Source organism: Lynx canadensis, chromosome D3 (assembly GCF_007474595.2).
Source record: "Lynx canadensis isolate LIC74 chromosome D3, mLynCan4.pri.v2, whole genome shotgun sequence".
Classification (NCBI taxonomy): domain Eukaryota; kingdom Metazoa; phylum Chordata; class Mammalia; order Carnivora; family Felidae; genus Lynx; species Lynx canadensis.
In genome coordinates this window covers 65,349,248-65,609,473 of record NC_044314.2, presented here as the reverse complement: position 1 = coordinate 65,609,473, position 260,226 = coordinate 65,349,248, and the positions used below count along the sequence as shown (strand labels likewise).

The 260,226-nt window shown below is 46.5% G+C and overlaps 9 protein-coding genes, 1 long non-coding RNA gene and 1 pseudogene across 21 annotated transcripts in view; 7 read left to right on the top strand and 4 right to left on the bottom strand.

The window, feature by feature from the left end:
- The first annotated feature begins 439 nt into the window (after nucleotides 1-439).
- LOC115528591 lies at nucleotides 440-1,861 on the top strand (annotated as a pseudogene).
- A 10,037-nt stretch (nucleotides 1,862-11,898) lies between these two features.
- Nucleotides 11,899-13,203, top strand: GSC2 (goosecoid homeobox 2). Its single transcript, XM_030335822.1, has 3 exons — nucleotides 11,899-12,154; nucleotides 12,257-12,510; nucleotides 13,078-13,203. Exons 1-3 carry the CDS (start codon nucleotides 11,899-11,901, stop codon nucleotides 13,180-13,182), a joined length of 615 nt encoding a protein of 204 aa, XP_030191682.1. The 3' UTR covers nucleotides 13,183-13,203.
- A 4,087-nt stretch (nucleotides 13,204-17,290) lies between these two features.
- On the top strand, nucleotides 17,291-26,875 carry ESS2 (ess-2 splicing factor homolog). The gene is made up of 10 exons (XM_030336773.2): nucleotides 17,291-17,454; nucleotides 18,231-18,399; nucleotides 18,487-18,588; nucleotides 20,734-20,903; nucleotides 21,282-21,399; nucleotides 21,702-21,835; nucleotides 22,553-22,655; nucleotides 23,616-23,725; nucleotides 25,704-25,819; nucleotides 26,325-26,875. Exons 1-10 carry the CDS (start codon nucleotides 17,323-17,325, stop codon nucleotides 26,602-26,604), a joined length of 1,434 nt encoding a protein of 477 aa, XP_030192633.1. The 5' UTR covers nucleotides 17,291-17,322; the 3' UTR covers nucleotides 26,605-26,875.
- A 1,804-nt stretch (nucleotides 26,876-28,679) lies between these two features.
- Nucleotides 28,680-29,892, bottom strand: TSSK2 (testis specific serine kinase 2). Its single transcript, XM_030336765.1, has one exon. The coding sequence runs from the start codon at nucleotides 29,839-29,841 to the stop codon at nucleotides 28,753-28,755; it is 1,089 nt and encodes a 362-aa protein (XP_030192625.1). The 5' UTR covers nucleotides 29,842-29,892; the 3' UTR covers nucleotides 28,680-28,752.
- A 4,659-nt stretch (nucleotides 29,893-34,551) lies between these two features.
- On the bottom strand, nucleotides 34,552-35,661 carry TSSK1B (testis specific serine kinase 1B). Its single transcript, XM_030292263.1, has one exon. The coding sequence runs from the start codon at nucleotides 35,659-35,661 to the stop codon at nucleotides 34,552-34,554; it is 1,110 nt and encodes a 369-aa protein (XP_030148123.1).
- A 2,479-nt stretch (nucleotides 35,662-38,140) lies between these two features.
- DGCR2 (DiGeorge syndrome critical region gene 2) lies at nucleotides 38,141-145,367 on the top strand. 7 transcript variants are annotated; one of them, XM_030292504.1, is made up of 11 exons: nucleotides 38,141-38,479; nucleotides 74,211-74,333; nucleotides 101,972-102,097; nucleotides 104,561-104,771; nucleotides 106,709-106,785; nucleotides 114,862-115,038; nucleotides 133,619-133,822; nucleotides 138,990-139,085; nucleotides 139,487-139,639; nucleotides 140,597-140,833; nucleotides 142,398-145,367. In XM_030292504.1, exons 1-11 carry the CDS (start codon nucleotides 38,401-38,403, stop codon nucleotides 142,652-142,654), a joined length of 1,740 nt encoding a protein of 579 aa, XP_030148364.1. In that variant the 5' UTR covers nucleotides 38,141-38,400; the 3' UTR covers nucleotides 142,655-145,367. The 7 variants fall into 7 exon arrangements, with proteins under 7 accessions (XP_030148364.1, XP_030148363.1, XP_030148367.1 ...); XM_030292503.1 differs by having other exon boundaries at nucleotides 104,552-104,771; XM_030292507.1 differs by lacking the exon at nucleotides 74,211-74,333 and having other exon boundaries at nucleotides 104,552-104,771.
- An 82-nt stretch (nucleotides 145,368-145,449) lies between these two features.
- On the top strand, nucleotides 145,450-150,050 carry LOC115498821 (carbonic anhydrase 15-like). 6 transcript variants are annotated; one of them, XM_030292513.1, is made up of 8 exons: nucleotides 145,450-146,783; nucleotides 147,001-147,036; nucleotides 147,697-147,867; nucleotides 148,391-148,551; nucleotides 148,634-148,726; nucleotides 149,103-149,169; nucleotides 149,278-149,444; nucleotides 149,543-150,050. In XM_030292513.1, exons 1-8 carry the CDS (start codon nucleotides 146,717-146,719, stop codon nucleotides 149,753-149,755), a joined length of 975 nt encoding a protein of 324 aa, XP_030148373.1. In that variant the 5' UTR covers nucleotides 145,450-146,716; the 3' UTR covers nucleotides 149,756-150,050. The 6 variants fall into 6 exon arrangements, with proteins under 6 accessions (XP_030148373.1, XP_030148370.1, XP_032451335.1 ...); XM_030292510.1 differs by having other exon boundaries at nucleotides 149,278-150,050; XM_032595444.1 differs by having other exon boundaries at nucleotides 145,450-147,157.
- Nucleotides 150,051-151,086: 1,036 nt separating this feature from the next.
- Nucleotides 151,087-151,797, bottom strand: LOC118517892 (protein FAM246B-like). The gene has a single exon (XM_036064315.1). It carries the CDS (start codon nucleotides 151,795-151,797, stop codon nucleotides 151,087-151,089), a length of 711 nt encoding a protein of 236 aa, XP_035920208.1.
- A 12,062-nt stretch (nucleotides 151,798-163,859) lies between these two features.
- On the top strand, nucleotides 163,860-187,950 carry LOC115498689. Its single transcript, XR_004344313.1, has 5 exons — nucleotides 163,860-163,960; nucleotides 165,282-165,449; nucleotides 170,613-170,662; nucleotides 185,801-185,956; nucleotides 187,528-187,950. It is a non-coding gene; the product is annotated as an uncharacterized LOC115498689 (long non-coding RNA).
- Nucleotides 187,951-217,300: 29,350 nt separating this feature from the next.
- On the top strand, nucleotides 217,301-233,726 carry ZNF74 (zinc finger protein 74). The gene is made up of 5 exons (XM_030336940.1): nucleotides 217,301-217,686; nucleotides 218,078-218,163; nucleotides 229,331-229,457; nucleotides 229,923-230,018; nucleotides 230,747-233,726. The coding sequence occupies exons 1-5, from the start codon at nucleotides 217,653-217,655 to the stop codon at nucleotides 232,402-232,404; spliced, it is 2,001 nt and encodes a 666-aa protein (XP_030192800.1). The 5' UTR covers nucleotides 217,301-217,652; the 3' UTR covers nucleotides 232,405-233,726.
- Nucleotides 233,727-256,113: 22,387 nt separating this feature from the next.
- Nucleotides 256,114-260,226, bottom strand: part of SCARF2 (scavenger receptor class F member 2) — an 11,763-nt gene continuing 7,650 nt past the window's right edge. Inside the window, exons 9-11 of the mRNA XM_032595429.1 lie at nucleotides 259,979-260,109; nucleotides 258,625-258,777; nucleotides 256,114-257,807 (exon numbers count right to left, since the gene is read on the bottom strand). Coding sequence (XP_032451320.1) covers nucleotides 256,906-257,807; nucleotides 258,625-258,777; nucleotides 259,979-260,109 — 1,186 coding nt within the window. The 3' untranslated portion in view covers nucleotides 256,114-256,905. The remainder of the gene's footprint in view (nucleotides 257,808-258,624; nucleotides 258,778-259,978; nucleotides 260,110-260,226) is intronic.

Genomic DNA, 260,226 nt, shown 5'->3' with positions numbered 1-260,226 from the left:
CCTTGTGGGCCTCTGTGCTGACAGCTCAGAGCCTGGAGCCCGCTTCGGATTCTGTGTCTCCCTCTCTCTCTGCCCCTCTCCCACTCATGCTCTGTCTGCCTCAGAAGTAAGTAAATAAACATTAACAAAATTTTTTTTTAATAAATTCACCAGAACCCCAGGTCCGTGTGCATTCCCTCTCTCTCTGTGACCTTGCTGTGTGGCCCCAGGTGTGCTGTGTAAGTTCCAGGTCCTGTAAGCAATACATTTTTATTTTTCCAAAGTTTCCTGATGTTTATTGCTGAAAAGCATCTTACAATCATAAGAACCATAAAGGCTGGTCCATCCACAACACGGTTATTGATAGGCTAAGACTGGCACAAAACAACACAACAAGATGGATGACTGTTAAAAATATTACACTGAACTCACAATAAGCAGCCTGAGGTGATCTCTGAAAATGGTCCGCTATTCACTTGACCCAGAAAACTACAAAATCATGCAAATCAAGATGTTCAAATCTTCATGTTCTCTTTAAGACCATAGGGGCGCCTGGGTGGCTCAGTCGGTTAAGCGTCCGACTTTGGCTCAGGTCATGATCTCATCTCACATTTCATGGGTTCGAGACCCACATCGGACTCTGCTCTGAAAGCTCAGAGCCTGCAGCCTGCTTCAGATTCTGCGGTCCATCGCTCTCTGCCCCTCCCCCACTCATGCTCTGTCTCTCTCTCTCTCTCAGAAATAAATGAACATTAAAAAAAAAAATTAAGGGGCGCCTGGGTGGCGCAGTCGGTTAAGCGTCCGACTTCAGCCAGGTCACGATCTCGCGGTCCGTGAGTTCGAGCCCCGCGTCGGGCTCTGGGCTGATGGCTCAGAGCCTGGAGCCTGTTTCCGATTCTGTGTCTCCCTCTCTCTCTGCCCCTCCCCCGTTCATGCTCTGTCTCTCTCTGTCCCAAAAATAAATAAACGTTGAAAAAAAAATTAAAAAAAAAAAATTAAGAACGCACATGAAGGGCACCTGGCTGGCTCAGTCGGTGAAGTATGCAATTCTTTTTTTTTTTTTTTAGAAAAAAAAATTTTAAGTTATTCATTTGAGAGAGAGAGAGCGAGCACGGGTGCACATACACACGAGCAGGGGAGAGGCAGAGAGAGGGAGAGAGAGAATCCCATGCAGGGCAGAACCTAGCGCGGGTCTCAATCTCACACACTGTGAGATCATGACCTGAACCAAAATGAAGAGTTGGGTGCTTAACTGACTGAGCCACCCAGGTGCCCCTGCAACTCTTGATCTCAGGGCTGTAGGTTTAAGTCCCAGGTTGTATGTAGAGATTAGTTAAAAATAAAATCTTTAAAAAAAGAAAGAAAGAAAGAACACACGCGAAACTGCCCAGGCCATCAAGGGTATGCACACCTGAAAAGCCACCAAGTATCTGAAGACTGTCACTTTATAGAAGCAATGTGTGCCATTCTGTTACTACAATGGTGGAGTTGGTAGGTATGCCCAGGCCAAAGAGTGGGGCTGGACACAGAACCAGAGGCTCAAACAGAGCGCTCAATTTTTACTACACATGCTTAAAAATACTAAGAGTAATGCTGAACTTAAGGGTTTGGATGTAGATTCTCTGGTCATTGAGCAGCACATTCAGGTGAACAAAACTCCAAGATGCAGTGCAGAACTTACAGAGGTCATGTTTGGACTGACCCGTATATGAGCTCTTCCTGCCACACTGAGCCGATCTTTATTGAAAAGGAGCAGATTGTTCCTAAACCAGAAGAGGAGGTTGCATGGAAGAAAAAGATATCCCAGAAAAAACTGAAGAAACAAAACTTGTGGCCCGGGAGTAAATTCTGGATAAAATAAATGCAAATAAAAGTTTAAAAATATGTACTATACTAACCAAATGGCCCCTTATACAAGAATAGATCGTACTGTAGGAGTCCATTTCAATGAGCTTTCAGAGGAGGCAAAATTAATCTATGTTGAAAAACAGAGCAGTGGTTTCCTCTTGAGGGTGGGGAGGGGATGGTGACTATCTGAGAAGGAGCATAAAGCAAGTTTTTGGAGTTTTGGAAATATTCTATCTCTTGGTAGGGGTTTGCATAGTGCAGGGGTATACATTTGTCAAAACTCACAAAGTGGTACATTCAAGATCTGTATAATTCTCTATATATAAATGTTACCTTAAGTTTGCAATCAAATGTTGATTGCAAAATGTTGATCTAGTTAATGATATGCATGTTGAAGATTTTAGGTATGAAGTGTATTGATGTCTGTAACTTACTTTGGAATGCGTAAAACATCAGGTGGAGTAACCGATGCATGCATACATAGGTGACAAAGCAAAAACTTAATCCAAGGGGTGCCTGGGTGGCTCAGTTGGTTAAGCGTCTGACTTTAGCTCAGGTCATGACCTCACACTCCGTGAGTTCGAGCCCCACGTCGGGCTCTGTGCTGACAGCTCAGAGCCTGGAGCCCGCCTCACATTCTGTGTGTCTCCCCCTCTCTCTGCCCCTCCTCTGCTCATGCTCAGTCTCTCTCTGTCTCAAAAACAAATAAATAAAACATTAAAAAAATTAAAAAAAAAAAACCTTAATCCAAGAATCTAGGTAGTGAGGATATGGAGGTTCCCTGTACAAACCTTTCAAATTTTCTGGATGTTTGAAATTTTTCATAATGAAATATTGGGAAAAATAATATAAGTAAACTCAACAAAAACAAAATAACCCAATTTAAAAAATGAGCCAAGAACTTGAATAGATATTTCTTCCAAGGAGACATACAACCGGCCAAGAAGCACATGAAAAGACACTCATCGTTAATCATTAGGGAAATGCAATTCAGAACCACAAGATACCACTTTATATCCATTACAGTGACTATAAATTTTAAAACTGGAAAATGACAAATGTTGGCAAACATGCGGATAGATTGAAACCCGTGCGCTTTGCTAGTGGCAATGTAAGACAGCGCTGCTACCATGAAAAGACAATTTGGTGGTTTCTCAAACAGCTAAACCGAGAATTACCGTGATTCAGCAATTCCACTTCTAGGTACGTATCCCAGAGAACTGAAGACGGGGACTCAAGCAGATACTTGTACACCCACATTCACAGCAGCATTATTCACAATAGTCAGAAGGTGGAAGCAACCCAAATATCCACCTACAGATTTTAAAATGTGGCATATGCATTCAGTGGAACTCAGCCATAACCCTTAGTTGTCAGGCCCTGGGAGTAGGAGGAAATGTGGAGTTATTGTTTAATGAGTATAGGGCTTCTGTTTGGGATGATGGAAAGTGCCAGAAGTGAGAGTGACTATAGTTACACAACATTGTGAATATACTTAATGCCACAGAACTGTGCACTTAAAAATCATTACAGGGGCTCCTGGGTGGCTCAGTCAGTTAAGCAGCCGACTTCGGCTCAGGTCATGATCTCGCGGTCCGTGAGTTCAAGCCCCACGTCAGGCTCTGTGCTGACAGCTCAGAGCCTGGAGCCTGTTTCAGATTCTGTGTCTCCCTCTCTCTGACCCTCCCCTGTTCATGCTCTGTCTCTCCCTGTCTCAAAAATAAATAAAACATTAAAAAATTAAAAAAAATCATTTCAATGGTAAGCTCTAGGCTGTGTACATTTTACCACATTAGAAAAAATAATAATAATAGAAGAGCATGGGGCGCCTGGGTGGCTCAGTTGGTTGATCGGCAGACTCTTGATTTTGGCTCAGGTCATGATCTCAGGGTTGTGGGATCATGCTTAACATTCTCTATCTCTCTCCCTCTGCCCTTCCCCTGCTTGGTCTCTCTCTCCTCCCTTCAAATAAATAAATATATAAATACATACATACAAACATACATAAATAATAGAAGAGCAAAAGGCTGAGATCACTGGACCCAGGGAATGTCACAATCCTTTGCCCAATTTCCAGCCAGTTCTCAGGCTCAGACCTCATCTACTGAAGTCTCCTTCACATGGGTAAGGATCCAGAAACACCATGAAAAGTGTATCTATAGGAGTGATGTCTTAATCCTTCTGTGAAAGGATCTGGGTCCATTTACTCAGGTGGTTGCATACTGGAGAAAGGGAAAACCTAGATCATTAAAAGTTTTTTTAAATGTTTATTTATTTTTAGGAGGGGAGGAGGGTCAGAGAGAGAATTCCAAGCAGGCTCCATGCTGTCAGCACAGAGCCCAATGTAGGGCTCAATCCCATGACTCTGAGATCATGACCTGAGTCAAAATCAGGAGATGGACACTCAACTGATTGAGCCACTCAGGCACCTTGGAAAACCCAGATCATTTTACAGCAGGCTCCACATTAATACTGGTACCAGGGACCCAAGATACCATCATGGCCCCCCTGCTAGAATCGGGTGGAGGATAAGGTAACAAATGGAGAACTGGTTACTTTTCCAGGTTTTTTTTTTAAGTTTATTTACTGAACTCTCAAGATCCTGAGAACAAGAGTCACATGTCTTCTGACTGAGCCAACCAGGTGCCCCATCCAGTTTTTGAATATATATTTGCAATACACATATTTCACACTTGGCAGAACTTCCACAGTGGTTCTGATCTTTAGATTCAGATCTCTGTTGTAAGTGAAAGCTCCTGAACTACCTCCCCACAAAAATTAAAGAACCTAATGCTGCATCTTAAGAACAGCAGAGGTTAATGTCATGGCTAAAGACCTAAAGGATGCAGGGTGCTGATGTCTAGTAAAACCCGATTTAATTCGTTAGTCTGACCCTTGCAAAAACTGGATGGATCATATAGCACTCCTTCATGATAAAACACTCAAAAACAACTTGCAATAAAAGTGAACTTGCTCAGGGTGCCTAGGTGGTTCCGTTAGTTAAGCGTCCGACTTGAAGTCGGTGACTCAGGTCACGATCCCATGGTTTGTGAGTTCAAGCCCCACACTGGGCTCTCTGCTGTCAGCACAGACCCTGCTTTAGATCCTCTGTCTCCCTCTCTCTCTCTCTGCCCATCCCCTGTTCATTATCTCTCTCTCTCTCTCTCCCCCTCTCTCTCCCTCTTTCTCAAATAAGTAACTAAATTTAAAAAATGAATTTTCTCAATCTGATAAGGAGTGTCTGAAAAATCCACAACTAGCATACTTAATGATGGAGACAGAATCCTTTCTCTCTAAGATTAAGGGCAACATGAGAATGCCCAAGTTCACCACTTCTGTCCGACATTGTATTGGAAGTTGTAGTCAGAGCCATTAGGCAAGAAAATGAAGTACAATACATGAATATTGTATAAGAAGAAGTAAAAATGCTGTTCACAAATGACATGATCTTGTAGATAGAAAATCCAAAAGAATCCCCCAAAAACTATTCGAATTAATAAATGAGTCCAGTGGGTTGCAAGATACAAGATCAACGTACAAAAATCAATTGTGTTTTTATACACTTGCAGTGCACAATGGGAAAATAGAATTAAGACAACTATTCCATTTACAATAACGTCAAAAAGAATAAAATACTTAGGAATATTAGCGAAGAAGTGAAAACGAGATACTCTAAATATTATAAAGCAGTACTGAAATAATTTAAAGATCTAAATAAATCAAAACATCCCATGTTCACGGATCGGAAGGATTAATGTTGGTAAGTTGGCGACACTCCGCAAATTGGTCTAGGCTCAGTTGGTTGAGCCACCTACTTCGGCTCAGGTCATGCTCTCATGGCTCGTGAGTTCAAGCCCCACATTGGGCTCTGTGCTGACAGCTCGGAGCCTGGAGCCTGCTTCGGATTCTGTGTCTCCCCCTCTCTCTGCCCCTCCCCCATTTGCGCTCTGTCTCTCTGTCTTTCAAAAATAAATAAATATTAAAAAATTCTACCTGGTCCGTTTGCAGAAACTCATAGAGGTGGCTCTAAAAATCACACTGAAATTCATGGGAACCAGAATAACTAAAACAACACTGAAAAATAACAAAGTTAGAGAGCTCAACTTCCTGATCTCAAAATTGACTGTAAAGCTACAGTTATCAAGACAGTATGGTTTTGCCATAAGGATAGACATATAGATCAGTGGAGCAGAATTCAGAATCCAGGAATAAATCCTCACACTTATGGTCAATTAAATTTCAACCAGGGGGCAAAAACAATGCAATGGGCAAAAGAATAATCTTTTCAACAAATGATGCTGAGACAACTAGGTATCTACATGCAAAAGGATGAAGTTGACCTTTACCTCACATCATATATAAAAATTCACTCAAGGGGTGCCTACCTGGCTCGGTCAGTAGAGCATGTGACTCTTAATCTAGGGGTCATGAGTTCAAGCTCCATGTTGGGAGTAGAGATTACTTAAAAAATAAAATCATAAAAAAATTCACTCAACATCAATTAGTGTAAGAACTAAAACTGTAAAATGTATACTTTATAAAACCGCAAACCGTTGGGGTAAATCTTCATGCTCTAGGATTTGGAAATGATTTCTGAAAATGTTTATTTATTTTTTTGAGAAAGATAGAGCGCATGTGCATGCATGTAAGGGAGGAGCAAGAGAGAGAGGGAGAGAATCCCAAGCCTGACTTGATCCCACAAACCATAAGATCATGACCTGAGCCGAAATCAAGAGTTGGGCACTTAACCGGCTGAGCCACCTAGGCGCCCCAAGCCAATGGTTTCTTAGGTACAACACCAAAGCATTAAAAACAAACAAACAAACAAACAAACAAACAAACCAAAAAAAAAGCAGAGGAAAAAAATGTATTTATTCAAATTTCCAAATGTTATACTTCAAAGGACACCGTCAAGAAAGTGGAAAACTACCATAGAATGGGAGAAGATTTTGCAAATTTTATATCTGATAAGGACTTGTATCTTGAATATACAAAGAGCTCTTACAACCCAATGATGAAAAGATAAACCAAGTCTCTAGGACTCCAGTGGTCCTATGCTAGATGTTCCATGCTAGAACATTCCCTCAAAGTAAAGGACAAATTGTGCCCTGTACCTCCTATCACTAAGAAAGTACACACTGCAGGTTTCTTTGGGTTTGGGAGGCCTGACGTTCTGTACTTGGGAATACTGCCATGAGCGGTTTGTTGGCTCCACGCATGCCAGCTTTGCGCAGAGCGCAGAGCGGAAAGAGGTCTGCAGCAGGTCCAGGCTTTGGCACAAGCAGCTCTGTGCCTGGCCCAGGGGTCTGGCAGAGCCCATGGCGAATGCTATGGCAGAGAAAGTTTTCAAGTGGGGCCTCCGGCAGGTTCCAGTGAGAGAGCTTCGGTGCCAACTCTTAGGGTTCTCGAGTGAGACCATGCCACACGCCATTCACAAAACAGTTCCTGGAATGTTACTGGGCCCCAACAGGAAATGAGCATCTGACCTTGGGCTATTAAGTAACCACATGGTCAGGTGGCTCATCAGAGCTGAATGCTGTCAGAGGCACCAAGACTTTAAGGTACAATGGAGGTGCATTGCTAGGATCAGCTCTGAGCACATCTAGACACAGGTAAGCTGCACAAGCAAGTGACTGCCACCCCCTTGTGGCCCTGAATGACAGCAGTGAGGGGAAAGCCCTCCAAAGGGTAGAGCTTCTCCAGGGCACTGTATCATCCACGTAGTAAGGAGGGGAAAGTGTCTAGGAAAAGAAGATATGGAGCCCTGTTTGCCACAGTAAACAGTTGAGCTAGTAGCTTTGGGGGGGGGCGGACAGAGCAAGAAGAGAAGTTTAGAGACAAGGAAGTCTGGAGAAGAGCCACCTAGAGAACTAGTGTGACACGTGGCAGTTCTTCAATTGGTGGACCCAGGGGTCCAGGTGGGACACCCTGCTCCCTGGTACTCCCAGCGACCCCACTGGGAAATTTGTGTCCTCATCCTAGAAACTTTAGGTTAGGTTCTGGGTCTCTGAAGGGGGTAATCTCACCAGGAACACAGTATGAGTGGCACAAAACATACACTATGACAGCTACCAGGCCACTCTGGGCTCTTCATACCACCAAGCAAAAAGGCCCCCATGCTGGCAGGGGTACTGGATCCAGATCCTAGGAACAGGGATGTTTGATCTTCCCATCCACTGGATGTCCCCCTCCCCAGCTGTCACCGAATGGCCCATTACAGCCAGCACAACCTGAGGAGGGCATGGTACCCAGGGGCTCACGCCCCCAGGGATGAGCATCTGGGTCATCAGGTGAGGCACCCAGACCTTCAGAAGTGCTAAGTGCTCCTGGGAGAGGGGGAGCTAGAGAAGGTGGTGGGGGGGAGGGGCGGGAAACACATGGCACCTGGTTACAGGCTCAGGACTAACTCAAGCAGCAGGGACCACAGCCCATCCAATAGCTTTCCTTTCCTATATATGTACAGAAATTGTGCCCAACCAGAACCCTGGGGATCTAAATGCAATGAACTTAATGTGGGGCTGAGTGTGGCAGGGCTGGGGTAAGTGTTCCCAGTGTGAGCTGGTCACTTGCAGGTGACCCTTTCTCTGGAGCATTGGCCAGACGGGAGCCACCTTAGTGAGAGAGACTGTGCACCCTGACCTCACTGAAGGTGGTCTCAGACCCCACCGGGCTGCGATGGAACCAGGATCCCCCTCAGCATTTCACCCTCCCCTCCGCCTCCCTCAGGTGCTAGACAGAAAACTCCCCCCCCCGGTTCTTCTTCCCCACCGAAACCACTGACCTGTTCCCCAGACCTGTGGCCATTTTCAGTGTTATATAAATGGACTCGCCCAGTATGGAGCCTACTGAGACCCACTTCTCCCACTCAGCACAATCTTCTGACATGGCCCTGCACTGTTGCGTGTGTCACTCACTGCCACCCTGGGCCCCTCCCTGGTGTGGTGGACCGTGGCGTATTCATCCACTCACCAGCTGACGGGCATCTGAGTTGTTTCCAGGCTTTGGCAATGAGGAACAGAACTCCTCTAAACATTCACAGGACATCTTCTCAGCTGGACCATCTAACCCATAGGGGAGCTGTCCTACTTCCTGTGCTACTACAGGTGGCAATGTTGCTAGGTTTCTTGCCACTCCACACCAAGGTCTCCTTTCTTCCATCTTCCAGTACGATTTTTCTCACCTCCAAGACCCCACTGTCAGTCCCAGCAGGTCCTTCCTGCTCCCACCCGCTGTCCAGTCCCAAGGCCAATGCCATGTGACTTAGGGTTTGTATCGGCAGCATCCTATTCTGGTACCGAACCCATCTGGTCATCCAGAGCTACGCAACAGGCCACCTCAAACTCGGTGCTATGAACACATAACCCATCTCCTCTATCGTTAGCTTGGTTTGGACTCTCTTACGGCTACAGTGGATGGTAGCTGGGACGGGAGCCACCCCTAATGCTTCCTTGCTCACTCACGATGCTCCGTGCTAGCCATTGGCTGGCCCTTCAGCTGCAGCTCCTGGCCGGAATACCTCCGCATGTGCCTCTTCCTGGGGCTGCTGGTGGCTCCTCGCAGCACAGTGGCTGGCTTGAAGAGCAAGCATCCCAAGATGAGGGAGAGAGAGGAGCGGTATCACCTAGCTGTCCAATCTGGCCTCAGCAATCAGTGTCACTTCTGCGACCTTCTGCGCTCTGGAGGTTAGAAGCGAGTCATTAGGCCAGCCCATGTTCAAGGGGAAGGGAATTGGATTTCAGTTCTTGAAGGGAGAAGGGCCAAGGAATTCCTGGATATGTTTGGAAGGCACCAAGGGGTGGTGGGCCCCTTTACCACGGTGGACTGGTGAAGAGATGGTGCATTTACCCAGGTGGATAGGTGGGTAGGTGACACATTTATCAAGGTGAGGAAATACCAGGACATAGAACAGGTTCTTGGAAGATACTAGCCTGGAGCAGAGGGAGAGGTCAGGCCAGAGGTATCAACTTGGGAGTCATTGTCACAGAGGTGGTGTCTGAAGCTTCAAGGCTGCAGGAGGTGACCACCCAGGGTGGGAATGAGGAGGGATGGAGAAACTGCCAGGGGTGGGAGGAGGAGGGCCCAACTTCCTGATCACTGACTCTGTTGCCCCCATCCTGGCAGAACTCCAGGGAGCTTGATGGGTAGTCAATCCCCGTGTGCCTCCCCATGTGTCTCTCTGAACTAATGGTGATCATGCGGTTCTATGAGGAAGGTTCTGTGCTGGGAGAGGTTTCCCCCAGCACCCATGGGAAGAGATGGGAGGTATAGGGCTGTGGCAGCCCTATTGTAACCATGAGGCAGGCTGAGAGTGGCAGAGCCACTCACAAAGGTGATGGTTCCTTCACTGAGCATGTAGATTAACAAGTCCTGAGGTGCCTGCGTGACTCAATGTGTTAAGCATCAGACTTTGGCTCAGGTCACGATCTTGCGGTTCGTGGGTTCGAGCCCCACATGGGGTTTTGTGCTCACAGTGCAGAGCCTGCTTGGATTCTCTCCTCTCTCTCTGCCCCTCCCCGACTCATGCTTTCTCTCTCTCTCGAAATAAACTGGGCAATAAAGAGTCCTTTTTTTAGGACTCGTGTCAGGAGTTGAGTCAGCAGGTTCTGCCACCTGACGTCCAAAGTCTTTTCACTGATACCAGCTTGGAGTCAGCAAAGGAGTCTGAACAAGGATGTGTGAAGTGGGAGGAGAGGCTGGGAATGTGAGTGCATTGCCCTGCAATGGCACCCACCATTCATGGAACCCCCACATGCCCAACCAAGTTCTAATGTTTCACACATAGTGATTGGTTGAGTCCTAAGAGCACCTCCTGAGTTAGATTGCTATTATGATGCCAGTTTATAGATTGGGAAACCAAAGCACAGGGGGGTGAAGGACACTACGGAAGGTCCCACGGCCAGAAAGTGACAGCTGGGATATAAACCAGGCGGTCTGTTGCTCTGTCCTGTGAGCACTAACCTTTTTCAGAGGTCCAGAGAAGAGCGTCTTTCGCTGAAGTGCCTGGCTGGCTGTTCAGTGCTACTTACTTGAAATGAACAGTCTTCACTGAATTTCACAAAGTACAAGTCATCAGCAACGTTGGGCAGCGTGACCTGGGATCAGGGGAGGAGAGTGTGGACAGTCGGACTGGCCTGAAGAGCAAGGAGGTGGACAGCCCATGCAAGCCATGCAAGCTTGAGAAGCATGGCTATGAAGAGGGTGGGGCAGGGGTGTTTAATGTTTTTCTCGAGGGGATTCCAGGACATATAAGAAGCCGAAGGAGAGGTCGCTCCAGACCACTGGAGTGGGCCCTTGGATGGTGTCTGGAAGGCTCCCCTGACTCAGTGGAGAAGGTAGAGAATTGGGGGCACGGGCAGTGGGGTTTCATGTTCAGTGATGAGCAGAGGTGGCTTCCTGCTCCACCCCCATTTCCTCCAGGAGGTTGAGACCCAGCTCTGAAATGAGTGGAAGCCACTGAAATGAGTTGGCGGCCAAAGAGCAGTGGGATCGTGGGGTTGCCAATAGAGTTGGGTCCCATTGAGGGTTGGAGCCTAACAGTCTTGGAGCCAAGAGATTGGCAGTTTTGGTGGGTTTCTCCAGACTTGCTCATACACCTCTGTAGGGCCCCAAGCGGATTAGGTGCTAGCCCTGGTTTCGGTGGCTACAGGAGGAAGTACCCAAGTGTTGGGCCAAGAGGCGCCAGGGCAAACGGGGGCGGGGGCCTTCAAGGTCGGGGCGTCCTCAGGCCGCTGCTCCCAAAGCGGGACGAGGACCGCCAGGATCCGCGGGCCGGGGGATGCGGCCCTCCGCGCCTTCCCCGTGGAGCCTCCGTGCCCGCGAGTCCTGCCAGCCTTTCGGGGCCAGGAAGACCGACGCGGGGCTGAGGGCTTCCTGGTAGCCCCCTCCCCGCGGCCCGGCTAGCCCCCGCGCTGATGCGGGTAAGGATTTCCTGCCGCCGCAGACGAGGATTAGCGCGCCCCGGCCGGCGCGGCGGGATTAGTCCGCGTGGACTCCGCGCTCGGCCCGGGGATTACAGCGCGCTCCCCCCCGACGTATATATTCCTGCGGCGGTGGCCGTGGGGCCAGGCCAGCATGGCTGCGGCGGGGGGCGCGGTGAGCCGCAGGGGCCCCGGGCGGCCCTGCCCCTTCTCCATCGAGCACATCCTTTCCAACCTGCCCGAGCGGAGCCCCCCGGCACGGGCCGCCCGCACCCCGCAGCCCGCCGGCCACCAGAGCCCCGCGGAATCCGGAGAGCCCGGGGCGCCCGAGGCCGCGCCCTGCGCCTGCTGCTGCTGCTGCGGACCCCGCGCCGCGCCCCGCGGGCCCCCGGAGCCGGCCTCCGGGCTGGGTGAGTGGGAGCAGGGCGCGGGCGCGGGGGTCCTCCGGGCGCGGGGCGGTCTGGGCGGAGCTCGGCCCCCGCTCCGCGCCTCACCGCGCCTTCACCCCGCAGGCGCGCGGCTGCCGTGGCCGCTGAGGCTGGGCCCCGCGGCGCCCTTGCCCTTGGCTGCGCCCACGGGAGGCCCGGGGGCGCTGCCCGGCACGGGCGGTCCCGGCCCGCAGCGGCGCACGCGGCGCCACCGCACCATTTTCAGCGAGGAGCAGCTGCAGGCGCTGGAGGCGCTCTTCATGCAGAATCAGTACCCCGACGTGGGCACGCGCGAGCGCCTGGCCGGCCGCATCCGCCTGCGCGAGGAACGCGTGGAGGTGGGTGCCCGCCCGCCAGACGGCGAGAGGGTCCGAGCGGGCTGGCTTCCTTCCTCCTTCTTTTGAAAAGATGGCCCTGGCGCGAAGGCGGGAGGAGCGGGAGGCCCGGGAACCGCAGTGGGCCGCAGGGCCGGTTCCGGGGCGAGGGCGGGCGGGGCAGGCTAGTGTCGGAAAGTGTCACTAGAACTGGAGGGGAGTTAAGGCTAGTTTTCTTTAACTTTGGCTTAAACTTTTTAATTCTCCCTGATAAATGAGACGCGCGTTCACGTGCACGAATTTGGGAAGCTCGGAAAGAGCACCAAGCTGCAGAATGGGCGTCCGGAGCACCTTGGAGGGGAGGGGGGAAGGCACGCCGAGAGAGGGCTGGTCCGGGTGGGAAAGTGGTCCTCGTCCCGCAGCCCGAGCCGCAGCGGTTAAGAGACGGTGGGTGCCGCTGCCCCCGTGCCGGCTCTCCAGCCCTCTCCTGCCCGTATCCCTGTCGGGAAGCTGCCTGCCTGGTCCACTTATGAGGGTCCGGAGGGACGCGGGTCCCAGGGCTGGATCTGAGCGGTCCCTCCTGCTCATCAGGTCTGGTTCAAGAACCGCCGGGCCAAGTGGCGGCATCAGAAGCGCGCGTCAGCGACCTCGAGGCTCCTCCCCGGAACCAAGAAGCCCGCAAAGGAGAGCTGCTGATGGCTCTGGGAGCTACTCCCGGGCTTGGCCGGGTCCTTTGGGGCCGGCTCAGGGAGGGGACAGATCGACCCGAAATGGTGCTGACAGAGGACACCTCTTCCCGCCTGCAGGCTTCCTGCATCCTGCAGCTAGTGCTCAAGGCAGGAGCTTCTCTGCCAGACAGCAGAGAAGCTCCCGTGCCCACCTCCTGTGTCACCTGCCCCAGGAAAGGAGGGAACGCTGAGCATCTCCAGGTGCTCTCCTTTCCAGCGACTAGGGTCGGGGAGATTCCCCGGGAGCTGCAGCGGGGTGGGGGTGGGGGGTTGTTGGTTGCTGGGAGCAGGGCACAGAGCAGATAAGCTTCCTCAACTCCCCACCAACTCCAGGACAGGAACCATCCCCTTGTCAGGAGGGCCCAGAATCCTCCTCTCCCTCCTGGGGTATGCTGATTTCCCACCTCTTCTCAGCATGGACATAGGTCTCTTGACATGGCCAAGGGGGTGAAGGGGGTGTTCTGTGCATTCTGGGGTTGTCAGCTCGCATGGCCTGCACTGGGCCTTCCTGTCCAGAGCTATAGGATAAGGACATTGGATGAGGTCATCTCCAGAAGCCCCCTACCCTGCCCCTTAATTCTGTGAGCCTTGCCTGGATACTAGGAAATAAACAAGCAACTACAAACGGCACAAAAGCAGTCCAAAGTTCGAAGTCCACCATGACTTCCCTCCCACATCCAGGGGGTGGGGGCCAGCTGGTCTTGGGGAGCACAGCCCAGTGAGTCCTCAGTTTCTGTACTCCCCAGCACAGCAGACTACCCCACAGATCATGGCCTAGCACCCTGGGGGTCTGCACTGGCCTTTAGGTACTGAACGGGTAGAGATCCTTGGCCTCCTCCTTCTGGGGGATTTACACGCTATGTGTCTGCCATCCTGTTGGGGCAAGAGGAGGTTTGACTGGGGAGGATGCACCACACCCCCTGCCACTGCCTTGGAAAATCTGTTTTCCTCTCCAACATCCCAGCCCTAGGGTGAAGGACAGTGTGGAAATGAGGCGTTCACTCTCCCCAGTAGGCCTGTACGGTGGGTTCAAGGCACCTAACACCATCATCTGGCTTGGGGACCATGTTCTGCCTCCTCACAGGTCCTGGAAGAAATTGGGGGATGGGGTATCTGAAAGGAGACACAGTCCATTCATTAAAGGTGCAGAAGCTGAGCAGGCATGACGTCCCCAGCCAGTGCTGCTCTAACACTGCCGGATGCCTCCAGGACAGCAGCACTCACCTCCACCTCTCAGGATGCACACTTCTGGCTGTCACAAAGCTCTTTTCCCCCGAACCCCAGCCTTATCCTTGGATACTGCCCAGCCCTCCTGCAGAGCTTCCCTGCAGTTTGGAACACCCTCATCTCTGGGACCCCAGCCCCCCATTGGCTCTTTGTCATTGTAGAGGGCAGCCATGATCAGAGCTCCATTTCAAGGGGCCAGTGGCTATACTGTCCTTCTGATTTCTCTCCTTTCTCTCTAGCTGCTCCTTGGCAGGTTCACCCCTACAAGCTGCCTGTTAACATAGGTGTCCTGCAGGCTGGACCCAGGCATGGCCCTCTCTTCTCCATTCTCTCCTTGCTTTATCACTGCCTCTTTTAGACTCCAATTCCCTTCTGTCTTCCACATTTACATCTCCGCCCAGGCCTCTTCCCTTAACTAGATACTTCTGTCCATCTATCCCCTTGACCTCTCCATGTGGAAGCCCACTGTGCCTCAAAATCACCTTGTCCATGGCAAATTCTTCCCCTGTGCAAACCAGGTGCATGAACCAGAGGACTCGCAATTACCCACACCCCTCTTCTCCCTCACCCACCATCCCAGGCCAGCAGCAAATCCATTTTTCTTCCAAAAACAATCCCAGAAGCTATTTTTTCCCCAGCTTCAACAGTACCAACCTGATGAAAGTGCTGTCATCCCTTACCATGACCATTGTAGGTGCCTCCAGTCTTGTCCACCTGCAGCCACTCTGTTTCCTCTGTAATTCATTCTCCATAAAAGCCAGGGTGCAAGTTTGAACCTGCCTCTCTCCCCTGCCTACAGCACTCCAAGGGCTTTCCGTTGTTCTTAAAGATAAAACTCACTGTGACCCATGAAGCCCCATGCAGCCGGCCCCTGCCCATCTGGCATCATTTCATACCTCACTGCTCCTTGCAGTCTGTGTGTATCAAAAGCTCTCTTTTGCTGCAAGACCTTTGCACCCGCTTTTCCCCTCTTCCTGGTCAGTGTCTGTTCATCTTTTGGATCTGCAACCATTTCTGGCCCTGGGGAGACTTCCCCTCACTGCCCCCTAGGTAAGATTCCCCAACAACAAACTTTCTTTCTTTCTTTTTTTTTTTAACACCTGTCTGCTGCAGTGTTTTAAAGATTTTTAAGTTTATTTATTTTGAGAAAGAGAGAGATTGAGGAAGGGGCAGAGAGAGGGAGAGAGAGAATCCCAAGCAGACTCTGTGCTGTCAGCGCAGAGCCCGACCTGGGGCTAGAACTCACAAACTATGAGATACTGACCTGAGCCAAGATCAAGAGCCAGACACTAAACCAACTGAGCCATCCGGTCCACACACTCCCGCCCTGCCCCGTTGCAATTTTATGCTTGTTTGTGGGATGATGCGACTAGTGTCTGTCTTCCCCATTTGACTGTCAGTTCCACAGGGCAGGAATCATCACCATGGGGTTTCCCAGTGGGTGAAGGAATGGCTGCCTATTATACTAAATCATTCCGGGGAAGAACTTACTTGTTTGATATAGTTCACAACCTCTTTTGGAGAAGAAATGATCATTTTTGAAAAAAGCAGGCAATTTTCTGGTCCATTTCAATGAAAGTTAGTCCTCTTCTGGGAAGCCCACTCGTGTTCAGGAACTGAATTTTTTTTTAAATATTTATTTATTTATTTTAAACTTAAAAAAAATTTTTTTAACGTTTCTTTATTTTTGAGACAGAGAGAGACAGAGCATGAATGGGGGAGGGTCAGAGAGAGAGGGAGACACAGAATCTGAAACAGGCTCCAGGCTCTGAGTTGTCAGGACAGAGCCCGACGAGGGGCTCGAACTCACGGACTGCGAGATCATGACCTGAGCCAAAGTCGGACACCCAACCGACTGAGCCACCCAGGCGCCCCAGATGTTTATTTATTTTTAAGAGAGAGAGAGAGAGAGATCACAAGCGGGGGAGGTGCAGAGAGAGAGGGTGGGTACAGAGGATCGGAAGCAGGCTCCTGCTGACAGGAGAGAGCCTGATGCAGGGCTCAAACTCACTAACCCTAAGATCATGACCTGATCTGAAGTTGGACGCTTAACGGACTGAGCCACCCAGGCGCCCCAGGAACCGAATAATTCAAAAAAAAAGTTTTTTTTAATGTTTATTTATTTTTCAGGGAGACAGAGACAGACTGTGAGTGGGGGAGGGACACAGACAGAGGGAGACACAATCTATAGCAGGCTCCAGGCTCTGAGCTGTCAGCACAGAGCCCGATGTGGAGCTCGAACTCACAAACTGTGAGATCATGACCTGAGTCGAAGTCAGACGCTTAACCAACTGAGCCACCCAGGCGCCCCAGAACCGAATAATTTTTAACCAGACATTTCTTTATTGGACCATCGCATTTTTCTTTTCTTCTTTTCTTTTCTTTTTTTCTTTTTCTTTTTTTGTTTTTTTTTCTTAGATAACTATCAAGAAGAAATTGTCTTAGTGGTCTTTTCTGGTATAAAGTTTGAATAAAAACTTTGAAACGAGTATATAGCCAAAATGTGTTTTTGTTAATGATATAGAAGCATACCCAATGATTATTTTCGAGAAACCGGAATTTCAAGGCCTTTCAATTTAGCAGTGCTGGAATTTTTCAGGATCAGAGTGGGTGACACGCCCCTTAGCCTCCCACACCATAGCGCCCTCTGGTGCCCATAGTCCAGATTCGGAGGACCACAGCGGGGAGGGGCAAAGACTACAACTCCCATAAGGCCCAGGGATTATAATGGCGTCACCACGGAGCGCGGGCTGGTCTTCAAAATGCGCAGCTCTTCCATTGGTGGGTTGTTGCAAACGCCTGCGCAGCTGGCGCAGTTCCGCCCCCGCCGTCTCCGGACCCTGTTACGTACCTGTGCCGCCCGAGCGGCCCTGGGATAGCGATGGAGACGCCCGGCGCATCAACCCGGGCCCTGCTGCTCCCTGCCGCGTCCGGGCCCCGGAGGAAGCGCGCGGCAGGGGAGTCGCTTGCGACGAGCAAGCAACGGGTCCTGGACGAAGAAGAGTACATCGAGGTAAGACCTCGATGAAGACGCTAGCGAATTCTAGGTCCCTTCCCCGCCTCGCGCTCTTCTCGGGCCCCTCCTCTCGGGTCGTGGCAGTCTCGTCCCCTCGGGGAGGTGGAGCAACTTGAGTCCGTGCTTTTGGGGTGTGGGCAGTTGGAGAGCCAAATAAGAACAGTGCAGAGTGAGGTGTCTTGATGGGGGAGGCACTAGTAGTGTTGTTAGAGGAGAGTGGGGGCGGTTTATTAAAGTAGGAATGTGGAAGGATGGTAGCAAAGAGGACTTTCTAACAGAGCTGTTTGTTTTTGGGAAGCCTCTGGGACAGACAGGCAAGTGGCATTAGTGGACAGCTATGTGCACAGACGTGCAGCCAGGAGCAAGGTCTGGCTGGAGGTACAGATTTGGGAATCTCAACCAGTGCTGCTGGTGGGGGTGACAGGCTGAAGTCATCCAGGTAAAGGGTTCAGATTGGAAATAGGAGATTACAGGTGGAATGAGGTGGCAACACCCACCTTGGTCCAGCTAGTGTGGAGGTGGAGCCAGTAAAGGAGAATGAGAGTGACCAGTGAGGGGAGAGAGAAGGGTTTCATAGAAATCAGGTGAACGTTTAGTAATGTTAGGTGTTGCATTAGATCGTAAGGGATGCTCATCGTCATTGGAAAGTGCAGGTAACCTCAGAAGATCATTGGGTTGGACAGAGGTTGGGGGCATCAGCAAGGACCTTAGCATGTACATTGGTAGACGGAGAGGCAGGTGTGAACTATGACTTTTATTCTGACTTCTGACAGGGCCTCCAGACAGTCATCCAGAGGGACTTCTTTCCTGATGTAGAAAAGCTGCAGGCCCAGAAAGAGTACCTGGAGGCTGAGGAGAATGGAGACCTGGAGCGGATGCGTCAGATTGCCATCAAGTTTGGTTCTGCCCTGGGCAAGATGTCCCGAGAGCCCCCACCGCCCTGTAAGAGCAACAGTGGGTGGCTGAGAGGGGAACTCCTCCTGAGCCGATGCCTTGGACTGGCTCTAATCCCTACCCCCTTCCTTCTAGATGTGACTCCAGCCACATTTGAAACCCCTGATGTGCACACAGGCACCGGAATGGTGGGCAACAAGCCCCGGGGCCGGGGCCGAGGCCTGGAAGATGGCGATGGTGAGTGAGCGGTTGGGTTTGTCTAGAGTCTTATCCTATGTGGCCCTGAGGGGCTGGTTCAGAGGCAGATCACATCTTGTCCCTGAGGGCTCTGTTTGCTTACATGGCAACCCATGGTGCCAAAGAGCACTGGTCTAGGAGACAGAAGATCTGGGTCCAGCTCCCAAACACAGGGCAGTTCTCTGAGCCTCTGGTCCTCCTCTGTGGAATGGAAATCTTGCCACCTCTCTCACCAGCCTGCTCACTGTGTGCCAGCCCAGTGGGCTTCATGGGCCTTGGAGGGCCCCTTTTCTGCTGTCTCCTTACAGTGCCTCAGGGCCTCTGCACTTGTGTCTTCAGAGTTAGTCTCTTCCCCTGGATAGCTGCACATCTCACACCTTCTCTCCCCTCAGGTCTCTGCTCAGATGTTACCCGTTCAGGGAAACCTTTCCTGACCACTGTCCCCCCGCCACAACGTGAAGTTACATCACCTTTCATGCATGCTGCCTTCCTGCTTGGCTTTGTTTTCTCACTGCAGGACATGGCACCTAAAAAGGCATTTCTCTACGTATTGCTTCTTCTCTCCACAAGAGCTTCTTTGTCTCACCTCTGTGTGTATACTTTGCATCCAGAACAGTACACGGTGTGTTGTGGGAATAGAACAAATGAAAGAGTTGTCTTCCTCAGTGCATGTATTGGGGATCGTGACATGTTCCAACTTTATGAGGGATTTTTTTCTAGGAAAGAGCATTTTGAGTCCTGTTGGACATGACTATACTACGTGCTACAGGACTTTCTCATGATCAGTTGATTATTTTGTTCTTAGTAGAACATCAGTGCTCAGACAGATAAGATGCTGTTCTCTACCAGGTTCTAGTGTGCAGTGCGTTGTGTGTCTACACGGACAAAATATTTTCTGCTTCAAAGTCCAGCTCTTTGTGGGGCCCTGGGTGGCTCAGTCAGTTATGTATCCAACTTGGGCTCAGGTCATGATCTCTCAGTTTGTGAGTTCAAGCCCCACATCGGGCTCTGTGCTGACAGTTTGGAGCCTGGAACCTGCTTCGGATTCTGTGTCTCCCTCTCTCTCTGCCCCTCCCCTGCTCGTGTTCTGTCTTTCTCTCTCTCAAAAAAATAAATAAAATGTTAAAAAAAAATTTTTTTTAAGTCTACTTCTTTGTGCCCTTACCATGGTTTGTCATGTTGTGTCCTTGGAGTTTGATTCTCTACTGCAACGTGGCAGATGCATCACAGGCAATTTGCAGATTCCTTTTCTTTAAATACGCGTTGTCAGTATATCTAAGAATCATTTCGGTGACCTAAGTGGTAGGTACCATCATCATTCACATTCACAGGTGAGGAGGCCGAGACTCAGGAAAGGAGGTCTCGGGGCTTGTTGGTGGTGGAATGGGGTTTGAGTTCTCTTTCTGCCTCTGGGTCTTGAGCTTTTAGCCACTGTACTTTGTTCAGTCTAGGAGTCTGTGTGTGGTCAGGACTCAGCAGAATGGGAGACAAAGCTCTCCACCTAATGGGCCTGCTGAAGTGTGTACCACTGTGCGCAGTGCGATGGGACCTCAGTAGGGGTGCTCCTTTCTACAGCGGTGGGAGGGGCGGCTGGAGTCGCGGCCCAGTGCCTGTGAGGCCCCATCTAGAGTACTGGATCATACGGGGTCCCTGCCATCAAAGCCTGCTAGCAGGTTAGGGGGCTTAGGTGACAAACCATCCACCTGTAGCACAGATACCAGGAAGGGAGGAGCAGACAGGGTAAGAAAACCCAGGGATGGAGGGAGAGCTTGGGGCTCTGAAGGTGGATCCTACAGGATCAGCACAATTTTGGCAAGGCAGGACCTGACTGTGATCACCTGCCTTTTCTGTAGCCCCTGGATGTCACTCTTCTGGTCTGAGTCAGACATAACATTTCACCTGGCATCCAGCAGTTGAGGAGAGCCCCTGAGTGCTCCCTGGGCAGTTGGCAGGGGGAGAGGGGGGTTGATTCTGCCCCTAGGAGGGGAATTGTCTGATGGTGTGGGCTCTCATCAACAGACCCGCAACCAGGGTGAGGGTTCCATCTCTGCTTATGAGGTAGCCTGGTTCCTGAGATCTTGTGACTGCAAAGCAGTGTTGATGCTGTTTGTGATTCTGTGTCATCCCACCTATGCTCCTGAGCAGGAGAGGCTGGAGAGGAGGAGGAGAAGGAGCCCCTGCCCAGCCTGGATGTCTTCCTGAGCCGGTATACAAGTGAGGACAATGCCTCCTTCCAGGAGATCATGGAGGTGGCCAAGGAGAAGAGCCGGGCACGCCACACATGGCTCTACCAAGCCGAGGAGGAGTTTGAGAAGGTGTCTTTGTTTTTTTTTGTTTTTTTTTTGTTTTTGTTTTTAATTTTTTTTTTCCCAACGTTTATTTATTTTTGGGACAGAGAGAGACAGAGCATGAACGGGGGAGGGGCAGAGAGAGAGGGAGACACAGAATCGGAAACAGGCTCCAGGCTCTGAGCCATCAGCCCAGAGCCTGACGCGGGGCTCAAACTCACGGACCGCGAGATCGTGACCTGGCTGGGGTCGGACGCTTAACCGACTGCGTCACCCAGGCGCCCCTGAGAAGGTGTCTTTGGGTACAGGGGCACAGGCATCCTCTGTCAGGATGGAGGGAGTCCTGGGGCCAGGGGCACAGTGCCTGGGCACCTCTCTGACTCTCACTTTTCCCCTGTGATGCAGAGGCAGAAAGATAATCTTGCACTTCCGTCGGCAGAGCACCAAGCCATCGAGAGCAGCCAGGCCGGTGTGGAGACCTGGAAGTACAAGGCCAAAAACTCCCTGATGTACTACCCAGAGGGTGAGCAGGCAGGGCTGGCAGGTGGCATGGCGTGGGACAGTGTGTTTGGATCTGGCCTTAGGGTGTGTGTGTGGGTCTTTGCTCCCTAGCATACTGGGCCTCGGAGGTGCCCTGGTCTGTCTCGGGGCAGAGGAGCCTGTGTGTTGTCAGTGAGAGAGTGAGGCCGTCCCCTGCTTTACTAGGCCCCGTGCTTCTGTTCACTGGGGAATGACTTAGTCTCTACCTCAAGCCTTGAGTGCAGGGCAGTAATGGGGACTCCCCACCCCCTCTGACACCGCTGCCATCTTGTCTCCACCTTCCAGGTGTCCCTGATGAAGAACAGCTGTTTAAGAAGCCAAGGCAGGTGGTGCATAAGAATACTCGCTTCCTCAGGGACCCCTTCAGCCAGGCCCTGAGCAGGTCCCAGCTGCAGCAGGCCGCCGCCCTCAATGCCCAGGTGAGTGGCAGGGGCTGGATGTGGGCACAACCTCTCTGATCTTGGCTGCCTTCATTAAATTAGTACCGTTCTTGGGTTTGGCAGAGACTAGCAGCGTGGGAGTATTTGGAGCTCCTGTGCGGCAGGGTCCTGAGCCTTTTCTCGACTGTATGGGCTTCTACTGGGGCCAGAGATGTTTGGTGGGTCAGTTCTGCCCCTTGTCCCTGGAGGACAAGGACATGAGAGAAGAGACGCTGCTGGGAGCCAGTCCAGTCTGGCCAGACCCACACCTCTGTACCAGGCAGGGCAGGGGTAGGTGGGGTGCGCAGGCTGGGGCGCAGTGAGGCTTGGTGGGGCAGACAACAGGGGTTTCTGGGCCTGGGTGTCATGGTGCAGTGGTGACTCCAGGAGAGGGAGAGGCAGGAAGTGAGGAGACTGTTTTGTAAGTTTCTATAGGTACCTGTGGGAAAGAGGTCAGAGCACATGTGTGCCAGTGGTCAGTGTAGTTTCCTGGGAGGGCCTAAGTCGGTAGTCCCCGAAAGCAGCTTTTGTGGAGTCTGGCCTGAGGCCAGAAGGAGGGGAAGCTTCTCCTCTGATACCTGCTCTGACAGGTCCTCAAAATCTTTGCAGGGGCCAGGGTCCTTCTCTCTCCAGCTGTTCCTGTGCATTTGCCCTTCAGCTAGCTGGCGGGAGCAGGCTTGACTCCCCCTTAACACTGGTCTGTCTTGTTTGTTCCAGCACAAACAGGGCAAGGTGGGCCCTGATGGCAAAGAACTGATCCCCCAGGATTCCCCCCGAGTGGGCGGATTTGGATTTGTTGCAACCCCCTCTCCTGCCCCTGGTGAGTAGTGGACCCTCTGTCAAGCTGGCCCCCTGATAGGACTGCCTGTGGGGAGGTGGGCTGCTCAGTTGGCTCTTGGCACCCTTGACATTTCCCCATGTCTGCCCTGTGCCTCATATGACTCAGAGACCCAGTGTCCCACCTGTGCGATGACAGGGCTGAATGGGGCTATGGGTGAGCTGGATTCTTAGGGAGACCTGATTTGAGATGTGTGAGTCCCAGCCCATTCAGCCTGGCAGTCTTCGTGACTTGCCCTGAGCTTAGCAGGACAGACTGGTTTTGCTGGGGACCAGGGGTGTCGGGGCTCTACTGGACAGACTGGCTGCGGCAAGCATGCTTAAGGGCACGGGGAGGCTGGGCAGGGGGAGGCTAAGTGTAGGGGCATAGGGAAGAAGCTCTGGGCTCCAGCCCTGCGTGACCTCACACAGGAGATTTATGAGACTTGGGGACAATCTCATGGTGCAGGTGGTGTCCTCCTGCTCTCCCAAGCATCGTCCTCTGTATTTTGGGCTGCTGGTTGCTGTGACATAGGCCAGGGTATATGGAGGCACTACAGGTTTGTGCAGGGTCCTGGGAGGTTTGGGTGCTCTGAAAGCCCCCAAGTGTCTCCCCACCTTGGGGTGGCATGCCATAGCAACTTCTAGGCGGCTTCCCTGGCCATGTGCTAGGATGGCTGACCCAGCCTGGCTTCTCTGGGGAGCCCCCTTCCCAGGCTAAGCTCCACAGCTGTAGGGGCCTGGGCTTGCCTTGGGCTCAAAGTAGCCTTGGCATTGTCATCTCAGAGGGCAGAGGTACCAGGTCCCAGAGTCCCAGGGAAGGATAGTGGGCCAACTGCCAACCTTGGTGTATGTTAGCTGGGATGCTCATGGTGGGAGCTGGCTGTTGTAGGAGAGAGGGCCTGGCAGGACCCCCACCCAGATCCCCTGGCCTGAGGTAACTGTGGGCTCTCTCCATCCACAGGTGTGAACGAGTCACCGCTGATGACCTGGGGGGAGGTTGAAAACACTCCCTTGAGAGTGGAAGGATCTGAGACCCCCTATGTGGACAGGACACCAGGGCCAGCCTTCAAGGTGGGTCATGGTGAGGGGAGCTCAGGTGCGACCCTGAGAGGGCATGTGGTCCTCTGAGAACTTGTAGCTCAACACACAGAGGATGAGCTAGCTCCCACTGGTCAGACTAGAGCCTACTGAAGGGCCAAGCCATGCTCCAGGCTGCATACCTGCACAGGTACTGCACTTCAGAATAGGACCAGAGCACTAAGGACAGGTGTGGTTGGACGGAGGGATTCGGGTGTGAGGTCAGGGCACCAAAGCCATGGCCCTTTGAGTCTGCAGGCCTGTGGACCGGGGAGGGCCCCAGAACCCCAGTGTTCTGTGGGATGTGGTTTGTGTCTTCAGGGGGTTGCGTGTTTACAGAGAGAGGACTCTGGTTACAGGACAGCATGAATCAGGAGGCACTTGTTATTTAGAAGTTGTCAGAGTGGGGGAGTTACGAGGCCTGGAGCAGGTAGGGAAGGGAAGCTAAGTGCCAGATGGTTTGTATAGATGGGATGGCCTAGGATGGTGTGGGGCCCCAGAGAGGCTTTGGGAGGGCAGCGTGCTCTGGTCTGCACAGTTTGTTGGGGAACCCGAGTGACATAGTTTAGAATGTGAAGGAAGAGAAGTCGCTGGAAGCTGGGAGCATGCTGTCCCGTTCTTGGGGTGCTGGGCCAACACTCCCAACGTGGAGTGCTAGGAGATCACAGGAGGTGGAGGTCAGTGATGTTGCAGAGGGCAAAGGGTGTGGGGTTACATCACGTGCCTTGAAACCCCAAAGAGTCAGACACAGAATTTGGGATTAATGTAGGTCTGTTGCATGGGGAGCTGGGTCACACATGGTCTTGAACTGGCCCCTCTAAACACTTGCAGTGGTCAGTTTGAAGTGCAACAGAAAAAGAGGTCTCAGTCACTATAGCAGCAGAAATTTAGAACGACTAGCAATAGTTAAGCTCTTGTAAAGAAACCACAGGCGAGTGCTGCAGACTTCCGTAAGGAAAACTGCCGGAGCGTGCGGGCCCTACCGGGAGGCCTCCCTAGCATAGCTCCGCTCATTCTCCCCTTGAGAAGCAACGCATGTCTAGACAGAACGTGCGCAGAGGATTTTGGCCCCTTGGTTCTTAAACTTGCCTGGCACACAAGGATAACCAAGGAAAACCGAAGAGAGGAATGATAGGGAGGAGCGTGTGCCGGCAGGTGTTAAGGCATGCCACAGGTATAGGTGTGTCAGAAGTCTGCCCCTGGTCCTAGAGCCTATGGGGCAGTAGGGAAGAGATTCTGAACAAACCTTCGTCCAAATGAGAATTCAGGGTACACGAGAGACAACAGCTCAAATTGTGCTGAGTAGTAGAGTATGTGGAAATGAAGTTCTTGATACATAAGATGGAACGAGTTCCTGGAAGCAGAAATATTAAGTGTATAAGTCAATGTAAGACACTTAGAAGAAAATAATAGTATTTAATCTGATTTTAAGGTAGGAAGGGTTAGATCTTAAGGGAAGTGAGGTTTAGTTTATACTGTACGAAGCGATAAACTTAAATACAGCAAAAAAAAAAAAAAAACACGTAAGAGAAACTGAAAGCAAATAACTGAGAGGGAATTTTTATGGCATAGCTTAACGTAACTGATGTGGGTAAAACACTAAATAATGAACAAGCACTTTAATAGAAAAAAAGAGGCCAAGGATGCGTCTCGGGAAGTTCTGCAAAGAAATACAGAAGGTCAATAGATGTTAAACAGAAAGCTGTTTACTCTGGTAGTCACAGAGAAGCCGATTCAAAAAGACCCCTTTCTTTCCTAAAAGACTGTCAGAGGTTCATAAGTTGGCAGTGCTGGCTTTTAGGGGTCCGTGAGGACAGGCAGGTGGGCAGTTCAGGCAAGCTTTTTGGGGGGCTTTTAGGAAGGTGGCAGTGGGTTGTGAGGATCATGGGGGCCACGAAAAGAGGCAGGTGCCCCACCAGCAAGGGACTGCCTGACTCGGTGGCAGGCTACCCACAGACTTGCTGTCATGTAGATCTTGGAGCCGGGCCGCAGGGAACGGCTGGGGCTGAAGATGGCCAACGAGGCTGCAGCCAAGAACCGGGCCAAGAAGCAGGAAGCCTTGAGGAGAGTGACGGAGAACCTGGCCAGGTGAGGCGTGGCTGACCTGTGTGGGTGGGGGTCTCTCCCTGCTCCCACATGGCCCCACCCCCTGCATATGGATGCGCAGTGTGCAGGGCAGGCCCAGGCGTTCTGTAATGGGTCCTATAGCAGCTCCTCTGGTCCAGGGCATGGCCTGTTTGAACCAGGATGCAGGGCCCCTCTCCATCTTTTCCTTCTTCAGCCTCCTTGGCACAACCCTTAGAGACACCTTTGGGCCCCTTGTCCCGCTATGAGCTCCTGTCAGCGCTTTGGAAACAGGTGTATCATTCTCCTTGGAGAGAGTTGAGGTCCATCCCAGCCCCACAGCCAAGGGCAGCACTACCACTGAACCTTAAGTTTGACTACACTGCTGTGTGCCAGGCCACCTGGTATCCTCAGCCTGTAATGACCATGCATCTCCCATGTATCTTCCTGTGGGGCCATGGGAGGCCCTGCTGCGGTGGTGCCCACGTGAGCCTAATGGTGCCTCATTCACCCACTTCTTCCATCCCAGCCTCACCCCCAAAGGCCTGAGCCCAGCCATGTCTCCAGCCCTGCAGCGCCTCGTGAGCAGGACGGCCAGCAAGTACACAGACCGGGCCCTGCGGGCCAGCTACACCCCATCTCCAGCACGCTCAACCCACCTCAAGACCCCAGCTGGTGGGCCCCAGACCCCCACGAGCACGCCGGCTCCTGGCTCTACAGCACGCACCCCCCTCAACCAAGATCCAGCCTCCATCACGGACAATCTGCTACAACTCCCTGCCCGGCGCAAAGCCTCAGACTTCTTCTAGGGCCAGGCCCGGGTCGGGCCTGTGGAAGCTTTGTGGAGCCTGCAGGGCAGCTGCCCACTCAGCAGAGGACTCCGGCCTTCTGGGGACCCAGGCCCGGGCCAGAAATGGTGACTGTCCCAGGAGCCACAGAAGAGATGCCGTGCCTCAGCCAGACTGGTACAAAACTTGGTCCTCACAGCCCTTGGGGTGCATCCCACGGTCTTGTTCGTACTCTTTTCTATCAACCGCCTGTCTGTTTTTATTTAGCTGTCATTAAAGAGCACCTAGCACCATCTGGCAGGCTTTTGTGTCCGGCCTGCTCTGCACGGCCCTTAGGCGGCCCTCGTGCCTACAGCACGGTCTCAGGACTGCAGGCCTTCCTGGAAGGAAGCTTCTGGGTGAGGTGACCCTTGGAAGACCAGAGTGTCTGGCCTTTCTTGCCACTACCTACATTTCTTTCTGTGGCACCCCCGAGGCTTGGAACCTGCCCTCTGGGCTGAGCTCACAACACATTGGGCCCTGCCCCCCAAGTTCTTTCCCTCTGAGGGAAGTAGGGAATCCTTGAAAGTTTCCATGCCCCTCATGTTCTGCTGGGGCTCTGGGTCCAGGTCTCCAGCCTCCCCAGCCAGGCCCAGCCCTTGTGGTTTGCTGGTGACAGGGCTGCACAGGTCCTACGTGTCAGACGGCCCCTCACGTGAGGCACCTTCCCAGTGGCCTCAGCGTCACCTCCAAGTACCTGGTCTCCAGCTCAGATGGGGCAGGGCTGTCTCTGTCTTCCTGCCCTTCCGTCTCCCAGTGCTCTAGGCGCTGCCTTCCATACACTGCTGAGTCACTAGCAGGAGCCGTGGGTAACAGTAACCTGGGTCACTGTGTCAGAAGCAGTGGGGCCGGGTCCCATGCAGACCCCATAGCACCATGCGCACTACAGGCCACATTTGCCCATGACCCAGAGGGCTTTGGTGCCCAGGCCTCCTAGGGCTGCTTCACAGGGAGAGGGGGGACCCAAGCTGGCTCCCAGATGGGTCTCTTCGGGCCTCAGGTAGGGTCAGGTTGTGCCCTTCTAGGGGTTTGCACTGCCCAAGAAAGACAGCCTGGAATCTACTCAGACCACAGTCTTTCTCTTCTTGAGTGTGCCCAGCCCTGCACTGGCCGTTGTCTTGGGTTGTCCCGCATGGGTCCTGGCCGCCTCCATGAGTGCCATGTTCCCTGAAGGCTGGCGTGGGCTTGTTGCTTGCCTGGGCACCCACTAGCCTGTGCTCCTCAATTCCTGTCAGCTCCCAGGGGGCTGAATCCCAGCCAAGCCCTGCAACTCACCAGGGGGGTGGGACTGAACTCAGCAGGTGGATCCAGGACTGCCGGGGGGGGGGGTCAGAAAAGTGTGGCCTTTGGTGCTTTTCCCCCACAGGGAAGGGTGGGCATGGGACAGAAAAGCATACAGGCAGAAGTCTGAGTGGGATGTGAGTGAGATACAGAGGGAGATGCTGTCCAGGCAAGGCCACCTAAGGCCAAGCGCTGGCCCCCTTGAGCACTGGCTGGTGTGTGGGGTGGACGGGATGGGGTGGAGAGGGTGTGGGTGAGAGGTCTGGGCTGGGGCTATTCCAGCAGATGAAAGGGCACTCGAAGGGCTGAGGTCACTGGTCTCAATCACAGCCATGGAGGGAGCAGAGTACATGGAGAAAGGGGCTGTCTGAAGGAGCAGGATGGGGTCAGGGTCAGGTGGACCGTGCTGTGCCTGAGCAGGAGAGACACGAGCAGCTGGCCAGCCTGGGAGGTGCTGGGCCCTGGGGCAGGTCAGAGGGAGACAGTGAGGACCTGGGAGTGGATTGCAGCTGAGGTCTTCTTGCCCACAGGGCCTCGCTGTAAGTCTGCCTGTGCACCCCTGTGCTGGAGACACCCACGCCACAGGGAGGGTGGTTGCCTGAGTCCTAGAGAAAAAGACTCCTCAGGGGCCACTCTTGATGCATGTATACACTTTGTGGTTTATTTGGTGGTCAGTAATTAATGTTTTTGCTACTAAGTGGAAGAAAGCTAGTAGAACATAATCAAAATAGTGGTTTAATTGACAGATTTTATTTGTTCCTTGCACCTGTGCCTTCTTCAGCTCCTACCTGCCTATTTAGTTTATGTGGGTGCACACCATGCACCACGCCCCCCGGGCCCTTAGCACCGCTAGGTGCTCGCTTTCCCCACCTCGGCTCCGGTGACGTGATGATCTTTTGCCTTGGAGGTCTCAGCCAGCCTGTCCTCCACCCTGTCCTCATTCTCAGGCACCACCAGCAGCCGGTGCTGGGTTTTGGCCCCCAGCTTGTGGTCAGGCAGGTGTTCGGGCTGGTGCTCGGGGCGAGAGGCTGGCCGGGTGTCCAGTTTGCACTGGGTCCGGTACTTGCCCTCACCCTCCCTCTTGAAAGAGGCAGAAGACATGGCTTTGGGCTTGGGGGGCTGCAGCCATGAGTGGCTGAGAATCTCGTCAATGTGCAGTCGCCGGTTGACGTCCGGCTGCAGGATTCTGTAGATGAGGTCCTTGCACTCACCCGTCAGGTTCTTGGAGCGGGGGAAGTCCACACGGTGCTCCTTCTGGATGCGCAGCATCTTCTTGATGTCAGAGTCATTGTAGGGCATGGAGCCACAGACCATGATGTAGAGGATCACGCCCAGGCTCCAGATGTCATACACCTTGGGCTGGTAGGGGATGCCCTGCAGCACCTCAGGCGCTGCATAAGCCGTCGACCCACAGAAGGTCTTGCTGAGGATGATGCGGCCACTGCCGTCCCGCGGGCAGCGCTTGGAGAAGCCAAAGTCAGAGAGCTTGATGTTGAAGTCCTTGTCGAGGAGGAGGTTCTCGCACTTGAGATCTCTGTGGACAACGTCCAGATCGTGGCAGTACTTGACAGCCGAGGAGAGCTGGCGGAACATCTTACGAGCCACGTCCTCGTGCAGCGCTCCCCGACACTTGATGAACTCAAGGAGGTCGCCCTGGACCCCGAGCTCCATGACGATGTAGATGCGGCCATCAGAGGTCTCAAAGATTTCGTACGTCTTGATGATGGAGCGGTGGTTGACGGTTGCCAGGATGTCCATCTCCCGAGGAAGGAATCTCTCCACAAAGTCGGTGGGTGTCTTCTTGCGGTCGATGATCTTGACCGCCACGTTGAACTTGAGGCGCTCAGAGTAGGCAGATTTGACTTTTGCATATGAGCCCTTACCAAGATTGATGCCCACGATGTAACCTTTCTTCCTTAGGACCGCGGCATCGTCCATGGTGCCAGGTGTGGCTGGCGCCGCTGCGCTCTACATCCCCTCCCCACGTGGGCCAGCGGGCATTGTCCTCATTTACACTGTGAGGAGCTGTCTGGCTGGGCTGAGCCTGGACTTGGAGGGGTGTAACGCTCAGCATTGTCTCTGCGTGACTTCAGCATGTGAAGTCATAAAGCCAGGCTGCCGTGAGTGGGGACTGAGTTGGGTGAAAACGGGGCCCCTGGAACCCTGGAAGCCAGGCTGGCCCAGCAGGAAGGAAGTCAGTACCCAGGACTGCGGTAACCCTCCCTGCTCCTCCTCTTCGCTGTGGCTTCCTTGTCATGAGTCAGGCCCAAGGGAGGGCTGCCCAGGCCAAGCCAGAGTGCCAACCCCATGCCCATTTCCTTCTCCTGGCTGTGGGGACCGACACTGCATTGGTCCATGTCTCACTAGGGCTGATCTCCTGCAGCTTTTTGGGGGTATGAAAAACCCTTCTCTAGGGCTGGTATCCTTGGAATCGGTGGCACCTGGGAGGGATGGCCCTGGTCTGGCCAGGCTGGCTGCTGTTCCTAGCCTTATGAATGAGAGCAGCTCCTGTTTTGGGTAGAAGGCTGGGGAGAAGAGTGCTATTGTGGCGGGCAGGGCCTGTGTGGGCAGGAAGGCAGGCAGAGCTCTGGGCCCCAGACTGACAAATGCATGTTCCGAGGGCTGGGGCGCACATGGAGGATGGGCTGGGCCTTGGTCAGGTAGAGGAGGTGATGAGGCATCCAGGCAGGGAAGAGCCTGGGAGAGGTGAGGGCTTGTTCTGAGAATGGCTGAGTCCCACAGTCTGGAGTGCGGTGGAGGAGAAGGGAAGTGGCCGCTTTGCCCTGAGTGGTGGGCAGTCATTGCAGGGCCTGGGGCTGGAAGAGCCATGACCCAAGTCACATTTCAAGATGGTCCTTGGCAGAGTGCATAGAGAACGGGCTTCAGGGTAAGTGGAAGCCAGTGCCTTTGACCAGACAAGAGGAGGATGGACCAGGGTGGCCCTGTGGGGACTGGGTGCCAGAGAGAGACAAAGAGTCTGGTGCACTGGTCAGTGCATGGGCAGGGCCTTGGGTGGAGCTTTGCTGCTGGGGGTCCTGATAAGAGTAGGCACCTGGATGAGGAGGGGATCCTGAATTTGTGAGGAGTGGGCATGATGTGGGCTGGTGCAACCCTGATGTAGCACCGTTTGCATCTCTAGAGCTGTTTTTTGCACCTGAGAGCAACATGAAAACCCTTTTGTTTTTGCTTTGGGAACTGGGGCATCCTATGTGTGTCTCCTTGGGTAGTTTGGAAGCCCTGCTGCTTATCTGTTCTCCATCACAGGCATCCCGTGCCCACACATAGCTCGCTGCCAGGGTGGGTGTGCCACGTGCTCATGTTCAGGGGGGTGGGAGAGGAGGCCTGCCTCTATGTGGGTGGTTGGAGGGGAGGTGATGAAGGAGCCAGTGTGCAGCTGATCTACAGGGCCCTGCCAAGTTGATGAGGGGTAGGACGTGCCAGGCAGATGTGCCACCTTGGCCGGAGCACAGCCGTGTGGACATACCTGGGGCACGTGGGGAGCTCCCTGCATCTGGAGGTTCGTGTGGAAGATCTCAGGGGCAGGGTAGCCAGAGTCCAGATGCCAGCTAGGAGTGACTGCCTTCCAGCTGCCACGGCTTCCCTGAGGCCTGCTCCCAGCTCTTGGGAGCTCCTGTTACAGTAGCTTTAGCTTGATGCCTGCTTCCTCCTGGGACGTCTTTGGTCACTCCTTTGCGTCCCAGAAGGGGTTGGCTGTGAGGATTTGCAGGCCAGGACCCAGGAGCGCGACAGTCTCCCCTGCCTTTCTCCTGCACTCCCAAATGTGCTATCTGGGGGTACCCCCTGCATGTCTGCCTTTTTGGCTGACTCTACCAACCCACCCACTTTTCCTTGTTTTGTGGATCCTGCTCCCTCACACTCTGCCCTTGCCTGGGACAGTGTGACCTCTGCGGTTCTTGGGGACGTGGTGGAGGAGGCACAAGCTGAGCTGCCGTGACGGCGAGCAGATGGCATCACCCAGCACATGCACATGGAGGCAGGCATGGGAAGGGAATGGGAAGTGCTAGATCGGACCTGGGGCCTCCAGGGGTACTCCCAGCCTGCAGCCCTGCGCACGTGAGACCTGCAGACTCTGGGTAGGCCACTTCCCTCTGAGTTTCAGTTTCCTCTGTTTCTCCACTCACCCCATTGGCACTTGAGGGTTGGTTCCGGATGCTGGAGTTCGCTGATGAAGCAGGCCCATGCTTTCCTGAAGTCCAGAGGACAGGGAGCTTCAGTGTCACATGAACAGCGCGAGTGCCTGGTGGTGGCTGTGCCATGACATGGGAACATGGGGCTGTGAGGAAGAAACTGGGGCTGGATTTGGGGAGGCTGGGAGGGCTGAGGTCTGAGGAGCTGGTCACATGGAGGAGGACAAGGACCTGCTAGAGGATGTGATAGTTTGAAGGGACACAGGGTGGTGGGGGTGTGCAGAGGCAGGAGGGAGCGCTGCAGACCATGGAGGCCATGGTGAAGGTCTTGATCGTAAAGCCTTGGGGAGGGTCACTGATGGGGTCTGAGCCAGGGCTGACCCCAGTGAGTTGAGCGGCTCACAGGTGTGGCCCCCTGGGAAGGGGTGGGCTTCAGTCACCTGGGCTGCCACTCTGTGCTGTGTGATTTCAGGTAGTTGCCCACCTTCTCTGAGCTGTCTCCCCACCTGTAAAGCATACAGTAGATGCTCCTTCCTGGGGCCCCTCCTGCCCAGGTTTGCCTTGTGGCTGGGCTGTAGTCAGTTGCTCCCAGGCCCTCTTGCTGCATATCGTCCACTGCCTCCATGTGGCCACAGATGACCAAGCAGAGGAGGTCCATGAGCCACTCCTCAGGATGTCCCCACTCCAGCCAGCCCCATGTGCTCTGGAATTTTATTCCACCACCAGATGAGCCATATGACTCTGGGTTCCTAGAGCCTCTGGGGAAAATTGGGTGGTTCCTCTGGTATTACCCAGGGCCTGTTCTGTGCCTGTACCTTGGCACTCACAGGCCTGCCCCAGAAGAGTTTATAGTGGAGCTGCCAAGTCCAGAAAGCTTTGTGGAGGCCACAGCCCCTCGGCTGATCCTGGAGACATGGGCAAAGTCTGCAGGGATGCATCCACAAGCATGATGATGGCATGTGTGTGTTGGGGGTGTGAGTATGGGGGGTGGGGGTGCTGGGAGGCCAAGAGGAGCCAGACCTGGGATGCCAAGGCCAAGCACTGAGATCCTTCCTGAGGGCAGTGGGATCCAGACTGTGTGCAGGAGGCGGCTGTAGCCACTGGAGAAGTGACAGGGCAGGTAGAGGTAGCTGAGCTGTGTGTTCCCATACACAGGAGCATGGAGATAGGAAGACAGAATGTGTGAAGGTGGCTGGGGGGTGGGGGGGCCAAGAGGAGAGATGGAGCGGATGTGGGGAGGGGTACAGAGAGAGCAGGGCCAGGGCACTCAACAGGACCTCACTTCTCCCGGGGCTTGGGGTTAGGGTCTTTCCAGGACAATGACATGGGCAGGGGAGGGGTAAGTCTGAAGGCTCTTGTCCTCTTGATGTGTCAAACCTGCAGATCCACATGAGGTTGTCCAGAGTGAGTGCGGAACAGGCAGGGAAAGGGGCTGCCGTGGCTGAAGTGAGAAGAGCCTGAGAATGACATGGGTGGGCCTCACAGGACAGAGTAGCCAGTGGTGCTAAACGCTGGCCTCCTCTCTCTACGGGACACCTATGGCCATAGGGGACAGGACTGCATTGTGAGCACACTTGTCCTCTCTCCTCACCAATGTCTGCTTCTCCACTCTGGCATGGATCATCAACCCTGGGGGCAGGCTGGGGACTAGAAGGGAAAGAGAGGTAGTCAAGGCCATACAGTGACTGTGGGACAGGCAGGCTGGGTGGCACTGGGCCATCCAGTGCCCCACCCCCCACCACTTCCTCTGGGCAGGGAGAATGACCAGGGGCAGATGACTCAGGGCAGGTCCAGAACTGGGTGCTGGTTGGCCATGGCTAGTAGAGCAGAAGAAACGAGTTGCCTAGCAGGGTGGGGAGCTCAAGAGGGGTTGAGAGGCTGGTTCACCTGCTCCCTGCAGGGCACTTCCCCACCGGCAGCCTTGAGGAGGCAGTGGCACTGGGGTGCTGAGGGCCCGGACCCTCAGCCCCAACTGCAGACGGAGCCCTCTGCCTCCCACTCCTCTGCTGCAGGCAGCCACCTTGCCCTTTGCTATCCTGTCCTCTCTGTGCCCCCTCCCCTTCCTCAGCACCGTGCTCATGGCCTCCCTCTTGAAGTAGCATCTTCCTAGCTCAGCTCTTTGCTCTGGTCCAGAGCCTGAGGTCACAGTTGGGGTTGGGCACACTGGGATTTATTTTCCCAAACTGGAGGTGAAGTGCAGTGTGATCTGAGAGTGGGGAGCTGGCGGGGGTGGGGTGGGGGGAGTGCAGGATCCTTTCCCTGGATGACTGCAGTCAGCTGGGGCAAAGACGTCCACTTTGGAGTCTGCACTAATATTTATTGCTTTTTTAGCCATGTGGGTTACCAAGTTCAAAGGAAAGGAGAAGGAACTGATGAAAATAGTGGCTCATCCAGGACAGTTTTCCTTCTTTGGCTTGTCCCTTGGCTTCTTTGGAGCTCAGGCTCAAAGCCATGAGCTCTGCATCATTCCCTGCCAGTCCCCTGGGCCGAGAGAGGCTCGCTAGGTGTGTGTCTCTGGAGGCCGTGAGGGAACCCCCTCCTCTGTTTCCCTGCTTTGCAGCTCGCCATTAAGGCCCGTGGGATCTGACTGCCTTGACACCCGCATTTGCATCGTCTCATCAGGTTTTGACTCGGACTGTATCTCAGGCCGTGTCTCGGACCGTGCTTCCTCCTGGAGCTCCAGCTTGGTGGCTGGGGTATCAGGAGTATCAGGGGTCCACGAGGGCTCAGCACCCCGGGAGCTCTCCCCCTCCTCGTTGATGACTCCAGAGGACAGGCCCTGTGCCTTGGGCTGCACCCAGCAGTGGCTGAGGATCTCCTCGATGTGCAGCCGCCGGTTGATGTCTGGCTGTAGCAGGTGGTAGATGAGGTCTTTGCACTCGCCCGTCAGGTTCTTGGAGCGGGGGAAGTTGATGCGGTGCTCCTTCTGGATGCGCAGCATCTTCTTGATGTTGGAGTCATCGTAGGGCATGGAGCCACAGACCATGATGTAGAGGATCACACCCAGACTCCAGATGTCACACACCTTGGGCTGGTAGGGGATGCCCTGCAGCACCTCGGGTGCTGCATAAGCTGCTGACCCGCAGAAAGTCTTGCTTAGCATCAGTCGGCCACTGTCATCCCTCGGGCAGCGCTTGGAGAAGCCAAAGTCAGAGAGCTTGATGTTGAAGTCCTTGTCGAGGAGGATGTTCTCACACTTGAGATCTCGGTGGACAATGTCCAAGTCATGGCAGTACTTGATGGCTGAGGAGAGCTGGTGGAACTTCTTGCGAGCATCATCCTCGTGCAGGGCTCCCCGGGTTCTGATGAACCCGAGGAGGTCGCCCTGGACCCCGAGCTCCATGATGATGTAGATGCGGCCATCAGAGGTCTCAAAGATCTCGTAGGTCCTGATAATGGAGCGGTGGTTTAGCGTGGCCTGAATCTCAATTTCCCGGGGAAGGAATTTCTCCAAGAAGTCCGTGGGGACTTTCTTGCGGTCGATGATCTTGACCGCCACGTTGAACTTCAGGCGCTCAGAGTAAGCAGACTTGACTTTTGCGTATGAGCCCTCTCCCAAATTTATCCCCAGGATGTAGCCTCGTCGCTTGAGGATGGCAGCGTCATCCATGGTGCCGGGAGCGCCCAGTGCCTCTGAGGCTGCCCTCTACATCCCTGCGGGACATGGGCCAGTGGCGTCCTTATTTACACTGTGGACAGAGAGTCCTCTGGGCTGGCTGGGCCTGCTGTTCCTGCCTCCTAGAGGCCAAGACTCTGGGGTGGAATGTTGAGCATCGTCTCCCAGGTGACTTCAGTGGGTGAAGTCATAAAGGAGGAGTGCTCTGGGGGAATGAGGCTCTGGCCTGAGCCACTTGGACTTGGAACCCTGGAAGACCAGCCAGTGGGCTGAAACAGACCAATGGCCAGTGAAGAGTGGCCTTGCACTTGGCTGGGACCCGAGATACAAGATGGCTGTGGGGAACACATCAGTGTGCTGGTGCTTCCAAATCAGGAGCCAGACCTGCTTGTGGGGCTGATTATTGCCACATGAGGCATCCCAGGGAATCCAGGGCAAATGGTCCTATTAGTCTGCGTCCCAGAAGGAAAACTAAAGACATACTCAAGGGCAGTTTGAAGAGTTTATACATTCATCTTTCTTACAAAGGTGGGAACTGAGTGTAGGGTAACCCAAGGGTAGTAACAGACCCCTGGAAGGGAAGGTGGGTCACTGGAACCTGGGAAGAGTGTAGAGGACCACCGTGAGAGAGGCAGTGACCTCAGGTGGAAGCTGCAGTAACCCCACAGGGAGGGAGCTAGGGAAAAATATCCCTGATCTCTTTTCCCTCCCTTCAGCTCTGGAGGTCCTTGGTGGTGTCTACACAGGAAATCTGCAGGCCATGTATCTGGGCCAAGGGTAGAGGTGGATCAGGATGGGCAAAAACTCCTGTGCAGTGACTGCAATTTCAGAGGCCAGGGTTTTGCCTTCTCCCTGCATAAGTTCCCTGTCCTACTCTCTTCATCTGAACCTTTGCTGGCCTGCTTCTCCAACAGTGGCTCTGCAGGGGAACAACTGGCTGGGATATCTGCTCTTAGCTGTGAGTTGCCTCTCTGGGGTCTGCCTAGCTTGTAACCCTGGCTGGGCTCCCATGGCACATTAAAAGCTATGCCTGAATCCCTCTGAGTGCAGCAGCTGCTTCTGGGAATGGTCCATGAGGACAATGCAAGCAGCCAGGGCAGTGTTGGACAGGGACCACTGCTTCTGCCAGCATGGGGGCCCCTCTGCTGTGACAGGCTCTTTGTCTAGCACCTGCTACAGGCTATAGCCCAAGAGAGCAGGAGCAGGCAGGTCTGGCCTAGCTTTGGGTTTAACCTTGGCCATATCCACTCAGAGGGAGTGGGTACCTCTCTCACTGAGTGACTCTGAGTGTCATAGGCTGGAATCCTGGGACATTCAGGAGGATCATGCCTTGAAAGAGCTTGAGAGGACTGCTCCTGGGGAGTAAGTTGGTGGGGCTGGAGGTGGGCCAGGCTAAAATGGGTCCCCCTTTTTTCTGCTCCCATCTTCACCCTCTTCCCCAGCCCTGACACCCTGTGCCAGGCCTTGTGTGCATGGCTGGTGGTCCTTCCATTGGACAGCCTGCTCCTCTCCTACTGAGGACACTCCCATTTGCTGTGCCCTCTTCCACAGTCACTCTGTTCCCTGACAGGTGTGAGGTCAACACTGGAATCGTCTCCTGAGCCTTTCCTCTATGCAGACGTGGCCTGCTGTGGCAGCAGCTGTGCTCAGCATTCCTTCCCCCTCCTCCCACATTGTGTAGGCAGAGTTCTTCCTCCAGAGGCCAGCTTTGCTCCACAGTCTAAGATCTGGGCTTCCTTGTCAGCGCTCCTTGTAGAACACTCCTTTAGGCTATTTCTTCATCTGAAACATTTTCAGTAGTGTGTGCTGGTTCCTTACAGGGTGGCTCCTCCATTCCCCCATCTCCCTACTTCCTCAAAGCATGTCCGGGTTCCTCCAGTTTTCCTTATCCCTTTTTCGCAGCGGTTCTTTTTAAAGACCACTGTAGGGAGCACTCTTGGGCTGCTGACAGGACCTGGGCCTGCAGGTATGCAAGGTGTGAAGACCCCTTCTTCACCCGGGACCACTTTGGCTCCTTGTCGCTCCCCTCTTCCTTCACGCTCAGCCCTCCAGGGCCACTCCCTGCCCCTCCGCGCCCCACCTCATCAGCCCCACTGCACCCCGACCCTCTCTGTGTCCGTCAGCTTGGCCCCGTTACCCCTCCCCCACGCCCTTGCCCAGCGCGTCCAGAGCTCGTAACCTGGCCCTTGGCGGGCCCTACCACCCAGGCTCCACCCCCGAGCCCCACCTCTCTGCATAACCAATGGTACACTTCACTCCTTATAGTCCCGCCCACCCGTCGAGCCCGCCTCTCGGTTCCCGCCCCCACCACCTTCCCAGCCTTAGGCCTCGCCCCTTTCGGGTACAACCGCCCAGGCTCCGCCCCCTACACTGCCAAGGGTCCGCACGCATTGGGAGCGTGCAGGCCCCGCCCCCTGCCTCGGCACTCATTGGCGGGAGCCGGCGTCGCGGGCGGGGGGCGGCGCGGAGCTGAGCAGGACGGCCGCCATCTTGCGCGGAGCCGGAGTCGGAACCCGAGACTGAGGCCGAGAGTGCGCGCCAGCCCGCGGCCCAGTGTAGCCGTGGCTTAGCCGGAGCCTTCTCCCGCTGCCTTTCCGCGCCCGGCCCCTAACCCTCAGCCCGGCCCGGTTCCCTAACCCTCAGCCCGGCTCGGTCCCCTGACCCTCAGCCCGGCCCGGTCCGGCCTCCCCGCGGGGTCACGCGGCCGCCCCGGGGACGATGAACGGAGGATAAATGGTGCCCAAGGCAGACAGCGGTGCCTTCTTGCTGCTCTTCCTGCTCGTGCTCACCGTCACCGAGCCGCTGCGGCCAGGTGCGCGGCGCGGTGGGCGCGGCGCGGTGGGGGCGATGTGTGGGGGCGGGGCAGGGCAGGGCAGGGCGGGCGGTGTGCGGGGCCGGGGTCTCCCGGGATCTCCCTCCACCGGGCGGGGCCCCGGTAGGGCGCCTCTGAGGCCTGCCCGCGGGCCGCCGTGCCCCCCGCCCGGGACCGTGCCGAGAGTTTTACCTGGGCTCCGAGCGCTTCTCACATCATGGAACTTTGTTCTCGAGGGGATGTTACCTTTGGATCCGTGTCCGTGGAGCGCTGCGTGCTTTGAGATTGACCGAAGCGAGAGTGGTGTGCGGGGCCCGACCTAACTTCTGGGGCCTGGGAGTTCTCTGGCGGAGGAACTGCGCCCCTGGGGCGCGCCCTTCTTGCCCAGCGGCTGGGGTCAGGCTGGAGTGCTGGGGTCGAGAGAGCAGCTCGTGGAGACACATGGTTTTTCTTTCCCATGTTATTCCTCAGCAGTGCTTTTGTGCCAGCGCCTCGGCCCTGGAAACTCCTTGGCTGGAGAGCGGTAGCCGTGTCGCTTATTGTCACTCAGTGAGGTGTTGTAGCTGAGAACTCAGCTGAGAGATCGATCCGAGGAGGTACTAGGAGTCCGCCAAGCGTCGCACTCAGAAAGCAAGCTAGCTTCCTGGGGCAGAGACTCGTGCCGCGCGCGGCTGGGTCTCCGCCGTCGGAGCTTGGACATTGCCAGGCACTTAGGAGTGTACCTTGTATGTGATGATTAAATGCTTTTGGAACTCCCTTTGGAGCTTGTGTTTTTATAAGTAAGCTTGTGGTGGGGAATCAGAATCATGGCAGCCAGAAGGTCCAGGATAATTTTTATCTCTGTTTCTTGTGTACCCCCTCCTCCGTTGAATGCAACAAAAAAATCAAATCCCCAATTGCAGGGCAGATTTATTCATCAAGTACAGGAGGCTTGGTGCTGGGGGCCCACAGAGTGCTTTTAGTGGTCTTCTTTTAAAATCAGCAAGGAAAAAAAACCCTGACCGTTTAGGTCAAAGAAAATGTTATGCACATTCAAATTTATTTAGCTTTATACTATTGCAGTTGAAAAGTATGATTCTTAGTAATCTTTTATGGCGGAAGGAGCCCATGAAGGCCAAAGTGTCCAGGGCTATTGTTTGTGAGCTCTGTCAGGTCTCTGTAAAAACAGGCTGGGGAGCACAGTGGAGTGCCACCCTCCTTAATGCCTCAGCCAAGGCGCTCATACCAGACATGACACACCTCTCTGCCTTTGTCATCCTAAATAGACTGCTGTCTCCTCCCCAGTGTTTACTTGGTGGCCAAGGCCCTGGGCCCCTGCTCAACCTGGAGTCTTTCCAGTGATGCTTCTCTGGGCTCCCTGAGTAGAGCTGGTTGCTCGCTGCTTCTGATGGTTCCCTCAGCAGCAGGGTGACTGGTGGGATGGCCTCAGTAGGAATGGTAGCCAGAAAAAGGGCTAGTTGTGGAGAGAGTACTGAATGGGCCTTTGAGGTCCAGAACCAAAGCATTTGTGGCTCCTTGTGATTAAGTTCTTTAGAAAACATGTTTATATCTGTAGAGAAGTGAGACATTCTCTTTTGGCTCTTGGGTCCTAGTTCTGCTTATCAGGTCACTGGACTCGGGCGAAGCCACACATCATGCCTGTCTTCCTTGGGGTGCCTCTGGTTCCAGGTCCAGCACCACCTCTCTGGATGATAGAGGTGACCAACGTCCCCAACTCCCTTTCCTTTGCTGTCTGTCTGGGTATCCTGCCAACTGGCCAGCAACAATTCAGAAAGTGTAAATTCTGTCTGCCTACCACTAGGGATGCTCAAATGAATTGAGTAAATCCTTTTCTCTAGGAGTGCCCCTTAGGTACGGAAGCAGAAACTAGGTATAAATCAGGCTTGAGTGTGGGGGCTAAGAAGCAGGCAGTCCAGGTGGCCAGTCTTTTGTACCTTTGAAGCAGGGGAGGGCTTTATAGGAGACTTCACACTTAGGTCTGAGCTGGGGTAAGGAGGTGGCTCTGGTTGAAGGGGCAGATTATCCCATTGTATTCATGACTTTCCAGATTAGAATTTTGCAGTGGTTCCTAATGGTGTTTTGAGTTGCCTTGCAAACCCTGGGGGGTTTGCTGGTTTCCTGATTTTGGCTGGTTGGCTAGGGCCAGTCACACTCTGGGTTAGAGGTTCTCTTTTGCGGGGTTGTGTGTGCTCTGTGTCCTTGCAGGCAGGGTGCTGCTGGCTGATGCTTGTGAAGGAGGGCTTCCCTGGTCTTCACCTGCATTCTTTCTGTTGGAGTCCCAGCTTAGACCCGTACTTGAGTGTGAGGAGGGCATCAGGCAGAACCTACTTTCCAGGGGAGGGAGTCCTTGAGGACTGAGGCCAAGCCACTTTTGGTTCTTCGCTGGTGCAGGCCAGAGTGTGAAGGCTTTCACAGAGTGGCGGCAACAAGAGAGCTCTGAATTTGACCTTTTGGCAAAGTTTTTGTTTTTGTTTTTTAAATACGTATTTGATCTTGGTTGATTGAAGATGTGTTACATGCCAGGTGCTGTTTTAATGTGTACTAAAATGTGCATTGATTACCTCTCAGGTGATCCCTGTGAGGTAGATGACTGTTATTAGCCCCATTTTATAGATGGGGAAATAAACAGAGAGCTCATGAAAGTAAGTGGCTGAGATGAGATTTCAGTCCTAGATGTCTGGCCCATCATGTGCCCTTGGCTGAGGCTCTGTCTACTCCGGCTGTGTTTGTCCTGCCCCGGCCTTAACCCCAGTTGTGGAACTCCAGGCCACATCTCTTCCCTTGATAGACCAAGTGGTTCTCCAGGTGAGCACAGACCCTTTTCCATCTGAATACTCTGATGTGAGGTATAGAACCAGTTCTCTCCCCAAATCCCCTTTGTGGTTAGCCATAATGACCAACGGTGGTGTCTGTTATATCCGCTGGGGCTGTGGTGAGAAGGGTAGGTTAGAGATCTCTTCTGAGGAACGACAAGCATGGAGGGGCTTTTGGGGGACCAGTGGCCATGGTGTCATCTCATTGACCTTTTCTCCATCTGTGCAGAGGATGCAGCAGCAATTGCTGATTCTAAAACTTTTTCTCCGTTGACGAAAGAAAATCATGCCATGGTTTTAGCTACAGCTTTGTCCAGGGTGACCCCACCATACATGGCTGAGAAAACATTTGCCTTCCCCATGTGAGCTGTGTCTCAGCTGAGCTCCCCAGCCCTGTAAAAACCTTGTGTTCAGTGAGGCTGCCTGATGAGGGAGCAAGACTGGAAGCTGTCTTCCTTGTACTGTTGGAAAAGCTGGCTGGAGAGGCAAATGACTTGCATAAGGTCGCACAGCTGGTGAGCAGCATAGCTAGGATTCAAACCTGGGTGAATTCACTCCAAGTTCAGGGTTCTTTCCCTTTTATCATTAGGAACCCAGAGGGGCCTGCTGTCTGTGCTGAATTGATAAATCTTCAGTGAACTAACCTAGTGCCCACAGCACCTTTCCTCTGGAGCAGCACATGGGTTAGTGAAGGGGAAGAGTGTGGATATTTTGCAAGCAGATGTGGCTGAAACTCATAGAAATAGCTGGGAAGTTGAACCTGCACCTGGGCTTGCCAGGCGCTTTCTGAGTGAGCTCTTTCCTTCACAGCCCACCACCTTGTAACACTGTAGAACTTGCTTCATTGGCTGGTTGTGCTTTCAGCTTAAGAATTTCATTCTTTTTGGGGCGCCTGGGTGGCGCAGTCGGTTAAGCGTCCGACTTCAGCCAGGTCACGATCTCGCGGTCCGGGAGTTCGAGCCCCGTGTCGGGCTCTGGGCTGATGGCTCAGAGCCTGGAGCCTGTTTCCGATTCTGTGTCTCCCTCTCTCTCTGCCCCTCCCCCGTTCATGCTCTGTCTCTCTCTGTCCCAAAAATAAATTAAAAAAAAAAAAAACATTGAAAAAAAATTAAAAAAAAAAAGAATTTCATTCTTTTTATTTATTTTTTTTTAATTTTTTTTTTTTTTGGGACAGAGAGAGACAGAGCATGAACGGGGGAGGGGCAGAGAGAGAGGGAGACACAGAATCGGAAACAGGCTCCAGGCTCTGAGCCATCAGCCCAGAGCCCGACACGGGGCTCGAACTCCCGGACCGCGAGATCGTGACCTGGCTGAAGTCGGACGCTTAACCGACTGCGCCACCCAGGCGCCCCAAGGAAATAATTTCAAACTTACAGAAAAGTTGCAAGAATAAAATTCATGCCAAGAATACCTGCGTACTCTCTACCCAGGCTTACCTATTGTCAGCATTTTACCTTACTTGCCTTCTTCTTCGTGTGTGCATGTGCGTATGTACGTATGCACACACATAATTTATTTTCTGAATCATTTGAAAGTAAGTGGCCCTTTCTCCCTGAACACTTTGGCCACTGCAGAGAGCAGGAGGAGACTCCTGGTACTTGATGTCCCTCGGGAGACGAACGGTGATGCCTCCCCACAGCCCTGTAACAAGCCCTCACCACAGCCTGCTGTGTCTGGGCACTGTCGCCAGCTACCACCTGCTGTGTGCTGGGCACCGTCACCACGGGAAAGTATTGAGGGCACAGGAAGCACTGTGGTTAAAGCTCCGGTTGGCCCAGGTGGCAGCGAATCAGGGTTATTATTTCAGTTGGTGCTTCTGGTCTTAGGAATGAAGAATGTGCTGCTGTTGCACACTTCGCCAGATGGGTCTGCACCTACTTGCTGCTGTTACGCTGTACCTTTCCTGTTCCTCTGACCCAGATTGCTCTTGCCTGCAGCCTTCCCTAGTCCTGCTTCTCAGGCTAGCTCACTTGCACTTTCTTCACCCCTTTGCTCCCCTAGGCAGTTTGGCAGCACTAAGGCTTGTGCTTCTTTAGTTAGCCATCATGGCAGGTGATCTAGTTAGCCCTCCTTGCACAGGTGATCTCTTACCTCCCTTTGGTACTTGGTGCAGGGAAACATTGGTTCTTAAGTGGAATGTATCAGTGACAACATTTAGGACCTAGTAGGTAGCAAGGGACTGATTAAGTGTCTTTGGTACACTGCCAGATTGTTCCCTCATCACATGTGCTTTTTGTATTTGGGGTGCTGAGATGTTGGTGAGTGGCCCTTTCCTCTTCCAGTCTGCAGAGTGGGTCAATAATCCCGAGAGCCCAATTTTGAGCCAACACTTTGCCAGCGTGATGGATGGATTCAAAGTATGGCTATTTTGTTTTTGGTGTGATTTGCCAGTTGACTTGGGGTGTTTAGTGAAATCACATCTTGTCCTGCTGCTCCAAGCCGGGCTGTGTGTTCCATCATGTGGGACATGTTTCCTCAACAGGGTAAGTCCAGGGGAGGGTGAATGGCCTGTGCAGTGAGCTGTGGACACAGTGTCCTGCGGCTTCTGGGCATCGACCTGGGAGGGAGGAAGCCCAGGTCTGGTGTTGCTTCACACAAGCTGTTTGTAGAGTCCAGTGTAGTGGGTTAAGAGTGTGAACCCTAGATTGCATGGCTGGGAGTCAGGACCCACTCTGCTGCCCACTCTGTGACTGTGCTGAGCCTCATTTTCCTTATCTGTAATGCAGACAAAATAGAACATAGCTGAGAGATGCTATGAGAATTAAAATCAATGGGTATACAGTTCTAACACATCCTGACAAAAAGGCCGTTCATGTTAGCTCCGGATGGACTTTAGAGAGTGTAGGGACCCCCTGAAAGTCTGGGTGCATGGGTGTGTGTGCATAAGGGCATGTTTCTTAGGAGAGAGCCCCCACCTGGGAGGCAGCAGAGTGAAGTGGCTTTGAGCACTGTCTGACACACAGTGAGCGCTAAATGAGTCTAGCCATTCTCATGGTCTGAGAGGGGGTGTGTGTGGCTTCCTAGAGCTCCCAAAACAGCCACAGTGCTTTGGACAGGGCTAGGATTGTTCATACTGACACGTTTTACTCTTTGTCACGTTCATGTTGTGTCCCCTGGGCTTAGTTTGGCACAGAGTGGGCACTCAGAAATCAGTTATTGAACAAATGCACAAATGGCTATTTATATTTTGACATAAAGAGCAACAGCTCCCTTAGCCAGCGGGCCTCGCAGCTGCCCCTGGTGGGGGTGGTGAGGATAAGGGCCTTGTGGCCGCCTGCAAGAACGCCTTTGGAGGACCAGTGTGTTTGGGGTGGGGGAAACTGTAGGCCAGCTGGCCTGGGCCCCCACTGCGGAGAGCTTCTCCTTCCTGCAGGGGTGAGCTGGGCTGTGAGGTGAGAGCAGGTGAAGACTTCTCACAAATGTGGATCCTTTTTGAAATTTACCAGCCACCCAGCCTAGGGTTGTTGGTGGGGGGAGGGGGGAGGTTGGTCAGGAAGCCTTTGGGGTGGGTGGGCTGGGCTTCCTCTCAAATGGACTTGCTTGGCACCGAGGCTTGAGAACCGGACTTATCCCTGCATGAGGACATGGCTTGCCCTTCCCTGGGCCATTGCACAGTACAGGCCTGGCTTCAGAGCTGGTAGGTGCAAGAACTGCCACGCTTGCCCTTCTCTGCCTGGTGTGGCCTTTCTTCAGCCAGCGTGGACTGGTTATTGTCCTCAATTCCAGATCCTGGCAGCCAGCCATTAGTTTGATCAACTTGTCATCTGTCTGCCCTCAGCTGTTGACAGGTCCATGTTGGATAGGGCTGAGAGCGGAGCCCCAGTGGGTATGCTGGATGGAGAAAGCCTCCAGGTGTCCACCCTATTCTTCCCTGTCTTAGAAGCCTTATTCCCGAGGGGACCTTCCATAGGAATTTATGGCTGTGGAGAGGATTGCTTGGGGCTCCCTGGGGCACTGGACAAGGAGCAGAGGCCACTGCAGAGGGTGTCCCAGAAGGTCAGCTGGGAGATGGGAGGTTCCAGGACCCCCAGTACTTAGATCGAAATCAGGTGTCCTGATGCGGACGCCTTTTGAATGCTGCTAGTTGCTTCCTAGGGTCTCTGGGTTGGTTAATTTATCCCTGGCTCTGTGGTCTTATAAGGCAGAGCAAGAGAACTGGAAGTACCTGAAAGGGATGAGGTTTGTTTAGGGCCAAAGCAGGGCCTGTGCTGCAAACCTCAGTGGTTTGTTGGCCACTCCTTCAGATTCTCTCTCCACACCATCAGTGAGGGTGGGATGCACACATGCAGACTGACCAAGTGAGCCACAGTGAAAGCCCAGGACAGTTTGGAAAAATGTTGATTTTTTAAAAAAATATTTACAAAAATTTCATACATGGAATATTTTACATAAATGGAATTATGCTTTTTATGTAAACTTACTGAGTTTTTCAGTGGACAAGTGTTCTGGAGATCTTTGTACACATAGTTGTACATCATTTTTTTTAGATGGACTTTGTGAGAACTTTTTCAGTCTTTTTTTTTTTTTTAAGTTTACTCATTTATTTTGAGAGAGTGTATGCACATGAGTGAGTAGGGGAGGGGAAGAGAGAGAGGGAGAGAGAGAATCCCAGGCAGGCACCTTGCTGACAGTGCAGAGCCTGATGCAGGTTCATAGTCACAAACCCTGAGATCATGACCTGAGCTTAAATCAGGTTTTGGACACTTAACAAACTGAGCCCGCTCAGGTGCCCCTCCTCAATTTTATTTTGTTTTGCCTGTGGAGTCTGGTCCTGGGAGAGTCCTCTTGCCTAAACTTTTCATCAACCAGAAGTTCAGTGAGATTTACAGTTAAAGATGGCATGGCCAAGAGGCTGAGGGGACCTAACTCTTAAAGTACACAGGCAATACTTCCAACTGGCTGTTCCCAGACTCTCATGTATTTGTCTCAGTCTAAAACTATATCTGCAGCAGCTCCAGGTTGGGATCCTGGTTTTCACATGTATTTATGCTATAACTCAAATTTGTGTGCTTATTTATCTAAGTGGTATAATTTCACCAAGGATAATTTAGAGTTAGAATGGCCTAAATGGGGAACATTGATACGAACAAAATTATTCAGTTGAGAGGTGCCTTAAGGGTGAAAATGAAACCAAATCTCAAAGATCCAATGGTCAGCATTTTTTTTTATTGGTATGAGGAAGCTTAATCCCAAAAAGAATTAAGATTTCAAAATATCTTCCTTCAGAGGGAGGCAGAGAGATACTTCTTTTTTTTTTTAATTTTTTTTTTTAACGTTTATTTATTTTTGAGACAGAGAGAGACCGAGCATGAACGGGGGAGGGTCAGAGAGAGGGAGACACAAAATCCGAAGCAGGCTCCAGGCTCTGAGCTGTCAGCACAGAGCCCAACACGGGGCTCGAACTCACGGACCGCGAGATCATGACCTGAGCTGAAGTCGGCCGCTTAACCGACTGAGCCATCCAGGCTCCCCGATACTTCTTTTTTTTAAAAAAAAACTTTCTACTTTGGGGATGTTCATACCTACGGAAAAGTTGCAAGAGTAGTACTATGAACTCCACCTTTATATAGTTCACCTAGATTCACCAGTTGTTAACATTTGACTCACCACACATTTGTGGGCATACATGTGTGCATACTTGAAACTAAGTTGGAGGCATCACGACCCTTCATTACTAAATCCCTCAATTTATATTTCCTAAGAACAAAGCCATTCTCTTATAAGCAGAGTATAGTTACCAAATCTAGGAAGTTTGACATCGATGTAGTACTGTTAGCCATGTCCCCGTTTTGCCGGTTGTCTGATTACAACATATTTTTCCAAGTCAGGATCCAACCTGGTATCATGTATTGCATTTAATTTTGATGTGTGTTTAATCTTTTAAAATCTGGAAAAGCTTCCTGTCCTTGTCTTTTGTATTATGGACTTATGAAAGAGTACAAGGAGCTCTTTTATTTTTTTAAAAAAATTTAATGTTTATTTTGGGGGGGGGGAGTGGCAGAGAGAGAGGGAGACCGAATCAGAGGCAGGCTCCCTATTCTGAGGTGTCAGCACAGACCCTGACGAGGGGCTCGAACTCACAAACCGTGAGTTCATGACCTGAGCCAAAGTCAGACGGTTAACTGACTGAGCCACCCAGGCACCCCTACAGGCACTCTTTTATAGAATATTCCTCATTTTGGGTTTATCAGATTATTTCCTTGTGATCAGATTCAGTTGATGCATACTGGCAGGTGTGATCCCCCAAATCATTGAGTCCTTCTCATTGCATGCATCTGGAAACACAGCCCATTGGTTTGTCTCAGGAGTGGTGATATTACTCTTGGTCATGTGGTAGGGTGGCATTGGCTGCATTTCTCTGGGGAAATGTGGCTTTCCCCCTTTGTGATGGGCAAGTAGAGATATAGTCTTGCCCATTGTTTTTCAGCATCTATTAATGATTCTGGCCTGAACCAGTTGCCACTGTGATGATTGCTAAATGGTGATTTGTTCCTACTTTTTCTTTTAGTAGTAGTCTACTATCAAAGAGAATTGTCTTCCTTTTCATTTTTTACTGTCTGTATGGATTCATGGATTCTTCTTTCTGTTCAGTGTGTTACATGGTCTGTTAGCATGATTCATATTTAAAATTTTAATGTTTATTTATTTTTAAGAGAGAAGAGTGTGAACAGGGGAGGGGCAGAGAGAGAGAGAGAGAGAGAGAGAGAGAGAGAGAGAGAGAGAGAAAATCAGAAGCAGGCTCCAGGCTCTGAGCTGTCAGCACAGAGCTCAACGCAGGGCTTGAACTCATAAACCACGAGATCATGGCCTGAGCCAAAGTTGGATGCCTAACTAACTGAGCTACCCAGGTGCCCCAGTCATGATTCATTTTGATACTTACATTGTAATTAATACAGGAAGGGGAAACCCCTGTAGGCTGGCTTCTGCATCCTTCTGACGTGTCCTCATCCATTTTGAATGTTCCTTATTACCAGGCTCAACTTGTATCTTTCCTGCCCCAGGCATTTTTCCATGGAACACTGGTTCCTTTTAGTGGGAGATGGTATTTAGAAGGCAAGATTTTGGTGCTAGGTGAGTTTATTGCTCCTCGGATGATGTTGCTACTAGACCTTTCAGTCTACTTGGGGTGTATGTGCATGCACATCTGTCTGTCTCTGTGCATGTGTGTGTGTGTGTGTGGATCTTGTCTGTATGTGTGTCTTTTTGTGTAAATTCATACTGTTTCTTTTAAAAATTTTTTAACATGTTTATTTATTTTGAGAGAGAGAACACATATGCATGCAATCTGGGGAGGGGGAGAGAAAGAGAGAATCCCAAGCAGGCTCTGTGCTGTCAGCCCAGAGCCTGACATGGGACTTGGTCTCACGAACTATAAGATCATGACCTGAGCTCAAATTGAGAGTCAGATGCTTAACTGACTGAGCCACCCAGGTGCCCCCATACTGTTTCTTTTGGTTAAAACCCAGCATCATAGGATCTTGCCTGTTTTCCCTGTTTCGTATTTCTACAGTGAGAACTCTGGCTTCCAACAACATCAGTAGATTTACTTATTTGCTTAGTCCTACAGTGTGCACAGAATAGTTTCAGAAGTGCTATACTCATTGTCACTACCACAGCCAACCCAACTGAGTAAGATTTTGGATTTTTTTTTTCTTTTTGCAACTCGTTTTGTCTGTAGACTGATAGTATATGCTCAATGTACTGGGTCCAAAAGCTACTTGGATTAATTTTTTTCACTCTTCTGTGTGTTTGTTATACAGTTAGGTTCAAAACTGAGTTTATTTTATTTATTATTATTTTAATTTTTTAATGTTTATTTATTATTGAGAGACAGACATAGAACGTGAGCAGGGGAGGGGGAGAGAGAGGGAAAGACACAGAATCTGAAGCAGGCTCCAGGCTCTGAGCTGTCAGCACAGAGCCTGATGCGGGGCTCGAACTCACAAACTGTGAGAGATCACGACCTGAGCCAAAGTCGGTCGCCCAACCAACTGAGCCACCCGGGTGCCCCAAAACTGAGTTGATTTTAAACTGCCTTTACTAAATAAAAAATATTGAGAGAGGTAATTACTATAATCTCATTATTATAACAAGCTTCTATTTCGTCATACTAATCAGTAAAGAAACATCTCATTTTTTAATAGGTTGTATTTTCCTGGGTAAATTAGAAATCATTTTTATGATTAGATATTTATAGTTTTAGCAAGTCAGCTCATTAGTGTCAATTGCTATTTGCTTAAAATATTTTTTCCAATTTTGTTTCTCAGGTTTGAAGAGTATTATGTATGTTGAATAAATGACCATTCAGCATCAGTAAAAAGAAAGGCCAAGTAAAATTTATAACAAACAATTACATCCCTTAGATTTTAGCATTAGTAAATGCTATTAATCAGCTTTTTAATTTTGTTAACCTTAAAATCTTTTTTTTTTTAAGTTTATTTTTGAGAGAGAGAGAGAGAGAGAGAGAGAGAAAGAGAGAAAATGCTCACACTAGTGGGGAAGCAGCAGAGAGAGAGAGAGGGAGAGAGAAATCCCAAGCAGGAGATTTGAGCGGGGCTCAAACCCATGAACCGTGAGATCATGACCTGAGCCAAAGTTGGGTACTTAACCAACTGAACCATCCAGGTACCCCAACTTTAAAATCTTCTGATGGAGTGTATCAGAAACTACTTTATAATACTAACTGCAGTGTGGTATCTTGGATTGGATCCTGCAGTAGGAAAAGGAACAGCTAGTGGAATTCTAATAATGTGGAGTTCAGTTCATAGAAAAGTACCAATGTTAGTTTCCTAATTATGCCAAATGTGTCATGGTAGTGTGTAGTATAAGATGTTAACAACCAGGGAAACTGGATGAGGGTACATGGGAACTTTTCTGTAAACCTAAAATTATCCCATAGTCAAAAGTTCATTTGAAAAGTTATTTTGCGATAATTGAATACTTAAAAATGAATTATTCTTCATTTGAAAGAGTCCTGAGACCTTGTTATCCTAGTTTTGTCAGTGACAATTTTGTCGGTACAATTTTGTCAATCACTGTTTCTAATTTCAGTTTCTTTTTTGGGAAGATAAGTGGAGGGCTTATATGTTTGAGGTTTGTTTAATTACTTCCAGTCCTACCACCCTCCACATGGCATCTGCCACGTGCTGATAGTCTCTGGAGTGTGTGGTGATGTGGGGGAGCTGCCTGAAGGTAGGGTCAAGGTTGGCCCAGGAGTTTGGGCATAGTTGTGCACATACTTTATCCAACAGCCCTATTTTGGAGGGAGACAGTGAGGCAGGTGTTAGGTCCATTTTAGAGATTGGGATGCTGAGGCCCAGAGAAGATAATCACCTTGCCCGGTGGCATCCCTTGGCTTTTAAGTAGAAGAAGCAGAAACTGGAAATCAAAGATTGTTCTCTTGAGCTGGATGCTCTGCCTCTTGCACCATGAGTCCAGAATAAGAAGAAAGAGCTGCATGGCTGTGGGGGACTGAGTGGAGATAGATGCACCTGCGAAGGAGGAAGCATCTTGTCACTCATGGCTTCCGGCTCCACCAACTTCTCATGTGGACCCTGATGGTGTCCCAGCTCTTTGGACCTGGCTGACCAATTCCAGGAGTTAGTGTTTGCAGCCTCCTCCAGTGACCACACCACCCTCTGATTGCAGTCAAACAAACGTGGACATTTTAAGAAGCTTGGGAGTCTTGTTCATAATCTTAACCTGTCACCCCTTTATGGATTTTGAACCATATGGCTAGATTATCTTTTAAGAAGCATTAATAAAAGTTAATAATCAGAGCAAGGTATTTTAAAGGTTTCATATAAATAAAATGTAAAAATGACAATACTTGTAAAAGCCAGAAAGTAACCCTAAAAATGGTTAGGGCCCACAATAAAACAATGTTATAAAATTCTGTCTAGCTGCTGTTGTGTGTTTCTCCTTTATAATTGCAGGGTGAGGTGTGATGCCCTTTTTATAGAAAGCGGTACTCATATCTGCCTTATTTTACAGATGAAGAGACAGCTTGGAAGAGTAAGTGACTTGCCCACAGTCGCACAGCTAGTAAGTGGCGGAGCCAGTATTTGAAGCCTGGGAAGCTAGAGCTCTGGCTCTGACATTGCACAGCTTCAGTGGGTACTTCATTACCCTCTGCTCTTTTGCCCTCTGTTACTTCTCATCTTTCTGCCTGGTCTTTACTGACTTTTCACCTTGAACCTCTTTGCCTACCCGCTTTTCCTTGTCTTCCTCCCATAGCCTTGGCCACTGGTGTCACAGTGCTAACTCCCCATCTCACCTGCCCACAGCTGTGTCCTTGTGACTGTCCTGCAGGCAGCCTCAGGCTTGGCCTGTCAGGAGCTGAAAGCATCCCCTGCTGGCCTGGTCCTGTACTTTTGGCCTCGGTTCTTATCTGTTGCTAGTGGTATTGTTGTCATCATCACCACCACCACCCTTCTACCCCACCCCCATTTCTGAGCATCATGCACTCTGCTGAGCACTAGGTGTGCAATAGCTTAGTGAACCCTAACAATAAACCTCCTTTTGTTTTTTTAATTTTTTTTTAAGTGTTTGTTTATTTTTTAGAGATACACGGAGCACAGGTGGGGGAGGGGCAGAGAGACAGAGACACAGAATCTGAGGCAGACTCCAGGCTCTGAGCTGTCAGCACAGAGCCTGACGTGGGGCTCGAACTCACGAGCCATGAGATCATGCCCTTAGCCGAAGTCGAGTCGGACGCTTAACCCGCTAAGCCACCCAGGCGCCCCTTGAGTATTCTTTAATGAGACCCATTAATGATAAGCTGTGTGCTTTTGTGAGCTCTTGTGGGGGTTCAAGCAGGTGTCAGAGCTTTGCCCACACTGAGCTAGCCTGAGGGAAGAACTGGAGCAAATCTCTTTCTAATGCCTGAGCCTTAGTGGCAGTCTCCTTTTGGAGTGCCTCAGACTTAGAGGCTGCTTTCCTGCAGGAGTTTATTTGGTGTTAATATTTCCCTTGCGACTTTAAAATCCCTTCATGTCTTATCTGTGCTTGTGAGGGTTAGGTACAGCCCACTGTCACCTCATTTTACACATGGGAAACTGGCCCCAGGAGGGATGTGAAGAGACCTCATCTTGATTTCTTACGTGGGGATAATAAAACTGACCTCGGAGGATTGTTAATTGGGCCCAGGGAAGCAAAGTTTAGGTCATTTGTTTTTTTTAATTTTCAAGTTGTGGTTAAAAAAAACACATAAAATGTACCATCTTAACCATTTTTAAGTGTAGAGTACAGTAGTGTTAACTAAATGCACCCTACTGGGTAACAGATCTTGAACTTTTTCATCTTGCAAAACTGGAACTCCTTACCCACTAACCAACAACTTCCCTTTTCCTTCTCACCTCAGCCCCTGGTGTTGTATTTTCTAAGAGTTTGACTACTTTAGAAACCTCATATCATGCAGTATTTGTCTTTTTGTGATTGGTTTATTTCACTTGGCATAATGTCTTCAAGGTTCATCCATGTTGTGGCATGACAGTTTCCTTTTTTAAGGCTGAATAATATTGGATTGTATGACTATACCACATTTTCTTTATCCATTCGCTTCTGCCTCTTGACTACTGTAAATAATGCTGCGATGAACATGGGTGTACAAGTATCTCTTTGAGATCCTGTTTTCAGTTCTTTTGGATACATATCCAGAAGTGGGATTGTGGATCATATGGTAATTCTGTTTTTAATGTGGAACCATACTATTTTCCGTGGTTATTGCACCATTTTACAACCCTACCAGTAGTATACAAGGCTTCCAATTTTTCTGTATTCTTGCCAACGCTTGTTATTTTCTTTTCTTTCTTTGTTTAATTTTCTTTTTCTTTCTTTTTTTTTTAAATATATTTTCAACGTTTATTTATTTTTGGGACAGAGAGAGACAGAGCATGAACGGGGGAGGGGCAGAGAGAGAGGGAGACACAGAATCGGAAACAGGCTCCAGGCTCTGAGCCATGAGCCCAGAGCCTGACGCGGGGCTTGAACTCACGGACCGCGAGATTGTGACCTGGCTGAAGTCGGACACTTAACCGACTGCGCCACCCAGGTGCCCCTCTTTGTTTAATTTTCGAGAGAGCACGCACGTGTCCAAGCAGGGGAGAAGGATGGGGGGGTGGGGGTGGGGGAGAGTGAATGAATGAATGAATGAATGAGAGAGAAAATCTTAAGCAGGCTGCATGCTCAGCATGGAGCCCAACATGGGGCTCGATTCCATGACCCTGGGATCATGACCTGAGCTGAAATCAAGAGTTGGACACTTAACTGACTGAGCCACCCACATGTCCCAGCACTTGTTATTTTCTATTGATTTATTTTTTGATAGTAGCCATCCTAAAGGGTATGGAGTAATATCTTGTTACGGATTTGGATTCCCCTAATGATTAGTGATGTTGAACATCTTGTCATAATCTTGTTGGCCATTTGTATATTTTCTTTGGAGAAATGTCTAATTCAAGTCCTTTGACCATTTTTAAATTGGATTACTTGTCTTTGTTGAATTGTAAGAGTTCTTTATATATGCTGGATACTAATCCCTTATCAGATACATGATTTGCAGATTTTTTTTTCCCATTCTGTAAGGTTGCCTTTTTACTTCGTTATTTCTTTAAGTTTGATGTAGTTTTGTCTACTCTTGCTTTTGTTGTCTGTGCTTTTGTATCTTATCTAAGAAATCATTTCTAAATCTAATGCTGTAAAGCTTTTGTCTTGTATTTTCTTCTAAGGGTTTTATTGTTTTAGGTTCTACATTGATCCATTTTGATTTATTTTTTGTATATAGTGTTAGGTAAGAGTCTAACTTCATTCTTTTGTATATGGATATTTTCTCAGCAATATTTGTTGAAAAGATTGTCCTCTCCTCATTGAATGGTTTCAGGACCCTTGTCAAAATCATTTGGCTGTATATGTGTGGGTTTATTTCGGAGCTCTTTATTCTGTATCATTGGCCTATGTATCTGTGTTTATGCCAATAACACACTGTTTTGATTATTGTAGTTTTGTAATATGTTTGGAAATCAGGAAGTGTGAGACCTTCAGCTTTGTTTTTCTTCTTCAAGATTGTTTTGGCCATTTGGGGTAATTTGAGATTCCATATTAATTTTAAGATAGATTTTTCTATTTTGGCAAAAAATATCATTGGCATTTGATAAAGAATGCATTGAATCTGTAGATTGCTTGTGTCATATTGGCATCTTAAATTTTCCATTCCATGAACAAGGAACAAGGGATGTCTTTCCATTATTTGTGTTCTCTTTAATTTCATCAGTGTTTTGTAGTTTTTGTATATTGGTATTTCATCTCTTTTGTTTAAGTTTATTCCTAAGTATTTTGTTATTTTCGATGCTCTTGTAAGAGGTATTTTTTTTTTAATTTACTTTTCAAGTTGTTCATTGTTAGCGTATAGAAATACAACTGATTTTAGTGTGTTGATTTTTTTTGTCCTACTGCTCTGCTGAATTTATTCTAACAGTTCTTTTTGTGTGTGGAATCTTTTTTTTTTTTAATTTTTTAATGTTTATTTTATTTTTGAGAGAGAGAGAAAGACAGAGTATGAGTAGGGGAGGGGCAGAGAGAGGGAGACACAAAATCTGAAGCAGGCTTCAGGCTCGGAACTGTCAGCACAGAGTCCGACCCAGGGCTTGATCACATGAACTGTGAGATTATGACCTTAGCTGAAATCAGACGCTTAACTGACTGAGCCAACCAGTCACCCCTTTGGTGGAATCTTTAGACATAACAGATCATGTCATCTGCAAACATATGTAATGTTACTTTTTCTTTTCCAATTTGAATGTCTTTTATTTCTTTTTCTTACCTAATTGCACTAGCTAGGACTTCTAGTGCTTTCTTGCATAGAAGATTGAACTTCATGAAAAACTGCCAGATGTTTTTTTCAAAGTGGTTATGCTATCTTACATACTTATCAGTATTGTGTAAGAGTTCCAGTTGCTCTATAATCTCAGCAACATTTTATGTTGTCAGACTTTTAAAGTTTAGCCTTTCTATTTTGTGGTTCCTATAGTGGTTTTAATTGCCTTTCCCTGTGAATGATGATGTTGAACACTTTTTCACGTCCTTGTTAGCCATTCATGTATCTTCTTTTGAGAAGTGTCTGTTCAAATCTTTTTTTTTTTTTTTTTTAATTTTTTTTTTCAACATTTTTATTTATTTTTGGGACAGAGAGAGACAGAGCATGAACAGGGGAGGGGCAGAGAGAGAGGGAGACACAGAATCGGAAACAGGCTCCAGGCTCCGAGCCATCAGCCCAGAGCCTGACGCGGGGCTCGAACTCACGGACCGCGAGATCGTGACCTGGCTGAAGTTGGACGCTTAACCGACTGCGCCACCCAGGCGCCCCTGGATAAAGTTTTTAGACAGATGTGTTGGCAAGTATTTTCTCTTGGTCAGTGACTTACCCATTCACTTGCTCCACTATAGTTTTTTCTTTTGTGTTTATTTTTATTCTTGCTTAACTGTACTTTTATTTATTTTATTATTTTTGTAAGTTTATTTATTTTTGAGAGAGAGAGCACGAGCAGGGGAGGGTCAGAGGGGTGGGGGAGAGAGAGAATCCCAAGCAGGCTTTGCACTATCAGCATGGGCTTGAACTCACGAACTGCGAGATCGTGACCTGAGCCAAAATCAAGAGTTGGATGTGTTTAACCGACTGAACCACCCAGGCACCCCTGCTTAACTGTACTTTTAAAAGAATCTGGGTTTTCTAATTTAGTACACTAAAATTCTTCTTTTTGGTATATCATTCTTTGAGCTTTGACAAGTGTGTAGGGTCATGTAAGCAATCTCACACTGAAGATGGAGAGCACAGTTTATCACCCCCAAATTCCCACATGCTGCCACTTTATACTTAACACCGTTCTTTATATTGAGGTTTCCACCTGGAAACCACTGATTGTTTGATGAATTTCAGTTTATAACATTGTTTTCTTTTATAGGTCATGCTTTTAGACATGTATGTAAGCATTTTGCCTAACCCAGGTTCACAAAAATTTTATTTTTTCTGCTAAGAAGTTTTATAGTGTTAGATTTTACATGTAAGTCTTTGGTCTGCTTTAATTTCTATATCCTACGTAAGGAATGGGTCAAGGTTCCATTTCTGTTATGTGAATGTCTGGTTTTTCCATCACTTGTGGACAGATTCTTTTTTCCATTGAATTGTCTTTGCAACTTTGTCAAAAATCAATTGGCCAGGGGTGCCCAGGTGGCTCATTTGGTTGAGTAACTGACTTCGTCTCAGGTCATGATCTCGCAGTGTGTGAGTTTGAGCCCACATTGGGTTTGCTGCTGTCCGCACAGAGCCCACTTTGGATCATCTGTCTCCCTCCCTTTCTGCCCCTCCCCTGCTTACGCTGCCTCGCTCTCAAAAATAAAAAAATAAACAACAAAAAATCAGTTGGCCACATTTGTGTGGGTCTATCTCTAGGCTCTGTATTTTGTTCCATTGATCTATGTATCTTTACTGAGCTTTTGATCAAATAAGTTTTATTTTTATTTTTATTTTTTTTTAATTTTTTTTTTTTTTCAACGTTTATTTATTTTTGGGACAGAGAGAGACAGAGCATGAACGGGGGAGGGGCAGAGAGAGAGGCAGACACAGAATCGGAAACAGGCTCCAGGCTCCGAGCCATCAGCCCAGAGCCTGACGCGGGGCTCGAACTCCCGGACCGCGAGATCGTGACCTGGCTGAAGTCGGACGCTTAACCGACTGCGCCACCCAGGCACCCCAAATAAGTTTTAAATTTTAAAGTTTTCAGTTTTTTCTTTTACGGTTCACTCTGTTTCTCGAAGAACTGCTACCCCAAGGTAATAACGATTTTCTGCTTCATTACTAGACTTTGAGCTCTGTGAAGGCAGAGACCTTGTATTTCTTTCTTATTCTGCTCTTCTTGCTTGCATCTAGCACAGCACCTGGCCCCTAGGAGGCACAAGGCTGTGCTAACAAGTTTGTCTTAAGAATTTAAATATAATAATATAGAGGGTGCCTGGATGGCTTAGTTAAGTATCTGACCCTTGGTTTCAGCTCAGGTCATGATCCCAGAGTTGTGGGATCATGGGCTCTGGGCTGATAGCATAGGGCCTGCTTGGGATTCTCTCTCCTTCTCTCTCCCTGCCCCTCCCCTGCTTGCGCTCCCAGGTGTGTGTACCCGCATGTTGGCTCTCTCTCTCTCTCTCAAACTTAATAATAATAATAATAATAATAATAATAATAATAATAATGTATTCGAGGCATTTGATACACTGCCTGACACATGCAAAATGAACATATAAGAATCTGATTTTGCTTCAGCTGTTTCTCTTGAAATGAACTGGTTGTGCTATGGTTGTCATCAAAATGTGGTGTGAGTGGTGGATGAAACTGCCAGTAAATGTTACATCAGAGGCAAGATAGCTATTACTCCAGCCCTATCCCACCCTCTTGTCCTGGTCTTATTCCCACATTTAAACTTTCCCCCACCCCCACCTCCATAAAATATAGACTGCAGATTGCTGTTCTTTGCTTCAAAGTGTTGTTCATTTAATAGAGATGCCTGGTGAATCTGTCTGTCCACTTTCAGTTTATCCAGTCATATGCTTTTCCTTTGGTCTCCCCCTCCTCTTCTAAGATAACTTTATTTTTTTTTAAATTTTTTTTTTTAATGTTTATTTTTGAGACAGAGAGAGACAGAGCATGAACAGGGGAGGGGCAGAGAGAGAGGGAGACACAGAATCTGAAACAGGCTCCAGGCTCTGAGCTGTCAGCACAGAGCCCGACGCAGGGCTCGAACTCACGGACTGCGAGATCGTGACCTGAGCCGAAGTCGGACGCTTAACCAACCAAGCCACCCAGGCGCCCCTAAGATAACTTACTTCAAGCAGTGCCTTCCTCCCCAAACATCTACCTAAGGAGAAGCCGGAGGACAAGACAAGGCAGGTGGGCCAGTGTCCCAGTTGGGCAGTGTCTGAGGATAGAAAATAAGTCACTTCATCTCCTGGATGTAGAAAATGCTTGTGACTTATAAAAGATAAATATTGAAGTTTGTCACTATACTGGCGTGGTGTTCTCTGGCATCAACCTTGCGACTCCTTGGCTGATAGGAAAAAGCGGCTTCCCCTGTGCTTGGCAGCCCTTCTTCTCCTGTTGGCTCTCACAGCAGAGCTGGGTCACCTGCCTGCCCCTGCCAGGGAGCTGACTCTCATGTGGAGGGCTGACTGAGGGTGATTCTCAGTGATTCTCCTCCTGCCCCAGGGCTATTTGGAAATGGTTTGGTGGTCACATGTCTGGGGAGTTACTGGCATTTGGGAAGGCATATCAGAGAATTTTGGTTGTGTTTCGACACCACAATATTTTGGTACATGCCTGGCCCTGCGGTCCCTATCCAGCAATCAGATACTCCTTGTCCCTGGGGGTTTGTATTGCTGACCTCCATGGAGGCAATGTGTTTTATAAATCTGTGTTTTCTGTCTTAACAAAGAGAAAATGGGTCAGAGTCAGAAAGTTTGGACCCAGCCCTCTGAGGATGGATGGGTTAGCCACGCCCCAAATCAGAATGCAGGGCATCCTATTTGGGGTGGCTGTGATTCCCCACCTGAGTCCTGATTCCCACTTAGCCAAGTTGGCTTTGAGATAGAGATCTGCATGAAAGAGCCATAGCCTGGTTCCTGGTACCTGTTTTGCTGCTGTCAACTTGCCATAGGACATGGAGCCAGGCAGGTCAGCCCTTTTGTGAAGTGAGCTGAGCAGATTAGATGGGTTTTCCAATAAATATAGCAGTCTCTGTTCTTCCTAATTTAAATTTTACTAGTAAAACTTACTTACTGTAGTTTTCACGAACCACACATACCATTCCCTCTTGGACACTAGGCCCTCGTGTGAGAATCACAGGGCCAGCTAGTGTCTGAGCTCCTTGCAGTGTGGCATTCAGATACTATGTCCTTCCTGCTGCAACCCTGATGCCTGCCAGAGCCGAGGGGTTCCCAGGCCTCCCATTAACAGCAGCCTTACCTGGGCTTCGCCGCTGAGCTCAGTGGCAGGCTGTGTTGTGCAAAGTCCCTAGTCCCAACTCCCTGTTCGCATCCTCCCTTTCCCCAGATAGGTTCCTCTAAAGCATTTGCCCCTTCAGGGGGCCTCAGAATCGCTCCAAGGGACAGGATATGTGAAAGAAACTGTTCAGCAACCAAGAGCTGCCACGTTGTGCCAGGAAGCAGGGAGATTACAGGCAATCTCTCTGGGGCCATGAAGTGACAGCCACTTCGAGGGCCAGTGGGGTTGCAGGGGGATCTATAGGAACTGCTGAGCCAGGGATCCCAAGAACCTGAATAGAGGGGTCATTGGAGGAAGGCTAGAGGTGGCCCTTTGCCTCATGAAAGTGCAAATGGCATTTAGAACTCTGTAGGGAAGGCAAGGAGTTTGTAATATAATCACAGTTTATTCTAGAATGATCTCCTGGGGACCATTCTGAATGCTTGGAAATGCTGTCCTCGTCTCCTAGATCTGCCGTCCCAGATCCGTTCTCTGTCTTGCTGCTGATCAGTGTTCCGATGAAGGTCTCCACTGCTTGCAGCATCCATTCCTGGAGCCATAGTGCATCCCGTGAAGCCAGATTGCCCCATAGTACCTTTTGGTCTTGATCTCCTGCTGGGACCCAGCCGAGCCGAGGGCCCCTTTCCTGCTTTGGTGGCACCTGTCCAGGCTGCACCCTTGGCCTGTAGGCCTTCTCCATGGCCCCTGACTGTTCACGTGCTGCCTATCCAGAGGCCTCATTAAAGCCCTTTATTCTTCCCCTCTTCAGGACACAGGTGACTTCTTCAGAAGGCCCTCTTAGCAGGAGTGCCCTGTGTTTTGTATTTTTTGTGATCTGTGTTGTCAGTAGTAGTCTCCGTCCCCTCCTGAAGGTGTCCGGAGCAGACATGCCTGGCTGGCCCAAGTTCCAGCCAGGGAACACCAAGTTCCTGACGTGGTGCTGGACAGGACCCAGTGTCCCAGGGGAACCGTTCTAGAGCTGTCCTGTCACTTGCATGGCAGGGCCTATGCCATGATCCTTATTTCAGATCCTCTTCCCTCTGCTGCTGATGTGTAGTGGTGGTCCTGGCTAAATATCCCTGTCTTGGTCCTGTCCTGGGTAGGGGTGGAATGACACCCAGGGGACAGCCCCTCTGGAAGCACCTGTTGGCTCTTTCCGAGGAAGAATGTCAGAGTTACCTGACAGAGGCTGCACTGCCCACCTGGGGGTGGGCTTGCTGGGAGGCTGGGGCCTCCTGGTCCCCAGGCAGGTGCTCCAGCAGGGCAGGGAGGGTTGCATCTGAGGATGCCCCTCCGCTCTGCACACCATTGGAGCAGGCTGTGGGCAGTGGGAGGAGATGGATGGAATTCTCTCCTGGCTGGAAATTTTTGATTTCCTGAGCGACACGGCTGTGATCACGTGTCCTTCCGTTGTACCCGGTGTTCCTCTGTTTCTCTGTGGGCAGATGTAGAGGAGAAACCAATTCCAAACAATTAAAGCCACATACTAAATTTCACACGGTAATTTGAGACAGCTCAGCTTACATAATTTAAAATGAGGCCAAGGCTTGCTGACAAGAAATTGAATCCAGAGAAAGAATCTGTATTGCAGAGGCATCTAAATTTCTATAGGGCACTAATCCTGTAATTCCCAAATGTTGTAGACTTTAAATAAAGCAGTAGCTCTCCAAATGTGGCCAGGAGTCTCTGGGGTCTCTAGGAGGTCAAAACCATTTTCATAATAATAGCAAGGTGTCATTTGCCTCTTTCACCAGTGTGCAGTTTCCAGAGGCCGCTTGACATGTGATTGATGGCTAATGGGTTACATACTTGGGATTCTCTCTCTCTCTCTCTCTCTCTCTCTCTCTCTCTCTGTCTCTTTAATTTTTTTTTTTTTTAACATTTATTTATTTTTGAGACAGAGAGAGAGAGCATGAACAGGGGAGGGTCAGAGAAAGAGGGAGACACAGAATCTGAAACAGGCTCCAGGCTCTGAGCTGTCAGCACAGAGCCCACGGGGCTTGAACCCACGGACCGTGAGATCATAACCTGAGCCGAAGTTGGACGCTTAACCAACTGAGCCACCCAGGCGCCCCCTCTCTCTCTCTCTCTTTTTTAATGTTTGTTTGTTTTTGAGAGAAAGAGAGACAGAGTATGAGCGGGGAGGTGCAGAGAGAGACGGAGACAAAGAATCCCAAGCAGGCTCCAGGCTCTGAGCTGTCAGCGCAGAGTCTGATATGGGGCTCGAGCTCACAGACTGTGAGATCATGACCTGAGCTGAAGACGGACACTTAACTGACTGAGGCACCCAGGCGCCTCCCTCTCTCTCCTTTTTTTAAAGGATTTTTTTGGGGGCACCTGGGTGACTCGGTTAAGTGCTGACTTTGGGTCAGGTCATGATCTCACGCAGTTTGTGGGCTTGAGCCCAACATCGGGCTCTGTGCTGACAGCTCAGAGCCTGGAGCCTGCTTCTGATCCTGTGTCTCCCTCTCTGTGCCACTCCCTTGCTCACGCTCTGTCTCTCTCTCAAAAATAAAATAAACATTAATTTTTTTTTAATTTTAATGTTTATTTTTGAGAGAGAGAGGTAGAACATGAGTGGGGGAGGGACACAGAAGGAGACACAGGATCTCCAGCAGGCTCCAGGCTCTGAGCTGTAAGCACAGAGCCTGATGCGGGACTCGAACTCACGAACCACGAGATCATGACCTGAGCTGAAGTCGGATGTTCAACCGACTGAGCCACCCAGGCACTCCTAAAATAAACATTTAAATAACACAAAAATAAAAGATTTTTTTAAAGCTGTGGTAAAATGCACATAGCATAAAATTTACCACTCTAACCGTTTTTACGTGTATGCTTTGGTGGCATTAAATACATTGACAGTGTTGTACCAGTCTCACCACTGTCCATCTCCAGAATTCTTTTCATCATCCCAACTGAATGGATACTGAAACTCTGTACCCGTTAAACAATAGCTTTCCATTCTCCCCTCCTCCCAGCCCCTGGTAACCTCTGTTCTTTTCTGTGTCTGAATTTGACTTCTCTAGGCACCTTATATAAGTGGAATCATAGATTGGGGCACCTGGGTGGCTCGGTTGGTTGAGTGTCCCGACTTTGGCTCAGGTCATGATCTTATGGTTTGTGAGTTCGAGCCCTGCCTCGGGCTCTGTGCTGACAGCTCGGAGCCTGGAGCCTGCTTCAGATTCTGTCTCTCCTCCTTTCTCTGCTCCTCCCCCACTCATGCTCGCTTTCTCTCTCTCTCTCTCTCTCTCTCTCTCTCTCTCTCTCAAAAATAAATAAACATTAAAAAAATGTTTTTAAGAAGGGTGGAATCATAGAATATTTGGCCTTTTGTGTCTGGCTTGTTTCACTGAGCATAATGTCCTCAAGGTTCATTCATGTTGTAGTACACATCAGGATTTCCTTCCTTTTTATGACCTGATAATATTCCATTGAACAGATACACTACAGCTTGTTTATGCATTCATCTGTTGGTGAATGCTTGGGTTGTTTCCACTTCTTGGCTATTGTGACTAATGCTGCCATGAGCATCAGTGTACATCAGTGTCTGTCTCCCTGCCTTCACTTCTTTTGGGCATAGAGCTAGGAGTGGAATTGCTGGCCTTTTTGAGTGTATGCTTGGGAACCTTGTGTTTACAAAATTTCTCAGTTTTGATGCACCTGGGTGACTCGGTTGAGCGTTCAACTCTTTATCTTGACCCAGGTAATAAGATTAGCTGCATCAGGCTCTGGGCTGACAACCTGGAGCCTGCTTGGGGTTCTCTTTCTCTGCCTCTCCCCCACTCGTGTGCACTCTCTCTCAAATAAATAAACATACAAAAAAAACAAAATTTCTCAGTTTCAATTTCTAATACAGTAAACGTTGGTGGATATAATCCTCCTACACCAAAGGTCTTTGGGGTCCTCAGAAATTTTAAGCATTAAAGGAGTTTGAGAATGAAAACATTTGAGAACTGCTTAATGAGAAAGAAGTGCTTATTTTGGTACTGTGGCCTTTGCACCTACATGGTTAGGGCATAGCTTATTCTGAAAAGTGTCAACAATCCATTGGCTAAGAAGAACTTGTCTGTGTCTCCCATTTTATAGCCAGAATACAGGCATTACAAGAGAAAGCTGGGGGCAGGACCTTGGCAAAAGCCAGTAGTGGGAAGAGGAGGTGACTATTTTTGAGCAACTTCAGATTTGGCAGAAATTGTGCTGGCTGCTTTACAAAGGGACTTGAGAGGATAGCGAGGAAGAAAAGGAGAAGGAATGTTGATCTGTAGCTAGAGTTATGCCAGTGAGACCCATTAGAATCCACAGCCGACCTACCAAGCAACTGTGTGTCAGTCCCCACCATACGAGGCAAGCTCTGTCATGTCCTGGGTCTACCTGCTTTGTTTACCACTCTGGCCCAGGAGAGTTGCCTGGCACAAAGTGGCGCTTGGTAAATATTTTTTAAATGAGTGATTCACATGTATTAACCAGTGACTCACCCATTGGATTGCTGTCTGAAGAGCCCCTGCACTGCAGGTGAATCAGGAAGGGAGAGAACCTTCCCCACAGATATCTGGGAACTGATGACACTTTGTTACCAACTTAAAGAATTGAGGAAGAAGATCTTTGAGCAGTTCAGTTCATCTGACATTTAGTGAGTGTCCCACGGAGCTGGGTGTTGGGTATTGGGTGGAAAGTAAAGATTTATCCTCTAGGACAGGGTTTGGCAAAAACTCTGTAGCTGGCTGGTCTTTTTTTTTTTTTTTTTTTTTTTAATGTTTATTTTTGAGACACACACACACACACACCTCAAGCAGGGGAGGGGCAGAGAGAGAGAGGGAGACACAGAATCTGAAGCAAGTTCCAGGCTCTGAGCTCCAAGCTGTCAGCATAGAGCCCATTGTGGGGCTTGAACTTGTGAACCTCGAGATCATGACCTGAGCCAAAGTCGGATGCTTAATGGACTGAGCCATCCAGGTGCCCCTGTAGCTGACTGCTTTTTTAAAAAACCTGTTTCTGCATGTATCAACAGTTCATTCTTTTATATTGCTGAGTTAAGTAGTCTGGTTTGTGGCTATACTGCAGTTTGTTTATCCATTCACTTACTTTGGACATTTGGGTTTCCAGTTTTGGGATATTACAGATAAAATTACTCTTAAAAATTTTTTTTTAATGTTTATTTTTGAGAGAGGGAGAGACAGTGAGAATGGGGCAGGAGCAGAGAGAGAAGGAGACATAGAATTTAAAGCAGGCTCCAGGCTCTGAGCTGTCAGCACAGAACCTGACATGGGGCTCAAACTCACGAACCATGAGATCATGACCTGAGTCGAAGTTGGGAGCTTAACCGACCAAGCCACCCAGGCACCCCAAATAAAATTACTCTTTGTGTAGATGTGTAACTTGGGTAAATGCCTGGAAGTGGAATGACTAGGTCATATGATGGGTGTATATTCAGCTTTCTACAAATGGTCAAATTGTTTCCTTTTTTTTAATTTAGTTTTTAAATTTAGTTTTTAGTAGTGTCTACACTCAATATAGGGCTCGAATCCTCATGATCTGAGATCAAGAATTGCCTGCTCTTTTGACTGAGCCAGCCAAATGCCCCTGTCAAATTGTTTTCCAAAGTAGGTGTACAATTTTACATTCCCACTAGCAATGTAGCAGGGTTCCAATTACTTCACATACTTATGAATACTTGGTATCATCATTCTTTTTAATTTTAGCTATTTTAATAAGTAGGTAATGGTATCTCATGGTTTTAATTTGTATTTCCTTAATGACTAATGATGAGCATCTTTCATGTGCTTTTTTGCCATCTGTGTACCTTCTTCAGTTAAATGTCCTTTAAAATATTTTGCCACTTTGAAATTGCGTGGGTTTTCTTATTAGTGAAATTTGAGAGTTCTTTATATATTCTGGATACAAGCCCTTTATTAGATAGTTGATATACATGTGTTTCCTCGCATTATGTGACTTGTTTTTTCATTCTCTTAACAGTGTTTTTGAAGAAGAAAAGTTCTCAATTTTGGTGAAGTCTAATTTATCAACTTTTTCTTTTATAGGTCGTACTTTGGCAGTGTGAATCGAAGAAATCTTTGCTGAACTCCAGTTCACAAAGATTTTCTCCGATGTTTTCTCATCAAAGTTTTATAGGTTTGCGTCTGTGATCTGTTCTTTTTAATAATTTTTTTGAATGTTTATTTTTGAGAAAGAGAGAGAGAGAGACATAGTACGAGCCGGGGAGGAGCAGAGAGGGAGACACATAATCTGAATCAGGCTCCAGGCTCCAAGTTGTCAGTACAGAGCCTGATGTGGGGCTTGAACTCAAGTGCTGTGAGATCATGACCTGAGCCGAAGTTGGGTGCTTAACCGACTGAGCCACCCAGGCACCCCACATCTGTGATCTATTTTGAGTTAGATTTTGGTACAAGGAATGGATCGAAATTCTTTCATTCTTCCTTCTCTATTTTTTGATGGATGGATATCCAGGACCATTTGTTGAAAAGACTGTTCCTTCCCTAGGGAATTGCCTTTATACTATACCTTCATTGTAAATCACTTATCCACTTATGTGGGCCTATTTCTGGACTCTATTATGGTTCCATTGATCTTGATGCCTGTCTTTGATGCTTATGGCACACTGTCATGTTTACTGTACCTTTACAGTAAGTCTTGGAATCAGATAGTGTAAGTCCTCCAACTTTGTTCTTCCTTTTCAAAGTTGTCTTGGGTATTTTTTTTTTTTTAATTTTTTTTCAACGTTTATTTATTTTTGGGACAGAGAGAGACAGAGCATGAACGGGGGAGGGGCAGAGAGAGAGGGAGACACAGAATCGGAAACAGGCTCCAGGCTCTGAGCCATCAGCCCAGAGCCCGACGCGGGGCTCGAACTCACAGACCGCGAGATCGTGACCTGGCTGAAGTCGGACGCTTAACCGACTGCGCCACCCAGGCGCCCCTGTCTTGGGTATTTTAAGTCCTTTGTATTTTCATGTGAATTTTACAGTCAGTTTGTCAATTTCTAGAAAAACCTGCTGGAATATTGATTTGTATTGCATTGAATCTATAGATGGATGTGGGGAGAATTGACCTTAACAACGTTGAATCTGTTGATCCATGAATACTTCATATGTCCCCATGGGTTTAGGTCTTTAAAAAATTTCTCTTAACAATATTCTGTAGTGTTCAACATATAGGACTTGTACATCTGTCATTAGATTTATCCCATGGGATAAATACTGCTTTCCCATTTTTTTGTTTTGTTTTTTGTTGTTTTTTGTTTTTTGATGCTGTCATTAAGGTAATTTTAAGTATTTTAATTTCTGGAACGGTTTGTATAGAATTGGTCTTATTTCTTCCTTAAGTCTGTAGTAGAATTTTCCAGTGAAGCCATCTAGGCCTGGAATTGCTTTGGGTGAAGGTTTTAACTAAAAATTCAGTTTCTTATGTGGCTCTAAGGTTATTCAGGTTATTGATTTCTTTTTGAGTGAGCTTTGGCAGTTTGTGCCTTTCAAGGAATTTGTTCATTTCATCTAAATTATCAAACTTACTGATATAGAATTGTTGGTACTATTGCCTTACTATTCTCTCACTCCTTATTATCCTTTTTAATATTTCTGTAATCATAGTGATGACACCTTTCTTCTGATAGTGGTATTTTGTGTTCTTAATTTTTTTCCTGGTTAGTCTGACTAGAGATTTATTAATGTTATTAATCTTCTAAAAACATAGCTTTTGTTTTCCTTATTTTCTCTAATATTCTGTTTTATATATTCCACTCTAATCTTCATTATTCCTTTTCTGCTATTTACTTTGGGTTTCATTTGCTATGCTAATTTCTTAAAAAGCTGGGGATACTGATTTGAGACCTTTTTTCTTTTCTGATAAGAGTTTAATGCAGTGCATTTGCCTCTGAGAACTGTTTTAGTTGCATTCCACAAATTTTCATTGATTTAAAATGTTTTCTTATTCCCTTTTCATTTCTTCTTTTATCCATAGGCTATTTAGTAGGGTGTCAGTTGTTTCCATACAGTTGAGGGATTTTCCAGATTATCTGTCTGTCATTGATTTGTAATTTAATTCGGTTGTAGTCAAACAACATTGAATCGTTATAAATTTATTGGCAACTTGTTTTATGGCTCATAATATTATCTATTGTAAATGTTGTAAATGCTTATGGAAAAAATGTGTATTCTGTTGTCATTGGCTGGAGAGTTCTGTAAATGTTGGTTAGTGTTGTTTAGGTTGTCTATATCCTTGCCAATTTCCTGTCTGCTTCCTCTATCAGTTATTGAGAGAGGGGATGGAAAATTAGTTGTGAATTTGTCTCTTAGTTATAGCAGTTTTCCCTTCATATTTTAAAGCTCTGCTATAGAGGCATAAACATTTAGGATTATTTTATCTTTTGTCATTATTCAGTGACCTTATTTATTCCTGGTAATATTATTTGCTCTGAAGTCTACTTTGTGTGATACTAATTTGGCTACTCCAGCTTTCTTTTGATCAGTGTTAGCATGGTATATCTTTTCCATTCTTTAATTTTCCCCTATTTGTGTCTTACTTAAAGAGGGTTTCATTTAGACCATATGTAATTGGGTCTTGGGAATTTTTTTTTTTTTAATTTATGGGACAAATTCTGCTTTTTTTTTTTTTTTTTTTTTTAAATTTTTTTTTTTTCAACGTTTATTTATTTTTGGGACAGAGAGAGACAGAGCATGAACGGGGGAGGGGCAGAGAGAGAGGGAGACACAGAATCCGAAACAGGCTCCAGGCTCTGAGCCATCAGCCCAGAGCCCGACGCGGGGCTCGAACTCACGAACCGCGAGATCGTGACCTGGCTGAAGTCGGACGCTTAACCGACTGCGCCACCCAGGCGCCCCCAAATTCTGCTTTTTAACTGGAGTGTTTGGATCAGCTCATCTGTTTGATTAGGCAAAATTAATTAAAATCTGCCATTTTGTTATTTTCTATTTGTACCACTTGTTTCCTTTTTCTTTCTGCCTTCTTTTGGATTGAGTATTTGTATTCAGTTTTGTCTTCTTTGTTGGCTTATTTGTTAAAATTCTTGTGCAAGTTTAGTGGTATTCATCTTTAACTTTCTGCAGTTGACCTTCACGTGACAGACTGCTTTTTCTGTAGCATAAGCCTTGAAATGGTATGCTTCTGCTTTTCCCTTCCCAGCTTTTGTGTTGCTGTCAAAGTTCTACTTCCATTTTTGCTTTAAGTAATTCTAGGGTGTCTGCTTTTTTTGTTTTCAGAACTTAAAAGTGTTGCTCCAGGGGTGCCTGGGTGGCTCAGTCAGTTGAGCGTCCGACTTCGGCTCAGGTCATGATCTCATGGTCTGTGAGTTTGAGCCCCGCATCAGGCTCTGTGCTGCGAGCCTGGAGCCTGCTTTGGATTCTGTCTCCTTCTCTCGCTGCCCCTCCCTACTTGTGCTCTGTCTCTCAAAAATAAATAAATATAAAAAAAAAAAGTTTAAAAAGTGTTGCTCCACTGTCTTCCAGCTCGTATGGTTTTTTTTTTTTTTTTATGAGGCTGCTTTTTTTTTAATTTTTTTTTTTAATGTTTATTTTTGAGACAGAGACAGAGCATGAACGGGGGAGGGTCAGAGAGAGAGGGAGACACAGAATCTGAAACAGGCTCCAGGCTCTGAGCAGTCAGCACAGAGCCCGACGCGGGGCTTGAACTCATAGACTGCGAGATCCTGACCTGAGCCGAAGTCAGACGCTTAACCGACCGAGCCAACCAGGCGCCCCTAGCTTGTATGGTTTCTAATGAGAAATCTGCCATCGTCTTTGTTTTCCTGTGCTGACTATGTCTTTTTCCTCTGGTTACTCTCTCTCTCTCTCTCTCTCTCTCTCTCTCTCTTTAATGTTTTATTTATTTTTGAGAGAGCATGAGCAGGGGAGGCAGAGAGAGAGAGGGAGACAGGGGATCCAAAGCAGGCTCCACGCTGACATTGGCGAGCCCGATGTGGGGCTTGAACTCACAAACCATGCTCTTGTGACCTGAGCCGAAGTTGGACTGAGCCACGCAGGCACCCCGAAAGAGTATCTTAAGCTGGCTTCCATGCTCAGCATGGGATCATGCTCACCACCCTGGGATTGTGACCTGGACTGAATTCAGGAGTTGGAGTCTTAACCAGTTGAGCCATCCAGGCACCCCTCTCTGGCTACTCAAGATTTTCTCTTTATCACTGGTTTTAAGCAATTTAATCGTAATTTGCCTTAGACTAGTCTTCTTTCTATTTCTTCTGTTTGGGGTTCACTGACTGACGTGGATTTATGGGTTTTCATCACATTGGGAAGTTTTTTGCCATTGTTTCTTAAAATATTTGTCTGTTGTTCGTCTCCCCCTCCCCCTGCTCCGTCCATGTGTCCCACGGCTCACAGTTCATTTTTTCCAGCCTTTTTCCACCCTGTGTTTTATTTATTATTTTTTTTCAATATATGAAGTTTATTGTCAAATTGGTTTCCATACAACACCCAGTGCTCATCCCAAAAGGTGCCCTCCTCAATACCCACACCCACCCTCCCCTCCCTCCCACCCCACATCAACCCTCAGTTTGTTCTCAGTTTTTAAGAGTCTCTTATGCTTTGGCTCTCTCCCACTCTAACCTCTTTTTTTTTTTTCCTTCCCCTCCCCCATGGGTTTCTGTTAAGTTTCTCCGGATCCACATAAGAGTGAAACCATATGGTACCTGTCTTTCTCTGTATGGCTTATTTCACTTAGCATCACACTCTCTAGTTCCATCCATGTTGCTACAAAGGGCCATATTTCATTCTTTCTCATTGCCACGTAGTACTCCGTTGTGTATATAAACCACAATTTTTTTATCCATTCATCAGTTGATGGACATTTAGGCTCTTTCCATAATTTGGCTATGGTTGAGAGTGCTGCTATAAACATTGGGGTACAAGTGCCCCTATGCATCAGTACTCCTGTATCCCTTGGGTAAATTCCTAGCAGTGCTATTGCTGGGTCATAGGGTAGGTCTATTTTTAATTTTCTGAGGAACCTCCATACTGTTTTCCAGAGTGGCTGCACCAATTTGCATTCCCACCAACAGTGCAAGAGGGTTCCCGTTTCTCCACATCCTCTCCAGCATCTATAGTCTCCTGATTTGTTCATTCTGGCCACTCTGACTGGCGTGAGATGATATCTGAGTGTGGTTTTGATTTGTATTTCCCTGATGAGGAGCGACGTTGAGCATCTTCCCATGTGCCTGTTGGCCATCCGGATGTCTCCTTTAGAGAAGTGTCTATTCATGTTTTCTGCCCATTTCTTCCCTGGGTTATTTGTTTTTCGGGTGTGGAGTTTGGTGAGCTCTTCATAGATTTTGGATACTAGCCCTTTGTCCGATATGTCATTTGCAAATATCTTTTCCCATTCCGTTGGTTGCCTTTTAGTTTTGTTGGTTGTTTCCTTTGCTGTGCAGAAGCTTTTTATCTTCATAAGGTCCCAGTAGTTCATTTTTGCTTTTAATTTCCTTGCCTTTGGGGATGTGTCAAGTAAGAAATTGCTACGGCTGAGGTCAGAGAGGTCTTTTCCTGCTTTCTCCTCTAGAGTTTGGATGGTTTTGTGTCTCACATACAGGTCCTTTATCCATTTTGAGTTTATTTTTGTGAATGGTGTGAGAAAGTGGTCTAGTTTCAGTCTTCTGCATGTTGCTGTCCAGTTCTCCCAGCACCATTTGTTAAAGAAACTGTCTTTTTTCCATTGGATGTTCTTTCCTGCTTTGTCAAAGATGAGTTGGCCATACGTTTGTGGGTCTATTTCTGGGGTTTCTATTCTATTCCATTGGTCTATGTGTCTGTTTTTGTGCCATCCCCCCTGTGTTTTAATTTAGAGTTTTTATTGTTGTCTTCAAGTCACTCATCTTTTCCTCTGTAAAACTGAATCTGTTCATGCTAGGCCTTGTAGTTTTCATCTCTAGGCAGTGGGTTTGATTCTTTCTTAAAATCTTCCATATATACTTAACGTGTTTGGTTTTTCCTCTAGCTTCTTGAGCACTTGTAACTCGGTTTTAACTTTAATGTCCTTGTGTACCCTATCATTTGTACCATTTCTGAGTCAGTTTGATTGAATTCTTTAAATTTTGGTCATAATTTTCTGTTTCTTTGTATGTCTGGTAATTTTTTTATTGAATGCCAGACTTTGTGAATCTTGCCTTTTTTGGTTGTTGCCTATTTTTGCATTCCTATAAATATTCTTGAGCTTTGTTCTAGGATGTTACTTGGAAACAACTTGATCCTTTCAGCTCTTGCTTTTAATCATTGTTAGGCTGCGTTTAGTCTGGAGTTAATTTTTCTCCACTAACGAGACAGGACTCATCTGAATAAATTTACTTAATGCCCTACAGGTTATGAGCTTTTCCACTCTGGCTCCTGAGAACGTATACCATTTGTGGTCCTGCTGAACTGCAATTGTTGTTTCCCTGTTATCCTATAGGGTAGTTTTCTCTCCAACCTGGGGTAGTTTCTTCACACCACACACTGATCAAGTACTCTGCTTCATTCCCCGAGGGATTCCTCTCTGGATCTCTGGAGTTTAAAAAAAAAAAATTATTTTTAATGTTTATTTATTTTTGAGAGAGAGAGAGAGAGAGAGAGAGAGAGAGAGAGAGATCGAGAGATCGTGAGCAGGAAAGAGGCAGAGAGAGATGGAGACACACAATCCGAAGCAGGCTCCGGGGTCTGAGCTGTCAGCACAGAGCTGGATGCGGGGCTCGAACTCACGAGTTGTGAGATCATGGTCAGATGCTTAACCAACTGAGGCACCTAGGTGCCCCTGGATCTTTGCAGTCTTAACATCTGTGCATCTCTCTCCGGGACTTTTTGGAGCTGTTCTATGATTGCTTTTCCCAATTTTTAGCTGCATCCACTCACCTCCAAGAGTCTTCTGCACCCGCCCCCCACCCCCCCCAACCCCCCTCCCCAACCTGCCCTGGAGTCCCTCTTCCTGCTTGTAGCCTTGGAAATGTTCTTGAGGCAGTAAGGCTCACCTCATATGTTTCCTAACTCAGGGACATTATCCTTTGTTGTTTGATGTCAATGTCTGGAATACTGGTGTTTTCTTTTATGTTATCCTTTTTCTCCCCCTGGTTGTTTCAAGTGAATAGTTAACTATGCCTATAACTCCATCTTGGCTGAAAGCCTTTACAAAATATATACCATTGTGACTATTTTGTCAGTGTTATATATATATATGTATATATATAACAAAGGTTTTCCTTATGGTTAGATGGACTGATCTATCACCAGTGTGTAGTGGCAGGCAGAGAGGAATGAACACTGGATTCCCAGTTCCTTGCCTTGGCCCTTGTTCCATCCCCACCTCAGAGTGGAAGACTCTCAGATGTATGCCTGACCCTGGTGGGGATGTGGGTTGTCCCTCTTTGCAGAGCACTGAAGAGGCTCTACTGAACATACAGACACTGAGGCACACGATGCCCAACGTGGCTGTCTAGGGGTGGTGGTGAGGGGAGGGGTCAGGCCTAGCTTCCACGTCCTACCTGATTTGCTAGGTTTGTCTTCCTTGGTTAATTAGAGTGATGATTGCCTCTTGTTACTTAGGCCAGTGGTGGGACAAGACTCAGGGATGGGAATAGTTCCTTTTCCTTCCTGGATTTCAATGGAATGATTCCAGGACAAGGAAGACCCCAGAGGGAGCAGATAGAGCTGTGTATTTTCGTTCGTAAGTGAGCTTTGTTTGTTTCTTCTTCCTGTGTCATCGGGTTGGTGTGCAAGACCTCATCCCTCACACCTCATGCTTTTCCTTGGTTCTAGCTTTTTCTATATAGCAGCTGTTACCTCATTTCACAAGTCTGGTTTGAAGGACCAAAGAGTAAATATTTTTGTCTTTGCAGGTCATTTAGTCTCTGTTAGTCATTAGTCACAACTCTGCTGTTGTAGCTCAGAAGCAGCCACAGACCATAGGTATTTGTGGCTGTGTTCCAATAAAACTTTATTTAAAAACCAAGTGGAAAGAGCAGGAGTTGGCCTGGAGTTGTAGTCTGCCGACCCTGCCTCAGTTCAAGCTTTTACTTTGCTGAAATATTTAATATTTTTGTGTGGTACCTCTATTATAATTGTTTCCAGAAATCACTGCCAGTTCTACCTTGCTTAAAACACAGATATCATCATGTTACTTAACTGACTAAATTACCTCTGGCTATCTACAACATTCTCAGTAAGGGTCAGAGTCTCCACAGTCTGACCTCTTTTATATTTCTGGTCGTTTGTCAGCTCACGACCAGAAATATAAGTCTATTTGGCATATTTTCCTGCCTTGTGATAGTTCCATAAGCCTTAACTTTTTTCTGGAATGTTCTTTTCCTACATTAGATGTGTCCACTGGAATGTTCTTTTCCTACATCAGGTGTGTCTACTGAAACTGTCAACCTGCCTTGGGAACCCTGTTTACATCCACCTTCTTTAAGAAGGATTCCAGAGCCTGTCAGGTGCAGGCAGTTTCTCCTTCCTTCATGCTGTTTGAGCACTCCTGTGGTGCTCCCTACTTATTTGCCCTTTGTCAGAAACCTGTGTGTGTGTGTCTCATCCCTGTTGACCCAGAATTCCTCAGGAGGTGAGAGGTGTGCCCTCTTGTGACCTCTGTAGTCTAGTGCAGAGCCTGACTCGGAGCAGAAATGTCAAGTGTGTATTTGAGGTGGTGCATAAAGATCGATGTCTTGGGGGTGCATTGCTCTGGGGACTTGTGTCACGGGCACAGCTCTTGGCTCCTCCTTGGGGCACACGTGCAGGCCCCTGAGGAGGTGGGCTGTGGGCAGGCTGACTGTGTAAGGCCCACACTCATGGGTCTGAGCGGCGGCAGGACCCAGTGGTGGCAGGCTTGGCTGTCACAGGTCTCCACTGCTGCTGCGGCTTCCTCAATGGCCTCTTGCCCTTTGGTTCCACAGAACTGCGGTGCAACCCAGGGCAGTTTGCCTGTCGCAGTGGTGCCATCCAGTGCATCCCCCTCCCCTGGCAGTGTGACGGCTGGGTAACTTGTGAGGATGAGAGCGACGAAGCCGACTGTCCAGGTGAGTGTGTCGGGCAGGTGGATGCCAGTAGCCCTGCCTCTCCATGACAGCTGTGTGATGGGAGGGGGGGGGAGGATGACGTCTGCTGCAGCCAGTTCTGTATCCACTCATTGGAAGGTTATGTTGAGCTAACCCTCTCCCCTCTCTCTTTCTCGCTTAAAAAAAAATTTTTTTTTTAATGTTTATTTTTGAGAGAGAGAGACAGAGCATGAGCAGGGGCAGAGAGAGGGAGACACAGAATCCAAAGCAGGCTCCAAGCTCTGAGCTGTCAACACAGCTCTTTGTCAGAGAGCTCTGAGCTGTCAACACAGAACCTGATTCAGGGCTCAAACCCACGAACCACAAGATCACGACCTGAACCAAAGTTGGACGCTTAACTGACTGAGCCACTCAGGTACCCCTCTTTCTCTGCTTTTTAAAAATAGATGCCCAACATGGGCAGATCCCAGAACTTGCAAGATGGCAGGGTTGGGGCTGGGATGAGGCAAGAGGGGTGCCAAGGACGTCACATTTCAGAAGGCACTGCTGGCCCTGAGAGCAGTGCCCCTGAAGTGTGGTGCCCTCTTGCCTCCCCCCATGCCTGGCTCTAGAGATAGGTGCCGTTTGAGACTTCGCTAGAATCCTGCGGGTCATTTGGACTGCCTTGGCTCGGCCAGCCCATCCTGCTCACTCAGTCCCTAGTAATCTTTCACTTGGGGGTTTTCTCCTGACAGTGCATGGGCTCCTAAAGATCTATGCAGATGCCACAGAAAGTCTAAATTGTTGGTTCTCCATTTGGTTTCTGTCCCAGCACCTTCAGGGAGTCTGACATACCCATGAGTAACAGTGTTTGCTACATCTCTGGTTCTCTTGGGGGTGGGAGGTGGTAGTGTCTTCCCTGTGCTCATGCGTGTGTGGAAAACACATGCTTCATTCATGCCTTTCTCTTTTCCTGGGATTCTCTTGTTCTATTTTCTTTTTTTTTGTTTTTTTTTTTTAATTTTTTTTTTAACATTTATTTATTTTTGAGACAGGGAGAGACAGCATGAACGGGGGAGGGTCAGAGAGAGAGGGAGACACAGAATCTGAAACAGGCTCCAGGCTCTGAGCTGTCAGCACAGAGCCTGACGCGGGGCTCGAACTCACGGACCGCGAGATCATGACCTGAGCCGAAGTCGGATGCTTAACCGACTGAGCCACCCAGGCGCCCCTCTTGTTCTATTTTCATGTGGGCAGATCCTACCTGTCCTTCAGGGCTTGGCTCAGATGATACCACGGCAAGCAGGCATCTCTGAGCCTTCTGCCTGGAGGTTTGCTTCTCCCAGCACCTGCTCCTTCCCTGTGACAGCATCTAGAACCCCACTGGTAATTCCTTTTTAAGTGTTTATTTATTTATTTTGAGAGAGAGAGAGAAAGAGTGCATGCACTTGCCCATGTGAAAACAGAGGAGGGGCAAAGAGAGCAGGAGAGTGAGAATCCCAAGCAGGCTCCATGCTCAGCATGGAGCCCGATGCGGGGCTTGATCTCACAACTGCGAGATTGTGACCTGAGCCAAAATCAAAGAGCCAGACGCTTAACTGACTGAGCTACCCAAGAGCCCCAAACCATGGGTAATTCTCACCATTACCTGTACCCATGCTTGATCTTTCCTTCTAGACCTCCCTGAGAACAGGAGACCTGTCCTCCTAAGTGTGACCTGGCCTAGAGCAGAGATCCTTTTTAACATTCAGTAAATAGAAGGAGTGTTATAATTCCTGTAAGTCAGGTACTGAAGGAAAACCAATTAACTCCAACCAGGGAGATCCAGTAGGGTATCAAATAGGTGACACTTGAGCTGGGGACAGTTCTTTGAAGGGGCTTCCAAATAAGAAACAGAAGTGGTCTGGTCAGACTGAATTTGCCTGAAAATATGGCCATTTAGAGGGCATTCCTACCCACCCCCCGTCATCCCTTGAGCCTGTTCGTTGGATTGTAAATGTCTGTGGTCAGGTACTTGCCTTTCCAGATGAATTTGAATGGTGGCAGCTGGGGCAGAAGCTTCTGGGACAGCCCTGTGTCTGGGAGCCCACCTGCACCTTCCTTTGGTACCAGCCCGGAGAGCATGAAATACTCAGTGCTTGGGGTCCTGATATTCCATGTTCGGTCATCTGTTGAGGACCAGTGGTTGTGACTGAGAGCTTCCCCAGGTCTGACTTACAGGGTGAGACTTCATATCCAGCCTCCTAGAGAATACTGTGAGCAAAGAACCGAATGATTCTTCGTTTGCTTTAAAGTAGAACACAACTTATTTGCTGAGGCACAGTAACTGCCCTGTTGTATAGAACCTGAAAACGGTAGTAGGCACTCTAGTTCATCTTGTTCATTTCTCCATCTGCTGTGGATTTGATAAAGGCAGGGACTAGATTTGATTTCTGGGTCACATGGTCTGGCACAGAGGGTCACAAGTCTGCTCAGCACAATGTTGATTTGAGGTTATATAGGTTGCCATATTTTCTCCCCAGAAAAGAGAAATAAAGTCTATCCAACGGGAGCCCAGATTTCTGAGTGGATGGATAATGTGCTCTAGGCCCCAACCACTGAGGGCCTGATGAGCATGGCAGTGCGTGAAAACTCAGGGAAGCCTGACAGGGCCGAGGAGTATTCCAGAAGAGGTAGAAGGGCTGAGGCACTGTCCGCCTCCAGGCTCACTCCTGGCCTCCTCTTGGGTCTGGTACTGTGTCTGTTCCATGGGATAGTGGCATGCCATGGTCCAGGTAGGGGATAAGCTTTGATTTCTATTTGTTTTTAAAGTTGGAATTCTGAGGGGCGCCTGGGTGGTGCAATCGGTTAAGCGTCCAACTTCAGCCAGGTCACGATCTCGCGGTCCGTGAGTTCGAGCCCCGCGTCGGGCTCTGGGCTGATGGCTCAGAGCCTGGACCCTGTTTCCGATTCTGTGTCTCCCTCTCTCTCTGCCCCTCCCCTGTTCATGCTCTGTCTCTCTCTGTCCCAAAAATAAATAAACGTTGAAAAAAAAAAATTAAAAAAAATAATAAAGTTGGAATTCTGAGAAATGAAAGTTATCAAAATATACAAAGAATAATATAATGCTTGTTTCTCATGCTTGTTTCTCACTTCTGTAAATCAATAATTGCTGAAATTGTGTCCAATTTTTCCTAGTTTATTTTTTAAAAATTAATTTTTTAAAAACATCACAAGTATGTGAAATCCTCGTTAACATGTCCCCCTACCGAAACAAAAAAAAAAAAAGAAAAATCTTTGTGTGTGGGGAGAGGAGTGTGGACAGGGGGTTAGCTGATAACCACTTTTGCTGTGGCCTTCCTTTATCTGGGGAGAGTTTAAGTAAACCTGTGCAAAGCCTTAGCCACACTTGGTCAGGTTTTTGAACATGGACTTCAGGACTTCTGGAGAGACCACACAAGATTATTTCATCATCCTGCTGAAAGCCTGCTAAAATTTTAGTGAAAGAGTATAAAAACATAAAACCACAGGGACAGAGAAAATGGGAAAAGATGTAACAGTAGACCAGTAATTTCAGCATGTTTGGGGAAGATGGGAAACGGGGGCGTGCTGGATATAGTCTGGCCTGCAAGGCTGGGGCTATCACATTCAGACCCCACTGCCAGCAGGCTTTGGATGTCAATTGGCCCATGAGATCCTGCCCATGAAGTTTGCAAGGTAGAAGGGAGGTGGGCTCCTTCTTCCTCTGGCAGTGGTGCGAGTGCATGGGCTTAGCCCCAGGTGAGGAAGTGCAGGGTTTCCACATCTTCCTCTGGCTGGCTGCCGCTGGGCTACAGAGCAGCTGTGAAACTGGCAGAGGTTTTCTGTCGTTTCCTGTCCTGTGGGCAGCTTCCTGACTCTGGACTACAACTGCAGAGGTAAAAGGGAAGGTTCAGGTGGTTCACTTTTATGCACACTCTGGCCTTTTTGATTGTTCTGAAAGGACCTGTTCCCTCTATTAAACTCCTCTCTTTTTGAAATAGCTAGCATGATTTCTGTTCTTCTGACTGAACTATATTTGATGTAAATGGGAACTAACATAAGATGCATATAATTTTTAAATGGAGAAAAGTGTACAACTTTATTAGACATTAAAGAAGATTTGAATAAATAGAAACAGGGTTTTCTTGGCTAGAAAGACTCGATATGGTTAAGTCACCTGTTCTTATATTGATCTGTGGATTCAGTGCATCTCCACAGGGGTTTTTGGGAAGTGTGACAAGTCAGTTTTAAAACGTTTGGAAGAATGAAGTCCTAATATTGCAGGACACTTTGAAGAAGAGTAAGGTGTGAACAGTTGCCTTATCAGTGTCGAGGCTGACTTGACTGTTGGTTCAGGGAAGCACAGATTGGCCCATGCAGCAGAAGAGCTGCCAGAAACAGGCCCGAGAAACAGTACCTGGCAAAAGTAGAATTACGTATCTCTGGGGCAGAGGATAGATTCCTCAGTTCATAGTGTGTGACACTTGGGAAAGAATGTATACACAATGTACAGAAAAACCAGTTTCAGGTTAATTGAAGAAGAGCTTCTAGAACACAGTCTAGGAAAATACTTTTTTATGACCTAGGTAGGAAAGGTTTTTTGGTTTTGTTTTTAATTTTTTTTTTTAACATTTATTCATCTCTGAGAGACAGAGAGAGACAGAGCATGAGCAGGGGAGGGGCAGAGAGAGAGGGAGACACAGAATCTGAAACAGGCTCCAAGCTGTCAGCACAGAGCCCAATACAGGGCTCTAACTCACAAACCGGGAGTTCATGACCTGAGCTGAAGTCCAACGTTCAACTGACTGAACCACCCAGGCGCCCCATGTTTTTGTTTTTAAGTCATAAAAAATGTCAACTCTAAAGTAAAAATGACCAGTTTACTAGATTAAAATTTAAGATCTTCCCTTTATCAAAAGGTACCCATAAAGAATGTGAACAGATAAGCCATAGTGGGAGTATATTTGCAACATGTATAGCCCATAAAGGATTATAGTCCAGCACATTTAAGGAACTCCTACCCACGGACACAAGACGCACAGGCATGTCAAAGAAAAAGTAACAAGAACAGTGGTTAAACATATAAAAAGATACTCAGCCTCATTAGTATTCCAAGGCTACAGTGAGATTCCACTTTACAGTTACTTAGATTGGCAAAAATTAAGCTGTCTGTTGGCAAAAATTAAGACATCTGACAAAACTGAGTGTTGGAGAGGGTGTGAGTGGGTTGGAAATCTTAATCTGCTGCTGTTGAGGAAGGTAAATTGGTGGACCGGCATTAACTTGCAAAGCTGAACATTCTTGTATTCTGTGATCCATGATTTCCATTTGGTGGAACTCTAGAGAAATTCTGTAGCACTCTTCATACTAATAAACATCTTGGAAACAACCCAAATGTCTTTGTTTACACGATGGCATATTATGGACCAATGACAGTGAGTGAATGGTAGGTTCTTGCAGCAACATCAGTGGGTCTTCAAGACAGCCTGTAGGTTACGAAGGCAAGTTGCCAAAAAGTATGTACAGTACAATAAAGACCAGCAAAGTGACCATTGTCTTATGTATAGCTACATACATGTGTGGTAAACCAAAAGAAAAAAGGCAAAATGTTGATACACAAAATTCGGGCTCCTGATTCTTCCCCAGTGGGGAGACAGAGGAATAAAACTGGGAGAAACAATCCTACAGCTGATGTTTGAGTTCTTAAGTAGGGTGGGGATTGAGATGGGGGGCTCACAACTGTATTTTTAGGCTTTATTTCTTAAATATGTGTTATATATATGTTCTTTGGAATATGTTAGATATTATATAAGCTTCCCCCCCCGCCCCCAAGAAAAGCCAATAGGAAGAGAGTGAAAACTGACTTAACATGGCAGAGAAACTGTAACCATGAGACTGCTTGAGAGAGAGAGAGACCATTAGGAAATGGGCCAGTTTGATGAGCAGCACCCCTGAAAGGCTTGGAGGCGTGAGATACTGAGGCTGGTGGGCACGTGGCATGGGAACGGATTGGAGTTGGTGGGATTCTCCTTCACCACCTGTCTCCCTTCTCACCCTGCATAACTAGAGGATTCTTTCTTCTAGTGGCAGACGTGAGGTTTATTTTCTGTACCATCACTGCCCTGTAGAGTAGCCAGGAGGCACGTGTGGCTATTGAGCACTGTGACCATTTTGAAAAAGGATGGACTTGAAGTGTAAAGTACATGCCGAATATCAGACTCAGTACAATAAAAGAGTAAAACACCTCAATGATACTTTTTTATATTGATTATGTGCTGAAATGATAGTATTTTGAATATATTGGGTTAAATTATTAAAATTAATTTCCTCTCTTGTTGAAATGTGGCTTGCATTATATGTCTGATGGACAACACTTGGACATAAAGTCAGAAAAATAGGAGACACCAGGCCCAGCAGAGGGAAGCCGTGGAGGTTGAAGACAGAGGAATTCATTGAGGAGGGCATCTGTTGGGATGAGCACTGGGTGTTGTATGGAAACCAATTTGACAATAAATTTCATATTAATAAAATAAAATGAAATAAAACATGGAATGAATAAATCACGGGTATAAAAGGCACAACATAAAGAATATAGTAAATGATACTGTAACAGCATTATATGGTGACAGATGGTAGCTACACTTGTGGTGAACATAGCGTAACATACAGAGAAATCGAATCACTGTGTTGTGTACCTGAAACTAATATAACATTGTGTGTCAATTCCACTGAAATATTTTTTTGAGAGTTAATTTAAATAAATATTAAGAGACAAAAAGAGGAATTGAGATAAATTCTCTATGGGGACAGGTGAGACCCTCAGCCATATTTTCTGCCCTGCTGTTCCAGTGCCAGCAGCCAGGGCTATTTCCCTAGGCAAAGGATTTGAGGAGTCTTTCCTAGAGAAACTGGCACTTCATGGAAGGGGTAGAAGAGGTATGAACATAACAGAGGATTCCCAACTAAAAGGCTGACTCTCCTACTCTGCTCCCCGCCTTGAGGCTCACTTGAACCCCACTAGTGTTTATAGAGCCTCTGATAAGCCGGGCCACCTTCTTTTTTTAAATGTTTATTTATTTTGAGAGAGAGAGATCAAGATCGAAATCGAGCAGGGGAGGGCAGAGAGAGAGGGAAAGAGAATGCCAGGCGGGCTCTGCACTGTCAGCACAGAGCCCAGTGTGGGGCTTGATCTCACAAACCATGAGATCATGACCTGATCTGAAATCAAGAATCGGATGGTTAGCCAACTGAGCCACCCAGGTGCCCCTGGACCACCTTCCTCTTAGACCTGAAAGACAGCCAGTGCTTTCTCGACTCTAGAAGAAAACATCTACTGGATGCTCACTGGACTCTAAATAAAAAGCATCCTGGACCAAAAGGGTCAGCACAGAGTGACCTGAGGTGGCTAACTCTGCTGTGTGAAAAATGGTGGTGGCTTTAGAACCAAGCTGCTAGGGCTGGAACCCTGCCCCCATCACTTACTGGCAGTGGTTCTGTGGGCAAGATGGGTTTTGAACTTCATTGTCCTCTAGTATAAGATGGGAAAAATAATAGTACCTGCCTCTTAGGGTTGTGGTGAGGCTTACATAACATGATACCTATAAAGTGCTTAGAGCAAAATGTGGCACATGATAACCTCTGATATATATGAGAAAGACTTAGAATTTAGGGAGAAAAAGCAAACTTTGAAAATATATCTGACATCTTGCAAAACAGCAGTCTAGGAAACTTCAAACCCTCATCCCCCACCCCCCACCCCCCACGCACACATGGAGCAAGAAACTAGAGAATAGCTAAAATAATTTTATAGAAGCTCTGGAAAACAGGTCTACAGGAACACCTAGTCAAGAAAAAGCCACATTGAGGGGCGCCTGGGTGGCGCAGTCGGTTAAGCGTCCGACTTCAGCCAGGTCACGATCTCGCGGTCCGTGAGTTCGAGCCCCGCGTCGGGCTCTGGGTTGATGGCTCGGAGCCTGGAGCCTGTTTCCGATTCTGTGTCTCCCTCTCTCTCTGCCCCTCCCCCGTTCATGCTCTGTCTCTCTCTGTCCCAAAAATGAATAAACGTTGGAAAAAATAAAAAAATTAAAAAAAAAATAAAAGAAAAAGCCACATTGAAATGGTACGAAGTTTGGTGGCATTTTTACGCACCTTTGCACCACCCACTCCCCTCCCCCTTTCCTCCCGCCCCCAGCACAGGAGATCTGAAGGGAGCAACAGCCCAGTTGCAAATTCCCTGCCTCTACCAGGAGGGAGCAGGGCAGACTTTACCTGCAACATTTGAGCTTGTCGGGGGGCTGTTTGGGGAACTGATACCTGTTTTCTCTGAGGTGGGGCGGGGGGATGCTCATATCTCAAACTGTGAAAATAGTGTTTGTGAAAGCTGCAAGGGGACTCCAGAGCTGCAGATGCCTGGGGCAAGGTACTAGGGGTGAGGGATACAATCGAATATTTAAGACCCTGAGGAGTTGGGTGACACTCTGTGAAATTAAGACCTTTGTTTGTTTTTTTTTAATGTTTATTTTTTAGAGAGAGTCAGAGCATGAGCGAGGGAGGGGCAGAGAGACAGACAGAATCCAAAGTGGGCTCCAGGCTCTGAGCTGTCAGCACAGAGCCCGACGTGGGACTCAGACCCATGAGCCTTGAGATCATGACCAGAGCTGAAGTCAGGTGCTTAACTGATGGAGCCACCCAGGCGCCCCAAAATTAAGACCTTTAAGAGCAGCTGTGTATACTTAAGAATCAGAAAAGTTCACACACAGGCTCAGGCAAGATGCATGTGTGGAAAAGACTTGAGGAGACCTTAAGCCTTCACTCCAGGCTGGTCTCAAGGCTCAGAACAAACCCTGCTAATTAGCAAAGGTCTTCTTCAAAGACAAAGCCAGTCTGCAAAGACTGGGAAAGGTGGCTGTTTATTCAGATGCCCAATTTTCAACAATAAAATCACAAGGCAATCAAAGGAACAGGAAAACATGGCCCATTTAAAGGAATACAATTAAGTGGTAGAAACTATCCTTGAAGAAACCTAGGCATTGGACATACTAGACAAATGTTTTAAAACTATCTTAAATATACTCAAAAAGCTAAAGGAAACCACAGAAAATGAAAGGAAATCAAGAAAATAATTTATGAACAATATGAGAACACCAACAAAGAGTAAGATATTAAAAAGAAGACCAAACAAATACTGTAACTGAATTGAAAAGTCCACTAGAGGGACAGTATGCTCCACTGGTCGGAAGAAAGACTAAGTGAATTTACAGGACATTTGAAATTGAGTCTCTGGAACAAGACGGACAAAGAAAGGTAAGCAGAGCCTTGAGGACTTAAGAGAGCACTCAACAACAGCAGTATACACATTTTTCCCCCTCAAGTGCGCAGGTAACATTCTCCAGGATAGACCATATGTTAGGCTACAAAACTAGTCAATAAGGTTAGAAGATTGAAATTATACAAAGTATATTTTCTAATCACAATGGAATGAAACTAGAACAGTAAGAGGAAAATGGGAAAATTCACAAATAATGGAAATTCAGTACTCTTAGCATCAAGAAGAAATCACAAAGGACACTAGAAAATATCTTGAGACAAATGAAAATGAAAACACTGCATATGAAAAACCAATGAGATATAATGAAAACAGTGCTAAAAGTCTGTAAATGTTACATTAAAAAAAGAGAGACTCCTGGGTGGCTCACGTGGTTGAGCGTTCAACTCTTGATTTCAGCTCAGTTCATGATCCCAGGGTCATGGGATGAGCCCCATGTTGGGCTCCATGCTGAACGTGGAGCCTGTTTAAGATTCTCTCTCTCCCTTCCCCCCCCCCCCCCACTCACAAGTGCTATCTCTCTCTCTAAAGTAAATAAAGATAAAAAAGATCTCAAATCAGAAACCTAACTCTACACCTTAAGGAACTACAAAAAGAAGAATGAACTAAATCCAAAGCCAGGAGAAAGAAGAAAATAAAGATTAGAACAGAGATAAATTAGAGAAAACAGAAAAATCAATGAACCCAAAGATCAACAAAATTGGCAAGAATGACTAAAGAATGACTAAAAAGAGAACACCCAAATAATTAAAAGAAGAAATGAAAGTTGGGACACTATTACCAAATAAAAAGAATTATGTAAGAGAGCATTCTGAAGAATTATATGCCAACAAATTGGTTGACCTAGATGAAATGGAAAATTCCTGGAAACAAGCTTCCGGAACAAAATTACAGACTGATATTCCATGAACAGTGATGCAGAAATTCTGAACAAAGTACTGGCAAACAAAATCTAACGGCACATTATGACCAAATGGATTTACTCTTGGAATGCAAGGATGGTTCAACAAATTAAAGTCAATCAATGTAATATAGTGCTACACTAACAGAGTGTGGGGGAAATAACTACATGTTCATCCCAGCTCAGAAAAAATACTTGGCAAAATTAACCATTAACCATTCTTTTATGGTAACAAACACTAAACAAGCTAGGAATAGAAAGAAACTACCTAAAAATAATAAAGACCATAGATGACACATCCACAGCTAACATCATACTCAGTAGTAAAGACTGAAAGCTTTTCCTCAGGAAGAGGACAAGGATTTCATCACTTCAACATGGCAATGGGAATTAATTCTAGCCAGAGCATTTAGACAAGAAAATAAAAGCATCAGAATTGAGAAGGAAGAAGTAAAATTATCCCTGATCACAGATGACATGATTTTACACACTCACTCACTCACTCACTCACACACTCACACACACTGTTGGAACTAATAAAAGAATTCAGTAAAGTTTAAGGACACAAAATACATAGAAATCAGCTGTGCTTCTATACACTAACAATGAACAAAAAGGAATAAGGAAATGGTTCCATTTACAATAGCTTCAAAAAGAATAAAACACTTAGGAATAAATTTAACCAAGGAGGTGAAAGATTAGTGCACTGAAGTCTATAAAACATTGCTCAAAGAAGTTAAAGAAGATACTAATAAATGGAAGGACATCCCATGTTTGCAGACTGGAAGAATTAAGAAGCTGTCAGTGCTATCCAAGCAATCTACAGATTTAGTGCAATTCCTCTCAAAATGCCAACAACCTTTTTTGCCAAAATAGGAAATTCCATCCTAAAATTCGTATAAAACCTGAAAGGACCCCAAATAGACAAAACATTCTTGGAAAAGAACAAAGTTATAAATCTCATACTTCTGATTTTAAAACTTGCTACAAAGCTACAGTAGTCAAGACAGTGTGGTACTGGCATAATGACAGATACATAGGCCAGTGGAATAGAATAGAGAGCCCAGAAATGGTGAGATTACTTTCCACAAGGGCATTGTTCAGTGGATGAGGGGAAGATTATTTTCAATAAATGGTGTTGGGAAAACCTGACAACCACATGCAAAAGAACTTTCAGGGGCGCCTGGGTGGCGCAGTCGGTTAAGCGTCCGACTTCAGCCAGGTCACGATCTCGCGGTCCGTGAGTTCGAGCCCCGCGTCGGGCTCTGGGCTGATGGCTCAGAGCCTGGAGCCTGTTTCTGATTCTGTGTCGCCCTCTCTCTGCCTCTCCCCTGTTCATGCTCTGTCTCTTTCTGTCCCAAAAATAAATAAACGTTGAAAAAAAAATTTAAAAAAAAAAAAAAAAAAAAAAAAACTTTCACTTAACACCATACAAAAAGTAATCCAGCATGGGACAAAGACGTAAGTATAAGAGCTGAAACTATAAAACTAATAGAAGAAAACAGGAGAAAAGCTTCATGACATTGGATTTGGCAATGACCTCTTACATGTGGCATCTAAAACATGGGCAGCAAAGGAAAAATATAGATAAGTTAGGCTACATCAAAATTTAAAACTGCATTAAAGGAAACGTTCAACAGAGTGAAAAGGCAGCCTATGGGTTAGGAGAAAATATTTGCAACTCCTATCTGATGAAGGGCTATTATTCAGAATATATATAAAAAAAATCTCCAACTCAGCAATAAAATATCTGGTTTAAAAATGGGCACAGGGCCTTGGTATTTCTCCAGAGAAGACATACAAATAGCCAAAGAGTGTGTGAAAATATGTTGAACATCATTAATCATTAGGAAAGTGCAAATCAAAACCACAGTGAGACACCACCTCACACCCATCGGGATAGCTGCTCTCAAAACAAGTGCTGGTGAGGATGTGGCGGGGATGAGGTGGGGATGTGGAGATGGTGGTGGGTACATGGAGAAATTGGAACACTTGTATACAATTGGTGGGAATGTAAATGGTAAAGTCCCTGTGGAAAACAGTATTGTGGTTCCTCAAAAAATTACAAATAGAACTACCACAGGATCCAGTAACTCTTCTGCATATATACCCAATTGAAAGCAGGGTCTATGACCTGTGTCCTTAAAAATGGTTAAAAATTAAAAAAAAAATTAAGTTTAATTATTTTAAAGGTTTATTTATTTTTGAGAGAGAGACAGAGTGAGTGGGAGAGGGGCAGAGAGAGAATGTCAAGCCGGCTCCACGCTGTCAGCACAGAGCCCAATGTGGAGGCTCAAACTCATAAACCGTGAGATGATGACCTGAGCTGAAACCAGGAGTCAGGTGCTTAACTGACTGAGCCACCCAAGTGCCCATATTTTATTTATTTTGAGAAACAGCATGAGTGGGGTAGGGGAGAGAGAATTCCAAGCAAGCTCTGCATTGTCAGTGCAGAGCCTGACACGGGGCTTACAAACCATGAGATCATGACCTGAGCTAAAATCAAGAGACGGATGCTTAACTTGACTAAGCCACCCTGGCACCCCCCCATAGTTAAAATTTTATATGTGTTTTGACACAATGAAAAATATGTGTGTATATACACATACACAGATGATCTATTTTCTAAACATGAACAGAATGCTGTGAAAAGGAACAATTGAGCAAGAATGAGCTCTTACCTATTAAAAAATGAGTCCAGAAAATCTGATTAGTAAGAGTACTTTTATTTTTTTTATTTAAAAAATTAATTTTTTTTGACATTCATTTTTAAGAGTGAGCGAGACAGAGCACGAGTAGGGGAGGGGCAGAGAGTGGGAGACATAGAATCAGAAGCAGGCTCCAGGCTCTGAGCTGTCGGCACAGAGTTCGATGCGGGGTGGAACTCACAGACTTCGAGATCATGACCTGAGCTGGAGTTGGACACTTAACTGACTGAGCCACCCAGGCGCCCCTTATTAAAAAAATTTTAAATGTTCTTGAGGCAGAGAGAGACAGAGTGTGAGTGGGGGAGGGACAAAGAGCGAGGGAGACACAAAATCTGAAACAGGCTCCAGGCTCCAGACTCTGAGCTCCAGGCTGTCAGCACAGAGCCTGATGAGGGGCTTGAACCCACGAGCTGTGAGACCATGACCTGAGCTGAAGTCGGATGCCTAACTGACTTGGCCACCCACGCACTTCTGATTAGTAAGAGTTCTTTAAAAAAATTTTTTGAGAGAGAGAGAGAGAGTACCAGTGGGGGAGAGGCAGAGAGAGAGGGAGACACAAAATCTCAAACAGGCTCCAGGCTCCAGACTCTGAGCTCCAAGCTGTCAGCACAGAGCTGGATGCAGGGCTCGAACCCACGAACCATGAGATAATGACCTGTGCCAAAGTCAGATGCTTAACCAACTGAGCCACCCAGGTGCCCCTAAGAGTTTTTTTTTTTTTTTTAAGGAAAACAAAAAATACAGGAGCAGAGGGAATAGTAAAGACGTCATACAGCTTTGGAGTTAGGGCACAACAGTTTTTAAAAGACTTAGACAAGATACCTTGTGTAATTGCAGTGTGTTAGGAATACAGTGAACACAGCGTCCAAGGAGAGAGAGCACAGGTCCCGGTGAAAAGATCAGGAATCAGAATAACATGAGATGTTTAGCAGCAGTACTTGTGTGAGGAAACAGTGGGGCAAGGCCACCTGGATCCAAAGAGGAGCTTATTTTAATGGTCTAAATCAAAATTTTAGTTGTTGCTTGATTGATGTTATTTGTACACACAATCTGATTATTCAAATAGTTCTCTAAGACTTTTTATTTAATAGCAACCCTAGGGGCGCCTAGTGGCTCAGTCAGTTAAGCATCCAACTTCGGCTTAGGTCATGATCTCACAGTTTAGGAATTCAAGCCCCGGGTTAGGCTCTGTGCTGACAGCTCAGAGCCTGGAGCCTGCTTCCTCTCTCTGCCCTTTCCCCGCTCATGCTCTGTCTCTCTCTGACTTTCAAAAATAAATAAATGTTATAAAGAATTTTTTTTTTCAATAAAAAAGAAATGGCAACCCTGATACTCCCCTGCCCTGTTTCCTACTTCTCAGAAGCAAATATTTGAGATTACGTGAGATGTTGATTTCACTTGGTGTTTATCTGTGTCTCTAAAAATTCCATGGTTTTAGGCATTCCCTGTTGATCTTCCCTGAACAAGGTGGCTGACTCTTCCCTCTTAGTCTCCTCACTCCCAGAGTTCTCGCTCCCTGTTGGTCCTGTTTTTGGCTGGGCATCAAGGATAATTTCATTTCCTTTTTGCTGGTGAAACATTTTGTTTTTACCCCAGAGTTGAACATTGTCCTCATCATCTTTTTGTTTGTTTTGATAACTTGAGATGTAATTCACTTACCATAGATAAAAGTGGCCCATTAAATATGGTTTCCGGTAGTTTTTAGAATATTTACAGAGTCATGCAACCATCACTCCAATTGTAGAACATTTTTGTCACCCCAAAATAAAACCCTGTACCCATCAGCAGGCACTCTCCAATTCCTCTCAAGCCTTATTAGTCCCTGGAAACCACTTACTTTCTGTCTGTATGGATTTGACTCTTCTGCACATTTTACAGAAATGGAGTCATACAATGTAAGGTATTTTGTGTCTGGCTTCTTTCACTTGGTATAATGTTTTCAAGGTCCATCCATGTAGTTTTCTTTTTATTTTAACTTTTTATTTATTTTTTTTTTTTTGAGAGCGAGTACGTGTGAACAGGGGAGAAACAGAGAGAGAGAGAGAGATTGAGAGATTGAGAGATTGAGAATCCCAAGCAGGCTTCACGCACAGCACAGAGCCCAATGCAGGGCTTGATCCCATGACAGTGAAACCATGACTTAAGCCTAAATGAAGAGTGGATGCTTAACGGACTGAGCCACCCAGGTGCCTCTTGTTTTGCCTTTAAAAAAAACCTGTATTGGGGGCACGTGGGTCACTCAGTCGGCTAAGCATCTGACTTAAGCTCAGGTCATGATCTCACATTTTGTGTTTGTGCCCATGTTGGGCTCTCTGCTGTCAACACAGAGCCTGCTTCAGATCCTCTGTCCCCGTGTCTCTCTGCCTTTACCCGACTCTCTCTCTCTCTCAAAAATAAACATTAAATTTTTTTAAATAAATTAAAAAACCTATATACTTAAAAAAATTTTATATGTCTTTTTCAGATTTTTTTAACATTTTTACTGATAAAACCTATGTACCATAAAATTCATCACTTTTAAAGTCTTTTTTTTTATTTTTTTGATAGGGAGAGCAAGAGAGAGAGAAAGAAAGTGGCAGAGAGAGGGGGAGAGAGAATCCCAAACAGGCTCTGCGCCATAAGCACAGAGCCCGACGTGGGGCTCCAACCCACAAACTGCGAGATCATGACCTGAGCCAAAATCAAGAGTCAGCTGCTTAACTGACTGCACTGCCCAAACACCTCAAAATTCATCACTTTTAAAAGCATTCAAGTCAAGGCGCCTGGGTGTCTCAGTCGATTAGGCGTCTGACTCTTGATCTCGGCTCAGGTCATGATCTCACAGTTTATGAGTTAGATCCCAGCGTCTGGCTCCACGCTGATGGTGTGGAGCCTGCTTGGGATTATCTCTCCTTCTTTCTGCCCCTCCCCTGGCTGTGTGCATGTATGCATGTGCGCTCGCGTGCTCTTTCTTTCTTTCTTTGTCTCTCTCTCAAAATAAATAAAAAATAAAAGTGTACAAGTTAACCATTTTTTTTGTAAAATTTACAGAGTTCTGTAACTATTACCACAGTGAATTTTAGAACATTTCCATTGCCCCCAAAAGATCTCCATGTCCGTCTATAGTTACTCTTTGTTCTCTCCCCAAGTCCCAGGCAATCATTTTCTGTCTTATAGACTTGCTTTTCTGGACATGTCCTATAAGGTGAATCATACCATTTGTGTTCTAGCTTCTTCCACTTGGCATTATGTTTTTGAGGTTTATCCATTTGCAGCCTGTGTCAGTAGTTCCTTTTCCTCACCAAATTTTCCATTCTGTGGGTAATGCTACATTTTGTTCATCCATTCACTATTTGATGGGCTTTGGAGTTGTTATTGCTTTGTGAATAAAGGCGCTGTGAACATCAGTGTGTAAGTTTTTGAGGGGACATACGCTTTCATTTCCTTTGGACAAATACATAGATAGAGGTGGGATTTCTGGGTCATATTTTAAATTTATGTTTAACTTTTTAAGAAATGGCCAAATTGTTTCCCAAAGTAGCTATAAATTTACATTAAAAAAATAAAAGTCCTTAGCAGAACAAATCTCTGTCCTGATTTCCCCTGAGTTGTAGCTCTATCACATTATTTTGCTGGAGTGATTTTGGAACCTTCTCTCCTGGAGCCCCCTGTCTTCACCTGTCTGGCTTAGTGCTGGCAGGGCCTGCTGCCCACTTTCCCAGCTGTTCTCTTGGGTCTTCTCTTCACCGTCAGCAGGGGAGAATCCGTAGATTTCTCCCTCATGTCTGTCTGCCTGTCTCTTATGTTAGATCCTGTTTTTTGGTTTCCTGTTTTGGTTTATTCCCTCATTTAAGTAATGTAGTGCCTTTAAAAACTTCTACAGAAAAGGAACACAGAAGACAAAAAGTTTTTGATTCCTTGCTTGCCTGTCTGGAAATGCCTTTATTTTACCCTCATACATGGTAGATTTCCCTGGATTTAGAATTACTAGCTAAAAATAACTTTCCCAGGGCCCCTGGGTGACTCAGTCAGTTAAGCCTCTGACTCTTGATCTCAGCTTAGATATTGATCTCAGACAGGGTCGTGAGTTCAAGCACCACATTGGGCTCCACACTGGCTGTGGAGCCTACTTAAACAAGTAAGTTTCCCTTACAATTTGGAAGATCTTCTTCCATTTTTACAAGCTTTCAACGTTGCTGATGGCCATAATTCTGGTTCTTTGAACCAAACCTGTTTTTTTTTTTCTTGGAAATTTTGAGTATCTTTTGGTACATTGTGCTGGCCACTGAGGTGTTTTCATTTTAGAAGCTCCTGTCTCTTTAGGGAAAGAAAACACTAGTTTTTTTCTCTTCCATTTATCTACTCTTTCTAGAACTGTTTTTGGAAATTGGAGCTCACAGACTTATCTTCAGTTTTTTCAGTCTCCAATTTTCTGTCTCTTTGTCTTTTTGTTTTACTTAGGAAGCTTCTACTTGCACCACATCTTTTAACAGGTTTTCATTTTTGCCATCATGTTTGCATTTCTAGAAGAGCTTTTTCTTTGGTTGGGGGGTTAATGTTGTAGATATGTTCCTTTTTAATAGCATCCCAGGGGCCCTTGGGTGGCTCAGTCAATTAAGCATCTGACTTTGGCTTAGGTCATTATCTCATAGTTCGTGAGTTCGAGACCTGCATCAGGCTGTCTCCTGTCAGCATGGAGCTGCTTCAGATCCTCTGTCCCACTAGCTAGCTCACTCTCTCAAAAATAAACATTTCAAAAAACAAAATTAATAGCATCCCATTCTTGTTTTATGGATAAGATATATTTTCTCATTTTGAGTACGTTAATGGCATATTTTTGTTTAACCATTCCATATGAATTTCTTCTGTGTTGTTTCCTCTACAGTTTGGTGTCTGACTTTAATTTGAGGGCTCTCCTCAGGGGTTGGTGGTCCTTGCCTGTCTACTGTGTGTGGCAGAGAGACTGAAAGTTCTGTGTTCTTGGGCCCATCTGGACAGTGGACTGGCTGGACTGTTTCATTGGGGGTCTCCTCCCCTTTGGGACCTCTATCTTGGGCTGGTTAGATTTTTCCATAGCGAAATGTTCCAATCTGCCTGGAGGCTGGGGTTCTGGGAGCTTAGTGAAGGAAGAGGGGCTAGGAGTCTGTCCTCCCCATCTCTAAGTACAGAACCCTGACTTTACCAAGAGACCACCTGTTTGACTTTTTCATCCATAAATCAACCATCTGCTGCTGGGGTGAGGGAGGGACAGGGTTACCTGAGCACACCAAGTATCGGTGATGAGATCTGGGTGTGTCAGCTGCCTTCTTCCTCTGACTTTTAATATGAGAAATTCCAGGTCTATAGAAAAGGTGCATGAGTAATACAGTGAATGCTCATATTGCCTTTACCTGCATTCACCAACCCATAGCCATTTGCTACAGTTGTTTTCTCCACACGTTTTTTTCTGAACTCTTTTGAGAGTGTATTAGTGACATCATGACATTTTACCCCTAAAATGTATCTGTCTTCTGAGAATGAGAACGATCTCATAACACAATACACTTTTCACATGCAAGAAACTTTACAATACTATTATCTTTTTTTTTTTATTTTTAAATTTTTTTTTTTCAACGTTTATTTATTTTTGGGACAGAGAGAGACAGAGCATGAACGGGGGAGGGGCAGAGAGAGAGGGAGACACAGAATCGGAAACAGGCTCCAGGCTCCGAGCAGTCAGCACAGAGCCCGACGCGGGGCTCGAACTCACGGACCGCGAGATCGTGACCTGGCTGAAGTCGGACGCTTAACCGACTGCGCCACCCAGGCGCCCCTACAATACTATTATCTTATATACAGTTCATATTGAAGTTTTTCAGTTGTCCCCCAAAATACCTTTTACAGTTTTTTTTTTCTTTTAAATGCAGGATTTATTCAAAGGTTACATATCGTCTTTTCTTGCCATCTTTATCTGTTAATCATGAAGTGTCCCTAGCCTTTAAAAAAAATATTATTCACCTTTTGGGATGAGCACTGGGTGTTGTATGGAAACCAATTTGACAGTAAACTTCATATATTGAAAAAATAAATAAATAAATAAATAAATAAATAAATAAAATATTATTATTGATCTCAACATGGCATTGACTTATTTGAAGAGTCCAAACCAGTTGTTTTATGGAATGTCCATCAGTATGGACTTGTCTGTTTTCTCATTATTAGATTCAGGTGAGACTTTTTTTTTAAGCAAGTTGTAAAGTGACCCATCAGGGCACATGAGGTCAGTTTGTCCTATTATTGGTGATGTTAAGTTTGATCACTTGATTAAGCTAATGTTTGCCAAATTTCACTACAGTAAATGTTTTTCCCCCCTTTTGTAATGAAAAGTAATCTATGAATAAGTAATGAGTAATCTGCGGAGTGGTATTCTAAGTGTTGTCCAACCATCATACACTCCGTTGTTTTAGCTTATATCAATGGTTCTTACCTGAATCAGGTGATTTTGTAATTCTATACGTACTCCACTTAATAAATTATTTTATAAAGATCTTTCCTGTTTCCTGGCACTATAAAATGTTCCAGGTTCATCTTGTAGCTTTCCTGTCCCAGACCTGGACTCAAGCATTTCTCTAAAGAGCCCTGTTCCTTTCAGTGAGGAATGGTGTTTAGAAACCAAGATCTGAGTGTTAGCTGTGCTCATCGTTATCTGGGCATTATAGCTTCTAGGCACTTCTTTCAGTGGATGAAGCTAGGGAACCTTTTGTTAAACAATAAGCTCATATTTACTGACACTTCCAATTCTAGTCTATACTAAAGTTCTTCCTTTCCTCCTCCCATCTCATGTTTTTTATTTCCTTTCTCCCATGGTAAGAACCTTGGTTCCCAACACTATCCATTTGGCCAGTCCTAAAATATTTGTAGTTTTGGAATTACTACTCCTATACCACTACCAAGAACACACCTACTAAGTAAATTCCAGGATTTCTTTATAGTTCTTTATGTTATTAGTTTGTTTCCCACTGATGGGGTATAGTCAGTTCTCAAGTCAAAGTCACTAGTATTCATTCTTTTTTTTTCTCTGGGTGATGATGTTAATATTTCATCCTGTTTATATTCAGTTGTAGAACTTTGCCTCCTCATCTTGTTGATTTAATTTGTTTTTTATTTTTTTGTATTGAGATATAATTCCTGTCCCATAAAATTCACCTCTTTAAAGTATACAATTTCATGTTTTTTAGCATATTCACAAGGTTGTGTAACTGATTTATTTTTAGAATATGTAAAACATAAACAAGATTCAGAAGTCATAACTATATATAAACATATATTTGAAAGTTCTCAATAGGGGCACCTGGCTGGCTCAGTCGGTAGAGCATGTGACTCTCGATCTTGGGGTTAGGAGTTCAAGCTCCATGTTCGGCATAAAGCCTATAAAAATACATACATACATATATATATACATACGTTAAAAAAAATTCTCTTTCCTTTTCCCTTTGCCCTGTTGTTCCCACTCACATCCTACAGGTAAGTAATTCCATTCGTTTCTAGCTTACCTTTCTTGAGTTTGCTTTTGTTTTGTTTTACAAAAATAAGCAAATATATGTATACTTTATTTCCTCTTCTTTTTCTTTGCCTTTCTTACATAAAATATCTTACTGTGTGTACTCTCAATGGTGTGTTTTTTTGTTTTATAATATTTTCTATTTTTTAAATTTTATTTATTTTTCAGTCCTTCATATTTATGTATTGTTTAATTTACATCCAAGTTAGTTAGTGCAACAGTGATTTCAGGAGTAGATTCCTTAATGCCCCTTACCCATTTAGACCATTCCCCCTCCCACATCCCCTCCAGCAACCCTGTATTTGTTCTCTATATTTAAGAGTCTTTTATGTTTTGTCCCCCTCCCTGTTTTTATATTATTTTTGCTTCCCTTCCCTTATATTCATCTGTTTTGTATCTTAAATTCCTCATATGAATGAAGTCATAAGATTTTTGTCTTTCTCTGGCTGATTAAATATTTTTTAATGTTAATTTATTTTAGAGGGGGGCAGGGGCAGAGAGAGTGGGCAACAGAAGATCCAAAGCTGGCTCCTCGCTGACAGACAGCTTGATGCGGGGGCTTGAGCTCACAAACTGTGAGATTGAGACCTGAACTGAAGTTGGACACAATCAACTGAACCACCCAGGCGCCCCTCTTTTTTAATTTAACAAAATACCCATAAAGTCACTATATTAATTCATAAAGATCTTTTTCATTCTTCTTTACAGTTGTACTGCACTCCATCTTAGAGACGTACCATACTTTATTTAACCTCCTACATCGTCGTCACCAGGTTGTTCTTGTTAGTCTATGACTAAATAAATGTGATGCCACAATAAATAACCTTGTACATATGTCTCCCCCCCCCCCCTTTCAAATTGTTGAAAGTATATCTTCACATTAAGTCTTAAATATAGGATTGTTGGGTCAGAGGGTCAGTGTGTATGTAGTTTTGCTAAGTATTGCCAAATTCCTTACTTTTTGTTCTTTTTAAAAAAAAATTTTAATTGAAGTATAGTTGACATGTGATATTATAGATGCCTTACTTTTCTACTTGCCCACCTATTGGCCTAGAAGTTAGCTTTCTGGGCTCAAATAAGTTGAGTGATTTGCTTCTAAAAAAACCAAAACAACAACAACAAAAAAAAGTTTTGAGACTGACAAATGCTAATAAACTGGATAGGATCCTTGGACAACAGGCACAAATTGAGATCATCCCCAGGCAAATTACAATGTATGGTCACCTTCTTCAGCTAATTATTACTTCTCTTTTCCAGTTTTTACAACTTTACCATCTTCTTTTCTGTTTGTCCTTGTGACTATGCCTTTTTAAAAATTCCATTACTGTTGTTTTAATGAGTTTCAGGGTAGACTAGAGGTGAATGAATATGTTCATGTAGTTGGATATCTCTAGAAGCTTCAAAAATGTTATGAACCTGGGAGTTTTATATCCAGAGGAACCGATCATGCATGAGAATGGAATAAAGACATTTTCAGATATGGAAAGATTCAGAAAAGTTGCCCTGCCCTTTCTTAGGAAGATATGTCTTGTAAAAGGAGAGGGTAAAGTAGAAAAAAAGGTGACCAGGGGGTCAGGAAAGAGGGTCCAGTACAGGAGGACAGCATATGGACCCCTAGGATCACAACCATGCCCCAGCCCATAGAGCAGCCCATTCAGACTAGTGATAGACAGTAGGGAGTAGAGGAGGGGCTTCCCAGGGAACAGTGGAACCAGGAGATTCTGATGTGATATTTTTAAGTGTTTAAATTTTTTATTGCTAGCCTTTGTTATTTGCTATAGCAACTGGAAAGAATACCAACAGATATGCCAAAACCTAAGCAAATTTGAAAATTAATGAAGATAGGGCACCTGGGTGGTTCAGTAAGTTAAATGTCTACTCTTGACTTTGGCGCAGGTCATGATTTCACAGTTGTGAGATTGAGTCCCAAGTCTGGCTCCGCACTGGGCATGGAGCCTGCTTAAGATTTCCTCTCTTCCTCTCCTTCTGACCCTCCCTGCTTGCACATGCAGTCGCACTCTCTCTCAAACTAAACTAAACTAAACTAAACTAAATGCAAATATTAACTCCAAGACAAAAAGGAAGTTATAGAGAAATGAAATACCTTGTATGCTTTTTGGCTCACGGGTGAAGAATACTTCCATTATTCCACTAACTTTAATTATGCAATTAAATTTTACTCTGTTGGGGAGGTGGGTAAGAGTGTATATGAGCTAAATCTGTACCTGTCCTAATATTAAGTCAATGGACAACATTCAAAATTGATAAAACTGGAAATAGCTGGGTATACCTATTATTAAAAATATGGACACATTAGGGCACCTGGGTGGCTCAGTCGGTTAAGCGTCCGACTTCAGCTCACATCACGATCTCGCGGTCCGCGAGTTCGAGCCCTGCGTCGGGCTCTGGGCTGATGGCTCAGAGCCTGGAGCCTGTTTCCGATTCTGTGTCTCCCTCTTTCTCTGCCCCTCCCCCATTCATGCTGTGTCTCTCTCTGTCTCAAAAATAAATAAATGTTAAAAAATATATATTTAAAAAAAATATGGACATAAATATCAGAAGAAACAAGTAAAGGAGATGTCTTTAGGAAATGGGATTAGGAGCAGGGGACTGGGAGGAGGGGAGGCATATCTTGTGATAGACAGACATAAGAATTAAGACCTGAGGTGAGGATTCCTACCAGCTCATTCTGCTTCTGCCATCTCTGTGCTGGCAGTTAGACCCACGGCCACATCTTGAGTGTGTCATAGGACTGTCTGATGGCTTCAGCTTCTGTCACCATCCTTAATGGAAGGTAAGGCATATTTTTCTGTGAAGTTGTGCCTGAGACATTTGTGGACTCTTGAAAATGGGGGAGGCAGATTTTGAACTTGGAACTGACAGGGCTGTATTTTGCAGTTATTCTCTGTGTTGAGTTATATATTGTCCACATGGGTATAAAATGAGAAAACATAAGTCCTCATTTGGTATTCAAAAATTAAAAAAAATTTTTTTAATGTTTGTTTATTTTTGAGAGAGACAGAGTACAAGTGGGGGAGGGGCAGAGAAAGAGGGAGACACAGAATCGCAGGCTCCAGGCTGTGAGCTGTCAGCACAGAGCCCGATGTGGGGCTCAAACCCACAAATCACAAAATCATCTCCTGAGCCAATGTTGGAGGCATAACCAGCTGAGCCATCCAGGTGCCCCTCGTTTGGTATTTCAAAAGCATAGGTCTCAAAACCTTGATAGAATGGAGACAAAGATGGTGGTCCTGGGGCTTGCCCACTGGCAAACCTTTACCTCAGGAAGATTATTAATAAGCTCTGTGACCCTGGCTGGGAAGGAAAAGAATGTAAAGAGTATATGACATAATGGAAATACCATTCAAAATTTTATATTTTCAGGCTCTCTGATGTTAGAAATCCTCTTTTGGTAAGCAAGTGTTACTTGACTTACCTATATCTGATTTTTTTTTTTTTTACCATGTTTTGGTATAAAGGAAAATGACATGCCTTGGAATGTCCACCTGGACACTAAAGAAGCTCTGGTCTGTCTAACCCTTTATTTGGAGAGGTTACAAGCTCGTCTGGACCCTAATGCCACATTTGAACAAGTTATGTGTTCCTAGAAACACAGAATCAACTCACATTTTGTCCTCTATTTACAAATAACGAACGTTGGGAAGCAAGCATTGCCACTGTTTGCCCTGACTCAGTTTCCCTGTTGGACTCACGGCTCTCCTGTGGCCCCCTGAGCTCTTCCTTTGAGGCTTTTGCTGGGAAAGCAGGAAACTTAGCATGCCCAGGGGAGCAAGAGGGGGCTTCCCTGAGCCCCCCAGGGCACACAGGACTGTGCTGCTTGGGAAGATGGGCAGAGACAGGCCTCTAGTGGCCGGTGGCTGGGTTGTGAGGTGGGAGGAAGCTCAGGTCCTGTGGACATGGAGGAAGAAGAGGGCTCACATTTCCCCTCTGTTTTTTACTTCTGCTGTGAAGCAAGTCTCATAACACTTCTGAGTATACTTTCCCATCTGTAAGACATTTCCCTTTCCCTCAGCTTTTTTAGTACCGGGTCAACCATGTTGGCTTCTCCTTGCTTCACGTCTCCTTCCATGCACTCCCATTCTGTCTTTGGTGGCCAGAGCTGTTCTGAAGTCTTAGCAAGGACACCTGAAGAGAGCAGAACACAGATGGCAGCTTGTGGTGCAGAGAGTACCCTTTTCAAGATCGCAGGCTGGGCTGGGGACTGGAGGCTGGGGTACACGCTCAGACTCTTCCATTTCCAATCATAGGACGTAAGTATACCCACGGCCAATTGCTGGATGGAAGAGAAGGCGGGCAGAGTGTGTGACCTCTCTGTAAATGGGGACAGGATCATCCACTGTTTTGCTCACTGCTGGATTCCCCATGCCTAGGAGAGTGCCCTAGGAGATTGAAGAGGAGAGGAAGGGAGAGGGAAAGTTGCTTTGTGTTGTCTGCATCTGAAAGCAGTTCTTGGGGCTGACTGCACATACATCAGCTCACACGTGCCAACTGGTCCTAAGAAGAAACGCTGTCTGTGGTTTGCAGAAGGAAATCTGTGTTGTTAGAGGTCATCCTAAGGGGTCTATGAGGATGTTACTCCAGTGAGCTCTGTCTCCTCCCCAGCTGCACCCATTTCTTGCTTCTCTTGGCCCCCAGGACACTGGGAAGTCCCTTGTCCGCGCTGGTGGGTTCCCCTAGTGGCACTGAACAACTGAGTGATGAGGGCATGGCTGTGGGTGATTGACTGTGAAGAGAAATAATAGAAAAGAGAAGGGCTCAGGATTGCCACCTGAGCAAGCAGGAGAAGCCTGTTCAGTGCAAAGTGGCTCCCCCCATCACCACTTGGCTTTCTGGGGACTTCCCTAAGCGTTTTGCCTGTTTCCCCATACCCCCTCTGCTGTCAGCCAGCATCCAGGCCCCAGCAGCGCACTCTTACCCTTTCTTTCTCTCCCCACCCTGTGCCCCAGATTCATGTGTCTTTCTGTGAGCATTTTGGTCTGTCCTGTACTGGGTGCTGCTGTGCTTGGTCTGGGGCAGAGGCCAAGACACAAAGTGGAATCGCAGGTCTTGCTTGTCGGGGCAGACAGAGGGAGACATGCATTTCAGGTGTAGGGAAACATGCACTCACCACACCCACACTTGTCCTCAAGCTTGTCCTAGACGTGTCCGCCTTTGGCCTTTGCCCAGGCTGTGCCCTCTGCTGGGAAGCCCTTCTGTTTCCCTCTGTCCTTATCTCCAGTCCACCATCCCCCAGAAGCCCAGTGTGGTTCTCCCCACTCTTGTGCCTGCCTCCCAGGGAGTCAGGGGATGCCTGTTGTAGCACTGCCCTCTGTCAGAGCTGCCAGTCTCCTGCTGGGAGTGACAGTGCTCAGGATGTGGATGGGCCACTCCAGTCCTGGAGAGCCAATGTCGCCCTGAAGAGAGCAGCTGCAGCACATGGATGGCAGCAATGAGGTCATTGTGTTGGCAGTGAGGTTGCGCCAGGGGCCTTGACTGTGTTTCTGCTTTACGGCCTTGCCTTGCGTTGAACTTATCTCAGACATTGGTAGCACATTTATTGAGAGAGATTTGTAATCTGATGGCTCCTGATCCCCATCACATGCCTGGGAAGGGAAATACTTGTATTGAATATTTAGTGGGGAAGGAACCAGAGCTGCTAGGGCTCGTGACTTACCCAGGGTCTCAGAAGGAAAGAAGGAGGAGCACACACACAGAGACTTGTAAACAGGTTGTTCTGTGGAACCTTTTGTAGGGTAATGAAAAAATGCAAACAACCTGAACTTCGAACCATTAGGGGATTATAATTAAATCTATTCACAAAATACTGTGCAGCCATTAAAGGTGATGTTCTTAAGCACTTTTAGGAATATGGAAAGCTATTTATAGTCTTAAGCTTACAAGGCAAATCATAAGATGGAGTGATGTGATCCCAATATTTTTAGGGATTTATGTAAAAAGAAAAGACTGGAAGGGCAGCAGACCTTAGCATAGTAATAGGTTATATATTTTCGCTTTTCAAACTTCACATTTCTTAAGTATTTCACATGTTATTTTATAATGAGAAAAAATACAGTTTATTTATGAAAATAACATCAGGATCTGTGACATGAGCAAAACCAGATAGCTGGAGGAGCTTCAGTCAAGTGGGGCACCATGGAGTCAGGGAAGGTGGGTTTGCAGAAGGCCACCTGCACGCCATGCCCAGGTCCCCCACATCCTCTGCCTCAGGCTGTCTGGAAGCAGAGCAGGCCTCCTTCTGCATGCAACCATGCAGACCCAAGTTCGACACTATCTGTCCTGACCTTGCACCAGGTGTCCTCACTGTGCACCAAGATGCCCCCATGCGGGCAGAGTGGAGAGGAATGTGGCCCAGGTGAGATGTTGCCTCTGACTTTCCCGTTCTGTGCCTCGGGTACATAGCTTCATGTCTCTGCATCACCCCTCACCTTGAAGAGGGGGAGAGTGGTACTCTCTGGATGGGAGACCCCACCCTCCCCAGAGAGACTGTGGAAGCACCGATATGTGAATTGCTAGTAGACCGTAGTCCATAAAACTAGAATTATTCCTCATCCTCAGCTTCCTGTTCATACTTCCAGCTGCACATGAGGGCCTGTGCCAGGTGGCCAGGAGCCAGGCAGGAATATCAGAAGGCCCTGGCCTTGAGGCCGTGAGAGGCACCAGCAGGCAGGTGCACAGACGCCTATAAAATCTATGAAACCTTGCTGCTCAGGCCCAGTGCAAGTAATGCAAAGGAGGGTATCACACAGTGTTTCCCTCTTCATACTAAGGAGAGGCTCCCAGGCCATTGGAGTGGAAGGGGAAGCCTGGGCTCTGGAGAGACCTCTCCTCCCTGCCTGCCTGCCATGAACTGGAGCTGCTGAGAGATTTTCAGGAGGATTGACTAACCCTGTGCTATGCTAACGGTTGCCTGTTAGAAAATGCAGTGAAGGAGAGATTTCATTTCATATTAGTAATAACAAAAAGAATAGTTTCAGTAAGAAGTGCATGTGACCCACTGGGCCTGAGCAGCAAGGTTTCGGATTTTTAAAGAACAAGTGAATAACTGGAATACGTGCTACCTCCCACCTCCAACCTGGTTTTCCCAGCCCTGAGTAGGCGGGTTACGCTGGGCTTTATCTTGGCACTGGCCACAGAGAGCCACTTGAGACTGTGTGCCCCGCTGCTGCATGAGCAGTGTGTACAGCCCATTTCTCTTCTTGCTTTCAGAAGTGACTGGAGAGTCGCGTCCTTACCATGGGAAGGAGGCTGTGGATCCGCGGCCAGGCCGGGCCCGAGGCAACGACCCCAAGCATTTCCATGCGGTGAATGTGGCGCAGCCCGTGCGCTTCAGCAGTAAGTTGCAGACCTGCCCTGTCTGGGACCTAAGCCTTATGGTCCAGCATGGCCCCTTGCAGCCCCTGGCTGTCCTAGGGCCACTTGCCTGGATGAGGGGTGTGCCTCCTAAAATGACCCTTCAGGGCGATCAGCGGGCATCAACCTCCTTTGATGAGTGAGGCTATATGTTGACCCAGCCCCTGAGTGGTGAAGCCATGATGCAAACCCAGGCTCTGGAACCAGGCTGCTTGTTTCCACAAGCCAGATGCTTTTTGGGGTTGGACTATGCCTGCCCTTTGGTAGATGGAGAAACAGGCTCCGAGAGATGAGGTCCAGCTGATGGGGTGGGAAGACCCTACCTCTGTTGTTAAACCATTTTGGAAGAGACTAGTTATTTAATGAACTTCCTGTAACGTTAAGATTTTAAAGGAGCATTACAAGATTAAAGAAGGATGAAAGAAAAACCACACCGAAACCCCCCTTCTAAATAGGCATGATGATATGTGTAGGTACGACACGCCAGGACAGGAGGAACTGACATGTGATGTGTCCACTGCAGTTGGCCATGTTAATACCCATCCCACAGACACTCAGCGCTGGGGAGCATCTCAGAGCCCAGCCCCCGTGTGGTGCCTTGGTTCTGTCTGACAGAGACTGAATGGGCTAGGGGCAGGGGCCAGCCATCCCATAAGCCCTGATAGTGTGCCCAGCGTTGGTCCTTAATAGCTGTGAACTGCAAGGTTCTTGTGGTTGAAGGGACGTTGGGCAAAGCTTGGCAAGTGAAGAAACCGAGGCTCTGAGAGGTCAGCCCATCCAAGATCACACAGCCAACGGGAGCAGTGCCAGGATTCACCCCTGTGGAACCCTGACTCTGTCTCATGCTCGCCCTTTTCATTGCTTACCTGTTTTCTTTTGAACAGGAATACTTCCTTCTATCGAGATAATAATTCCACAAATTTCAAATGATTAAAAAAAGATGAGCCAGTAAAAAGTAATGTTCCCTCCATCCATTGCTCCCAGCCACCGACTTCTGTCCCCAGGGGTTTTTTCCTGGACCCATCCCAAGGTGGCGGTGGGTGAGAAGCTAGAGTGGAAGCCTGCCCTACTGCTCACCAGCCGAGGTGCTTGACCTGTGCACACCTCAGTGTTTCCACCTCTAGCCCACTAGATGTGACACTAGATGTGACAGGTGGAACACATCACATGTTGGGGCTTAGGAACTGCTGGTGATCTTCCTGCCCCTCAAGCCCATGCCACACAGCAGACATATGCTGTGCACACTGTTTACCTTCCAAGCAGGGATAACTCTCAGTGTTGGCTCCTGGTCTACAGTGAAGAGTCCTTCTGCATGCTTCTCAGTATGTGAGCAGGCCCTCCCCAGTGGGCAGGTGGCGCTGTCCCCCTCTCTGCATCGCAGCAATGCTGTGGCATGCCTCCTTGGCTACAGGCCAGCACTGCCATTTCCTCTGTTGTAATCTCTGTACCTTTGTTAATAAGTTACACACACATACACGCTCTTAAGTAATAAAAACATGAACATCTATCTTTCACAAGTTTTACTAGTTCCACAGGATGTAGATGCATCAAAAAGTTGCATTTTGTTAACAACTGGCTTCATTGTTGTTTTTGTTTGTTTGTTTATTTACTTAAAGAGAGAGACAGGGAAGGGCAGAGAGAGTCCCAAGCAGGCTCTGCAGTATCAGTACAGAGCCTGACATGGGGCTCGAACTCACGAACCACAGACCATGACCTGAGCCAAAATCAAGAGTTGAACGCTTAACCAGCTGAGGCATCCAGGTGCCCCAACGACTGGCTTTGTTAAAAAGTATTATTCTTCATCAGTGTGCACTTAGGAGGTGGGTACTCCAGCATTTGAAGGTTATAGAGCCTTCTATAAGTTCTATATAGTTCCCATTATTTCAGTGGCATTTCTAGCTCTGACCCCGTGAACTTGTATTTTAGGGGAGTGCTGGCCGGTACCCACGTGAAGAGAAAAGGAGAGCTGAGGAGTGGGCTCAGGAAGCAGTGTGCTTGCTGGTGGAGTGGCCAGAGCTGTGTGTTGGGTCAGTGAGGGTGGTGTGGGCCAGGAGCTTTTCTGCTGGTTCCTGCCAGGCCTTGCAGTGAGCTGGCCTAGAGAGATCTGCCGTCTTGTCAACCAGACTTCATCTGAGAATGAAATCCACTTTACCAAAATGCATTCAGCAGCCAGTCTTTACTGCCAAGTAAATCAAAGGCCTTACAGAAATGAGATGAGTCCCTGAATGTACTTGTGCATCAGGCTGCATCTGGGTCTTAGAGAAACTTACATTTCACAGCATATGTGGTCTTACAGGCAGAGGTTACTTCTTGAGCCTCAGTTTCTCTGTTTTTTTTTTCTGGGATGATTTCTGACCTTTGCTCAGATGCAGCATGTCTATTTGCATTTCAGAGGAGGATCCTAATTTAGGGGACAACTCCCCTCCCGCCCTTCATGTTTCCTAGGGAAGTGCCCGACAGGATGGCACCACTATGAAGGCACGGCCAGCTGCTACCGGGTCTACCTGAGTGGAGAGAACTACTGGGATGCCGCGCAGACCTGCCAGCGCGTGAACGGCTCCCTCGCCACCTTCTCCACTGACCAGGAGCTGCGCTTCGTCCTGGCCCAGGAATGGGACCAGCCAGAACGGAGCTTCGCTTGGCAGGACCAGCACAAGTGAGTCCTGAGGTGGGGACCCAGGGCCTGAGGTCAAGCCTCCACCCAGCAAGCCGGATACCCACCAAGAACATGGTTTCTGGCCGCCCATTCCACTCCTCAGCTTTGCTGGCAGCCGGCATTTTGGGGAAGAGTTTCCACCCACTGGAAACACATAGAGACCCGGGGTTTAGAGCAGGCATCAGGGTGATGTTGGGAGCTGTCAGAGGTGCAGGGATGGGCTACCACATTATGTCACCTCGGGCCAGCCCCGTTCGTTGGCTCCCATCCATGGGTTCAGCTGCAGCAGTGTCAGGAGGGGCTGTTTGATGGACTTCATGGGCCTGGCCTGAGGGGCATGCAAGTGGGTAGGGATCTTGGAAGGATCCGAGAAAGTGGGCTCTGCCAGGCCCTATGCTCAGTGCTTCCATGGGTGTACTTGTTCAGTCTTCCCAGAAACCATAGGAGGCCAGTGGGTGAGAAGACAGGCCCAGGGTGGGTGCACACCTGACTACGGGTACACATTAGCTGGGGTGTGCCCAGGTTCCAGCCCAGGCCGTCTAGCTCCAGAGCCTGGCTCTTGTCCCCAAGGCTCTGTGACACTGCAGAAAGTGTGGAAATTGTAGCCAACTGCCAGCATTTCCCAGGCCCAGAGTTTAAGGGTTTTGCTGGAGGGCAAGTGTGTGCCAAGGACTGTGGTGTTCTTCCTCTGGAGTTGGTGTCATACTGCCCCTTCCATGCTGCTGGGGGTCAGGGAATGGATTGTAGGGGTCACCAGACAGCCAGTGCTCCCTCCCAGGGATGCCACACTGCCATAGGAGCACGATGACCATGGCAGGTGGAGAGTGAGCCTTCATTTCAAGACCCTGCCTGGGTTTGGCCTCCACCATTACACACTGTGACAAATCATGAGACCTTGCCATTTTCCTTCTACAACTACACAGTAAGAAAAAATAACTTCTAGATCACAGGATGATTGTGAGTCCATGGAGAAGTGAGAAGGCTCAGCCCACTGGGTAGAGAACTCCCCATCTCCCCAGGGCAGGTGTGTGCATGGCAGTAGGCTGAAGGGACAAGAGTGGTATCAAGCCAGGGCTCCCACGGTGGCATTGGGCTTGCTGATAGGCATCCCCAGGACTGTGGCTGGAAGGCTGGGGTGAGAGGCACACACTCGGTGGGTGGTTGTGGCAGTCATCCAGGTCCATGTGCACGGCCTTCTCAGTGCTGTGATGTGCATGCTCAGGAGCGGGCTGCAGGTCTGTGGGGAGCTGGCTCTGAGCAGAGACCAAGCGGGAGACCACAAGTGTGGTTTTACCCAACACTGCAGTGTAGACTCACGTGGGCTTGTGTTTTCCTGAGATGTAATTCACATACTGTAAAATTCACCCCTTTAGAATGTACTGTTCTGTGGTTTTAGGTTATTCACAGAGTTGTATTCATGAGGCTGTATATACACCAAGAATAAGATTGGTCTTGCTCAGAATGTAAGAACTTTACTCGATCAGCCAATAAGATTAGTCTTGGCAGGAGTTACCCAAGATACAGCTTTTTCTGACCTGTGAATTTATTGTTTAGAATTTTAATGCATTTTATTAAAATTAAGCTTCAAAATTTTAAAAAATCATTAATGCTTTAGAAGCTCAGGTTTTTTTTAAGTTTACTTATTTTGAGAGAGAGAAAGAGAATTAAAACGAGTTGGGGAGGGGCAGAGAGAGGGGGACAAAGGATCTGAAGCAGGCTCTGCAATGACAGCAGAGAGCCTGATGCAGGGCTGGAACTCACAGACCGTGAGATCATGACCTGAGCCAATGTCAGATGCTTAACCACTGAGCCACCCGGACACCCCAGAAGCTTGGTATTTTAAAGGTCAATATAACTGTAAGATGCCCACACTCACACACAATCCATGGCTGTTTCCCTGCTGTGCTGAGATCTCCTGCCTTTCTGCCCTCCTGCAGGTTGTGGGTTGGCTACCAGTATGTCATCACCAGCCGGAACCGCTCCTTAGAAGGCCGCTGGGAGGTAGCGTTCAAGGGTAAGTCTTCCTGGTCTTTCAGAAGAGTTGCTGGGTTTGAAATTGGGGTGGAGGCATCATCCCGACTAGGGGGTATTGCTGGGGGCTCCCCATCCTCTCCCCAGCAGTGCCTGGCCTATATGAGTGCCTGGTGCAGGACTCATGGAGAGGGGAGGGCCCTGGATTGCAGGGAGCATTGTGATGTTGGGCAGGTACCCCAAGGCCCTTCTTTCAGGCCCCGTGTGGGGGCTGGAGCCTTCTCCAGATTTTCCATTTTCTCCATTTTCTCTTTAAGTTAAGGACTGTAGTTTGGATATAAAAATGAACGTACAGAGTGTATAGCTGATGTGGGCCAGAGAGGGACGGATAAGCCTCTAGGATAGAGACATCCAGAAGTAGAATCCGAACTGGAAGGAAAGCTATCAGGGAGATGGAATTAAAATAGATTGTGTGTGAGGGATGCCTGGGTGGCTCAGTTGGTTAAGCATCCGACTTCAGCTCAGGTCATGATCTCGGTTTGTGAGCTCGAGCCCCATGTTGGGCTCTGTGCTGACAGCTCAGAGCCTGGAGCCTGCTTCGGATTCTGTGCCTCCCTCTCTCTCTGCCCCTCCCCTGCTCACACCCTGTCTCACTCTCTCAAAACTGAATAAACATTAAAATTTTTTTAAAATAGATTGTGTGTGTGTGTGTGTGTGTGTGTGTGTGTGTGTGTGTGTGTGTGTGTGTTGCTTTACGGATTTTATGCTGAGCTGCTTGAAAACACCAGTGTAACATAAAGGAAAGCATATCTGCTATGGGCAGCTGAGTCCTGCCCCCTGCCTGTGCCTTCTTCTCCTGCCCCATTGTACTGGCACTGGCAGGTTTCTCCCAGGCCCTGGCTGTGGCCCCTTCACTTGCTCCCTGAGCTATGTTCCCCTACCCTGTCCCTTGTCAGGCCTCGTTTTTGGACTGTTCTTTGGGCCTCTGGTTTGAACTTGGGTCTTGTTCTTTTTCCCCAAACACATCCCAGTCCCACCATGGATGTCTTCAGTGTCTCTGAGAAGAACAAGTGAGGAATGGTGGTCCCAAGGGACCCCACACATCTCACTCTGTCCACCTCACTGTGGAGTCTGAAGGGACATTGAACTCAGAGCCCACCTGGTTCCCAACCTGAGTGGCTGTGTGGCAGGTGACCGGCTGTGTCTCTACATAGAATGATTGGTGAAGGCACAGACAGTATTGGTGTTCAAAAGCCCCAGGCACCTGGCTTGCCCAGAGAGAGGCAGGGTCCCACGGGGCAGAGGTGCTGAGCCTAGCAGCTGGTAAGGGGCAAGGAGCAGAGATGGTGAATGCAGAGGCCCCAGCAGAGGGGCCTCGCCTACCAACCTTTGCTCCTACTAGGGAAGTCACCCCGTTCTTGTGTCCTCCAAAATAGCCTACTGTAAGCATGTCCCACATTTGCATTCCCAGAGTTTGTGAGTTTAGATCTCCCACCAGAGTGGAGACAAGTAAATAGCTCTTAGATTTCCAGGCCCAAGAGTCTCCATGTGCCTTGCAGTGGATAAATCTAGTAGCTCCTCATTGCCCTAATCAGAGCCATTGGAGGCGAATCCTAGGCGATCCTGGGCCCATTGCCCTGGCCCCAGCAGAGGGCACTTTCCTTCAGGACAGTATAGACACTCCTGGACACCACTGTCTTCTTGACACTAGTGATTAAAAAGTGGAGATATGAGTCTGCATAGCATGACAGCATGTTCTGAACTAGGGGCCATGGGACCCTCATCTCATCCCTGGCACGAGAATGAGAGGCCCCAGGTAGGCTCTCATGGCTATGCTTGTCTCGATGGCTCCACTGTGGCATTCGAAGAGCAAACCTGAAATTTAGAAAAAATGTGTGTCAACGCTGGTGGCAGCGGCTCAATGTGAGAGGGACCCGAGGCAAGAGTGAGGTGCCCACACGGACGGTGCTGTGGCCCTGATGTCCAGCAGTTCTGCGTGGGTGCAGCATGGTATTGGCTGCATGTACCTGCCACAAGTGGACCTGGAAGATCTGTTCTGGATTTAAGTAGTAGCCACAAAATGAATATGTGGCTAAAAAAGCTTCCTCTACTACAAGATAGCTGGCCTAAGATACTTGACACCACTCAACATCATTTGTTTTGGGTTCAAAGAAATTAAAAAACAAAACAAAAACACATAAATCCAAATGTAGCACATGAATTCTTGTTTTTTTAATTTACATCTAAGTTACTTAACATATAGTGTAATACTGATTTCAGGAATGGTGATTCATCACTTACATATAATAACCAGTGTTCATCCAAACAAGTGTCCTCCTCAATGCCTCTCACCCCTTTACCCCTTCCCCCCTGCCAGCAACCCTCAGTTTGTTTTCTGTATTTAAGAGTCTCTTACGGGGGCGCCTGGGTGGCGCAGTCGGTTAAGTGTCCGACTTCAGCCAGGTCACGATCTCACGGTCTGTGGGTTCGAGCCCCGCGTCGGGCTCTGGGCTGATGGCTCAGAGCCTGGAGCCTGTTTCCGATTCTGTGTCTCCCTCTCTCTCTGCCCCTCCCCCGTTCATGCTCTGTCTCTCTCTGTCCCAAAAATAAATAAACGTTGAAAAAAAAATTTAAAGAAAAAGAAAAAAAAAAAAGAGTCTCTTACGGAGGGGGAGGGGTGCCTGGGTGGCTCACTTGGTTAATGTCCAACTTCGGCTCAGGTCATGATATCACCACACATGAGTTTGAGCTCCACATTGGGCTCTGTGCTGACAGCTCAGAGCCTGGAGCCTGCTTCAGATTCTGTGTCTTCCTCTCTCTTTGCATCATCCCCACTCACACTCTCTCTCTCAAAAATAAATAAACATTAAAAAAAAGTCTTATGGTTTGTCCCCCTCCGTGTTTTTATATTATTTTTGCTTCCCCTACTTTATGTTCATGTGTTTTCTATCTTAAATTCCATGTATGATTGAAGTCATATGATATTTGTCTTTCTCTGACTAATTTCACTTAGCATAATAGTTCCATCCATGGTGTTGCACGTGGTAAGATTTCATTATTTTTGATCACCGAGTAATATTCCATTGTATATATGTACCACACCTTTATCCAGTAGATGGACATTTGGGCTCTTTCCACACTTTGGCTGTTGTCAGTAGTGCTGCTATAAACATTGGGGTGCATGTGCCCCATCGAAACATCACTCCTGTATCCTTTGGATAAATACCTAGTAGTGCAATTGCTGGGTCGTAGGATAGTTCTATTGTTAATTTTTTGAGGAACCTCCATACTGTTTTCCAGAGTGGCTGCGCCAGTTAAATGTACCACAGTGGATTCTGATGCATCCCAGATTGTGAAGGGAGTTATAAAAACTTCAGTGGACGGTTAGGGAAGCTGAGTCTGGATTTGTAGTGGAGATTGACTCATGGGTTTTCAGAGGTGTGACCATAGCGTTGTGCTGTGGGCGAACGTGCAGGATGAGCTGCCGTGATCCAGGAGAGAGCTTCAGAGCTTCATAGGGGTTCACTGTGTTCTTCCCTCTGCTTTTGTGTCTGTTTGAAAGTGTCCATATTAAAAGCATCTTAAAAGGTTTCTGCTAAGAAACTGCAGCATGAAAAGAACACTGAAAACACACCCCCAGCAAACACGACAGTGGCAGAACCCCCACTTCTGCTTGTGAAAGGAGCTGTTTGCCAGATGCCACCTACTTCAGCTGGGCCTGAGAAGTTGGCCCAGGGATGATGCATCACAACAGCAGTGGGAAGTAGATTTAAGTCCTTTGTCATCAATGGCAAACTTACCCCAAAGAAAAGACTATGCCTAAGAATATGAGTGAATGGCGGTAGGAAGCTACCACGGGAAGATGTTTAAAAATACTCATTTCAGGGCACCTGGGTGGCTCAGTCGGTTAAGTATCCAATTCTTTTTTTTTTTTAATATTGATTCCCTTTTTTTTTTTAATGTTCATTTATTTATTTTGAGAGAGAGAGACAGCAAGCAGGGGACAGGCAGGGAGAAAGGGAGACAGAATCCCAAGCAGGTTCTGCACCATCAACATGGAGCCCATCTCAGGGCTTGAACTCGTGAACTGTGAGATCATGACCTGAGCTGAAATCAAGTGTCTGACGCTTAACTGACTGAGCCACCTGGGCACCCCAAGCATCTGATTCTTGATTTCGGCTCAGGTCATTATTTCACAATTGAGCCTTGTGTTGGACTCTATGCTGACAGCTCGGAGCCTGTTTGGGATTCTCTCTCTCTCTCCCTCTCTCTCTGCCCCTCCCCTGCTCACGTGTGTGCTTACTTCATTTACATCTTGTCCAACGTTTTTCCAAGTTTTGTAAGTATGTGTTGTGTATTGGCACAGTGGTGCTCACAGAGTGTTATCCATATATATGCACTTCTTCCCCAAGTATGCAGGTACTCCACTCTCCAGTTGCATTTTTTAAAAAATTTTTAATGTCTATTTTTGGGAGAGAGAGAGCACAAGCAGGGGAGGGGCAGAGAGAGAGGGAGACACAGAATCTGAAGCAGGCTCTGACACAGGGCTCAAACCCACGAACCATGAGATCATGACCTGAGACGAAGTTGGACCCTTAACTGACTGAGCCACCCAGGTGCTCCTCCCCAGCGCATTTTAAATTTGGATCTCTGCTTGTGAGAGGGGCCTCTTCCCACGGCCTCTCCCTAGGGAGGGAAGCTCTGGCTCTGGCTCTGTCTGCATAGCCCCATGCCAGGGTTCTGAGACCCTGACACTTAAGTCAGCACCCAGTCCTGGCGTGCCCTCCATGGAGGCTGAGAGCGGCCCCTGCCAGAGAACATGGGGTACCATTTTTATAACATTGGTGACCAAAATTTGAAAACAGATCTGTGTTGTCTAAAGGGAATCATCCCCATTTTCCCATAAGCCACTGCGCAGGGCCCAGTGTCATTTCAGTTTCTGGTTATTATATGTGATACTTATTTTAAAATATAAAAATGGAAGCATACTGTGGGTTTGATGTGTCCACGTTGTGTGACTTGCTTATTGAAGACATGCTTAGCATTGGTACCTTGACCTCATTATCCCCCTGTCTCAGCATGTCCAACTCTAGGGGCTCACTTCTGTCACAGGCCAGGTCCCTGAGTCCTTCTAGCAAAGCAGTGATCTTGTGAGTGGTGTGCGATGCCCAGCGCAAGCTGTGTCACTCCTCCCGTCCATTCTCTGCTCCCATGTTGCTGCTCTGAGATCTACCTTCATCTCCAAGCTCCAGCTTTCTTTTTTCTTATAGCAGCTGTGATCTTCTGACTTCACATATACTTTACTCATTAGGTTTGTTAGTCATCTGTTTCCGGCCTTTATACCCCCACTCCAATGTGAGCTCTGCAAGGCAAGGATCTCTGCCTCCTGCTGTTGCCCATTGTACCCCGAGTCCCTGCTTACGGGGTGGGCCCTGCGGGTATTTGTTAAATCAGTAGGGGATGTGATTAGGAGGCTGTGTTAGATGCCTGGGGCTGCCCAAAGAGAGTTCGAATTTCTGGCTTAACACAAGTTTACTTCGTCACAGTTCTGGAGGTGGAAGTTCAAAATAAAGGTGTCAGCAGGGCTGCCCTCCCTCCAAAGGCTCCAGAAGAGTCCCTCCTTGCTTCTTCACCAGTGTGTAGTGGCTCCATCTGCCATAGCCATTCCCTTCTCCCTTACTGTAAGGACACTGGTCCTTGGATTTAGGACCCACCCCAAATTCCTGATGATTTCATCTCAAGAGCCAAATAAGGTCACATTCTGAGGTTCCAGGTGGCCATGAATTTGGGGGAGATGTTCCTCAACCCACTGCAGATGCTAATTGAAGACCACACTGAATGTTTTGGAGATCAGCCTCCTTTAGTTCCTGGCAGAGAAAGGATGGAACATTTTTTTTTAAATGGGGTATGAGATGCCATAGAGAGGGCAAATAAAATGAAGCCTTGAAAGGAACTAAAGTTTGGCAAAGAAGAAATGGTCTTTTTAGTCACCAAGAAACTGCAGCCCCCCATGATCTCAGGGTAAATAGGGCTTCTGACCAGCACAGAGTGAGGAGGCCCAGGTGGTCCCATGGTCACCAGCGGGTGGGAGGAGCCCCCTCCCCTCAGCCCTCCCTATGCCCTTCATCTGGTGGCTTGGTGGAGCCTGAGTCACCCTCACCCCACCCCATCCTCCACTCTCAACTTGGCTCTGGCAGGTTCCAGGCAGCTGGGGGAAGTACAGGAGGTGAGGACCAGGTCCCAGGACTCTACCCTGAGAGTTTATTTGTGGCCTTGGTCAGAGCTTTGCAGTCATGCACTGAAATTGTGCTCTGGGCTGGCAGATAGACTCATGGCTAAAGACTTGTTTCTTTTATAAAGGATGGGATGAGGGGCACCTGGGTGGCTCAGTCGGTTAAGCGGCCGACTTCGGCTCAGGTCATGATCTCGCGGTCCGGGAGTTCGAGCCCCACGTTGGGCTCTGTGCTGATAGCTCAAAGCCTGGAGCCTGTTTCAGATTCTGTGTCTCCCTCTCTCTGACCCTCCCCCGTTCATGCTCTGTCTCTCTCTGTCTCAAAAATAAATAAACGTTAAAAAAATAAAATAAAAAAAGGATGGGATGAATCTGTTCCATTTTTGGCCTATAAGACAAGAAGCCAAATAATGAAGAAAACTGTTTGTTTAGTTTTTACATTTATTTGTTTTTGAGAGACAGAACACAAGTGGGGGAGAGGCAGAGAGAATGGACTCAGAATCCAAAACAGGCTCCAGGCTCTGAGCTGTCAGCACAGAGCCCAATGCAGCACTCAAACTAACAAACTGTGAGATCATGACCTGAGGCGAAGTTGGACGCTTAATCAACTGAGCCACCCAGGTGCCCCAAGAAAACAGTTTTTAAGAAGGGAGGCAACTCCCCAGGTGAAGGGGCATCTGAAGGAGAAGAAGAAGATACACAAGGGATGCAGGAAGCCTTGTTGGGGAGTAGGGGGCCCAAAGGAAAGACAACAATGCTCAAGGCAGCACCCACTCTTAGCAATGGAGGCAGGCTCCCCAAATGGTGTGAGAAGACACCGCAAAGAGCCCAGCCGCCTCCCCTGCCCTCTGTCCATGGCCTTCCTGTGAGTCCAGCCACTGGGGCCTCAAAATCCCCTAGCCAAGGGTGTCAGCTGGGGACTGGGCTTCTATCCCGCCATACTTCCTGAAAGCCCATCTTCCCACCCTTGTCAGGGAGCTGGGAGGCCATGTTCCCAGTGTCTGTGGGATGAAGCCCTGCCTTCAAACTGGCTGGATCTTCAAAACTGACCTGCACGCTTCGTGTTGGGAGCAAATAGAGTTCAAAAGGCATGTATGGGAATGCCTCATTTCTGCTAAAGGGTAAACTGCACTGCCATCTGAGTAAAATGAGAGTATCTCCAGTGATCCACGGCTGGGTTAGCCTCAAGGAATCTTCTGGTGGTCCAGTGTCGGGGGGCTCTCTGAGCTAGAGAATGGACTCTGGGGGCTGGCTGTGCTGTGCCCCAGGTGTGGCCAGAGCCACATCTCCTGGAACATTGCAGAAGAGAGGCTTAGGGGTTCATGGCCCCCTCTCCCAACACCACTGCACCCCAACCCTGGGCTGCCAGGGCAGCATGATTTCTGATTGCCTGATCCCCAGGTCGGAAGGAAGGAGTTCAGTGAGCGACAGGTCTCCCTGGAGCTGGGAGGGGGTCCCAGGGAGCCAGTGCTTTCCAGTTCAGCCGGCCAGCTGCTACCCCTGGTGGGCATTGGAGTCATAATCCTGCCTGAACTGTGTGTTCCGGGTGTGTGCGGTGAGCGCCTTTTCAAGCCCTTCTCCTTTTACTAGTAGATACCCTGTTGTAAGAGAGGACTTTCCCTTCCCTTCTCTGTTTATTTGTCTGTTTATCTGTCTGAACTCATACTTTTTAATCCACCGTGTCTTGGCCCACTACTCTACTCTTCACGTTGTCCAGAGCTGTGCTCATAGAAACTAGGAGAGGTCGTGAATGAATGCCCTGACCACAGTGCAGCTAGCACTTGGTGGCCCACAGGCCCTTTGATGATCCAGTTTGGGGGGCATTAGTCCCCACAAGTACTGCATGTGATTGGTACGTATGCTGACATCACGTTATTTCTCCCACAGGCTCCTCAGAGGTGTTCCTGCCCCCAGACCCCATCTTTGCCTCGGCCATGTCGGAAAGCGACAACGTGTTCTGCGCCCAGCTCCAGTGCTTCCACTTCCCTACCCTCCGCCACCATGACCTGCACAGCTGGCATGCGGAGAACTGCTATGAGAAATCTTCATTTCTCTGTAAAAGAAGTAAGCCACCTCTTCCGGTACTCCTAGTAAGCTGTGAGGAAGTGCTTCTCATGAGTTTGTGGCTGTCTGATCTCTGGACCTTGGTGTTGACCTTGAGTAGACTTTGACATCACAGTGCACCAAGCCCGACCCCTATGTCTCAGTGGGGCGGCAGGAGCTCCTTGCCTGGCTCACTCGCCACTCTGAAGGGGCACAGGTGCCGTGGGGGGAGGGCAGGAATCTGGGCAACAGTTGATATCCATGAGCCCTCCTTTCTCTTTCCCAGGATAGAGGTGACAATTCCTGCCCTCCACACCTCATTGTTGTTAGGAGATTAAATGAGAATGGTGACAGAGGGCATGCTACATCTTGTGGGGTCCTGGAACCTCTGACTGCCTTGGTCACCTATCCATACTCTCCTTAGGTCTTTCCAAGACTGCTTACTTCACAGCTGGGCCAGTCCTCACCTCAGCCCATGGTCTTTCCCTGTTGCTCTTCCCGCTCACTTGCCCACATTCCACATGAAGGTCTCCTCCAGCCTCAGGGACTTGCAGTGTGTTGTGCATACTGAGGGCAGGGCTCCTTGTCCAGGCCCCTCTGCAGTGGGCGGAGGGCTGAATTGAATCCAGAGGCACATGTGAGGCAGGCTGGGTTGCAGCCGATGATCTCAGCACCATTAATTTGGACCATCATCCCCTTGCCTGCTGATTTGTCATGGGGTTCATAGATGTCTGAACCTGTTTCTGGACTCCATTCTGACCCTTGGCTGTTTGTCAGTCCGTGTTGATACCACGCTGTCTTTACGGGAGCTTTGGGATACATCCTCCTAGCTAGTGGTGGGCTTCTCTACCTTGCTTTTGCCCCTTATGTTGTCAATTCTTGACCTTTTTTTTCTTCAGCATGAATCCATTTTTCTGAGCTCCGTTATTAGAATTCTTATTTGGTTGGATTCTCCTAGATTTTCTATTTAGACATTTTTGTGTCCTTTTTCAAATCTTTGACTTATTTTTTTATCTGTTTTCCCCCCGTGTTCCTTTACTTGCCAAGGTTTTTAGTGTAGTGTTGATTAGAAGTGCTGGTAGTGAGCTTTCTTATCCTCCCAACCTATAAGGGAAACTTTTAATGTTTCAGCGTTAAATATGGTGCGGTACTTTCCTTAAGGTTGAGAAAATACCAGGGCACCTGGGTGGCTCAGTTGGTTGAGTGTTGGACTTTGGCTCAAGTCATGATCTCGCATTCTTGAGTTTGAGCCCCATGTCCAGCTCTGTGCTGACAGCTCAGGGCCTGGAGCCTGTTTCGGATCCTGGGTCTCCCTCTTCTCTGCCCCTCCCCTGCTTGCGCTCTGTCTCTCTCTGTCTCTCAAAAATAAATAAATGTTAAAAATTTTTTTTTAAAAAGACTGAGGAAATTTGAGGTTAAGGAAGTACCTTGTATTCCTAGTTTGCCAAGAATTTCTACATTACAAAAATGTAAATGCATTTTCTGCATTTATTGGGATTACGTGGTTTTTCTTCTTTGCTGATTTATATTGCTGTTTTGTTTATGTTACATGATTTAATTTGTCATTTACTTTTTTACATTAGTAGATTCTCTGATATTAAACCATCTCAGGGTTTTTGTGTATCTGTTCTGGTTTTGCTTGGCTGATAATTTTATTTAGGATTTCTGAACTCCTTTAAGAAGTGAGCTTGGCCTGTTATGGTCCTTTTCTGTGCTTTCCTTGACTAGTTTTTATAATATATTTGTATTCAGTTTATGAAATGAGTTGGGAAGCGTTCTTTTTTACCAGTCTCTAAGTCCGTTTGCACAAGTTGGGGATGATCTTGTCCTTCAGTATTTGCTAGACCATACTTTTTAAGACCATCTGGACCTGGGAGGAGGGTGATTTTCTAATTTGGTATTTAGATACACAGTTGAGGGGCGCCTGAGTGGCTCAGTCGGTTAAGCTTCCGACTTCGGTTCAGGTCATGATCTCACGGTTCGTGAGTTCGAGCCCTGCGTCGGGCTCTGGGCTGACAGCTCGGAGCCTGGAGCCCGCTTCAGATTCTGTGTCTCCCTCTGTCTGCCCCTCCACTGCTTGCACTCTGTCTCTCGCATTGTCTCAAAAATAAATAATCAAAAAAAATTCTTGATACACAGTTGATGATCCTTGAACAACACTGGTTTAAATCTGCTTATACATGGATTTTTTTCAGTAAATACAGTAACACTATTGTAAACATAGTTTCTTTTCTTTATGATTTTCTTAATAACATTTTCTTTTCTCCAGATTATTGTAAGAATACAGTATTTAATATATATACAAAATATGTATTAATGATCATGTTATCAGTAGGACTTTGGGTCAACAGTAGACTATTAGTACATACATTTTTGGGGAGACAGCAGTTATACATGGGTTTTCAACTATGCAGAGGTCAGCGCCCCTAAACCCTGCGTTGTTCAAGGGTCCACTGTAATTTCAAACTTAGGGAAAAGTTGTGAGAATGGTATAAAGAACTTCCTCTCATATGCCCCCTGCATAGATTCACTAATTACTTGTATTTTGCCATGTTTGCTCGTCATTTTTTCTCAGCGTATTTCTTCTGAACCATTTGAGAGTAAATTGAAGATATTATGCCCTCGAGGCCTAAATAATTATCGTGTTCCTAAGAACCAGGACACACTCTTCTATAACTGCAGCACAATTATCAAAATAGGACATTTAACATGGGTATGGTGCCCTACAGTCATCTATAATTTTTTATGACCGTTTTGTCAATTGTTTCAATAATATACTTTAGAGCTTTTTTTTTTCCTGGTCCAGGATCCAGTCCAGAATCATGCACTGCATTTAGTTGTAGTGTTTCTTTAATTTCCTTTTTGTCTTTCAGTTTGAGTAATTTGTTTTGTTTTCCTTTCTGTTTTGAGTTTTTCTTTTTTTCTTTTTTCTTTTTTTTTTTTTTTTTGTTGTTGTTGTTGTTGTTGTTGTTTTGAGAGAGAGGGAGAGAGCATGCATGCACCAGTGGTAAAAAAGAGGGGCAGAGGGAAGGGGAGAGAGAATCTTAAGCAGGCTCCATGCTCAGCAAGGAGTCAGTGTGGGGCTTGATCTCACGACCATGAGATCATGACCTGAGCCTAAATCAAGAATCAGATGCTTAACTGACTGAGCCACCCAGGCATGCCTCTGTTTGAGTAATTCTATTAATATGTTTTACTGTTTCTTTCCATGTTCTACTGTGTCGAGTCTGCTGATAAGCCCACTAATGACATTTTTCGCCTCTTTGGGGGTTTTTTTGTTTTTGTTTTTTTTAATAAATTTTTTTTTTTTTACATTTATTTATTTTTGAGAGACAGAGCACAAGTGGGGAGGGGCAGAGAGAGAAGGAGACACAGACTCTGAAGCAGGCTCCAGGCTCTGAGCTGTCAGCACAGAGCCCAGCACGGGGCTCAAACTCCCAATGAGATCATGACCTGAGCCGAAGTCGGATGCTTAACCGACTGAGCCACCCAGGCACCCCTCACCTGTTTGTTTTTTACATTTTGTCTGTTTTTCATTTCTAGTGTTTCTATTTGATTCTTGAGTTTTCATCTCTCTGCTGAATTTTCCATCATGTATGTTATCTGCCTTTTCTTTTTTTAAACGTTTATTTGTTATTGACAGACAGAGAGACACAGAGCGTGAGCAGGGGAGGGATAGAGAGAGGGGGAGACATAGAATCTGAAGTAGGCTCCAGGCTCTGAGCTGTCAGCATACAGCCCTATTCGGGGCTCGAACTCACAAACTGTGAGATCATGACCTGACCCGAAGTCGGTTGCTTAACCAACTGAGCCACCCAGGCGCTCCTTGCCTTTCTTTCCTTCTGATAGGACTTTTGTGTAGAAGAGTCTTTACAGTAATGGTGGCGGGGATCAGTCTGGGCAGGATTTGGGCTGTACTGTGGATACCCTCCATACTCCCCAGCCTTCATATTCAGTAGATTCCTTGTGTCTGGGTGGATTGGTTTTCCAGAGGGCTCTTAATGTCTGCTCTCCCTTCTGCTTTAGATCTTCCCTTTGGGCCATTCTTTAGAGAGTCTGTCTCTTGCAGATGTCCTAGAGTGTGTGGGCTTCACAAGTGCATCTGTCCCGCCTCCAGCTGGAGTTGTAGATCCAACACCCGGGGGTTTTCACCAGTGCCCTAAAGACTCCTGGTGTGTGCCTCCTTGGAGGCGGTTGGCATGGGAAACTGGGAGCAAGCTGACTAGAAGCCAGCCAGTTGAGGGGCACCTGGGTGGCCCAGGTGGTTAAGCGTCCGACTTCAGCTCAGGTCATGATCTCATAGTTTATGGGTTTGAGCCCCGCGTCAGACTCTGTGCTGACAGCTCAGAGCCTGGAGCCTGCTACTGTTTCTGTGTCTCCCTCTCTCTCTTCCTGTCCCCCACTCGTGCTCTGTCTCTCTCAAAAATAAAAAACATTTTTTTTAATTTTTATTTTTGATAGAGAGAGAGAGAGAGAGAGAGACAGAGCACAAGGAGTGGGGGACAGAGAGAGAGGGAGACACAGAATCCAAAGCAGTCTCCAGACTCTGAGCTGTCGCACAGAGCCCGATGTGGGACTCGAACTCATGGACTGTGAGATCATGACCTGAGCTGAAGTTGGATGCTTAACTGACGGAGCCACCCAGGCACCCCCAAAAATAAAAAACATTTAAAAATTTGAAAAAAAAAAAAAAAGCCAGCCAGTTGAGGTGATTGGTTTGAGGAGCATATTTGGCTTTCTCTGCTGGTTCCTGCCCTGGAAGTGTGGAAGGAAAAGCAGGGAAGCTGGCTGTCATTGACCAAATCCTGAATGTTCTGGGCTGATTGCTGCAGAAGTGGTGGGTCAGAGCTCTGTTGTCATGTATGGCCTGGCCATTGTCTGTGTATTTAGCTTCTTAGATATATCAAATCATGAGGCATATGGTATCACTTTGCCCTGATGTTGGTGACATTAACTTTGATCCCTGGATTAAAGTTATGCCTGCCAGATTTTTCCACTGTGAAGTTCCAGTTTTTCCCTTTTTTAAATTAATAAATAATATGTGGAGAGATACTTTGAAACTATGTAAAATTCCTGTTCCTCATCAAACTTGTACCCACTGATGTTAAGCATGTATTGGCAATTTTCTCTTTCATTTCTTCCATATTTACTAGTTGGCATTCTTTTGTAAGGAAAAGCGTTCCCCTTTCCCCCATTGATTAATTTCTTTATTTGTATTAGAATGCACTCTTGGATTTTTATTACATTAGCTGGGTTATAATTCATCAGTACCATTATTTTTATGCTTAATTTGATCCATTTATGCTGGCTTTTTAAAAAAATATTTATTTAATTTTGAGAGAGACGTAGTGTGAGTGGGGAAGGGGCAGAGGGAGATGGAGACATGAATCTGAAGCAGGCTCCAGGCTCTAAACCATCAGCACAGAACCCGATGCAGGGTTCAAACACAAAAGCAGTGAGATCATGACCTAAGCCGAAGTCGGATGCTTAACTGACTGAGCCGCCCAGGCGCGCCCCCCCCCCCTTTTTTTGACGTTATTTATTGAGATACCTTAGGTTCAGATGCATTTAAAGGAAATAAGACAGAGAGATCCCTTATGCATTTTGCCTGATTTCCCCAAATGGGAACATTTTGCAAAACTATAGTATAATATCACAGCCAGGATATTGACTTGGACACAATCCACTGACTTACTCAGACATCTCTAGTTTTACTTGTACTCATTTGTGTGTGTGTGTGTGTGTGTGTGTGTGTGTGTATGAGAGAGAGAGCGCTATAGAATTTTATTACTTGTGTAGGTTCCTGTAACATAGTCAAGATATGAGTAGTTCTAACACCATAAAGATCTTCCCTATTATTCCTTTATAACCGTACCCACTTGTGGTAGAATTCTCCAGTGAAACCATTGGGCCTGAGATTTCTTTTGCGGGGAGTTTTTAAATTATGGATTCAACTTATTTGATGGTTATAAGACAGTTTGGATTGCCTGTTTCATGTTGAGTGAATTTTTGATAGTTTGTGGTTTTCAAAGAATTGATTCATTTCTTGTAAGTATTCAAATTTATGAGCATAAAGTTATACATAGTATTCTCTTATTAACCTTCTTATGGTTGCAGGATTTATAGTAATAATCCCTGTTTCATTCTTGCTCTTGGTAATCTGTGTTTCTCCCATTTTGATTTTGTCAGTCTTGAGAGGTTTATCGATTTGGTTGATTTTCTTTTTCTTTTTTTTTTTTTATATATATATGAAATTTATTGACAAATTGGTTTCCATACAACACCCAGTGCTCATCCCAAAAGGTGCCCTCCTCAATACCCATCACCCACCCTCCCCTCCCTCCCACCCCCCATCAACCCTCAGTTTGTTCTCAGTTTTTAAGAGTCTCTTATGCTTTGGCTCTCTCCCACTCTAACCTCTTTTTTTTTTTTTTTCCTTCCCCTCCCCCATGGGTTCCTGTTAAGTTTCTCAGGATCCACATAAGAGTGAAACCACATGGTATCTGTCTTTCTCAGTATGGCTTATTTCACTTAGCATTACACTCTCCAGTTCCATCCACGTTGCTACAAAAGGCCATATTTCATTTTTTCTCATTGCCACATAGTACTCCATTGTGTATATATACCACAATTTCTTTATCCATTCATCAGTTGATGGACATTTAGGCTCTTTCCATAATTTGGCTATGGTTGAGAGTGCTGCTATGAACATTGGGGTACAAGTGCCCCTATGCATCAGTACTCCTGTATCCCTTGGATAAATTCCTAGCAGTGCTATTGCTGGGTCATAGGGTAGGTCTATTTTTAATTTTCTGAGGAACCTCCACACTGCTTTCCAGAGTGGCTGCACCAATTTGCATTCCCACCAACAGTGCAAGAGGGTTCCCGTTTCTCCACATCCTCTCCAGCATCTATAGTCTCCTGATTGGTTCATTTTGGCCACTCTGACTGGCGTGAGGTGATACCTGAGTGTGGTTTTGATTTGTATTTCCCTGATAAGGAGCGACGCTGAACATCTTTTCATGTGCCTGTTGGCCATCTGGATGTCTTCTTTAGAGGAGTGTCTATTCATGTTTTCTGCCCATTTCTTCACTGGGTTATTTGTTTTTCGGGTGTGGAGTTTGGTGAGCTCTTTATAGATTTTAGATACTAGCCCTTTGTCCGATATGTCATTTGCAAATATCTTTTCCCATTCCGTTGGTTGCCTTTTAGTTTTGTTGGTTGTTTCCTTTGCTGTGCAGAAGCTTTTTATCTTCATAAGGTCCCTGTAATTCACTTTTGCTTTTAATTCCCTTGCCTTTGGGGATGTGTCGAGTAAGAGATTGCTACGGCTGAGGTCAGAGAGGTCTTTTCCTGCTTTCTCCTCTAAGGTTTTGATGGTTTCCTGTCTCACATTTAGGTCCTTTATCCATTTTGAGTTTATTTTTGTAAATGGTGTGAGAAAGTGGTCTAGTTTCAACCTTCTGCATGTTGCTGTCCAGTTCTCCCAGCACCATTTGTTAAAGAGGCTGTCTTTTTTCCATTGGATGTTCTTTCCTGCTTTGTCAAAGATGAGTTGGCCGTACGTTTGTGGGTCTAGTTCTGGGGTTTCTATTCTATTCCATTGGTCTGTGTGTCTGTTTTTGTGCCAATACCATGCTGTCTTGATGATGACAGCTTTGTAGTAGAGGCTAAAGTCTGGGATTGTGATGCCTCCTGCTTTGGTCTTCTTCTTCAAAATTCCTTTGGCTATTCGGGGCCTTTTGTGGTTCCATATGAATTTTAGGATTGCTTGTTCTAATTTCGAGAAGAATGCTGGTGCAATTTTGATTGGGATTGCATTGAATGTGTAGATAGCTTTGGGTAGTATTGACATTTCGACAATATTTATTTTTCCAATCCATGAGCAGGGAATGTCTTTCCATTTCTTTAAATCTTCTTCAATTACCTTCATAAGCTTTCTATAGTTTTCAGCATACAGATCCTTTACATCTTTGGTTAGATTTATTCCTAGGTATTTTATGCTTCTTGGTGCAATTGTGAATGGGATCATTTTCTTTATTTGTCTTTCTGTTGCTTCATTGTTAGTGTATAAGAATGCAACTGATTTCTGTACATTGATTTTGTATCCTGCAACTTTGCTGAATTCATGTATCAGTTCTAGCAGACTTTTGGTGGAGTCTATCGGATTTTCCATGTATAATATCATGTCATCTGCAAAAAGCGAAAGCTTGACTTCATCTTTGCCAATTTTGATGCCTTTGATTTCCTTTTGTTGTCTGATTGCTGATGCTAGAACTTCCAGCACTATGTTAAACAACAGCAGTGAGAGTGGGCATCCCTGTCGTGTTCCTGATCTCAGGGAAAAAGCTCTCAGTTTTTCCCCGTTGAGGATGATGTTAGCTGTGGGCTTTTCATAAATGGCTTTTATGATCTTTAAGTATGTTCCTTCTATCCCGACTTTCTCAAGGGTTTTTATTAAGAAAGGGTGCTGGATTTTGTCAAAGGCCTTTTCTGCATCGATTGACAGGATCATATGGTTCTTCTCTTTTTTTTTGTTAATGTGATGTATCACATTGATTGATTTGCGAATGTTGAACCAGCCCTGCATCCCAGGAATGAATCCCACTTGATCATGGTGAATAATTCTTTTTATATGCTGTTGAATTCGATTTGCTAGTATCTTATTGAGAATTTTTGCATCCATATTCATCAGGGATATTGGCCTGTAGTTCTCTTTTTTTACTGGGTCTCTGTCTGGTTTAGGAATCAAAGTAATACTGGCTTCATAGAATGAGTCTGGAAGTTTTCCTTCCCTTTCTATTTCTTGGAATAGCTTGAGAAGGATAGGTATTATCTCTGCTTTAAATGTCTGGTAGAACTCCCCTGGGAAGCCATCTGGTCCTGGACTCTTATTTGTTGGGAGATTTTTGATAACCGATTCAATTTCTTCGCTGGTTATGGGTCTGTTCAAGCTTTCTATTTCCTCCTGATTGAGTTTTGGAAGAGTGTGGGTGTTCAGGAATTTGTCCATTTCTTCCAGGTTGTCCAATTTGTTGGCATATAATTTTTCATAGTATTCCCTGATAATTGTTTGTATCTCTGAGGGATTGGTTGTAATAATTCCATTTTCATTCATGATTTTATCTATTTGGGTCATCTCCCTTTTCTTTTTGAGAAGCCTGGCTAGAGGTTTGTCAATTTTGTTTATTTTTTCAAAAAACCAACTCTTGGTTTCGTTGATCTGCTCTACAGTTTTTTTAGATTCTATATTGTTTATTTCTGCTCTGATCTTTATTATTTCTCTTCTTCTGCTGGGTTTAGGCTGCCTTTGCTGTTCTGCTTCTATTTCCTTTAGGTGTGCTGTTAGATTTTGTATTTGGGATTTTTCTTGTTTCTTGAGATAGGCCTGGATTGCAATGTATTTTCCTCTCAGGACTGCCTTTGCTGCGTCCCAAAGCGTTTGGATTGTTGTATTTTCATTTTCGTTTGTTTCCATATATTTTTTGATTTCTTCTCTAATTGCCTGGTTGACCCACTCATTCGTTAGTAGGGTGTTCTTTAACCTCCATGCTTTTGGAGGTTTTCCAGACTTTTTCCTGTGGTTGATTTCAAGCTTCATAGCATTGTGGTCTGAAAGTATGCATGGTATAATTTCAATTCTTGTAAACTTATGAAGGGCTGTTTTGTGACCCAGTATATGATCTATCTTGGAGAATGTTCCATGTGCACTCGAGAAGAAAGTATATTCTGTTGCTTTGGGATGCAGAGTTCTAAATATATCTGTCAAGTCCATCTGATCCAATGTCTCATTCAGGGCCCTTGTTTCTTTATTGACCGTGTGTCTAGATGATCTATCCATTTCTGTAAGTGGGGTGTTAAAGTCCCCAGCAATTACCACATTCTTATCCATAAGGTTGCTTCTGTTTATGAGTAATTGTTTTATATATTTGGGGGCTCCGGTATTCGGCGCATAGACATTTATAATTGTTAGCTCTTCCTGATGGATAGACCCTGTAACTATTATATAATGTCCTTCTTCATCTCTTGTTACAGCCTTTAATTGAAAGTCTAGTTTGTCTGATATAAGTATGGCTACTCCAGCTTTCTTTTGGCTTCCAGTAGCATGATAAATAGTTCTCCATCCCCTCACTCTCAATCTAAAGGTGTCCTCAGGTCTAAAATGAGTCTCTTGTAGACAGCAAATAGATGGGTCTTGTTTTTTTATCCATTCTGATACCCTATGTCTTTTGGTTGGCGCATTTAATCCATTTACATTCAGTGTTATTATAGAAAGATACGGGTTTAGAGTCATTGTGATGTCTGTATGTTTTATGCTTGTAGGGATGTCTCTGGTACTTTGTCTCACAGGGTCCCCCTTAGGATCTCTTGTAGGGCTGGTTTAGTGGTGACAAATTCCTTCAGTTTTTGTTTGTTTGGGAAGACCTTTATCTCTCCTTCTATTCTAAATGACAGACTTGCTGGATAAAGGATTCTTGGCTGCATATTTTTTCTGTCTAGCACACTGAAAATCTCGTGCCAATTCTTTCTGGCCTGCCATGTTTCAAAAGAGACATCAGTCACGAGTCTTATAGGTCTCCCTTTATATGTGAGGGCACGTTTACCCCTTGCTGCTTTCAGAATTTTCTCTTTATCCTTGTATTTTGCCAGTTTCACTATGATATGTCGTGCAGAAGATCGATTCAAGTTACGTCTGAAGGGAGTTCTCTGTGCCTCTTGGATTTCAATGCCTTTTTCCTTCCCCAGTTCAGGGAAGTTCTCAGCTATTATTTCTTCAAGTACCCCTTCAGCACCTTTCCCTCTCTCTTCCTCCTCTGGGATACCAATTATGCGTATATTATTTCTTTTTAGTGTATCACTTAGTTCTCTAATTTTCCCCTCATACTCCTGGATTTTTTTATCTCTCTTTTTCTCAGCTTCCTCTTTTTCCATAACTTTATCTTCTAGTTCACCTATTCTCTCCTCTGCCTCTTCCATCCGAGCCGTGGTGGTTTGCATTTTGTTTTGCATTTCATTTAAAGCGTTTTTCAGCTCCTCGTGACTGTTCCTTAGTCCCTTGATCTCTGTAGCAAGAGATTCTCTGCTGTCCTGTATACTGTTTTCCAGCCCAGCGATTAATTTTATGACTATTATTCTAAATTCACTTTCTGTTATATTATTTAAATCCTTTTTGATGAGCTCATTAGCTGTTGTTATTTCCTGGAGATTCTTCTGAGGGGAATTCTTCCGCTTGGTCATTTTGGATAGTCCCTGGTGTGGTGAGGACCTGCAGGGCACTTCCCCTGTGCTGTGGTGTATAACTGGAGTTGGTGGGCGGGGCCGCAGTCAGTCCTGATGTCTGCCCCCAGCCCACCGCTGGGGCCACAGTCAGACTGGTGTGTGCCTTCTCTTCCCCTCTCCTAGGGGCGGGATTCACTGTGGGGTGGCGTGGCCCGTCTGGGCTACTTGCACACTGCCAGGCTTGTGGTGCTGGGGATCTGGCGTATTAGCTGGGGTGGGAAGGCAAGGTGCACGGCGGCAGGGGGGGCAGGCTTAGCTCGCTTCTCCTTAGGTGATCCACTTCAGGAGGGGCCCTGTGGCAGCCGGAGGGAGTCAGATCCGCTGCCGGAGGTTTGGCTCCGCAGAAGCACAGAGTTGGGTGTTTGCGCGGAGCGAGCAATTTCCTCGGCCGGAACCGGTTCCCTTTGGGATTTTGGCTGGGGGATGGGCGGGGGAGATGGCGCTGGCGAGCGCCTTTGTTCCCCGCCAAACTGAGCTCTGTCGTCCGGGGGCTCCGCAGCTCACCCTCCCTTTGTCCTCCAGCCTTCCCCCTTTCCGAGCAGAGCTGTTAACTTATGACCTCCCAGACGCTAAGTCGCGCTTGCTGTCGGAACACAGTCCGTCAGGCCCCTCCGCTTTTGCAAGCCGGACTCGGGGGCTCTGCTTGGCTGGCGAGCCGCCCCTCCGCCCTGGCTCCCTCCCGCCAGTCCGTGGAGCGCGCACCGCCTCGCCGCCCTTCCTACCCTCTTCCGTGGGCCTCTCGTCTGCACTTGGGTCTGGTGACTCCGTTCTGCTAATCCTCTGGCGGTTTTCTGGGTTATTTAGGCAGGTGTAGGTGGAATCTAAGTGATCAGCAGGACGCGCGGTGAGCCCAGCGTCCTCCTACGCCGCCATCTTCCCCTCCTCCTCTTGGTTGATTTTCTTAAAGAAGCAGCTTTTTGATTCATTGATTTTTCTCTTTTTTCAATTTCACTTGATTATTGCTCTTTATTATTTCCTTCTGTTTGCTTTCTTTTTCTAGTTCATCTTGTACTCTCTGGACTCAAACTTTTTCCAAAGAGCCTTAAAGGACCTAGGCACTAGTTATGCTCATGACTTTCATGCCCTTTCAGTGAACAGAGCTAAGACGTGTGTGTGTGTGTGTGTGTGTGTGTGTGTGTGTATTTTGGATGTAGATCTTTGATACTAATTTAGTTGTTTTAATGATTGTGGACATACTCAAGTTTTCTGGCTCTTTTTGAGTCAATTTGGTAAGTCCTATTTATCTATGGCATTGCCTATATGTCTACATTTTCTAATTCGTTTTTGTACATATAATTCTCTCTGCATTCTCTTAAGATTTTTGAAACATTCATGTTTATTATTATGACCTTCTTTTTATTCCTTTTGTTTTTTTAATGTTTATTTTTGAGACAGAAAAAGACAGAGTATGAGTAGGGGAGGGGCAGAGAGAGAGGGAGACACAGAATCTGAAGCAGGCTCCACGCTGTGAGCTGTCAGCACAGAGACCAATGTGGGGCTCAAACTCACCGCGAGATCATGACCTGAGCCTGAATCAGACGCTTAACTGACTGAGCCACCAGGCTCCCCTGGTTCCTAATATTTATGCTTTCCTCCTTTTTCGTTGATTAGTCTTATGGGAGATTTGACTCTTTGATTCATCTTTGTAAATAACCAGCTTTGGATAGTAACTGATTGTCATTGTTGTGTATGTGTTTTCTGTGTTCTTGTTTTCTGCTGTCAATTTCTATCCTTTTGCTTTTGTTAAGTTTACCCTTTTCTTTTTCCATCTTCTCGAGTTAGATCCTTATCTCCTTAATTTTTAGTTTTTTCCAACATAAGGCATTTAAAGTTTAGTTTCCCTGTATGCAAAGTTTTCCCCTTAAATGCAAGTTTCATGAATTTGTACACATGTATAACCACTTCCCAAATCAAGATGTGGAATATTCCCAACCTCCAGAAGATGCTTCCTATCCCTAACTACTAGTCAGTATATTTCTCCTTTCCAGGAAGTCATTCCCATGTTCTTTTGTTAGAATTTTTGTTACTGTTCCATATGTGCTTAAACTCTTGGATTGTTCAGGTCTGTTTTGGTTGCATGATACACCAATTGTTAAAAAGAGATATATTTTGAATCTCTCACTGTGGATGTGGATTTATCCATTCTTCCCTGATGATTCTCTAATTTTAGCTTTATTTGTCTTGAGATCATGTTACTGGGGGCATAAGTGTTCATAATTATTATATCTTTTTGATGAATTGAACCTTTTTATCATGATGTTAACAATCCCTTTTTATCCATAGTAGTTTTTGTTAGCTTTGCTTAAAGTCTTACTTCTTTTCTAGTGGTAGCTACAAAATGGTGTTAAGAGGCTTAATAGATAGCCAGACTAAATCCAGATTTGGCTTTGGGCAATTTCTTGAGCTCTGTCCTTGGGTTCCACATTATGAACCAGGGGGTAGTAGAGCACCCACCTCACTGTGTTGTTGGGAGAGATAGTTAGCATAATGCTCAGTGCAAAGAATAGTCCTTGGCATAGAGAAAGCTCTCAATATATATGAACTATTTTTATTATTACATAATATTTTTGTGCTAGCTTCCTTTTAATATGTCTTTTTGTACTCTTTTAATTAAGTCTTAAAGTTGATTTTAGCACCTTGTTCTGTGCTCTTTACCCAGAATTTTGCTTGCTTTTTTAAATCTTTTACTGACTCATATGAGATTAATCAACTTTTCTCTAGTCTCTTTTTTTCTTATACTGGTTCAGAAATTATATCTGCCTTTCCTGTTAGTGGTTATCCTTAATTTTTAAAGGGCATAATTGATTTGTTTTTTAAATCTAAAGACAGTGCCTCTAACTTCCACCTGGTTAATACAAAGACCTTATATTGCTTTAGCTCTAGTTGTTCCCCAGCTTCAAGTATGGGTATACATGTTGTCTGTTACTTTCATTTTACTTTGTTTTACATTTCTTTTATTTTTTTATGCTTATTTTTGAGAGAGAGAGAGAGAGAGAGAATCCCAAGCAGGCTTGGCACTGTCAGCATAGAGCCAGAAATGGGGCTTGATCCCATGAACTGTGAGATCATGACCTGATCTGAAGTCAAGAGTCAGATGCTTGAGGCACCTGGGTGGCTCAGTCTGTTTAGTGTCTGACTCTTGATCTCGCCTCAGAACCATGATCTCATGGTTCATGAGGTGGAGCCCCCCCCACTGGGCTCTGCGGTAACAGCATGGAGCCTGCTTGGGATTCTCTCTCCTCCTCTCTCTCTGCCCTTCCCCTGCTTACATGTGTAAGCTCTCCCTCTTCCTCTCTCAAAATAAATAAACTTTAAAAAAAGAGGGGCGCTTGGGTGGCTCAGTCAGTTAAGCGTCTGACTTCACCTCAGGTCATGGTCTCGCAGTCTGTAGGTTTGAGCCCCGCATTGGGCTCTGGGCTTACAACTCAGAGCCCGGAGCCTGCTTCTGATTCTTCTTCTGATTCTCTCTGCCCCTCCCCTGCTTGCTCTCTTTTTCTCTCTCTCAGAAATAAACAAACATAAAAAAAAAAAGAGAAAAGAGTTGGACGCTTAACCAACTGAGCCACCCAGGCACCCCTGTTTCAACACTTCTTAAATGAATCACTTGTTTTATGAAGTTAGCATTTATATATATATTTGCTCATATGTTTATCAGTTTCTTATTTATTATTTCCTCTTGCACCCCACTTCTTTCTGCGTTTGGCTTTTTATCTCTCAAATGTACTCTTCAGCAGCTCTTTGAGAAGAGGTTGTGTTGTTAGTGTTACACTCTGTTACTGTCTGTGTGAAAAGTCTGTAATTTTTGCCTCCAATCCTGAATGTTAGTTTATCTGGGTATAGATTTGTAGGTTAACAGTTACTTTTTCTCAAAACTTTGAAGATGTTATTTTATTGTTTCTGCCTGTCCTTGTTCTGAACTGTTGTATACCTTTCCTTGGTTTTCCTTGTAGGTGCATTATAAATTTTAAAACTTATTACTTGCTATGAGCACCCCATCCAGGTGGCCAGGGGCCCCAGTGTAATAAGGTTGGCCTCTGCCATAAGTTCCCATTCTTGTTCCTTCCCTGTCTGTGACCTAGTGACATTTCAAATGCCCCAGTGAAATCCCCTCCTGCTTTTACTTGTGTTCTCTGCCCTGACCCCCAGTAAAGCTCTTGCTGTGGGTCCTCGCTCCTTCTCTGCTCCCCACCCACTTGGTTGAGCAGCACTCTTGGTGCTCTTCCTGTGTGATCCCCCTTGGCATGCAAGGACTCTGTCGGTTCAGGACCTATGAGTATAATACTCTTTGTTTTCCTGTGCCTCCCTTGTCGCTTCTCTTGTGGCCACACCTGACTGGCCTACCTAAAGGAACACAGAACAGTAGGTAATCTTCATCTCTCTTGTTGCTTTTGAGAGTTTCTCTTTGTTGATACACTGAGATTTCATCACACTGTTATTGATTTATTTTTATTTGTCCTTTTAGGACCCCTGGGGATTTATGTGTTTGATTAATTATGGAAAGATCTCAGCCATCATTTTTTTTAACATCTTTATCGAGATAAAATTCACACACAGTGAAACCTTGGTTTGCAAGCATAATTTGTTCCAGAAACATGCTCATAATCCAAAGCACTGTATATCAAATTTCCCCATAAGAAATCATGGAAACTCAGGTGATTTGTTCTGCAACCCAAAAATATTCATATAAAAATTATTACAATACTATAATATAGTACAGAATAATAAAACACAGAATATAAAGAAAAATAAATTAACCTACACTTACCTTTGAAAACTTTCATGGCTGGTGTGAGGGAGACAGGAGAGAGGAGGGTTATCATGTAAGATAACTTTCATTATCACTAACGGAATCACTGTTATCTGTTGCCTCAATGGAATCTTTTTCTGCATGGGGGCCATTGCATATGCTCGCACAGATGTTGACTACAGTACAGTATTAATAAACTCTTGTCATATACTGTATTTAATGTAATTGGCAATAAGGCAGGAGAAGAAAGGGTCTGTATCTGCAGGCAGCCTGACCTAGAATGAAGCAAGGCATTCCTAAGCGTATTCTTGTATGGAAAAGCAAAGGACTGTCCATAGGTGCTTTGAAGTGACAAAAAATACAGTAGTGCCAGTGCGGGCACCTTCCAACGTTCTGAAAAATCACCGATTACTGCAAACACGATAGCCTGAGACCGAGCGTCTGAGCATAGGATATGATCACCCACAATCCTGCAGGGAGAGAAAGAGATAGAAGAACCATTGACTCTTTTTGTGATCATGTGACATTCAGTATTGTATTGCAAGTTATCATTTGTTTATCAAGTTAAAATTTATTAGAAATGTTTGCTAGTCTTGTGGAACACTCACAAAACAAGTTACTCTCAATCCAAGATCCTATACCTTACAATTCCCCCATTTAAAGTATACCATTCAGCACTTTAGTTTATTCACAGGTAAGTGCAACTATAACCACTAATTCCATGTACGTATACATATGCATTTTGCCATATATATTTTATTCAGATCGATGCAAGGTTCATTTCAGTGATATATGAAATGTTACCTCTGTATAACTCCATTTCCTTTCCCTTTTTCTATAGTAATACTATTACATACATTAGGTCTGTTAGTGTTACAAACCAACAATATGTGGTTATTAATTATCACCTCCAGTCATTGTATTAGCCCACAGCAGCTTTGCTTCCACACACCTCCTTTGGGCTTTATTGGCAAACACATACATTACATTTCTATATGTTAGAAGCCCAATACAACATTATATAAAGACAGTATTTTATAGAATTGCCTTTTCAGTCAGTTAAGAGGAAAAAAATACTCATTTATATTGTCTTTCATAATTACATAATTATCTTTTCTGGTGCTTTTTTTTTTTGTATGGACTCAAATTCTTCTCTGAGGGTCACTTGCTTTTAGCCTGAAGAACTTCCCTTAGGGGAGGTTAAAAAAATGGCTTCCTTTGGTATTTCTTGTAAGGTGAGTGTGAAAGCAATAAATTCTCTCGGGTCTTGTCTCTCTGGGGAAAGTCTTTATTTTGCTGTCAAGTTTGGAAAGCTGGGTTTGCTGGATATGGGATTCTTAGTTGACGGTTTTTTCTTTGAGCACAATTGTTATGTTACCCACTGCCTTCTTGCCTCTGTTCTTTCTGCTGAGAAGTCAGCTGTTAGTCTTCTGAGGGTCCCCTTATCAGTAACAAGTCATTTCTGGTTTGCTGTTTTTAAGATTTTCACCTTTTCTCCAGCTTTAGCACTTTTACTATGATGTGTTGGATGTGTTTAGGTTTTGTGCATTTATCCAACTTGGAGTTTGTTATGCTTCCTACATATATAGGTTTTGTTTTTCAATGAATTCGTCAGGTTTTCAGCCCTTATTTCTTCAGATATTTCTTCTTTTTCCACTCTCTTCTCTTTCTGGTACTTGAGTTTTGTCTGTGATGGTGCACTTGATGGTGTCCTGCATTTCTCTGAAGGCTGCTCATTTTCCTTCATTCTTTTTCTCTTCTAGCAGAGAACAATTCTACGTGAGTTTCTTGCCCTGAAAATTTCTGACCACGTGAGTTATGTAGCCAGTCTTAAAGTGAGGCACAGACCCCTGGTTGTGGGATTTCTGATGAGTTTTTCTAGACATCTCTATTCCATTTAGACACTGAAACAGACTTCTTATGTCCCTTTGCTTTTCACTGAGCATGTATCTTTTGGAGAACTGCCCCTGCCTCATCACTCATCCCTTCCCCCAGGCATCTGTTGTGTCTGCTTGCTGACTTTGGCAGAAAAAGTCTGACTTCTCAACTCCCTCTTGTCTCTGGCCATGGCTATTTCTCTTTCTCTAGCCCCAGGTCAGCTCTGCATACAGTTCAATGTGTCTGTCTTAGGACTGGTGAACTGTCTTCACAAGCAGAACTAGCAGCTTCTCAGGAGACTCATTTGAGACACATTCTCAAATGTGTCACAAAATGGTTAATAGACATGGCAACTGCATCTTAAAGTTGAGGAAACCTCTAAGTAAACTGCTTAGGCAAACACTTAAAAGCAAACCCTTCTCCATGGGCTTTTCCCCGGAATCTAGCACTCTTCTCTCTTGTAGCTGTCTGGGCTCATGGCCAGGTGTGCTTTGTCCTAATAGTGAGCTGTAGTGACCTTTCTCAGATAGCCACTCCCTGCGGCCATGGGCCAGACTCACACACTCCAGCACTGGGAGGGCTCCCAGGTTGATCTTGCCAACTCCTCTGTTGTCATCTGCCACCCAGGTGGAGAGAGTCAGGGCTCCTGCTGATAATGCATATGTAATAGGCATGTCTGTGTTTGGTTTGTTGCAGGTCAAACATGTGTTGACATCAAGGACAATGTGGTGGATGAAGGGTTCTATTTCACCCCCAAAGGAGACGACCCATGCCTGAGCTGCACCTGCCATGGTGGGGAGCCTGAGATGTGTGTGGCTGCCCTCTGTGAGAGGCCCCAGGGCTGCCAGCAGTACCGCAAGGACCCCAAGGAGTGCTGCAAGTTCATGTGCCTGGACCCAGGTGAGACTGATGGTGGGTCACGAGTCAGCCTCCCTGTTCCAAGCTGGAGCCTACATGTATTTTTGCTTTCTCAGTGGTGGGGACTTATGAGAGCTCATGGCACATGGCATAGCAGCAGTGGCAGCATTTGTTCACAGAGCTGGCCAATTACTTTTGTGGGCATGTATGTGTCATATGACCCAGCTTCCTCTAACTGCCACCTCTCAAGTTGGCTCATGTCAGCTCTCAGGTAATAGATATTGTGCACCAGTGAACTTTAACTTGAGTGTGAGTGTCTGTTCATGAATCGGTTGTAAATGATAGCTTCAGACCTGGCCTGTCTTTCTCAAGACTTATGTCCCTACTTGAGCTCTTTCTTGGCTATGGTGATCGGGAGGATAATGACACTTTTTACTGCTTATAGTCCTCGATTTTTACTGTTAAAATCTTCAAGAAAAAGATTAAATATTATCCTCAATTTCAAGAGAAAACTCCTTTCTACCAGGTGGTACTTTGTGGTTAGACACTATGTAGGCATGTGGTCTCTGGATAACCCTCTTCCTTCCTTTTCCACGTACACACACACTAAAGAGCAACAGATAGCAATGTAATCTGTAGGACCATGAGTGGGCATCACACTCCATACAGCATGCTGGATTGTTCTCCACACCAGTGCAGTTGGCATCCCTATAAATTCATGATCTTAAGAGAAATGTAAATCAAAAGCATGAATTTGTTTTTTATCTTGGCTGCTGCAATATGAGAGAGCAGGGACTTGTGGCCGTTCCTAAGCTTGTGGACCCTGTAGATGAACAGCTTGGGCAGGGCAGGGAGGCCATCTCCAACCTCCAGGGCCCCTGTGAAGGAGATACTGTTTGCCTAGTGCTGGTGCAACAGCTAGAGTTAGCCCATGAGGGCCACAACAACAAGAGCTCTCCTTGAGTAGAGAGCTGTCAATGTCCTGCATGCCAGGAAGGCTTCTGGGGAGAGGGCAAAGTAATGTCAGCGGTATCTGAGATTTAGCCAAATGGGACACTCTGGCACACGTCCCAAACGTGCAGTCAGATATGGAGCCATCAGGGAACATGGAGTTCAGTGAAAGTATACTTGGGCCTCCCTATCCCACATGGTAGATGCTACCTCTTGTGTAGGATGAATTCCTATGGGATTCTGACAAGCACCTATTCATTGTTTACCAGGTCTGTGTCCTGGCCACATCACTCTGAGCCTCCAACTCACTTATTTTCCACATGAGTCAAACCTCTGGCTTTCACAAGTCACATCACCTGGACTTCTCATTCCATTTCTTAGGAGTCTACCAGTGTTGCCTTACTTCTCCATCCAGGCTTTGTAAGAATGATTAGATATATATAAGGCCTGTAGAGCCTAACCAACCCTGAGGACTTCTCAGCAGAGCAGGGCTTTCAGGGCCTCTGGATGAGACCATAGCTGCTGTAGGCCATTCTCCTGTGCTGCCAGAGCAGCTTATCCAGGGCCTCTCCTTGCCTCTTGCTTCAGCCTTACTTTTGCAGGCTCCTGACTGCTTCCCAGGTTGGAGCATTTTCTCCTGGGAAATGCCTGTATTCCAAAAAGGACAGAGACACTGCCACCCAAACTGGGGACTTTGGGAAAGTATCCCCTTCAATAAGGTAAGGATATCTGCTCTTATTCTGTTTAGGGTTGTTCAAGAGGTCAAGGGCAATGCCGAAAATGAAATGGTATCCAGACCAGAAGAGAAAAGTGAAATAATCTTTTTTAGTAGATGACATGATTGTCTGCATAGGAAATCCCAGAGGATCTACAGGAAAGATACCAAAACTAATAAGTGTCTTTAGCAGGGTCTCCAGATACAAGGTCAATATATAAAACTACATTGTTTTTATATATACTGCCTATGAACAGTTGGAAATTGAAATTTCTAAGAAAAGTACCATTTACAGTAGTACCAAAACCATGAAATCCTTGGTATAAACCCTACCAATATGTGCAGTCTGTATGCTACAAATCATAAAATACTGATGAAAGAAATCAAAGGTGTAAATAAAAGGAGAGGTGTACCATGTTCATGGATCATAAGACTCAATATCATTATACAGTTAATTCCCCCAAATTATCTATGGATACAGTGCAGTCTCAACCAAAATTCCAGCAGACTTTTGGCAGACATTGACAGACTGATTCTAAAATTTATGTAGAATGGCAGAGGAATTAGAATAGCCAAAACAGTTTTTAATAAGTTGGAGGATTCATGGTACCTAATGTAAAACTTAGTGTACAGTCCTGGTAAACAAAACATTGCAGTATTATCAAGAGATATATAGATCAGTGGACTCTAGAATAGAGTCTAGAAATAGTCCCACACTTATATGGTCAACTGATATTTGACAACGGTACAAAAACAATTAAATAGAGAAAGGATAATCTTTCAACAAATGGTGCTGGAAAATTTTACATCCATATGCAAATATACACACACATATATACATATACATACCTTTATTTATTTATTTTTTTTTTTAAATTTTTTTTTTTTCAACGTTTATTTATTTTTGGGACAGAGAGAGACAGAGCATGAACGGTCGAGGGGCAGAGAGAGAGGGAGACACAGAATCGGAAACAGGCTCCAGGCTCTGAGCCATCAGCCCAGAGCCTGACGCGGGGCTCGAACTCACGGACCGCGAGATCATGACCTGGCTGAAGTCGGACGCTTAACCGACTGCGCCACCCAGGCGCCCCCACATACATACCTTTAACTACACATTCTACTATGTATAAAAATTAACTTAAGGGGCACCTGGGTGGCTCAGTCAGTTAAGCATCTGACTTTTAATTTCGGCTCAGGTCATGATCGTGGTTCATGGGATCAAGCCCCACATTGGGCTCTGTGCTGACAGTACAGAGCCTGCTTGGGATTCTGTCTCTCCTTCTCTCTCTGCCCCTCCCCTGCTCTCCCATTCTCTCTCTCTCTCTCTCTCTCTCTCTCTCTCTCTCTCTGTCTCTCTCTCTCTCTTTCTAAATAAATAAATAAATAAACTTAAATTAAAAAATTTTTTTAATTGACTCAAAATTCAGAAACTTCTAGAAGAAAATATAGGCTCTGAAAAAATAAAGTCTGTTAAAAGAAAACAAAAATCTTTGTGACCTTGGGATAGGCAACATTTATAGCTGACATCAAAAGCATGATCCAAAAAAGAAAAATTGATAAATTGGACTTCATCAAAATTGAAAACTTCTGCTTTTGAAAGTTGCTTAAGGAAATGAAAAGATGAGCCACCAGCAGAGAAAAAATATTTGCAAAACACAAGTCAGAGTCTTGTATTCAGAGGATATAAAGACTCTACAAACCCCAATAATAAGAAACCACCCTATTAAAAAGTGGGGAGGGGTGCCTGGGTGGCTCAGTTGAGCATCCGACTCTTGATTTCAGCTCAGGTCATGGTCTCTCTCACAGTTTGTGGGTTCAAGCCCCACATTGGGCTCTGCACTGACAGTGCGGAGCCTGCTTGGGATTCTGTCTCTGCCTTTCTCTCTGCCCCACCCCCTCTTGCACCTAGACATGCTCTCTCTCTTTCTCAAAATAAATAAATAAACTTTTTTTTTTAAAAAAGTGGGGAGAAGATTTAATACGACACTTCACCACAGAAGACACATGATGGCAGCCAAACAGCTGAAAAGATGTTCAACTGGTCACTAGGGAAACAAATTGAATGCACTTGGGCCACCACACCTAATGGAAGATGAAAATAACAGAATTGCCAGCTCTGAGGGTGGCTGAGGCACAGAGCAACTGGTGCTCTCCATTCCCGTCCTGCACTGGTGCCCTGGGGAAGCCTGGGGTCACAAGGCTCCCAAGAGGTGAGACGAGGTGCCCAGCAGAGCAGCTGCCAGGAGCAGAGCCCATGTTAGAATCCAGGGCATTGGCCTCTGATCCTGCTGAGCTTCTGTTTCACCTGCCATCTCTGACGGAGATTTGAAACCATTAACCATGTAACCAAGCTCAGTGAAATGGTTAAGTTCCTGATCACTGAAGTTCTTCATGCACAGACTGGGCAGCTGCGTGAAAAGGACCTGGGATGGCTCAAGCATCAGACCAAGGGCCAGGCCAGGTGAACTTCAGGGCACCTTCCGTTGCAACAGCATCTTCCCCAGCAAGACATGTCCTCTGGGGCCCAAGGGTTAACTAAGGACCAGTAGCCTGGAAGACAGAACACAGCCCCGTCTGGTACTATCCAGAGCCCCATGGAGGGACCAGTTGTGGCGAGTCCCCAGGGATCTCTGACTTCTGACCCTAGAACAGTGCTGTCTTCTTTGTGTCTGACTGCAGGTGACTTTCTTCTAGGAGATGCTTCCTCCTTCCTGGTAATCATCATGGAGGAATGGTCAGGGACCTTGACTGTGTCCTTGGGTTTATTTTAGAAGTGATTAAGAGTCATTGCAAAGGGGCTGCTCCTTTAGGTGCTCCCTTGGGATCTCTGAGCTGACCACCAATTAATAGACATGTCAGTAGCCCCCTGGGCTGACAGACTTCCTCCCACAGACAGAGACAAAATGTTCCCTTGAGTCTGGAAGAGGATCAGAGGCACCAAAAAAAGCAGCTAATTGGTGAGAGAATGTATCATTTCCACATATTTACTTCCCAAGTGTTGTCAGCAATAAATGCAGCATTGAGGGAAGCTTTCTGGCTCCCGTGGGAGGAGGGCAAGTGTGAGCTCTGACCATCTGCATTGGTATGGATTGATACGATAGTCCTTGGCCCTTACACCCACACGGAGTCCTGCTTCCAGTGGCTATAGGTTGCTTCCTCGCTGTGCCTGCCCCCCTCCCTGCACTGAAGCCTCCCTGGCCTTCCCTCTGGGTTTGTGGAGGCAGGTGTTCCTGGGACCACTTCCTGGTTCTGCTCTTCTGTGACTTGGTGTGAATGGCTCATCTCATCTAGGTAGGAGCCCCTGGAGATGTCCGTCACACTGTAGGCACTCAGCCAGTGCAAGTTCTCTTCTCTCACCCCTCATCCCATGATCACCATCTGTGCCCTACCCACAGCAGCTCCATAGCAAGCACCTAACCAGCACCGGTGTGCGCCAGGGTAAGGCAGGGTGGAATTGTCAACATTTGGGGCCGAGTGCTGTGATGTGGGGCTTTCTTGTGCATAGCAGGATGTTGAGCAGCATCCCTGGCCTCTACCCACTAGATGCCAGTAGTGCCTCCACCCCTCAAGTGGTTGATGATGACCAAAAGAGTCTCCAGGCATTGCCAAATGTTCCCTGGAAGTTGCAGAGTCGCCCAGGTGAGCATCCCTGGTCTAGAGTCCAGTGGCTCGGTCATATCTGCCTGATTTTGTACTATATGGTTGGGGACACAGGGGCCCATAACACAGCACCCGCCAGCTTTTAGGCAGAAGGGGCGCATTGCCTGGCACTTAGGAGTGCTAGACTGGAAGGTAAAACATCTTTCCTGGCCCATGATTTGCTTCTCTCCTTTGATGTAACCACAGTATTCTTGACTTTCAGCTGTTTTCATTTTTCCCATCTCTCCTAAGACGTCAAGTGCAGGGAATCAGGAAGCAAGTTGCCTTTTCCACATAGATGCCTGGTGGTGGAGGGCTGTGGCCTTCCCGTAGCACTAAGCACTGGGGATCAGGCTCTCCTTTTCTGAGAACAGCCGATTTCTTTCCTCTCATTGTAACAGATGGCAACAGCCTGTTTGACTCCATGGCCAGTGGGATGCGTCTGATCGTTAGCTGCATCTCCTCCTTCCTCATCCTGTCGCTTCTGCTTTTCATGGTCCACCGGCTTCGCCAGAGGCGCCGGGAGCGCATTGAGTCCCTGATTGGAGCAAACTGTGAGTGTGCTTGGCCCTACCTATAATAGCCACAGCGGGGGCCCTGCTCTGGGCTGTGTCCTCTTTAGGGTGAGAGGGTACTGGAAGTAGGAAGGGGGGGCAAGGGAACAGGCAAGAGGGTGTAGATGATAGGGGTGCCCTGGTGGGGTGTCCCTGTCCCACCCACTCACCTGCTCCTGGGCTGAGTGCACACCTGGGAAACTAGAGGAGCTGTCCTTGGGACCCAAAATCAGGCTGTGGATGTGTGGAGGGAGGGGTGTGCCCTCAGTGCCAGCTGCCCCCAGGCTCCCCGGCCCTCCAGACCTTGAAACAGGACAGGCAGCTGCTGCTGTATGTTTAGATAGTTGATGTTACCTTTTCTGACGGCCTGGACCATGAGCGGGGCCACCTGCCGTGGGCAGAGAGGGCAGAGCAGCAGACGCCCGTGAATGTCAGGCAACTTAGATGGCCCTCCTCAGCCCAAGTTCACTGCAGCAAGAGAGTTCTCTGCTGTGGCCTGTGCCCTCCATAGGGCTGCTGGAATCACCTTGTGTCAGTGAGCAAGCTGTGCTCCCTAGCGCCCAGTCCCCAGTCTGTGTGGGGAGCAGTGGGATGGGTACAGACCCTCTGGGGAGGGCCCCGAATCAAGGTGGTAGGAATACAAAGGGACTGTGCCAGCTGCAGTTGGGGGCCTCACAGCACAGCCCTTCCACAGACCCTCAGTTTTCACCTAGTCATCTACAAAGACACTCAAGCTGGAGAGATGTGGTGAGGACTGGGCGGTGCAAGTGGCAGGATGTCATGATGGGTTGCACATGGGTGAGGGGCAGGGACTTTCTGAAGGAGGGGGGGTCCGCATCAGAGCTTCAGGGCTCTCATGTGGACAGCTGGGCACACAAGTGTGACAGTCGGGATGTCAGATGCTGTGGGCCTCTGGGGTGACTCAGCTGTTGCTCGTCTCTCCCTGCTGTTGCTCAGTGCACCACTTCAACCTCGGCCGGAGGATCCCCGGCTTTGATTATGGCCCAGATGGGTTCGGCACCGGCCTCACGCCCCTACACCTTTCTGACGATGGAGAAGGCGGCACGTTCCACTTCCACGACCCTCCTCCTCCCTACACCGCATACAAGTACCCAGACATCGACCAGCCTGATGATCCACCGCCGCCCTATGAGGCCTCCATTAACCCCGACAGCATGTTCTACGACCCTGCAGGTGCTTCCCTCCCAGGGACAGGGAGCAGCACATCACTGGCCATCCTCTGTTTGCAGCCAGAGGCTCACTGGTCCTCCTCCCCAGTACACAGGACCCTGAACCTCCACTTCTTCCTTGGCCTTCTGCTTCTTTTTGACTTTCCATTTAAGGTGGAACCACCTGTTGGTGGGCAGGCTCTTCCCAGGGTTGTACATGCAGATGACCGTGGGCAGTGGCCATGCTGCCCCTTGCCTTCCTCCCATGAACACCTGTTAGCAAGCAGCCCTTGGGGCACACTCAGCTGGGCAGTATGGAGAGATGGGGAGCCGGGTGTTGGCGGTTGTGGGGATAGGACTGGCCCAGGTCTTCCAGGTGCCTGCCCAGAGCCAACTGCTGGGTCACAAAGACACATGTGCATATGTGGTAATTGTTAGAGATGCCTTTGTGACATTCCTTCCTGTCTGTGAAATGGGAAGAAAGCACTGGTTCTGTGATGTTGGCCTTACTGCTTAAGTCTTTTGTCCATCTGCTCCTGTGGAAGATCATTCCTCACAGGTCTGTGTAGCACAGAGGGAATGCCAGTTTCCTCACCATTGCCCAGCTTGTTCCTGTCCCTGATGTGCAGCTCAGGTGTCCCATCCCGTTTGCCTACATGTTAATACCCTCTAACATACACACAACCCCCTGCAGTATGACAGCAGGCAGTGCCCCACTCCTTGCACTCCTTGCCTGGCTCCTTGCACACCCACACAGCACAGCAGAATGTGTGTCGTGGGGCCAGCGCCGCTGTGTTTTTGGGCCTGTTTACTAGTACTGCTTCTCTATGGTGTGCAGGCAAGACCTGGATTTGACCCCTGCACACACAGTTTGTCTCAGTCTGCCGTCCAGGGGGTCGGGGTAGAACAGGCTCCTGCCAGGGATGCTGCTGGAGGGCAGCGGGTCCCAGATGGCTGCATGGAGCAGGCTGTGAGGGAGCAGTTGCTCCCTGGGGCAGGTAACAGGACTGCTGAGGCTGGGGGGGGAGCCAGCCAGGAAACAGGGGCCCCCATGCCTTGAGCTTTTGGAGAAAGCCGGAATAAGGAGCAGGCACGCTGAAAGGAATGGGCTGCCACAGAGCCTCCCTCAAACCAGAGATTTCTACAGACCCCGGTAAGGTTTGTGGAGCTGTCTGCTCTGGTCCTGTCTTCTGCATTCTCATCCCCATATTCCAGCCACAGCACCTTTTCTGGGGGCTGTGTCCCCTGTGCTGCCTGCCCACATCCAGCCCAGTAACTCCCTTGTGTCACGTGAGCCCTGCTTCAACCTCCAACAAGTCTGAGAGGACTTTCCCTCTCCCCCAACTTTGTTCTGCGGACTCTGTCAAAGCCTGTTCCTCCATATCACATTGCCATGGCTTGCTCACGACTGTACCCCTGCGCCTTGCACCGGGCCAGGTGGCAAAAGTGGGGGGTGAGCACAGCTTCCCCCTCCTCCCGCCACCACGGGAGCATTCAGGCAGGAGAAGTAGCCCCTGGTTCTGTGCAGCCCACCATCTTCCCCCGTGCCAGGCCTGCCATCCTGCTGACTCCCTTTTGTCTCCCTGCAGACGACGATGCCTTTGAGCCAGCAGAGGCCAGGCCACCAACCCCAGGAGATGGTGGCGGTGAAGGTGCATCACCCCGGCGCCTGGAGCACCCTGTGCCTGCCACAGGGGCCTCTCTGGCAGACCTGGAAGACTCAGCCGACAGCAGCAGTGCCCTGCTTGTGCCCCCTGACCCTACCCAGAGTGGGAGCACCCCAGCAACAGAGGCGCTGCCAGGGGGCGGCCGCCACAGCCGCAGTTCCCTCAATACCGTGGTGTAGAGGATGGCCCAGCCCACGGCCCCAATGGGCAGAGAGCACCTTTTTGCTGACAAGAAAACACTGATCCCTGTGGGAGATTTGAGGGGCCCCCAAGTGAGTCTGGACCCAGCTGCACTGCCGCACACCTGCTGACGGCGTGCATGTACGAGTAGAGACCACACCGACCTCCCGCGGGACAAACACCTGCACCGAGTCTCCTTGAGGGCTCCAAAAACATGCTTAGCTTTGGGTCCCTGTCTTTTTCTTTCCAAATGGCAGAAGAATGACGAAGTTTGTTCAGACCACACGTTTCAGAAGTAGGGAACAAAGAAGGCACTGTGGGCACGGGTGGGAGTCAGACCACACCTGGCTTTGGTGGGCCTGCTCGCTGCAGCATGCCGTCCAGAGGAGCCTGCCAGCCAGCCACTGAGCCCTGGGGCTGCCACGTGTACCTCGCTAGCCACTGTTCAGGAGGAGCACTTCCAGGCACCACTGTGTGTGTGGACTGTCAGTATAGTCTGGGTGGTTGGTCTGCCTCAGGGTAGATGCCCTTTGAGGTTACTATAGTGGCCGCTCTGAGGATACCCCCCAGCCCAGCCATGAACATCAAGGGTGACCCTACCCTGGGTTGGGGGCTGGCCTGGGCCTCTGGTGCCCAAGACCCTCAGAGGGGGTCTTGGAAGGAAGTTGAACTCTCCAGTCTGTCTTTCAAGCTGGGTCTCTGTGAACCCCAGTTCTGTGCCAGGGGGCCCTGGCCCTACCCTGTCATTTTTCTCCCCAGCATTGCTGTGCATGGCTCCCTCAAGAGGCAACCCTGGAGCTGGGCCAAGGCCCCTAGCCACGCATGAGTGTCCTGGCCCTGGATCCTCCTTTGGGGGTTGGGGGCTAAGCCAGCCAGTCCGCTACCCTCTGGAGCCCCCCACTCCTATTGAATTTGCTCGTGGGTCTGGTCTGCCCCCCCCACCCTATCTTGTTTGTGCCATAAAGGGTTGTTTCTTTGGGGGGAGGGGTGGCTGAAATTAATGCCCTGGGCTGTGTCCATCTCTTGAAAGTCCACTTGCACACCACCACCACTGAGCCGAGTGCCCAGTGGCCGCATGCCACCTTCCCATCCTCAGCAGCTTGGGGTGCTGGGTTCCCTGCCCAGGGGCCTTTTGACCAAGGGACCCTGTTGCCTGCTCCTGGGCAGTGGTCTTGTCTCCTGACACGGGGCTTTTAGCATTTCTGAGGTTTGGAGATTAAGCGGGTTCTGTGCGATTTTTAGCACATCCATATCTTTTCTACGTTGAATGTCTGGACCTTTTCTTTCTGTGTGTACGCGTGTGTCTGTGTGTGTGTGTACATCTGTGTCCAAGTTTTGCAGGTGGTGGCGGTATGCCAGAATTCGGCCTCGGGGCCCCAGTTTCCCAGGCCAGCCATGGCATCTTTGGCGGCACTGAGGTGTGGCCAGGTCTGCACCTCTGCCCCTTGGCTGAGAGCATGGAGCCCTGCTCCTGGTCCCCCTTGTAGCTCTTCCAGACCAGCATGCAGTGACAGGAGGGTTGACTAGAAGTGGGTGTTTCTGTGGTGCTTTGTGGTGACAGACCTCGGTGGCACAGTCCAGTCCTAGGCATGTTCTCACACTCTCCCATTGGAAACCCATTGTGTTCTTCCAGTATGGAATGAGATTTTTGAGTTTCCCCACAGAACTGTCATCCCTTGAGCCGGCCAGAGGTGTGAATTTTGAACTGCCTGTCTAGGCTCGCAGGATCCAGCGTGCTGAAGGCAGGACTCAGGCGGGCTGCATGCCAAACAGGCCTGAGCTCCCCTTGCCATAGGGCTGATCCTTCAAGAATACACCCTGGGCACGTGTGCCCCACGTTGGCTGCTGAAGACAAAGCAGGAAGTGTGTTGTGCCTCCAGCGTGCTGGGCTCAGGGGAGCCGAGGTCTAGAGCAGCAGCCACAGGTCTTACTGGTGCCAGGTGAGTGTCCTGAGCGTGTCTGCTTTGGAGTGACTATCCCAGCGGAGCACATAGGGGCCTGACTTCAACAGCCGAGAGTCCTTCACAGCTCCCCTGTCTCTGGCCCAGACCTCAGAACCATGTGTTGAGGACAGGGCAGTTGGCACAAGATGTCTGGGACTGGGGAGCTCCCTTTGGGGACTGAAGGACTGCTGGGGCCGATCAGGCATGCAGGAGGCATTGAGGAGGTGGCCTGAAGTATGGTGGGCCTGCTTCTGGACTGGCCAGGGTTCTGTCCCAGCACCAGGGTGCTCAGCCCACTGGGGTCCTTGGGCTGCACAGAGGCCTGCATGCCGTGTGTGCAGGAGCTGGTGCCTAGGAGTGAGCTCTGCTGGAGGGCGGTTGTGAGGGAAACAAGGTGGGGGAGCCGGGGTCTGCCTGGCTGCCCTTGGCCTCCTGTCCAATTGCCGCCCTTTGTTAAGTTCTAACTGCTCCAGGGTCTGATGAAGAATCCCAAGGCCAACCCGAGCTGAGACTCTTGTGCTCCTGTGATTGACTGGGCTCCCAGAGGTACAGGCCAGGCTCTTGGGAGGGGCCTCTTCCCCCAGGACCCGACTTACCTGGTGGAGGAAGGAGTCGATACTGTACATTGTCTCGATGCCTGTTTTTTATGTTCTCCTTTCACTAAGGGTTTTAGTTTGGGTTTATTTTTGGTTGGGTTGGCACTAATCCTTTTCTTAAGATGCTGTGAGAACCATTTCATCCAAATGCCAAATAAATTTGTGTTCTGGAAGAGGCGTGGTCAGTCTTTGATGTGACCTAAGTTGCGATGGGAGACTCCAGCCAGGGTGGCTGAGATGGGTGGATGGAGGAGTTGGGGCATCTAGGTGAGCCAGGCTGGGGTGCAGGGCTCCAAGATGCCCCACTGACCATGGTCCTTTCAATAATTTCCCAGTCTGTGATGGAGGAACAAAAGGGTGTCCAGGGGACTCAACCTCAGGTGGGTCCTTGTGCTTACCTTCCTAACCCAGCGTCCTGGCAGTCAGCTCCAGCCTGGGCAGGGGGATCCTGGGGGCCTGACAGGCGAGGGGCCAGGGTTAAAAAAGGAACAGGGAGTCCCTTGGTGTGGATAGGAGCTTCGAGGACATTCATCCCTCATGAACATACCTGCTAGGGTGGTGGTGGGGGTCCTGGGTGCCGTCAGCACTGCTGACCGCACCCCTTCCCCAAAGTGGGGAGAGCCTGACCCTCTGGGGATTGGAGAAAGACACCTCACTCCCCCCAGCCCACCCCATCTCCCTTCACATCACTGGCCCAATTATGCTCACATCCACAGGCACACACATGCTGGGTAAAGAGCTTTCCAGTGTTGCTTTCTCTCCCAGCTACACCAAGAGGCAGCAAAATCAGCTCCACTTGCCAGGAGAATGAATTGAGGGGCTGAGGCTCAGGCCACAGCCTGGAGTCAGAGCCTCAGGAGCTGCTGGGGAAGCCTGAAGTGTCCCCACCAGGCTGGTGCGGGGCAGAGTGGGAGAGCTGTGGCTTCCCAAAGACCTGTTGGTGGAGTAATCCCCCAAAGGAGGGCCTTTTCCCAGGTGTGCAGGGCGGCGTGGGGGGGGGTGGGGGAGACACCTATACAAGAGAGCCTATGGTCTTTGGGAGGTCCCAGGCCCACAACAGAAGGGAAATACACCCTCCCCACCCCAGCCTCAAAAGTCAAGGGCGCTGGGATTCAAAGTGCCCTCCCCTTTCATTTCCATCCTTACTTGGTGGCCTTGGCATGTCACTCCTGGCCCCCAGCCTGTTTCCTCCTCTTTAAGTGGGCATAATAGCGCCTCCCCCCAATTAATTGGGGGAGTCTGTTTAAAGTGTTTTGCTCCGGTAAATGCCAGCGATTGTTGCTGGAACACAGCCGCGGCCCTGGGATCAGAGCATGTGCCTGGTGATCTCAGACCTCTGTCTTCTCTGCTGGTGGCCCTGCCTGGACACCGCCCCCTCTGACCCTCTCTGCAGTGGCCTGCCAGAGAGCCCACAAGACTTAGCCACGCCCCTAAGCCCACCCCACTAATAAACAGCTGCCTAGCCTGCCCCACAGTTCTCTGGCACTTTCCAGTCCTCTGGAGTCACAGTGGCTGCTGCACCATGCGGTCTCCAGGCTTTGCACTCGCCTTCCTCACCGTGCCACTGGTGGTGCGCGGGGACTCAGAGGGTGAGCACCTGGACCCTGCCCATCTCGAATTCTACCCTTCTCGAATCTACCCTCCCTTGCAGCTCCCCCTTCTCCCTGTAAAGCTCTGCCACTGGGGGGTTTCTTTGGGGGAGGAGATGTTGGGGTCTTAGGAGAGGAGGAGCCCCATTCTTGTATGGAGCTCAGAGAGAGCCCAGATTGCTGTCCCTCATCTCAGTTCCCTGTCCACTGTCCGCAGGCACCTGGTGCTACGACTCCCAGGACCCAAAGTGTGGTGAGGACAGAGTGTCATGTGAGGCTATATGGTATCAGTCTTTGTCCTGTGGCCACTAGACAGTCTGATGCTAGCATGAACCAAAAGCAGTGTGCATGCCAAGCTTCTCTGGTTTCTGCAGGTTTGTGTCTGGAGTCCTGGGCCACAATGGCTGTCTGGGTACCAGGCAGCATGCGTGTGACGCACCCCCCCATGCCTGTGTGTCTGTGTTTGTTGCTGGTGTGATCTCCAGTCCTGGCATGTGTGCCAAGCTGTTCATATAAGTGGGGACTGTAAGGCTGTCAGCATGGTCAGCCCATGTGTGAGCAAGTGATACATGTCCCCAGTGTGGGTGTGTGACTGTCGTGCCAGGAGACCCTTCCATCCCCATTCCCTGTGGGGCATTCTAGCTGCAGGTGACTGTGTGTCAGAGTATGGCCCAGACCAGGTGGTGCCTACCTACGTGAGAGTGTTACAAACATTATGGCCAGGCTAGGTCGGGGTACGTGTGGCAGTTGTGACCTGTCCAGGTGTGTGGGTGAGCAGGAAGGAGCTTCCTGAGGCTGGGCGATTCTCTAGGTATGTGCAGGAGGGAGGGAGAGAGGCACTGCCTTCCTCTGTGTATCCCCAAGTTGTCCCCCGAGCCCCCCCCCCCACATATCCCTGACCTTGTTCCCTCAGGCCCCACCCACTGGAAGGAGATGGCCCCTGCCTGTGGGGGCCCAGCCCAGTCCCCCATCAACATTGACCTTCACTTGGTTCAGCGGGACCCCACCCTGGGACCCTTCATCTTACAGGGCTACAACACAGCACCTCCAGGCCCGTGGACCCTGGAGAATGATGGCCATACAGGTCAGTACCCTACAGCCAGGATCCCCACAGACACAAGCTGAAACCCACCTTGGAGTGAGAACTACCCCCCAACACACCCATAAGGATAAAAATCTCCACAAAGAGCACAGGAACATCCATACTCGCTGGTAGACACCCCCAACAGGGGTCATGAACCCCCACATACAGGTGTCAGGATCCCCCTAACAATAGCAATCAGCCATTGCCCCCGAGGACCAGAAGTCGGGACATTCCCAGAAGTCAGAGCCCCTCACAGCACCTCGGAAGTCATCACAGCCCCCCAGTATCACACACAGCTGTGGTGGGTCAAAACTCCCACCACAGGAGGGCCACCCTCTTCTCCCCCTCATTGCAGGGTAGGTTTTTTCCACTGCCATCTGCTGACCACCAGAGGACCTATTCCATGGAAGCCCGGCCAGGGAGCAGACTAGCCCAAAGGGGCCCTGTGCTGGCACTCTGTGCCCTAACAGCACAAGGGCAAGCGGGTGGAGGGAAAGAGTGTCATGTGCTCCTTTACCCCCAGTGCTGCTCCACATAGACGCTGGCCCACAGAGCCACCTGGAGATTCGGGGCGCCGGGCTGCCACTGCCTGCCTACCGCGCACTGCAGCTGCACTTCCACTGGGGGGGCCCTGGTCGAGCAGGTTCAGAGCACAGCCTGGATGGGCAGCGCCGCCCCATGGAGGTGGGCTTGGGTAGGGGGTAGGGTGGTAGGTGTGCCCTGTGGAAGGAGCAGCTGGTACCTCTCACGGTCTGTGCCTCTCCAGATGCACGTGGTCCACATGAACACGAGGTACCAGAGCATGGGGGAAGCTCGAGGTCACCCCGATGGGCTGGCTGTGCTGGCGGTGCTGTTAGTGGTGAGGGAGAGGTTGTGCAACTCCTGGCAGTGAGGGAGGGACAGAGGAGTTCTGTGACTCCTTGTGCTTCCCAGAAAGGGGGTCTGCAAAGGGAGCAGAGTGGGCCTGTAGAGTTTTGGTGGGGCTGTTGGGGGAGTCTGTACGGTTTATAGGATTTAAAGGGTTCTGTGGGAGGATGGGGCCAAGGAGAGGTACCGGGTCTGCAGGGTCAGTGGGGAGGGAGGGTGACCCTTCCCCCAGCAGATCTCCAAGCTGCCCCCACTGGGAGCCTACCCCCATCCCACTTACAGTCTCCTCTAGACCTCTCCCCACCTCAGATTTCCCCTTTGGAGACCCACCCATTCAGAGCCCTTCTCACTTGGAGCCCCCTCCCCAGGAGCAGGACACTGACAACGCCAACTTCTCCGTCCTGGTATCCAGCCTGAAGAACGTGTCTGAGCGCGGTGAGGAGCCACGGGGTCGCACCCAGGGCGTGGGGTTAGCTGGGGGCCAGGGGGGGCGGCTGGGCACAAGGAGGCCGATTGCAATCCCACCTCCCCTCCCTGGCCCAGGAGTCTCTGTGAATCTGGCCTCCACCTTCCCGCTGTCCTCGCTGCTGCCGGGCGCCTCAGGCCTCTCGCGCTACTACCGCTACTCGGGGTCGCTAACCACGCCTGGCTGCCAGCCTGCGGTTGTCTGGACTGTCTTCGAGGACGCGGTACCCATCGGGCGCTCACAGGTGGGGCCCCCACCCTTTCCACTGGGCAGCTCTGCCCTCTTCCCTCCCTCCCGCAGCCCCGGCCCACGTCTTAACCTGTCTCTGCTCCGAGCCCTCAGGTGGCCCAGTTCCAGACCATGCTCCAGGCTGGGCTCCCCGGCTCTCACCCTGCACCACTCACCGAGAACTTCCGCCCGCAGCAGCCTCTCGGGGGTCGCAGGATCTCGGCCTCTCCAGGTGCCTCCATCCACGCAGCAGCCTCGGCGCCCGCCCCAACCCTAGCCCGTGTGCACGCGGCTCTGCTGGGCCTGTGGCTCTGGCAGAGCCCCTAGGAACCAGATTCGACCCCTTCCCGCAATAAACGATACACAGAGTGACCTTGGCCTCACATATTTTGCGGGGGTGGGGTGGGAATACACTACCTCTCCCACGGAGGCGAGATTCCTGCCTGAATTCCACTGAGGCCTCAGTGTGCCTGCCATACAACAGGGGACCCCTGAGCGACCCTCCCCCACCCCATCACAGCCAGTCCCATACCTGTATCCAGAACACACACACCTCCCCAGATCCCTCTGATCCCCCATTTCCAAGGAGAAAAACTAGCAGGTCTTGGAAACGCCACCTGTTAAAGTCTAATACTACATTTTATTTAAAAAAAAAAAAAAAAAAAACAAGCTGGCTGACCCCAGGACACTGTGCGCTATTAAATGATGACTTCAACTGACGTTTCCGAAGCCAGGAGGTGAGAAGCTACCGGTTCCAGGCTCTGCTGCAGGCTGTGCTAGGTGGGGTGGGTCCTGGTGACAAGGACAGCTAGTGAAGGGCTCTCTGTGCAAGGTGAAACCACTCCCCGGTGACACTGGGAAGTTAGGCTATGGAACCTGAGTGTAGGGTGACACTTTCTGGAGAGACAGTGGTGTCCAGGTGTCTGCCTGTGGTGAGGCTAAGTGAAAGGTTAAGTGTCCTTGGTGTCACTGTCCATAACGAAGCTAAGAGTCCCAAGAACATTGACTAGATGCCACTGTGCCCAGGCAATGTTGTCCAGTAAGAGTTTGGGTCTGTCAGCAGAGTGAAGCTGGCCAGGGACTAGCTGTGGTCCAGTTGATGCCCTGCAGACTGCGGTTGTATATCCAGGCGGCATTGCCCTGGGTGAGTCTGTGTCCAGGTAACAATGTCCCAGCAGCCCACATGTCCCTAACATCTATTGAGTAGTGTGTGGGTCACACACTATATCAGTGTCTGGAGGCCCAGCCTCCAGCCCAAGACCCTTAATACAAAACAAATACAGACAAAAACCTGTAACACCCTCCCCTGAGAAAGACCCTTGGGCTCTCCCGGAGGCTCTCTGGGAGGCTGCCACATCCCTGGCCCAGACCCTTCTGCAGCTCTAAGGCCAGAAAGGTATCCACCCCTCTTCCAGCCCCCGACTCAGTCTCCAGCGAAGATCACTGACTGCGCGGAGGCTCTCCGCACTCCCCAGACGTGACCCCCGACAGTCCTCAGCTTTGGCGCGTCCCGCCACCCACACCCTAATGCTGGAGCGCTAGCAGACGGCTTCTGAGGACCCTTCTCCATCTACAAGGGTGGTGTATCTGTCCATATAAATAGATAGGAGGAGGGCACTTCCTGCACCTGGTCGCGGCTACCCTCGGCAGGGCAGCCCTCAATCCCCGCCGCCCTGCGGGGCCCCTGGCGGCAGCGGCGTCTTCTTGAAGTTCTTCCGGGCCAGGGCCCGGTTCGCGCTGCCGTCGGCAGGGCCGTCCGGTGCGTCGTCGGCGTGCCTCGCGACCGTGGCCAGGGCGTTCATGGTGCCCAGCGCTCGCAGCAGGGTCGGGCCGCGGGGCGCGGCGCGGGGGACTGCGCGGGGCTCCCGGCGGGCGGACCGCGGCGGGGGCGGCAGCAGTGCGCGCAGGGCGTCCAGCTCGGCACGCAGCTCCGCGCGCAGCGCCTCGAGCCCCGCGCCCAGCTCCGCGCGCACTGCCGCCAGGCCCTCCTGAAGCCGCCGCTCGCTCACCTCCAGGACGCCCGCCGGGTAGGTGGCCCCGCCGCGCGGCTCCCCGCACACAGAGCACACCGAGCCGCTGCTGCGCGCGTCCGCTCGCTCCCCTGCCCCCGGCGCCCGCGCCTCCCCCGCCGCAGCCCCTGCCCGCTCCACCAGCCGCAGCAGCCGGGGTGCGTCGGCCCGCGCCGCCGCCTCGGCCCGGATCTGGCCCCGCAGGCGAGCCAGGCGGCCCGGGGCGCGGGCTTCTTCAGGGCCTGGCCCGTTGGGCTGCGGTCCGTTGTCCCGCCGGCGGCCAGCGGCCCGTCGCAGCGCCTCGCTCGCGCCGTACACACTGCGCGCCTGGGCCCACGGGCGCCCGGGTTCCACCGCCATCCGTGCCGCAGCCGCCACCGCCACCGGCGCTGGGCCTGGCCGGGAGCTCCAGCCCGCAGCCTAGCGACCGCTGCGGCCCCGGCGACGCTCCGTGGAGAGGGCCCCCGGGATGGCTGTGGGAATGACTGAGGTCTCGTGGGGGTGGGGGTGGGGGGCGGGCAATCTGGCCTGGGCCCGGGGAACTCCGACAGGGCGAGAGGGGGTGGTAGATGGAGCGCCAGGGAACGCGGGTGTGTGGGCAATGCAGGCAGCCTTGAGTGTGCTAGACCTGCTCAGGGGGACTGTGCTGTCGGTGGGTCCAGCGTGGGTCGAGGAGCTTGGACCGGCTTTAGGACAGGAGGTGACAGGACGTGGAATGAAGGCTGCAGAAGCCTAGGCGCCCAGACCAGAGTCAGGAAACAGGCTCACACCATATACTCCAAACTACTGTCCTGATCACAGTCAGGGGAAGGCAGGTGTGGTTATGGACCCACCTGTCCCCAGTCCTCCTCTCTGGCTAGGGCCACCACCTCCATACTATAGTTCAGGCCCCCCACCCCCACCCCCCACAGCTGCAGGAATCCATCCTCCTCACAGGTACCTCCATTCAAGCCCTTCCTGGTCTGGGTATCTCCCTGCTGAGCCCCAGTCCTCAGGAAGCCACTGGATGACCTGGCCCACCCCACACTATTCTGGCCATGTCTTCTTTTACCTGCTCTAATCCAACAACCTCCACCCCTCTGGGCCTTTGCTCAGGCCGTTTCTTTGCTGGGAATGCCCCCCGCCACACACACACACACACACACACACACACACACACACACACCATATACCTGGCAGCTCCCACTCATCCCACTTCTGCAGGGCAGCCTTCTTTGGCCACCCCAGCTTCCAGCAGGTGACTCAGGCCCCACACCCACAGCCTGTTTAAATGGCTCTCTGTTCTCTGTCCACCTGGATTCACAGTAGGGGCCCTGAGCACAGGACGACTAGGTCACTTAGTTCCCAGAGATACTAAACATGCCAGATGTTGGATGCAGGAGTAAATGAGTGAATGAGTCTGGGGCTGAGCATCCTGGGTGGGGCAGGGCCATTACCACCCACCCTAGTCAGCCAACGCACCTCCTCAGGCCTGGCATTCAAGACCCTCATGGTCACCTGTGCTGGCTTTTCTGTCCCTGCCACCTTTTCCATTGTGTGGGAGCTCCTCACTACTGCACTCCAGTCTTTCTCACCCTGGTGCCTTCACACATGCTGCCTGTGTCCATCACAGGGTCATGGGCAGTGCACTGTGGGCCCCTCTGGAGGGCAGTATCCCTCTACCCTGCATGTTGTTCTCACTGAACTCTAGGGGCTAGTTAGGACTCCGGGTGCCCTGGGAGCCTCCCCAGTGAATTGTGGGGAGGGAGGGTCTGGCGTGGGTCCTGGCTGGGCTGGGAGGGAGATGGCAAGGCAGCCACTGGGACCTGTGTCCCTAGATCCCACAGGGGCCTAGCCTCTATGCAGCTCTGTGCCTGTGTGTGTGTGTGTGTGTGTGTGTGTGTGTGTGATTGAGGATGCTGCCAACCCTGTTCTTTGGCAGTCCTGGCCCTGGCCACCATGAATGCTCCTAGATCCCCTCTATTCATTCATTCATTCATTCATTCATTCATTCATTCGTTTGTTGATTGCAGCCTGTCTCTCTGGAAGGTACAAGGAGAGGTGAGAATTTGGCACTCTGTCAACCCCAGACAACCCCCCCCCCATTCCTGCTGAGTCACCGGGCTCCCTGGGACCTCTAGCATCTGTTTCTGCTGGTCCCTAGAGCCTCGTTAACGATACTCTTGCCCTCCTCCCCTTAGTAATTAAAATACTGCAGGCCAAAATACCCTGGATTCCTTCCCCAGGCCTGCTAGAGTCAAGCTGTGTGACCCAGGGGCTCTGCCTTCTCTGAGCCTCACCTATGAAATGAAGGAGACCCCTAAGATCCCTGGGAGGGGACAGCAGGAGGGCTGGAAAAGGCTGGGGAGAGCAGAGGTAGACAGACTCCAGATTTGTGATGTGGTATGAGAGCCAGGAAGGGCAGAGCTGGGCTGCCTGGGGAGACAGGGGCTATGAGGTTTTCCCTGACTGTTGAGGCTGATGGAGAGATGTGATATGAACAAAGCCTTTGCTGCGGCGAGGAGTTCATGATCCTACAGGTGCTGCAGGATGAGGTCATGGCTGGTGGTAGAGTCCCAGAGTCAGGTTGTGAAGCATGACAGATTGCACAGGAGCAAGTGTAGAGTGGGAAGGGAGGCCCCAGGGACCCCGACGAGCCCTGAGGAGGGCTGCAAAGGTATTGGTGAGGAGTGAACAGGCAGCTGTGGTCAACATGACCCTGAAGCCCCTGAGGTCAAATCCAGCAATGGTCAAGAAATAGGTTGTGGTGGGGCGCCTGGGTGGCTCAGTCGGTTAAGCGGCCGACTTCGGCTCAGGTCATGATCTCGCGGTCCGTGAGTTCGAGCCCCACGTCGGGCTCTGTGCTGACAGCTCAGAGCCTGGAGCCTGTTTCAGATTCTGTGTCTCCATCTCTCTGACCCTCCCCCGCTCATGCTCTGTCTGTCTCTGTTCAAAAATAAATAAACGTTAAAAAAAAAAATTAAAAAAAAAAAAAAGAAATAGGTTGTGGAGACCCCAGCCCGAGCTTCATGGGGGGAGGGGCCAGCAGAAGCTGAAGATTAGAGGTGGGGGAATAGGTTGGGGAGCCCTTGCCCCAGGCTGGTTGGTCAGAACAGAGGTAGCTTCAGAAGGAATGGGCCAAGAAGGGACAAAGCTGCTGAGCCAAGGGGACCAGCACACAGGCCTGCTTTCTGCTTCTGCTTTCTGGAATATCCTAATAGCCCAGCCTGCCCAGCTCCCTGCACTGTGCAGGGGCCCAGCTTCTTCCCCACTCTGGCCCTGTCTGTGTGCCTGGGCCAGGGGCCAGGTCTGCTGGGGGTGAGGAGGCTGGCTGTGACTGTGGGAACACCAGCTCCAAACACTGTCCCCATCTAGGTTCTGTGCATTCAAGTGGGCCCTTCTGCACAGGCAGAGTTGGGTGATTCGTGGGCTTTGCCACTTATTAACTCATTAATGGTTCGGGGCCCCTGCAAGGCCTGGGGAGGAGGGAAAACCCTGAGGCTCTGCCTCTGCCTGGAGAAAGGGGGGCGGCCTCCATGGGACTTAACTGCCGTCACCTTTACACTCTGTTGCCATTAAACCCTGGCAGCCACCCAGAGAAGAGGTTTTATTTTCCAAAGCCCGAGGACCAGGTGGCTTTGTATGTGGGAGGGGACCTGATGGCCTCAGAGGGGGCAGGGGAGCCTCACAGTCATCACGGGAGTGTCTAGAAATGCAGATGCCCAGGTCGCCCCCTCCCCTGACCCTGTTAGGTAGAACTGCTTCAAGGCAGGGTGGTATTTGTCTTTTTCCACCACTGTCTTCACACCAAGTTCTGGCCCATCTTGGGTCTCAGTGAAGGGGGCACATGGAAATGCAGGTGGGGATCCGTGAAGCTGGCTCTGAGGGTCTGTGTGGGGAGGGAGACCCCTGAGCCACCAGCCATCCTGGGAGGAAAAGGGGTTAGCTTTGGAGCTGGTCCTGGAAGGGGCAGTGCAGGCACAGGGTCCAGGGTGTGGGCTGCTACTTTCCTTTCTGGTCACAGACCCTGGGCCTCAACATAGACTCCAGAACATAGGTGCCCACCCATTCTCTACTCCAGCTATGGTGCTTGCTCTAGGAGCCAGACTGACTAGGCCTTTGGCTATGAGCAAGCAAGGCCAGCTTGGCTGGGACCTGGACCTTGGGCCCAGGGCACTTAGGAAGGGAAGGCCGTGGTGCCTTTTTGGCCCCCAAAGTGCAGGCCATGTAGTAGAGGTTCAGTGGACTAAGCCAGCAGGTCTGGCTTGGGCCATTGTTCAAGACACCATTCTGGGCTGGTTTGTTCTGCCTTATGGGTCCCTGGTGGCCCTATTGCCTCGCCTCAGTGTTCCCCTTATCAGAGCCCAGGTAGAGTCTTTCCTGGCCAGGAGATGGTGAGGGTGTCAGAGGTGACAGATGTTGGGAGGTGTGCAGGCACCATGGGAGGCCTGTAGCCTAAAGGGCAGATCCGTCTACTCTGGGGCCCTGCTGCCCAGACCCTTGAGCTGCAGCTGTCTCCTCATTTAAAGAAGGGGCCAGAGGGTCCGGGGCTTCCTGTGGGGACTGGACTTGGGCACACTTTGCCCCTGAACACCCGCTGGCTACCAGGCCCTGGAACTGTGCCTTGGCCTGCTGGTGGCTCTGGCTACCTAGACATTCCCTAGGAACTGTCCTGGGGCAAGTGGCTCTGCAGGGGACAACTCATTACCCAGTAATGACCTTGTCTGACCTCAGTAATGGCTCATTACCTGGTAATGACCTTGTTTGCCTCATCCTGGCGTCAGCAGCCCTAGAATGTCTGGCCTGGGTTGGCTCTGACAAGTCAAGACCGTGGCCTTCAACCTCCCAACTTGCCCCAGATGGGGCATCAGGCCTGCCAGCATCTGTGTGCCCTGCAGGCCCAGGCTTGGCTTCCAGTGGGAAAATTCTGGGTTCCTGACCCTACCCCCACCTCAGCTACACAACCTGGGCAGGTGAGCCCTTTAACCTCTGTGCCTCACTCACCCACAGGTGGGGCAAGAGGGTCCTCATGGGGCAGTGAGGCGGGCTGCCTCTAAGGGACACTCTCTGCTCACACAGGGCCCCTCAGGGGCTCCCCTTCTGCCAGCTGGCTGGGGGCTCCAGTCAGGGCTATCCTCACAACAACTGGCCCCTGGGATGGCCCCTCATCTTGCCATTCCTGGTATAGGAGACTATGAGGGGGGTCTGAGGGGTGGGTCAGCCTGCTCCATCAGGGTCCCCTCCACCCCCTGTGGCCAAAGGTCACTTTTCTGTCCTCATCTTTGATCTTTTAGCAGCACTGACACAACTGGCTATGCCCTTCTCATGCCCTCCTGGTGACCCCAGACCCCGGCAGACACCTCTCACTCCCATGCCATCCCCCTGGACTCCCATACCCCCACCTGCCTCACTTCTCCAAGCCTCAGGTTTCGCCCTTGCCTTCTCAGTGGGAGCCCTTAGCCTTCTGGTTAAGACGCGCCTCTGCCCAACATGAGCTCCCACGTCACTCCTGCAGAGCCTGGGGTCCTGTGTGCCCCCAGGGTTTGGACCGGCCCCTCAGTGATCTGCTTCCTCTTGTCCACCCAGCCAGCATCCCACCTCCAGGCCATGCACGTCCTGCTCCCTCAGCCTCAGGTCCCAATTTACACAGCCTCCTAGAAAGGCCTTCCCTGACCCGGGGGCCCTTCTCCATGCTACCCTTGCATCTGTCTAGCTGGCACTCACCAAGCTTTTCAGTTCCACCTGGAATGTTGGGTCTCTGGTCTCTATCTTTCTTTGGGTTTGACTTCCAAGAGGGCAGGGGACACCCTTGCATCCTCAAGGTCCAGAAAATTGCCTGGCACAGTGGGCACAGCATAAATCCACTATCAGTGAGTAAAGGTGTCTGTACTGGGATTGGCTTTGAGTAAGCACTCAGTGTTGGCTTTATTATTTCCAGGCCTGCAGGGCTAGGGGTGCTCATGGCAGTGCCAGCTGTCAGGGCTGGCTGTGTCTCTAGTGTTCCCTGTCCAGGACAGGGTCCTTGCTCAGCTCAATCCTAGGGCCTGGAGTTGGCCCTGGCCAGGCTCTCTGCCCTCACCTTCCACATACAGAGGCTGTGTCCCACTTCTGTGGCATGGTGGGATGGCAGGGGAGGGGATAGGGAGCATATAAGTGGGGGGTTTGCTGTTGGGGAGCAGGCCTGGGACACATAGGGGGAAGCAATTCAGGGTGCTATTCAAGCAGGGAGAGAGTGTCAGGGCAAGGAAGAGTTAGGGGAAACATGAGCTGGAGGGATGAACTGAAGGCAGTATGGGAGGGTGTATGTCACAGGAGAGGAGCCCTGGCTCCCCACCTACCCCACTGAACCCCCTCTGAATCCTTTCACAAGTCTAGCTGAGGGAGGGAGAAATGGGACTGTAGGTATAGACTACTTTCCAAGATTTGAACCGGGTCGTGTCTGACATTTATGTGTATCCTTGTAAGTAACACCCACATCAAGATCTTCCCCCCTACACCTTCCTGTCTCAAAATTAAGTTTGAAGGAAATAAATTTTTTCTTTATTATGTGTTTAATGTACTGTATAATAACACAAAATACCATGTAACGTATATACACTAAAAGCATCATAACAGAACAACTACTTGTGAATCAACTACCCAATCCAGGAATTGCTTCAGTACAAGTGACTCATCTCCTTGTCTCCAAAGGCACCTTCTGTCCTGAATTGTGTGTTTCCCTGGATTATATATATATATTTTTTTTTCATGTATGTACATTTTCATGTATATCATTTCATGTGTATACGTATAAACTTTGTGCCATTTCGTTTTGCTTGTATTTAAATGTCATAAAAATGACATTACACTGGGTGTGCTCTTCTGGTATTCATTACTAACATTACTTCTGAGATTCATTAGGTTGTGTGGTGTGGCGGTCATTCATTCTTTTTCACTGCTGTATAATATTTCAATTGATTTATCCATTCTCCTGTCAGTGGATATTTGAATCATTTGTGTTTTTTGCTATTAGTAACTGTACCTCTGTGGACATTTTTGTACCTGTCCCCTGGGACCCATAGACAAGAATTTCTCAAAGGAATGTATTGGAGAATGGACCTGGTGTAGTACCATGCAAATATTTGAGAAAATGCCAAATTGTTCATGAATACCCACCCTCACCAGCCACATGGGAGGATCTCTGTTGGTTCACAAGTATCTCACACTTGGCCCTGACAGGATTCTTGTATTTTGCCAATCAAGTGGGTATTAATTGATATTTCACTTTGTGCTTCCTTCATTACTGGTGAAGTTGTGCAACTTTTCATATGCTTATTTGCCATTTATGGTCCCAATTCTGTGAAATGCTTGTTCATGGCTTTTACCAGTTTTCCTATTGAGTTGTTTTGGGTTTCTTTTTTCTTATTGAATTATAGGTGTCTTATTTAATTCACTTAAAAAAATATTTATTTTTGAAAGAGTGAAAGCGGGGGAAGGGCAAAGAGGCACAGAGGATCTGAAGCGGGTTCTGTGCTGACAGGCTGACAGCAGCAAACCTGATATGGGGCTAATATGCACAAACTGCAAGATCATGACCTGAGCTGAAGTCAGACACTGAACTAAGCCACCCAGGTGCCCCTTAATTCATTTATTTTTGTCAAAATACGATTTGCAAATAGTATAGTGCGCATATCTTAGATGTACAGGTGTGTTTTTGTATTCATGTTCTCTCATTGTCTTAGTCTGTTCAGGCAGCTGTAACAAAATACCATAGAGCAGGTGGCTTATAAACAACAGAAATTTATCTCTCACAGTTCTGAGACTGGAAAATTTAAGATCAGGGTGCCAGCATGGTTGCCTTCGGACAAGGGCCCCCTTCTTGGTTCATAGCTCATGCTTTCTGCCTTGTTCTCACTTGGTGGAAGAGGCTAGAGATGTCTCTGGAGCTTCTTTTGTAAGGCACTAATCCTATTCATGAGGGCTCCCCCTTCATGACTTAAGCACCTCCCACAGACTTCACCCCCGTAATGCCATCACACTGGGGATTAAGATTTCAACATATGAATTTGGGGGCAGGGCACACAAATATTTAGACCATAGCATCCATGTAACTAACACCTAGATCAAGATGTACAACATTTATAGCACCCATAAGTCTCCCTCTCAGTCAGTACCCCCAAAAAGCAACTGCTTTTAAGTCAATAAACTTTAAGTATTTGGAATGCTCTTTTGTCTACTATGTGCATATGTGCAACTCTCTTTTCTATAGCAAATGGTTTTGGAACTTTCTTTGTGGTGGTGTTTGATGAACAGAAATTTTAAGCTTTAATATAATTATCAACCGTTTCTTTTATTGCTAGTGATTTTGTGTCTTGTTTAATAAAATTTTTCTTACCCAACAGCAATAAGATAGCATTCTATATTTTCATTTAAAAATTGAAAGTGTTGCTTTTAACATGTAGTCTCATATCTGTATAAAATTGATTTTTGTGTTCAGTGTGAGGTTGGAATTCAATCCTGCTTTTTTTCCATTTAGATAGTGGATTATCTCAGCAGTGTTTATTTGATGTACTACTTCTGTTATATGTACTTGGGTCTATTTTCAGGCTCTCTGGTTTGTTCTATTGGTCATTTTGTCTATCCCTGCATCACTATCAGCGTGTCTTAATTATTATAGTTCTATAAAATGTTTTGTTATCTGGTAAAACAAATCTTCCTATCCTATTTTTCTTCATGAATGTCTTGCTTTTCCATATACATTTTGAGTCAGCTGATCAAATTACACACATGTACACACCCACACTTGAAATTTTTATTGGAATCATATTAAATCTGTAGACCAATTTGGGACAGCTTTATAATACTGAATTCTCCAATCCACAAACATGTTATATTATCTCTCTCATTTAGGTCTTTTAAATATCTTTAAACTAAATTTTATAATTTTTCAATATAGTTTTGCATAATTTTTTCAGTGTTTTACTTTAGTTTCTGTTGTTATTGTAAATAGCATATTTTAAAATAGTATTTTCTACCTGCTGTATAATTAGTATATAAAAACTTAGCTTATTTTTATATCATAATATTATAGCCAGCTGCATTATTAAACTCTCCTGTTAGTTCTGGTAATATGTAAATTATTTTAGGCTTTGTAATAACAGTATAAAGGAGAGAAAATAGAGCTGTATGAAAGTTTTTGTATACTACTGAAATTAAATTGGTGCTGTATGATTGCTATAAATTAAGATGTGAATTATAATCCCCAAGGCAATCACTAAGAAAACAACTAAAATATTTGTGGTAAAAGAAACAAGACATTAGAAAATATCTGTTTAACATTAAAGAAGGCAATAATAGAACTGAGTAACAAAAACATACAGGATATAGAAAACAAATGGCAAGATGGCAAATGTAAGTTCTTCCTTATCTGTAATCTCATTAACTGTAAATGGATCAAACACTTCCATTAGAAGGCAAATATTGATAGAATGGATTTAAAAACATGATCCAACCATGTGTTGTCTCTAAGAGACTCAATTTAGGGGCACCAGAGTGGCCCAGTCAGTTGAGCATCTCTTAATTTCATCTCAGGTCATGATCCCAGGGTTGTGGGATCAAGCCCACGTTGGGGTCCATGCTGAGTGGGGAACCTGCTTAAGATTCTCTCTCTCTCTCGGGGCGCCTGGGTGGCGCAGTCGGTTAAGCGTCCGACTTCAGCCAGGTCACGATCTCGCGGTCTGTGAGTTCGAGCCCCGCGTCGGGCTCTGGGCTGATGGCTCAGAGCCTGGAGCCTGTTTCCGATTCTGTGTCTCCCTCTCTCTCTGCCCCTCCCCCGTTCATGCTCTGTCTCTCTCTGTCCCAAAAATAAATAAACGTTGAAAAAAAAATTAAAAAAAAAAAAGATTCTCTCTCTCTCTCTCTCTCTCAAATAATCCAAAAAAAAAAAAAAAAAAAAAAAAGGAGAGACTCAAATTAGATTCAAAGACACAAATAGGTTGCAAGGAAAAGTAGGAGGAAAAGATATTCCCTGCAAACATATAACCAAAAGAGAACTGAGTGGCTATACTAATATCAGGTAAAATAGACCTGAAGATAAAACTTGTTACTAGAGACAGGACATTATAGAATGATAAAAGAGTCAATCCATCAACAAGATGTAACCATTTCAAACATATAGACACACAATAAATACACCTAACAATAGGCACCCCCCCCCAAATACATGAAGCAAAATCTGACACAGTTGAAGGGAGAAATAGACAATTCAACAATAAGACTTAGAGATTTGACACCCCACTTTCAATAATGGACAAAATAACTGGACAGATCAGCAACGAAAGACTTGAAGGAGAATAGAAAGCAACTAAACATCACAGAAAACTATACAGTGCTCCACTCAGCAACAGCAAATGCATATCTTCTCATGTAGACATAGAACAGTCTCCAGGATAAACCATAAAACAAGGTTCCATACATTTAGAAGAAATTAAGTAGGGGCACCTGGGTGGCTCAGTTGGTTGAGTGGCTCTTGATTTTGGCTCAGGTCATAATTCCAAGATCATGGAATTGAGTCCCATGTTGGGTTCTGGGATGAGTGTGGAGCCTGATTAGGATTCTCTCTCTCTCTCTCTCTCTCTCTCTCTCTCTCCCTCCCTCCCCCACTCATTCTCTCTCTCTCTCAAATTAAAAAAAAAAAAAAGAAATGAAGTAATACAAAATATGTTCTCTGAACACAAAGGGATGGATTTAGAAATAAAACCCAGAAATTTGGAAAATTCACAAATATGTGGAAACTGAGTAACAAATTCCTACATACCCAGTTGGTCAGAGAAGAAATCACAAGGGAAATTAGAAAACATTTTGAGGTTAATTAAAATGAAAGTTCCAGATACCAAGACTTAATCAATGCAGCAAAAGCACTGTCTAGATAGAAATATATAGCTATAAGCACCTACATTAAAACAGAAGAAAGCTCTTTTTTTTAAGATTTAATTTTTAAGTAATCTCTACACCTAACGTGGGACTTGAACTTACAACCCTGAGATCAAGAGTCACACGCCCACTGGCTGAGCCAGTCAGGCACTCCCCCCCGCCAGCAGAAGACTTTTAAATCAGCAACACAAATTTCTACCTTATTAAACTAGAGAAATTAAATTCCAACTAAATCCAAAACAAGCAAAAACAAGAAAATAATACATATTAGGGTGAAAATAAGTGAAATGGAAAATAGAAAAACAATAGAGAAAACAATGAACACAAAAATTGGTTCTTTGGAAAGATCAACAGAACTGACAAATCTCTAGCTAGACTGGTTAAGGAAAAAAGAAGGCTCAAACTGCTAAAATCCAAAATGAAAGAGGGTACATTAATACTGACCAAATAAATGAAACAGACTAATTCCTAGAAAGACACAAACTACCAAAACTGACTCAAGAAGAAATAGATCACCTGAATGGACCTAAAATAAGGGATTGAGTTAATGATCAAAAAACTTTTTACAAAGTCTATGCTTATTGTAATGAGCACTGAGTAATGTATAGAAATCTTGAATCACTATATTGTACACCTGAAACTAATATCACACTGTATGTTAATTTTAATTTAGAAAGAAAGAAAAAGAAAAGGGTGGAGGGAAGGAAGGAAGGAAGGAGGGAAAAAGAAAAAGAAAGAAAGAAAGAAAGAAAGAAAGAAAGAAAGAAAGAAAGAAAGAAGAAAGAAAAAGAGAAAGAAGTGAGGGTGGAAGGAAGGTAGGAAGGAAACTGGAGGGGGAAAAAACACTTCCTGCAAACACAAGCTCAGGATGAGATGGCTTCACTGGTGAATTCTACCACCTGTTTATAGAATTACTTCCAATCCTTCACAAACTCTTCCAAGGAATACAGGGGAGGGAAACACTTATCAACTCATTGTATGAGACCAGTATCATCCTGATACCAAAGTCATCACAAGAAAAGAAAACTATAGACCAATATCTCTTATGAGTATGACAAGGGGCAGGGGGAAGAAGGTACTATCTTTCCAGAATGTCTCTTAGCTGATAGGGGGAGAGAGAAATGTTAGTTTAACTGGCAAGTGATTATAAGTATGGATGTGTTATAGATTACAAGGAAATGTGTGTGATTTTAAAAGAGACAACAAACACTGGAAAGAGGTTTTAAACTTGCAGACACACATTGCCTATGAATCCTTAGAGGCCTGTGTGCAGCTTTCTTTGACAATAGGGCTAAACAAATGAGGAATCAACTTTCTGTTTTCTATCCAAAATTTGAATACTGAAGCCTTGAGGCCTCTGACTCATGGTACCATATTTTGATGTTCAGAGATCAGAGTCTTCTGCTCCCTGGGACATGTCACCATTCATTCATGTTGTAAAGGACCTAAAGGCACAAGAATGGAGGCAGGGCCCTGGGCTGACACATGCCACCAGCCCCAACACCTAAGACTCTTGTCTTTCCCTAGCAAGATATCAGGATTCCAGGCCTGATGTGATCTCCTGGTTGGACCAAGGCAAATTCCCATGGATGGTATGAAGGACATCTCTAGGGGGCCTTCTCCAGGTGAACAGGTGAGAAGAAGTTCTGAATACTTACACACAAGGCCGTCCAGCAAGCCAGTGGTTTCTAGACATGTGGCCACAGAGCGTTCTTCCAGGGAAATTTGGGGCTGCTTCAGGAACACCAAGTTGCCTCAGCCTTGCCTCTGGGTGCCACTTTTTGAGCATGAAGTTTCTCATGGTCCCATTTGCTCTGTTCTACAATGCACATCCTTCCATCTGTGCTCTATAAATGGTGTCTCTTCCAGACTGCGCTTTTCTTCCTCTTGCATTTCTCTCAGGTCCTACTGTCATACCTTTGCAGACTGTCGCAGACTTTGAGTCTGGAGTTCTCTCCTGTCCAGCAAGAGAGTGGATGCAGAATTGAATATGAGAGAGGCTAATGTCCTTGTCCAAAGTAAGGGTCCTTGTTCTGTATTTATTAGGATCAGAAGGCTAACAAACCTGATGGATGTGCAGAGACAATAAAACAGTGATCATTAACTCATGTTAGAGAAAAGGGCTAACGTGTGAGAGAAAAGGGCTTTCAAAGGTATGCAGTGTCAGGGGTTAGGGTGAATACAAGTCAAGGTCCCAGCGCCAAGCAGATGGCCATTTACTGCAGGCACCAGGCACTATGTCTATTTATCTTAACTTTTCTAGGAGCTAAGTCAGATAGAGCATGCTACCTCAGGGTTAACAAGGCATTTTTCTTGCTAATTAGCTCTGGGCATTTTCGCCCTGCTGTAGCGGTTTTTCACCTCTACCTGTTCTCGGACACTTTTGTCCCATGGAACGGGCTTTCTGCTCTATGCTTTGTTCTATGCTGGGGTGCTTTTACCCTACCTGTTCTCGGACACTTTTGTCCTATTAAGTGGCTTTCTGCTCTAAGCCTTGTTAACCCATTGGTGCAAGTTCAGGGAATTCTTAAACTTATTCCCCCCAGCAGACTTGCTTAACTGTGCTGTCATCTCTCTTTGTGTTGAGTTGGGCTGTGCCCTTCTCTGCCTTCTCTGTACTTAGTTCTTTCTGCAGTTCCCCTTTCCCCTGTCACAAATGTCTGTTTCCATGGCCCCAATTGTTGCCCTTCAGTCCTCCACGAAGTACTATTTTTATTTTCTGCCCCCATCTAATATACTTATTGGACCCTCTGTAACCACTTTTTATCCCTTGCTCATGTATCACAATGGCTCTCATTCTCAGTGCTCAAAATTCCATATGTAACTCATATAGGTTATTATTTGAAAGCTGACAAGTCCCACTAAACTTACACATGTTACAATTAGTTTATGCTTCAATTTCTCCATAGAAGTTTCTTCCATTATAGAGATTTTGCATGTGTAATTTCTTTCAGGCCAAGAAATAAGAACTTGAACCAAAGATTCAAGTCTGAACTACATTATTTCTGAAGACTTTTCCCCATGGAATAGCAGAAAAATTCAAGTCAGATGGCATTTTGTACTCCCTAAGTGAAGTCTCAGATTTTGGTGATTACTTAGGGTATCACTGGAGAATCCACCTGGTAAGCAATTTTTATTCATAAGAAAAAGCCTGATTCAGAATGTACTTAAATTTAATGAATTTGGGGAAGACTTTAGTCTGAATTCAAACCTTATTTAATGGAAGTGTACACCTGAAGGTTACATAGTGCACAACTGTAACAATGATAGCAATAACTTCACACAACCCAGAACCTAATCAATCAACAGAGAAGCTATACAAGTGAAAAACAAATATAGTGAACATGGGAAACACCTCAGCTGCATTACATATGTTCCTCAAATTCAGAAACATACTGGACTTTCAGAGATATACCGCCTCACACTGGAGACAAAACCTGCAATTGCAATGGTATAGGTACACATTCAATGATAGTGCATATCCTATCTTATTGAACATCAAAGACTCTCTCTATATATATACTAGGATATATATGTATATCTTATTATTGAAGTATAATTAACATACAATGTTATATTCATTTCAGATGTATAATATATCGATTCCACAATTCTATATATTACTCAGTGCTCACCACAATAAATGTAGTCACCATCTGTCCTAACCATATGTTATTATGATATTATTGACTATATTCTCTATGCTGTGCTTTTCATCTCTATGACTTATTTATTTTATACCCAGAAGTTTAAACCTCAATCCCCTTCACCTATTTTGCCTATCCCCCCATAGGGGATAGCAGCCATCAGTTTATTCTCTATATTTTTTAGTGTGCTTCTATTTTTTGATTTCTTCATCTGTTTTGTTTTTTAGATGCTATATGATTCTACATATAGGTGAAATCATATGGTATTTATCTTTCCCTGTCTTACTTATTTTGCTTAGGATAATACTCTCTAGGTCCATCCACCTCATCTCAAATGGCAAGATCTCATTCTTTTTTGATGGTTGAGTAATAGTACATTGTATATACAGTAAAACCTTGGTTTGCAAACATAATTCATTCCAGAAATATGCTGGTAATCCAAAGTAATTGTATATCAAAGCGAATTTCCCCATAAGAAACAATGGAAACTCAGATGATTTGTTCCACAACCCAAAAATATTCATATAAAAATGATAGCAATACTGCAATATAATGCAAAATAATAAAGAATATACAAAATATAAAGAAAAATGAACAAATTAACCTGCACTTACCTTTGAAAACCTTCATGGCTGGTGTGAGGGAGACAAGAGAGAGGAGGGTTATTGTGTAGGACAACTTTCACTAACACTAATGGAATCACTGCTGTCTGTTGGCTCAATGGAATGTTTTTCTTTTCATGAAATTTTAACAAGGAACCCATCCAATGACACTTGCTTTTGCCTCCTTTTGAGGATTTCACAGAAATGTGACATTGCATTGTCATTAAACAGGTTTATGGCTCACACTGCTACAGCCTTATTCGGGTGGTGCTTTTCTACAAAATTTTGCACTGTTTCCCACATTTTACACATCTCCCTAATCTCATTTGAAGTGAGGGAGTCCTCTGCCTTGTTCTCCTCCTCCTCTGCATATGAGATCTCCTCCATAACCTCTTGCTGTTGCCCATGATGCAGATCCATCAGTTCATTGGTGGTCAGCTCTTGGCCATGTTCCTTCACCAGATTTTGAATGTCGTCCTCGTTCACCTCCAGTCCCATGGTCTTCCCCAAGGTCACAATTTCATTGACAACTGGCGGCTCCTGTTTATAAGCAAGCCCTTCTAAGTCATGTCCAAGAACACAATCAGGCCACAGTGTTCTCCAAACACTATGGCCTGAGACCAAGCATCAGAGATGATCACCCACTATCCTACAGCAAGAGGGAGAGAGAACCATTGGCTTTAGTTGTGATCGTGTAACTTTCGGTGTAATAAACTACTTGTATTGCAAGACATCACTCATTTATCAAGTTAAAAATTATTAGAAATGCTTTCTCATCTTGCAGAACACTCACAGAACAAGCTACTCACAATCCAAGGTTTTACTGTATAATATTTCCTTTATCTATTCACTTATTAATGGACAATTAGGTTGTTTCCATATCTTGGCTATTGTAAATGACGCTGCAATAAACACAAGCGTGCATACATCTTTTTGAATTACGGTTTTTGTTTTCTTTTTTATTTTACTTTTTTATTTGAGTCTAGTCAACACATAATGTTACATTAGTTTCAGGTGTAGGAATGAAATCTTATTAATGTAATAAATGTGAGAGAGCCTTCAGTAATAACTTCTCCTAATTAACATCAGAGAATTTGTACTGGAAAAATGTTCTACAAATGCTGAAATGGTGGGAAATCTTTCATAGATTTCACACATTATACAGCACACATGCAAAGAGACACCATATGAGTATAATGTAAATGAAAATCATTCAGCTGGCTGGGACTTATCCTTCATCCAGCTTCAGAGTCATAGTAGGGAGAAACCCTATGAATGTAATGAGTGTGGCAAAGCTTATAATCAAAACACTTATATCATGCAACATCAGAAGATTCACAAAGTGAACGCCTATTAATATAATCAATGTGGGAAGGCTCTTAACTAAAGTACCTGTATTACTGTGAATCACAGAGCTCATACCGGGGTAAAGCTCTATCAATGTCATGAATGTGGCAAAATCTATAATCATAGGTTATCCCTTATTCAACACAAGAAGATTCGTACTGGAGAAAAACTATTTGAATATAAAAAATGTGGGAAAGCCTTTACTCAGAGCATTCAACTTACTTTATATCTGAGAGAAGTCCTATGACTGAACTGTATGCAGCCAAGCCTATAGTCATAAATCATAGGTCATAGGTCATAGGATCCTCAACTTAAGAGGATCCATACTGGAAAAAAACCTTTTGAATGTAATGAATATGGGAAAGTTTTCTGATGGAATACACATTTTACTCAACACCAAGAATTCACACCAAGAAAATCCTTATAATTGCAAAATGTGGTAAATCTTTCAGAAGTACATACCTTAATCAACATGAGAGAACTCATACTGAAGAGAACCCCTACAAGTGTAGTAACTGTTGTAAATCTTTTGGTCAGAGTGCGTATCTGACTCAATGCCAGAGGATGCATACCAGGGGAAAACCCTATGAATGTATGAAATGTGGGAAAGACTTCATCATAAGTGCCACCTTGGGGCACCTGGGTGGCTCAGTCAGTTGAGCGTCTGACTTTGGCTCACGTCATGATCTCACAGTTCATGAGTTTGAGCCCTGCATTGGGCTCTGTGCTGACAGCTCAGACTGAGCCTGGAGACTGCTTCAGATTCTGTGTCTCCCTCTCTCTCTGCCCCTCCCCCACTCGTGCTCTGTCTCTCCAAAATAAAATAAACATTAAAAATTTTACAAAAATAAGTGCCACCTTATTCAACATCAAGGATTCATAAGAGGAAGAAGTCTTAAGAATGTGCCAACACGAATTCAGACAAGAGAAATTCAACAAATATATTTAACGTGAGAAATATTTCAGCTACAATGCAAACTTCTCAACATCAGTGAAAGATCAATCCAAGAGAGATATTCTATGAATAATGATTGTGAGAAGTACTTCATAGTATGTCATTTATACAACATTATCTGTTTCTAATGAAGGGTTCCTATGAATATGTCAAATTTGTAAAATATTGTAATGAATTTTTATCTTACTAAATATTAGGTAATAAACACTGGGAGAAACTACAAATAACATATTTTCACCACAAAATTAATCAATAAAGTGAGTCTTTTCTCCCAGTACTTTTGATTAACTTTCTAGAAAAATGTAAAAATAATGTATTTATATTTTTATAACATCTAGAAACAATGTTATAAATGAAGAGGGAGTTTAGTGTTACAGATATGATGCCCAGTTTTTAAGAGAAGTAACTTTGAATTTGGCAAATATTAAAACTGGCATGTCGAAAGCCTATACAGTGCCCATCTCCAACATTAATCTAAAATTAATTACTCTAGACACTACAGTGATCAACCCTATTATCTTGGATTTACCTCAATATTACAGTGTACTACATAGAGTTCTTTCCTATTTGGCAATTCCCAAACTATGCTGCAAAAATTAGAGAAGGGATTTTTTTTAAGACAATTTAATTCAGATGTTTTTCTTTGAAAATTATAGGTGACCCTTTGATACCATCTGGAATTGCCTTTTCTGGTTTTCTATGTTTGCTATTATGTTTAACAAACACAAGAATAAAAAATCAAACTTCCTTTTTTCCAGCTGATTGAAGGGGGTAAGTTTTTGTCCTTTTTAGCTAATCAGGTTAGCATTAGCAGGTGTAGCTCAAAGAGATCAGTATGCAAATTTTATGAGACTTAATAGCTAAGATTCCTTTACTGCCCTTATTTCTTTTTTGCTTATTACTTAACAAATTCAAAACTCTTACAACTCCTACATTCAGCAAAAACAATTATCTTTCTCATTCCAGGACTTTTTCCTTAAAAATAATATTTCAACTATTTGTAGAACATGGTTGTTTTTCCTTTATAAGCTTTTATTTTTTATATTTTTTATTTTAAAAAATTTTTAATGTTTTATTTTTGAGACAGAGAGAGACAGAGCACAAGCAGGGGAGGGGCAGAGAGAGAAGGAGACACAGAATCTGAAGCAGTCTCCAGGCTCTGAGCTGTCAGCACAGAGCCTGACATGGGGCTCGAACTCACGGACTGTGAGATCATGACCTGAGCTGAAGTCAGATGCTTAACTGACTGAACCACCCAGGCGCCCCTTCCTTTACAAACTTTTAAAAATTAATGTCTATGAGTTACATTATAAGGTAATTAAAACAATTTTCTTAACTCATACGCTGCATTTTATGCATCCAAATGGACTATATCCTTCCAAATGGCCGAGATAAAAGGGTCTGTATCAAGTCCTGGGTTATATCCATTGCTCAAAATGCCTAAAATTCTCTTTGTTTTTAAATTGCCCTGGAGTACTTTTCAGGCCAGACAACCAGCTAATGTCATTTCATGCCATGGATGCTTTCCAATGGTGCTTTCCAGATTTTCTCTGCCTGAGTCTCTTGACCCTTTAGCTACTCAGCTGAGGACAGTTGAATAATTTCATTTTGTTGGTGTGAATAACGAATGAATTCTCCCAGAGTTAAGTGGAGTTGTATCAGTCAGCTAGGGCTACCATAACAAAATACCACAGATTGTGTTGCTTAAACAACAGAACTTGCTTTTTCTCACAGATCTGGGGGCTGGAAGTCCAGGAGCAGGGTGCCAGCGCAGTCGGACTCTGGTGAGAGAACTCTTCCTGGCTTGCAGACAGCTCCCTATTTGCCATGTCCTCACATGTCTGGTGTTCCTTCCTCTTCTTATAAGGGCACTAATCCCATCATAGACCCCACCCCATGACCTCACCTAAACTGAATTACCTCCCACTGCCAAATACCATTTCACTGGGGGCTAGGCCTTCAACATATGACTTTTGGAGGGAACACAAGCATTCAATCCATAGCAGGAGTGCTTCACTGTGCCCATGTCAGAGCTGACTAGCCCAGGCACATAGATTGTTAGTGACTTGTCGACACCATAGACACAGCTTGTGGAGCCCTGAGGGTGTGCATCACCATAAGTCAGATTGTTGTGTGTCCTGAAAAAATCAACAATTAATGGACAAGATTTCACAAAGCCCATGTCTTCCAGGCACTTGGCTGCACATTGTCACTTCTTTTTGGCCATAAATTAAAGGGCAAATAGTCCTTCCAGACATTATGACATAGGGTTTATCATTTTATTATGAAAATGCTTCTAAAATTTGATAAGAAAGTAGTGAGGGGAAGACGGTGGTGGAGTAGGAGGACCCTAGGCTTACTTCCTCCCATGAATACAACTAGACAACTATGAAATCATCCTAAATGCCCTAGAAATCAGCCAGAAGACAAGCAGAGTAAACTCCACAACAAAAGGTAAAGAAGAGGCCACATCAAAGAAAGTAGGAAATACAGAGACAAAGTTTGAGAAACAGATCGTGGCCCCACAAAGGAAGGAGGTGAGGTCATGGAGTAGGATGAGAGACAGACTAGCACACAGGGGAACACAGGAAGAAAGCAAATCCCCACAGCAATTGGCTTGGAAAATGAGAGGGGCTGAATTTTGTGATTCTGGAAACCAGTGGAGCTTAAAGCCTGGAGTTTTAAAGGTCAGCAGAGTTGGCTGGGATAGAGCCTTGAGGGCATTGGAGCTGCTCTTGGGGAGAAGGCAGGCAGACAACCCAGAGATGTACAGGGCAGAAACAGCAATCTGAAGAATGCCTTGGACACACAGTGGAAAGGTTAGTTTCTCATCTCAGAGTGTGTCCCAGAGAGGCAGTGTTCATGGAGAGACTCCTCCAGGAACAAAGGAAATAGCCAGTGCCATTTATCTCCATGTCTCAGCATAAACACAGGGCCACTTGCAAGAACTAGCTACCACTGACACTTGCTACCTATCTTGCTTACACCAAGCCCTGCCCTCCACACTCCAGTGGAATCGCCTTTCCCACACTTGCCTCAGTCCCAGTGTAGTGGGCTCCCTCCCCCAGAAGACTGGCCCAAACCCCTGCCTACACCACATCTCCAACCAGGGAATTTTGTGGGGCCTCGGTCTGGGCAGTGGTGGAAATAGACCCACACAAGCAGACCAGAGCACACATCATTAAAATGCACAACATTCAGGCCAGGTACCAAACACTGCCCACAACAAGCAAAGAGCTTCTGCAGACGACGGGCCTGAAAGATAAAGTGGCCAGGATAAAACAGCAGAGCACACACAGCACATGTTGGGGACACTCGCTGAAGTGCCAGGCCCTGGGGAACAGGAGACATTACACAGTAGGGTACTACAGGACCTTTCCTCATAAGGTCATTACCCTCAAGAACGGGAGATATAGCTGACTTTCTTAACACAAAGAAACAGGCACAGAGATTAAACAGAAGAATTTGTCACAAATGAAAGACCAGGACAAGGACAGGGCCAGAAATCTAAGTGAAACATATATAAGTAACATTCTTGATAAAGAATTTAAAGTAATGATCATAAAGATACTCACTGGACTTGAGAAAAGAGTAGAAGACATCAGTGAGACCCTTAACACAGAGATAAGAATAACATAGCAGAGAAAGGGCTCAATAAACGAAATGAGAAAGATGCTTGATGGAATTAATTACAGTCTGGGAGAAGCAGAGGAACAAATTAATGACCTAGAAAACAGAGTAATGGAAAGTAATCAAGCTGAACAAAAGAGAAAAAAGAATTATGCAAAAACAATAATAGACTTAAGGAACTCAGTGACTCCATCAAATGTAATAACATTTGCATTATGGGAGTTCCTGAAGAAGAGAGAGAAAGGGGGTAGAAAATGTATTTGAAGAGATAATAGCTGAAAACTTCTCTAATCTGAGGAAGGAAACAGATATCAGATCCAGGGTGCACAGAGGACCCCCAACAAAATCAACAAAATCAGATCCACACCAAGACATATTATAATTAAAATGGCAAAATATACTGATAAAGAAGTTAAAAGCAGCAAGACAAAAGAAGACAGTTACACACAAGGGACACCCTATAAGGCCATCAGGGAATTTTTCAGCAGAAACCTATCAAGGAACTCACAAAATAAAAGTATATAAAATAAGACACCATATACCTAAAACATGGGGAGAGCTGGAGTAGAGAATGGGTTCAAACTTAAATTACCATAAATTTAATATAGACTTCTATATGCAGAAAAGGTTATATACAAATGGTAACCACAAATCAAAAACCACTAATAAATATGCAAAGAATAAAGAGAAAGAAATCCAAATATACCACTAAAGAAAACCAGCAAACCATGAAAGAGAGAAAGACAAGAAAGGATCAGAGAAAATCTTCAGAAACAACCACAAAACAGGTAATACAATGGCAATAAATACGTATCTATCAATAACTACTTTGAATGTAAATGGACTAAACACTCCAATCAAAAGATATAGGGTGACAGAATGGATAAAAAACCAAGACCTATCCATATGCTTCTTACAGGAGAACTCATTTTAGACCTAAAAACACCTGCAGATTGAAAGTGAGGGGGCTGGAGAAATATTTATCATGCAAATGTATATCAAAAGAAAGCCAGAGTGGCAATACTTATATCAGACAAAATAGACTTTATTTTTTTTTTCAACATTTATTTATTTTTGGGACAGAGAGAGACAGAGCATGAACGGGGGAGGGACAGAGAGAGAGGGAGACACAGAATCAGAAACAGGCTCCAGGCTCTGAGCCATCAGCCCAGAGCCCGACGCGGGGCTCGAACTCACGGACCGCGAGATCGTGACCTGGCTGAAGTCGGACGCTTAACCGACTGCGCCACCCAGGCGCCCCAATAGACTTTAAAACAAAGACTAACAAAAGACAAAGAAGGGCATTATATAATGATAAAAGAGATGGGGATGCAAGCTGGTGCAGCCACTCTGGAAAACAGTATGGAGGTTCCTCAAAAAACTAAAAATAGAACTACCCTACGACACAGCAATTGTACTACTAGGCATTTATCCATGGGATACAGTTGTGCTGTTTCGAAGGGACACATGCATCCCCATGTTTATAGCAGCACTATTAACAATAGCCAAAGTATGGAAAGAGCCCAAATGTCCATCAATGAATGAATGGATAAAGAAGATGTGGTATATATATACAATGGAGTATTACTCGGCAATCAAAAAGAATGAAATCTTGCCATTTGCAACTACGTGGATGGAACTGGAGGATAGTATGCTAAGTGAAATTAGTCAGAGAAAGACAAAAATCATATGACTTCACTCATATGAGGACTTTAAGAGAGAAAACAGAGGAACATAAGGGAAGGGAAACAAAAATAATATAAAAACAGGGAGGGGGACAAAACAGAAGAGACTCATAAATATGGAGAACAAACTGAGGGTTACTGGAAGGGTTGCGGGAGGGGGGTTGGGCTAAATGGGTAAGGAGCACTAAGGAATCTACTCCTGAAATCATTGTTGCACTATATGCTAACTAATTTGGATGTAAATTTTAAAAAATAAAAAATAAAATTAAAAAAAATAAAACACACACACAAATTTTAGATTAGACACTGTACAAGAAAGGTAGAAAATTTCCCGAAATCATATAGCTGATATATGAATGATAGACTTCCCCAGATTTGACCATAAACCTCAATATATACATGACATTACAAATGAATCGAGAAGCTGAGGAAAATTCTTCTCAACTATCATTAGTAAATAAATTTTATTGAGCCATGATGGAAGAAAATGTGAATTATCTTTCTATTTCTCACATAGCAAATATTACAAAATCATTTTTTATGAAGAGACAAATAATTGTTTAAATGTTGGGGAAAAGTGTTAGAGAGGTGTGTGAGACAGTTAATTAATAAAAAAAAAAAAACTTCCTTTTGAAAAAATAAAGGAGATAATCCAAGAAGATATAACAGCAAAAGTGGTTTGCTGGTTTGAGATGCAGCAAAAGTGGTTCTAAGAGGGAAGTTCATAGCAATACCAGCCTGCATCAAAATGTAAATATCTATGCACCCAAATACATGACACAAATAATAACAAACAAAAAGGAACTAATTGATAATAATGCAATAATAGAAGGGGACTTCCATACCCCACTTACATCAATAGACAGATCATCTAAACAGAAAATCAACAAGGAAACAATGGCTTTGAATGACACACTGGACCAGATAGACTAAACAGATATAATCAGAACATTCCATCTTAGCAGAATACACATACTTTTCAAGTGCACATAGAATGAAATAGATTGCATAGTAGGCCACAAAACAAACTTCAAAAAATTTTAAAATATTGAAGTCATACCATGCATCTTTTCTCTAACCACAATGATATGAAACTAGAAGTCAAACACAAGAAAAAATCTGGAAAGGCCACGAATACATGGAGGTTAAATGACATGCTACTAAAGAATGCATGGGTCAAGTAGGAAATACAAGAAGAAATTAAAAAGGAAACAAATTAAAATGAAACCTTTGGGAAGCAGCAAAAGTGGTTCTAAGAGGGAAGTATATAGCAATACCAGCCTGCATCAAAATGCAAGAAAAGTTGTAAATAAACAACCTAATCTTACACTTAAAAGAGCTAGAAAAAGAACAACAGGGGCACCTGGGTGGCTCTCTCACAGTCAGTCATGAAATCAAGCCCTGCGTCAGGCTCAGCACTGGGTGTAGAGCCTGCTTAAGATTCTCTCTTTCTCCCCCTCTACCCAACTCCTGCTTGCTCTCTCTCTCTCTTTCAAAAAAAAAAAAAAAAAAAAAAAAAAAAAAAAAAAAAAAAAAAAAAAACAAAACCTAAAACCTGGAAAAGGAAGGAAACAATAAAGATCAGAGCAGAAATAAATGATGTAGAAACTGAAAAAACAACAACAATAGAACAGATCAATGAAAACAGGAGCTCATTCTTTGAAAACAATCAATGAACGGGCGCCGGGATGGCTAAGTCAGTTGAGCATCCAGCTTCAGCTCAGGTCATAATCTCATGATTCATGAGCTCCAGCCCCACGTTGAGCTCACTGCTGTTAGTGCACAGCCCACTTCGGATCCTCTGCCCCGCCCCCACCCCACTCATGCTCTCTCAAAAATGAATAAACATTTATTTTAAAAAAGAAAAAAAATCAATGAAAATTGATAAACCTCTAGCCAGATTTATGAAGAAAAAAAGAGAAAGGACTCAAATAAATAAAATCACGAATGAGAGATGAGAAATAACAACCAACACCATAGAAATACAAACATGAGAATATTATGAAAAACCATATACCAACAAATTAGAAATGCTAGAAGAAATCCCTAGAGACATACAACCTACCAAAACTGAAACAGGAAAAAATAGAAAACTTTTAACAGCCTGATTACCAGCAAAGAATTGAATCAGTAATCAAAAAACTTTCCACAAAAAAAAAAAAAATTAAAAAAATTTAAAAAAAAACTTTCCACAAACAAAAATCCAGGACCAGATGGCTACACAGAGAAATTCTACCGAACATTTAAAGAAGAGTTAATATCTATTCTTCTCAAACTATTCCAAAAAATAGAAAAGGAAGGAAAACTTCCAAATTCATTCCATGAGGCCAGCATTACCCTGATACCAAAACCAGATAAAGACACCACCAAAAAAAAAAAAAAAAAGAGAGAGAGAGAGAGAGAGAGAACTAAGGCCAATATCTCTGATGAATTTAGATGAAAAAATCCTCAACAAATACTAGTAAACCAAACCTAACAATACATTTTAAACTTGGGGAGCCTGAGTAGCTCAGTCAGTTAAGCGTCTGACTTTGACTCGGGTCATGATCTCGCAGTTCATGAGTTCGAGCCCCAAGTTGGGCTCTGTGCTGACAGCTCAGAGCCTGGAGCCTGCTTTGGATTCTGTGTCTCCCTCTCTCTCTACCCCTAACCCACCCACACTCTGTCTCTCTCAAAAATAAATAAACATTAAAAAATTTTTTTAAAATCATTCACCGTGATCAAGTGGGATATATTCCTGGGTTGCAAGGGTAGTTTGATATTTGCAAATCAATCAATGTGATACATCACCTCAATAAGAGAAAGGATAAGAACCATATGATCATTTCAATAGATGCTGAAAAAGCATTTGGCAAAGTACAACATCCATTCAAGATAAAAAAAAAAAAAACCCTCAATAAAGTAGGTTTAGAGGAAAGATACCTCAACATAAGAAAGGCCATATATGAAAAACCCACAGCTAACACCAGGAACAAGACAAGGATGTCCACTCTCACAACTTTTATTCTTTTCAAAAAATTTTTTTTAAATATTTATTCATTTTTGAGACAGAGAGAGTGGGGGAGGGGCAGAGAGAGAGGGAGACACAGAATCTGAAGCAGACTCCAGGCTCTGAGCTGTCAGCACAGAGCCTGACGTGGGGCTCAAACCCACAAACCACGAGATCATGACCTGAACCAAAGTCAGACACTTAACCGACTGAGACACCCAGATGCCCCTCACCACTTTTATTCAACATAGTACTGGAAGTCCTAGCCACAGAAATCAGAAAACAAAAAGAAATAAAAGGAATCCAAATCAGTAAGGAAGAGGTAAAACTTTCACTATTTGCAGATGACATAATACTCTATATTGAAAACCCGAAAGACTCCACCAAAACACTGCTAGAACTGATGCACAAATTCAGTAAAGTTGCAGGATACAAAATCAAGACACAGAAATCTGTTGTATATTTTTTTAATGTTTATTCATTTATTTTGAGAGAGAGAGTGTGCAGAAAGGGGCAGAGAGAGAGGAAGATAGAGAATCCCAAGCAAGCTCTGTGCTATGTCAGCACAGAGTCCCATGTGGGGCTCAATCCCACAAACTGTGACATCATGACCTGAGCTGAAATCAAGAGTCAGAGGCTTAACTGGCTGAGCCACCCAGGCACCCTGTATTTCATTATTTTTTTTAATGTTTGTTTATTTATTTATTTTGAGAGAGAGAGAGTGTGTGTGTAAGTGAGGGAGAGACAGACAGAGAGGGAGAGAAAGAATCCTAAGCAAGCTCCACACTGTCAGTGCAGAGGGCCCAATCTCACAACTTCAAGATTACGACCTGAGCCAATATCAAGAGTCAGATGCTTAACTGACTGAGCCACCCAGGAACCCCAGAAATCTGTTGTATATCTATACACCCATAATGAAGCAGCAGAAAGAGAAATTAAAAAAACAATTCCATTTATAATTGCACCAAAAATAATAGAACACCTAGGAATAAACCTAACCAAAGAGGTGAAATACCAGTACTCTGAAAACTATAAACACTGATGAAAGAAATTGAAGATGACACAAAGAAATGGAAAGACATTCCATGCTCATTGATTGGAAGAACAAATACACACATACACACACACACACACACACACACACACACACACTACCCAAAACAATCTACAGATTTAATGCAATCTCTATCAAAAGACCAACAGCATTTTTCACAGAACTAGAACAAACATTCCTAAAATTTATGTGGAACTACAAATGACACCAAATAGCCAAAGCAATCCTGAAAAAGCAAAGCTTGAGGCATCACAATTCTGGACTTCAAGATACACTACAAAGCTGTAGTAATCAAAACAGTATGGTACTGGCACCAAAATAGACACATAGGTCAATGGAACAGAATAGAAAACCCAGAAATGAACTCACAATTATATGGTCAATTTTCAACAAAGCAGGAAAGTATATCCAGTGGAAAAAAAACAGTCTCTTCAACAAATTGTCCTAGGAAAATTGGACAGCAACATGCAAAAAAATGAAACTGGACCACTTTCTTACACCATACTTTCTTACCCCATAAATTCAAAATGGATTGAAGACCTAAATGTGAGACCTGAAAACATAAAAACCCTAGAAGAGAGCATAGGCAGTAACCTCTCTGACATCAGTCATAGCAACTTTTTTCCAGATAGGTCCCCTGAGGCAAGGGAAACAAAAGCAAAAATAAACTATTGGGACTACATCAAAATAAAAGGCTTCTGCACAGCAAAGGAAACAAGAAACAAAACTAAAAGGCACCCTATGAAATGGGAGACATATGACATGTCTGATAAAAGGTTAGTATCCAGAATATATAAAGAACTTATTTAAAAAACAACTTATAAAACTCCCAACACCCAAAAAACAAATAATCCAATTTCAAAATGGGGAGAAGACATGAACAGACATTTCTCAAAAGATACACAGATGGCCCATAGACCCATGAAAAGGTGCTCATTATCACTAATTATCAGGGAACTTCAAATCAAAACTACAATGAGATATCACCTCACACCTGATGGAATGGCTAAAATAAAAAACTCAAGAAGTGAGAGGTGTTGGCAAGGATGTGGAGAAAAAAGTAACCCTCTAGCACTGTTGGGGGAATGCAAACTGGTGCAGTCGCTGTGGAAAATAGTATGGAGTTTCCGCAAAAAGTTAAAAAAAAGAACTACCCTCCAATCCAGCCATCATGCTACTGGGTATTTACCCAAAGAATACAAAAACGATAATTCGAAGGAATACATGCACCCCTATGTTTATAGCAGCATTATTTACAATAGCCAAGATACAGTTACAGCCTAAGTGTCCACTGATTGATGAATGGATAAAGAAGATATGGTGTATATATAATTAAATATTATTCATCCATAAAAAGAATAAAATCTTGCCATTTGCAATGACATGGATGAAGTTGGAGAGTATAATGCTAAATGAAAGAATTCAGTCAAAGGAAAACAAATACCATATGAATTCACTTGTATGCGGAATTTAAGAAACAAAACAAATGAGCAAAGGGAAAAAAGAGAGACAAACCAAGAAACAGACTCTTAATTATAGAGAACCAAACTGATGGTTATCTGAGGGGAGGTGGGGGGGGGGGGGGGGGGATGGGTTAAACAGGTGATGGGGATTAAGCAGTGCAGTCAATAATGAGCAGCAGAGGCTGCATGGAAGGGTTGAATCACTATATCGTACACCTGAAACTAACATAACACTGCATGTTAACTAATTGGAATTAAAATAAAAGTTAAAACAAATAAAATAAAATATGATAAGAAAAATCACCAGTAGGTAAATGGGAAAACCACAAGGTGAACAGAACTCACAAAACAGAAAACTTGAGTGGATCATGTTTGATAACATGATTGTGAGGCCTTAGTGAGGGTGTTGTAAAAGGGTCACATAAACCTATATTCCCTATCCAAAAAGTGTTTCTCTTAAATGCAAAAATGATTTATGCACAAAGCTATTCATCAGTACATTATTTATGGTAGTTTCGAATTGGATCTAATGTCACATCTAACTGTAAGAGAGTGGTTCATGTAGTTATTAAACCTTAGGACATCTGGGACACCTGGGTGGCTCAGTTAGTTAAGCGTCTGACTCTTGGTTTTGGCTCAGGTCACGATCTCACAGTTTCATGAGTTTGAGTCTCATGTTGGGCTGTGCGCTGGCAGTGTGAAGCCTGCTTGGGATTCTCTCTCTCCCTCTGTCTCTGCCCCTCTGCCTCTCATGCTGTCTCAATAAATAGATAGATAGATAGATAGATAGATAGATAGATAGATGATAGATAAATACTTAAAAAACACCCTTAGGACATCCACTTACTAGAATGTCCCAAGGCTGCCATTAGAAATTACATTGATGAAGAGTAGGAAATGGCAGAAATGGCTTATAGGGCAAATTAAAAGATTATATATTAAACTCTGCCTATCTCTTAGGTCTTGTGTCTGCCTTGCTAGCTCTAGTTTAGCCAGACTGGCCTTGTTTCTTCTCCTGGAACATACCACCCTCAGCCTCTGAGTAGCTGCATCAGGGCTCTGCTCAAATGCTACCCCTGCTCTGCCTACCCTGACTAAACTCTCCTCCATCCATCAACCATTTATCTAGTTCCTCTCTTAAGTGCCCCTGACCTTGCTTTACTTTCCTTTATTATCAGACATTACATCGTAATATTTGTTTTTGTTTATTTGTTGTCTGTCTCGCAGACAAGAAGGTAAGTACGTGAAGATGAACACTTGACAAACTAGCGTCTGCCATGCATATCACAGGAGTTTAGTGGGTATTTGTTCTTTGCCCTTTTCTTGCTGAGTTATGTGTTCTTCATAGGTTCAGAATCTTTTCTCCTATGCTGCAATATCCCCAAGTTTATCATTTGACTTTCAACTTTCTGTATGGTTATTTTAGATCAGTATACATTTTAAGTTCAAGAGAGTCTTTTATTCAAGAAATTCCTCTTTAATCTAAAGATAATATAAATATTTGCTTATATTTTTATTGTTTCCATTTGTCCATTTAACTTTTTAATCCATATGGGCTTATGATGTCAGATAATGAGTCTTCCCCCGCAAATTTAACAATTTTCAATTTTGCTGTGTGGAGAAATTCTTCCTGTTTATTCATCCATCCATCCACCCATCCAATGTATGCCTTATTGCCACTATATTTTATGAATTAAAATATCATACTCTTCATTTGGTCTTCTGAAAAACTTTAGAGTCAAGTTACCCATCATGGGGCGCCTGGGTGGCTCAGTCGGTTGAGCGGCCGACTTCGGCTCAGGTCATGATCTCGCGGTCCGTGTGTTTGAGCCCCGCGTCAGGCTCTGTGCTGATGGCTCAGAGCCTGAAGCCTGTTTCAGATTCTGTGTCTCCCTCTCTCTGACCCTCCCCTGTTCGTGCTCTGTCTCTCTCTGTCTCAAAAATAAATAAACGTTAAAAAAAATAAAAAAAATAAAAAAACAAATTACCCATCATGACAAAAACATCCCTATGAATTTTATTGGAATTGCTTTATATTTATGTATTAAATTAGGAAGAGTGATGGCCTTTTCTACATAATTCTTCTCATCTACTACTATTTATTTAGGTCCTCTTTTAAGTTTGTGTTGTTTTCTTCCTATAGGTCTCATTCATGTTTTTGTTAAGATTTCTATTTCTTTGTGTGATAGATTAAAGATGTCTAAAGGTGTTATTTTCACTCCTCCTGCTATCACTGCTTTTCTTGCTGTCTTTTCACTCACTTGACCAATAGAACGCAGTGGAAGTGATGCTTTTGGACTTCAGAGATTATTAGTTCATGAGAGGACTTTCAGATGAGTTTCTTAGAATGCTCATTCTTTTTTTTTTTTTTAATTTTTTTTTCAACGTTTATTTATTTATTTGTGGGACAGAGAGAGACAGAGCATGAACGGGGGAGGGGCAGAGAGAGAGGGAGACACAGAATCGGAAACAGGCTTCAGGCTCCGAGCCATCAGCCCAGAGCCTGACGCGGGGCTCGAACTCACGGACCGCGAGATCGTGACCTGGCTGAAGTCGGACGCTCAACCGACTGCGCCACCCAGGCGCCCCCAGAATGCTCATTCTTTGGTGTCTCCTCTTGGAAGCCAGTCTTCATGCTGTGAGAAGCCATGCCTCCTGGAGAGGCTATAAGATGATACACCGCCTGTCAACATCTCCACGGAACTCCCAACTGACCAGCAGCATCAATCACCAGTCATATGAATGTGCCATCTTGGATGTTCCGGCCCAGTAGAAGCCTCAGAATACTGCAGCTGATATCATGTAGAGCAGAGAACTGCGTGGTTCACCACAATTTTGTCAGAAATAATGAGTCATTGTCTTGAGCTGCTAAGCTTTGGCATGATTTATTACACATTAATAGAGTACTAGTATAGTTGGGGTATTTTACATTTCTGGTGCTGTTGTTAATGGAAATACTTTTCTGCATATTTTATAACTGGTATCACTGGAATATAGGAAAACTGTTGCTATCTGGAAAACTCAAGTTATCTGACTGTATTTAATCATTTTAAGGTCATCGTCTTGGATTTTCTAGTTACATAATCACATATCTGAAAGCATAATTTTGTTTCCTTTCCAACATTAAATCTCATTATTGTGTTTGAGTTTTATTGTAGGCACTTGAAACAATAATGATTTTATCCAGGTTTGTTGTCTGATTTAGAGCTTTCATGGAAATCCCTCTAGTGTTAGATATTCTTTCTCAAGTTAATGAAGAATCAATCCTTCCATGCCTGGCTTATAGGAATGGATATTCAGTTTTATCAAATTCTTTTCTAGAGTTTATTGAAATGATTTAGCAATCAAAAGGAGAAAACAGGGGGCGCCTGGGTGGCGCAGTCGGTTAAGCGTCCGACTTCAGCCAGGTCACGATCTCGCAGTCCGTGAGTTCGAGCCCCGCGTCGGGCTCTGGACTGATGGCTCAGAGCCTGGAGCCTGTTTCCGATTCTGTGTCTCCCTCTCTCTCTGCCCCTCCCCCGTTCATGCTCTGTCTCTCTCTGTCCCAAAAATAAATAAACGTTAAAAAAAAAAAAAAAAAAAAAAGGAGAAAACAGAACACTAAATGGTGCCATACTGTTTGAATTATCCAAAAATTAGTGGCTGAAAACAGAGTCCTTTTTTTTTTTTTTTTCCACCTGTGAGTCTGTGGATCAGAAATTTGAGCAGGACTGAGCAGGGATGGTTTGTCTGCCAACCATGGGAATCAACTCACACAGCTGTATTCAGCCAGTGGCTGGGTAGGGGATGGAAACTCTAAGTCATCTCATTCACATGTTGGAAGCTTGGGCTAGGCCGGGACCCTTAGTTCTCCTCCATGTGGCCTCTCTTTCCACGTGCTCTCTCTTTCTTTATATGTAGTTTGTCTCCAGCAATATACCCTGCACTCATTTACAGCTGAACATTCTGTTGATCAAAGCAAGCCACAAAGTCAGCACAGGTTCGGAAGAGGACATAGCCTTACCTGTGTGAAAGTTTAAAAATGGCTGCAAATTCTTTGACACTATTCCCATTAACAGATGGAGTGTCTGTGCCCTCTTTTTGCATCGGGAGGGCTTCCGTGCATAGATAATGTGGAAAGGATGCTATGTGATTTTGGAGGATAGACCGTCTTCTGCCTTGTTCTCTTAGAATGCTCTCTGTTCTGATGCTTCCTGTCGTGTTACTCCCTCTCATGCTGTGAGAAGCTCAAGCCCATGAGGAGGCCACGTGTAAATTGTCAAGTTGGCAATTCCAGCTGAACCCAGCCTTTGAGTCATCGCAGCCCAGGCTTCAGATATGTGAGTGAGGAAGCCTCCAGCCCTCCCCTCCCCTGCCCGAGTAACTGCAGCCATTGAGTCATCCTTATTGAAACTCTAGGAGTTGTGGCTGGAGACAAGCCAGCCCTGCTATACCCTGTCCAAATTTCTGACCCACAAAATGCATAGGTCTCCTTCACTGGCAGTTTTACACCAAGAAGTTGAGGGCAGAATGTTATGGAGCAGAATTTGGTATCTGCAAGCAGAGTGTTCCTTTAACACATGAGACAGATGACATGTGGCACTGTGTTGGGGATTGAGTGGTAGGCAGAAGCATATGGGCCTTGAAGAGGCTGCGGCTCAGGACTTGAAGGAAAGCAAAGAATGTGTAATTGGAAGCTGGAGGAAAAGGAATCATTATTCTGTGGTGGTAGAATATGTAGCAAAACTGTCACCGTGGCAAAGTAGAAAACAGTAAATATACCAAATGAACCCACGGATCTGGCTAAGGCAATTTTCAGGAAGAGTTGGAGGTGCCACCTGGCTTCTTCCACCTGTGCACAATAAAAGGCGAGAGGAGAGAGATGAAGTGCTAAAGGAGCTACTTAGTTTTCAAGTAGCATTGGAAGGAGATGTAAAGGGCCTAGGCCAGTTTTCCCAGCCAGAAAAGGGGTCCCAAAGTAAGAAAGAGCCTCAGATCAAATCCAGGGTACTGTCAGGAAAACACAATTTCATGGTAGAGATGAAGCCAGGGTTAAGAATGCGGATCCCGCCTTCCTAAGGATGTGCTTTGCATGTCTTCCCTTTTAAAAAATATGGCATCTAAGATACTCTAAGATCTTCTAAAAGGTATGTTGCACAGTAGCTTCATATGGAGCTCAGGTAGAAAAGGGGTTGGTTGTGTTGAGATTTTTAGGCATTTGGTTTTTGTCTAAAGAAGTGCATTTATTAGTTGATACATAAGAGACCCACAAAGTTTTTACAATAATTATATCAGTTTGGACTTAAAGAGACAGAAAGACCAAAATGAAAAGGTGCCTTTGGATCCCTAAACTTCTATGGGCAGGAAGCAGCCTGAGAGAGCTAACCAGGTGTGAACACAGGCTATTTCCTATGGAAAACGAAGGATGCCTCAGAGGGCAGAACGAGGGCTATAGGGAATCAGCACCAGGAAGGAGGATTGGACCTCAATCAAGAAACAACAGGGGCACCTGAGTGGCTCAGTCTGTTAAGCAGCAGACTCTTGATTTCGGCCCAGGTCATGCTCTTGTGGCTTGTGGAATGGAGCCCCAAGTTGAACTCTTCGCTGACAGTGCAGAGCCTGTTTGGGATTCTCTCTCCCTCTCTCTCTGTCCCGCCCCTGCTCACACATGCATGCACTCTCCCTCTCTCTAAATAAAAATAAACGTTAAAAAAAAGAGGGGCGCCTGGGTGGCTCAGTCGGTTAAGCGGCCGACTTCAGCTCAGGTCATGATCTCGCGGTCCGTGAGTTCGAGCCCCGCATCGGGCTCTGTGCTGACTGCTCAGAGCCTGGAGCCTGTTTCCGGTTCTGTGTCTCCCTCTCTCTGACCCTCCCCTGTTCATGCTATGTCTCTCCCTGTCTCAAAAATAAAAAAAAAAAAAAAAGAAAGAAAGAAATGACAACATGTGTTCAGCTGGATGTTAGAGTCACTATGGTGTGGTTGCTATGGTGAGTGTCGTGACCCACCCTTTACTTTATCAGAATGGTAGTGTTGACTGCATTTATCCCATGCCTGTCCCTCCATCAAAAGCTGGGGGGGGGGGGGTACAGCTAACACATCTCTTTCATTTACACGTCTTCAGATCAAGAGAAGTCACACCCAAAGTCAAATGAAGAACTACATCCAAGGAGCCTTACCTGCACTTATACCTGATTTAGATACTGGATTTAGATTCTGGACCTTGAACCTGAGCCCAGTCCCATAATAGGATAAGACTTGGGGGCAGAGCTTGCAAGGGGTGAGTGTATTTTGCATGTGGGAAGAATGAATGTAAATACTTTTTGGTCAAAGAGCAAACTGTGGTGGTTTTTAAAAATGTCCCCAGGGGCGCCTGGGTGGCTCAGTTGTTTGAATGTCCAACTTCACCTCAGGTCATGATCTCATGGTTTGTGAGTTCAAAGCCCCATATTGGGCTCACTGGTGTCAGCAAGGAGCCTCCTTCAGTTCCTCTGCCCCCTCTCTCTCTGCCCCTCCCCTGCTTGTGCTCTCTTAAAAATAAATAAAACATTTAAAACAATAAAAAGAAAATAAATAAAAATGGCCACAAACTTTCTGACAAACCTCACATTGAGAGGTAGACTCTGTGCCCTGTCCCTCTGAATCTGGGATGGTTTATGACAGCTTTCACCAACAGAATGTGGTGGGAGTGATGCTGTGTGGCTCCCAAGACTGAGTCAGAAAAGTCTGTATGCCTTCTTGGGATACTTGCTGTATTGCAGGACGCTCCCCAGAACCTGGCCACCATGCTGGGAGGAGTCCACACCACATGAAGAGACCGTGATTAGGTTCTCAAGTTGAAAGTCCAGCTGAGCCCCATCTTTGCATCTTCCCACCCAAGTGCTAGTCATGCAAGTGATAAAGCCTCCAGATAATTCCAACCCCCAACCATTTGAGTCATCTCCAACTATGACAGTCTACCTGGCTGAGACCTCAGTCATTGTGCAGCAGGGATGAGCCCCCATGCCCCATCTTAATTCCTGGTTCACAGAATCCACAAACACAATAAACTGGTAGTTGTTTTACATCACTGAATTCGGGGTGGTTTGCTTACAGCAACAGAACGCCCTCCTGCAGGGAGATGTAGCCTGTATATATGGAGATAGGAGGAATCATTGGTAGCTGTCTTGATGATCTCCCACAGAGCTCTTTAAGTCTCAGCCTAGTTCAAGACAGGCACAGTTCACTGTGGGGGTTCAAGAGAGGATCATAGAATTCAGTGGCAGGAAGTAGAGCCAAGGTACGCGGGAGCTGAGAATGGGGCCTGCAGGAATTAGGGCTGTGCCGACCTGCTCTCTCTGGGACTGCATGGGTTCTCCTCCTCCATGTGCCTTGTGGGAGCCTGTAATGGCTCCTGGCCCCACTGTCCTCTAAGACCCTCAGTCCAACTGGGCACACTGGCTGCTCCCATGAGAATTCCCAGTCCATGGCTGGGGCAGGGGGGTTGGCTTGGGAACCAGGCCTGGCTGTCTTTGACCAGGGGTCCACTCTGGCCCCCAAAGCCAAAGCCAAGAAAGGGGGTCCTCTCCAGGTGTGGGCAGGGCAGACACTCTGACATGTCAGTCATCCAGATGGGCGGACATATTTTTGATCAGGGAGAAATAAAAATAGGCATTGTTGGCTGTTAACCGCTTTTTTGTGATGTCTGAGGTAACTAAACCTTATTCTCCAATCTTTCTCTTCCTTCCTTCCTTCTTCCCTCCCTCACTCTCCCTCTCTCTCTTTCTCTCTTGTTTCATTCCTCCCTCCTTTCCTCCCTTCCTCCCTTTCTCTCTTTCTTTCTTTCTTTGTTCATTTTCGAGTTGCTCCCAGGGAGAAGGGGAGTAGAGGCTGATCCCTGAGCCCAGGGAGGATCTTTCTCACATGGGGCTTACCCCAAAGTGTTCAGGTCAATAGGACTTGTGGAAAAGAAGACGAAAGCGGGAACTGCCTGGAGACCTGCCTGCCCCTCACCATCATGTCCTGGCCCTGATGCTTGAGGGACTTGAGGGAGAAAAACAAAAGACATGCTTCTGACATTCTCACTGAACTTCACTTGTCCTTGGTCAGTAAAGCAAGGGAAGCACCTTAAACACTGTCTGGAAACTTCTTTAGCTAGATCACCCAGTTTATTAGGTACATTTTCTACTTTCTGAGTTACTGCAGGTGACTGTGTAGCTAAACTTTCTGCCACTATGCAGAATGGATTCCTGTCTCTGACTTTTAAAAGACATTTTCCTCCATTTCCTTTAAGCTCTCATCTGAAGTATCCTTTAAAAAAAAAAAAAAGTATTTACTTGTTTAAGTAATCTCTACTCCTAATGTGGGGCTTGAACTCACAACCCCAAGATCAAGAGTCACATGCTCTTCTGACTGAGCCAGCCAGGCGTCCCATCGTCAGAAGTATCCTTAAAGACCATCAGACTTCATCTAACAGATTCTTCAAAGACAATCATGATTTCATTACCACTCATATCAAAGTCCTTCTGGCTTCTGACCTTTGCTGGTTCCAAAACTTCTCCCACATTCCAGTTTTTGTTTCCACAGCATCCTATTTCTAAATAGTGGATATAATTATCTGCATTAATTATACATACAGTAAAACCTTGGTTTGAGAGCATTAATTTGTTCCAGAAACATGCTTATAATCCAAAGTACTTGTATATCAAAGCGAATTTCCCCATAAGAAATAATGAAAACTCAGATGATTCGTTCCACAACCCAAAAATATTCACATAATTCAAAATACTGTAATATAATACAAAATAAAGAAAACACAAGATATAAAAAAATAAATTAACCTGCACTTACCTTTGAAAACCTTCATGGCTGGTGTGAGGGAGACAAGATAGAGGAGGGTTATTGTGTAGGACGACTTTCTTTCTTTCCTTTTTAAAAATTCTTCTAATTTTTTTTAGAATTACGTTCATTATGTCTAATGGAATCACTGCTATCCATTGGCTCAATGAAATCTTTTTCTTTTTGCACAACTTTAACAAGGAACCTATCCAATGACACTTGCTTTTGCCTCCTTTTGAGGATTTCGTGGAAATGTGACATTGCATTGATGACCACTCACAATCTCACACAGAGACAGAGAGAAGAACCATTGGCTCAGTTGTGATCATGTGACGTTCAGTGTCATGTACTACTCGTATTGCAAGATATCACTTGTTTATCAAGTTAAAATTTACTAGAAATGTTTGCAAGTTTGGGGGAGTACTCGCAGAACAGTTACTCGCAATCCAAGGTTTTATTGTACCACTCTTATCTGTATTTGTTATCTATTGCTGTACAACACATTACCCCTGAATTAGTGACTTAAAACAATAAACCTGTGTTATTGTACCCCATATCTAGCTATTCCTGTGTTGTTCTGGTTCAAGGTCTTTTATAAGTTTGCAGTCAAGATGTCACCAAGGGCTGGAGGGTCCACTTCCAAGAGCATTCCTTTTGTGGGTGGCAAATTAGTACAGGCTGTAGGCAGGAGGCCAAAGTTTCTTGCCATGTGGAACTCTCCACAAATTGCTCAAGTATACTTAAGATGTGATGTTGGCTTCCCCCAGAGTGAGTGATCCAAGACAGCAAGGTTGAAGTTTCAATCAATGTCTTTCATGACCTAGCTTCATAATCCATATACCAGTATATCCACAATATTATTTTTGTTACATATGTCCGCCCTACTCAGTGTGGGAGGTACTACACAAAGATGTGACTACCAGGAGACAAGATTTATAGAGGTCATTCTGGAGGCCAACAACCACAGCAGGGAGGCCTGGGCACAGCTGTGCTGTGCTGATGCTGGCTGGGTAGAACTTGTGGCCAAAGCTGCAGCTGGGGTTCAAGTCAAGGAGGGTGAAACTGTCAGAGCACTGTGTCAAGGGTGGGCCACCACCCAGACTCCTTCCCCTGCTCCTGAGGGTGGACCAGCATCAGGATCACTGGGTCTGAGAACAGGGCTGAGGATTTCCCTACTTCTTCCCCCGTCCCTTCCTGGGACCCCAGGTTAGGGACAGCAGGGGCAGGAAGCCTAGTAAAACTCTTCAGTGCCCACCCACCACCACTAGTATCCTGAGGGCGAGGTGAATGAGCCTTTCCCGCAAAGATGAACATGGGCCAAGACCTACCCAAATCCACCTGGAACTGACAGGATAATTCCACGTTCCTGGGTACCACCCTCTGGCTACCCCTGCAGTTAGACACACAACACACCGGCCCAGCATGATACCGGAACTACACTTCCCAGAAAGCTGTGCTACAAGCTCGTCTGGATCTGGAGGTCAGAGCGGCTCCGGGACCCCGATGGGAGTCGGGGAAGTGGAGTCGTCTGTCTGCGCAGCACAAAAGCTCCCGGGACTTATAGTTCGTGTCCGGTCCGCGCAGGCGCACTTTCCCGCGACGGTGTTTTACCTGCTCCTTTGTGGTGGTCGTTGGATTTCTGTGGGAGGCGGGTCTGCCCAATCTGCGAGACAGCTCTCCGTACCCGCTAGTTCCAAACCTCTGAGCCCGAAATTGGCCTTGGTCCCCTCACTCGGAGCGTGGAGAGCGCGGGTGATGGAGCGTGAGCGCAGGCTGGAATGTGGGACGCTTGCTGAGCCTGCCTGACCCCGACCCTGGAGGTGCGCAGGGGGCTCCGCGTGCGTGACCGTGAAACCGGAAGTGCGTGTGTGACTCCACGGGGCTCCCAGGCAGGCTGTCCCTTAGCCCCAGGAGCGGGACCCGTGCCTCTGGGCCTAGCCTGGGGCCGGAGGTTGCAGAGCTGCCCACGCGTCCGGGGAACGCTGCCGAGGGGCGCGATGGAGACCCCTGCCCCAAAGCCCCAGGAGACAGGTACAGCGTCGCTGTCTGTGGATTTGTATTGGAAGAGACCGAAGGTGAATTTTGCTGCTGTGAAATTCTATACAGAGAACCCAGAAACGAAAGCTGCATGAACGTTGATGAATCTTACCTACCCAAAGTTAAGCAAAAAGACTAACAAAATGATTACGTTTATACCAAGTGCAAACACTGGCAAAATAGAAACTATTGTTTCAGATGTGACTGTAAAGTTAAGCAAGGAAAATACTGTAAAGGCCAGAGAGTGTTTAGCTGGGGAGTGTAGGAAGGTGAGGGAGAGAGATGATAATAGAAAAGGTTACCAGGACAAGGGCCCGGGGTGTTTCTGGGACACCATTAGCATTTATTTCATGACCTGTGTCAAGAATTCCCTGGATGTTCTCTTTACAACTGTCCGTTCCAATATTAGGTTCTTGCACGCCCTCTGTGTGTGTATCACAGTCAGAATCTTTTAAAGATAACCACAATCCCATTAGGCTGGCTATTACAAAAAAAAAAAAAAAAATTTTTTTTTAATAAAAAATAACACGCTAGTGTGGATGTGGAGAAATTGGACCCTTTGCACTGTTGGTGAGAATGTAAAATGGTGCAGCCACTGAAAAACAGTTCGAAAATTCTTTAACTTTTCTTTTAAAAATTAGAAATAAAACTACCATATGATCGCTGGGTATATATCTAAAAGAATCGAAAGCAAGATCTGAAAGAGATACAGACTATGTTTATAGCAGTATTAGTCACAAGAGCCAAGAGGTGGAAGCAACCCAAGTGTCCATCCACAAATGAATGGGTGAACAAAACTGGTTTATCCCTACAAGACAATATGGTAAAGCCTCACATGGTGTGACATGGATGAACCTGGAAGGCATTATGCTAATGGAAATGAGCCTCGTCTCAAAATAACAAATGCTGTATGATTCCACTTATGTAAGGTCCCTAGAGTAGTCAAGTTCATAGAAAGTGCAATGGTGGTTGTCAGGGGCTGAGTGGAGGAGGTATGGGAAGCTGTTGTTTAATGGGTCCAGAGGTTTGGTTTTGCCAGATGAAAAAGTTCTGGAGATTGGTTCCTCAACCATGTGAATATACTTAACACCTACTGAACTGTACCCTTAGGAATGGTTAAGATGGTGGATGTTTTGTTACGTGTGTCTTTACCACAATTTTGAAAAAGTTAAAGAATGTTAATAAAATAGTGATTAAGGTGTTAGTGCGAACAGAAGTTGAAAAGACCCTGGGAGTCCAAGGAACACTGAGTCGCATGGCCTTTTCATGCCCTGATGGGTCTGACAAGCTCTCCTTGTCCAGGAAGGGCATCCCTGAGAAGCCTACCCCTAAAACCCCTGCCTTGGGGGGCCTGGGAAGGAGCTCAGATTCAAAAGTGTGTCCAGGTAGTTGGAGCAATGGTCCAAAACTTGGGTCACAGGACACCATTTGTCCATTTGTCCATTCCCTGAACACTTGTGTGGTGCACTGTGTTGGGGGCCTGCCCTCAGGGCCATGGTTCTGAATGACCAATGGAAAAAGTGTTTGGGTCTTGGCCTGGCACACACTAGGCCCACAGGGAGAGGGAAGAGCTTGTGCATATCCAAAGACAGTGTCAGCATCTGTGTAACGGCATAAGTAAGGGGGTCTCATGAGCTGTGATGAAAATATCTCTCCTTTATTGTAAAGAAGCATCCAGTACAAGTAACGCACAGGTGCTAGAGAAGTGTTAGAAAATCGAAACAAGCACAATAAATATTAATCCCTAAGGGGCACCTGGGTGGCTCAGTTGGTTAAGCATCCGACTTTGGCTCAGGTCATGATATGGTTCATGAGATGGAGCCCCGCATCAGGCTCTGTGCTGACAGCTCAGAGCCCAGAGCCTGCTTCAGATTCTGTGTCTCTCTCTCTCTCTGCCCCTCCCCTGCTTGATCTCTGTCTCTCTCAAAAATGAATAAACATATAAAAAATTTTTTTTAATATTAATCCCCCAAGCCCCAGAGAGAGCTCCTCTTAACTTTTTGGTGAACATTCTTGTGGGCTTTCCCAGCCATATTATGCTAATTATTTTAGTAACTATATTATATAATACTTTGAAACTGGTAAGCCCAGTGGAATGTTCACATAGAAACAGTACTAATGGAAACCAATTTGACAATAAATTTCATATATTGAAAAAAAAAAACCAATTCCATACATTAAAAAAAAGAAAAAAAGAAACAGTACTAAGCAAGGATCTAAAATGATCTCAGATGTCAGGTTGATAGTTACTAATTTGAAAGTATTATTTCTCCCTATTTTTAACAGATGTTTATTTATTGGTGCACTTGGGTGGCTCTGTCGTTAAGCGTCCGACTTTGGCTCAGATCATGATCTCACAATCGTGAGTTTGAGCCCCTTGTTGGGCTCTGTGCTATCAGCTCAGAGCCTGGAGCCTGCTTCAGATTCTGTGTCTCCCTCTCTCCCTGCGCTTCCCCTGCTCACACTCTGTGTCTCTCTCTCTCAAAACTAAGCATTAAAAATTTTTAAGAATGTTTATTTATTTTTGAGAGAAAGAGCACACACACATCAGTGGGGGAGGGGCAGAGAAAGAGGGGGACAGAGGATCTGAAGCAGGCTCTGTGCTGACAGCAGAGAGCCCTATGTGGGGCTCGAACTCATGGACCATGAGATGACCTGAGCTGAAGTCAGATGCTTAACTGAGCCACCCAGATCCCTTCTCCCTATTAATAAATCCCTCTTGTCCCACCTTCCACCAACCACCCATTCCTTTTTTTTTTTTTTTTTTTTTTTTTTTTTTCCTTTAAACCAGAACTCCTCCAAAGAGTTATTTTTGCTGTACCTAATTACTCTCCTCCAGGTCTGTCTTGAACCCATCTAAGCAGGTTTATGCCCCTGCAATGGTAACACAACTATCTTTGTCAAGTCCATCAGCAAATTCTATGTTGTTTGATCTGTCATCACTGTCTTCTCTTGGCCGTGGGACAGCGCCTCTCCTGGTTTTCCACTTGCCTCTCCAGGAACCTCTCAGTCTTCCTGCTGGTCCCCCACAGCCCCTAAGATGAGAGACCTCTCTCCCCAAGAGCAGAGGGCCTCAGGGCTGGGTCTTCAGAAGCCTCCCCTCTTCTATAGCTGCACCGACTTTGAGGAACCATCATCCAGTCTTGCAGCTTTCACTGCCACACATGTGCTGATAATTCCCAAATTTATGTTTCCTGCTCAGATTTCTGCTCACTACTCGCCTGCCCACTTGGCACTTCCCCTTGGATATCCAATACCCCTGGAACTTAACATGTCTATAAGGACTCCTGCTCTCCACACAGACCTCCTCCTCCCCCTGTACTCTTTCCCATCTTAACAAATGATCATTTCTTTCTTCCAGCTGCTCAGTCCAAAAATCTTGGAGTATTTCTTCACTCTGCGTTTTTTCCTCACATCCTGCCTTGGATCCATTCACAAACCCTGTTGGCTCTTTCTTCACAAGGTATCCAGACTGTGCCCCTTCTCAGCTTCCCCCCTGCTCAGCACCACCCCTCCCTGGATCATTGGATTAGCCCCTACCTAGTTTCCCTACTTCTACTGGTTCTCCTCTAATAGCCAGATGATCCTGTTCCAGAATGAGCCTCACCATGGCCTGTGAGGTCTTGTGCCATCTGGTCTCCAGTTCTGAGTTCCAACCTCATCTTCTGTCACTGGCTCCTTCACTCTGCTCCGGCCACACCGGCCCTTCTGCTGTATCTGGAACTCAGTAGGCACACTTCTACATGATAGTCTGTCTGCTGGCATGCTTTTCTCCCAGATACCCACGTGGCTTGTCTCCTCATGCTTTGTTACCCTCTCATCAGGAAACCTTTTCTGGGGGCGCCTGTGTGGCTCAGTCAGTTAAGCATCGGACTCTTGATTTCAGCTCAGGTCATGATCTTAGAGTTTGTGAGTTTGAGCCCCATGTCGGGCTCCATGCTGATGTTGTGGAGTCTGCTTGGGATTCTCTCTCTCTCTCTGTCTCTCTGCCCCTCCCCTCCTTGTGCTCTCTCTGTCTCTGTCTCTCTCTCTCTCTCAAGATAAATACATAAAAGAAAAAAAAAAAAGGAAACCTTTTCTGGACCTCATCTCTAAAATTGTATCCCCTCCCCCACATTCTTTATCTCTCTACTTCATTCGTCCCTTTCTCTCTTCACTGTCTGTGTTAATTATCCCTGCATAATAAATTACCCCAAGATTTAGGGACTTAAAGCAACAACAAACATGTATTATCCCACACTGCTTTTGTGGGTCAAGATTCACGAGCAGCTTAGTTGTGTGCTTCTGGCTTGGGTCTCATGAGATTGCTGTTAGACCATCTGCCAGAGCTGTGGTCAGCATTAGTAGTAGGAGGGCCAGGAGGGCCTGAACTGTAGTAGTTCAGGCAAAAGGAGACTCAAACTTGAACTCTGGCAGTGGGGGAGGTGACAGGGAAGAGGGATTTGGGTTGATGAGACTGTAGGGCTTGATATCAGAGCAAGGAGGTGAGGCTGAAGGCCCAGCCTTGGAACCTCCCATTTCCAGCCTGAGCAGCTGGACAAATGGAGGTGCCATGTCCTGAGATGGGGACACCCAGTGAGTGGATGATGTGGGTGAAATGTAATGAGTCAGATGCTGGCGGCATGCGGAGGGGGAAATCCAGGCCACTGCAGACTCAGAGCACCAGGGAGGGGACTGGGGTGGAGAGAGGATTTGGTAGCTGCCCTAGTACCAGGGAAGGGTTTGGCTGTAGACTCTGATGAGGTTCTTTCAGGAGACGGTGTGACGGCGATGGGTGGGACAGAATGAGAGGAGCAGGTGCAGGAGACAGAGAGGAGCTAATTTCTTTTTAATCTACTTATTGCCATACAATTTAGATGCAATAAAATGGGATGTGATGGGATTTGGCATATAAATCTGTGTACCTACCACCCCAGTTAAGGCAGGGAACATTTTAACACCCCAGGAAGTTCCATTATGCCTCTGTACTCAATTCCTAGTGTTCCTCACCTCAGGCAACCCCCAGACTGACTTCTGTCATCATAGAATTTGCTTTAGAACTTCACGGATTGTCCGTCAACTATACTTCAATTAAAAGGAAGGAAGGGAAGAAAGAAAGAAAAAGAGAGAAGGAAGGAAGGAAGGTAGGCCAGGAATGGAGGGAGGGAGGGAGGGAGGGAGGGAAGGAAGGAAGGAAGGAAGGAAGGAAGGAAGGAAGGAAGGAAGGAAGGAAGGAAGGAAGGAAGGAAGGAAAAGAGAGAAGGAAGGAAGGAAGGGAGGACTTCATTGAACCATATTTTATGTACCATTCTTCATCTGGCTTTTTTTTTTTTAATTATTTCATTCAACTAAGTGTCTCTCAGATTCATCCATATCATGTGTATGTATTAGCAGTTCATTCATTTTTATTGCTGTGTGTTATTCCTTGTATGAACATGCCACAATTCATTTACCTGTCAATGAGCACTAGTTTTTAGCTCTTATGAGTCAAGCTACTATAGTCATTTGCATACAAGCTTTTCTGTGGGCATATATTCTTATTTCTCTTGGGTAAACACCTAATAGTGGAGTAGCTGCTGCCTCATAGGATAGGTATATGTTTATCTGTGTAAAAAAAAAAAAACTCTGAAACTTCCAAAGTGGCCAATCCATTTTACATTTCCACTAACAATGTGCAAGAGTTACATTTGCTCCAGATCTTTGCCAGCACTTGGTATTGTCAGTCCTTTTAATCTTGGCTCTTCTAATGGCATGAGGTGCTGCCTCACTATGTTTTTCATTTGGATTTTCCTGTTGGCTAATGATGGTGAGCATATTTTCATATGCTCATATCACCACTTTTATATCTCATCTTATGAAGGTCTAAGTCCCTTGCTCGTTTTTTTTATTAGGTTGGTTGATCTCTTGTTTTGATCTATAAGAACTCTTTCTTTACTCTAGATGTAAGATCTTTACCATGTATGTGTTATATGTGTATAGGTATGTGTTATCATGTATGTGTTCTGTATGTGTTATATTTGTATATTTATATGTATTGTCTGCATTACCACATATATAGTGAATATTTCTTTGCAGCCTGTGGCTTGCTGCCTTAGGATCCCCAGGGCCACCCTCAGGCTTGATGTTTCACTAGAAGGGCTCTAATAGGACACAGAAGTTATTGTCTCATGCTTGGTGCCTATTACACCAAGAGAATACAGAGTAAAATCAGCACAAGGAAAAGGTGCATGGGGCAAAGTCTGAAGGAAACCATGCACAACCTTCCATGCATCCCCCACCAGTGGAGTGGCAAGGGATGTCCCTAATTCCCTCAGCAGTGAAGCGTGACAACATGCGTGAAGTGTCACCAACCATGGAAACTTAGCCAAGTCTAGGTGTCCAGTGTCTGTATTGGAGGTCAGCCACGTAGACATACTGCATGACTGACCTGTCACTAAAGCTCCGGCCTCCCAGATGGGAAGTAGGTGTCCACCATGAATCACACTGTGAGTGTAAGCTATCTAGACAATCTGGCAAGGCCAGGTGCCTGAAGGCCTCAGGCTTGCAAAAACACTTTTTTTACCCAACAGACCATTTTAGGAGCTCAGTTCCCAGGAGCTATTCAAGGGCCAGTTCTGAAAACATGCCTTCCATGGAAATATGCAGGGTGTGAGCAAACCAGGCCCATAGAGTTAACCCTTTCCTACGTGCCCCCCTTTTTATTTTCTTAAGGATGTCTTTTATAGAGCAGACATTTTTTAAATTTTGGTGAAGTCCATTTTATCAACTTTTATAGCTAGTGATTTTTGTGTCCTACTTAAGAATTCTTGGGGCGCCTGGGTGGCGCAGTCGGTTAAGCGTCCGACTTCAGCCAGGTCGCGATCTCACGGTCTGTGAGTTCGAGCCCCGCGTCAGGCTCTGGGCTGATGGCTCAGAGCCTGGAGTCTGTTTCCGATTCTGTGTCTTCCTCTCTCTCTGCCCCTCCCCTGTTCATGCTCTGTCTCTCTCTGTCCCAAAAATAAATAAACGTTGAAAAAAAAATTAAAAAAAAAAAAAAAAAGAATTCTTTGCCTACCACAAGGTCACAATGATTTCCTCCTATATTTTCTTCTAGAAATTTTATAGTTTTAGCTCTTCTGTTTATAGCTACAATATAATTAAAATTAATTTTTTTGTATTTAGTAGAGGTCAAGGGTAATTTTTTCTTCTGACAGTTGTATCAGGAAGTATCCAACCAGGAGACAGAAACTGCACAGTAGTATAAACAGGGAAAGTATAGTATAAAAAATTTTAAGTATAACATGGGATTGGAGTATTAAGGTTAATAAGAAATAAGAAGACTGTCACTCCTATGACCTTGCTTAGTTTATTTATTCAGTTTTAAAGTTGTATTGTGGATTCCTTAGGCTTTTCTATGGAGAAAATCACATTGTCTGCAAATACAGTTTTACTTCTTCCCATCTAGTATTTATGCATTTTATTTTCTCTTTTCTGTTTTATTTCACTGACTAGGACCTCAAGTACAATGTAAAATAGAAATGGTGAGAAGAGACGTCCTTGCCTAGTTCCTAGTTACCCTATCAGGGTAAAAACATTGATTATTTATTTAAACATTATTTATTATGATATGAGTTATAGGTGCTTTTTGTAGATGCCCTTTATCAACTGAGTAACTTCATTACTGGTTTGCTGAGCATTTTCATCATGAACTAGTGTTGAATTTTATCTAATGATTTTCTGCATCTGATAGTACAATTTTTCTCCTTCATTCTCTTAATACAATCTTAATGTGATTAATGACATAAATGTTCTAATGTTAAACCAACATTTTGTTTCTGGGGTAAACTCCACTGAGAGATGTACACACACATACACCCACACATACACTCTTATGCATATATATACACCTACTAGTGATTTGCTAATATGTGGTGAGAATTTTTGTATCTATGTTCCTGATATTGGTGTTTAATTGTCTTGTAATGATTTATCAGGTTTGGGTATCAGGGTTATGTTGGCCTCATAAAGTGAGTTAGGCAGCATTCCCTTCTTTTCGATTTTCTGACAGAGTGTATGTATTTTGCCCTTAAGGGTTTGATAGCATTCATTCATCATTGAAAACCATTTGGGCCTTGAATTTTCTTTATGGGAGGAGAAGGTCCTAGAGGGAAGTGGTCTACACTATAAATGCCTCGTAGAGATCAGAAAAGGTAAGAAACCCGAGGAAAAAGCCCTGTTGTTTCTTCAGAGCCACAGGTGCACAAGTGGTCGTGTCCTTTGTGCCCCTGTTGGGGTGCTGGGGGAGAGGTGAGCGATCCTTTCTGGACAGATTTGAGCTCCACAGGAGCAGGCACTCATGTGTTCTCTCTCTCTCTCTCTCTCTCTCTCTGTCTCTCTCTCTCTCTCTCTCCAGCTCTTCCTGGGGCCAAGGCACAGGTGACGCTGAGGACTTTGCTTTCTGTGCAAGTCAAGGAGGTGTCTATTCTTTCATGAATTGACTTCTCTGACCTTTGCATGTATATTTATTGGGGTCATAATGTTTATTTAAAACCTACTTCGGCAAGGCTGTGGAAAAAGGGGAATATTTTTGCACTGCTGGTGGGAATGCAAACTGGTGCGGCCACTCTGGAAAACAGTATGGGGCTTCCTCAAAAAATTAAAAATAGAACTACCCTACGACCCAGCAATTGCACTACTAGGTATTTATCCAAAGGATATGGGAGTGCTGTTTCAAAGGGGCACATGCACCCCAATATTTATAGAAGTGCTATCAACAATAACCGAAGTATGGAAAGAGTCCAAATGTCCATCAACTGACAAATGGATAAAGATGTGGTACATATATACAATGGAATATTACTCAGCGATCAAAAAGAACAAAACCTTGCCATTTGCAACAATGTGAATGGAACTAGTATATTATGCTAAGTTAAATAAGTCAGGAGAGAAAGATAAATATCATTTTTTCACTAATATGTGGAATTTACAAAACAAAACAAATGGACAGAGGGGAAGGGAAGGAAAAAATAAGATAAAAAGAGGGAAGCAAACCATAAGAGACTCTTAATTACAGAGAACAAACAGAGTTGCTGGAGGGGAGGTGGGTGGGGAGGGATTCTTGGTAGCCATTATTAATATTCTCCAGATGAGCCTATAGTCAAATATTTGGAAAAATATATGTTCAACAAAATATTTTTCATTATATTACCCAATTACTGAAAGTTTCTGTTCTTTCATTCCATTTTTTCTTAAGGAAAAATCAACACATAAATATACAATGTCAGTCTCCCTCTGTGATCTTTCCTGAAGACTTTATTCTTCAAGTATATGGTTAAGGGAGTAACCTCTACCTTTAAAAGTGCCTTTCTATTTCAGATACTGAACTTCTGAAAGGAATTATCATGAACATGAAACCTAGATGAGAGAAGCTCTTACTCAATAAGATCTGGGTAAATTAATTCCCGAACAGATCTGCATTTTCTCATCATATTTGTCTTACATATTCAACCAGAAACAAAGAATCAATTTACAGCCAAACCAAATGTCTGTGTCTCCATTTAAAACTTTAAATGGATTTATTAACTTTCAAAGCCTCCTGCCCACATGGGTAAGGATTTCATTTGAAGAACAGGTGGTTTTTTATAACATTTATGTTGTATACTCATCCTTTCTTGACTCATTCCTATTAACTAAAATGATTTAGAACTTTAATAGGTAACTTGTTACTTTTGAAAAATCAGGTTGCAAAATTTTATTACAAATTAAAAATATCTTTTAAAAATTCTCAAGTTGAGGGGCACCTGGGTGGCTCGGTCGGTTAAGCGTTCGACTCTTGATTTTGACCCAGGTCATGATCTGACAGTTTGTGATATCAAACCCCATGTTGGGTTCTGTGCTAACATCATGGAGTCTACTTGGGATTCTCTCTCTCTCTCTCTCTCTCTCTCTCTCTCTCTCTCTCTCTCTCTCTCTCTTTCTCTCTCTCTCCCTCCCTCCCTGCCTCTCCCACACTCACACCCTCTCTCTCTCAAATAAATAAACTTAAAAAAAGTCTTAAGTTGATTATCTGCAAAATTTAAAAGTTGTAAGTATTTAGTTGAGTTCATTCTCATTACTGGGATTACATTTCAGCTTGTACTTGTTGGATGAACTAAACCAGATGGAGGAGAATGTGGTGTTTACTCAGCCATTGTCTGACTATCCTGGGGGGACATGTTCTCAGCTGGTGAACAAGCTGTCTTTGTCCCTTTGCCCTCGTGCATTTTGGGATTATGTGGGTGTCTACTACAATGACTGGGGCGCTGAGGTAGCTGCTACCCTGGTCAGATCTCTCAGGCTTTGTCCCCTCATGACTTTGGTGAGGATGCCCTGCGATGATGTGGCTCAGCCATCACACCTGGTCTGGCCCCCTGGCTTCTGCTGCCTTAGGCCATGGGCAACATCAGTGGATCTGCTTTGGTGAGGAGGCTCCATTCATGGCAAGGTGGGCACCACCACTTGTGGAGTCTTTGTCTCATGGAGAAGAGACCCCCCCACCACTCATGGGGTCTCCAGCTGTGGTGATGAGCACACTATTACCTGGGGAATTTCTGCCTATGGGGTCTCTACCTCTCTGGGATAGGGCATGTCCTCCAGTGGTGAAAATGATGCTGTTTAGCCCAGCTTTGCCCTTGACCTCCTCTTTCCCTCTCACTCTGTTCTGACAACTCAAGTATTCAGACCTGAAAGCCCACACTGGGAGTTGGGGGGAGGAAGTGGTCCTGAGGTCCCAGGAGTGGATGAGCACAGGGAGACCCCAGGGAGGGGAAGAAAGGGATCTGGGTGGGTGCAGGACAGAGGACTGTGGACCCCAGTTATTCAAGGAGGAGAGAGATGGGGAGGGCCCAGGGGTCTGAGCAGGAGGCCAGGAGAGGGTGCTGCATGCAGATGGAAGAGTAAGAAGGAAGACCCACACAGTTGAGGTGCAGAGCCACAAACAAGCTGTCCTTTGGCATCGTTCTGCACATCACAGCACAAAGTCCCCTCTCGTGTGCTGTGCCCTGACCAGCCTTTCTTTGGTAACTTGTCCTGTTCCAAATAATTTAATAGACATACTTCCTCTTTATCTATCACTTCATCTTAAAAACAACATCCCTCTCCCTCCTCCTTCAAATATAATTTCTACCCTGGAATTTCTAGGAATCTTTTTCTTGATCTTCTTTATGGTCCTACCACATATGTCCCTAAACAGTAGACTGCTCAATGCACATGTTTCGACTCTGTTAATCTGCCAGAGCTGCCATAACAAAGTACCACCAACTGTGCAGCTTAAACAACAGAAATTCATTTTCTTGCAGTTCCGGAGGCTGGAGGTCCAAGATCAAGATGCCATCAGGGCTGGGTTATGGTGAAAGCTCTCTTCCTGGCTTGTAGATGGCCCCCTTCTTCTTGTGCCCCCACATGGCTTTTCCTCTGTGTGCATACACTCCCAGTGTCTCTTCCTCTTCTTACAAGGACCCGTCGGTTTAGGGCCCCAGCCTTATGACCTCATTTAACCTGAATTGTCCCCTTAAAGGCCCCATCTACAAATAGTCACATTGTGGGTTGGGACTTCAACATATGACTTGGGAGGAAGGGACACAATTCAGTCTGTAACACTGAATAAATGCATATTCCATGGATTCGTCTACAATTTGCTGTTTTTGCCCTTCACCTTATAGTCCAGCAATTCTCACAACTGTCTAGCTGTCATTACTCTCCTGGAATTTCTTACTGCACAGACTAGAACTTCTAGGAGAGTATTGTCGTAGACTCAGTGTTGGTGTCTTGCTCTTGCTTGAACCAGACTCACTAAACGTGTGGTGTTCAGCACAATATAAGCCAGTGGTTTCTGTGTATATATCTTCCTCTGCCTGCGGGATGCTGCACTCTGTGATATGCTGAGCATGGCATTCCCACTGCCTAACACTTCCATGTGTAACACCTCATGACCCAGTGACATTCCAGGACGTGGCTGTAGAATTCACCCAGGAGGAGTGGGAGCATCTGGGCACCACTCAGAGGACACTGTACCAAGAGGTCATGCTGGAGAACTATAGGAGCCTGGCTTCCCTGGTTAAGAGTGGCCCTGGGCCCACCATCTGCACTGGCCTGGGGGGCAGCACCAGGCAGCACCCTGGGAAGGACAGGGGACACAGTTGTCATCTGCTCAGGTTGTCTGCCTAGCTGATGGGAAGAGGGGAGATATCAAGTAATTTAAGTGATAAGTGATTTTTTTATATTAAACACAGATATAATAGATTATAATGACAATATGTATGATTTTAAAAGATGCAACAGAGACTAGAAAGGGGTTTTGGACTCTCAGAGGCACAGTCTACTAACAATCCTTGAAGGCCTGTGTGCACCAACTCTGCCAATATGAGTTCGTGGATGAGGAGTGTGTTCTCTCTTCTCTATCCAGACCTGAGGCCTCTGAACCATGGAGCCATATTTTGATGTTCAGAGGACACAGACCCAGGGCATTTCTACTGTGTATCCTCTGCGTGGTAGGAAGCAAGAGGCTGAGGCTGCCCCCACCCCCACCCTGGCGTCACCCATCTTTCATGCTGCAAAGGTCCTGAAGACAGGGAAAAGGGGGCAGGGCCCTGGGCACACACTTGTCACTGGCCCCAACACCTGTGCATCTTATCTTTCTCGGGCAGGGTACCAGGATTTCAAACCTGATGTGATCTCCCAGTTGGAGCAAGGCGAATCGCCATGGATGCTGTGGAGGGACATTCCTAGGGACCCCTCTCCAGGTGAAGAAATGGGAAGGAGGCCTGGGGGCTCACACAGAAGGCTGTCCAGGAAGCTGGAAATTTCTAGAATCACAACAGAGAAATCCCCAGGGGAAATCAGAGATGCCTCCAAAACAGTCCCTGCACAGAAGCTGCCTCCTGCCCCCCGCCCCCCGCTTCTCTCCTGTATGAGCCCTGACCTTTCAGGGGGTTTACTGTCTGTGTAGGCCCCTCCCACCCTGCACTGACTTTCTTCTTCCCTCTTCTTGGATGTGCCCCCCCCCGCCCTCCGTGCTGCCAGGCATTCTGCCCTCTCAAGAGAAGCCCATCTGTGGTCAGTGATGCTGCTTTCACCTCCCTCCCTTTCCTGTCATCTGTTTGGTCACCATCATTTCCCTCTTAATCTACCTTGAATGTTAGGTAAGTCTACTAGGAATGTCCACCACCTGCCAGAATCCACACCATGGTTTTCTGCTTCCTGCTGCATTAATTTCAGCAAGACTTTATAATCACTCCCCACTTCGCCTGGCTCCTCTTTCTTTTCACACCTCCTCACCTGTGTTGGATTCTGCATGAGTCCTTTTTGCCCATAACTTACTTACTCTGTGACCTCCCTAGTCAATTCAACAGTGATCATGGGTTGCCTCTGAAAGCAGCAGGAGAATGGGTGCAAGAGGACTATCCTTACAGACCTGGTGAATTGGTGTTTCAGGGAAGTTAACTGTGGCAGCTTACCAGATGGACAAATAAGGAGAAGAGGCTGAGAGATTAGTGGTGACATTTCATAATGACCCAGGCACACAGTGACTTCAGGTTATACCTTGATCTGCTTTCCTTCTGCTGGTCCTTATTCCCATGATTCCCCTAATTGCTGCCCCCTTGTCCATTCTCAGTCCCAGTTTGCCCCCTTTAGTCATTCCAGAACAGCAGTCCTCATTCATTTCACTTACCAGCACCCCTGTAACCATGTGTGTGTCCCTATTCACTTCTTCCTTGCTCCTGTGTACAGTGGCTCTTGGTTCACATAACATTTGAAATCAGTCAAAGCACCATACCTCTGGAAAATCAAAGTATAAAAGTAATAGTAACATATGTAGCTTTGACTAGGTCACACTTTTTGTCTCTCTAAATAGTCAAGTATCCTCCATTTTTAAAAATTTCTTTCAGGCCAAAAGACCAGATATAGAACTGCAGAGTAAAATCTGAAGCAAGTAATTTCTGAAGAATTTTCCCAGGGCATGATAATCAATAAAAGTAAAAGAAATAGAATCTGTTACTCCACCAGAGAAGTCCCAGAATTGCTTGGCTGTTTAGAAAGTCATCCAGGGCAGATGGCATTTACCCATAAGAAAATCCTGACTCAGGAGACCATTCGTGAAGATAATGGATTTGAATTTAGACAGCAATCAAACTTTGTTACTCAAAGTACAATTCCTTCAGGGAAAGCAATGTGTAAAGATGACAGTTACAACAGTATCTTTTCACATAACCTAGATCTAAGTAATCATCAGAGAATCTACACAAGTGAAAAGCCATACAAACATGATCAATGTGGGAAATACATTAGCTGTGGTTTGGATCTCACTCAACACCAGGGTAGTCATATTTTTATGAGATATCAGAAATTTGGTGCTAGAGAAAAGCCCTTCAAATGCAGAGATTGTGATAAATCTTTTAGCAGGGGAACACACCTTATACAACATGAAAAATGTCACACAGGAGAGCGACCATATGAGTGTAGTGTATGTGGGAAGTTGTTCAGCTGGGACTCATCTCTTATTCTACATCAGAGAACTCATGCTGGAGAAAAACGCTATGAGTGTAGTGAATGTGGAAAGGCTTTCAGCCAAAGTACATGCCTCACACAACATCAGAGGATTCATACAGGAGAGAAATCTTATGAATGCAATCAGTGTGGGAAGGCCTTTAGCCAAAGTTCACATCTAACTCTGCATCAGAAAACTCATACTGGGGAGAAACCCTATGAGTGTAATCAGTGTGGCAAAGCCTTTATTCAGAGCATTCAACTTACTCTGCATCTAAGAACTCATTCTGGAGAGAAACCTTATGAATGTACCGAACGTGGTAAAACCTATAGTCATAGCTAATCTCTAATGCAACACAAGAGGATTCATACTGGAGAAAAACCCTTTGAATGTAAAGAATGTGGAAAAGCCTTTACCCAGAGCATTCAGCTTACTTTACATCTGAGAACACATACTGGAGAAAAACCCTATGAATGTACTGAATGTGGCAAAGCCTATAGTCATAGGCCATCCCTTATTCAAATAAGAGGATCCATACTGGAGAAAAACCCTTTGAATGTAATGAATGCAGGAAAGCTTTCTGATGGAAAGCTTACTCAACACCAGAGAATTCATACTGGAGAGAAACCCTATAAATGCAAAAAATGTGACAAATCTTTCAGCAGAAGTACACACCTTAATCAACATCAAAGAATTCATACTGAAGAGAAACGCTACAAGTGTAATGAGTGTGGGAAAACCTTTGGTCAGAGTGCATATCTGACTCAACACCAGAGGATGCATACTGGGGAAAACCCCTATCAATGTAAGGAATGTGGAAAGGCCTTCACTGTAAATGCATATCTTGCTCAACATCAAAGGATTCATAAGAGAAAGGAACCTTTATTATGTGCCAATCACAAAGAAATTCTGACTGGAGAGAAATTCAGCAAATGTTTTTAATGTGGGAAATATTTCAGCATAAACACAGGTGTTCCTCAACTTAAATATATATATATATATATATATATATATATATATATATATATATATTTATTTATTTATTTATTTTTATTTTTAATTTATTTATGTAAATTCAAGTTAGTTAACATACAGTGTAGTATTGGTTTCGGGAGTAGAACCCAGTGACTCATCACTTACATATGACACCCAGTGCTCACTCCAACAAGTGCCCTCTTTAATACCCATCACCTATTTAGCCCATCCTCCCCACACACATCCCCTCCAGCAACTCTCAATTTGTTCTCTGTATTTAAGAGTCTCTTATGGTTTGCCTCCCTCTCTCATTTTATCTTATTTTTCCTTTCCTTCCCCTGTGTTCATCTGTTTTGTTTCTTAAATTCCACATATGAGTGAAATCATGATATTTGTCTTTCTCTGACTGACTTATTTAGCTTAGCATAATACACTCTAGTTCCATCCACATTGTTGGAAATGGCTAGATTTCATTCTTTTTGATTGCCAAGTGATATTCCATTGTATATATACACTATATCTTCTTTATCCTTTAATCAGTTGATGGACATTTGGGCTCTTTCCATAATTTGGGTATTGTTGATAGTGCTGCTATAAACATTGGGGTACATGTGCCCCTATGAATCAACATGAATATATTAATAAAAGAGAGAAATCGTACAAATACAATTATGGAAAATATTTTACTTCATGTATTCAATACTAATATACTCATTATAAAACTAAAAAAGTAGGGGCATCTGGTGGTGGAGTCACTTCAGCTTCTGACTCTTGATTTGGGCTCAGGTCATGATCTCATGGCTCATGGGATTGAGCTCTGTGTCAGGCTCTGCGCTGACAGCATGGAGTCTGCTTGGGATTATGTCTCTGCTCTCTCTCTCTCTCTGTGCTCCTCCCACTTTCTCTCTCTCTCTCTCTCTCTCTCTCTCTCTCTCTCTCAAAATAAATAAACATTAAGAAAAACTAAAAAAGCAAAAAATGTGTGAAATGTTTTAATGTAATATGACCTCTTACTAAAAGCTAAAGGAAAAATACTGAGACAGGACCTTATAAATAATATCTTTAAAACCACAGAGTTACGGGACACCTGGGTGACTCAGTCACTTGAGCGCCTGACTTTGGCTCAGGTCATGATCTCACCGTTTGTGGGTTTGAGCCCCACATTGGGCTCTGTGCTGACAGCTTGGAGCCTGGAGCCTGCTTCAGATTCTGTGTCTCCGTCTCTCTCTGCCCCTCCCCCGCTCATGCTCTGTCTCTGTCTCTCAAAAATGAATAAACGTTAGGGGCGCCTGGGTGGCTCAGTCGTTGAGTGTCCGACTTTGGCTCAGGTCATGATCTCGTGGTTTGTGAGTTCGAGCCCTGCGTCGGGCTCTGTGCTGACAGCTCAGAGCCTGGAGCCTGCCTCAGATTCTGTGCAAACCCCCCCTCTCTACCCACCCCACCCCTGCTTGTACTCTGTCTCTCTCTTTCAAAAATGAATAAACATAACAAAAAATTTTTTAATGAATTAACATTAAAAAATATATATTTAAAACCACAAAGTCACACATGAAAGTTAAATCTTTTTATACATCATGCTGAATTTCTAGAAAAGGTGTAGAAGTAATGTCTGTTAAATCTATAAATGATGCTATATTTATTGGAGGAGGCCTCACATTTCGAATCTGATGTCCCCTGTTATATATATGGAGCTTTATTTATTTTTTATTTATTTAACGTTTATTTATTTTTGAGACAGAGAGAGACAGAGCATGAATGGGGGAGGGTCAGAGAGAGGGAGACACAGAATCTGAAACAGGCTCCAGGCTCTGAGCTGTCAGCACAGAGCCCGACGTGGGGCTCAAACTCACGGACCACGAAATCACGACCTGAGCCGAAGTCGGCCGCTCAACCGACTGAGCCACCCAGGCGCCCCTATATATGGAGCTTTAAATACCATAGATCAGGGGACAGCAAACTGTGGCCCCTGGGCCAAATCCAGCCTGCACCTGTTTTTATAAATAAAATTTTATTGGAACACAGTCACATCTATTTGTTTATATATGGTCCATGTCTGCTTTCGTTGTATGAAGGCAAAGTTGAGTAGTTGTGACACAGCCTGTATAGCTTGTACAGCTTTTAGGGCTGCTATAAGAAAACATCACAGAATGGATCAAACAACCGAAATTTAATGTCTCACAGTTTTGGAGGCTAATGTCCAAGATCAAGGTGCCAGTGGGTTTGGTTTCTTCTGAGTCTCCTCTCCTTGTCTTGGAGATGGCCATCTTCTTGCTGTGTCCTTACATGGCCTTTCCTCTGTGCACTTATCCTTGGTGTCTCTTCCTCTTCTTATAAGAACACTGGTCCTTTTGGATTAGGGCCCCACCTTATGACCTCACTTAACTATAATCACATCTTGAAAAGCCCTGTCTTTAAATATAGTCACATTGGGGTTCAGGGATTTGTTTTAATTTGTTCAGATTGCTGTAACAGATATACTGTAGACTGGGTGGCTTAAAACAACAGAAATTTCTCACAGTTCTGGAGAGTGGAAAGTCTCAGGTCAAGCTATTGGCAGAGTCAGTGTTTGGTGAGAGTCCATTTCCAAGTTCATAGATGGCCATCTTTTTGTTGCGACCTCACATGGTGGGAAAGATGAGGGATCTCTCTGGGGTCTCTTTTATAAGGGTACTAATCCTATTGATGAGACTTTACTTTCATGACCCAATCACCTCCCAAAGTTCCCCACTTCCTAGTACCATTACTTTTGAGGTCAGGATTTCTTTTTCTTTTTTTTTTTTAAGTTTATTTACTTATTATTTTGAGAGAGAGCACGTGCAAGTGGGGGAGGATCAGAGAGAGGGAGAAAGGGAATCCCAAGCACACTCTGCCTGTCAGCATGGAGCCTGATGCAAAGCTCAAACTCATGAACCTTGAGGTCAGGACCTGAGCCAAAGTCAGATGCTTAACCAACCGAGCCACCGACATGCCCAGAGGTCAGGATTTCAACATGAGTTTTGTAGGACACAAACATTCAAACCATAGCAGGCTTCAACATGTATTTGGAGGGAACACAATTCAGATAATAACAAGCCTGTGAAACCTAAAATACTGTCTAGCCCTTTACGGAATAAATTTCCTGAACTTGAGGGTGTGGATAATAAACTATAATATGTCAACATTCTACACTGTATACAAATATCTTTAAAAAAGCAAAGCTTGGGGCGCCTGGGTGGCGCAGTCGGTTAAGCGTCCGACTTCAGCCAGGTCACGATCTCGCGGTCCGTGAGTTCGAGCCCCGCGTCGGGCTCTGGGCTGATGGCTCAGAGCCTGGAGCCTGTTTCCGATTCTGTGTCTCCCTCTCTCTCTGCCCCTCCCCCATTCGTGCTCTGTCTCTCTCTGTCCCAAAAATAAATAAACGTTGAAAAAAAATTTTTTTAAATAAAAAAATAAAAAAAATAAAAAAGCAAAGCTTGTAAATTAGGCAACACAATAGTCCTAAACTGTACCATATAGAGAACTTACTTGTTTTGTAATTGAATTGTTTTGCAAAAACTAAAGAAGGTATCTTTTTCCTGAAAAATAGAAGGCAGAAGTGTTTTTCTGAAGATAATTTTATGTCTTCTCTAATTGATTATTTTTGTAGCAAACGCTGTTAAGGTAACCTCCTATTTCTCCCATTGGTGAGAGTGAAATCCCCCACCCTGCATAATATAAGACAGCTAAATGCATGACACCTGACACTGGCCTGATGCCTGAAAGAAGTTTATTACTCACATATATTCACAGCTGAGGGAAAGAAACCACACAAACACCACGCATAGGTTGCACTCAGGAACAGAGCAAACCATTAGGATTAATGGGAGGCAGCAAGAGAGTGAGCTGTTACCTGGTTTCTACCAGAGAATGTGATTAGCTCCTGTGAATAATTCATGGGCTAGCAGGGTGAGGTGAGGATAGGACAATGATAGTGAAACTACATTGTGATAAACAAAGTTTATCACAACACCTTAAATTCATATTATACTACTTTACAGAAAACAAAGTTATAATTTCATTTACTCCCCTTTACCTGGATTTACCTGGATTAGGAGCCTTTCCTGTCGGGCAAGGAGCATGTTGGCAAGAGCAGAGGAATCCACGTTTTGGCCTGGGGGGCCCTGTGTGGCTCAAAGATGTTCAGGCAATGTGTGAAATTTTAATTCTTACACACAACATTAGAAACCAAGTTTGTCAGGGGAAACTTTCAGTCTTAGACTACCAATCTAATTTGCTTTACCACTAGCAAACCCTCATTACACCAACTTTTTCACATAACTTTTTCAACTTCATTCTTCTTCCAAATAATCCCAACCTTTTTTGATCCTTTGCTTTTCTGTTAAAATTTTAAAGTGAGCCTGTCCATGTCTACCCATAAAAAATGTCTTATTTTCTCAAATGATTTTTTCCTTATCGAGGACATTTTTTTCTCATTTACTCTGTTAATTAAGCTAATTACATTGACTGATTTTGAAATGTTAAACTAATTCGCATTCCTTGAATAAACTCCACTTGGTCATGATATATTATCCTTTCTAAAGTATTGCTGGATTGGATTTGCTAATATTTGAAGACTTTCACTTCTGTGTTCTTGCGTCATTGTTCTGTAATTTTCTTTCTTTGCAATGTTCTTGTCAGATTTTGGCATTAGGATTATTTAAGCCTCTGAAAATGACCTAGGAAGTGTTCCCTCCCCCCTTTGTTTTGTAAAATACTTTCTGAAAAACTAGTATAATTTAGTCCTTACATGATTAGTGGAATTCACCACTTGAGTCTGAAATTTTATTGCTAAGGAGGTTTTAAATTATAATTTTAGAGGGTTTCTGTTTGTTTTGTTCTGTTTTATAGGGCTATTCAGATTTTTTTTTCTCTGTCCGATTTGGTAAGATCCATTTTTCAAGGAATTGTTAATTTTATCTAAGTTGTCAAATTTGTTAGCAATTTGTTGTTAAATTTGTTAATAACACTCCCTTATTATCCTTTTAATGCCGAAAGTATAGGTATCTCTCCTCTTTCACTCTTTATATTGGTAATTTGTGTTTCCTCTCTTTCTTGGCCAGTTTTACAGGGGGTTACCAGTTTTATTCAACTTTTGAAATATTCTGCTTTGGCTTTGTTGATTTTCATTATTCATATGTTTTCTATTCCATTGATTTCTGCTCTTGTTTTTTACTTTCTTTGGGTTCATTTCTTGTCATTTTTAGTAGCTTAAATTATGTTTTCTAACCTTTTTTTTCTTTTCTAATATATGAGTGTCCTCCAAGTACTGTTTTAGCAGCATCTCATGAATTTTGAAATATATTTTCATAATTTATCTTAAAATATCTTATTTCCTGGGGTGCCTGGGTGGCCCAGTTGGCTGAGCGTCTGACTTCAGTTCAAGTCATGATCTCACGGGTTTGTGTGTTCAAGCCCCATGTTGGGTTTGTGCAGATAGCACAGAGCCTGCTTTGGATTCTCTGTCTCCCTCTCTCTCTTTCAAAAATAAACCTTAAAAAATTTATATACAATTTTTTGTCAGGTTAGCTAAGATACAGTGTATACAGTGTACTCTTGGCTTGGGGAGTAGATACCCGTGATTCTTCACTTACATACAACACCCAGTGCTCATCCCCAAAAATGCCCTCCTCAATGCCCATCACCTATTTTCCCACCCCGCCAAATTGTTTTAACTAAAAAATATTTTATTTCCCTTATGATTTCTTCTTTGATACATGGTTATTTGTAAGTGTTATTTAATTTCCAAATATTTGGGGATACTTTAAGTTATTTTTTTGCTTTTGATATCTATTTTAATTCCATTGTGCTTTGAGAAAATCCGTTGTATGATTTCAATTATTCTGACATTATTAAACTTGTTTAACAGGACAGCATTAGTCTATCTTGATATATGTTTCATATTAATTTGAAAAGAATGTGTATCCTGCCGTTGTTGGGTATGGTGCTCTGTACATGTCAATTAGGTCAAGTTCATTAATGGTATTATTTAATTCTCCGAATTCTTTTTTATTTGGCCTATGTGTTCTATCAGTTGCTGACAGAATTTTTCAAATCTCCTTGAAATGTTTGCAGATGTGTCTATTTCTTCTTTTACTTGTGTAAAATATTTATTTAATGTACTTATTACATTTTAATTTTTGATTTAATGTATTTTGAAGCTATATTTTTAGCTGTATAAACATTTAGCATTATGTCTTCAGGAAGAACACACTCTTTTATCACTATTAAATGTCCTTCTCAATATCTGGTAATACTCCTTATCTTTAGGTCTGCTTTTTCTGATCTCAGTAGCCACTCCATCTTTCTAGTGATGATTGTTTTTCACAAAATAATTTCTTTGCATCCTTTTCCTTTCTATTTCTCTGTGTCTTTATAACTAGAGGGTATCTTTTATAAAGAGCATATAATTGCATCTAATTTTTCTTGCAGCATGATAATCTCTGCCTTTTAAAAAGATTTTATTTTTAAATAATCTCTACATCCTTTGTGGGGCTTGAACCCACAACCCTGAGATTAAGACTTGCATGCTCTACCAACTGAGCCAGCCAGACACCCCAGTAATCTATGCCTTTTAGAGAGTGTGTTTAGTCCACTAACTTTAATTAGTGGAACAGTTTGTTTCATGTTTACAATCTTTGTTATGTCTTTGTCCCTTATCTTCTTTGTTCCCTTTGCTTCACCTTTTATACCTTCTTTGGATGAATCAAGGAATTTTTAAGGTTCAATTTGATCTCATAAGTATACCTCTTGCATATTTCTTAACAGTTGCATTACAATATGTGTTTTTAATTTATCACAACACCTTAAATTAATATTATACTACTTTACAGAAAACAAAGTTATAATTTCATTTACTCCCCTTTATGCTATTATTGCAATTTATTTTACTTCTTCATATGTTATAAATCCAACAATACTTTATTATGTTTTTGCCTTAAACAATTTATAGATTTTTTAAAAACTTTAATTTTCTTTCATCCAAAAGAAATTCATTGACATCTGCATACTGCCTTTAATGAATTCTCTCAGGTTTTGATTTTCTGAAATATCTCAATATATATTGCTTTTAACTTTTAAGTAAGTTTTGTTGAACATAGAATTCTTAGTTGACAAGTAGGGTTTCTTTGTTTTTCTTACACCACTGTGAAGATTTCATTTAATTGTCTTCTGGCTGCCATCATTTCTGATGAAAAGTCATCTGTAATTATTTTTTATTGTTTCCCTACTGGACTGTCTCTTTGTTATTTTTGCTTTCCATCCTTTGTTTTCAGCAGTTTCACTAGGTTTCACTAGGTTCTTTTTTTTTTTAATGTTTTTATTTATTTTTGATACAGAGAGAGAGACAGAGCATGAGTGAGAGAGAGGCAGAGAGAGAGGGAGACACAGAATCTGAAGCAGGACACAGAGCCCGCTGAGGGGCTCGAACTCACGGACTGCGAGATCATGACCTGAGTTGAAGTCGGACGCTTAACCGACTGAGCCACCCAGGTGCCCCTTCACTAGGTTCTTCTTTATGTTTGCCCTTTCTGGAATTCCTGAAGTTTTTGGATTTCAGGGTTAATGTCTTTCCTCAGTTTGGGGGAGTGGGGAGGAATATGGCTGCTATCTCTTAAGATAATTCTTCTGCTCCATTCTTTCCTCTCCTTCTAAGACTCCAATTACATATGCATTAGATCAATGATTCTCAAAGTGAAATGTGGTATAAGAACTTCTGGAATTCTTCAAGACCCTTTTAAGAGATCCACAGGATAAAAACATTTATTATAAGAATATTCTCATAAGCATTCAATGTAGTTTTCTAGAATCTATATGATGTGTGATATCACAAAAGATTGAATGCTGAAGCACTTTTGAAGATCCAGCTGTCTTCTATTATATTAAGGAGATTTGCATACACACACACAAGTCAAATGGTGCCACTCTTCTCACTACTTCTGTTTTGGAAAATATAGTATTTTTATTTCATTTTTAAAATATGTCATTTATGTTAAAATTTGTTATTGGCTGTGTGCCCCCTCCCCAATTCATATGTTGAGATCCTAATGCCTGATCTGTGAGAATGTGACCTTACTTAGAGATAGGGTCTTTGTAGAGGCAGTCAAATTAAAATGAGGTCTTTAGAGTGGGCCCTAAGCTAACATGACTGGTGTCCTTATAAGAAAGGGAAATTTGGAGACAGACACACACACAGGAAGCATGTCATGTGAAGATGAAGACAGAGATTGGAATAATACTTCTATAAGCCGAGAAATGCAAAAGATTGAAGTAAGCCACCAGAAGCTATGGAAGTCATAGAACAGATTCTTCCTCATAATCCTCAGAAGGAACCAGACCTACTGATAACTTGATCTCAGATCTCTAGCTTCCAGAGCAATGAGACATTATGGTATTTTGCTACAGCAGTGCTAGGAAATTAATACAGCATGTATTTGGCTTATTGTTTTTTAATGAATTAATAAATATTTCTAAAATTCTTCAGTGAACTGAAGAGCTCTTTATACTCTTAAAATTACTGAGAACTCCAAAGGGTTTTTGCTTATGTGAGATATATATATATATATATATATATATATATATATATATATAAACTGAGCCAACTGAGCCACCCAGGTGCCCCTAAACATTTTTAAAAATGTATTTAAATAATAGAACCATTCTGGAAGCCCTCAAACTCTGGACTATGTGTCATTAGCCCACTATCTGCTTGAGATTCATTCCTCTGTGCAAGTTTGTAGCTGCTATTGGCAAGAGGATTAGTCTGACAACAAGCTACCTATACAGGTACTTAGAGAAGGTATTTAGGTTATAACACCAAACATTAATGTAATAAGACATTATTAATGTGTTTTTGTCTGTCAAATCTCCCATTTTAAAGAGTTTTTTAAAATTAAAGTATTATTGACATACAATATTATATTATTTTCAGGCATATAACATAGTAAGTTGACATTGGTATACACTGTGAGATTTTTACTTTTAAAGTGGCATATACACCCATATTTCTTTGGAATTTCACATGGCCCTGCTAATCAGCCCTCAGGATTTCACATGGATGACCCTCAGGAGTCAGAAAGTAACCTAGGATATCTCTCTATCTAAGAGTCTTACAGTACCTATTCTCTATTAAATGCCTTTCACAGCTCCAGAATTCTACAGTCAGTAGAAAGCAATAACTGCATCCTCCAATCCACTTCTTTATTTTAGACTGGACACATCCCTGTAGCTACTGTCTTGTTACTTTTCAGGACTGGTAGGCAGAGATATGAGTGGACAGCACACTTAATATGGAATCCCTGGGATGGTACTGATTTACAGTCACACAACCAGATCCATGAGACCCACAGTGACATAAATATGTACACAGGAGCAAAGATACATAAAGATACACACACTGATGAGCACTGCAGGTACACACAGACACACTGAGTGACATACAGAGTAACATATACAGCATACACACACTCATAACTGGACCTGTGAAACCCACAGATTTACAAAGGTGTGTATCTACCCAGACACAAACTAGAATTGTGAGAGAACAGCCACACACATACAGGTTTACAGATTCACCTGTACAAGACATACACACACTGTTACACAGAACACAGACACAGATGATTCTCTGAACCATCCACAAATAGTTACAGGCAAAAACACACAGAGGGGCACAGGAGCAAATACACACGTAGTCATTCACTCAGACCTGTGAGACATACACACATACACGAGCACATATCTATACAGACTCAGACCAGACCTGTAAGTCAACAGCTATATGCCATCACATACAGAATCACACCAGACTCACAAGCCCACAAGTGCAAATTACACTTCCATGTACAGAAGGCTTACACACATACACACATCCAGACACATACCAGAACTGTAAGAGAGCAGCCAGATACAAGCCCGCAGACCAGATTGCATGCATACACTCTTTCTCAGAGGCACACCCATACACACACACACACACACACACACACACACACACACGAGAAATGAGGCAAGAAACACACAGAGTCAAAATGAACATAGGGTGATTGTGCAACAGATACAAAGAAACAAGATCTGTAAGACCCACAGAGACACAAATATATATACACAGGTTCACCTATACACAAGGACTCACACGATAACCAGCCCTATAATACAACAACCACTCACCACCACACTCACAGATTCACAACCAGACTTGTGAGATTCAGATACACACAGTCTCACACGCACCCAGGCTTTTGCCCTGGGGTTGCTATTGAACACTGTCTGCACTGAGCACAGCTCGCTGGTGTCAAATGAGACCCTGTATGTGGCCAAGCCTACCTGTAGTCAAGGTAGGGGTCTGAAAAGTTTCCAGTCTGCCTCACCCCAAACTAGCTCTCAGGAACCTGGTAATAAACTTCTTTCTGGAGTTACTCGGCCTGGGTTCAAAGCCTGGCTCTTCATCCTCCTGGCTGTGTGACCTGCGACAAGTTACCCCACCACGCTGTGCCCAATTTTCCTCATCTCTAAAACGAAGGTAATAATATTTACCAAACCACACTGAGCTGTTGTGAATGTTCTGCCAGAAAATACATGTCAAGCTCTTTCCAGGCAAGAAAGGTGCCTGGCATGTTGTTGGTCCTCAATAAATATCGGCATCATCACTGTGATAAAGTTACGGGACTGTGCCAGAGCTGTGCCACAGCCCAGATCCTCCTTCCCAAGCTCCTAAGGGTGGGCAGTCCCGCCAGGGCTCGGGCTCTCCCTTCTTCGGGGTCCAGGGTGCAGGCCACCACCTCTAGGGTCCCTAAGACCAGAGGCCTGAGGATTCGCAAAAATGAATGTGGGTCGGAGCCCACCCGACGCCATCTGGAGGCATGGACGAACTGATAGGATATTTCCACGTTTCTGGGTACCGTCCTCTCACATCCCCAATGAGAGAGAGAGAGACACTCACTCCACTCATTCACTCACGCACCCACCCACCGAGACACAAGAGCCTTATGCAGCAAAGAGTGGGAGGAAGAGTGGGGCGGGTCCAGAGAGTTTAGTTGCTGCGCTGGGAACTACATTTCCCAGAAGCCTGTGCTTACAAAGCCGGTTCGCGTCGAGGTGCCAGGCAGCTCCGGGACCCCGACTGCATTCTCTCAATGGAGTCCACGCCAGCGCGACGCAAAGGCTACCGGAAGTTGTAGTTCGCGTCCGGTCCGCGCAGGCGTACTTTCCCGCGGCGGTCGCTGAGCTGCTCCTTTGTGGTCGTGGGTCCGCTTTTGTGGGAGGCCGGCCCGCTTGCTCGCGCATCTGTCAGAGCGTCGGTCGGTCTGTCAGTCCGCGGAGGGGCCGCGTTCTACGCCCGCTGCCTCCGGACGGCTGAGCTTGAGGCCGGCCCTGGTCCCCCGACGCAGTGCCCCAGGTCGCGGGTGATGGGGCGTGAGCGCAGCCTCGGGTGTGTGGCGCTTGCCGAGCCAGCTTGACCCCGACCTTGAGGGGAACTCAGGAGTCTCCGCGTGCGTGACCGTGCAGCCGGGAGTGCGCGTGCAACCCCACGGGGCTCCCCTGCAGGCTGTCCCTGAGCCCCAGGAGCAGGACCCGCGCCTCTGGGCCTGGCCTGGGGCCCAGGAGGCTGCAGAGCTGCCCACGCCTCCGGGGAACACTGCCGAGGGGCGCCATGGAGACCCCTGCCCCGAAGCCCCAGGAGACAGGTACAGTTGACTCTTCTAGTCACTGGGTCTGTGGCCTTGCGCTTGAGACTGACACCCAGAGATGTCAGCCTAGTTTCCCAGAAGCACCTAGCAGAGTCAGGCCACCGCGCGCACCCGTTTACTTCCACGTCTCAAGCATGCTGAAGAGGAAGGGAATGGCAGTATTCTTCCTTCTTGATTGGAGTGCCTGAGACACTGGCAGAATTAATCCCTGATGCCTATCGGATTGTGTTGGATATTAGGGCTCCCTCCCTACCCCATCTATATGGGCTGTTCCTGACTTCTCTCTGATCCTCCCCCATGCCAGGGGTGGAGTGGGCTCTATTTAGTTCAGCCATGCGCCTGGTGGCTATGGGCAGAACAGCCCCTTTGACTCATTTCTCCTCCTCAGCTCTGCCCTCCCAGGAGCCTGCTCTTACCCTCAGAAAGAATCCAGAGGATAAATTGGGTCAGGGTCTCCTGGAAGCCAGGTCCGAGGTGAGTAGTTGTCTTTTTTTCCTTCTGAACATCTCGCTCTTTATAAAGGGGGTTGGCACTTTTCTTCTGCCCAGGATCTTCAAGTCATTCAAGGACCACCTCTCTCCCTCTCCCAATCTGGGGTGCCTGCTCTCCCGTCCTTAGGAAGCTCTGGGCAAGGGAACAGCTCTGGTAGAAGAGTCCAAGTGTGCCCTTGAAATGAGTGTCCCTTCCAGCCTGATTCAGCCCAGTGGGTGGGTCATTTGCCCAGCATTATAGCAGGAGCTCAGAGGAGTGGTTTTAGTGGAACCTAAGCACATAGATGACAGCTCACCCAATCACTTCAGTCACCTTCACATGCAGACCTGGGGGATGGCCCTCCTTGGGGAGAATTTTCTGGGATGGAATCAGGTAGGGGGGTGTGGAACAGTTGAAGGAAAGGCTGCATTGCAGCACCAGGGTAAGAGTGTTGGTAAGGGGGTGCGTCCCTGTCTGCATTTCCACTGTACGGACCCTGAAATGGGGTTGTCAAGGAAAAACCTGGAGTTTTAGCAGATTTGGGAGCTCAGCGAGGAATTGGCCCTGGGGCCACTTCTGCAGCTAAATAGGGCCCAAATCCCTCCTTTCACAGACTTTGGGTTTTGTTTCTCATTTTGTTCTACCACCTAAACCACCCCCATCCTTCACAGTATTTAAAAGGGTACAGTTGATAAAGAGAGTGTTCAGTAGTGAGAAGGGCTGGAGGATGGAGGGTCCTTTGACTTTTTTAGGGTTTTGTGATTCTGTTAACCTCCCACTTGAAAGGGGTCTGATTACAAAAAAATAGAAGTAACTATAAAAACCATATTATGAGATGTGCCTAGCTTCTGTAATGTGTTAGAATGCTCTTTTGTTCTATAAAACGCTCAAGATTGAAATGACTGTCAAATGCTGTGTGTGATCTTTGATGGGTCAGAGATCCAAAAAATTCAATCAAAGGAAGTTTGGGACAATTGAGGACATTTGAAAATGGATTTATCTTAGATCATATAGTATCAACATTAAATTTCTTGGGTGTGATGATAACACTGTGATTGGGTAAGAGAGTATCCTTAGAATATACAAGGTGAAGCATGTGGGGTAAGATATGATGTTTGCAACTTACCTTCGAATGGTTCAATAGGAAGTGTGCATGCACTTGTGAGTGACTCCCTCAAGGTAGTACCTTTCTTGTTCATACGTGTTATTCCTAAAGGATCAGCTTGTTAGATCCTTGAGTAACTGGTCCTCCTCTCCTGAGTACTCTTCTCTCCCAGCAGTCCCACTCAGACTCACAGTCAAGTGTTTTGCTCTCCTGGGACATCCCCCCCACCCCCACAGTCTTTTCTGACTTCCTTGCCAGTTTCAGTACCACACATTTGATTCCCACACCTTCCCCCTGGGATTTGTTTCCTATTCTACAGAATGAATGCACACCAGACATGGGCTTCTCCCAGTGGGTTGGGAATACCCCCTGATGGGCCTTCACAAGGCTCAGATCCTATCTTGCCCTTGCCTTTTGACACCCTCACACAGAAGCCTTGTAGCCTCTGATAGCCCCCTTTCTCCAACACCACATTCTGTTGTCTCTGGAGCTTGTTTCTGCCTATGTTTCTCCTTTCTTCTGCTAATGCCATGACCATTATGCTTCATCTCTGCCTGCCTCAGTTATGGGCATGTTCTCAGCACGTGTCCTCACCCCCACTTTCTCATCTCCATGAAATCCAGTGGGTTTTCTGAATCACATTTATTGAGGTATAATTTATATAAAGTTCTCCAATTTTAAGTACAGGATTTGATGAGTTTTGTTAAATGTAACCAGCACCACAATCATAACATAGAACATTTCCATCACCCAGAAAGTTCCTTCATACCCCTTTACAGTCAGTCCTCTCCCCCAATCCTGTGGCAGCCACAGTTTTGCATTTTTTAAGAATTGTGTATGGAAATACATAGTATGTAGTGTTTGGTTTCTTTTTAAAAAGATTTTTTTAATGTTTATTTATTTTTGAGAGAGAAACAGAGACAGAGCAGAGTGAGGGAAGAGGGAGAGGGAGACAAAGAATCCGAAGCAGGCTCCAGGCTCTGAGTTGTCAGCACAGAGCCCAATACAGGGCTTGAACCCATGAACCGTGAGATCATGACAGCTGAAGTTGGACTCTTAACCAACTGAGCCACCCTAGCGCCCCTAGTTTTGTTTTTTAAAGATTTTATTTTATTTTTTTTTAAGAGGGAGACCCGTGAGTAGGTAGAGGGGAACAGAGAGAAATCTTAAGCAGGCTCCACTCTCAGCACGGAGCCCAACGTGGGTTGCAGTCCCATGACCCTGGGATCATGACCTGAGCCAAAACCAAGAGTTGGATGCTCAACCAACTGAGCCACCCAGGCGTCCCTAAATATTTTATTTTTAAGTAATTTCTATACCCAACATGGGGCTCAAACCCATAACCCTGAGATCAAGAGTTGGGTCTGCCAACTGAGCCAGCTGGGTGCCCCACATAGTTTTTAGTTTCTAATTTCATTTAGCGTAATGCTTTGAGTTCATATCGTTATGTGAATCAATAGTTTGTTCCTTTTTATTGCTAAGTAATATACCATTTGTATTAGTTTACAAGGGCTGCCATAGCAAAGTGCTACAGATGGCTTAAACAACAAATTTATTGTCTCAGTTCTGGATGTTCAAGATCCAGATTTCAGCAGGATTGGTTTCTTCTGAAGCTGCTCTTCTTGGTTTGTAAAGGTACCTTCTCCCAGTGACTTCACATGGTCTTTCTCTGTACATGTCTGGGTCCAAAGTTCATTTTATTATCAGGACACCAGTCCTATTGGATGATGGCTCACTATAATGACCTCATTTTGCCTTTATTATCTCTTTAAGGACCCTCTCTCCAAGCATGGTCATTTTTCTGAGGTACTAGGGGCTGGGACTTCAACATGTGAATTTGGAGGGGTCACAATTCAGCCCAAAAGACTGTATGGATATTTACAATTTGTTCATCCATCTACTAGCTGAGGGATATTAGGTTGTTTCCAAGTTTTGGCTATTACAAGTAAACCTGCTATCAATATTTGAGTACAAATATAGATATTTGTACTCTGTTTTAAATTCTCTAGAATAAATTGTTTTAAATTCTCTAGAATAAATACCTAAGTGGAATTGCTGAGTCAAATAGTAAATATATGTTTAATTATCAATTTTATCGATCATTTCCAAGAGCCATCTTTTGATTTGATTTTCTCTATTGAATTTCTGTTTCCTATTTCATTGATTTTAGATCCATATTATTTCCTTCCTTTACTTATTTTGGTTTCTTTTTTTAAAATTAAAAAAAATATATTTATTTATTTTTGAGAGAGAGAAACAGAGACAGAGAGTGAATGGGGGAGGGGCAGAGAGAGAGGGAGACACAGAATCTGAAGCAGGCTCCAGGCTCTGAGCTGTCTGTACAGAGCCCGATGTGGGGCTCGAACTCACGAACCATGAGATCATGACCTGAGCCAAAGTCAGTTGCTTAACCGACTGAGCCACCCAGGTGCCCCTACTTATTTTGGTTTCTTAAAGTTGAAACTCAGAGGGGCGCCTGGGTGGCGCAGTCGGTTAAGCGTCCGACTTCAGCCAGGTCATGATCTCGCGGTCCGTGAGTTCGAGCCCCGCGTCGGGCTCTGGGCTGATGGCTCAGAGCCTGGAGCCTGTTTCCGACTCTGTGTCTCCCTCTCTCTCTGCCCCTCCCCCGTTCATTCTCTGTCTCTCTCTGTCCCAAAAATAAATAATAAAACGTTGAAAAAAAAAATTAAAAAAAAAAAAAAACTTTAAAAAAAAAAAAAAGTTGAAACTCAGATATTGATTTGGCACCTTCCTTCTTTTCTCATATACCATCCGATGCTATAAATTTCCCTCTTAGCACTACCTTAGCTACATCCCACAAACTTTATGTTGTATTTTCATTTGTATTCAGTTCAAAATAGTTCCAGTTTCCATTGTGATTTCTTCTTCAACCATGTGGTATTTAGGAATGTGTTGTTTAATTTCCCAATATTTAGAGGATTTTCCAGATATCTTTCTATTATTGATTTCTAGTTTAATTCTGTTGTAGTTAGAGAAGGAACTTTTGTATGATTTGAATTTTTTCAAATTTACTAAGGTTTATTTTATTGCTCAGAATGTGGTTTACCATGATAAATGTTCTATATGCACTTGAAAAGAATGTGTCTTCTGCTTTTGTCAGCTAGAGTGTTATGTGAATGTTAATTAAGTTGAATGATGTGTTAATCAATTGTTTTATGTCCTTACATATTTTTTGCTTATGTGTTCTATCAATTATTGAGAGAGATTATTGTTGAAATTACCAAGTATAATTGTGGATTTGTCTTTTCAGTTCTATCAGGTTTTTGCTTTATGTATTTTGAAGCTTTTTTGGTACATCTATAATGTTGTGAGCTTTTAATGAATTGCTGTTGTGATGATGACCATTACATAATCGCATAGTGATTATTATGTAACATCTCTCTTTATCTCTGATGGTGTCCTTTGCTCTGAAATCTGCTTTGTCTAATGTTAATGTAGCCACTTCAGCTTTCTTTTGATTAGTATTTGCAGGATATATCTTTTCCCATTCTTCTACTTTTAAACTACCTTTGTCTTTGTTTTTCTTTTTTTCTTACTTGATGTTTATTTTTATTTATTGTGTATGTGTGGTGTATTTGTCTTTGTTTTTTTAATGTTTATGTATTTATTTTGAGAGAGAAGGATCATGCACAAGCCAGGAAGGGGCAGAAAGAGAGGGAGAGAGAATCCCAAGCAGGCTCCACACTGTCAGCATAAAGCCCAACACGGGGTATGATCTCACCAACCGAACCGTGAAATCATGACCTGACCTGAAATCAAGAGTCGGACATTTAGCCGACTAAGCCACCCACGTGCCCTTGTCTTCGTTTTTAAAGTGGGTTTCTGTGGCTGACATATAGTTGGGTCTTAATTTTTTAATTCGATTTGACAATCTTTAATTTTCAATTGGAGTATTAAGACCATTCACATTGATTCATTTGTTTACTTTAAGTTTATTTATTTATTTTGAGAGGAAAAGAGTGTGTATATGCAAGCAGGGGAAGGGCAGAGAGAGAAGGAGAGAGAGAATCCCAAGGAGGCTCCACACCTGCAGTGCAGAGTGGTGGCTCAGTTTCACGAACCATGAGATCATGACCTGAGCTGAAATTAAGAGTTAGACACAACTGAATGAGCCACCCAAGCACCCTAAGACCATTCACATTTCTTTTTTTTTAATTTTTTTTTTCAACGTTTATTTATTTTTGGGACAGAGAGAGACAGAGCATGAACGGGGGAGGGGCAGAGAGAGAGGGAGACACAGAATCAGAAACAGGCTCCAGGCTCTGAGCCATCAGCCCAGAGCCTGACGCGGGGCCCGAACTCCCGGACCGCGAGATCGTGACCTGGCTGAAGTCGGACGCTTAACCGACTGCGCCACCCAGGCGCCCCTTAATTTTTTTTAATGTTTATTTATTTTTGAGACAGAGACAGAGCATGAACGGGGGAGGGTCAGAGAGAGGGAGACACAGAATCTGAAGCAGGCTCCAGGCTCTGAGCTGTCAGCACAGAGCCCAACGCGGGACTCGAACTCACAGACTGTGAGATCATGACCTGAGCCGAAGTCGGACGCTCAACCGACTGAGCCACCCAGGTGCCCCAAAGACCATTCATATTTAATATAATTATGGCTATGACTGGATTTACATCTGCCATTTTGTTATTTGTTTTCTATAGGTCTTGTGTCTTTTTTGTTTGTTTCTCCTTTATGCGTTCTTATGAGGTAAACAAATACTATTTTAGTATACTCTTAATTTCTCTGATTTTGTTAACTTATTTTTTCCTTTTAGTTGCTTTACTAGATGCTAGAGTGAATTTGACTTTGTTGAGTGTTGGCTTTTTTTTGGAATTCTTAAATATTTCTGGAATTTGTTCTGGGTGGGCATTGCTTAGTATTAGTTGGATCTTTCAAGGCTTGCTCTTTAGGTTTTGTTGAGGTGGAGCCAGAGAAGGCTTTAGTCTTGCGCTAATTTTGTCAGACCACTGAAGCTCTTCTCTTCTATGGACTCTTCTCAGTGCCCATTCAGCAGGAGGGCATTCCACTCTGGCTGGTGAGACCATAAACTACCCCCAACCTTGTGTGAGTTTTAATAATTGTTCTACCTACTTCTTTCTGGTGTTTCTTTTCCTGGTTTGGGGTTGTTTCCTCCCAGGCACATGCCTGTTGGTCCTCAGTCAGTCTCAAGTGGATCCAGAGTTCTGGGTCCTCTGCTCTGGCATGTAGCCCTAGAAATTTTAATCACCTGGACACCCTAAACTCTGTTCTCCTTCAAGTTGGTGAGACCACAGGTTCTGTCTGGGTCACCATTCCCCACACTATAGTCTGGAAACTGCTTCCAGGTGGGAGGATCGGGTGGCTGTGGGGCTCATTTTGTTTCCCTTCTGTCAGAGGTCTGTTCTGAGCTGCGACTCGTCTAGTGTCTTGAATTCAATCATTGTTTCATACATTTTGCCCAGTTTAGCAGTTGTCTGAGGGAACAGGGCAAACCTGGTCCTTGTTACTTTTTTGTGTCTGGAAGCAGAACATGAAACGCAGTTTTTACCAGGCTGCTTCTTCTTCACTCTGCCAGCCCACATGCAGAATCTGTTCTCATCCATCTCTCCTGCCTTCCCTCTGTCCATCCTGCTGCAGAACACAGGCATCAGCACCTCAGAGCACGTGTCTTCATCCTCTGGCCACAGCGGCACCTCCCACTGCTCCTCATCCACGACGACAGAGCTCCGTGAGCGTGAAGTATCAGGACACGCCCCCAGCCGGAGCCTAACTCACCCCATTTCTGGGCGCCAACGTGCTCTGCTGTGGCCTGCCCCTTCTCTAATGCTTGAGACAGGAGACATCCCTGACACGATTCTGGACGCGGCGCGTACTGCTGTTTGTTCTCTTCTCATAGAGCCAGGGCAGGGTCTCCAGCCTCTTGGTGTGCCCAGCCAGAGAGGCCGGAGATGGCCAAGCAGGGACTGACAGACGCTGCGTCCTTTCCTTGGTACCTGAGACTGGGATACTTTCACCCTGCTTTATTTTCTCTTCAACCACAGGAGGCCCCACTGCTCCCAGTCTTTTCCCTAGCTGCAGGAAAACAGGCTCAAGGAAACTGGGTGGCCAGACCAAAATCATACTGCTAACCCCTGCCCTGCTTTGCTTTTCCTTCTTCTTTGAAAAGTAATTTTTTTTTAATTTACAAAACCAATATTTGCTGTGTAACAAAGTTAATAATCTTCTCCTTTCCCTGTACCTACAATCACATTTCCTTAAGACAGCCAGTGTCCTCAGTTTTGATACTTATTCTTCCACATCTCTTTCCTTGTTCACATGAGCAGCTTCCAGCATACGTAGACATGGGGCTTAACCATATTGTTTTAAAAATGGGATCAGACTGTACACATTCCAGTGCTTCCCTTTGTTTTTATGGACGTATAATTCACATACCATAAAATCCGTCCTTTTCAAGGGTACAATTCAGTGGTTTTGAGTGTATTCACAAAGCAGTGCAACCGTCAACCGTAGTCAGTTTTAGAACATTTCTATCACCCCCAAAAGAAACCCTATATCCATTAGCTATCACTCTAGCCCTCAGCAACCACTAATTTGCTTTTCGTCTCTCTGTATTTGCTTATTCTGGGCATTTCATATAAGTGGGATCATACCATATGTGGCCTTTTTTGGCTTCCTTCACTTAGCATAATGTACAACGCATACCTTTGGATAGCTGCATTATTTTCCGTGGTCTGCCTGTAGGCGCCTACCCTAATTTAGTCAACCATCCTGATGCCTTGGTTGGTTGGTTTCTGGTAAGTACAGTGCTGGCAATACTCAACCTTGCATTTGCTTCCTTATGTGCAGAAACTTTATTTCTACAGTGTGAATACCCAGAAGAGTAGAACAATTCCCACTCCCACCAAAAATGCTTCCTCATTGCCAGGATGCCAGGTTTTAATTAGTGCTCCCCTGATAGGTAAAAAGTGTTACGTTATTTTGTTTCAATCTACGTTTTCCTGACCAAAAAAAAAAAAAAAAAAAATCATTACTCTTTTTATATGTCCATTGGAAATGTGCAGTCTTCCTCCTTGAATGGCTTTTTCTTATTTTTCAAATTTTGAAACCTTTAAGCAGAGTAATAACAACCCTCTGTGTACCTACTTTGCAAAATTAATGACTAAATTGTGTCATATTTGTTCCAAATCCTTTAAAAAAGTAAAATATTGCAGGTAAAGGCAAGAGGTTTTTTTGCATCCTTCTTGGCCCCCCATCTTCTTCTTCCCCTGCCCTCCTCAGTCTGTGACAGTATCAGAGGATGGTGACGAACGGCAAACACCAAAGGGCACCTGCCATCTGCCATCTGCCAGGCACTCGAGTGTGTGCTTCGCACACAGTAGTAATTCATTCAGTCCTCTCTGTGATTAATGACATAGGTACTGTTAACAGACAAGGAAACTGAGGCACCCCCAATTCATAGAGCCAGGAAGGGCAAGAGTGGGTAGCCCACCCAGGCCATTGGGCTTAGAGCCTGTGCTCTCATCTGCCAGACAGTAGAGCTAGATGCACATCTGAGTGTCTGTAAACTCCACGCGGTGCCGTGTGTGGTTCTAGACGGTACCGTGTCAGGCATCACACCGGGCATGGTTTCCCTCAGCCTGCTTTTGTGCCCACCACACTGCTCTGAAGAGCTCCCCACAGGACGAGTTACTCCACCGTGTTCATTTTCAGTGCTGCACAGTTTTCTGTGGTATATTCATCCCTACCGGTTGATGGGCGTTCAGCATGTTTCCAGTGTTTTCTCAGTTACTCGGGCTGGATAGGAATCTCAGAGTGAACTTCTGAGGCACAGGGAACACACACTCTCGGCTTCACTAGAGAAAGTGGAGCAGGTTTTGCCCTCCAAAATGGATGTCCCCCTGATACCTATCCAATGGTGTAAGACCATCTGTTTCCCCACGGACCAGCCCCCACTACTTACTTTCAGGCTTTAAACATTGTACCTCTCTGCTGTGTGTGAAATGGTATTTTATTAATCATTTCTGTGTATCTAGTGTAGCTGAGCATCACCTCATGTGCTTATTAGTCATTTGTCAGTGTTCTGTGAATTGTCTGCTTAAACCCTATGCCCATTTTCTTTTTTCTTTCTTCTTAGTGATTTGCCAGTGTTGCATGCAGAAAATGTAAACTTTCATGGAAGAAACGTAAATCGCCCCCTCCTGGTTTCTGGGTTTCCTGTCATGCTAGCCAGGGATTTAGGGAACTATCTCCCAGCAGCGCCCACATTTAGATCCTTGTCCCACCGAGACTTGCATTTTGTGTGTGTTATAAAGAGGGGCTTTATCTTTCCTACTGCGTTATGTTGGTGTTTGTCTGCGGTCGGGCTGCCGTAACAAAATACCACTGACTTGGCGGCTTAAACAACAGAAATGTATTTTCACACAGTTCTGGAGGCGGCAAGTCTGAGATCAGGGTGCCAGCAGGGTCCGGTTTGCTGAGGCTCTCTTCCTGGCTCTTGCTTCTCGGGATGCGCAGCAGGGAGAGAGATCTCTTGTCCTCTTCAAATGCAGCCACCAAGCTTGTCAGATCAGGGCCCACCCTTATGGCCCCTTGTAACCTCGGATACCTACTAAAGAGACCCTGGCTCCAAATACAGTCATGTTGGAAGTGAGGGTGTCCACATATGATTTCAGGTGGACACAGTTCTGTCCACAGCAATGGTGAAAACTGTCTAAAAGTATAAACCACTTTTTTTTTTAATTTTTTTAACATTTATTCATTTTTTGAGAGAGCATGAATGGACGAGGGGCAGAGAAAGGGAGACACAGAATCCAAAGTAGGCTCCATGCTCTGTACTGACAGCACAGGGCCCAAAGCAGGGCTCAAACTCATAGACCGTGAGATCATGACCTGAGCCGAAGTCAGAGGCTTAACCGACTGAGCCACCCAGGCACCCCAAGCATAAGCCACTTTTAGAGCTGTTGGTCAAAGCTCTGGTGGTCCCTAAGGATGCCCCCACTCTTCCTGACTTCCTGGTAGGCAGAAGGCCTCATCTCAGGGCCTGACATTGTGCACCACGGTGCCTGACCATGGGTGCTGATGCAGGTCCAGGGTTTCCAGAGAAACCTGATGACCCCTGGGAGCTTGGTTACATGCCAGTCACTCCCAGCAAACACTTACAAGATGGGAGCCAGGCCTCCTCTGCTTGGTTTGTTCTTCATTGTTATGTCTAATGTAATGCCCTGTCTATGATTTAAGCCAAGATCCCACAGTACCCATGTCTTTGAAGAAAGACACACCCTTGCCACCTTAGGTCAGCGCCCTGATGGGCCTGGAGAGCTTATATGCTGCTATCAAGGGGGATGCAGAGTGGAATTGGAGCGTGAAGAGCTAGAGGAACATTGGGGATGCCAGCCTGGAGGCTCCAGAGCCGGTTAGGAGCCCCAGGCAGCAGAGGAGCCTGGGGTTCTAGAACAGGAGTGCCTGCACGTGTCAGTGACCACTGTTGGGGAGAGTGGGAACAGGTCAGGACATGAGCTGAGGGAGGGCAGGGGAACAGGGGTCTGGTGGGAAGGTGTGGGAGGCAGGCAGGCAGAACACAAAGTGGCTCCCTTGGTCCTTTGGGCCTGTGCTGATAAGTAGAGTTTACTTCCTTAGGGTGTAATAATGGCTTCCTGCCCAAAGTAGGGTCCTTTTGCAATGGTGAGATTTGAATAGGGCTTCTGGGTTCTTTGTACTAGTCTTTCAAGTTCTTAAGCTTGACATTCTTAAGCCTGGGAAGCATAGCATCTTACCCAGAACTTACAGCAGCCTCCAGCCCACTGAGGCACCTACACCAGGGCTGGCCAGTTAGCTTGGCCCTCCCAGTCCAGAAGGCCAGGGTCTGCATGGCCATTCCTGGTTCAGACGTGTTGTGTATGTTGGGCTGTAGATAGATGGCATCTACAGCACAACCTTCCATACTCAGGAGAAGGTCACCCAAGGTTAACCCTTCATTCCTAAGGTCCTGAGTCGACATGTGGCTCCCTCGGAGCCATGAACACAGTCTGAATCACTCCTGTCCTGAGTGAATGAGAATGTGTGTGTCATTCCAGGAATCGGTGACTTTCAAGGATGTGGCTGTGGACTTCACACAGGAGGAGTGGGGCCAGCTAGACTCCCCTCAGAGGGCCTTGTACCGTGACGTGATGCTGGAGAACTACCAGAACCTTCTTGCTCTGGGTAAGATAGCTCCTCAAGCTCAGCCTGCAGTCTGGGCATTCTGCCATGCCAATAGGTATTCCCAAGCCTCCCTTCAGTGCCAGGCCCAGATGCAGGAGATGTGGTCTCTGCACTGATGCTGGGCCTGGGCAGTGCATGGTAACTGCCAACATCCTTGCCTGGAGGTAGGGCTGGTCCTAGGGTTGGGGCCAGAAGAGAGGGAGGAGATGGACAGGGGCCTGGGAGCCCAGCCTGCCCTGGAGCTTTCCAAGGGAGATACAGAGGGGAACATTAGTACCCACGGGGTCCTCAGAGTACGTGCTTCATTTGAGGTTCTGCATGTGAGACCCCCGTCCCCGGGGATGGCGCACACCTCTTAGTGCTGGGCTGGGCTGTTTCCTGGCGCTGTCCTGTTTCCTGGCGCTGTCCTGCTGTGGGGAGCCACAGCACTCAGAACCACACACACCACTTCCTCCCTACAAACAGGACCCCCAGTCTGCAAGCCAGATGTGATCTCCCACTTGGAACGAGGTGAGGAGCCGTGGTGGATGCCCAGAGAAGCCCCTGGAGGGGCTTGGCCAGGTGAGCAGGGAACACAATGGAAGGATGTACAGACCCTTGCCTCTCAGTGCTCACACCCCCGCCCCCGTGTGGTCCTGCTTCCTTCCTTCAACACATACGTTGAACACCAACTGTGTGTGGGCAGCTGTGCTGGAAATTCAGTGGTAAGCAAAACAGACAAAAACCTCTGCCTTCTACTGGTGAGAGACAGAAATAACGTCCACATCTCTGGAAACATTCAACAAGTGGCAAATGGACAGGGGGCAGGGAGTGTGTGGAACCAGGGCTTCACTCACCGAGAAGAAGGCAGAGTCAGCCTTGGGTTGGGAAGGGAGGGGGATCAAGGTTCGCAGAGGTGGCTCCAATGGAGATCATCCCCCTGGCATGTGAGGCTGACAGGAGACTGATTTAGCTCTTAAAGAGATGTACGTACATCAGAGATGTACGTACACACAGCAGTCGTTGTTTCGATAAGTGAATCATGTCCAACCGCCAGACCCCATGAGCCCTGCCCCTTTCCTGGGTCCCTGGCTCTATTTGGAATTTCCCATCTCCATCTTCCTCTGCCCCGTCTCTTGTGGGCTTGCACCCATCTCACCCGAGATGCATGCCCCAAGCCTTGGCGTGCTCTGGCTGTTGGCCTCCCCTCTCTTCTCTGTGCTCACCTGAACCCCCGGCAGACCACAGCCTGAGTTCTAGTGCCAGCTCTCCGCGTGCTTATGGAAGATTGCATTTTCTGTTTCTTACAGAAGGGGAGCCTGGGCATGAGGTGAAGGACGAGTCGTGTCAACGACAGGGTGTTCACAAGGAAGAGCCTTACCAGGAGCCCATCACTGAGCCACTGGTGAAGTCTAGCATCCACAGCCCCGGTCTGGGCAATGGATGGGCCCGAGAGCGTCCGGCAGCCTCTCTGGTGAGGGGTGAGGCCACACTGCAGAGGCCAGCGCCCACCAGCTGCCGGGACATTTCCCTGGAGAGGCACCAGCAGGGCCATGAGGTGTCTGAGAAGGATTTCCCCTCTGGGCGTACCCTCTTCACCCCCCAGAACATTCCTGAAGACCCTCCTGATGGGTCCACCGAGGGCTTCCGGTCTGGTGAGGCGGCCACGAAGCACCGGAGAGCAGGCGCAGGGAGAGGCCCGTGCAAATCCGGTGATCACGGTGAACATCTGGCCCCAAGCAGGAGGCGGGTGGCGGCCTCTGGGGATGGCCTCTTCGTGTGCAGCGAATGCGGAAAAACCTTCCGCCAGAGCTCGTCCTTGACCCTGCACCGGCGGTGGCACGCCCGAGAGAAAGCCTACAAATGCCACGAGTGCGGCAAGGCCTTCACCTGGAGCACCAACCTCATCGAGCATCAGCGCATCCACACCGGCGAGAAGCCCTTCTTCTGCGGCGAGTGCGGCAAGGCCTTCAGCTGCCACTCATCGCTGAACGTGCATCACAGGATCCACACAGGCGAGCGGCCCTACAAGTGCAGCGCCTGCGAGAAGGCCTTCAGCTGCAGCTCGCTGCTCAACATGCACTTGCGCGTGCACACAGGCGAGAAGCCCTACCAGTGTGGCGCGTGCGGGAAGGCTTTCAACCAGAGGACGCACCTGACGCGCCACCAGCGCATCCACACGGGCGAGAAGCCCTACAAGTGCAGCGCGTGTGGGAAGGCCTTCACCTGCCACTCGTCCCTGACTGTGCACGAGAAGATCCACAACGGGGACAAGCCGTTCAAATGCGGTGACTGCGACAAGGCCTTCAACAGCCGCTCGCGCCTCACGCTGCACCAGCGCATCCACACGGGGGAGAAGCCCTTCAAGTGTGGCGCGTGCGGCAAGGCATTCAGCTGCCACTCGTACCTGGTGGTGCACCAGCGCATCCACAGCGGGGAGAAGCCCTTCAAGTGCAATGAGTGCGGCAAGGCCTTCAGCTCCCACTCCTACCTCATCGTGCACCAGCGCATCCACACCGGGGAGAAGCCCTTCGACTGCAGCCGCTGCTGGAAGGCCTTCAGCTGCCACTCGTCCCTCATCGTGCACCAGCGCATCCACACCGGGGAGAAGCCCTACAAGTGCGGCGAGTGCGGCAAGGCCTTCAGCCAGAATCACTGTCTCATCAAACATCAGAAGGTCCACGCCGGGGAGAAGTCGTTCAGATGTAACGAGTGTGGGGAAATGTTCGGCTGGAGCGCCCACCTTGCCGAACACCAGAGACGACACAGCGAGGAGAAGCCCTTTGCCATTCAGTTCAACAAACACTTACTGAGCACCTACTACGTGCCGGGCAGCCTGCTGGGCACGGGGGGCACGGGCGTGAGCGGCGTGGACCCACTCAACGCCCTGGACGTGACAGAGCTCTTGTGCGTGGTGCAGCCCTCGGCCAGCAGGACTTTCCCGCTGGGCAGCAAACCTGGAAATTAGCATGGCATGCTGGTTGTCATCAGCCTCGCTGCTTCCCCAGAAAGCACTGCGGCTCAGATCCACGTGCCTCAGATACAAGACTGGCCCTGCCGCCTGTGCCCATCTCCCCACACGCTGGGACACCTCTCTGAGCGGTCGGCACCACCCTGGGAAGGGCTGCCCTATAGGAGGGAAGACGTGAGGGCCATTTGAGGATGTCCCGTCGTCCTGCTTTCCTTGGGCTTGCAAGTCACCAACCTGGGGAGTAGGTCTTACCTGAGGACAAAAACAAGGTATATTGATCATTGTGTCCTCGGGACCGGCTCCTGGCATGATTTCGATCAGGAATTTCCTTTGTATGCTGTTATGTTTAGAATAATAATAATGGTAATAATAGAAACAGAGTAAGTATGAACGCTATTCTTTCCAAGTGAACATTATTCTGTTCTGGGAGAGGAGAATAATCTTCACTGGTGGGGGTTTGGGAAAAGGCAAATTTCCCAGCCTGGCTTCATTGAAGCAGCTCTACTGCTGGTGACAGCACCTCCGTCTCAGAAGCCCAGCATTAGCGTAGCCAGGTCCTGACACACCAGCTTCGTCCTGGTGGGAAATGGTGAGCACACAGGCGGGTGCCCGGCGTTCATCCAGGGTGTGGTGTTGGGGATAGATGTGTCTAGAAGCACGCCTTCACCCAGGCTGGCCAGTCTGCCCGCAGGGCCTCCCTCTGCTCACCAGTTCAGCCCTGTGGGAGGAGCCCCTCTGAGGGGACCTGTCCCCCTGCTGTCTTCAGAGGTGGACGGCGTTCATCTGGAATTGTTTATTCCGCACAGTCCTAAGCAAATCCAAGCTGCTTTCTCAGTGATAATACTTTATGTTTATAGAGCGAGCTATAGTTTATGAAATGCTTTTTAGTATACTTTTTAAATTATGGCAGCAAAATGACCACATTTCGGGAAATGTGGAATTAAGGAAAAGACTCCCATAATTGCTAATAAAACTGCATTTCGCACTTTGATACATTACCTTCTGCTTGTTTCAGAGTGGATTTTTACGTTACTGCAAACATAGTGTATATATCACTTTAATCTTTTTTTCCCACCTACTGCATAGCAGAATTTTTTCCCAAGGAACTGCACTGTCCTTGGAGTTACATGTGTTTTAAATGGAGGCATAATGTTCTATTAAATATTCTTTTATTGGATGTTGAAGTTATTTCCATGTTTTCACTATTATAAATCATTTCACAGTTATAAACTATTCTTCATAGAGCATCTTTTTGGGTTTTGTTTGGTTTTGTTTTTTAAGATTTTATTTTTGGGGTGCCTAGGTGGCTCAGTTAAGTGTCTGACTCCTGATTTTGTCTCAGATCATGATCTCACGGTCGTGGGACTGAGCTCTGCATCAGGCTCTGCACTGACAGCACAGAGCCTGCTTGAGATTCTGTCTCTCCTTCTCTCTCTGCCCCTCCCCCGTGCACACCCACGCTCTCCCTCTCTCTCTCAAAATAAACTCAAGGAGCACCTGGGTGGCTCAGTCAGTTAAGCATCTGACTTCGGCTCAGGTCATGATCTCACAGTTTGTGGGTTCAAGCCCTGCATTGGGCTGTATGCTGACAGCTCAGAGCCTGGAGCCTGCTCAGATTCTGTGTCTCCCTCTCTCTCTCTGTCCCCTCCCCACTCATGCTCTGCCTCTCTCTCTCTCAAAAATGAATAAACATTTATAAATAAATAAATAAATAAATAAATAAAATAAACTTAAGGAAAAAAAAAGATTTTATTTTTAAGTGATCTCTACAGCTAATGTGGGGCTTGAACTCACAACCCTGAGATCAGGAGTCACATGCTCCACTGACTGAGCCAGCCAGGCTCCCCTTAGAGCATTTTTTTGCATTATAGTTCTTTTAGCATTAAGAAAAATCTAAGAAAGATTTCTAAAAGTGAAATTTTTGAGGTAAAGGAACAGCCTCAAGAATCACCATTTTTGTATGTTTTTGGTGGTGTGTAAAGTAAGACCATTTCATTATGAAGAAATCCATCAGCAGTAGTGGTCAAGTAGGAATGTCCCCTGCCCAGCCATCTCCAGGGACGGGACTCCCTTTTCAAAGCTGGGTGTCCACACGGTCTTCGTTCAGGCACAGTGACAACACAGCGATGCTCCTGGGCGACTGCTGCTTCACCACATCCCTCCAGAGTGTGGTCAAGCCAGCATCCCATTATGCAGTCCCCAGGGCCACATTGTGGCAGTTATGGACCCTTCTATGACAAATAGGAAGACTTCTATTTTACAGCCGCATTTGTAAAAGACAAATACAATCTGTGCTTGATTCATCATTATACCCATTTTTTCTCCTTATTTCAAAAGAACTTCAAACGAAAAAATCTCTTTGGGGCCCCGCACACTGTGCCTGCTGGCGGCCCTACAGTGCACCTGTGGACTCAGCCGAGTGGTACCTTATTATCCCTTTACTTGGCGCCTTCTGTAACTAAAGAGGCCGAATATTGAACACGTTTGGAATCTTGGTCTTTTGTCTTGACAATGATTTGAATATGCCCTTTCTACCTCTTTTCATTGGAGACTTGATGTTTTTCTTTTATTTGCGTATAAACTTTTTTTCCTGATTATGTGAGCAATACGTATATACTGAAGACATTTGGGGAAAAAGTCAAAAAATTGTAAGAATAAAAATACATTCAGTATCAGTTCATCAGCCATTGCTGGAGGTGCATTTACTTCTGTTGTTTGTTTTTTTTTTTTTTCTGGGCACATATAATATGCTTTTTCTTTTAGAACAAAACTGGATTCATATTTTGCATGTTATTTCTATCCTTTTCCATTTAATGTTTTATGATGAACATTTTCCACATTACAAAATTATTTTTCAGAAACATTATTGATGGCTGTGTCTTTCTCTGTCTTATCATTGTGTCATGATCGATCTGTTCCTTTATTGTTGAACATCGACATTACCTGTACCTGTAAATAATTCTGGAAATAAACCTGTTTTGCCCTTTGGTTATTTCCCCAGAATAAATTGTGAGAAGTGGAGTTCACAGGCAGAAGTCACAAACATTGCACAACTGTTTCTAGGTCAAACCCAGCACAACATTCTTAATTCTCCCACCTGGGCACCAGGAGCATCCTTTCCCTGCGTGCACCCTTCCTTGCACACACTTGGCATCAGCTTCACTTTTTATATTTACCATTTTGATACATCGCGAATGTTACTGGCTCATGTTTTTTTACCTTTTTTTCATATCAATTGTCTATTCCATTCTTTGTTTTTTATATACACAGACATGCAGAAAGCACCTTGGCACATACATTTTTATCTTTGTTAACAGAATCTTTAATGTACAGAGATATTCAAATTCTGTGTAACTGGATCTTTTTGGTTTTGCTGTTTAAATTTTTCCTTAGTCCTTAGGAAGCTCCTTCTTTAAATCCTTTTTTGGTTCCATATTTTGCATTAAACTCTTAAGTCAAAAAAACAAGAACTCTGAAGTCCATCTATTTGGGATGTAAATTCCAAGGTCCCTGAATCATTCTAGAATGGCATTCTTCACTGTTCCTTAGACTTTTCTGTTTGTAGCTTCATAATTCACTTTAATGCGTAGTAGGACCAGGACTATTTTCAATAGGTGTTTTTTTAAGTTTTTTTTTTTAATCTATTCTTTGAGATAACCCAGGATTCTTCTTCTCAGAGCTCAACCTCTTCTTGCCCCTTCACATCTCATTGGGATTTTGATTATAATTGACTAGTTTGTGAAAAATTACTATAGATTTTATATATATAATCTTCACATCAAAGCAGCAGTCATTCAAATCTGCCTCTAAGCATCAGAAAAGTTGTATAGTTTTCTTCATAGGTATTCTTACATATATGTTCAATACGTATGTTTATTCTTAAATTCATTCTAATTTTGTGGGGTTTCTAGATCAATCCTTTCTGTTATATATAGGACAACTATTGATTATATATATAATATATATATCTTTTTGTATATTTATTTTATATCTAGCAACTTTACTGAATTATTCTAGTTCTCTAACAACTTATTGTATTGGGCTTTCTAAGTAAATTGTCATTTAACTTGGAAATAAAAAACTTGCCTCTACTTTTCGTATAGCCTTTTATTTCGTTTCTTTTTAAAACCCATGTTGGCTAGCACTTCTAGAGCAGCAGTCAGTGTTGGTGGCAGTGGTCATCTGTGACAGACTCTGTTTGGGTTGGGAGACCAATGTGTCTCACCTCAAAACACTTTGGCTTCTAAAGACTGTGTTATAGCTGCAGTGACCACATGGCCCAATTCTGAACAACAAGGCTCAAATGGAAATCTAGAAATTTGGGGAAAGTCTTTGCTTTCCTGATAGGAGAACTATTCCTTCCTCCTCCCCTTCTTCCTGTCTGGAAATTAGATGCAATGCTTGGAGGTGTAGTAGCCATCTTGGGACCATGAGACAATTGAGGACAAAAGTCACACATAATGGAATGGAAAAATAGAAGGATCCTAGGCCTTGAATGAAATTTTTCAGCAGCTGTTTCAGCCCCCAACAACATTCAACTTCCTGAGTTCTTGTTGTGTAAGAATAAACAATTTAGTCCATCTGTCCTTCCTCACAGTTGTTTTCATTCCTTACTGGCACAGCATCTGGGTCTTTATCTTGACTTGAAGGGAGACAGATCTGGCATTTCACCTAATGGTGAAATGGCCATGACTGCTTGTTTATCACATTTTAATGAACTGTCTTTATAAGCCTAGCTCGCTAAGACTTCAAAAAATCAGGACTGGATGTTGATTTTTACCAAACACCATCTTGGCATACCTCAAAAATCATTATATGGGTTTCCTATCTTGTTCTGGAGATACCACTGGATTTACAAAAAGATTTTTTAACATTATATCCATCTCCGTGTTACTAAAATAAACCCTGTTCACCAAGGGTGCATTAACATTTACTACATATGAACTCACTTTCCTAGGGCTTTGGGTGCAACAAGCAGAATTGTCCCACAGTGAACCCAAGATTTCATTCAGGTTTTGCCTGGTGGTGAACAACCTGTTACAGGAGTTCCTCCCGCACTCAGCAGGAAGGGTTGCCCCAAACCCCACTCCTAGATACCACTACTCGGATCATTCTCCCACTTGCTCAAAATAAAAAGGAAAAGATGAAGTAGATGTGGGGCCTCCCCAAGAACATGACATGGTGGCTGAGATGGAGCCCATGGAAGATCCCCTAATTTACAGGGTGTCTGCAAGATGTACCAGATGCTGCCAATTTCTAGATGTTGAGTTGGGACTCACTTTTAATCTTCTGAATTGTTAAAAGGACAGACACTACTTCTGTAATTAATACAGTGAGCAATTTCCACTTTGAACAGTAAAATATAGGGTCCATTGCTCTTCCTCTAGCACTACTCCAGAATGACACTGTTGTTCCTATCCTGACAAAAGCTGTGACATGACCAATAGAAATAGGGAGAGCCCAAGAGCATACACACTGTCCCAGCCAAGCCCACCGCCTCTAACCTGGGGCTGGCAGCAAGCCTCGCTCCTTGCCAGTTTGCCCCCAGGTAGGCAGTGCCAGCAGGAGCCAAAGAGACTGCAAGCTGAGAGGAGGGCAGCAGGGCAGAGGGCAGAGTCAGGATTCTTGGCACCTTGCCTAGCCCAGAAGTCAAAGCAGTTGTGCTAGGATAGGGGCAGTACAAAGTTATGTGAGACCCCAGTTAGGGTTACAGTGCAGGTTGTGCTTGAGGGGTTGGGTATAGGGTGAGGGTTAGGATAGGTTGAGATAGAATTTAGGGTTAGAATTAGGGTGAGTTATTTTTCATGCCATGAATACCTGCTGGAGCAAGAAAAGGATGCCTTTCTCATGCCTATGAGTGCTGGGGCAGACTGAAATTTCACATCCATTTCCATAAGTCAGTGGGCCCATAATTACTCACTGGAGGACAATAGATTTGCAGGACAATCTGCACATCTCAGCAGAAGTTAAAGTTAATTCCAAGCCAGTATCACTTAGGCACAAAAGCCAACTGGTGCACTTTGCATATTCTAATTGTGTAAATTCTTTCAATAAAATTTTAAATTTCCAATTGAGTCAAGTTGGAGATGTCTGTTTCCATTTGTTTCCTCCCATGGTGGAATCATTTTGGGGGTGGTTATGGGGTGTGCTCAGGGGGCTCCTCTCCACTGCCCTTGGTAGGTTACATCTTCCTGCAGGAAGTCCAATCAATAGTATCAGTATTAGGGCACACTCAATGGTGATTACCACCTTACTGGCTTTATTGTCCCTGGGTTGAATCTGGGAGCAGAGATGCCCTTTAGCGTGTTTATCTGTAGCTGTACTGCAGAAGACTCATAATCACTGTGGGTCCATTTGCAATGATCTCCATCAAGTTATGGTGTTGTGTCAGGGACCCCCAAGACCACCCACAGTCTTGATACAAAAGAAGGACTCACAAGACTCATAGCCGATTGCAATTTATTACCATGAAAGTATACAGATTCAAATCCACGCAAAGGAAAAATGCACACAGGGGCCACATCCAGGAAATACCAGGCACATGCTCCCTGGTGTCCTCTTGCAGTAGAATTGCATGGAACATTCTTATCTCCCAGCAACATGTGACAACAGGGGCAAAGGCTGCCAAATAGGGAAGCGCAGCAAGCCTTGCTGTCAAGGGTTTTTACCGGGGGGTAGTCACATGGGCACATAGCACTCGCATGACTGACTCCAGCCTCTCTGACTCCAGCTCCCACCTTCCCCTCCCAGTGTAGAGCAAAAACACACTTTCACAATAAATCACATTCTTGGGATAGACTTTTCTGGTCAAATTGGGAAACACAGCTCAAGGCCTCAGGCCTACACAAACACTCTTACCCACAGAATAGTCTATGGGCTCAGAGGTGATCTAAAGACAGGCCTTTCTTTGGAATGTGCAGGGTTTGAGCAACCCAGGCCAGCTGAGTGAATCCTTTCCTGCCCAGGTATCCTCTGGCCTTTAGGAGAGTCAGGGTAAAACATTTGGGGCCTTTTTCCAAAGAGCATGTGCCATGGAACACCTTGCACATTTTCACCTATTATGCTAAAAATCAAGATCTCAGGATAGTAGGTGCAAAGACATTTAGGCCTCAAAAGGTCCCAGTGAGCCATCTGCTCTTAAGACTGTGGCCCTTAGCACATCACCTGATGACTGCTGGTCCTCATCCTAATGGTCCTGTATTGCACAGGGTATCAGTTTTCTCTTCATTGCCCTGTAGGATGGGAGTCACTGCCTGGTTGAGACATACAAACAATGCTCAACAGATTAAGAGATCTTCCCTTGAGCCCTTATACTAGAATTGAAACCCCCCTCAATACAATCTGATAAGAAGGGCCCCAATCTGTACTCTTTACCCAAATGCGAGTCAGGTCATAAATCTATTAAAAGAAAGACTCAGTGGGAGGATCCCACATAGGGTTTGTACTCCATGACCATGAACATGAGAAGAAAGATCTAAGAAGGTGGTGGTCCCGGCCCAAACCATTCCAACTATGAGGCATTTATTTTGTGGTCACCCACAAAAACGTGATGGACTCACCTCTAATCAACAGGCCAGATATGGATACTGATGACATTACAACAGGAACACTTGAAAGAAAGCTTAAGAGCAGATAAGCACAAGCAGTTCCCACCAAGGGTGCATAGGGCCTTCATATTGGCCTGGGGTGGAAGTAGGACAAGTTCCCAAGTGAAGGCTGAATGCTCGCAAGGTTTAATGTTCCACAGGTGCAACAGGGAACAAGTGGGCTTTTGTATCAGCTTCCCTGATGTAGGGCAGAGGGAAGGTTAGTCTTGATTGCTGTCAGCAGTAAAACATCAAAAATGAGAGTCAGACTCTTTCAATTCACCCTTGATTGTAATACTGTGATTTGGTTTTTTTATTGTTTTTAATGTTTATTCATTTTTCAGAGAGAGAGAGAGAGAGCATGCATATGCAAGCAGGGGAGGGGCAGAGAGAGATGAAGACACAGAATCCGAAGTAGGCTTCAGGCTCTGAGCTGTCAGCACAGAGCCCCAACGCAGGGCTAGAAGTCACAAGCCACGAGATCATGACCTGAGTCGCAGCGGACGCTTAACCAACTGAGCCACCCAGGTGCCCCTGTAATACTCTGATTTGTAATAAGAAATACATATTTGGTCTTTGTCCCCATTCCAGGTACAAGGCTCCTAAAACTGGGTTTTTAGGAATTTCCCGAGACGAAAACCATAAAGGTGTCTTTTGTTATGTTTTTGAGATGACTTTTAGAAGCATCTGAAGATGGGAGCTGGTTGCCAAGGGGACCAACCATATGACTACAGCGTTGGGACTTTCAGTCCCAGCTCCCAACCTCCAGAGAGGGGAGAGGGCCTGGAGATTGTGTTCAATCCCCAGTGGCCAATGATTTAACCAATCACGCCTAAATAATAAAGCTTCCATAAAAACCTAAAAGGATAGGATTCAGAGAGCTTCCAGTTGGTGAAGACATGGGGATTCAGGGAGAATGGCACATTCAGAGAACATGGAGGCTCCATGCCCTTGCCCTAGACCTTGCCTTATGTATCTCTTCCATCTTGCAGGTCCTGAGTTATATCCTTCTATAATAAACCAGTAGTCAGAGTCCAGAGTGCTATTATACAATGGAATCCCATATAACAAACCAGTGATCTAGTAAATAAGCTATTTTTCTGAGTCTTATAAGCCACTCCAGCAAATTAATCCAACCCAGGGAACAGGTTGTGGCAATCTTGGTTAGAAGCCTAGGTAATAACTGGACTTGTGATTGGCATCTGAAATAAGGGTGGGGGCTGAGACTGAGCCCCCTCATAGGACCAAGTCCTTAACCTGTGGGATCTGACACTATTTCCAGGTAGATAGTATCAGAATTGAGTTCATATATTGGTGGTATTAGAAAAAACACACAGTGAACTGTTGTGACTGTTGATGACTACACATGTAATTTCTCATTTATTGAGGCTGAATTTGCTTGAATATAAATATTAAGAGCCATAACATTATGCAGAAAACTATGGTGAGAATGAGAAGGCCTGGGAAGAGTATGTATATTCACAGCCAGGAGAAATGTCAGTGGGTGTTCTCGGCATTTGCTCAAATATCTGAGTGATGTTATTAACATCCTCAATATCTTGTCTCTCTTGCTGGCACACTGAGAAAATTTACCTGAATTGCTTATACAGGTGAAGCAAGAAGTGCCCCCAAGGGAGCAAACACCCTTGGGATGGTCAGTCGATGGTCTAGTTCTGGGTAAGTTTCAGCCACCGTGGCCACCACAAAATGGTGACCCTTTTAGGGCTTCAATGGCCACAGAAGTTTTAATCTTATTTGGATATTATTTTTTGACACTTCCTGGTTGGCATCAATGCTGTATTTTGTTGTCTAGCCTTTTGGCCCCTAAGATAATACCAATAACCCCCAATGTGGTCATTAGAATAAAGGCAATTGGCAAGAATGGAGTATGCTGGGTATACGGGAGCAATATTGGTGTGAATTGTCTAGAGACAGGAACTCAAAGGTTTTATTTAAGCTCCAAATGCAGAAAGTGCAAGTCAAAATAAGAGAGGAAGTGTGGGAGTAACAGAGGGGGAGTTTAGAGGCATAAAACAAATAATCTCTAAATCTTAGACTTAGCATTTAAAAAAAATTTTTTTTTAACATTTACTTGTTTTTGAGAGATAGAGATAGAGCACAAGCAGGGCAGGGGCAGAGAGAGATGGGGGGACACAGAATCCGAAGCAGGCTCCAGGCTCTGAGCAACCAGCACAGAGCCCGATGCGGGACTTGAAACCACAGACCATGAGAACATGACCTAAGCTAAAGTCGGACGCTTAACCAACTGAGCCACTCAGGCGCCCCTAAACTTAGCATTTTGTAGGGAAAGCAGGACATAATGTTTCCAGTGAGCCTTTTGATCAGGATGTAACAGGGGACCATCCTGAAGAGTTAGGAGCATATGTCCCCTCTCACCACTCCTTTTCAACATTGTACTGGAAGTTCTGGAACTGATAAGCAAGGTTGCAGGATATTAGGTTAATATACAAAAGTGGGTCCCTTTCCTACATCACAGCATTGAAAAAAATGAAATATAACATTGAAAGTACAGTACTATTTACATCAGTGTCCCCCAAATGAGATAGTTGGCATAAATCTAACAAAATAGGTGCAAGATCTATATGAGGAAAACAAAAAATTCTGATAAAGAGATTGAAGAAGAATAAAATTAATGGAGAGATATTCCATGCTCATGGATAGGAAAATGCAATATTGTCAACATGTCAGTTCTTCCTAACTTGATCTATAGATTCAATGCAATCCCAATCATAGTCCCAGCAAGTTATTTTGTGAATACTGACAAGTTGATTATGATATTTATACGGAAAGGCAAAAACCTAGAATACCCAACACAATATTGAAGAATAGTCAGAGGACTCACACTACTCAACTTCAAGACTTACCATAAAGCTACAGTAATCAAGACAATGTGGTACTAGCAAAAGAATACACAAGTAGATCAGTGGAACAGAAAAAAAAGCCCAGAAATAAACCCATATAAATACAGCAACCTGATCAAAGGAGCAAAGGCAACACAATGGAGCAAAGATAGTCTTTTCAACAAACAGTGCTGGAACAACTGGACAACTGGACATCCACATACAAAAACAAACAAACAAAAATATAGACACAGAACTTACACCTTTCACAAAAATTAACTCAAATGGATTATAAACTTAAATGTAAAACTTACAAAAATCATGGAAGAAAACAACAATGAAAGCCTAGATGAACTTGGATTTGGCAATGACTTTTTTTTAGATTCAACACCCAAGGCACTATCCATGAAAGAAAGAAGTAATAAGCTGGATTTCATTTAAATGAAAACTTCTGCTCTGTGAAAGACATTCTCAAGAGAATGAGAAGGCAAGTCACAGACTGGAAGAAAACATATGCAAAGGACACATCTGATAAAAAGATTGTTGTACCAAATAGATAATGAACCCTTCAAACTTAACAGTAAGAACACAAATAATTGGATGTAAAAATGGGCCAAAGACTGGGGCACCTGGGTGGCTCAGCCGGTTATGCATCCGACTTCAGCTCATGTCATGATCTCATAGTTCATGCGTTCAAGCCCCATGTTGGGCTCTGCACTGACAGCTCAGAGCCTGAAGCCTGCTTTGGATTCTGTGTCTCCCTCCCTCTCTGCCCCAAAGAATATATACAAATGGCAAATAAGCATATAAAAAGACACTCCACATAAAGTTATCAGGGAAATGAAAATTAAAACAGTAAGACACAACTACACACCTGTCAAAATGTCTAAAATCCAAATGTCATAATACCAAATGCTGGTGAGGAGGTGTTGCAAAATGGCTCAACCACTTTAGAAGACAATTTGGCAGTTTCTTACAAAATTAAACATACTTTTACTCTGCAATCCAAAAATTCCATTCCTTTCCTTGATATTTACCCAAAGGAGTTGAAAACTTATGTCCAAACCAAAGTGTGCACACAGATGTTTATGGCACCTTTATTCATAATTGCTAAAACTTGGAAGAAACCAAGATGCCCTTCAGTAGGTGAATGGATAAATAAACGGTGGTTCATTCAGACAATGGAACACTACTCAGCAATAAAAAGAAATAAGCTATTAAAATCATTTTTAAAAACATGGAGGAAACTTACATGCATATTACTAAGTGAAAAGAGCCAATCTGAAAAGACTACTGTATGATTTCAACCACATGACATTCTAGAAAAGGCAAAACTACGGGAACAGAATAATTATCAATGGTTGCCAGGGATTAGCAGGGAGTAGGGGATGAACAGACAGAACACAGAAGATACTTAGGGGAGTGAAAATACTCTGTATGGTATTATAATGGTGAATACTTGTCATTATACATTTATCCAAATCCATAGAATGTACACACCTCCAACGGTGAATCCTGCTGTAAACTCTGGACTTTGCATGATAATGATGTACCACTATAGATTTAGCAATTGTAACTAATGTCCCACTCTGGTGGGGGATGTTAATAGTGGGGGAGGCTGTTTTGGGGAGGGGCAGGGGTAGATGGGAATCTCTACTTTCTGCTCATTTTTGCTGTGAACCTAAAACTGCTTAAAAAAAAATTCTACTAAAAAAAACAAAACTTGACCTGAATGTTTTACCCTGGGGCATTTCTAAAGGGCCTGATGACACCATAACCCGATGTGGATAATTGTAAAATGGACCAACATTTAGTAATTATGCTAAAGGGCATCTCCACTCCTAACTTAGGCATGGGCCCCTAAAGTCAACAAGATAGTAATCACTGTTGGTGGAGGGAGTGCCCTAATACTGATGATGTTGACTGGAAGAGGGAACCCACAACCATGAGCACATCCTTAAGGAATATAAAAGATACAGGATATCTCTGAAGTATATCCTAAGACTGCACACACACACTCCACAGGGGAGAAGTGATGCCGGTGGGCTGGGTCTGGGGACCCAGAAGGTGTCCTGCAAGACCAGCCAAGAGGGTCCTTGGCTTTACGCAGGTTGCAAATCAAACACAAGCCAGCAAGAGGTGAGATACAAACAGAGCGTCTGGGAGACTAGGAAAGGAAAGGAGCACGAGTTTTGTATTTTTGGGGGGTCTGGGTTTTTTTGTTGAGGATCATAGTCCAATGCACATGTCCTCTCAAGCATCCAGGGACCAATTAGAACAAAGACCAGGGCCAGGTGTTATTTCTTGGATCCAGAGGTTCTTGGTGATGAGATGTGTAGGGCCAGTGGTCTGGAATGAGCATAGGATGGCTTTGGTCATTCTTACCTGGTACTTCCTTAGATGTTATCTGTTCGAAAGAAATCATTAACTTCTTGTCCCTTACAAGGACATACACTATTTGCATTGTGAGGCATGTGTCAAGTGGGGGTGCAGGTCCCAGCAAGAATAGAAACAGGAAAAGGAGCAAAAAGCTGGGTTTTGTGGAGTCCTTCAGTTTCCCTGCCACAGGAGAAACTGAAACAGAGGTCTGTGATTTGGCTCCATCTGAATTTCAACATTTAATAAACAATTTTGGATTTAGGTCATGAAAGATGCACTGACTGGCTTTTGTGCCTGCATTATACTGGCTCTGAATTAACTTTAAACACTGCCAAGATGTCCTGATTGTCCATAATATCTCATGACACACACACCCCCAAACCCGTCCACCCTCCCCAGTGTTTGTGGCCATGACCTTGGCACTTCCCTTGTTTCATCAGATGATTGTGGCCTGGAAAATGGTCTGCCCCACTGCCACAGACATTGATGTATATGCTCTCACTCAATGGGTACTTTAGGGGAGGAGTGTCAATTACTGAAGCAACCTGGCATAGTTCAGTGGACACTTTAGTGAGGACTCCAGGGACTGGAAGTTCTAGCAGGGCCAGAGCAGACACTGTGTGTGTGTGTGTGTGTGTGTGTGCGCGCACACGCGTGCTTCAGTTTAACTTTATTTATGAAAACATGTAACAAGCCAGATTTGGCCCCTGGGCCATAGCCTGCAAACATTTCCTCTGGACCCATGGTTTACAGTTGGACGTAGAGATGGAAAAGTATGGCAGGTAAAATGGAATGGGAACCAATCCCAAAGATGCTGGAGAAGAAAGATTCTCAAGACAGACACCTGGCACTTATTTCTCAGAAGAGGGTCTATAGTTTCTAAGGCCTCAGAGCAACTGTTGTCAAGTTAGTGACCACTCTTAAGAGGCCCTAGGCAGCTCAAGTTATTGAAGAAGGCCCAAGACCTGGCCTTCTCATCCCATAGCACCAAACCTCTCAACCAAACAAAGACCACATTTCAGAATTTCCATGACTGCCCCCTACCACCCTTGGTATTGACCAATTTGCGACCTAGGCTTCCTCAATAATCAGATTTCGGGCAAGACCCCAAGATGGGGTGCCTGGCTGGCCAGTCAGTGGAGTATGTGACTTTTGATCTCAGGGTTATGAGTTCCAGCCCCATGTTAGGTGTAGAGATCACTTAAAAATTAAAAAAAAAGAATATATATATATATATATATATATATATATATACACTCCAGGAGCTCCAAGCTCTCCTAAAACAAGTTATAAAGAACATCCAACCTTTTCTCTGTAAACCCAAATTTTCAAGATGTAGTACCCTCATTGTATCCCCTGAACTCAGGCAATCACTCCAGTCTTGACAAGCCCCTGAGTTCTGACCACCACCAGGGACAATTGTACTATACAAATATGGTGGCCCGTTGGTCTGCACACACCAAGCTACCTTCTTGGTCTTAATTGATACTGGATCCCTGAAGGCCCCACTGAATTTAAAGGTGGGACTCTCAGTGCCTTGTTGGCTCAGTCAGTTAAGTGTCTGACTCTAGGTTTCAGCTCGGGTCATGATCTCACAGTTTGTGAGATCGAGTCCCTCATCAGGCTCTGCACTGACAGCACAGAGCCTGCTTGGGATTCTCTCTCTCTCTCTCTGTCTCTCTGTCTCTCTCTCTCAGAATAAATAAACTTAAAACAAATAAACAAACTGCCAAACTGATTGGGACACTTGAGTAGCTCAGTCGGTTAAGTGTCTGACTCTTGATTATGGCTCAGATCTTCATCTCATAGTCATGACATCAAGCCCCACATTTGGCTCTGTGCTGACAGTGTGGAGCCTGCATGGATTCTCTCTCTCCCTCTCTCTCTCTGCCCCTCCCCTCCAAAAAATAATAAATAAATATACATTTGGGGAGGGGCATCTTGGTGTCTCAGTGGGTTAAGCATCCAACTCTTGATTTTGGCTCAGGTCATGATCTCATGGTTTGTGAAATCAAGCCCCACATTGGGCTCTTCACTGACTGTGTGGAGCCTGTGTGGATTAGGATTCTCTCTCTCTTCCTCTCTCTGCCCCTCACCCACTCATGCTCTTTTTCTCACTCTCTCTCAAAATAAATGAAACACATAAAAAAATTAAATACATAAATGGATAAACAAGCCGTGGTACATCCATAAAGTGGAACATTATTCAGTGACAAAAAGACCTGGCTAAGGCGGAACTCCCTGTGTCTGCTTAGGCATGATTGCGCATAAAATAGAAGGCAAACAAGCTACCTTATTCCAGTGGTTCTGGCTTCCTTTCCTTCAGGATTTCCCATTATGGGATGGATCTTCTAATTACAATAAAATTTAAAAATTGCCCCTTATTGTTGGCCTTGCCAGATTGGACCTTGAGGTCTTGCCTGGGCCACTAAAATTGTTAATATGGCCCAACACCCATCAAAACAGACACTTCAAGGATGAGACCCACTACACAAGGTGTATTAAGAGGAGAGGTGATTATACCCACTCTTTCTCCATTTAACAGCCCAATTTAGCCTGTTTTTCCAACCCAAAAAGGACAAATGGTACCTCATGGTGAATTGCTGAGACCCTAAGTAGTGGCCAAGTAAGATCTTATCCCTAACACAGCTATTCTTCCCCTGGCCAGTACTCTGTTGTTATCACCTACCGAATTTAGTCAATGCAGCCCTTTTTCCAATAGGCTCTTAGATACTACTCATATTCACTTGTTTCTTTAGTTCCTTTATATATTATATACTTTTTAAAAATTGTGACAAAATACAGATAATATAAAGTTTAAATTTTAACCATTTTTAAGTGTACAATTCAGCGGGATTAAGTACATTCATATTGTTGTAAAAACCATCACCACTAATGCTTCCAGAACTTTTTCATCTCGCACAATCGAAAGTCTGTGCACATTAAACACCACTGCCCCAGGCTCTGGCAACCTCTGTTCGACTTTGTATCTCTGAATTTGCCCCTTTTGTGTCTGGCTTCTCTCATTTAGCATAATGTCTTTGGGGTTCCTCCACATGGTAGCACAAGTCAAAGTTTCCCTCCTTCTTATGATTGCGCACATTCACTTTTTTTTTTTTTTAGAGGTGGAGGGAAGGAGTAGAGGGAGAGAGAGAGAGAGAGAGAGAGAGAGAGAGAGAACCTTAAGCAGGCTCCACGCCCAGCTCAGGGCTCGATGCGCACAACCCTGGGATCATGACCTGAGCCAAAATCAAGAGACAGACGTTCAACTAAGCCACCCAAGCGCACATTGACTTTTGAAGGGACACAGCACTCCATTATCTGACTACCTATGGGGTAGCCACTCCTGTGTTTGCAGAACCTTGAAGGGAGATTCAGTGGACACTATTACATAGAACAGGGAGGGAAGATGGGATATTATCCCAAATAAGGGTCAGGGCCCTGTGTCTCAGTAAAATTCTTACACATCAACTGGTCCCCACTATACCCATATAGATCAGTCTGGCCAATGTCTCAAGCTATCCAGAACCCACATGGTGTAAAGCTATCACCAGGCCTTCTGGCTTTTCTCACCTGGCTATGTCTACTTTGGGGAATAATCTGGGCCTGGGACACTGAATCTCATTGGGTGGGCCCCATCTGACAACACCAGAGCAGCTGGGCTCTGTCACCCTCCCTTATTTGGGCTCTTCGCTCTGCTGCCACAACCAAACACTAGATGGCACCATCGTTCCATTTGCACATCCTAGTCTTTGCAGTTTGTAGGCAGTCCTACTGGTTGTTCTAAATTCACTAGAGAGTTGCCCTGAGAAAAGGGAGCACGTGTATTTGTCCAACTGCCTGTAATTGTCTCTTGAATGAATGCCCCATGCTCACACCTCGCCTCTCAAAATGCATGTCAGACCATTAATAAAAAGCCACGAGAAGCAACCAAGATGTCCTTCAGTAGGTGAATGGATAAATAAACTGTGGTCCATCCAAACAATGGAATATTATTCAGTGCAAAAAAAAAAAAGGAGCTACCAAGCCATGAAAAGACATGGAAGCACATTAAATTGCATATTACTAAATATGCAATTATATTATATAATAATAAATGAAATAAGCGAATCTGAAAAGGCTACACACTATATGATTCCAAGAGTAAGACATCCTGGAAAGGGCAAAACTATGGAGACAATAAAAAGATCGGCGGTTGCCAGGGGTTAGGGGGAGGGAGGATAAATGGCTGGAGCCCAGAAGATTTTTAAGTCAGTGTAAAATATTCCATATCATCTATATGATATTATTTCTCTATAATGGCAAATACATGTCATGTTATACATTTGTCCATACCATTAGAATGTACAACACCAAGAGCGAGCCACTGGGACACCTGGCTGACTCAGTCGGTAGAGTGTGTAAGTCTTAATCTTGGGGTTGTGGGTTCAAGCCCCACTTTGGGTGTAGAGATGATTTAAAAATAAAATCTTAAAAAAAAAAAAAAAAAAAACAAAAACAATGAGCCCTAATGTAAACTGTGGACTCTGGGTGATAATGATGTGTCAGTGTGGGTCTATCATTGTAAAAGCTGTCCCTCTTAGTGGGGGATGCTGATAGTGGGGGAGGCTGGGTGGGCAGGGAATACATGGGAACTCTCTGTACCTCTGTTCAATTTTGCTGTGAACCTAAAACTGCTCTAAAAAATAAAACCTATTTAAAAAATTTTTAACATTTACTTATTTTTTGAGAGTCAAAGAAAGAGCATGAGCGGGGGAGGGGTAGAGAGAGAGGGGGAGACACAGAATCTGAAGCAGGCTCCAGGCTCTGAGCTGTCAGCACAGGGCCTAACGTGGGGCTCAAACTCACCAACCTCAAAATCAACCTGAGCTGAAGTCAGACGCTCAACCCACTAAGCCAGCCACCCAGGCACCCCAGAATCTTTTTTTGTTTTTACTTTTTTTAATGTTCATTTCTTTTTGAGAGAGAGAGGGAGACAGCATGAGTGGGGGAGGGGCAGAGAGAGAGGGAGACACAGAATCCGAAGCAGGTTCCAATCTCTGAGCTGTCAGAACACAGCCTGATGCGGGGCTGGAACTCACAAACCATAAGATCATGACCTGAGCCGAAGTCGGAAGCTTAACCGACTGAGCCACCCAGGCGTCCCTCCAGAATCTATTTTTTAAAACAAAGCAAATCAAAGTGGAAAGGAAAAACTCTGGAAAAAAAATTGACCAAGAAAATACGAACTTTAGTCTGTTATGGTATAATGAAAACTGAACAACTAAGTTTGTACTTTGTCTTTCTGCTAAATCATATTCTACCACTTAGCTCTGACCTTGGTGTTGGAAGGACAAAAGCTGAACGTTTGATTCAACATAATTTCTGGCATCCTTGAATTCCTGACTGAATGAAAGTTCTGTGGCTATAAGAAATTATCATTAAATCTAATCAGCTGAACTCTGTCAATAATACTCTTAGGCAAATCAACTGGATTTTTTGGTTAATACCTGCATATTCACAAATAGATTAACATTACAGTTTTAATTTGAAGTGGAATGAGGGCCAGTCAGTTAAGTGTCTGACTTCGGCTCAGGTCATGATCTTGTGGTTCATGAGTTCGAGCCTTTCTGCTGTCAACAAGGAACCTGCTTTGGATCCTCTGTTCCCTCTCTCTCTACCCCTCCCCTGCTTGTTCTCTCTCTCTCTCTCATTCTCTTTCTCTCTCTCTCAAAAATAAACATTTAAAAAAAATAAAGTGGAATGAAAAGCCACTGGAATCTCTCACATGGAGCAAAGGTGTCTTTGCCTTTGGGATGACATCATTCCCAGTAGCGGCCCCTCTGTTTCCCACTGCAATCACCACCCCAGCTACAGACACAGACCCATGACTTCCAGACTAACAGCTGCCTCTCGATCCCAGTGTTCAGCTCAAGGTCATTATCAACCCAGTGAGCTCCTTGACCTGGTTGTAACCAACTTCTTTTTTTTTTTTTCCTGTTGGGTTGAAAGATACAGAACATAAAATTTACCATCTTAACCATTTTTAAATGGAAAGGTCAATGGTATGAAATACATTCATATCATGGTGCAGCCAACACCACTGTCCATCACTAGAATTGTCTGCATCTTGTAAAACTGAAACTCTGTCCTTGTGAAACAAAAACTCCTGATTCTTCCCTCCCCCAGCCCCTGGTACTACCATATTCTTTCTATTTATATGAATTTGACTACTCATGGTGCCTCATATATATGAACTCATGCAGTAATTGTCTTTTTGAGATTGGCTTACTTCAGTTCTTCTAATGTCTTATAAGGTTCATCCATGTTGTAGCAGGTGTCAGAACTTCCTTTTTTAAGGCTGAATAATGTTCCATTGTGTGAATGGGACACGGTGTGTTTATCCATTCATCCATCGGTGGACACTCGGGTTGTTTCCACATATTAGCTATAGTAAAACTAGCCAACTTCTTGACCAAACCAGGTGACCTCAACCCTGCAGCTGGACTCATCCTACACGGACATCACCCAAAGATGGACTGTCTCTGATGACAACCGCAGGTGCAGTCATGCTCCAATCCACGCCCCACTGCGCCCCATCAGAGGTCTCCTCCTCCCCCTGTGGCCTCCTCCTCCTCCTCTTCAGGGGCCCTGAACTCCATGGATACCTTCACCTGTTTTTCAACTCTCGCTCTGCTCCCAGCCTCTCCTCTCCTAACCCCTCCCCGTAGACCACCACCCTCTCGGGAGGCATTCCCCAGCATGTGGGTGAGTGAACCTCACGAAAGCAAGTTGACTGCTGGGTGTGTCACAAGCACCTGCTTGCTTACCTGTTTCTGTGGCAGCTTCTCTGACCATTCTTAAGGAAACCTTCAGGACAACTCCTTCCATCTATTATTGGCCACATCTCTAAACCATCTTCCCAGAGGGCACAAACTCTTTAAAAACATTTTTTTAACATTTATTCATTATTGAGAACAGAGACAGAGCATGAGCAGGAGAGGGGCTGAGAGACGGGGAGACACAGAATCTGAAGCGAGCTCCAGGCTCCGAGCTGTCAGCACAGAGCCCGAGGCAGGGCTCGAACTCACAAACCTCGAGATCATGACCTGAGCCGAAGTTAAGCGAAGCTTAACCGAGAGAGCTACCCACGTGCCCCTCAGAGGGTACAAACTCTTAATTGAGTTAAGCTCAAAACAAATAGACAAAGGGGAAAGCCCAACAGAAACAAGACCAACTGGTCAGACCATGAAACCAAAAGAATCTGGCACCAAAAATCGATGAAGTCCTCAAAAAGAATCAAAATCAAATTCTTATAGCATGCTTCCAATGGACAGGAGCCCAGAGAGCCCAGGACCAGAGTGGGAGTCCCTGTGGGGCCCAGGCTGCTAGTCAGGAGTGGCACCCGAGGGTTCTGAGAGACGTCATTACCTAGAGAGAGTGGACAGGGATCCTAAGGTCAGGTCCGATCCACTGAGTCAGGGCACCAGAGCCATGGGGGGGGGGGGCGGGGAATGCATCAGACAGGGAGACGATTTCACTCACGCTGCAGCGACAAGAAAGTTTGCTGATGAGGAATGTCCACACGGAAAGGACAGGGCTTGGGTTTTTCTAGAGGCAGGTAGACAAGGAGTCATGAGGAAGAGTGGGAGGGTCTTGCACGCATGAGGGCAAAGTGATCCTTTGGAGCCAGCCACTTCTTGGAGCACAGAAGGGTAGGATTTCTCAACCGGCCAGCGCTTGTCTGGAGCACAGGCTCAAATACATTTTGTCAGCCGGTCTGGATGCTCCGTGGGTCTGGTGGTATGCTTGTGTGTTTGCAGGGCACGAGCAGGGATCATATCTGTGTTTCTAGGGGAGTGTGTTTGCGTGTGCACGTGCGTGCGTGTTAGCGTGAGGCACTGCCTCAGCGTTTAGTTGGGCCTGGTGGGCTATGTGCAGCTGTTACAGGCTATCTGTTCCTATTTCTGTTCACTGCAGGGTGTGTGTGTTTCTCGGAGCGTCTGTCTGTGTGTGCCCGTGTCAAGTGCTGTGTGTGTGTTTAGAAGGCGCGTGTCTCACGGTTTCTGTGGGTCTGATGGAATGTGTGTGTGTTGCAGTTTGTGCTGCCGTGTTTCCGTCTGTACCGTGGCATGTGTGTTTGTGTCTTAGCGTGTGTCCATGTGGGCGTCTCTGGTAGAGGTTGTGTGTGACGGCAGAAGGAGGGTTTCTTGGGGCTTCCGTGGGCCTGGCGGTCTGTGTGTTGTAGGGTATGGGTCTGTCTTGAGGCTTCCGTAACGGGTGGTGTGTGTTTTTGTGTTGCAGGGTTGCGTCTGTCTCATGGTGTCTCTGTGGCCCGTGCACGCGGGTCCCAGGGAGTGTCTGTCCCAGTGTTCCCGTGTGTAGTGGTGTATACTGTGGAACAGTCTCTTTCGGCTTCTGTGAGGTGGCTGGGTTTTGGGGGTGTGACTTCCAGGGTGAGTGTTCTTCCCCGTCGCCCTGTGGGTTAGCTGTGCACGTATGTTTGTTGCAGCGCGTGTGTCTCTTCCGGTGTTTCTGGGGCTCTTTCGGGATGTGTGTGCAGTTTTGCTGCGTATGTTTCCCCATCCGTGTTTCGGTGTGTGTCGAGGTGTATGTTCGTCTTGGAGAGACAGTGTCTCTCTCTGTCAGCTAGAGTGCGTGTGTGGGTACTGGCACACGAATGCGTCTTCGGGTCTGGTGGTCTGTGGACGTATGTTACGGTGTGTGCGTCTGTCTCAGCGTTTCCGTGTGTCTGGCGGAGCGTGTGTTGTTCCAGATGACTGTCTTTGTGTGTCTGTGTCTGTGTGTGTGGCAGTGTACACGGGGGTAGCTCTGTGTGAAGTGTGTGTGGAGCTGTGTGTGATGTGCGTGGCAGTACGTGTATCGTAGGATGGTTGTCTCCGTGTTTCTGCGTGTGTAGCGGTGCGTGCGTGTGGACCTCTGTGATGTGAGCTGCGTCCCCGTTTGAAACCCAGCCTGGCTCAGGCCTTTTCCAGACCCACATTCCTCCCGCTCCTTTGTGCTCTGTGCTACAAAAAATATTTGCGTTTTCCACGACTCATAATTTTTCCTCCTCAATCGCTACCAGATGTGGGTCCTGTGGTCCCCATCCCCATGGCAACAGAGGTTCCAGCCGCCGCGGTTCCCTTCTGTGGCGCCTTCCCTGGAAGCTGGCACTGCCGCAGGCCCGAGGGGGTGGGGAGGAAGAGGGTGTCAGGCAGGGGGTGGCTGAGGGGCCTTGGCAGCTCCCTCCCGGGGCAGCTACCCGGATCATCCTGGGGGGCTTTCTTGGCCTGGTTCCTGCCCCGCCTCCAGGCCACAGCATCCCGCCCAGAGTGGGGGCAGGCAGCAGAGGCTGGCTGCTGGAAGTACGGGAGGTGCCCCTGCTCTGTGAGGCGTTCACACAAAGGGGCTCCTGAAGGTCAGGGTCTTGGACACCTGGAGGGTTCCCAGGGCAGAGAGAGGAGGGGCCCCAGGAAAGCCGGGTCTATGTGACCACTCTGGTTGCCCCACACCATGCTGACTCAGACTGCAGGGAGAGGGAGAGCTGGTAAGGTTTGGGGATCAGGGAGTGGCAATGTGGGTCTCGCTGTGTGGGGGGAGGGGTGCAGGGCAAGACTGTAGCCTGAACTGCTGCGCTGCCCTCCCCCACCATCCTGTCATTATCCTACCCTTGCTGGGCCCAGCTGGGCATCTGCCCTTCCTGGCCAACTTTAAGCCTGTGTTCTCAACCCCAGCAGCCAGCATGGCCCGGTGCCCGAATATATCAGAGGCGGCCAGCCACAGGGCCATGGCTGGGAGGGTGCCTGGCTGGCCAGAGGGAAGCCTGCATTCCACGTGCTGCCCGACCAGGCCGAATGCTGGGACTATGTCCATGCAAACCACATCAGATGTCCCGCCTGTGGCATGAGGCCATCTCCACTCAGGTGGCTGAGCCCCCATATGGGTCACTAAAGTTGACCTCAATGTGGTATCTGGCCAGAGGGCAGGAGACTTGCCAGGTGAGATCTCTGAGCTGCCAGCATTGGTCAGACCTCATGCCACACTGGGAGCTGCAGGGTGGGGTTGGGGAGAAGATTGGAGAATCTTGGCAGAATCTCCTGATCAAAAGAGCTGGGCATCACGATGAAAAGAGACCTGCTGGGCAGAGGCAGGGGGATGGGAGGAGCCAAGATGGACAGAGGCCAGTGGGTGCCATAGAAAGGTAAGGGGTCTGTGGCCAAGGAAGGTCACTTGGGAGGCCTGCCTGAGGGCCAGAGCAGTGAAGACATGGGGGGCGGGGGGTGGCAAATGGTCACAGATAAAAAGCCAGGCCAGAGCAGGGACTGCCTGAGAGGCCAGCCAGGGCTCTGGGCCAGGCACGCTCCCTTCCCTCTCCCCCACCTCCCTCAGCCTGGTGGGGAGGGCAGGCGGGTGAGAGTTTCCGGCTGAGGACAAGGAGCCCATTGAGGCAGACAGCAGGGCTCTGTGCAGGGCCAGACCATCTTGTTTGTGCCTGGTGAGGCCCTGCTGGAGCTGTGCCTGTGGCCCACTGCCCCTGGCCCCAGCCTCTGACCTGTACCAGCCACACCAAACAGCTCGGTGCCCCCAAGTGTAACAGCACTGGCCACTGGGAGCAGCACAGGTCAGCCCCACGTACAAGCTCCCTGTAGCCAAGGGACTCCCAGGCTGCTAGTTGAGAATGGAGTGGCCCAAGGTGGGTGCCCAATAAACTTGAGAAAGAAATGATGGGCGGATGGACACAACCCACATCCAGCTTAGCCCCTGGAGAGCCACACCTGGGCTTCCAGGTTCTGCTTAGGTAGAGGAGTCTTGTGGGTGAGTGCGGGCTAGAAAAGGTCACACAAATTCTCTGAGGAAGGAACCTTGCAGGAGGAAGGTTAGATAGGAAGCAGGCAAAGCACAGGAGAAAAAAAAGGCACTTTATTAAGAAAGCTTTGGCCAAGCCCCTGCCGGGAGGAGCCCATCCTGGGGCACCCGGATGGGGTGGGAGCAGCCCTGCCGGGGGCCTATAAATACATCTCCTCGGGCTACTGGAGTTGCCCTTCGGATTCCCGCGGCATGTGGGGTGGTGGGGAGGCCATCAAAACCAGCTCGACAGCTGAGGGGCCGGGGCTAGGGAGGCTGGGGGCGCAGGGAGGGGAAGTGGGGGGCCAGGCCGGGCCCCGGGGACGCTGAGCCCTTTGGGGAGCAGAGACCAGCTCTCCTCCCCAGGCTCCAGACAGATGCCCTGAGGCCTGGCCAGGGAAGTAACCCTCGGCTACGATCAAGGAAAAAGCCCTCCAGCCAGAGGCGCCAGGCCTTGGCCAATGAGGCAGTCGAGACAGAAATGCTTCTGGCCTCGACCAATGAGAAGGTAGCCCTGGCCGAGTGCACTCTGGGCCCGTAAGAGGTGATCTCCAGGCCGAACCCTCCTGTCTTCGACCTTTGAGACCCTGACTGGTCGGAGCCCTCGGCCAATGGGAAGGAAATCGCCAGCTAAGCCCGCCCGAGAGCAGTGCTCCAATCCAGGAGCCGCCGCTGGAGCCTGAGCCAATGAGACCCGGCCTCCCGCCTGGCTGCTCCGGTACGAAGCCCCGGGAGGCCGCCGTGCCCGGGCCGCCGCGGGGCGCGCCGGGCTGGCGCATTACGCGGGGTGGCAAGCAGCGCTTCTAAGCCTGGGGAATCTGCGGGCACGGCCGGGCTGCCGCCTGCTACAGGGTGGGCGCGCCCGCCCTGCCCAGGTCGCCCGCCGCTTCCCGGCTCTTCTTGCGCGGCGGCTTCTGGATGGGGGTCTTCTTCCTGGGGGTGTCTGGCGCGGGCGCGCCGGCTGCCGCCTTCTCGGGCCCCGGGGCCTCCGGCGCGGGGGACGCGCGGGTAGGCGAGGCAGGCAGCACCGATCGCTTGGCCTTCTGCGGCGGCGCCGGCTTCTCTCGGGGACCCTGCGCGACCGTAGCCCCTTCGGCGCGGCCCAGGCTGCGAGTCTTGTCGCGCAGCTCCGCGGCCAGCATGGAGGCGACCTCGGGCGCTCCGCGCGGGGGACCGCCAGCGTCCGTGGGCTCTGAGAGGCCAGGGCCGCGGCCCCGCGCCCGAGCCCTAGGCGGCGAGGGGGAGGCGAGGGCAGGCCCCTCCTCCGCCAGCCCCGGGGGCCGAGGCGTCGGGTCACGGGCCCGGGGGCTGCTGGGCTCATCCGGCCGCGCCGACGTGTCGCTGGGCGTCCGTTTCCTCTTGGTGGGGCTGGGCGCAGCCTCGGGTCCCGAGAGTGGCGGAGAAGGCGCACCGGCAGCGGCGCCGTGCTTGCCGTGGATCCAGGACACCTTGGGCTTGGTGGCAGGGTCGGGTGGAGGCGGCTTCCTGCGCTCGGGAGATGGCGAAAGCGACAGGCCTCCAGCCTCGCCCCGGGCCCGCGCCGGCCGGGCCTCGCGCCGGGCCACGCGCGCATACAGCGCCCCGCCGGGCCCCTCCACGCTCGATGCCGACCGCTCGCTGTCAGAGGACGGGGGGAGGGGCGTCGCCTCCTCTGCGGAAGCCAGCGTGGTCACCAGCGCGGGGGATGACGCCAGTGCCTCCGAAGGGGCTGTGGGGGGCTCCGCGTCCCTGCTCTCCGTTGCGGTCTCTGACAAGGGAAGAAGAGCTGGCAGTCACGGCCTCCACAGAGAGCTGGGCCATCCAGCCTTCAAGCAAAACCCTGCCTTTCCTTCTCTTCCCCGCCCCAGCTGATGCTCAGTCGCCCTGGTATCCAGACATGCCTGGCGAAATCATAGCACCAACCACAAACTTCGTTCTGAGACCCAGGGTGTGAGGCCTGGTCCTGGGGGATGAAGGGCATGTTCCTGAGGCTGAAGCCCCAACCTGGGCCTGGCCTTGCATCCCTTCCCACCACATCCCCAAACCCGAGTGGGAGGGGAAGTCGGATCATCAGATATGATTCTGGAACACCTGCTAGGTGATTCATTATTCCTCATAAAAAGATAAGGCTTCTAAGACTCAGAGAGGTTAGTTGCCTGCTCAAGGTCACCCAGGGGGATAGGAAAGGAGAGAGGCCAAGGCCACAGCTAGTCAAGCTCCTTCCAGGTGTTTGTGGGCCAAAGCTTCAGGCAAAAGTGTGCCCCCATATCCCATAGACCCCTGCTCCTATCTCCTCTGCCATCTTCTACCTAGGCCCAGAACCTTCTCTATGAACGGTCTCCCAAAGAAGTGAATCTGGGCTGTGGCTAGAGACAGAAGAGCCAACCCACCTCCCCAGACCCTACCCCAGTCCAGCGCTGAGCAGCACAGAACCCCATTCTGCAGCCTCAGCTCTGTGTCCAACCCCTAGCTAGGAGTATCACCACGCCCTTCCTCCCGTGCTGCCCGTCCCTCAGAGCACAGAAACCTTTTCAGCTGAAACATTTCACTGGGCTGGAGGGAGGCCCAAGCAGGGCAGTGCTCACCTTCATGGGGTACACAGTACACAGGGCCTTCATCAGTGGTGTCAAAGGAAGAGAAGGAGGCCCGGGAGGACCATGATGGAGAGGGCTGCTCCAGCCCTGAGGGTGGCTCCAGGAAGCTGCAGTTGAGTGTGTTATCCAGGTCGTGGTGGGCCACTGGGGAAGGAGGGAGGCACAGCTGCCAGGGGCCCTGCCCTGTTCCAGCCTGTGCCCTCACTAGCCCTCCTGCAACAAATGACAGAGTAACCAAGAACAGTCCTATCCTAAGACTGTGGGTGGAGCAGGCAATTCACCAGGCAGAGTGACACTAGACCAAAACAAGATGGGAGAATGGGTAGAGGTGAACTAGTAAAAAGAAATAAGGGGAAACAACGTAGTCAAAGGTGCAGGGTTAGTGTGTGCTGCTAGGGAGCTGAACAAGGATGGGCTGAAGCATTGGAAAGAGAGGGCTGGAGAGAACACCTGGCTGGGACAGGCCATCAGGGCCTCCAAGCCATGTTTGGACCCTGCCCTGTAGGACCCAGAAAGACATGAGGTTTTTTGTGTTTTTTTGTTTTTTGGTTTTTTTTCCCAGCTCAAATGTGCAGTGGTGAGACCACCCTTTGGCTCAGCCCATTTCAGCAGACTGAACCCCCGGGGCCTAGCCCCAACAAGTGGGGGAATCTCAGAGGCCAGCTGGCCTATCTGCCTTTCACAGTTGAGATGTGGGGTCCAGCCCCACACCTGTGTCCACAGATCGCACTCTGCTGAGTGGGCCAAGGGGTTTTCTCAGCTGTCTCCATCTTTATCTCCCTTCATCTTCAGAAACAAATAGCAAAAAGGGAGTCCACTCCTGGTGTGTCAGTGCAGACGGAGAGAGTCTGCACGTGGAGTCCTGACTTAGGGTTGAGAGTCGGGAGACCAGCCTGCCCACTTTCCAGGAAGGACCCAGAGCACTGCAGGGGATCTAGGTGGGCAGGGGGCGGGGGGCGAGGAGTGCTCCCTGTGACAGGGCATTTCCATGCACAAGTTTCCCCTGCCCCAACCCCCGTTCACCTGCAGCTACCCACCAAGACTTCTAGTGCACTGCTACAGATTGTAGGGGTTCTGCCCACCGGCATGTCCACACACTCCAGATGCAATCACCATCACTCACCCAGACAGGGCCCAAACCTCCCACATTTGCCTGCACACCAAGGACTCCGTCCTTCCTCCCCGGGCTCGCCTACCTCAGGAAACCCTCTTTCCATCCCTCCCCAGCCCACCCACACCAACACTCAAGGCCCGCATTTCCTACACCGACTCCTTCACACCCATTTCCCAACAGCCTCCTGCATCGGGAAGTGTTCCCCCAGAGACCCCGTGCGGATATCCTTACCTACAACCTTCGGCAGCTTCTGCCTGCGGAGCGGGATCCGGGGCAGCTTCATGCTGATGCGGCTGAAGCGCCCGCACAGTCGCTGCGGCGCCTTTTTCCTCCCGAGCGTGAGCTCCCTGCGGGGGCGGGGCCTGAGTAAAGGGGTGGGGCGGGGCCTGGATGGGACAGTTTGATCTCTGCTGGAGCCCAGACACAGGAAGGGCGGGGCCTGAGCTAAAGATAGGCAGTGCCACACCCCCGGGCGGAGC

Coding starts and splice junctions, on each gene's coding strand:
- GSC2 (XM_030335822.1), top strand. CDS start 11,899: ATGGCTGCGGCGGGGGGCGCGGTGAGCCGCAGGGGCCCCGGGCGGCCC. Junction 12,155..12,256: donor GGAGCCGGCCTCCGGGCTGG/GTGAGTGGGAGC, acceptor TTCACCCCGCAG/GCGCGCGGCTGCCGTGGCCG. Junction 12,511..13,077: donor TGCGCGAGGAACGCGTGGAG/GTGGGTGCCCGC, acceptor CCTGCTCATCAG/GTCTGGTTCAAGAACCGCCG.
- ESS2 (XM_030336773.2), top strand. CDS start 17,323: ATGGAGACGCCCGGCGCATCAACCCGGGCCCTGCTGCTCCCTGCCGCG. Junction 21,836..22,552: donor CCGCCGCCCTCAATGCCCAG/GTGAGTGGCAGG, acceptor TGTTTGTTCCAG/CACAAACAGGGCAAGGTGGG. Junction 25,820..26,324: donor GTGACGGAGAACCTGGCCAG/GTGAGGCGTGGC, acceptor CTTCCATCCCAG/CCTCACCCCCAAAGGCCTGA.
- TSSK2 (XM_030336765.1), bottom strand. CDS start 29,841: ATGGACGATGCCGCGGTCCTAAGGAAGAAAGGTTACATCGTGGGCATC.
- TSSK1B (XM_030292263.1), bottom strand. CDS start 35,661: ATGGATGACGCTGCCATCCTCAAGCGACGAGGCTACATCCTGGGGATA.
- DGCR2 (XM_030292503.1), top strand. CDS start 38,401: ATGGTGCCCAAGGCAGACAGCGGTGCCTTCTTGCTGCTCTTCCTGCTC. Junction 74,334..101,971: donor CGACGAAGCCGACTGTCCAG/GTGAGTGTGTCG, acceptor TCTTGCTTTCAG/AAGTGACTGGAGAGTCGCGT. Junction 133,823..138,989: donor GTTCATGTGCCTGGACCCAG/GTGAGACTGATG, acceptor TCTACCCACTAG/ATGCCAGTAGTGCCTCCACC.
- LOC115498821 (XM_032595443.1), top strand. CDS start 146,938: ATGGAGCTCAGAGAGAGCCCAGATTGCTGTCCCTCATCTCAGTTCCCT. Junction 148,552..148,633: donor GGCAGCGCCGCCCCATGGAG/GTGGGCTTGGGT, acceptor GTGCCTCTCCAG/ATGCACGTGGTCCACATGAA. Junction 149,170..149,277: donor GAAGAACGTGTCTGAGCGCG/GTGAGGAGCCAC, acceptor TCCCTGGCCCAG/GAGTCTCTGTGAATCTGGCC.
- LOC118517892 (XM_036064315.1), bottom strand. CDS start 151,797: ATGGCGGTGGAACCCGGGCGCCCGTGGGCCCAGGCGCGCAGTGTGTAC.
- ZNF74 (XM_030336940.1), top strand. CDS start 217,653: ATGGAGACCCCTGCCCCGAAGCCCCAGGAGACAG. Junction 217,687..218,077: donor CCCGAAGCCCCAGGAGACAG/GTACAGTTGACT, acceptor TCTCCTCCTCAG/CTCTGCCCTCCCAGGAGCCT. Junction 218,164..229,330: donor TCCTGGAAGCCAGGTCCGAG/GTGAGTAGTTGT, acceptor GTGTCATTCCAG/GAATCGGTGACTTTCAAGGA.